At 38.7% G+C, this 280,195-nt stretch overlaps 24 protein-coding genes, 2 long non-coding RNA genes and 1 pseudogene across 40 annotated transcripts in view; 12 read left to right on the top strand and 15 right to left on the bottom strand.

Annotated features, from left to right (window-relative positions):
* The window catches only part of nelfcd (negative elongation factor complex member C/D), an 8,216-nt gene extending 4,370 nt beyond the window's left edge, over positions 1-3,846 (top strand). Inside the window, exons 8-15 of the mRNA XM_015004235.2 lie at positions 1-112; positions 189-323; positions 514-653; positions 2,103-2,217; positions 2,293-2,388; positions 2,465-2,605; positions 3,382-3,511; positions 3,613-3,846. The exon at positions 1-112 is cut by the window's left edge and continues 54 nt beyond it. Of these exons, the coding sequence (XP_014859721.1) occupies positions 1-112; positions 189-323; positions 514-653; positions 2,103-2,217; positions 2,293-2,388; positions 2,465-2,605; positions 3,382-3,511; positions 3,613-3,647 (904 nt within the window). The 3' untranslated portion in view covers positions 3,648-3,846. The remainder of the gene's footprint in view (positions 113-188; positions 324-513; positions 654-2,102; positions 2,218-2,292; positions 2,389-2,464; positions 2,606-3,381; positions 3,512-3,612) is intronic.
* Positions 3,847-3,942: 96 nt separating this feature from the next.
* Positions 3,943-10,290, bottom strand: ctsz (cathepsin Z). Its single transcript, XM_015004236.2, has 6 exons — positions 10,026-10,290; positions 7,421-7,584; positions 6,554-6,733; positions 6,323-6,473; positions 5,215-5,377; positions 3,943-4,548 (listed from the first exon to the last, which is right to left on the bottom strand). The coding sequence occupies exons 1-6, from the start codon at positions 10,151-10,153 to the stop codon at positions 4,423-4,425; spliced, it is 912 nt and encodes a 303-aa protein (XP_014859722.2). The 5' UTR covers positions 10,154-10,290; the 3' UTR covers positions 3,943-4,422.
* A 1,835-nt stretch (positions 10,291-12,125) lies between these two features.
* npepl1 (aminopeptidase like 1) lies at positions 12,126-19,147 on the bottom strand. The gene is made up of 12 exons (XM_015004241.2): positions 18,946-19,147; positions 17,825-18,010; positions 17,562-17,732; positions 16,918-17,007; positions 16,645-16,726; positions 15,695-15,837; positions 15,426-15,503; positions 15,248-15,348; positions 15,040-15,163; positions 14,783-14,959; positions 14,071-14,181; positions 12,126-12,977 (listed from the first exon to the last, which is right to left on the bottom strand). Exons 1-12 carry the CDS (start codon positions 19,093-19,095, stop codon positions 12,819-12,821), a joined length of 1,572 nt encoding a protein of 523 aa, XP_014859727.1. The 5' UTR covers positions 19,096-19,147; the 3' UTR covers positions 12,126-12,818.
* A 787-nt stretch (positions 19,148-19,934) lies between these two features.
* Positions 19,935-31,847, bottom strand: ankrd52b (ankyrin repeat domain 52b). Its single transcript, XM_015004246.2, has 28 exons — positions 31,690-31,847; positions 31,283-31,366; positions 30,683-30,761; positions 30,517-30,587; positions 30,212-30,412; positions 29,883-29,970; positions 29,211-29,353; positions 28,859-29,071; positions 28,127-28,205; positions 27,932-28,046; positions 27,713-27,795; positions 27,497-27,605; positions 27,012-27,080; positions 26,800-26,940; positions 26,585-26,641; positions 26,218-26,329; positions 26,048-26,119; positions 25,779-25,980; positions 25,288-25,375; positions 24,843-24,960; positions 24,524-24,743; positions 24,299-24,386; positions 24,115-24,198; positions 23,337-23,482; positions 22,544-22,626; positions 22,337-22,419; positions 22,135-22,226; positions 19,935-22,060 (listed from the first exon to the last, which is right to left on the bottom strand). The coding sequence occupies exons 1-28, from the start codon at positions 31,714-31,716 to the stop codon at positions 21,876-21,878; spliced, it is 3,132 nt and encodes a 1,043-aa protein (XP_014859732.2). The 5' UTR covers positions 31,717-31,847; the 3' UTR covers positions 19,935-21,875.
* Positions 31,848-32,446: 599 nt separating this feature from the next.
* slc11a2 (solute carrier family 11 member 2) lies at positions 32,447-52,233 on the top strand. Of its 2 annotated transcripts, XM_015004218.2 has the most exons (17): positions 32,447-32,599; positions 37,561-37,646; positions 38,919-39,055; positions 39,290-39,409; positions 40,004-40,123; positions 40,223-40,329; positions 40,419-40,489; positions 40,564-40,631; positions 41,002-41,157; positions 41,296-41,454; positions 41,570-41,656; positions 42,304-42,423; positions 42,533-42,682; positions 42,782-42,855; positions 43,147-43,300; positions 44,074-44,127; positions 49,530-52,233. In XM_015004218.2, exons 2-17 carry the CDS (start codon positions 37,613-37,615, stop codon positions 49,605-49,607), a joined length of 1,689 nt encoding a protein of 562 aa, XP_014859704.2. In that variant the 5' UTR covers positions 32,447-32,599; positions 37,561-37,612; the 3' UTR covers positions 49,608-52,233. The 2 variants fall into 2 exon arrangements, with proteins under 2 accessions (XP_014859704.2, XP_014859705.2); XM_015004219.2 differs by lacking the exons at positions 32,447-32,599; positions 37,561-37,646 and adding an exon at positions 37,912-38,012.
* Positions 52,234-52,654: 421 nt separating this feature from the next.
* cnpy2 (canopy FGF signaling regulator 2) lies at positions 52,655-55,743 on the top strand. Of its 2 annotated transcripts, XM_015004222.2 has the most exons (6): positions 52,655-53,141; positions 53,312-53,418; positions 53,499-53,614; positions 53,823-54,020; positions 54,198-54,294; positions 54,395-55,743. In XM_015004222.2, exons 2-6 carry the CDS (start codon positions 53,319-53,321, stop codon positions 54,436-54,438), a joined length of 555 nt encoding a protein of 184 aa, XP_014859708.1. In that variant the 5' UTR covers positions 52,655-53,141; positions 53,312-53,318; the 3' UTR covers positions 54,439-55,743. The 2 variants fall into 2 exon arrangements, with proteins under 2 accessions (XP_014859708.1, XP_014859707.1); XM_015004221.2 differs by lacking the exon at positions 52,655-53,141 and having other exon boundaries at positions 53,304-53,418.
* A 1,024-nt stretch (positions 55,744-56,767) lies between these two features.
* Positions 56,768-60,442, bottom strand: LOC106928153 (uncharacterized). The gene has a single exon (XM_015004214.2). It carries the CDS (start codon positions 59,900-59,902, stop codon positions 56,807-56,809), a length of 3,096 nt encoding a protein of 1,031 aa, XP_014859700.2. The 5' UTR covers positions 59,903-60,442; the 3' UTR covers positions 56,768-56,806.
* Positions 60,443-61,569: 1,127 nt separating this feature from the next.
* On the bottom strand, positions 61,570-64,968 carry LOC106928156 (EEF1A lysine methyltransferase 3-like). Its single transcript, XM_015004220.2, has 3 exons — positions 64,466-64,968; positions 64,269-64,380; positions 61,570-62,889 (listed from the first exon to the last, which is right to left on the bottom strand). The coding sequence occupies exons 1-3, from the start codon at positions 64,628-64,630 to the stop codon at positions 62,492-62,494; spliced, it is 675 nt and encodes a 224-aa protein (XP_014859706.2). The 5' UTR covers positions 64,631-64,968; the 3' UTR covers positions 61,570-62,491.
* A 4,486-nt stretch (positions 64,969-69,454) lies between these two features.
* On the bottom strand, positions 69,455-78,128 carry LOC148159646 (uncharacterized). The gene is made up of 5 exons (XR_015762836.1): positions 77,897-78,128; positions 74,136-74,205; positions 73,565-73,636; positions 71,135-71,206; positions 69,455-69,708 (listed from the first exon to the last, which is right to left on the bottom strand). It is a non-coding gene; the product is annotated as an uncharacterized LOC148159646 (long non-coding RNA).
* Positions 78,129-89,495: 11,367 nt separating this feature from the next.
* On the bottom strand, positions 89,496-100,332 carry stx16 (syntaxin 16). 6 transcript variants are annotated; one of them, XM_088005527.1, is made up of 9 exons: positions 98,034-98,238; positions 97,803-97,946; positions 94,703-94,810; positions 94,484-94,624; positions 93,230-93,392; positions 93,039-93,127; positions 91,938-92,081; positions 91,249-91,329; positions 89,496-90,845 (listed from the first exon to the last, which is right to left on the bottom strand). In XM_088005527.1, the coding sequence occupies exons 2-9, from the start codon at positions 97,926-97,928 to the stop codon at positions 90,741-90,743; spliced, it is 957 nt and encodes a 318-aa protein (XP_087861653.1). In that variant the 5' UTR covers positions 97,929-97,946; positions 98,034-98,238; the 3' UTR covers positions 89,496-90,740. The 6 variants fall into 6 exon arrangements, with proteins under 6 accessions (XP_087861653.1, XP_087861654.1, XP_087861655.1 ...); XM_088005528.1 differs by having other exon boundaries at positions 97,848-97,946; XM_088005529.1 differs by lacking the exons at positions 97,803-97,946; positions 98,034-98,238 and adding an exon at positions 100,248-100,332.
* A 71-nt stretch (positions 100,333-100,403) lies between these two features.
* dgkab (diacylglycerol kinase, alpha b) lies at positions 100,404-114,462 on the top strand. Its single transcript, XM_014971206.2, has 24 exons — positions 100,404-100,540; positions 101,054-101,134; positions 103,595-103,671; positions 104,688-104,832; positions 105,142-105,216; positions 105,298-105,347; positions 105,792-105,866; positions 105,960-106,076; positions 106,692-106,809; positions 106,919-107,007; positions 108,456-108,566; positions 108,653-108,751; positions 108,822-108,872; positions 109,792-109,865; positions 110,285-110,359; positions 110,439-110,524; positions 110,609-110,698; positions 110,772-110,932; positions 111,055-111,119; positions 111,330-111,420; positions 112,164-112,341; positions 112,431-112,551; positions 112,857-112,917; positions 113,420-114,462. Exons 2-24 carry the CDS (start codon positions 101,062-101,064, stop codon positions 113,498-113,500), a joined length of 2,163 nt encoding a protein of 720 aa, XP_014826692.2. The 5' UTR covers positions 100,404-100,540; positions 101,054-101,061; the 3' UTR covers positions 113,501-114,462.
* Positions 114,463-119,531: 5,069 nt separating this feature from the next.
* On the top strand, positions 119,532-125,972 carry LOC106906105 (putative nuclear hormone receptor HR38). The gene is made up of 7 exons (XM_014971204.2): positions 119,532-119,640; positions 121,177-122,015; positions 122,775-122,904; positions 123,308-123,471; positions 123,566-123,768; positions 123,863-124,041; positions 124,140-125,972. Exons 2-7 carry the CDS (start codon positions 121,179-121,181, stop codon positions 124,400-124,402), a joined length of 1,776 nt encoding a protein of 591 aa, XP_014826690.2. The 5' UTR covers positions 119,532-119,640; positions 121,177-121,178; the 3' UTR covers positions 124,403-125,972.
* Positions 125,973-126,025: 53 nt separating this feature from the next.
* Positions 126,026-130,175, bottom strand: LOC148159645 (uncharacterized). The gene is made up of 2 exons (XR_015762835.1): positions 129,727-130,175; positions 126,026-127,222 (listed from the first exon to the last, which is right to left on the bottom strand). It is a non-coding gene; the product is annotated as an uncharacterized LOC148159645 (long non-coding RNA).
* A 3,047-nt stretch (positions 130,176-133,222) lies between these two features.
* Positions 133,223-139,288, top strand: LOC106906100 (uncharacterized). Of its 7 annotated transcripts, none has more exons than XM_088005521.1 (5): positions 133,223-133,340; positions 134,858-134,919; positions 135,933-136,053; positions 136,188-136,484; positions 136,555-139,288. In XM_088005521.1, exons 2-5 carry the CDS (start codon positions 134,867-134,869, stop codon positions 136,714-136,716), a joined length of 633 nt encoding a protein of 210 aa, XP_087861647.1. In that variant the 5' UTR covers positions 133,223-133,340; positions 134,858-134,866; the 3' UTR covers positions 136,717-139,288. The 7 variants fall into 7 exon arrangements, with proteins under 7 accessions (XP_087861647.1, XP_014826678.2, XP_087861648.1 ...); XM_014971192.2 differs by having other exon boundaries at positions 133,244-133,340; positions 136,135-136,484; XM_088005522.1 differs by having other exon boundaries at positions 133,278-133,340; positions 134,692-134,919.
* A 1,069-nt stretch (positions 139,289-140,357) lies between these two features.
* On the bottom strand, positions 140,358-151,262 carry nab2 (NGFI-A binding protein 2 (EGR1 binding protein 2)). The gene is made up of 8 exons (XM_014971197.2): positions 150,217-151,262; positions 149,970-150,060; positions 148,811-149,770; positions 148,599-148,732; positions 147,552-147,603; positions 147,349-147,457; positions 147,069-147,254; positions 140,358-142,501 (listed from the first exon to the last, which is right to left on the bottom strand). The coding sequence occupies exons 3-8, from the start codon at positions 149,720-149,722 to the stop codon at positions 142,395-142,397; spliced, it is 1,500 nt and encodes a 499-aa protein (XP_014826683.1). The 5' UTR covers positions 149,723-149,770; positions 149,970-150,060; positions 150,217-151,262; the 3' UTR covers positions 140,358-142,394.
* A 953-nt stretch (positions 151,263-152,215) lies between these two features.
* On the top strand, positions 152,216-168,442 carry dnajc14 (DnaJ (Hsp40) homolog, subfamily C, member 14). The gene is made up of 7 exons (XM_014971195.2): positions 152,216-152,316; positions 156,070-157,338; positions 157,418-157,524; positions 158,849-158,968; positions 159,099-159,259; positions 161,586-161,688; positions 164,699-168,442. Exons 2-7 carry the CDS (start codon positions 156,202-156,204, stop codon positions 164,994-164,996), a joined length of 1,926 nt encoding a protein of 641 aa, XP_014826681.2. The 5' UTR covers positions 152,216-152,316; positions 156,070-156,201; the 3' UTR covers positions 164,997-168,442.
* A 465-nt stretch (positions 168,443-168,907) lies between these two features.
* Positions 168,908-174,840, bottom strand: inpp1 (inositol polyphosphate-1-phosphatase). The gene is made up of 6 exons (XM_014971198.2): positions 174,573-174,840; positions 172,456-172,661; positions 172,310-172,370; positions 171,061-171,261; positions 170,812-170,986; positions 168,908-169,826 (listed from the first exon to the last, which is right to left on the bottom strand). Exons 2-6 carry the CDS (start codon positions 172,657-172,659, stop codon positions 169,331-169,333), a joined length of 1,137 nt encoding a protein of 378 aa, XP_014826684.1. The 5' UTR covers positions 172,660-172,661; positions 174,573-174,840; the 3' UTR covers positions 168,908-169,330.
* Positions 174,841-179,806: 4,966 nt separating this feature from the next.
* Positions 179,807-180,568, top strand: LOC106906099 (protein S100-B-like). Its single transcript, XM_014971191.2, has 3 exons — positions 179,807-179,827; positions 180,051-180,194; positions 180,370-180,568. Exons 1-3 carry the CDS (start codon positions 179,822-179,824, stop codon positions 180,517-180,519), a joined length of 300 nt encoding a protein of 99 aa, XP_014826677.2. The 5' UTR covers positions 179,807-179,821; the 3' UTR covers positions 180,520-180,568.
* On the bottom strand, positions 179,923-189,394 carry LOC106906822 (bile acid-CoA:amino acid N-acyltransferase-like). Its single transcript, XM_088005520.1, has 13 exons — positions 189,212-189,394; positions 189,091-189,119; positions 188,493-188,623; positions 187,556-187,765; positions 187,264-187,363; positions 186,420-186,610; positions 186,167-186,342; positions 185,525-185,641; positions 185,325-185,410; positions 183,918-184,011; positions 183,279-183,359; positions 181,235-181,370; positions 179,923-181,144 (listed from the first exon to the last, which is right to left on the bottom strand). Exons 3-13 carry the CDS (start codon positions 188,602-188,604, stop codon positions 181,044-181,046), a joined length of 1,404 nt encoding a protein of 467 aa, XP_087861646.1. The 5' UTR covers positions 188,605-188,623; positions 189,091-189,119; positions 189,212-189,394; the 3' UTR covers positions 179,923-181,043.
* A 1,275-nt stretch (positions 189,395-190,669) lies between these two features.
* On the top strand, positions 190,670-194,172 carry sys1 (SYS1 golgi trafficking protein). Its single transcript, XM_014972273.2, has 4 exons — positions 190,670-190,828; positions 191,381-191,639; positions 191,726-191,793; positions 193,544-194,172. The coding sequence occupies exons 2-4, from the start codon at positions 191,478-191,480 to the stop codon at positions 193,782-193,784; spliced, it is 471 nt and encodes a 156-aa protein (XP_014827759.1). The 5' UTR covers positions 190,670-190,828; positions 191,381-191,477; the 3' UTR covers positions 193,785-194,172.
* Positions 194,173-197,169: 2,997 nt separating this feature from the next.
* LOC106906828 (neuritin-like) lies at positions 197,170-203,752 on the bottom strand. Its single transcript, XM_014972274.2, has 3 exons — positions 203,214-203,752; positions 201,300-201,453; positions 197,170-200,081 (listed from the first exon to the last, which is right to left on the bottom strand). Exons 1-3 carry the CDS (start codon positions 203,263-203,265, stop codon positions 199,853-199,855), a joined length of 435 nt encoding a protein of 144 aa, XP_014827760.1. The 5' UTR covers positions 203,266-203,752; the 3' UTR covers positions 197,170-199,852.
* A 955-nt stretch (positions 203,753-204,707) lies between these two features.
* Positions 204,708-209,963, bottom strand: LOC106906825 (translocon-associated protein subunit alpha-like). The gene is made up of 9 exons (XM_014972270.2): positions 209,815-209,963; positions 208,505-208,623; positions 208,332-208,425; positions 208,075-208,202; positions 207,755-207,889; positions 207,053-207,129; positions 206,398-206,476; positions 205,501-205,594; positions 204,708-205,388 (listed from the first exon to the last, which is right to left on the bottom strand). Exons 1-9 carry the CDS (start codon positions 209,882-209,884, stop codon positions 205,327-205,329), a joined length of 858 nt encoding a protein of 285 aa, XP_014827756.1. The 5' UTR covers positions 209,885-209,963; the 3' UTR covers positions 204,708-205,326.
* A 2,977-nt stretch (positions 209,964-212,940) lies between these two features.
* On the top strand, positions 212,941-218,304 carry LOC148159644 (uncharacterized). Its single transcript, XM_088005519.1, has 6 exons — positions 212,941-213,099; positions 216,937-217,047; positions 217,131-217,164; positions 217,261-217,322; positions 217,400-217,491; positions 217,570-218,304. Exons 1-6 carry the CDS (start codon positions 213,066-213,068, stop codon positions 217,828-217,830), a joined length of 594 nt encoding a protein of 197 aa, XP_087861645.1. The 5' UTR covers positions 212,941-213,065; the 3' UTR covers positions 217,831-218,304.
* A 483-nt stretch (positions 218,305-218,787) lies between these two features.
* LOC106906826 (ammonium transporter Rh type B pseudogene) lies at positions 218,788-219,594 on the bottom strand (annotated as a pseudogene).
* A 980-nt stretch (positions 219,595-220,574) lies between these two features.
* Positions 220,575-234,935, top strand: arfgap1 (ARF GTPase activating protein 1). Of its 2 annotated transcripts, XM_014972264.2 has the most exons (13): positions 220,578-220,917; positions 224,927-224,993; positions 225,427-225,536; positions 225,663-225,834; positions 226,586-226,686; positions 226,776-226,862; positions 226,957-227,071; positions 227,168-227,224; positions 227,324-227,356; positions 229,006-229,062; positions 230,701-230,760; positions 231,178-231,233; positions 231,685-234,935. In XM_014972264.2, exons 2-13 carry the CDS (start codon positions 224,934-224,936, stop codon positions 232,022-232,024), a joined length of 1,248 nt encoding a protein of 415 aa, XP_014827750.1. In that variant the 5' UTR covers positions 220,578-220,917; positions 224,927-224,933; the 3' UTR covers positions 232,025-234,935. The 2 variants fall into 2 exon arrangements, with proteins under 2 accessions (XP_014827752.1, XP_014827750.1); XM_014972266.2 differs by lacking the exon at positions 229,006-229,062 and having other exon boundaries at positions 220,575-220,917.
* Positions 234,936-241,298: 6,363 nt separating this feature from the next.
* elmo2 (engulfment and cell motility 2) lies at positions 241,299-263,114 on the top strand. The gene is made up of 21 exons (XM_014972276.2): positions 241,299-241,549; positions 241,941-241,981; positions 242,784-242,856; positions 242,944-242,994; positions 244,568-244,737; positions 244,894-244,993; positions 245,375-245,526; positions 247,370-247,448; positions 250,087-250,122; positions 250,469-250,519; positions 251,517-251,639; positions 252,061-252,180; positions 252,279-252,383; positions 252,472-252,580; positions 254,044-254,180; positions 256,996-257,159; positions 257,236-257,348; positions 257,441-257,548; positions 257,661-257,743; positions 257,835-257,912; positions 259,610-263,114. The coding sequence occupies exons 1-21, from the start codon at positions 241,472-241,474 to the stop codon at positions 259,808-259,810; spliced, it is 2,172 nt and encodes a 723-aa protein (XP_014827762.2). The 5' UTR covers positions 241,299-241,471; the 3' UTR covers positions 259,811-263,114.
* A 1,604-nt stretch (positions 263,115-264,718) lies between these two features.
* Positions 264,719-267,908, bottom strand: LOC106906830 (leucine-rich repeat neuronal protein 2-like). The gene has a single exon (XM_014972275.2). It carries the CDS (start codon positions 267,727-267,729, stop codon positions 265,357-265,359), a length of 2,373 nt encoding a protein of 790 aa, XP_014827761.2. The 5' UTR covers positions 267,730-267,908; the 3' UTR covers positions 264,719-265,356.
* Positions 267,909-280,195: the final 12,287 nt, after the last annotated feature.

Raw genomic sequence — 280,195 nt, 5'->3', positions numbered from 1 at the left:
TCGAGCCTGCCAGGCTTTGGGTGCCATGTTGTCCAAAGGAGCCCTGAATCCTGCCGACATCACGGTTCTCTTCAAGATGTTCAGCAGCATGGACCCTCCTCCTGTGGAGCTGGTAGAGGAGACGAAACCTCTCTGATTCTGTTTCCATTCGTTGCTTCTGATGACTGAACCTCTGCTCCCGTCTGTAGATCAGGGTACCCGCCTTTCTGGACCTTTTCATGCAGTCACTTTTTAAGCCTGGATCAAAAATTAACCAGGACCATAAACACAAATACATCCACATCTTGGCTTATGCTGCCAGCGTGGTTGAGACATGGAAGAAGGTACAGAATATAACGACGCTCTTTGCACACTGTATCTATTACTAGCAAATCACTAACATTAATGTAGTTCCTAGGATACACCTTGGACTGTTGGGTGTTTTATCTGATTTTATATTCTAGACCGACACATATTTCTAAACTGGAATGAAAAGGCCAAATGTTTTAAAAATTTATTTTGTTTTAATACCAGAACAAGAGAGTCAACATTAATAAGGAAGAGTTGAAGACAACATCCAAGGCCATTGAGACCGTGCACAACCTCTGCTGCAATGAGAACAAAGGAGCGACGGAGCTGGTGGCTGAACTCGGCACTTTGTACCAATGCATCCGGTGAGTCAGACAGGAAAACATTTACACTAGAAACTCAACAAAAGATATTTAAGGTTTTGTGTTTTTTTAGTTTTTCAAGATTCCATTTGTTGAAAGAATCATGACTTCAGAAAAACTAAAAGGGCTTTTCACTAGAGGTGTGCTGATCAATCGGCCACCGATCATAATCGACCGATTTCCGTGAAAAAGTGTGTGATCAGTGATCGCCGATCACGGTCTCTTGTTGCCGATACCGATCACCTGCATCTCATTTCCAACCTACCTGTGCAGCTGGTCTCCTCTTTCCTTCACTCTGCGCAAACGCGTAGCAACAAATCCTAAGCGATGTGGAACTATAACGCACTGAGTGAATGGGGAAGTTTGCGTGTTGCGGCGGAAAATTGAAGCACGTCAAAATGCATCAACACGACAAAGCTAATACAACATAAAAACAATGCCATAGTTGACGGAGTTTGGCTACATCGAGGCTCACTGCAGTAAAAAAGACATACGGAGGATCAGATAGCAGGTAAAGCAGCGCACAGCTACAAACACTCACCCGGATTAGCATGACGGTCAGAAAGCTAAACAAATAACCTGGAAAATTATTTAAGTCTTCGAGCTGCGATGTAAGACGCTGGTTCTGCTCTCCTGTTGAACCGCTGCTACGCTACAGGTAGTAATATTTCACAGACGCAGCTTCGCTTCTGCTCCACCTGGTAGTGACTCACACCGAACCTGCTTAAAGCTGCAGCATCTAACTTAAAAAAAAAATACATTTTACACACGTATTAAAACTTTCGCTGTCCTAACATGAGACAGATAATCGCTAAAAAAAAAAAAAAACGATCTCCTCCCTGTTCTGCATAATTACTCCGCTCAGTCAGAAACAGCCACTCAGAGCTAGCAGTAACCAGCTAGCCGCCATGCTATCAGGAAGTTTTCATTCAGTAACTCTGGATTGTTTATTGTAATGGATCCTGTTTTTGCCTTTGAATGTTAAGTTTTATACTTGAACTTCTTGGCAATGTTGAGAGGTTTTATTTTGGCTCTTTACGTTATTTAGCCTCTTAAGAGCCTTCATATGTTTTCAGTCTGTTAAAGGTAGTTTTATCAATAGCAGTACAATTTGCACAATGCCTGTTTTGTTTAGTTTTCTTCTTGGAAAAAGTTATTAAAAACAAGTTTTTGTCTAAATTAAGGTGAATTCATGGTTCCTTTTTCCACATAATGTAACCGGTAGTGTTTATGATAAAAAAATAATAATAATTATGTATCAGTGATCGGCCCTCATGGGAGATCGGAATCGGCAGGAAAAAACCTAATCGGCACATGTCTACTTTTTACATTTATTTATATTAAATTTAATCCTCCTCTGGCCCACATGTCAGTCTGGGTTTTTCTCTAGTGTCACATGAACCTCGCCTCCTGCCTCTCTCTGGTTCTACTGGTGATGATTCCTGTGTGCAGGTTTCCAGTGGTTGCCATGGGGGTTTTAAAGTGGGTGGACTGGACCGTCTCAGAGCCCCGCTACTTCCAGCTGCAAACGGACCACACCCCGGTCCACTTAGCCCTGCTGGACGAGGTATGACGGCGTTAACAGGTGGAAGTGTTGGCTCCTCAAAGATGAAGTCTAAGCAGCAAATGTTGTTGGGCTCAGATCTGCACGTGCCACCAGCTGCTGCACCCGCAGGTCCTGCAGCTGCTCATCAAGCTCTTTGAGACGGAGCACTCTCAGCTGGACGTCATGGAGCAGGTGGGCATCTCGGACTTTGTCCCGCTCGTTGCTTCTCTGAATCCTCAGTGATATTTTTTTTTTACTTAATTTGCAGCTGGAGCTGAAGAAGACTCTGCTGGACCGAATGGTTCACCTGCTGAGCCGCGGCTACGTCCTGCCGGTCGTCAGCTACATCCGCAAATGTCTGGAGAAACTCAACACGGACATCTCCCTCATTCGATACTTCGTCACCGAGGTAACATGTTGAGCCTGGGTTGAAACAGGAAGAAATGCACCGCTGCTACTGCACTGCATTAATACTTTGGTCAGATTCTGTGAATCATGTAAAAGGATACAGCGCTTTGCAATAGTATCAACACTCTAACTTTTTACGTTTCACATTTTGAGAAACCCGTTTAGATTTCCTTTATTTATTTTGTGGTCTGCATTAATCTACAACGGAGGATTAGGGCCAGGCCAAGAAAAACATCTATAAGAATAAAGTCAAAATAATGACAGTTGTAATTATGTCATAATATTACTTGCACAATCATTTCAAAATCCTGCTACTGATAATCTGATGCTGATGTGTTAACAGATTATTTCCAAATTAGTAAAACTAATCCCTTCACAAGATGTTCAGTATTCTTCAGTTTACCACAGCTGAGTCAGCTTTTTGTCTCATATTGTTACAACTTTATTCTGGTAATATGACTTCCTCATAATTTATTTTCTTGTTAGTCTGGCATTAATACTCCTCACTAATCCCACTTAATCAGACCAGATGATGTTTTATTTTTATAAACTTGAAAATGGAGAGTGCATTTGTATTCATCTGCTAAATTTATTCTTTTTTCTAGCAGTTGTTGTATTTTGATATTTATTGAACATTATAAACTAGAAATAAAAATGACAGTAATACAATAAATGCTAAAAACTCAGTGAGTAACAATATTTTTTTCATGACTCTATAAGAAAAAGGAGATCTGTGTGTTTCAATACGAAGTTCATCCTGGAGCGTTTCTCTTGAAGGTGCTGGATGTGATCGCTCCTCCGTACACATCGGTCTTCGTGCAGCTCTTCTTGCCCATCCTGGAGAACGACAGCATCGCAGGAACGATCCGCACAGAGGGAGAACACGACCCGGTCGCCGAGTTCATTGGTAGGAGCCGACAGATGAAAATGAGTCCCAGAAGTAAAGTAGGCCGTTTCTGTTTTAGCTTCCAGAAGCCTGACACGTGGATAACTTCTTATTTTTTTCAGCTCATTGTAAGTCAAACTTCATTATGATTAACTGAAAACGACACTGGAAAACCTGAAGGAGACGCTTTCTGCGAGAATCCAGGGTTCAGCCTGATCTCATGTCGGACTTTGAGGAGGTACAAACGGATGTCTCTGAAGACGCAGCTCAATGGTTTTTTTTCTCCACGTATCTTTTATTTTCCTTTTTTTTTTAATCTAGCTTCATGCTTTTTCACAATAAAATGCTTGAGTATTTTTATGATCCATTTATTTTTTCCACTAAAAACCCAAATATAGAAAATCTCCCACTTAAGCTGGAAAAACCTGTGCAAAGCAATAATTCCCACAGACTGAATTATCATCAGTGTTTATTGATACTGTTTGAAACAAAGAACATTGGTGTGATGAACTGCTCAACATAAAGTAGCATAATTCCTAGTTTGACATCAAGTCCTAATAAGGCACATTAAAAGTCGCATTCCCTGTAGTGCAATAATCAGAAAACAAAGACATTCAGTGCTGCTTTGCTTTGGTTTCATCACAAATAAAAAGGTTTCGTCTTTATCATGCACAGATAAATGGCTGTTCAAGCATCAAAATTTCTCCAGAGAACAGATGCTTCAAACCCTCCAATTAAAAATCATTTAAGTCTCAGAATTTCAGCCTGCAGGAAATCTCCACTACAGCAAATCTTCAGACCTTAGCATCATTTTTGTTTTAAAAATGTAAAAAAAAAAAAAATCCCTTTTTGTTTGTATACAAGCATATAAAAATTTTCCCTTCACCACTATGATAGGAAGACAACAGCACTGTGACCCGGAGGGAGGTCGTCTAGAGGTAATCTTTGGGGACGATGGGATCTCCGTACATGCAGTCCTCCTCTAGCGCCAGGTTGTATTGGCTGCCACTTCCTCCTTTGTAAGCACTGGTAACAATCCTGAGCCAACCCTTCTCACCCTGAGGAGAGGAAAAAGATACCGAGAATGAATGACTGATAAAAAAAAAAAATCTTATTTACTTAAAATAACCACTGATCTCTCAATTTTAATTAAAAATTAAAGCTGGCTGTAACTAGCATTAAAAATTCACATAAAACCGTAACAGCCAAGCTGGTGTGTGCATTCAATGCAAACGCACTTTGTCACCATCTAGAGGTCAGAGTTATGATTCACATCTACTTTTGGCATTTGCCAAATTAGAAAAAAAAAGAAAAAGAATCTATTTTAGTGCTTGATAACCAGAACATTTTTTTTTTCATTTTCATATAATTGTTCAAATAAGATAGAAGCAGTAATGGGATAAAGACTACAATCTAAATTAGTGCAATTTGGGATATTTTCAAACTTCAACAAGTAACACAAAACACTACATTTACGATTTTAGACATAACTTTGTTCTAAAACAAATAATGACCCGAGTCGGACTTTAAATCTCTGATTTTCCTGTATAAATTTCGTTCTCTTTAAAACTGCAAGCTATTCCCTAAGAAGTGAATCAAGTTTAAATTACCAGCATTCAAGAAGAAAGAAATGATACATGAGCAACTGCAACTCACAGTAGCTTAGATTTACATCAAATTTAACAATAATGGAGAAAAATGAGTCTCCTCTGCTGAGGACTCACCCATGGCTCGCCCCAGGAGTTGCGAACGACCCAATATTCGACCCCGTCCTCGACGCCCCATCCCGCCACCGACACAATGTGGTTGATGGCCGCGTAGTCCTGGTACTCGGAGTAGATGCCTCCGGTGTACGCGTCCAGCTTGGGTGTGGCCATAATCCCACAGCTGAAGAACATGAAAACACATCAGGTCACTTCCTGTTTCTGCTTTAAGACACATATGAACTGGAACAAGAACAAAAAGTAGGATACAAAAACAAAACAGGAAGATGTGGGTGATTTCCTGATCATGTTCTTCATCAACATATAAGAGATCTTATCAATGGCATCTATATCTATGGAAATGTTTTGTTGATCTATGTTGCACAATGCTATTGCAGTCAGCTATAGATACAGTATTATGCAAATGTTTCATAGTTTATAGGATTACTGAAATAATATTCTTCAAAACATTTTGTTTTAATGGGATCTTAAGTTGTTTTTGGGGTTTTTAACAGGTTCTCTTGTTCAATTCCATCGCTTGGATTATTCAACAGCCATCTGTGGTTCTTGCTAACTCTCAGATTTAAACTTAATGAAAAGCAGAAACATGACTGCAAGCCTGAGCAGATTGTAGGTGAACCAAGTGCATAAAAACACAAAGTAGGGTGTAATTGTTGAAAGAAAAAAGATACAAGCTGATTGATTTTCTGCACTGAAATCAACACCATGATTCGGCCTAGAAATTACTGCGATAAACGATAATATTGTTATTTGAGACGATTTTTAAGTAATACAGTAGAAGTGGCATAATAATGCAAGAACACATTCTCAAAGATCAATAAACTTAACGCTGTGACTGGAAGACATTTTAAATATCCAAAATAACAAAAGCAAACCACAAAACAAGTAAAATGGACATTTAAGTCTCTAAACAAAATTGTACTTAAAAAGAAAAGGGGGCTAGTTGAGACCAAAGCATGAGACTCAAGACTTTTATCATCCAGTTTTTGGAAGAAAGAGAAAAAAAAAAAGAAAATTATTGAGATAATTTTACCATGTGATTAATTTATTTATTGATTATTGCGACAGGCCTAATTATAATCGCCACTGAATTTTACCCTGAACCAACCTGATTGGTCCTCTGGCATAAATCTCGGCCATCATCTTCTCTCTCCCGCTGACGGAGCCGTAGTCTCCGACCTTCCACATGGTGTAGTTCTTCACGATGTTGCACACTCCGAAGGTGGTGCAGGTGCCGCACTCGTTGAAGGGCTTGCAATCTTTCGGGGTCACACAGAGAGCATGTTGATGTCTGGATGCGTACACCTAGCCGTCGCTCCACATGCAGTGGCGGTCTTACCCTGGTCTTTAGCCTGGTAGTTGTTGCAGGTTTCATCTGGGATGCCGTGGGAGTTCGCATACTCCCAAACTCCGCTGTGATCGCCGCCGTGGCAAGAGCCTGCGTCGCCGCAGTCGATCACATGCTGCACAGAGAGGTAGGCAGAAGGCCACGCTCCTTTTCTCTGGATGTTGATGCGATCTAATAGGGGGAAATTATGCGTTAAAGCTGCAGGATGTTACTTTTACTAAAATGTATTTTTTCCATATCTATGAAAACCGTCAACATATTTGTGACGGCATGGCATGAGAGATAATCTGTGGAAAAAGACAAGTGCCAAGTGGTCTGCAAAAATCCACCACTCGTGGTCAAAACCAACCAATCAGAGCCAGGGGTAGGGTCTTAGTGCTGTCAATCATCCCTGTGTATTCTGCTCAAAGTGCTAATGATGTAAAAACAACTTACCATTGCAGTCATCATTGGTGGCTATGCTAATTAGCCTTAGCATTGGTGGCAGGCTATGTTGTGGTAAACCAGCTGTGGCTTAGCAAAGAGCGAGCAAGCTGGGGTGAGGATGAGAGTGATTGTTTCCAACAGAGTGGTCTGTTTCTGTAGTTAGTACTGGGAGAAGAGCTGATTTTTTACATTATACTGTCATAGTTTTAACAAATATGTTAAAAAAAACAACATTTTTATATAAGTTACATTCTGCAGCTTTCAAAAGCAGCAGGAACAATAACCATAATGGGTTTCTGTTCCTGACAGGCCCGTCTCTAAGGAAATGAAACGACCACATACATGTAAAAATACATTCCAGCCTTGTGATGATGACGCCATAACCACTTGGCGTCTAGAAGCGCGTGATAGCTGGAGCGTGTTGACTCATACCTGCCATGGCGCTGGTGCTGCCATGCGCCCAGCAGGAGCCGCAGTACTGCGGGATGTGCTGGTTGCGAGTCGTGCTGACAAAGTTGGTTCCGTTGACGTTCCTCCAGTCCCACACCTTGGGCAGGTCAGAGATGTTCAGGTACTCATGGGGCCGAGGACCGGTTCTGGAAACGGAGGGGAACCCATCAACTTTCTGCTCATTTTTACCAATTTATCTTACACAATTTATGCAGGAATTGAGCAAAATTACAACTTTGTACTAAGAGAGCATTTAAATCCACAAAGGCTCCATTTTTAATCAGCTACTACAATCATACTTCAGTCATTGCAAGTGAGCTACGTTCTCAGTTAACATGTCAAGGTTACTTTTCACACTTCTGTTTCACTTCTTTGATTTGAAAATAACTCAAACACATACAAGCTGCAGAGGGACAACATTCTCTGCTGCTCAAGCATGCTAAACACACACACACACACACACACAAAAGTAAAAGGAACCAGACAGGTGGATCTGCAGAGCTAAAATGACCAGTTTGCACCAATATTCATTTCAGGAAACAGAAACACTGAGGAGATAACAGCCAGCTCCAGTAACATGTGGCATTTCAATCCTAAATTGCTTCCTGCATGAGTACTGTACCGAACAAAACACAAGGACAAAAGGATAATCCATTTTTGCATACAGGTTATGCAAAAGTTCTTATTCAATTATAAATAATTTGTAATTGGTGTAAAGTAATGCAGTAGATGTTTTAATGCGTGCAAATTTAAGAAGGTTTTGATGCAAAATACCTTAAATACAAAAATCAAGGTGTTAGGGCGGTCATTCATCCAGTGACTCGTCGTGTTTTTGAGTTAAAAAGTTGACATGAAATTTGAAAATATAATTTCATAATTATGTCTTGTTGGAAGTTTGAAAGATTAATAACTGAACACCAACTATAGAATCTTAAAAATGCAAATAATAAATTAAAAAACTTAAATAATTAAGGAATCCTTAGCCTGGTGGGGGCATAGGAAAGCCTGGTGGCCCGCCAGGCTTATAATACACTGGGGGAAACCCTGATAACAGGGTATTTTTTTGCCATTTTTAACAGTTGAACTAATTTCATGATTGAGAAACTAATAATTAAACTTTAAAGTTTAATCATTAAGCTCAGGTTTCGACTGCTTAGAATAGCGATCAATAGGAATGTTTAATCTGATACCACAAAGTGCTAAAGCGTTCACAGGAAAATAACTCAAACGTGTTAGAGAGAACCTAACAACTTTCTTCTTTTTTTTTTCCATCCTGCTGCTCCTGAGCTATGATGTGAAACTAAAAGCACCATCCATTCATATTATTAAGGCAATGCGGCTTTAAGACCTTGTTGCCAAGCGATGAGTGTCTGTTAATGAGCCCACTGCCTTAAGAGGCTTTAGGACGAATTGTTGCTTTTTTGTGAAATTAAAGCAGCTAGAAAGTTTTTGGAAATGTCGTGATACAAATGAAGAGCTCTGAAATTTCCAGGTAGATGGTTGAGCTGACTGAGAATCGTATAACTTTATAAAACACAGTGGACCAACACATTCAGATAGGAACACTCCCCAAATCATCTCTGTGAACAACTTTCTGAACCTAAAATAACTTCGACTCTGCGGCTCTCCACTCATCCTCCAGACACTGAAGGCTTTATTTCAAAACTAAATTGCAGGATTTACTTTAAAAAGTGAATTTTTGACCTCTGGGCAATGGTCCAGTCCAAGTAAGTTGCTTTTGTCCATTTCATGGATGAATCTAAGTGTGGTGGTGTTGAACCTCAGACTCCAGCTGCAGTCCACAAATTTTGAACATGAGCTTTGCGTCAAATTTCTGTCAAATTTACGGCTATCCCCCATGCATACACTCCCAGGTTTTCCTTCCACTCAATTTTCCATCCAGCCAAATTTGCATAGATATTTTGTGGCTTACCCTCCACTCTATAAGAAATTCAATAGAAATAAGTCAATCAAAATTTGCAGAAGCAAACATTTTAAATATGTTCATCGGGGTTTAATGAATCTTTGTGTTTTCTTTGTGAATTGAATCACTAAAATCCAAAGAACTTTTTGATGAAATTCCAACTTACAGAGAAACACCTGGGGAAAATACCTCCCATAAAGTTTACAGCCAGGTTTCCTCTTTGCACACCAGATTATGCAGCTGTAGTCCAGTAACTTCCTCAATCTAAACTGGACCGAACCTCGTGATCTGTGGTTAAATGTTGACGATCATGTCAGTTTACTGTATCTGTTCACTCAAACTGGCACAAAACCATGAGGAAAACGAAACTAACCCCCCCCCCCCACTTCACACACGAACTCAGCAGGACCTCATTTTAAGTCTCTTCATGTGAATTTTGTCCACTTAAAAACAATAACGTATTTTAAAGTGAAGTTAATCCGTATAAAGAAGTTACAGAGCTGCTGCTGTCTCCGATCAGATTAGCTAGCGGCTCATACTGAAGCTAACCGCAACCGACGGTGTTAGATATGTAAGGGAAAAAAAAGTTGTTGTTTTTTAAACCGACTTTAATTTAGCTAACTTTTATAGATAAATGCTAGTGAAAAAGCAGCGACACTTTACCTCAAACCAAAGTTGTTTTTCCTTGGTGTGCGGACATAACACGGCTCATTCTGGTTGAAAAACACTCCGGCGGACACAGTCGAGAGGACGACCGAGAGCAGGACGCAAACCGCGGCAGTCCGAGCCATGTTCGGCACCTTTCTGTCTCACTGGGACGGAGAGGACAGGTTAAATGGACCCTGCTGCAGCGGAGAAGAGCTGGACACTGGTGGGTTGGTGGGGAAAGTCTGCGGTGATCATCAGCCGGTGTTCCGAGATTCGGGTCACATGACCTGACCGAGGCGGGCCACATGTTCAACCTGCAGATCACGAGTTGCACAAAAACAACATGACTGGGCACATTCATAGAGAGCACAAAACGTAGGAATGAAACATTGACTGGCATCAACAATAATTGCTCAGAAAGATAAAATGGGTATGAAATGAACAGATCAGGTGGTGAAATGGACAGGGAAAAACTGCACTCTTCATATTAATTCAAAACTCTTCAAAGAGTAGATGGTGATGGTTGTGATCTCCTGTAGCAGTCTGTTTTACAGCAGATTTGAAGAAGCCTCTGACTGAAGAGGCTATGCTTTTCTAAGACTACATTCACACTGCAGACCTTAATGCTCAATTCTCATTTTTTGTGAAATCTGCTTTTTTTTTTTTTTGCATTGTCGTTCATTTCCAAATATATGTGACTTATATGTGATCTGTTTGAACTGTCAGGCAGGCATGCGCAGTAGAGGGCAGAGAATGGTCACATGGTGAACGTGCTCAGTGTTTGCAGAAGTAAACATGGATGGTAATGATGGAGCATATTTTGTGATTTTGAGTTGTGTACTGTAGTCAGCACATTAACAACTTAATCCATGTTATTTTCTGCTCTAATTGTTATTTCTTCCCATTTATGCACATCAGGACGCAGAATAGTGAAGCTCTTAACAGACTTACAGAAGATCTGGTTGTAAAGTTAAAAATAGAATAGAAATATTGTAAGCATGCAAAGATAAAAAAAAATACCAATAAATCACATACAGAATGGTCAAAATGACACCTTTAAAAACGTACTTATTAAAAATTCAAGTTCAGAGAAATAAGCAACCGAGTAGAATCGTTTAAAAAAATACAAATTTTGTTGGTGTGTTTGTGCATTAAAACAATCAGGTTGCTTGCAAGACTATGGAAAAAAAACTGCATGTATCAGCAAGGAGTTTGTTGGATGTAGCTGGGAGGAAGGATCTGCAGTAACGCTTCTTAGTGCAGCCAAGGATCTCTCCAGTTCAGCCACAGCTTCATGCATGGAGTGGGAGACTTTGTCCATCAGTGATGTTATCTGTCCAGAGCTGATGACCTTTTCTCACAGCTTCTTCTCAACGGTGGATAAGCTGCTGCTGCTTCCGCAGCTTAGAAGATGGCTGATGATGGCAACATAGAATCAGAGGTCTTCAGCAGCGCCCCCTGCAGCCCAGAAGACGTCAGTCTCTACAGTAGGTGGACAAGTTATACAAGAACAGGAAAATGTGTTTTTGTAAAGATTTAAAATAATTTTAGAAATAATTATAGTAAAGGAAAATACTTTTATCCATTGAATTAAAAAAAATGGGAAAAAAACCTGTTGAAAAAGAAAACCTGACAAAACCCCCCAGTATCACATCCCCTTCTTCTAATTTCATGTAAAACAAGTTCAATTGAAACACTTTTTAAATTTAGACTTTTTAGTCTGACTGGTGTTTCAGAAACGCAATCAGTGTTTCACAGCTTCCTGTTTTCTTGGCGTAAATGTCTGACATACAAACCCGTTTCCCTTTGTCGCTTTTTAAAATGAGGAAGACAGGAGAACAAACCACTGAATAATACTTTTTTCTTTCCATATGTTGGGAAGTAGCTATAAAAACTAAACCTGTATTTGTGCTGACTTGCATCTTTGTTTTATGCTGCCATCGCCTGACCAGCTGGAGTTCAAAGGTCTTCAATCATGTGAATACCTTTGTCTTCACATGATTGAAGACAAAGGTATTCAATTGAAGACCTTTGTCTTCACACGATAAAGCTTCGACACAAATGTATTAGTGATTTTGGAACAAAAACAACCTGGAACAAATGCAAAAAAACATCTTAAAGTTCACATACTAGTTATTTATTTTTTCAGATGGCATTGCCTTTAATGAGGGACATCATGATTGTCAGACATGTGGAAAGACACCATTGTGCAGGACTCTGCTACTAATACAACATTATACATGTTTTTTTTTTCTAAACGATTTTTCAAACTGTTAAAACCTGCAGTGAGAACGTAATGCTTCATGTAGTCACTGGTCCAAAGTGCAGTGGTTCCTGCCAGATTTATTTGATCCACTAGAAAACACAATGTGTAAGACATAATGGCATACTCCTTCGTTGGCATAAAAGAATACCGTTAAAAAGATTCCTGCTGATAAAAGGTGGTTATTTTTAAGAAAATCTGAGAGGTATGTGTTAAAATCTGTCAAAAATAATCACAATACACCTGATTAATAAGACAAAAATAACAGTTTCTTTTCATTTCTAAGGTAATATTTAAACTTTCACATACTAATCTAAAACAAAAAGGATAGAAGAAATGGAGCTGATCAGTAAGCAGGACAAAGTGAAGAAGGTCAGTGTTCGATCATCGTCATTTATACCACATCTGATTTTACTGATCGGCTGCCATTGAGTCACATTAAATGTAATCAAACACCACTTTAAAATGTTTTCGACAAACTGGAAGAGCCTCAGCAGCCGGGGCGAGAGGGGTCGACTCGGAGGTCGAGGAGTGAGCCGCTGGCTCTACACCAGCCTTCGTCTCTTGCAGTCGCGCTCCATCTTGTCTTCAGGCTTGTTGGTCGGCGCTCCCAGAGGAGACACCTGGTTCAGCATGGAGTCATCAGACGCCTGGCCAAACAGCGCCATGAGCAGAGCGACGCCGAACCCAGTGGCACGCTCGCCCTGCAAAGACAGGAACCGCATTAAACACCAGCGACTGGCCTGCTAAGTTTACCTTTAACCGTCTGATGAAAGTGACAACAAGAACTAATTACATATTTTTTAGGCAACTGTATGGATCCGATTGAATGTCACATTAAGCACAAACACTGCTTTAGATAAACATTTTCATTTATAAATTAGGACAACAGTCACAGAAGGAAGTGCGATTTATGTCGTTAAACTGCAAATCGTAAATGCATTTAATCATATTTTCCAATTTATTGATTAGAGCTGCAGGGATACACTAATGTCGCGGTACAATACGTAATATTCTGTTCATGATACGATATAAATCACGATATTCAGCAAATAATACTATTCAGTACGATTCAATACATATTTTGAAAGATTTTAGAGGGTCAGAGGGATTTTGGTGACATTTTGTGTGTTTCATAGACTTTGGTTGAATTAATAAATGTTTTTGTTATACATTTGCTTTGTTTAAATGTTAATTGTGTGGCTTTGTGTATCTGGTTATGCAGAAAATGAACCTTTTTTTGTCTGATTCACTTATATTAGATAATGTAACTTATCTATTTCATTATTTAATTAGTTGTAACTGGTTGTTTCATTACATGTCATTTTTAATCTACATGGCAACTGGGTAAAAATGTCGTGTGTGTGATAGCTGTCATTTAATTCATGTGTATTTGACATAAAACTCAAAGTAGGGTTTAATGTATCAACACTCGCTGATGAAAAATCGATAGTTTGAGAAAAAAATATCAATAGATACTGCAGAATCAATAAAATTACACAACCCTATTATTGATGTGTTCAGAAGAAACGGTGAGAAATAAATAGTAAAACAATCCCAACAATACGGACAGTTTTGGAGTGTCATTAATGGGAATTTATTGTGACGATAAACCAAAATAGTTATCATGACAAGAAGTTTATCACAATAAATAAACATTACAATAAATGTCCATCTCTATAAGATATTTGAGGTCCTGATGTTTACCACCATAAGAACAAATGTTTTCTGAGACTTTAAAACCATTCTGATGCAGCAGAGAGCAGCTGTGAGCCGTAAAGTTAAACAGTTACTCACTGCATGAACTGGAGAAGCGATGTCGACATGGACCCAGATGCCAGGCCAATCGAAGCCCAAGTGGGAGCCGATAAAAAGGCCGGCACAGGAGCTCTGGGCATTCTCACGGTCCTGAAAAACAAAGTAAATAAAATAACTATTACTGCAACTAATCTAAATTCAATCTCTCCAAACCAACCAGTGTGGAACAGCATTTAGCAGCTGCCTTAAATCATTAATTAACCAGTTACATTTCTGAAAAGCCCAAAAGTGTTCATTAAATTGTACTCTGGCAAGAAGAGGAGCCGAAATTCCTCCAAAGTAAAAGACACAACCAGTTATCACAAGCACTTTTTTAAATAGGGCCAGGCTGGTTTAGATAGATTTTTATCTCCTGATACATAAAATCATGATTTGAAAACTTCTTTTTGTCTTTAGTTCAATAATCAGAGACATTTAAATGCAACAACAAAAAAAGCCAAAATAGAATAAAAATCTGTAAAGGGGGGAAAAAATGTATTACACACGTGTATAAAAAAAATACTAAAACTACCAGGTAAAACTTTTTTCTATTATAAACAAAAAAAAAAAAAAAAAACCTTTATAAGCAGGCGAATATAAATTCAGACAACCAAAGCATGTGTCACGGCTGCAGCAACAATCGTTTCCCTCCAAGTTCAGTTTTCATGCTTGGAGTAAAGAGACGTTCAGGACTCGGTAGTTTGCCACTTACAGCCACAGAGTTTTTCATGTCGGCCAGAGCCGAGGTGAACTCGCTGAAGTGCAGCTCGGGACAGTAGACCAGAGGGTGGGCCAGATCGCCGCTGCTGCGACCCGCACGCACACACGCGCCCTCCCACTGCTCGCTGTTGGTCATGACAGCGGCGTGGTACTTCCCTGTGGAGATTCCCTGAACAGAAAACAAAGAGCAGAAGTAAATACGAAGACAATACCTGCATGACGGCTTCCTGTGCTGGTGCGTTTAAACACCTGAGCTCCCGTCAGAGTGGCCATATCCAGGATGATGTCAGCAGACAGATCTTTGGAGGCGTACACCACTCCGTCTGCCAGCACCAGTCTGCCCTCTGCATCCGTGTTGTTGATCTCCACCGTCCTTCAGACAAGACAAACCATTTACAGCAGCTGGGAGGAGAAAACGCAACTCTGAGGAACGAAATTATTTCAGAAAGAGTCTCACTTTCCGGAGTAGAGCGTGTGGATGTCATCGGGTCGAGTGGCGGTGGGTCCCACAGAGTTCTCTGCCAGGCAGAAAACCGCGTGGAGGTTATCCTTAAAGCCCTGAGGACGGCAACAGAGAGCGGCTGGTCAGAACCGCGTCCAGAGGCGACATGAAATCGTTTTATTAGCTGCCTCACCTGTTTGATGGTCGCCTTGAAAGCTCCCAAGATGGCAGCAGCTCCACCGCAGTCTCTCTTCATCCCAGGCATTGTAGTCTAATAAGACACATGTATTTTTAGTTTTGAAAACATCTGATGAAGTTAACACATTTATGAAAAGATGACAAAACCTCCAAAAACAAGATAAGCAAAGAGCTGCTTCATTCAGTTAATATTTAAAGTGATTAAATATCTAGAAGTTACTTCATCTTTTTGTCAGAGTGCATGCAAGTCATTTTGTTCCTCGCCTTTCCCTTGATGCTGAGTCCACCGGTGTCGTACACGATGCCTTTGCCGACCCATGCGATGGTCTGCGTCGCCCCGTCAGGAGTGTGGCTCAACACCGCTAACGCAGGAGGATGCTCTGCAGCCTTCCCGACGCCGTAAATACCTGAGAGTGGAGGAAAGAAAAACAAAACATAACTGCTATTAATGATGAGATATTTGAACAAACTAATTCACGTCAGTTTATAAAGTTATTCTGCCCTGAATAAACCTTATTCCAAAATTAAACCATAAAAATATCAGTAAGTTTATTTCTAGCCCTTTCATCATGATACTACATAGAGTCACACATATTATTTTTAACTCTTTGAGGCCTAAGATTTGAAACTTAGGCCATTTGAGGTCTAAGTTTCAAATCTTAGACCTCAAATGATTAAGATTTCAAATAAGATTTGAAGATATTTTTTGCTTGTTTTAATTGTACGCAGTTCTTTAAATGCCCTGTGAGAAAATGTATATTTGCCCATTTATCCATAACAACTGGAACTTTCAGTATCTAGTGAGTTATTTTCGCAATTTACCATCTATTAAGAGCGCCTCTCAGATTAATTTCACTCCCTGCTACGGCGTAATAACCAGATACTGAATGAAAAGTGCAACTCCCCTCTCAGAAACCGTTTGAATTTTTCAGATAGCGCAAAGTGTGGCACAATTACGGTCCTGGAAATTTGGCCGGGTTGTCGGCGGCATGTTCGGTCTAGAAGGGTTCATGAGGAATGAAAACAAACTGACAAGTGGAAACATGTATTTTTCTTAGTACTGGTATAGAGTTTTAATTTTTTATTGGGACAACCCTGTTACCAATAAGTCAATGGTGCTTCAACACCCTCCTATTTCTTACTATTTGCAGAGCTGAGAGCAACAATAGAAACTTTTATAAGTACAGAAAGCCACAAACATGCAAATGCTCTACCTCCAAATCCTCTTTGTTTCAGTTCCTCTCCACGAATGATGACTGGAGTAATTCCTAGTTCACTTCCTACAGCCTTTATTTCCTGTAACAAAAACAGTAAAATGATTAAAACTTATCAGAATGGCAACACTTCATTTCAACCACCTAATGTGGCTTGTACTTCAGTTTATGCTTAAGGAATCAATAAAAGGATTTTAGAAAACCAAATCTCTAAAAAATCTGGGAAAACATTATGAGGTAAAATATGAAGGTTTTCCAAAAATAATGACTTGCATCTAGGAAGTGGTCGGTGTTCATCTCACTGCAGGGCGTGTCCACAATGCGAGCTGCCAGCCGGACGCCATCAGCAGCATTGGAGAGACACTAAAATTAATAAATAAAAAAACCTTATGTGAACCGGGGCTGGACAATAAATCAACTATAAATATCGCAATAGACAAGTTATCAGTATCAATAGATAAAACATCTGAGATGCATTCTGGGAGATGTAGGCAGAGGAAAGGATTCAGCTGCTCAACCTCTGAAAGCCAGCTAAGCTAGGTTGGTGGCTTCAGCTAACTCACTCATTTTTGGTTGCCTGGCAACAATCTGTTGAGTAGCTTGTGGTTACCTAGCAACAACCCATTGAGTAACTGGAACAGGAGCAGTTTCAGGTTTTGCCACTGTGCCTCATAACTGCTTAAAAAATAATAATAATAATAATAAACAATTTGGAGTGAAAACTGACTAACAGGAAAAGTCATGTCACCTGTTTGGTAGTATTTTAAAACAAAAAAATTAATCAATAATTATCAGGAGTGACAGTTATGCATATATTGTAATAAGTTTTTCATCCATATCGTCCAACCCTAATGTGAACGTTAGAAAATGAAATGATGTGACTGAAGGAGGGGAAACTAAGCAGATAAAGGTCATACCTTGAGTTCTGCGTCATCCAGGAGACATCCATCGTTATCGACGACCACAAACTCCACGGTCACATGCTTTTTCTCAGTCCTGCGAGAGGATGCTGAGCGCCGGGTGAAGAGGGGGAAGGCCCTGGCAACGGCACAAGCAGAGGCGAACACATCTGAACGCTCACACACCACCTACAGAGGACAAGACGTGTGTGTTAGCTGATTAATAACCAATCAGGTTTACTAGGGCTGATCCTGACATTTTCACCAGGATAGACACTGACCACAATGCAGCGGTTGCTCCCTGCAGGAAGGCAGGACCGGATCAGGCGGGAGAGGAAGTGGACAGAAGCCGGGCTGTTGTGCCTGCTGACCCGTGAAGGAAGAGCGGCCACCACGGCTTGGTTCAGGTACAGAGGGCAGCTATCTGTGGGGTTTGGGTTCAAGGTGCTGAGAGCTGCCTGCCAGGTCTGAAAAAAATTAAATTAAATAAGGTGAAACGTTCGTCTCTCTATAAGGAAATAAAGCTTTTTGGTTGCATTTTAATAGACGTTCAATAAAAAAACATTAAAACAGTTTTTCAATGAGTTTATGGAAACATACATATTTACATTTAGTCAAGATAACTTAAGGTGAAAATATAGATGTCAAACCTGAAATAAATATCATGCAAGAGAGGAGTTACTTAATAACTGGGAGGTAAGTGTGTGTGGGTGAATGTTTATGCTCCAGAAACTTAACCTCGTCATCGTTTTACTTTTATGTTTTTGCTGTGGTAAAAGACTCTCTCACCTCTGTCCTATTCTATTTCCTGCTCAAAATAAAGTTTTGTTGCAACACCCACACATACCATCACGACACATAATGAAAGAAAGGTTGGAAAAAATGATTTGAAGACTGTAGGGGGGAAATTAACGTAGGTAGCAGACTGCAATACCTAAGATGGGATCAAAGTTTAACCTCTCTTTTTGCTTGGATCTGATTGCTGGGCTTTCCTAACCTCTTATCAGTAAGATGAACAAGATTTAAAAAGTCTCGCCACTCTTAAAAACGTGAACAGTAAAACAAACAAACGGAAAATAGAACCTTAAATGTTAAATCAGAATCGTCGATCCAAAATATACGTATCAATTTAATACTTAAGTTTGCTAATGACGCCGTTTTTTGTTTTTTCCCTGTCATTTCCAGGTAACGGAGCACCAATAAAAAAAAAACTATCGTTTTTTTAAACCATGCTAAAACAATATGAACATATTTAAAAGTTGGTCTCTTGGACTACTTTAACAGTAGATAATACCAAAACATCTGTAGCAGAACTTTATTAACTCTCAACGTGTTAGTCTGCGTTATCTTCAATTAGCGTGGCGCTAACACTAGCAAACACCCGGCTACAGCACTTCCTCACCTCTTTGCTAACGACGGGCTGCAGTTTTCCTTTGATGTGGCTCCAGCTGAGTTGCTGTAGGTTGTTCTGCTGGCCCAGAATCAGGACGGGCCGATTCTGGGGCTCCGAGTCGCCGGAAGAAACCTTGAACTCCAGGACCACGTTCGCCATGTCTGCGACCGAGGAGCCACTAGCAGCAATCCGCTGATGGTCAACGCTATGCTACGTTTAAGGCGCTCAAGGGAACTCGGAACTTCCACTTTTCATCAGCAAACAAACAAAAAAGACGCTAAATCGGATTTTCTTGGCTAATTGGTCAGGCCAAAGTAGTCAAAATGTTACAATTTTACTATATAATTTTAAGAAACTTGCAACACATATAACTCATTTTCCTTTTTTGGGTAATATTGTGGAATATCATTTTAGAGTATTTATCGGAATTATGTCTTCGGTGAGCCACAGAAATAATGTTGACAAAACTAAAATTAGCTCACATTAAACTCCATTTCATCTACTCCTTTACATAATGTTTTGTCACAGTTCAAAAAGGAAGCTCATGCAATCTCCTACTCTACACTTTAACCTGAAATAACTGTAGTAAGACTGATGATGGCAGCCAAGAGAGGACAAAACACTGTTCGTAGTTTCGTTACATTCGTCATATGTAGCAGCGACGAATATGAAAAGTAGGGCCTTAAAAAGTATTTAAAGCACCTTAAAAGTGTTCATATTTTGTAACACATTACAAAATTACAAAGTTATTACATGTAATAACTTCAATTAATTTAATTGGGCTTTTATATGGCTGACAAACGGCAAAAATCAAAATGGAGAACAACAAAGTAACAGAAATGCACCATACTTTTCAGTTTCATCTGTAAATGTTAATCACTTCACATTTTAAATATATGCAGTATATTGTGTTGATCCGTCACTTCAAACTGATAAAATGAGTGTAACTAAAACATTTCAATTACAAAGACAAGAAAAATGAGTAGAAGCCACTTCACTGGTATTAATTTTTTCTTTTTACTTTGTCATAAATGCAACCAAAGGTAAAACAAAAGTTGGTATTAAAGGTATTAGTAATAAAAACCTTGGTAAAATGCATTGCATTGCTACAGAATAGATTCTGCAAATAAAGTATTTGCAAGTTTTTTTTTTAGCTTCAAATATAAAATATCTTTAACAGATGGTAGATTATTAAAGTAGGTTGTACAGTTGTGCAAATGGTTAAAGCCATATTTAGATACAAGAGGAGGTATTATTTAGCAAAAAAAAAAGAAAAGAAAAAAGGTTTTCATGAACAGAGCAATGGCTAATGTATTGTCACCATAATTATTCAAAGCTAAAAACAGCAATAAACTGTTGGGAAAGGGCATAAATTCAAATGAAGAGAGAATTAGAATAAAAATAAAATAAAAACTCAAGTAAACTGAGTTTGTCTTTAGTGTCACAAAAAAGATTATCTTCATTTTAAAGACAAAATAATTTAAAAACAAATAATAGACAAAAATGTGTAAAGAAAAATAAAATGTCCTTTAGTGTCAACATTTGTTGAAAATTGTTTCATTTGACCATATTTTGGTCTTAAACTGGCCAAACATAAGAATAAAGGAGAAAATAAATGATACTCCAATTTCTTTAAACTTTAGTTAAAAGTTTAGCATCAAAACATTTACTTTGCTAACAAATTGCACTGAAGCAGGCAACATTTAAACCTGAAGCATCCAGATGAAAATGTTTATTATTACACCTTCAGTGCTGAATGCAATCACCTGAGGTTATTCCTTCATTACTGAATGTTATAGATAGTACATGTAAAAGATGGCCTTCATTTTAGGATATTCATAAATACACATTGTTCTGTAAACAATATGGTAAAAACTACATCTTTTTAAAAATTAAATGTTATAAATGATAATTTATAGTAACAATAATTACATTAGTGCTACTCGCGATAAGAAAATAGTCTTATGAATTGCATAAAAAGTTTACAGCATCTATTAGATGTTTTGAAAGAGTAAATCAAAAGCATTTGTAAATCATACAACAAACACCAACACATTATTGCAAAGCTTATGAGAAACGTGCGTTCTCAAAATATTCCCTAAAATGTAAGGTACAATTTGTTGAAGGGCACAGAAAAGTTAAGTCTGACCTACTTGATAACAAACAAACCATTCAGTTCAATGGTCATTATTAAAACAATCTTCCCAGACTTCCCAGTTCTTTTTGGCTGATTTTAAATAGAAAATACAAAAAATATTTTTAAATGATTTGAAACAGAAACTAAACGACAGGCAGAAAGAAAGAAACAACACAAGGAAGGAATTGATAAAGAACATGGGAAAGTAAAGAAGTTCAAAAGAAAGTAAGTGAGTCAGGTAACTAAGAGGAAAAAAAGGAGGAAACAAGAAAAAAACGAAGGGGATAGACACAAAGAAAGAAGGACAAGAGGAGGAATAATGGGAAAAGTTTGCAAACAAAGTTGTTTCTATACTTATCTGCATCTGAAAACCACAGAAATCAAAATCTATATGTGTAGAAACCTTTCAGGCAACATGGAAGCCTCATTAAAATTTGTTGCATGTCATGATCATCAACAACTATTCAACATACTGGAAATCAATCATTTCCATTTAAAGCAGAAAAACTAAACTGACTTAAAGATCTCCTAAAAGCAAATACTGACGTGTAGAGGGTTGAAGTATAGCTTGCTTAGTGCGCTCTCAACAACACTCCCAATAAATTCTTCATAGTATGTGACTTAATAAAAAAGTTAAGCTAAAAGCTCTACAAATATTAGTGACGTAAATGACTGGATTTAAGAGAAGCAAATATTTCTACTCATGCAGGACGACATACATGATGTGTAGCAGCTTGCCACATGTTCATAACTTGCAGCTGTGTGTTGATAAATTCTCCCTTCATCACTGTTTGTGTGCGCTTTAAGCATGACACAAGCTTCCGTTGGACCCGCAGGTGGCAGCGATGCTGCAGTTCTTCAGGATGGGGCTGAAATGGGAGGCTGCGTCCGCCTCTCTAGGAGGAAACGGCCTCATGGTGGAGAGGATCAACGCCAGACAGTCGGCTACGTTTTTGTTTGGGGCGCAAGCCAGAGCGGGGGTGTGGCCTGAAGAGGATCAACAGGTTAGAAAACTCGGACTCCTTTGGCGATCTCCCTCACAGATGAATATTCTCACTTACCGTCCTCATCTACAGCCATGACTGCTGCTCCTCTGCTCAGCAACACCTGCACAACAGTGGCCAGGCCTTTTCTCGCAGCAATATGAAGAGGCCTGCAGGACAAACGGGTTTTACAGTTTCATCAGTAAATTTATCCACATCGTCACGTTTTTTTCAGGAGCCGTCATGCTGGTGTGGGGCTCAGAGCTTGACAGCAACTCACATCTGGAGGGAGTTGTTTCTTGCGTTGATGAGGGAGGAGTCTGTGATCTCCCCAAGGAGCAACAGAGCACACATCTCGTGACCCTGCAGACAGAAGCATGTCGCTCATGAGCCTAAACAATGCTGCTTAGACTGCTGGTTGGCACCAAACTTTAGGTCCCACTCCAATCATAAAGAGTAACAGCGGACAGGTTTGTGTGTATGTGACCTTGCTGCAGGCTAAGTGAAGTGCTGTGTTATTGTTGACGTCCACCAGGGTCAGGTCTGGCTTCGCCTTGAGCAGTAAGAACTCTGAAAGGCAGATAACAAGCAACAACTAACAGGTTTATACATCACAATCATAAAGTTTTTAAACAGGATGTAAAACAACCTGTAAGCAGTAGAGCGTTAGAGGATCAAAACTACAGAAAACAAGAGCAAAAAGCAGTCAAAAGTAGGGATGCAAACAATTAATCGACGTACTAGTAGTGTATTAGATTAAAATTATTTCGTTTTTTTTAGTGTTGTAGTTTGGCCGCCATCCAGTAGAGGGCCCCCTTGGTCATCCTTAAACGGAGCCAGAAACAAAGATGGGGCCAAATATTGGGAAACGAAGGAAAGTGGATATTTACAAATTAAGGAAAGCATTATTTAATTATCTTCCGAATAGAGAATTAAAAAATAGAATTTAATGGAAGTAAAGTAATGTTGCTACACACTCATGTAGGTGGCGGTATGCACCTTAATGTTGTTTGCAATCCGCCATAATAAAAAAGAAGAACAAGATGGCTGCCAAAACAGAGCAGAAAAGAGAAACGATCTAAACAAGTCCGGAGTGGGATGGAAAATACACCTTATGCGGTTCTGTTTTGTAATATAAACACTTGACAAGCTCCTTAATTTAACACCTTAAATTCAGCCGATAAGAACAATAAACTTTAGATTAACTCATTAATTAAGAGCTTGCCTCTCTAGTCAAGAGCCTAAGATACCTTTGGTCCAAACAATCGTTAGTTACCTACCAACAGCCATGGTCTGTCCGAAGTCTGCTGCCACCATTACAGCCGAGCATCCAGAGTGATCTACGGCATTGACCTGCGCCCCGTGGGCCAGAACCAGCTGGAGCCCAGCAACACTCCCTGAATAAGCAGCTGCATGCAGTGGCGTCCTGCACGTCAAAACAAAACAGCAGAATTAATTACAACCCACCCAAGCTGCCGTAAAATAAACCAAAATAATAAATACTAAGCTGGGACACCCGTTAAATATTTCATTTAATATGCTAATCTTTTCTGCCATTTGCTAACAGGAAAAAAAAGCAATGTGTGGGATACTTTATTTATACCCCTCTGAGTTTTTTGCATTTTGTCATGTTGACGTAACACTTCTATATTTTATTAGGATTTTCTTTGATGGACCAACAAAATACAAAATGTGTGCTATTATTTTGTAGAGTCACATTTCAGAGGTTTTAGGTATTTTGAAGTTTTGCTGAAGCTTTTCTGATTCTTTTAAAAACTTATTTAACCTCAGTCAGATTGTTTGGAGAACACCTAAACACCAGTTTGTCTACATCTCTGTAAGAGATTCCCAGGTCAGGTGAACTGCACAATACATCATTATGTAGATATCATAAGTATTCATATGTATACTTATGAGGACTATAAAACAAAAATAATGGATATCTTACTGGTGTTATTTAAATTATTTCCCTAAATTAAAATGCATTTGCATTTACATCCCTTCAGATTCAAGGAGTAATTTCAATGCAAGTGTTTTTGATGTGAAAATGTAACCTACCGTCCTTTGGTATCATTAGTGTGAACAATATGAGGGCCAATCGTCTTTACTAGAAGGCCAGCAGCAGCATCATGTCCATTGATTCTGCGTGGAAAGCAAAAAGCACTTTAAATAAACAAATCTAGTCTAATATAATAATAATTAATGCATAAATTTAGTGCTTAAAGTTTATTACAATACTCACAAAGCACAGTGCAGTGGCGTGAAGCGATTTCCTTCCTGGTTGCTATAAAGTCTGTTCTCAAGTAAATTATGTAAACATCCTTCGTGACCTAAGACAAAATATAAAGAGGTTGATTCTTACGTATTCTAGTTGTATTCTTGTCCTTATTTGCTTATTTAGTTAAGAAGTAATTTAATTAGGAATATTGTCTAAATTGACTAAAACAAAATTAGCCCAAATTGTCACCATGGTAAGCGGCCCAGTGTGTGGGTGTGTAGCCCCTGAAGTCTAGCATGGAGTCCAGAGGGTCAGCCTTTTTTGCAGCTCTGAGCAGCATGTGGAGCAGCTTTGTGTGACCACAGGATGCAGCGAGGTGGAGCGGCGTCTTTCCCTGAGCGTCTCTGCACAGGGCAGAAGCCCCGTGTTCCAGCAGAGCCAACACAGAGTCCTCACTACCCAACATGGCCTGCAAAAATAAGCAGGCCATGAAACAGTTTCTGGATTAAATTAAAGTTCTAATGAAGCTAAAAAGAAGAACTGCAATGTGTGATGTGCAGCAACTCACAGCTCTGTGCAGTGCAGTAAAGCCTCGCTTATCTGCAGCATCCGGATTTGCATTTTTCTCCAACAGGATGTGGACACAGTCAGTGTGACGTCCTAAAGCTGCCAGGATGAGAGCTGTCCTAATAAACAAACAGGATTCGCTGCTTAATAAGGCTGGTGAAATTATCCTGGCTGGGAAAATTAGCTTTTTATCATACATGAGGTCCATATTGGGTATATTTCTCTTAATATTTTTTAAATGAATCAAGATCAAGATACTCACTGCATATCAAATATTCTTTTTGTTACTCTTTTTTAACTTTAAATATGAAATCTAATATTTACTTTCTGCCCCAGGGAAACATTTTTTCATTTAAATAGGATGTTTTCTGTCATGGATGAAAAAAACAACTCATGCTGATGAGTACATCAGCGTTGGAAAAAAGTCGAATCATACAGCCACTCACTGCCCCTGCGTGTCCTGAGCGTCAATGACGCCAGCACTTTGTTCCCTGTTGACCAGTAAAAGCAGACAGTCCACTTGGCCTTCAGCAGCTGTGAAAAAGAAAGATCATTCAAAGACTAAAACTAGTTAACACATTTGGAAATACTCCAAAAACACAAAATCTTACCACGTATTCTTGACTAGTCTCCAGTACAAACATCTTATTACACTTGAAATAAGACAAAACTACCTTACAAGTAACTTTTCAGCAAGAAATAGGAGCTTGTTTTAAGTCAATCATTTCCTAAGAACGATGAAACATGTCTTGCTCCACTGCAAGATTATTTCACTGCTTCTTCGTCAAAATTAAGGAATTACTGACTTAAAACAAGCCATTTCTTCCTGCAAGTCACGTTTAAGTTAGTTTCATCTTATTTCAAGTGTACCAAGATGTTTGCAATAGAAACTAGACCCAAAACACTTGGTAAGAGTTTGTGTTTTTGCAGTACATGCCTGCCGCGTGCAGAGCAGTCCGCTTCTGCTTGTACTCCTTCAAAGTGTAGGAAGCCTGGTGCTCCAACAGGACCTCCACACATTTGGAAAAGCCTCTCTTTGCAGCAAGGTGGAGCGCAGTCTGGCCTTCAATGTCCCGCACATCCAGACTGACTAGCGTCTCACAAAGCAAATGCAGTGCCTCACAATGCCCATAGTAGGCCTGCAGACACAAAGTAATTAGTAGAATTAAAAGGTTCTTGTGAAGCATTTATAGTCGTCATACTCACGGCTAGGTGCAGAGGACTGACTGGAATATTACTTTCAACCTCTTCAAGACAATTAAAAGAAATCTCCAACAGCTGCAGGAGCAAAATAATAATAAAAAAAGCCATTACTTGCAGGCTGCAGTAACTAATGTAAAAAAAAATAATAAAAATACATAAAAGTCACAACTGACCAGTTCCAGATGCTGTTTGTTCCCATAAGCTGCTGCGTAGTGAACAGCACTGTAACCTCTGCTGTTCTTCAGAGTGGGATTTGCCCCGTTGTCAAGCAGAAAGTCTAAACACCTGAAATCAGCAGACAGAATGAGATGCTTCAGTGTTTTTGTCCCAGAAAAATATCCCATCTTGAAATCTGAGTTTAGCTTTAAAGGACATTTCTGATTGACATTTTCTAGTGGCAAAAACAAATAAAGTGTTATTATTATATGCAGCTCATTTGAAACTGTGCTTTGAAGCAACATGCAAAAAAAACCCCACTGGATTATGTACAGATGCACTTTAAAAGCACCAAGTTTTCAACTAAAAATTAGGTTTACTTACAGAGAGGCTTCTTGTTTTCTTTCCTCACTGAGGTCTGGCTCGTATTTTGTTCCTCCTCTGTGAATAAAAACAAGTAAAGTTAACTGAGTCGGACAACAGAAAAACCCACAAAACAGTTCCCTGTCTGACGGCAAGAATCAGCTGAGTTTCAGCTTAAACGGCTGATGAGAAACTTGAGGAAGTTTTTGATTAAAATGACAGGAAAAGCTTCTCACCCACAGAAAGTGTGTGAAGCAGCAGCGTAGTGCAGAGGGCTGCAGCCCGTCAGATCCGCCTCGTTGAGCTCTGCTCCGGCTCTCACTAGAGAAATTGTACACTGGCTATTCCCATTGGCTGCAGCGTAGTGCAGAGGAGATCTGAGAGACAAAATAGAGAGGCTTAAAAAATGTTAAAAATGATTTTATGCCACGCTGCATCTGCTGCTTACCTCCCCAAGTCGTCCTTTATATCCAGTTCAGCTCCACTGTTTATCAGTAAATTAAGACACTCAACATTTCTGCAAAACAAACAAATATCAGAAAGGATATAACATCTAAGAAGGATTCAACATATTTTATGAGCACAAATGAAAAAAGGATTAGAGTTTCATTTATTAGCATTTATTTGACCGTTTACCAGGGAGGAAAAGAAGCTGAGAAAAAAAAAAAAAAGGTATTGCAGCTGCATCACAGATGGTTTTATTAAATGTAGTACCTGCTCTACACACAACAAACACCCAAACTTTTAATTACAGGTAGACGTCTCCTCTAAAAGCGATGCAAATGTGGAAACAAAACTCAAAGAAGAGTAACGTCAGCTAATTAAATAATCAAAACAGTTCAGTTCTTCCACTTAGTCCAGTACCAGATTTTCTTTTTCTGGTCAAGCTTCAATCTGAAGCCGGGTTGAGTTCGATTGTGTCTGATCTCTCACCCTCCAGAGGCGGCTGCGTGTAGGCAGGTCCTCCCATAATCGTCCTGCGTGTTTATGTCAAACTCCAGGGTTGGGATCTGGCCATCCTGAATCACGTTATAAAACTGGCCTGAGGCAAAAACAAAAAAAAAAAAAATCCGTTCAGCCATAGCTAAATCAACCTTGATAACAGCTAAAATCCTGATAGAGAGCTGGTGGACTTAAAGGGATCCTCACCGTTAGAAAGTAACTTGCGACAGCAATCTGGGAAGCCAAACAGCGCCGCAAAATGTAGAGGAAGCATCCCGTGAACCCCCTGTCTACAGATCACATTAATTAATTAGCTAATCTCTGCAACCAATAATAAAAAAAAAACATACAGTGGATGCTTTTTGAGAATTCAACAAGGATTTCTAATCATTTTTTTAAACCACAGATATTATTTAAAAGACTCACCTGCCCCTGGCTGCTCCGTTGGTCAGCAGAGTGCTGGTCAGCAACTCCTGACCGTATCTGGCAGCAACGTGGAGAGGAGTGTTTCCATTCATGTCCACACAATCAATCTCACCTCCTGAATGAAGAAGACAAATCTTGCATATGACAAACCCTTTAATCACCGTCAGTCACACGGCGCAGCAGGATGCGTGTTACCGTTTTGGATCAGAATCTGGGAGCTTGTGAAGCGTCCGTGCGTTGCAGCCATGTGTAAAGCGCTTTTTCCTTCTTTGTTCTGTTCAACACATTAATAATTAACATTTAATATACCAGAGGTCTTTAAGTTCTTGTTTTGAACACATTCAAAGCAAATTCAGACTCCTTTCCAATTTTCATGTGCAAAAAACATATAAAAATAAAATGAAGATTTCACTTCGACTGGATTTGCTCAGCCTTAATTAAGCAGCTTTTTTGTGGTGTAATGTTAACAAAAGTGAGAAAGGAAAGTTACTGATCAGAAACCTTGGAAAAACTCTTTTACCTTAATCATATTTTATATTTTTTTGCTTACACAGAACAGCTTCATAAGTAAAGAAACATGAACTGCTGGGTAATTGAAGTGTGCCTGATAGATTTTTTTTAATTTTCTTTTTACCTATGACTATTAAATCTTAGCCATTTTCAAGCAAAAATATTTTAAACTAAAAGCATTTTAATAAAAAAAGCTTCATAAAAGTGTAAAAGCGAAGTCTACTTGCAGTAAAAGACTAAAACAAGCATTCAAAATGTTAAAAAAATTTTCAGCACCTAAGCAAACCTTTAAAGTACTTGTTCAAATCCTCAAGATCAGTAGATTTAACATTTAGATAAATGATTAAACGCAGTAAATCTGGAAGTCCATTTTGAATCCTTTCTACAAATACGTCTGGTTTTAGAGACACATTTCACCTGAATGTTGACATCAGCACCGTTGTTGACCAGGAGCTCAAGACAGAGCACGCCGCTGGAGGAGATGGTGGCCAGATGCAGCGGCGTGTTGCCTTGGTTGTTGGCCTGGTTGATGTTGGCGCCGCAGTTCACCAGTTCAGTGGCCACAGAGTCCTGGCCCGTGTGACAGGCCATGTGAAGCGCCGTGTTCCCAAAGCTGTTTGGCTCATCGGGCTGAAAACAAGGAGGGGAAACAAAATAATACAAAACTCGCTCAATTCAGAACGTATTTTTCTTTCTCACCAGTCAGATTATTTATGTTTAAAAGTATTGGGGCGTTTAGTTTATTCGACTAAGCTACGGCAGCTTTTACCTCCACCTGGAGTCTCAACAGACACCTGACCACGTCCAGGTGTCCGCTGGCGGCCGCAGCATGGAGCGGCGTGTAACCATGCTTGTCTTTGCACGCCACGTCCGAAATGTAGGACACCAGCAGCTTCAAGACGTCCAAATGTCCTGCAAGAAGAGACATACATTTACTACAGGAACCTGTGTTCACAACATAGGAAAACACGTTGCTACATAACCAGCAAACTGAAACTAGTTTAAAGCCTTTTCTCATCTGACCGTTGTAATAAGAAGACAGAGATCCTTAAAATCTTACAGATTCTCAGAACTTTCACAAAGTTACCAAATATTGTCAAGACGTTGAGGAAATTGAATCAAAATGTGCTTTAGCATAGGATCAGTTTAATATGCACCAGGTAGTTGCAGCTTATTTGTATTAGCTTTAATAGATTTGCTTGCTTTTTAGTTGAACTGTACAGCAGGTAGTACATGCCACATTAAAATATAAGATAAAACCCTTCAAATGTGTTATTATGGTGTTTTTTTCAGTTAAAATTGTTCAGAATGGGCTTAAGTTACCGAAGATGCAGGATGGAAAACTGCAAAGCTCTTTTACTTAACAAAGCTGCTGAAGGTTTTTCAAATATTTAAAAACTTTAATTCAGGCTAAAGAGGTTTTATATATAACTTTACTCACCGAGATGTGCAGCCCAGTGTATCGGCTGTCTGTCCTTCTTATCTTTGGCATTTGCACTGGCTCCTTTACGCAAGAACAAGTTCACCATCTGTAAAACACAACACCTGGGTAAACATGTGCGTTTGTGCAAGACGCCCAGATGTCGAGCTTGTCAATTAGAAATCCCGAGTTATACCTTTACACACAGACAAAATATTTCAGAACAAGACGTTCAAACCATGACGTGCTTTATTAAAGGAAGTAAATCTGCTCTTAAATCTGGTCATAAAGATTTAAAAGAGGACATAACAAGTTCATATGTTTTTTTTCCTGTCGTCTTTACAGGTTACCTCAGCATGGCCGCTGTGTGCTGCGTGATGTAGAGGTGTTCTTCCCAGTTTGTCCGCAACATCCAGGCTGCAAACATATGGTATGAGGGCTGCAGCGCAACCTGTGGCCCAGTTTGCAGCTGCCATGTGTAGGGGAGTATGCCAGAATTTGTCGCGCGCGTTGAGTTCTGCTTTGTGTTTTAGGAGCAGTTCTACAGCCCTCTGCGGTTATAAAAAATATACATACATATCACATGTTAGGCTGTTAAATCAAGTAGTTGCTTTTTTAAATGCCTTTTATTTAGAAAAAAAGTAAATAAAAGTACTTCATTTCTCGAGGCTGCGGCTCGATGTAAAGGAGTGAGCAAGCCCTGGTCCTTAGAGTTTACATTTGCGCCTGTCGTAGAGAGCAAAATCAAAAACAAGCTTCTCAGCTGCACACTGTTTCTACGTTTTAGTCCTTATGCAGTAATCACGACTGCTTTGGTTTACCTGCATTTATAAGTAGTTCCATGACATGAACATCACCCAAATAGGCAGCAGCATGAAGCGGTGTGCTTTGTTCTTGGTCCTGGAATTTGAAATATTTTTAAAAGTTTAGTGGCAGAAAAAAAAATTCTCAAACAAGAATATTTTAACTAAAAATGCACATTTTTATTTAGCTGTAATCTACTGTCAGGATAACAATGGAAGATCACAACATCCCTCTGTTACTCTTAAGTTTTAACAGTTTAAAGTTGAAATTTTACTAAACACTTCAGCAATTTATTGAGCTTTTAAACCCCATCTTTGATTTAAATAAGCCTAGCGATCAGTAATAATTAGTAGTTGTACCAAGCAGAGCCACATACTGATTATACTGCTATTTTAGTCATTATACAATCTTGTGCCAAGCCTCTTATTCTCTGTGATTTATTTAGATTATCTTAAAATAGCGAAATAAGTGCTAAGTGAGTTATTATATTTGATAGACATCCTATAGCCATAAGAAAATTGTAAAAACTGATAACTTTATAGCCTTAAGCATTTGTCCAAGATGGGTAGTAAACAACTTTGACATCACAATATCAGCTCCAGACAGGATGATCCTACCTGAGCGTTGACACTTTCGTTGTGCTCCAATAAAAATGAAACTTCTTCTGCATTTCGGCTGAATATGGCCTGTATCAGAGGAGACTAAAGAGAAGACATTATCAACACGTACAATAAGAGCAGTAAGGGATATGCTATTTAAATCACCTCATTCTCTCTGATTAAGGTAAAAAGCAAAGCTCGAAAAGGATAAAAACGTTGAAAGTTATGTTTTAAAACGCCTTTCCTTTCAGCCTTCATATAAATGAAACAAAATCTCGATGGTAAAGGATCTGTGACACAATTAGCCTGAAGGAAAACTTTCCTCGCAGTGCAGCTATGATGACTAGCAGCTGTGCACAACAGTGAAGAGTCGAGTAAGTTTGCCCAAAGTTTATTAATATCACCGCAAAATCAGTGTTTACTACCTGGTCCTTAATTCTTCTCAGCTCCATGTCCCAATCACTCAGAAAGCTTCTTCATTGAGACTTTGTGTAAACTTAGCAGCATATCAGCTAGTTAGCCTAGCTTTAGCTTATTTGGCAACTGGGATGTTTGGAGCAGTTGCAGAACATCGCGAGAGGACTTCGGGGAGCGGGATTTGAAGGGATTTGGTTATAAAGCCAGCTTTCTGTCTGTGGATGGAGATGAAAATTAGGGTAATATTGAGGAGGGATTCCAGCCTAAAAAAATTAGAAGATCTCATTACCGATGAATCCTGAAAATTATCAGGAAAACATGCTAAAAGCTGTCCAACTATTATAAGAGGAGTCTGTAATGTCAATAAAGACTTTTCATTTGATAATTTGAGAAGTGGATAATTAATTTCTATCGCTGCAGTTTCTTTTACCAAAGAGTTAGTAATTTCTTTCTCATTTTTTTTGTAAAATTGAAACTCCTTTATACCATTTGAGTATCTTTTTAAATGTCAAATTTTCCATCAGATGAACAACTTTGCTGATTAATTGTGACGTAAATCACCAAGACTAAATAAAACACGGGGCAAAATGAAAACTGAGTGAGAGAATATGTAAAATATTAGAAACATTTAAGTTATTTCCCTTCTCGGCCTTCATTCACGACACCTTCAGGTGAAGGTGTGCTACAGTCGATCATTCACAAACTCTTCAATAGTCTGGTGAACCAGCCAATCACAGCGATGCAGACATACTGCACATGCGCACTTTGACTTAAACCTACAGTTGACACGACTTTGACCAGCTTTCCATCGATAACGTGCTTAGCTAACTTCAAGTTTGAATAAATGATGTATTTTATAAACTAGCCGGGGGACTCAAGACGCAGGCTCATATTTTAACTCCCTGATCTTACCCACAGGTAAGAATTTTTATTTACACAGTCAGGCTAACGTTAGCAGAGCTAACTAAATACTTTGTACATCATGGGAAGGGGTTAGCTTAATCTTAATCTTGAACTGTACTCGAAAAGTGTCGATGTTGGCGAAGCATGGTTGCTTTTTTGGGGTAACTGTAGGCTTTGTTACTGCATGGTTTATACATGTGGGTATATGGACCGGAAGGATGCGTGTTGGTGACCGCTTCCTTCTCCATCCTGGTCATCTAAAGGCGTAAAGTATTGTTTCTATCTGTCAGTGGCATCTTACAGCGACAACTATGGTTTCACATCACCTTTACGGGGTTTTAGTTTAGGGTGCTGGCATTATTACAGTATTACTAACATTGATATCCTGCTAATAGTGCTTGCTCTCAAACTTCATAGCAATGTGGTAAAATTATTGCATTTATAATTGGTTTATTTGAGTTAATAGGAAATTCATTACTTCCTAAAAGCCCGAGAAATACATTTGTCTCTTTCTGATTGTATTAATTATGGTATTATAGGGGGAAATACTTTGTCTTGTGAAACAAATGATGCCTTAAACACTCCAGAAACATTCATTTTCTTGTGTTAAGAAAAAAGTAGTTGCTTTATGAATTGATACCTAATTTCTAAATGTGCACCAACCAAGGTGTGAGTTGTGTAGTTTTTATGAATTCAATGAATATGTGAGACCATTGACTAGTGAAAAACAGGTTCCAGCGGCGTTTTAATACAATGTGTCCAGTAAATAGTAATCTATTTGGAAAGCAAGGCCACAGAATAAAATATAAACACGCTTCTACAACATTTTCTTCTTGTTTCAAGCCCATGCAGGTGTAATGACAGCCTCAGTTGTGGCACGGTAAACAGAATATTTCTTAACCGGTTTGCTTTGTATTGACCTTCATTCATTACATCAACATGAACCAAAGCCTTATTGTGACCTCAGGTGCCAATTTTGCAAATCCAATGTTTTTCATGTCCTTACTTTTCTAAAAATGTTTTTGCTGTTTACAATAAATGTCTGTAAATCCCACTGTGAGGGGTGGGGCCTCACTTACAACTTGTCGGTTTGGGAGGCGTTTTAAATGTAGTGATAGTAAAAAAGCTGTTCTGTACAGATTATGTTGTAGTTTTAACTGATGTTTTGCGGGAAGTTTGGTGAATGAGTGACTAAGTGACACGTTGTATAATTGCATCATCCAGATTTTAGTTGATGTCAGCGTGGTGAATCCAGCTTTACAACATTCTGTGAAGTTTTAAGAAAAAAAGGTTATTCCAACAAGCTTATAATTCTCGCTTTTGGTTAAAAATAATGTTCTTTGGAGTCACTTCTAAGGCAATAGCATGCCTTTTCTGATGTTCAGATGTGGCATTCAGATGTGGACAGATTTCATAGGTTACCCTGGTAAAGAGACGTAAAATAAAAGCAGCAGCATAATTACACACAGATTGTTATAGAAACATCCAACCTTTAATTTGAGAAACAAAAGTTTTTAACTAACTCACTGGTTGGAAACTTATTGGTGCTCCTGCTGTTTCTACTTCTATAGGACAGCACTTATCTTTCTCAATTACCTGAACCATCTCTTTTGACATAAATCTGCATAGATCAAGGTGTGCTGCTCCAGTCCTGATAATAGTGCTGCTTGTTTTAATTATTTCCCTGCTTTAGCTTATCAGACTTAAATCAGTGCATCATTAGCAGGTAATTCACTGATATATATGAATGTTTTAAAACATAAACATATTTCTGACATATATTATATTTAAAATTATGGCATCATGTTCCTCCTAAACAACGGATACACGTCTAGATAGCAACTAGCCATCACTTGACATACAAAGATCATCCAAAGTTTGCCTTACTCGAACAGAATGTTCTCTTGTCTGGCCCATTTTGAAGAGTGACATAATTGATGACAATTTTTAGAAACTAAGATCAACTTAAAACTGTCCCAATTTTAATGAGTAAGTATTATTTTACAGGTGATTTTTGTACAAATATAATACATTTTCAATGAGCGCTTTTGTTTGGACACTGAATAAATGTACTTAAATTAAGGACTCTCATTTCAGAGTCAGTGTTATGAGGTTTTGCAGTTTATTTCAACACCGTTCTCACATATTTATCGTATCGTTGTCGGGGGGTGACTGAACCTCTATAGTGAATCTGACAAGATTGGTGGTGACATTTTGGAAGAGTTACCCAATCCGTGGCTGTAATCCAAGACACACTGGGACAGGAACAACACATGCTGACCTCCCAGACTCGGGGAAGATAGGAAAATTAGTAGACCAAATAAAACATCGAGCCAGCAGGTTCTGTTGAGACTAAGAGGAAATCTGCTGGAGGACATATATGATGTGTGGGCTTTAAATTACACCCATTGTCTGAACCTTGTAACTTGAAAGACGGAGGAAAACGAGAAGATGCATTTAGTTTCAATCTAACCTATGAAGTTTACCGCCTCTGACTGATTTGGTTAACAAATGAGGCCAAACCACTTCACTTGAGTAGCTAAGCGAGAAAAAAATAATCCAATCTTTATGTTGAACCTTGTTCCAGAGCTGCAAGCTGAATAAGTGGGTTGTTTTTATAAATCAGAAGATTAGCATAAAAAAGAATTAGTTGCTGGGTGAACACTTAGGAAGTAGAAATGCTCAATTTATGGGTACAAATTGTTAGTAAAATCATTTAGAAGGAGTTCAGAGATACTTTTGTGTTCATTTAATTATTCAAGTACAATGGTATTTATCAGTTGGCACTTTGTGTTCAACCTCTTGCTGGTGTGTCTGGTTTCAGAGTCTGCTGACGGTGTGGTCACATGAGAGAGCACATGACAGATAGTTGGGTCTAAGTCATAGTGGGTCTAAGTGTCCTTCGGCCCGTTAATCAGTGCATGTCCAATGAGCAAATCCAGTCCTGGGACAATTTCTCTTCAAGTAAAAATATATTCTGTTTCACGTCAGCATGAATCATCAAAACCTCTGACTTAAATATGGAAAAATGTGCAAGGATCAATGTTAGAGATGGGAAAACTCAACGCTGGATTGCATCTTAATGATTTGTATTAACATTAATACCTGGGGTAAGGAGAAAAGGACTGCACTGTTGCTCAATGGTGCAACATCCCACTTTTTAGCTGAAAGTACATAATTACTTTTCCCTTGCAAAGTCCCAGAGCCTGGAGAAAGAGTGGAGAGGCACACAGTCCAAGCTGCTTCAGGCCCGGTGTGAAGTTTCCTCAGATTGTGATGATTGTGGCCCAACATCAGTCGGTGTTGCTCCACTGTGTTTTCTAAAGTCTCTCAGGAAGTTTTAAATCAATTCATGCTTCTCTCTGCTGATGAGTGTTGAAGAGAGATTGATTTCATTTTCCTGCAGGAATTACCTGCTGCCCAAAACCTGCTTTTATGTCCATGTTACAGCTGTGCTTGATTAGCCAGCAAACCCAGACCCAACAATACAGACAAGCTGAAGGCTACTATAAAAACAAACTTGCTCTTCTCTAAAGCTTCAGCAGAACCTGAGGCTGATCTCCTCCAGGCCACATTGCATTGACTTCATTTTGCTGATGGCTTCTCCTCTATTTCTTCTCACTGTGTACTCAAAGGAACAGAACAGGACAGAGGAAGCTCAGGTACTTCAATGTTAGGGTGCTTTCACACCAGCGCTGTTTAGTCCGCTTTAACCAAGCTCTAGGATGTTTGCTTAGAAAGTCCGGTTTGTTTGGGGAGGTGAGTTTGCAATCAGACGCAGATGCGGACCAAAAACACAAACTTTCTGTGGTCTGCCTAAAAACGTAGGTCTCGGCTCGTTTGAACTGAACTCTGGTGCATTTCAAATACCAAACGGACTGGAGACCGCTACAAAAGACTTTAACACAGGGCATTCTGGGTAAATGCAACCAGAACAAACGCTGGCGATTGTTTAGTGCTAAACAGAGAAATGGCCTGTTGTCTTTCATTAAAGTCAAAAGCGAAAACCACTAAAATTGGATGCTACTCTATTTTTGTTTACATTTTGTGAAAACGGAAGGTGCGCTCATGTCTTCTTTGGTGGTTTCCTTCAGTAGTTCTTTGTGCTGCGCCACCGCAGGCGAGGAGGTGAACAGATTTTTCAAATCGTTTGAGGGATTGCAGTGTGAAAGTGAACCTCACCAGCTGAAAATGTAACAGATGTTGCAATTTTAGCCCCCTAGTCAAACTGAGTCTAGGGGACTATCGGTTGTGAAAACACCCTTAGATTTACTAAAAGGAGAGTGCAATCTTTTCTGAAGTCATGTGTTAGGAACCACTCTGAAGATGATTTGCACAAAGACAGATGCTTCACAAAATGAAGAACATCATGGAGAACATGTAACTATGACGTGTTTTACGGCCTCATTTTTCTTACAGTTATAACTCTTCATTAACATTGCTTTATGGATTGTTATTGTTCGACGAAGTTGCTGAAGCAGAACGTGACTTTTGGTTAACTATTCCTGAAGCCACCTCATAGTGAGGAAGTGGTTTTCTCCTGGAAACCTTGTCTGCTGGAAAAGCTGCCCTGTCTGCTGCCTCAGCTTGCCCCGTCATGCCACAGTCATGTGCCCAGACTGTGTTATGAACGCCGCTGCCTGCTTTACATTTGATGTGAAAAACTAAGACATGACTCTGTTTTGGGGTTTTGCGTGCTAACGGTACAGTTAAGACTGTAACAGAAGTGAAACTGGTTGTGGTGAAGTTGAAGCTTCCTGTGAAAGTTCTCCTCCACATCGTGGCTTTTGCCTTGATTCCAGTGTTGCTTAATCATGAGCATGACTTGTGATTTTCACAGTTAACACATTTCTGCAAAGTCATTGAAGTTGCTCCTTTATTTATTTATTTTTTTTTACATTTGTAAAGCATCAATTTCATTTAAAGCTAATAAAACCTCATTCTCGTTTCGCTCATAAACTGTTGTCTTGTTGCAGGGGCGGTTGACACTCATCCCTCGCCTTCCCGCGGATCCTGCAGCCTGCCCGGATGACAGGCGAGCAGAACGGAGACCTCCTGGAAGGTAGCACCTCCTTTAAGCAGGAGAAACTTCACATCACACTCTGAGTGCCTCCCTGAGGTTGCAATATAATTTTGAAGTTAGTTTAAAACCTTCAAATAACAAGTAACCTAATAAACATGTTTGAAATTCACAAAATATATTTACAGGCTTATTTCTGGGTTATGCTTTGTGTTCAAATCATGTCTTGACACATAACACCAGGCTGTCAGTGTGACATAATCCCTCCCCCCCCCATCCTGTATTGGAAAAAACACACACCCAGAGGCAGCGGCGTATAAAGGCAGAGACATTGTTAGGCAACAGTGGACTTTAGGACCTGCAGTGAGTTGGAGATGAGTTCAGCGAAGCAGGAACGCTCCAGACTCAGTGAGTTGCATTTATACAGTCGTACATTTATCAGCTCAAACAGCAACTAGAAGCAAAGGGAAAGCTTATTTGTAGGTTTGGAAATTATTGTTTTCCTTTCAAGTGTTGTCATGAGCAAATTTTAGTTCAAGTTGTGACTAATTGAAGGTTTTGCAGGCTTCAGACTACTCGTGTGGCAGAGTTGCATTAGATGTTAATTACTTCTTTGTATTGAGGGTCTTGCTGCGCACCGCTGCTGTGAGGAAGCCAAATATACGCAATGCTAATTGTGAGAAGAATGAGTTGAGCAAATATTGAACGCAAACACGAGTCTCAAGTTTGTGTTTGTCTTTCGCCAGAATTCATGTGGAGACTCTGGCGTAGGGTTTGTTGGAAAAGAGTCAGCTGATTCTGCTGATTTGAAGAAGTTTCAGTGCAGTAGGATATTTGACACCAGAAAATCTTTTTTACTTTTACAGTTTTGCTTCCTGTAAAAGAAAATAAAAGATTGCATGACTGTTACAGGTTCTTTCTTTGATTGTGCATTGCCAGTACACCGCAAATAATATAACCCACTAACTACACCAAGTTTTCTGCATGATCTACAAAGTTTAACGTCTTCAATATCTCAAATAGTCCTATATTATTTTTTTCTGAATTTCGGCCTCAAAAAGTCATGAATGAATCCAGATGTGTAACCTAGTGTTTAAATTACATGTAGTTATGCCTAAGTTGTGTTTGTTTTTTCATTCTTTGCACATTCCACAAACTTTTTAGAAAGTTTTGGTTAATGAAGAAGCATTATATATTGGATATCTGGTTCCTGCCTGTATGCATCTCCTTCCTGATAAACTCTCTAAAAGGAGGAGGATCCACGCTGCCGCGTGTTGAACGGAGCTTTCTGTGAAACCTGTGTGTCTGTCTCAGAGGATCCCCGGCAGGAAAATGGAGTCCAGTCGAACCATTACAGCGCCATCTCTCCTCCTGCCTCCCCCTTGGCCCAAGAGGAACCGTTCTCCACCTACTTTGAGGAGAGGGTTCCCATTCCAGAAAGTCCCAATCAGGTGAGAACATGGGAAATTTCAAACAATATGAGTGTAAATCTTTAAGTGCGTTGTTTAATGATGAGTGTTTTTTTTTTTCATTAGTATGCAGTTTTCACATTTTAGTTGTGATTTTTATTCTTTTTTTTGTCTACTAATATTTAAATAAAGCTTTGTATAAATGTTGGGTGATTTATTGCACTTCAGTTTTGTAACCATTTTGAGAAATAAAAACCAGCGGTTTCTCCCTGTCAGATGTTCAGTTTCCGTAAACTCTGGGCCTTCACCGGACCGGGGTTTTTGATGAGCATCGCTTACTTGGATCCTGGGAACATCGAATCGGACCTGCAGTCTGGTGCAAAAGCTGGGTTTAAGGTACTGAATAAAACATGTTGATCTGTGCATCAAAACAGACCTCAAAGTATAAAATGAATCTGTTTATTTGTACATTTGGACATATTCTAGACTAAGATTAAAGGAGAAAATGAACAATTAATGCTTTTGTGAGGATAAAGCAGAATTTGGTAGAGAAAAACCACTATTGCAAAAATAGATCATACATTAGGTTTTTTTTTTTTAAACTCTACAGGAGAGAGATAAATAAGTTTTTCAGGAATACAATTTTGGACTTCAGAGTTTTGTAGATTAGCATCAAAAATAGGTCAGAATTGCCATTAAAATGATGACTAATGTTTTGATAATAATTTATATGAGAGACATCATTATTCAGGAAAGCATTCGGTTTCAGATTGATGTGGCACACTTCATTTTTTCCACTCTGTGAATAGCCAGCTTCTAAAGCAATCACCTGCAGCCAGTTACTGTCTGCTGGAGATATTTTCTTCACCTCAAGCATCGACTATATGAAACCTATTGCACACGTTTAGGCTCTAATTTTATGAGTTGTAGTGCTGCTGAATGACAGTAGACCCATCAGAGATGATTGTGCTGATCCTCTCTCTCTGGCAGCTCCTATGGGTGCTGCTTGTGTCCACCGTCATTGGGCTGCTGCTGCAGAGGCTCGCTGCACGCCTCGGCGTCGTCACCGGGATGCACCTGGCTGAAGTCTGCAACCGCCAGTATCCCACCGTGAGTTTCCACCTGATCCCCTCCTTCCTGCTGGTCGTAGTTGTCTGAAGCGGTGGTTGTTTTGTAATTACTTCTCAAACAAACGGTCGTTTCTGCCAGGTTCCACGGATTTTACTCTGGTTAATGATCGAGCTGGCTATCATTGGTTCAGACATGCAGGAGGTCATCGGCTGTGCTATAGCTTTCAACCTTCTGTCAGTGGGCAGGTAAGGTGCTTTGTTTCCGTCGGGGATTTAAAATAGATCAAAATTTGAGTGGATCTTCATCGTTTTCTTTGCTCTGTGTAATTATCCAGGATCCCACTGTGGGCAGGAGTTCTCATCACCATCACAGACACATTTGTGTTCCTCTTTCTAGACAAATATGGTGTGTAGCCGTTTATGACCAGACAAAGAACACCTGATTAGTTTTAGTGTTTTTACATGTTTTTATCTCTCTAGGCTTGAGGAAACTTGAAGCTTTCTTTGGATTTCTGATTACTGTAATGGCCATAAGTTTTGGTTATGAGGTGAGCTTCCTTCAGACATAATGGATGTCGTATTAAATCTGGGTTTTTCAAGCTGCAGCTCAACTCTTCTTCTTCAGGGTGGAATAGCAACATAAAACTTCAAAATGTAAAGATAAAACAAAAAAAGAATTAGGTTAGTTTTAGAGAAACCACACACGTTTTGGACCCATCAATAATTCTGACTGGGTCTGTGACAATTATTTTTGACCTCATTCAGCTTTTGGCTCACACTTCAACCTTTAAGAATAGTTTGAACATTTCCACTTTGTATGGATTAGATCCATTTGTTGTATCATTGTTTCACCCTGGGAAAAAAGAAAACGTCTAACGTTGTTCTTTCTCTCTTGTTCCTGCTGTTGTCCGGCTCCAGTACGTTCTGGTGAAACCGGATCAGGGAGAGGTTCTTAAAGGGATGTTTTTGCCGTACTGTGCTGACTGCGGGCCCATGCAGCTGGAGCAGGCCGTGGGAATCGTTGGTGCTGTCATCATGCCCCACAACATCTACCTGCACTCAGCACTTGTAAAGGTAAAAGAATATATATATATATATATATATATATAAAAGACTCTATATCCTGAGAGAATTCATCAACAAGCTTTCTAAAATTAGAAATAACCCTAAAATGGTGGCGTTTTTTTGGGGTGTTTTTTTGTTTTTTTTTAGTCCAGAGAAGTGGATCGGAAAAATAAGAAGGAAGTAAAAGAAGCCAATAAGTACTTTTTCATCGAATCATCCATCGCCCTCTTCGTGTCCTTCCTCATCAACGTCTTTGTCGTCGCAGTCTTTGCTCAGGCCTTTTACAATAAAACTAACATGGATGTGGTGAGTACGACCGCTCTGCTGCTGATTGCTAACTGATGACAGATTGCTGCAGAGCTTTTTTTAAAGAGCAGCTTAACACAAAATGCAGATTTAGGTGTTGCTTGTTGTATTGTAGAACCATGAGTGCAACGCGACCGGGATCAACCGCACCGACCTCTTCCCTCTCAACAACGGCACTCTGGAGGTGGACATCTACAAAGGGGTATGTCTGCTCAGCAACTGACATGCATACAATAAGCTCTGAGCTTTAGCTTTTAGACTAGGAAATCCTTTCATCTATGGAGAGCACATGTTTAAACATTTCTCTGCAGTACACCGAAAAAAAGTTATTGCTGTTTTTTTCAGGTTTAACGAGGTAAAACGTGTAACTTACTCACTTGAAGATTCTCTACTTAACATGCAAGCATTTATGTGTAAATATCGACAGCTATAGCTGGAAAACAATTCTTTAATCTAACTTGAATGGAAAGAAAACATAGCCTTATGGAGATAAAAAAAATAAAACACAGAGGTGCTCAACTAATTCATTTATTCTGGATTTATTTTTGACAACTTTATTTAACAAATGCAATCCAAACTCCTGGCAATAGTTTATTTTATTTGTAGGTTTTACTAGAAGGTTTTTTTTTTTTAATGTTGCAGTTCTGTTAAAAATATATAGAAATTTCTCTAAGGATTTATTTTTTCATTGTAAAGATGGTAAAGAAACATATAATATAACAGAATAAAACGTTTTTCTTTATAAAAATCTAGGTGCATCTAAATAAACATTCACTCCTCCATCCTACCGACAGATGAATAAATATGTGTTTAATGAGGTGATTGCTGTCTTTTGTACATTTTGCACAGGGAGTGGTGTTGGGCTGTTTCTTCGGACCTGCAGCTCTCTACATCTGGGCTGTCGGGATTCTGGCAGCCGGTCAGAGCTCCACCATGACGGGCACTTACTCTGGACAGTTTGTGATGGAGGTGAGAAAACCTGCTGCTCGTCATTTTGCGTGCAGCATCTGCTGCTTTACGGTTTTTCAGAAGATGTCTAAAAAGCTGCAAAATGGTGTTATTTTGTGCCTTTGCTCAGGGGTTTCTGAACCTGAAGTGGTCTCGTTTCGCTCGGGTGCTGCTGACCCGCTCCATCGCTATCACGCCGACGCTCCTCGTCGCCATTTTCCAGGACGTTAACCATCTGACGGGGATGAACGACTTCCTCAATGTGCTTCAAAGTTTGCAGGTCAGGAGAAACTAAAGTAGTAACACGCATCTTAAGCGTTTTTTGTCGTGTTTTATGTAACGCTGCTGTGTATCAATAATCCTTTTTCTTCTCCAACAGCTTCCGTTTGCTTTGATCCCGATCCTGACGTTCACCAGTCTGACTTCCATCATGAATGACTTTGCTAACGGGCTGTAAGTCAAACATTTCTGTTAGTTTATTAGAGTCTCTATTGATTTCTTGAGTCCTGACCCACTGATGTTCTCACAGTATTTTTAGATCAGTTCCTCATTACAGGAAGGGAACTGAAAGGGTCGATTAAGGTGTTTGGGTTAAAGAAGTGAAATTATTTAACTTTGCTCAAATTACAAGGTTATATTTTGTAGATTTAAAAAAAAAAAGTTACGTTAGTGTTCAGAGTTTTTTTCAACTTGGTCAATTTTACGAAAACTGTAATGTAAAATAAAAGTTTTTCTTTCTTTAAGGGCGTGGAAGATTGCAGGAGGCATCGTCATCCTGGTGGTTTGTGCAATCAACATGTACTTTGTGATCGTTTATGTGACTGCGCTGAACAGCGTCCTGCTCTACGTTGTCGCTGCTCTCATCTCCGTGGCGTACCTGGTCTTCGTGATCTACCTGGTGGGTTCAAGAGATAAAATCCTGTTGTTTTTTTTTATCAAGTCTAAGTGGGATTTTATTCATTATTTTATTAAAACTGTGCACTTGGTGTGCTGCTTCGCGTTAGTGCAGCGTTAACTTGAATTGCTGCAGCCTAATCTCACATGAATTAGTCTTTCTAGGTTCATCGCTCTCTCCTCTTTCAACCACTTTATCCATAACTTTGACCACTTTCAGGTACATTTCAACCACAAAAATAGATTTTTTTTTAAAATCCCAATTTAAGCAATAGTTACTTTAAACAGAATCACTGGTGGTACAACTATTAGAACCCCAACTACTTTGAGAAATCGTTTGCCAACAGGATGACTCTTACTCTTCTATAATATTTCACAAGGTTGGAGCACAAAGAGAGAGAAATCTTTGACCTTTTTTTTTTTTTTTTTTTTTTTCTTTGGGCACAATCTGTGGATTGTCCACAGTACTGGGTAGAAAACAGTTTTTTCTGTTGGACTTTTGTGTTTGATTGCATGTTCTGAATCATTAGATGAAAAATAAAGTTACACTTATGTCGCAGGTAGCAATGATCCTGCCACCAGTGTCTTTTTTTGAAATGAGTGGTAATCCAAACTAAAACTGTGAGATTATGCAACTGCAACAAATAATTTATTTATTTATTTTTTTTCTTTAAAAAAGCAGCTATTCTTGCTAGCTTGACCTTCTCTGTTAAAAGACGAATCATAATCCTACAGAAGTCGAGTCTTGACCTCTTGCTCTGCTCTGGTTGTCTGCAGGCTTGGCACTGCCTTGTTGCCCTGGGGGTTTCCTGCCTGGACTGTGGCAGCAGGGTAAGCAATCGACCTGCGGTGTTCGTAGAGGAGCAGTCTGAGTACGACTCCTAAAGCTGAACACCACATTATCCGCCTGCATGACTCTTACCGCTGGGGGAACACTGCACACAACCAGGACTTAATTTTAGGATCACGAAGTCAGACTCTCTCCTGTTCTCATGTTGTTCTTGTGTTGGGCTGGATATCAACGTTTGATGCTTTTTAGGCTCCCAGACATATCAGAACTACATCAGCACAGCATGAATGAGCCAAATGTTTGTGAGATGTTGGTGTTATTAAAACAAACGGTTATTTAGGGAATCAAATTAGCTGTGTTCATTCTTTAGATATTTATAACTACTTGTGACAGTAGATATTTATCTACCTGAGTTATAAGTCAGTAATATGAGCCTACCTTAGACATCTTTAAGTCTGTATTTCTAACGTCATAACTACAGTTTTTTCCGGACTACAGAGCACACCATGCTATAAGCCACACCTAAAATAAAAAAAACAAACTGGAAAGTACATATATAAATAAGCCGTACCGCCGCTCTAAATCTGCTATTAAGGACGCAGCCCTCCGTCTCTAAAGCCAAACCATGGATTCGTTCACGCCGAGTTTACGTGTAGCTGCTCTATTTACTGCCAGATCGATAACCTTCAACTTAAAAGCTGCATCATATGAGTTTGAAGAAATTTCTCCGTCGTTCCTGCAGCTAGCATGTGCTTGTTCTAAATCAGTGTTTCTCAACCCTGGTCGTCACCGCCCCCCTATCCTGCATGTTTTAGGTGTTTCCCTTCTGCCACACACCTGAATTGTATCTCTGGGTAATTAACAGGCTTCTGCAGTACTTGAAGGTCATGCAATCATTTGAATCAGCTGTTCTGGAATAGAGGCACATCTAAAACATGCAGAGCAGGGGGGCGGTGAGGACCAGGGTTGAGAAACACTGTTCTAAATGAAAATTAGCACTTTCTTCTTTGATTTCCAATTGTGACTTCCAATGAGTCACTTTCTGCTAAAGAGCCCCCTGGTGGCTGAAGAAAAATCCACAGAAAAGCTGTACCGGGCTACAAGCCGCATGGTTCAAAGCGTAGGAAAAAAAGTAGCGGCTTATAGTCCGAAAAATACGGTAATAAGTAGCTGGTAGCTGACAGAAAACCATCTAAGGAGCTGAATATTTGTGTTTCTCCACATGCAGCCCTTCAAGTGTAGGAGTACAAAATCACAGCCAGCGCTGCAGTAAATCTGTAAAAACTGCATTTGGTTTAGGTGAGAAGCAGCTGAAGATCTTTAACGATACTGTTTAGACCAGCTCTCTTTGTCTTTCTCTTGGTTTTCAGCTGATATAGACTGAGTGTAGGGAAAACTAGCCTACATCTTCTCTAGCTCTCACCTTGTTCTTTTTGTCATATGTGAACCTCTCTACTAACAGTTTTAACATTAATGCCACATGAAGCAGCCGACACAAAATTCTTACACACTAATTACTGTATTTTTAATTGATGACAAAAATCTGATGTGCTGCATAAGAGTGGATTATCCTCCTGCACACCTTCTGCTTACATGGAGTCCATTCCCTGTTTTATAAGGATTTCCACCCTGACTACCTCAATGTCCTCTGCTGTTTTATCCTAAGTGTAGCGTCAGATTGCATATTTTTGTCGCCTCTATTGCTTCAGAAATGTTACTTTATAATAAAAATGTACTGTTTTATTTTTGTGAACTAGAAAGCTCCAAATGATATCCAGCCCAGTTGAGCTTCACTCTCTTAGTTAGTGTTTTTTTTTTTTATTTGTTTTTGTTATAAGCTGATTCTAGTATATGCAGAAAGCTACAAGCATATGTTTCATTGTTTTGCACTGGGATACAGTGTAAGTTTTGTCACTTTTTACTTTCTCTTTGCACAACGTGGAGTTTAATATCAGATTAGTTTGAAGCCGGTTTTAATCTTAAAATGGCGCACTTTAGAGGGAGCACTCTCATGCAGACTCTCAGGTTTGTTCACGGTTGCTCCACAATAATTGTCTTAGTGCCTCAATAATTCAGATGCCGGAGAGGCGTGGCCTCTGCTGTGTGTTTGCCTTTTTATATAAATGATTTCTGTGGTTGGGGAACAAATTTGAAAACACCTAGAGAGCATCACCATGTAAAACCATTGCAGTAGTTTTTTTTTTGATATGACACAGTTGTCACTGTTAGTTCCCACATGTGAAACATGTTTAACACATTTATTTAGCAGAAGACGGTGAGTAAACAAGCGAGTAAGAGACTGTACTGTAGTTTGTCCAAAAGATCTTTTAGCTTTAAAAAGCTGCTCTGTATCTGAATTACTTTCAAAAACATAGAAAGGTAATGATAAAAGACACATACTCTAAATTGCTTACATATTCTGTTATTGCATTTTTAAAGAATAAGCATTTCCCGGTAAAACGTCATCCTGTTAGATTTATTTTAAAAGTATATGCAGGATGAGCACATGTAATTAAAGGCTAGTTTGTCTTTCTGGCGTCAGCTGTCTGTTTTAAGCATGTTTGTGTACCATTTTTGATCTGTGTTTTTCAAATATTTTACTGTACATATTTAAAAACCTTGGATCATTTAGATTATTAGAGTTATAAAGAAAATGCTTAGATGGAAACAAATGAAATCAAAGTGTGTGCAACCCAGCTGCTGTGGCATTTTAAAAAAAACTTTAAAAAAAAAATCACAATGCAGTTGATCTAAGAACAGCTGGGTATCATAGATTCAACATTTTAAATTTGATTACTTTATAGTGATAAATTATTTAACGAGGTAAAGAAAGTGCTGGTGATGCTCATGTTCTGCAGAGTTTTATGACTGTAAATCCGTCACTCATGAGCAGGAAAAGCTTAAATTCCTTCACATTTTCTTCATGACATGAAGTTGAATTTGTTTTAGGTAGAGACGAGTGATAAAGTAATAAATTTTAAATTAGATCAAATATAAAAGCATAAAACTGAGCAATATCCAAGTGATGTGAAGATGTTTGCAGATGTGTTAAAGCAGCAGTTCGGGCTGCATTCGGGAATCACCGTCACAGTTTGTATTAGTTGTTTGTTCATGTTGGGTCGGATCCAGATTTCTACATTTTAACCTCTTTCTTTTTAGTGGAACTATATTTTTTACATGACCTAGGGTCTCTTCTCTGTCAGAAATACCTCACACAGATACGTTCTAAAAAATAAAAGAGATGACAAACGCACAAGTGTTACGAAAATAAGAAAGTGATGTCTACACTGCAAGTGTTGTGTGATATTTTTTCATATCTGCTGTTCTCTGATGCTTGATGAAGCACACCATGTGTCCAAAATAAAAGCTAATTATGGATATGTGGACATGTGTTGGACTCTTCTGTCTCAAGACTTCTGATGAGGTTTAATTAACCATCAAAAATGTATGAAATATTAAGAAGAAAACAAAGGTTAAAAATTAAGGAAACTTGATTTTATTTACAAAGTGTATAAATTGATAAAATTGTGGGTTTTTTGTGCAATTAATTATTTCCAAGCTTTTCCCACCAGTGATATATGTGTGCTTTACAATTCAACTGGAAAATTAAAGATCTGGTGGAGGGATGTTTTTTTTTCTTTCTTTTGACAAAGTTTCTTAATTTTAGAGTTACTTTAATTTTGCAGCTAGCAAACTAATCAAATAACTATTAAAGCACAATAGTGGCAGCAAATTATTGAACTGTAAAAATATTTTACAAGTTGTTCTAAGCTCTCAGATTAATCAAATGATGCAACTAAAAAAATAATTTAAAAAAATCATATGTCAACACATCTGTACAAGATTATACTTACATTTTCAGGATTTTATTTTGCAGACGGGTTAGAAACTATTAGCACTCATTATCTTTACTTTAAATGTTTACCTTTTAATGAGTCTCCAAATCCCCTCATCTTGTGAGGACGTCTCCAACATCCTGATCCACCGGGTTTCTGTCAGACGTGGCTCTGGATCAAATTAAATCTGGCTGACAATTACAAAACTTTCTTTTCTTCTGGCTGCTGAAGACTTTTCTTTGTTGAAATGTCGCCAGGCTTCTCACTTTTACGATTTGAGACAAAAGCGAAAACGGTAATCCCAGATTATGACGCTGCCACCAGGCTGCCTTTGGTTCCTCTCTGCACTCCAGGCTTTCATCTTTTAAATGAAAGGAAAATCAGAATGACAGCTGAGGTTTATTTCTGTTTCATCACATTCAGATTAGATGTGTATCAAATAAGGCTGAATACTGATATAAAACAATAACTTCAATAAATTCAGTTTATTAGTGGAAGCCTGTCTGTAGGGTTATTGTTTGTTACATGTTTTGCTAACAAATACGATTGTTTTTAATATATTTTAATAGTATAAATCTCACATTAAAATTGGAAACATTTTGAAATGACGTCTTTGTCTAGTTTGTACTTTATCAAGTAATTTATGAATGATCTAAAATTATATGTTTTTGAGTTGCACCGTATGATAACATTAAATCCCAATTTAGTTACTTTATTTATTTTAGGGATCAAGCATTGTGTCGTTTTTTTTCTTGTAACAGGAGAAATAAATGATCATGATGAGAAACTCAGATTCATGAGACTATTTATCAGAGCTCTTTTCTTACTTTGAAATGTCACACCTCACAATTGTTACTAATAGTTAAATACTTTAACTATTGTAGTTAAACACTTTAACTATTACACAAAAATACATTTTGTTTCTATCAATTAAAGGCATATTAAATATGCTATGATTCAACTAGAAATCCCTACAAACATATTGAAAATCGATCAATTGAGATAATTTTGGATATAGTTGCACTATAGCTGATGTAAATGGTGAATTGAGGAAACTTAATAATAGTTAAATTGTATTTGCAGAGCAGTGTCTCAGTTTGGGACAACTTGCCAATATATAGTAATAGATTTCTATTATATTTAAAAAGACATTGATCGTTGTCAAGGTAAGCTAATTGGTGCTTTAAAACAATCACAATTTGACCCCGAGATGTTTCATTTTCTAAAGTTGATGATGAAATACAAGATGCAGCAGGGACAACAATTAATCTAAATTAAATGTCCTTTATTAGTGTGCTGTAATAATATGTATATATACCACCATATTTGTTAATAACATTAATCTAACCAACCCTGTTGCTTTTATGATGCTCATTGTAACCTTGTCAAGAAAAATGCTACAGCTATGCAAAGGTTAAACAGAGATACAGCTTGTTAATGACTAATTTTATTATAAATTGATTTAAAAATGTGAGTAATAGCAGAAGGGATCTTCAGTACCTCCTTTCACTCAAGGCAGATTCATCTAGTTTCCATGTATAATAATAACTAAAAAAAGCACAAACTAAACTTGCTCTCTGATGACAGAACCTTTCTCCTCCTTTCAGATGGTTGGGGGACTGTCCCGCCACACAGACCTGTACCTGCTGAGTGACATGGAGACGGATCCGCAGGCTGAGAGATAACGGAGCGCCAGGTGCAGTCCGGTGCTGCCCTCTGACTGACTGCAGACGCTCGATTTGACTGGAGGGAACCTCTGAAGCTCGGCCAGTATAACTTTCTCTTCAACCCTCGGTGTCTCACATCAGCTGAAGTGTCCTTACGGCGCACCAAGAGACATTTAAACATGTCCAGCATCTCAGACGCGTCTTCTTTCCTGGATAGCATCCTGTGAATTAAATGGGTGCTAAAAGGAGACCCGAGAAGCTGGATAATGCCAAGGACACTTGGCGTTAGCGACCGCACACTGCAGCACATGTTCAATCATTTCCTTTTGTGAACAAACCAGATAATGAAACGTCAATAGCAAATGATCAGAGTAACAGATTCAGAGAAACATTTCTTCCCTCATCTAACATTTTTAACCATCAGGGAAAACATACATTAGTTTATATAATTATCTACATATTTATAAATATGTTCTTCCTGTATTGTCAGGTCTTTCTGTATGCTACAGTATATTTGTTGTTTTCAGGGACCAAGCTGCCTCCCTTTATGCTACAAAAGCCTGGGATTAATTATTTATTCAGATATTTAACTCAAAGTCATTGTAAAAAGTGAGAAGGGTTTTCAATACGAGTAAAAAAGTCATCTGGTCCTTAAGTACTTAGTTTAGACAAAAAAAAAATTATCCAAATAATTTTAAAGACATTTGTGGGCGTCTGGTGGATTTAGTACGATAAAAGTATGCTAAATAAAACTAAGAAATCATTTATAATTAACAAGTATAAAAAATTGTAATTTCGCCATGGTTGAATTAAATTATATTTTTATTTCATACGAAGAACCAGATGATTTTTTTTAAAAATTTGAACCTGAATGACCAAACATTAAGTTATTTGTACAATTACAACGTTCATAGTTAAAATATCTAAGGTGAATGTAAAAGATAAAAGGATTAATATGTATGATATATTGGTCACACTTCTCCCTCTGTTGTTTTTTTATAATATGTAAGACATTTTTTTTAGTTAAATATTTAAGGAAACCATTTTCCCCAAGAGTACAAAGTTGATGTTATCTTATGTTTGGCAAAAAAAAAAAACTTTAATTTGAAAGAACATTAATTATTATTATATAAGCTGCAGTGGTTTTTCTGTTTGAAACCGTGTCACCGCTTTCCGTTACTTTTTGTGTCTTATTGTGAGCATCACAACACAACCGTTGACAAAAACTGGATGGTAGTGATTGGAGAACGTGAAGCTGTGGAGCAACATTTTTGTTCTTTTGTCTTCAAATGTTCAGTCTGTGATTTTTCAGAAATTCTAGACTGTGATGCTGCTGTTCTTTCTTAGTTTTTAAAGTGCCAAACTAAGCTTCAGGCATGCATCACTTGTGACAAGTTAGACGAGATTATGCTGAGATCAAATGTGCTTCTTCAGGTATTTCATTAGAGTTTTAATAATAATAATAATAATATGCAATAAATCACTTAAACTGTTAGCAGACACAACCGAAGTAAAAATTCACTACATGTTCCCGTTCTTTGCATGTTCCCGTTAAAGAAACTTATTTCATGAATCTGCAACAGCGTTTTTACTATGATGGATAAATTCTTTACCCATGTTTCTGCTTCCATCTTTTTACCTGAGGTCAATTCAGTTTTATTTTAAAAATGTGTGTTTCTGTTTCTAGCTGTGCATTTTTTTCCTGTTTCGAATGTTTCAATTGTTCTAGACGTCTTGAAAAGATACACTAGCTTGTTTTGATTTCCCCAACTTTGTGCAGTCTGTTACCGAAAAAATAACTTGGAAACAAATGTGTGTTGGGAAAACTGGCAGCTAAAGTAAACTGCTGTGATATTTATGGGGCGATACATACATCCCACAGAGTATTTGTAACTTAATGTTGTTGTATGATTATTATTATTATTTAATTTAAAAGATGGACTAAAGTGAAATTAATAGAAATCAGAAGTAACAGATTTAGGCTGGTGACCTTTCAAAATAAAAGCTGCGAGAGGAGAAGAAGAGCAGAAGAGAAAAAATACTAAATTATTAACAGCTGTACCATAACCCATGGTAACTGTGAATGTGGACTACTGATTTGCATCATTAAATCCAAATCCTTCCCCCGACCAAATATCAGACTGAACTTGTACTGTATGTTTTTATTCCACAGTGCCTCCTATGTTCACCTGCGTGCCTCAGCTAACAAATGTTTGGCACCACTTTTATTTTTAAATGTATTTGTTTTAAAAACAAACAAAAAAAATCATCTAAGTACATGAGAAAAAATGAAAGATATATTTGAAAACCTACATAAGCTTTATAAGTTGAGTCTTTGATAATGTTTTAAAAAGTTAGCATTTGGATTATATTGTGTTACATGTAGATGTTCACGTTTTAAAGACTTTCCGACGTCGTGCTAATTTTGCCACACTTCTAGACAGAAAGCTACTGACGTGGTATTTTGTGTTTCTGAACTTATAAAACTGTACAGTAGGGTCCACCATTGAAAACATGTGTAAAGGTGGTTTTCTCCCATCTGTATTTTAATGTTTTAATATGGTTTTCTTTTTCTTGCCAAACCAAAAGAGTTGAGCATTCTTGAAAAGCTGTTTCTTAAAAAATAAATATATCCACAATTTTATTGTGTGTGTGTGTGTTTTTTTTTTTTTTTTTTTTTTTAGTAAACAACACCAGAAACAAATTAAATCTGGGGTGGATGTTAAGTTTGTTTAATACTTTCTTATACCATATTCATTTTATGTGGGATTTTCTGAGGCCCATTTTTTAAATTAAAAGTATTTTTTAAAGAAGATTTTTACGCAGATATTATGCTTTTCATTAAGCCCAAATTTCTGTATTAAAATTATTTTTGTTGGTCTGAATTGAATTAAACTTATGATCATATGACATGTTTTCATCAGCCAAAGTTGTGGGAAATCATCACAGGCTTGAAAACATCTATAGTGTGGTGCATAAAGTGAATTGAGTGACTGAGGTACCTTAACTTTGAAATATTTGCTTGTATTGAATGACTCCCGTTCACTTATCTATATTTGCCCATCACTTATCTATATTTGCCTAAATTATGTCCAAATCTGACTGAGTGAATTTGTTTATCTCTGAGTGCAGTGTTTTATTTCAGTGATAGCACTTGAGATTGAATGGGAGGAAAAAAATAATCATTTCTGCTTATAGGAAAACATACATTGACATGTATAAAAGAGGCTAAATTCACATAATATACCTTCATGAAAACTTACCAGACTGTACATCTGAAAAACTTAAACATAGGGTTGTTGAGGATTATATGAAAGTCGTTTAACTTCTAACTGTTCAAACTTCTGTGTGGTTGCTAGGCTTCTTTGAGGTTGCCCTGGTAACAGTGGGGCTGCTGGAATCTTCCTGGCCACGCGGGGGAGCTGTCCGGTATGTGTAGAGCTCACCGCCGGTGGAAGAGCTACTCCGTTGCTACGTCACCACATTTCACCGAATGCTTTAAAACAGCTTGGAAAAGCCTAGAAGTTCATCCTGAGAAGCTTCCAGAAACAGGTAAGTTAAACGAAAAAGGGCTTCAACTTCGCTTAGGGTTAGGTTAGGTCAGGTTGCAGAACAGAATAATAAAGATGAGACGGGGGTAGAGAGTTTTACCAGTGAACCTGTTGCGGTTTCTGAATGTATTGATGTGTCGGCTGGCGATAAAGTGGCATCTCTATGTTTAGAGATAAGATGAGGGATGCTGCTCTCCTGCTCACGTCCTGTGTAGTTGTGTTTCTTCTCTTGAGCTTCAGCTGCGCTGCCAGACAAGGACAGGACATCAGATGTGGAGGTATCCATTTGTCCTCTTGATCAGTTTTCACAACAAATTCAGAAAACTCCTCATGTTCCTGTGTTCTGCTGCCTGCTCAGCCTGCAGGGCTCTGGTTGATGAGATGGAGTGGGCCATATCCCAGGTAGATCCAAAGAAAATGATCCAGACTGGATCCTTCAGGATCAATCCGGATGGGAGTCAGTCCATCAGAGAGGTAACAGGGTCATTTCAGAGCACTACTGTTGTGATCAGGCGGTGCAACTAAATTATTGCCTTGAAGAATTAAATTAATCAAAAAGTATGTTTGTTTTCTTATCCTATCTAATATTATGTCTCACCAGACCTCTTTTGGGCTCAGCCGGTCCCTTTGTGGTTAGTTTGTGATTCTTTTTTTTTGGTTTTGTGATCTTTGGTGCAAACAGATTCCCCTGGCACGCTCAGAGGGAAACCTCCTGGATCTGATGGAGAGTGTGTGTGAGAGGATGGAGGACTACGGAGAGCGCACGGATCCGTCCACAAACAGGAAGTCCTACGTCAGGGTCAAGTCTCGGACCGGTGAGGCCATGGACCTCTCAGAGGCCGCGTTGGACTCAAGAGTGACATCCAGCTTAAAATTCGCAGTGAGTAGTTTTCTCTTTAGCCCTCTTGCAAAGTTGAAGAACTTCTACACAAGCTTTTAAACTAATCATGATGTTTATTTACTTTAATTGAATTGCTCTTTCATTAATAAGAAGACAAATCATGTTAAGACATTCGCTAAAAGTTGTGCTCTTATTTTATTTACTTTTTTTCTGAAGTGTGAAACAATTGTCGAACATCATGAAGATGAAATTATCGAATTCTTCGCTCATGAAACGGACAATGTGAAAGACAAACTCTGCAGTAAAAGGACAGGTATGGTCACTATTTGCTTTGCCCCTCTTTGTGAATGTGAGCCACAGTATGTTTGTGTAATTTCAATGTTTTTTTTTTGTTTTTTTTGTGTGCCTTGCAGATCTGTGTGACCACGCCTTAAACATTCCCCATGATGAGCTTTGATATTCTCTCGTCAGAGCTGCGATCTCTGACACAAACCAAATCTTCTGGTGCTGTAAAGTCTCATGACATTGCCTCAAGATGTAAACAAATCTTTTTATATAGGATCACAGAGAATTTAGGAGCACTTACCGTCTAATTATGCTGTGTTGTTCTTGGTTACCGATCCAGTTACTGTACGTTATATATTTGTGTCTTTCATTTCCATCAAACACTCATTAAACTCAAACTGTGAACAATAGGAATTAATGTTTAGTGTCATGTTGGAAATTTAAACGGACACTTAAAGTTCAGTTATCTGTCCAGATTTATAGCATTAATTTGAGGCTTTCCTCACTTGTTTTTCTTTAATTAGTCTATTAAGTCAATCTAAAGATTGACTTAAAGATTTAAAAATGTACAAATTTGATTTAAGTGAAGTTAGGTTTTCCATGGCAAGTATTTCTTGAGAAATCCTTATGTTTTGAAAAGTACCTCCCCAACAACTGCACAATCTGATTGTAACAACTACCACAATTCAATTACATGGTGCACAGACTGCATTTACCCTGTTTTACAGAAGGATTTACGAATCCACCAACATATACCTACATTTTATGCTCATGTTTAGCAAATTTCTATTAATTTTGATGTGGTAGTTTTTGTACAACCTGGATTACAAATGGCTAGCATTAGAAGAAAACCATGTCAGTAAGCCAGACAGTTTCTTCAATCCCAAGAGGCAAAGTATCTCCATGTTTCAGTTTCAGCTTTTTCACTATAAAAACTAATAAACACATTATTTAAAAAAGAAAAAAACAACATTTTCATCAAGACTGTTGAGTCCGTTTACATCTGAGTGTGAACATTTGTGTTAAGATTCCTGGCTCTGAGTTACCTTATGGAGTATTAATTCACCTACATGTTTGCTTCAATAAAGCAAAAAGGTGTTAAGTAGTTTGGGTAATTGTAGCCTCAAAAAATCTAGAAAGTGGCTTTTTGCTTTTTTATTTCCTTTTACATACATTACATATTGTCTTGTCATTTTTTGATTAGGACATAAAAACATGTACTATTTATAGGATTAATTTAAGTATGGTTATGTGAATATTTAAGTTTAGTTTCTCTGTCAGCATAATTACACCAAACCCTTGTTACATCAATAGAGTGATCTGTGTTATGACGCTATGCTGATGCTGAATGAACAAAAATTATGTTCTGGCTTTTATTTAAAAAACAAAAAACAGTTTCACAAGTGACTTGAAATTTCCACATTTGTATGAATTTCAGGATCTGTTTTCTCTTCAAATATATTTCTGACCAACATGAGTTCAGTCTTTATTTCTAGACTCGATACATAAATAATCTGAATCGTGTCATAAACATCTCATTCTCCACACTGAAATCTAAGCAAATGTTCTATTTTCTGTTTTTATCACTCAGCAATCAACTATAAAACCTCTGAAATGACTAACAGTATCGATAAAATAAAGATATTGTACAGTGACTTGCAAAAATATCCTCACTCCTTGAATTATTTACGGCTAAAATGTTATGCATAACTGTGTGTGTAAAACATGGAAATTGGAAGGAAATTGATGCTTGGTATTGCAGCTCTAGTTTAAACTTTAGGATTGTTGTAAACCTCTTCTCTACCCTCAAGCATTTTGCTTTTTTGAATTGTGTTTGATTTTTGAATGTTGACCAAAAAGTTAAATTATGTTCTCACCTGACCAGCGCACCTTCTTCGTCGTGTTTGCTGTCTAAACACGACGACTTCTTGTGACTTTCTTTAAAAAATAAAGGATGGCTCCTTGCCATTCTTCCAAAAAAGATAGGATTTACAGTATGCAAATCCTATCTTTTCACTTCATACCGTAAATCCTATCTTTTTTGGATAGGACCTTTCCTGAAGCTCAGGATGTTGTTTTATAACCTATTCCTACTTTAAATCTCTCCACAACTTACTCCCGGATCTGTCTGAAGTGTTCATTGGCCGTCATGATGCTCATTGTTCATTAATGTTCTTTAAGAAACCTCAGAACAACTGGATCCTACTGAGATTAAATTACACGCTTGTTCACTAATAAAGTGACTTCTGGTGGCAATTTTATGGATTTTATTTAGGGATATCAGAGTATACGTGGGTATATAAAACGTATTTGTCATGCACTTGACATGCAGACACATGCCAAATTTGTTTTTATTTGTAAAACAACTTAAAACCATATGTCTTTATCCTCCCATTTCTCAGTTTTGCTTAGTTTTGGGGTTTAGTAGATAGTCCCAATAAAACACACTGAGGTTGTTGGTTGTAATGTTGCCAAATATGAAAAAGTTTAAGGGGTCAGAATACGCTTGCAAGGCACTGTTTATTAAATATCTTGTTAGTCTAACTCAACACATCACTGACCTCTTGATCTACCTCCGCCGGACTCTCTTCACTAGAACCACAAATGTTTACATTGTCCTCTTCTTCACTTTCTTCCAATTGGATTTCATCTTTTTCTTCACTGGAGCATCTTGGCCCCTGTTCGACAGCATCATACTCCTCTTTCACCTCACCAGGGAGTGTTGTTTCTTCAATCCCTAAAGTAACAGTGTCTTCAGACACGTGGCTGCTGCAGGACATAGTGTCTTCTTCAGCATGTCCCTCTGGGTCTTTGTCATCCTGGTCCGCCTTACCCGTCTCAGTGCTGTGCTTTAAAACTGCCTGCAGCTCATCAGAGAAGTTCCTCTCGGATTTTGTGTCTGCCACCACATCTAGACAACTCAGATCCCACTGTTCACCAACTTCCTCCTCTTCGCTCTCGGAGTCAGGTGCTGTGTGCTTCCTGATGCGACTTACCACATCCAACAGGGACTTAGGATACTGAGATGCTCTCTTTTGTGCAGAAGATGGAGAGAACTTTGGAGAAACCTCTTCCTCTTGGGAAAGAAAAGTTTTCAACTGGCTGGATTCTTCGCAGGAATCCAGATAAAAAGAATTAGAGGGATGCCCCACAATGTCTGGAGTAGCAGTGATGTCAAAGCTTAGAGGACACCCAGTTATTTCAGTTTTGGAGAGAGGAGTATGGTCTCCGTCAGGCTCTTGTGGAGAAGTTGAAATATCAGAGGTTAGGAGCTTGTTTAAGACCTCACCAGATGATGGATAGGTATCATCAGGGCATTCATCTTGTGAGATTTGCAAGTTGTTTAGTTGAGTTTGAGTGAATTCATCTCTCTCATTGCTTGTTTCTTTCAAGGCACTTGCAGTCAGATCTGGATTTAGAGTCACATCTTTTTCTGTCTTGCACAAAACATTGTCCTCGAAATTATACTTTGGTAGGAAGCCATAATCTTCTGATTCACAAGTTCTTGGATTTTCTTCATTGTCTTTACCTGTTTGAACTGTAGGATCAGAGAAATTACTGTCGTCTAGTTGAAGATCCTGGTCCTTGTTTGCATAAGTGGCACCTTCAGTTTGGGCTGAAATGTTGAGACCTTCATATTTTGCTTCAGCTCTAGATGAATCATTCTCAGCTGTTTGCTCCTTCTCAGTGACACAAAAAGTGTTGTCACATTGGTGATTGTGTAGATGTGGCAAGACTTCTTTCATTTCTGTGACCAAGGACCTGTTTTCAGCAGAATCTGACATCTCTTCCCCACCTTGCTTAGGCTCGGCACCACTCTCCACATCCGCTTCTAGCAATACTTCCAGAGGAGGAGGGCTTGGGAGTTGCTCTTCACTGAGAGTGGAGCTTAAAGGAGAATCGGGTGATTCAGGGAAAAGAGGAGGTGAGGCATCAGAGTGAGGAGTTGGGTCTGCACTTTGTGCATCCAGTTCAGAATCAGAACCTTCCTGTACGCTTGAATCTGATGAATCTGAAGAAACTGAATAAGTATTACTGAGATCAACGAGGTGCTCTTCATTTTCACTTTCGCCACATGTGAATTCACCCCCTCTTTCTTTGTTCATTTCATTTTTGGTTGAAGTATTGTATGATTCAAGTTGGGACTCAGTGTTATCGTCTTCAGCCATGGTGTTGGCTGGCTGTTGAGATGCTGTAAAATCTTTATCATCTTCACTTGTTAGCAGCTTTCTACTGTCATCTTTGTCCACTAGGAGAACCTCTGCTGTATCCTCTAGAGTTTGCCCTGAATCAGGTGGTTCAGCCTCCTCACTCTGCTCCTCCTTGCACTGATCAATCGTTGGTTCTTCATCTTCGGTTTGCTGTTCATCATCATGCAGAGGTACTCCAAGGATTCTTTCAGCACGCTCCTCCAGAGTTTCCCTTTCAGAAACCAAAGGTGACTGCACACCAGAGGGGGAATTGCCACTCTCTTTGTCTTCCTGTTTCTTCAAAAGTATTGGATCCAGGTCAGCTTCAGGGTCTTCATACCTTTGCAAGGCCTCACTGCTCAGACCAGTTGCAACATCTTGATAAACCTGAGAGTTGGATTCAGATGTTCTGCCTTCATCATGTGCTGTGGAATCTAAATAGTGAACTTGCTCCTTCTTTGGTGAAGGAATCATCTCCACTTTGACAACAACACAGCTGGTGTCTATCACCAGTAGCCCTTTCATATCCTCATTGTTCTCAGCGATGTCTAGTTTCTTATTTTCAAAGACCGTTGATTGACTTCTTACATCCTCACCTTCATCCTGGTTCAAGATGCTTCCTTTTGTCTCTTTCAAACTGTTTGTGTTGAAGGTCTCAGCTTCTGCCTTGGTACTGGAACTAGGCTCTCTCCATAAAGGGTATCTGGTCAACACAGGCTCCACAGACTGAGATACAAATCCAGATTTTTCCAGGAAAACATTGTTGTTTGGTAGGTCATCTTTAAGCATAACCTTTTCCTTGCATTCAGGGGTCTTTTTATCTGACTGCTCTGTTAGTGTGTGTGGTCTGAAGTCCACATCATCAGCGATCTTGTTCACTTGGTTGTCAACCTGTCTGTCTTTTGAAAGCTCTTCCATTTCTGTGATTTGGACGCTTGTTTGGGAGGTATAGACTGGTAAAGATGTGGTTTCAGAGGGGCTAGCTATTCTAGACACAAGGCAGAATATTGTCATCCCTCCTGTCTTTTTCTTTAGTCTGAACTTCCTTCCTTCTATGACCTTACAGATTTCTTCCTTCTCCATGTCTGACTTCTGAACTGCTTGTGGTTCTTCATCCAGTATGCCTTCAGGTTTCTGCGCATCAATAGAACCGACTCCCTGTAAGGCATCCCTCTCATGTTTGCTGAACTCTAGTTCCTCCAGTCCAGGGCAGATTTTACTTCCATCTTTCTCAACTTTCCTCTTGGTTTCCAAATCTAAAAGGATATCTGACTTTCTGAGAGTTGGCTGTGACCAGTCGGCTTGCTTCCTCCCAACCAGCCGCCTGCCAAAATCACAATGGTGCATCACAGGTGGACTTTTGTGTGGCCTGTTGTAGGGAGGAGGTCCAATGTATCCAGGAGGTTTGTCCAGTACCCTTGATTGGTATTCAGTATTTTCCTCCATGTGGGCTGTGGGACAAAGACGTCCTGCTTTGTCCCACAGCCCATGCGCTCTGCTACTTCGATTTAGCTGGTTGCATTGTAGCTGAACTTCAGGATGTGTCAAAAGTTTTTCTCTCTCCGACTGGCCTTGGACGGCCTCTCGTAACTCTGCTTCTAAGCGTCTCCTCCTTGGCAGCGAGTGACTGTACCGGGCTGCCCAGGCCTCCAGCTCGCGATAGCTGCTGTCGGTTCTCTTAGCAGAAACATCTCTGTTGTAACGGGAAGGCTGAGTCTGGTCCCACCGCTTTGGCCATGCGTCTCTCAGAAATCCTCTGTTGTAGTCCCTTGCAGCTCCGTGAGGCACCCACTCTCTATCTCTGGGGTTGTGTTGCCGATACTCCCCCAGGTCCTGGTGGCGCTGTTCATGACGGTGTAAAATAAAGGGAAAGTTTGGGGAAGAGTAGTCAGGCGGCTCGGGGTCGGTCCAGTTGGTATATCCCTGTAGAGCTCCTCCTGCTCTCGACCCTGGTACCGTCCAGTCACTGCACTCCCTTCCCTGATCCTGCTGCTCTCCATAGCACAGTGTGTTATAGGTCGCCTGCCGTCTCTCATGATAGCTGTGAGTAAAATGGTGGAAGAATTCAAATTAAATTAAACTTGGACAACAAAGAGTTGGAATGTGTTAAATGCATTTTACCTCAAGATTCACCCGGCTGCAAATCATTTATCATTTATCTTTGCTATGCAAAAGAATTCATGCATAATAATTCATATTATATTATTTGTGACTCTTCTCATCTTTTAGTTTAAATGTTACTGTCTGAGTTAAATACAACATCCTATTTGCCTCATATTGGTCAGATTAAAATGTTTGGAAATGGATTTTACACAACTGTATTCAGTTTTTCAAAACTGTTCAGTTTAAGTGATTGGATTTTTGGAGCATGTTTGGCAATTAAGTAACAACTATTTTAAGACAGTTGTTCTGCTATAGTTTAAAAATAGCACTGATTTTAAGCATCATCTAACTAAAAGTTTTTATTTTCTTTTTATTTAACTCACTTGTTTGCACAATTTCTTGAAGGAAGAGTCCCAAATCTGGAGTACATCTGCGACTGACCCTGATTGTCCAGCCAAAACTCCATCAGTTGCTGCCAAGCACAGATCTGAAGCATTACAAAAGAAAACATATATTTTAAAGTTCATTTGCTCCAAATGACACAATTTAAAGTAAGCAAATACAGTCTGAGAAGTTTAAAGTAAAACATTTTAGATATTGCATCCCAAACGAGCTTTAGCACTTACCTTCAGCTGCTGTTTTCAAAAGCCTTAACCGAACTGTTCCTGAGGTGAAGCAACGAATAATAAAGTCCAAACAGGACAAAGAGTTTTAGGGGATGGTGGCTCTCTGTCCTCCTCCCACTCTTTAAACACACACACACACACACACACACACACACACGCACGCAAACAGCCATACAATTAAGGGCCCATCCTCTGCTCATGGGGCAAATTTTAAATAGTAACATTTTAAGCCTTTTTAAAAATTAACCGTTTCCTCAATTATTTACGCTTAAATTTGCCAAAATCTTTATCTTAAATTAACATTTCAAATATACTCTTAATTGTCTCAATAATTATTTGTCTCCCATGTTTCTGAAACTTTATAATAAAAATTGTATATAAAGAGGCATTCATTAATTTTTTTATTTGTATTGATCATACACAAAAAAGGTGGTTAAATCAGTAAAATCCTATTGACCTATTGGCATATCCCTTGTGTGCAGTTTTTTCTTTTTTAGTTATCCTATCATCAATAGTTGCTACAGTAATGAGGTATTGTAAGAATGAAGCATCAACAAAAACAAGTCATTAGTGTTTTTTGGGACGGTCGCGTGGGACGTGCTGGGCCGGCGAGCAGATAGAGATCTGTTGTTTTGTTATGTGAATTGTAGCTTAGGGAGTGACCGGCTGCAGTCGGGTCGTCTCTCTTTCTTTGAAACTCTCCAGCGTAACAAACAGGCTTTCCTTTCCTGAACAGAAAAGCTGCACATCAGCAGAGTGCAGAGCAGAGGGGATGAAGGGCCGACAGGCGGCTGCAGGGGAGGGACATCTGTTGATGTCTGACAGCACAGTTTGGGAGGAGAGCAACTTTGTGTTGAGATTTTCTAATAACTTATTAAAAGTAATGCTGCTAAGAATGTCAGTGTCTGTTAAAAATGTGTTATTGCACGCATGCATTAATTAGGCGGTTGTTACAAAATGCAAAACAAACTCATGATGAGAACTGAAAAGCTTCTGGATCTGTAAAATTACTTTATGTATTCCAAGAGATAAAGATTAAAGTTACTTTTTATTAAAAAGAATATTTGCAGCAAAGTTTGGTTGAAAATTGTAGAGAAATTAAACATTAAGACTTGAGTTAAAAATCAACAGGTTCCATAAGTTTCAGGTTTAATACTTGCAAGCACATGAAAACAATGTTTTCTGTAACAAATCCTTTCTTTAAAGGACAAACTCGGATACGAATACAATTTTTTTGTTGTTGCTTTTACTCTGTTGTAAACAGAAACTGTTTTCTGTCCAGTCTCTTATTAAGCTCTTCCTCCTGTTACTCCTCTGCTCTCTTGGATGCACGGTAAATATTATTATTTTGCTTGTCATCGCGAAGCACAAGCTCCACATCAAATCTGCTCAGCAGGTGCTCCTCGTAGAAACTCTGAGTCCGGTGCTCTCTGCGCATTTTGGATGAGAGATACACCACGGCCCCGTTTTTGCACAAATGAGCCAGCGTCTCCACCAGCAGAGGGTATGTCTCTGGCAGGTAGACAATGTCCGCACAGAGCACCAGATCCCAGTCGGAGGGGAAGGCGAGGTGGTCCTCCCCCCAGCACAGAGGGAGGACAGCGGGAGGGGCAGAAGGCCAGCCGGCAGGGGGAACGTTGGCAGAGACGTTCGCCCGAAGCTGTGGCAGAGCCAGAGGGAGGTCTGTGATGGTCACCTCTGCACCTGGAAGACAACACAGCGTCATGTGACGCAGGTGAAAACTCAAAATCGGATGAGTCTGAAGACATCCAGAAAGTCTCAGAACTTGTCCTGATTGCTGTTTAGGTTGTGAAACACAAGAAATGCTTAAGTTATAACAGACTGATGAGTAATGAAGCAAATAAAAATGAATGTGAAGAGATTTTTCTGAAATATGTTGGACATGAGATTTTAACATAGCAGATCACCAAGGCAAGTTACACTGAAATCAAAGGATAGTTGAAGATTTAATATGAAGTTGATTGTAGTGACCGTGGAAGTGAGATGTGAAACAGATCTGCAGATTTGTTTGTTGATTTTCTTGATCTGTGTCCCTGTTCAGAGCTCGGGACTTTGTTTTCTTTTTGACGAGACGTGAAGAATCTTAGGTTTACCTAAATAAGTCTCTGTGTTTCTAAATTTAAGTTGTAACAGGCCGTTTTACAACATTTTGAGACATGCTGCTTTTTAAACTCTTTGTGAAAGTTTATAAGTAATGCTGGGACATAATACCCTCATCCTGATTTATGCTGTTAGAACCAGTAAAAAGTTCTTCCAGGTTTAACCATAAACTACTGTTTTAATATTGTTGTCTTTTGCGCTACCTTTCAGTTTTTAAACACAGGTGGACTGTACTTTTTATTCGTTCTTACTTTCATTTTTAATAAAATCTTATTTGATGCTTTTTTTTTCAATTAAAATTTTTTTTATGCATTTTTGCCCCTAAATAGTTTGGTATTCAAAAGCTTTTTTGTTTTATGAGTGTTTGTGTGTCTATTTTGAGGTGCACAATAAAACAAATGAAATTCATCACTGTAGCATCAATGAGTGAAATATCAATGCAAAGCACCGCTGAGGTAAAACATTTTGTATCCCGTTATATTTCTGAGGCCATTCATTAAAACTCTGCTTGCCAATCATATATTTGCAAAAAGAAAAAATAAAAGACAGAAGTAGCAAGCAAGCTTCTCCTAAAATTATGCAGCCATCTTTTATTTGCATGAAAGCCGCTTTGTTGGACTTCACTGTAATACACTGCCACCTAGTGGGCAGTCAGTAAAAGTTCTCTAAAGAGATTCAAATCCACTTGGCCTGAGTCATGAATTGACTGAGGAACTCATGAATGAATGACTGCAGTAATACCTTGAGGAATAAATTAATGAATGAAACGATGAATGCAAGAATGAAATATAATGAATGAATGGACTGATGAATAAATAAACGAATATATGCATCGACTCCAGGATGGATTAATTAATAAAATGAATGAGTACATAAAGCACTTTGTCTGAATGAATGAATGAATGAATAAATGAATGAATAAATACACTGATGAATGAATGAATGAATGAATTCTAACCTACCCAGACGAGCAGCCAAAATACCGACCACCCCGGTTCCTGCTCCCAGCTCTATGACGCGCCTTCCTCTGAGCTCCACGGACTGATCCTCAAAGTAGCGGCATAAATGCAGCGCCTGTGGACCCAGTCACGCAGTTACCACACAACTTCTCTAACCCACGCATCGCAGAAAGCTTTGGCTTAGTGACATCCGCTCTTACAGCTTCCCAGACAGGAGCAGCCACGCCGAGGTTGGCCCCGAAAAGCTGCTTTATGCGGAGTTCTTCGCCCATCAGCCTGTACACCGTCTCCTGTGAAAACGTCTCAGTGGACAGGCAGTCATCGTCGACAGGGAACGGGTCGTCTTCATCCTCAGCACAAATCATGATTTATGATTAATAAACTGCGATTTTCACGATTCAAAAGCTGCCATTTCCACTGTAGAAGACGAAAGTAGAAATCTTCCAGGTCAAATTAACTAACAAACTCCGAGGATCTCTCAAAAATTATTGTTCAAAATTGGGAGTTTATTTATATTTTAAGTAAATGTTCAATTCATTACAATTCAATTTGCAAAATAAAAAAAATAAAACGTTAACTCACAAGGAGATAAAGCTTCAAGCATGTATTAGGACAACGCTCAGCTTTTACTTTGAAAGGAATTAAAGACCCTTTTAGTTTCCGGGTAAAAAAGGGACAAAACACCGGTGTTTTGTCAGCATACGTTATCAGATCGCCATACGCATAAACTGACGGCTATTTCTGACAGACACTTGTCTGACAGATATAGCTGTGATTACCATTTGATTTTATTTAATCAGCCAAATGGCGCCATAACGGCTGAAGTTGGATCGTCATACACTTTGTTATAAGCAGCTGTATGACATCCTGACTTACCAGTTAACCAGACAGAACAGAAGGCTAACGTAAAGTATTACGTTCGACGTTATTACGTAACTGCCTATATTATGTTGCCAACATCTGCCATAAATAGGCAGATGTTGTCCCTTCACATCTGCCTATTTATGGCGTATCGTTTAAAATCAGATTTGCCTTTGACCACGTCATGAACTATGACGTCTTGCCACCAAGCGACACGCAAAGGCCAAAGCCTTTAATACGTCATAGTCACTGGCTTAATGTAACCAACTGTAGTTAGAATTTACTTCATTTCTGTTGGACACCACTCCCAGAAACCTTTAGCAACAATTTGCTGTCTTAGGACAAAAAAACAGCAGAAAAACAGGAAGCAAGTTAGAAAGACAGGATAGCTTTGATAGAAAATTCTGGATGATGGATACTGAAACTTCTCAGTCGGAAACATCAAGCTGCTCTAACATCACACGCTTTGATATTTTCATGGAAAACCAGCAGCTTTCTAAAATCGATTTTGACAATATCAGTGCAGAGCTCAACGCATTGCTCGATAGACTCAGAAGGGCTTATGAATCTGAAGAGAGTTTAGATAGAAGAGTTCACAAAATGACAGCTTCTCTCGAAACTCAGAGACTTGCCCAAAAACTGACTCGCAAGATCTACTTTCATCTAAGGTACCGTGATAAAAACGAGCTGCCTGTTTCTCCTGTTCCTTCTGTCGTTAATCGTCTGCTTCCCTCTGGCAGCAGCTCTGATATGGCGAAAACAGATGAGGATCTGAAAAAGGTAAGCTCTTCAGAAAAACTGTACACAGTTGCGAGGAAAACGACTGAAAAATTTTTCAAGAGACTTTTTCAGAGGATGTTGAAGTCGCCAGACACTTTTGAAAACCAAGAACTAGACACTGCCTTCAAAGAATTACAAAATGAGGTTTCACATATTTCCATCCCTCCAGAGACCCAAAGCATAGCATCTGTCACTGAAGATGACCAGTTAAAACAATCTCCTACAAGCTTGTTCAAGTCCTCCATGGAAGAACAAGATGCCACAAATGCGGCAGAACAACATCCTAGTCCAGTTACTTGTGGTGTGCCAGACACTTTTGAAAACCAAAAGGTGCGCACTCCCTTGGAAGAATTACAAGATGAGGTTTCAAATATTTTCATCACTCCAGAGAACCAAAACTTAGAATCAACTGACATTGAAGAAAGCCAGTTAAAATCATCTCTTCCACAACAGATGAAGTCCTTAATGGAAAATGCGGTAGGACAACATCCTAATCCAGTAACTTTTAATGTGGCAGGCATTTTTGAAAACCAAGATGTGTATGCTATCCTCAAAATATTACAAAGTGAGTTTTCAGATACTTCCATCTCTCCAGAGACCCAAAGCTCAGAATCAGCTGTCATTGACAATGACCGGATAAAATCATTTCCTCAGAAAGTGGCTAACTCCTTAATGGAAAATGTGGCAGGACAACATCCTAATCAAGTAATTTGTAACGTGGCAGACACTTTTGAAAACCAAGATGTATGTGCTGTCCTCAAAAAATTACAAAGTGAGTTTTCAGATACTTCCAACTCTCCTGACAGTCACAGCTCAGAATCAACTTTCATTGACGATGGACAGTTAAACTCATTTCCCCAAAAACTGATTAAGTCCTTTGTGGAAAATATGTCAGGACAAAGTCCTGATCCAGTAACTTGTAGTGTGTCAAACACTTTTGAAAACCAAGGGGTGTGCACTGCATTTAAAGAATTACAAAACGAGATTTCAAATATTTCCATCCCTACAGACACCCAAAGCTCAGAATCAACAGACATTGACGATGGCCAGTTAAAATCATTTCCTCAGAAACTGATTAAGTCCTTAATGGAAAATGTGGCAGTACAACATCCTAATCCAGTAACTTGTAATGCGCCAGACACTCTTGAAAACCATGATGTATGCACCGCCTTAAACAAATTACAAAGTGAGGTTTCAGATACTGCCATCTCTCCAGAGACACAAAGCTTAGAATCAACTGTCATTCATGATGGAGAGTTAAAATCATTTCCTCAAAAGGTGATTAAGTCCTTAGTGAGAAATGTGGCAGTACAACATCCTAGTCCAGTAACTTGTAATGTGCCAGACACTCTTGGAAACCATGATGTATGCACCGCCTTAAACAAATTACAAAGTGAGGTTTCAGATACTGCCATCTCTCCAGAGACACAAAGCTTAGAATCAACTGTCATTCATGATGGAGAGTTAAAATCATTTCCTCAAAAAGTGATTAAGTCCTTAGTGAAAAATGTGCCAGGACAACATCCTAATCCAGTAACTTGTAGTCTGCCAAGCACTTTTGCAAACCATGATGTATGCACTGCATTCAAAAAATTACAAAACCATGTTTCAAATATGTCCATCCCTCTAAAGACCAAAGGGTCAGAATCAATTGACAATGATGATGGGCAGTTAAAATCATTTCCTCAAAAAGTGATTAAGTCCTTAGTGAAAAAGGTGTCAGGACAACAATTTACTCCAGAACCTTGTACTGCCTCTGTACAAGTTCCTTCTCAACCTTGTGCTGCTTTTGCACAAGTTCCTGCTCCAGAATCTTCTGACTTTGAACATGTTTCTTCTGCAGAGAAGTCTACTCCCTTTAAATTCTTTAAGAGGCCTACTATTGGAACCATCCATTCAAAGCTCAGCAGCATTGGCAGAAAACATCATCCCAACATTGGGGATCAGGGAACCAGCAAACAACCACCTTATAATCCTGCTACCAAGAGGGACCTTGATAGTGTGCAGACTGGGCTACTAGGAGTAGACCCTACAGCACGCACTAAAGACAGGACAGGTCAAGACAAGCAAGAGAAAGGAATACAATGTTTTGAGCACGGCATTGCTCAGGGAGAAGATGATTTGACTGACTGTGAGTTCTATTGCAAAACTTGCAAATCCAGTGTTAAACCCTCTGTGCTTAAGGAGTTTGTCACTGAGGTGTCAGACTTGCTTCAATGCCAAACATGTAAACACGAGGTTTACATTATTTCTGCTGTCGTCAATAGACTTTTGGAAAAATACCCCCGTGATTCTGAACGACTGCTGCTGAGGGAACAGTCTGCTGTTCTGAAAAGGCGTCTCTGCATTTACATGTCAGCTCACCTAGGCATTCAAAAATGCTATGAAATTGATCAGAAACTAAACTCAGATTACTATGCTAAGGTCATAGTTAACAACCTTCTAGGGATCTACGGTTCACCAAGAAATCTGATCAAAGCAGCAGTTATTCCAGACAGCAACTTTTGCGATGACTTTGCAGCGTTTGTTGGATGTGAACTCGTAAAGACGAGAGCATACAAGAAATACGGTTTCCTTAAAAAGATGTTTTCGCCTTTCAAAAAAGCCTTCAATTGGACTTATGATCAGTTCACTCCAGCCACACAGGTGATGTTAGATCTCAGTTGTTGTGGATATGCTTTTCCAAAAGACAGAGATTATTAGGAGGGTAACAAAATAAATCCTCATCTCTGTTTTCATTGACTTTTTGTATTTTGGTAGAGGTTTTTTCCTGTTAAAACAGAGTTTTCCCTCTTATGTGATGTTAGATAAAAAAAACACCTCCCAAAGTAGAAAGACACACATTTTCCTTCGGTTTTGTTCTAAACATAAATTAGCTTAGTTTTTAAAAAGTTGACTTGTGGGTTCTCTCCGGGCTTTTCAGCTCCACAACCTTACTTCAGAACATATGGTTTTTTGTACAGATTAATTGTTAATCTAAACTGTCCTTTATTTTTTTCTCTCGCTCTCACTTTCTTATGTAATTGTAAGTTGGATTGTTTTGTTTTATTATTTTTATTTATTTTGGGTCTGACAAGTAATGACTATCATTACAACTAAATTATTTTTCTATTCTTTTTTCTCTTCTCCTCCATGCTATTGTTATTAGTACTGTATATCTCTATCACTACTTCTATTATATTATCAGTAATATTTTATTATCATTATCACTACTATTTCAAGGTTCAAAATTATACACACACACACACACACACACACACACATACACACACACACACGCACACACACACACACACACACACACACACACACACACACACACCTATACGGGTTTATATGTATTAGCAGGACAATTTTTTCAAACCAGTTTTTTGCAACATTAAACGGACACCCCTTTCCACTTATGCTAGAAAGACGTAGTAAGTTGTAAAAAATCTTGTTTGAGCTACACAACATAGATCTCACTTAAAAATTTAGATACACACATCAGAACTCAAAATATGAGAACCTGATGCAATGCTGTATTAAAAGGACAAAAGATAATGAGGTGCTTGGCTCCGCCCATGACACCAACAGTAATTATCAGGGCCAATTTTATTTATCAGGACCACAGCATACACATACAAAAAACATACAATTTATGTGCATTAAGAAGTCCAAACATGGAAATATGGACTATAACTGGTCCATATTTCTGTGCAGTGCATCTGTCATCCCATGAGATGTCTGAATCATCTATGAAATCAGGAACATACTCCTCTTCTGATGATGTCACCTGACTTGAACTTTGTTCTGGACAGACCTGTTGATTAAAAACATATTTTGTATACATTGAAAGCATTTCAGCAAGAATATTTCGGTAACACTTTATTTGAAGGGGGGTGAATAAGACTGTCATGACACTGTCATAAACATGACAACACATGTCATGAACATGAATAAGCATTCATGAATATTTATGACTGTTGTCATAAAGCATCATTCGGTAAATTATGACACTTTTAATACAAAGTTGACATTATTCAAAATGTCTTTGTTATGACAACTTGACATTAACTAAGAAATCATTACTGTTTAAACTTACCTTTAATAACATGAAGATACCTAATTTTTAAAGTGTAATCAGTAATTCTTTTATAACAAATTTATATCAGTATATGAATACTGAATGATTGTTTCTAAAAAAAAAATTAAAATAAACAATATCTACCTAATGTATGAACCTGTCAAGTTGAGTATTACACAGGATCCATGTGTCTGTGTGCATCTAAATTTAACTTTCATTCTTTTCTACCTCTAATTTCAAAACTCAGTCTTCCACATTTCTACATCTTACATGATAAGTATTATACAAGACCTGTGTGTTTGAAGAGTACTTCATATTATTTTAGTGACTTTATATAAGAATCTAAGTTGGTTGTTGGAGAGCAAAATTACCTCTGGAGGGTTGGTTGAACAGGATACGCATACATCCATGTCACCAACCTGACACAGTTCATCTTTGGAAATTTGAAATGTAAAGAACACTCAATAAATGTGAGTTTGTTGAAAATGTAGAAAACAGTCCTCCCTATTTCTGCACCTTACATTTTGAGTATTACACAGGACCTGTGTGTATGTGCGTTTCTAAGTGTAATTTTCTATCTTTTCTACTAGTAATGTCAAAACTCAGTTTTCCAAATTTCTGCAACTTACATGATGAGCATTACAAAAGACCTGTGTATATGTGCACTCCTAAATGTGACTTTCATTCTTCTTTACTTGTAATTTCAATACTCAGTCCTCCCTATTCCTGCACCTTACATTTTGAGTATTACACAGGACTTGTGTGTATGTGCGCTTCTAAAAGTAGTTTTCATTCTTTTCTACCTGTAATTTCAAAACTCAGTTTTTGAAATTTCTGCAACATACCTGATGAGCATTACACAAGACCTGTTTGTATGCATGCTTCTCAATGTACCTTTCATTCTTCTGTACTAGTAATTTCAAAACTGAGTCCTCCTTATTCCTGCACCTTACATTTTGAGTATTACACAGGACCTGTGTGTATGTGCGCTTCTAAATGTAGCTTTCATTCTTTTATATGTGTAATTTCAAACCTCAATTCCCCCCTTTTATGCAGCTTACATATCAAGTGTTACACAAGACTTGTGTGTTTGAACAGTACTTAATATCATATCAAAAACTCTATTTTAGAAAATAAGTTGGTCGTTGGAGACCAAAATTACCTCATGAGGGTTGGTTGAACAGGATCCGCATGAATTCACATCACCAACCTGACACAGTTCATCTTTGGAAATCTGAAATGTAAAGAACACTTACTGAATATGAGTTTGTTCCCAATTTAGAAAACAGTCCTCCCTATTCCTGCCCCTTACATTTTGAGTATTACACAGGACCTGTGTGTATGAGCGCTTCTTTATGCAACTTTCATTCTTCTGTACTTGTAATTTCAAAACGTAGTCCTCCTTATTCCTTCCCCTTACATTTTGAGTATTACACAGGACCTGTGTGTATGAGCGCTTCTAAATGTAACTTTCATTCTTTTGTACATGTAATTTCAAAACTCAGTCCTCCCTTTTTATGTGGCTTACATATCAAGTATTACACAAGACCTGTGTGTTTGAACCGTACTTAACAGTCATCCCCAACCACAGGACCGCGGACTAGTACGAGTCTGTGGACCAATTGGTACTGGGTCGCACAAGAAAAATATTTACATGTTACGTATTGTCTGAGTCTGGAGGATCCATTATTTTGAAAACCCTTTAACTGGATTCTCTCGGTTACGTCTTGTGCGGCAACATTGAGCCCACAATGAGTAAGAAAGCGATGTCTTTGGAAAGTTTCTTTGGAAAAGCGGAGAAAGACCAGAGACAGGAGAGTGGATTTATCCTGAACCTGTAGGTGACTCCCATGTTCCAAGCCCACTCTGCATAATATGCACTGGCTTACTAATGAGGCAATGAAGCTTCAAACTGCTTTGCCATTACACACCAAGCACCCTCTGCATTGGGTGTCATCGTTTCCCAGGTGGGATCATCTCATTGCAGAGAAACAAGCTCAGGACTCCCATTAATTTATAGTTGTGAGTTAAAATTTTCATGAAAATAAATGTTCGTTTTTGTGGCGTATTCAAATCTTATTTTGAAGGGATGTGTGAACGTTGCCAGAGCGACCAGAGTCTGAGAGCATTATGGCAGTTATCGAGACGAGAGAAATAGAGCTTGTAAGTCTTAAGTCTGGTTCACACGGCATGATTTTAGGATTCAGACGATTTTCCAAACTTCTGTGACCACAGAGCTGATAAAAGTACAACAGGTTCGTGTGTCCAGCCACATAACAGGAGCAAATCTTGCCATGCGAGCAGGCTTTAGTACAAAATAATGTCACGTTAATTTAATGGATAGCTGAAAAGTTACCGGGTTTATCAACTGTTAGCAATTTTGCTCCAACTCCACTCCTCATCATTTCTATGGATATTCTTTGTACGAAATGCTGAATAAACATTCATGCCATTTCCACATATCTTCGATGTCCACCGGACTCATTTGTGCATGTCTGCTCAGCTCTTTGGGATTCCCCTCCATGAGCTACGTCACCACGCTTTCTGATTGGCTACCTGTCAAGTTCAACAGGTTGAGTTCTAGCTCCCAATCAAGTAAAAACCCTACAAGTTGCTAGAATATGCCTGATTTTAGATCAGAGCAGTCCCAATGTTCCAACGACTGGATGCGATCATGCCACAGATGGCAGGATGAACAGTTACAATTATCGTGAGCAACGTTCTAAAATTGCTGTAAGGGGAAATTAAGGGTAAAAAAAGAACCCGAGCCTCAGAAAAATTGCCAAGTCTTGACTGGTCCGCGGTGATAAAAAGGTTAGGGACCACTGGTACTCAATATAATTTCAAAGACTTTATCTTAGAAAATAAGTTGGTCGTTGGAGACCAAAATTACCTCTGGAGGGTTGGTTGAAATATGAAATGTAAAGAACACTCACTAAATGTGAGTTTGTTCCCAATGTAGAAAGCAGTCCTCCCTATTCCTGCAGCTTACATATTGAGTATTACACAGGACCCGTGTGTATGCATGCTTCTCAATGTAACTTTCATTCTGCTGTACTTGTAATTTCAAAACTCAGTCCTCCCTATTCCTGCACCTTACATTTTGAGTATTACACAGGACCTGTGTGTATGCGTGCTTCTCAATGTAACTTTCATTCTTCTGTTCTTGTAATTTCAAAACTCAGTCCTCCTTATTCCTGCACCTTACATTTTGAGTATTACACAGGACCTGTGTGTATGTGCGCTTCTCAATGTAACTTTCAGTCTTCCATACTTGTAATTTCAAAAGCCAGTCCTCCACTTTTATGCAGCCAACATATGTAGGATTACACAACACATGTGTGTTTGAACAGTACTTCATATCATTTCAATTACTTTATTTTAGAGAAAAAGTTGGTCGTTGGAGACCAAAATGTACACTTCTAAATGTAATTTTCATTCTTCTATACTTGTAATTTGAAAACTCAATCCTCCCTTTTTATGCAGCCAACAAATCTAGTACTACACAACACCTATGTGTTTGTACTCTACGTAATATCATTTCAGTTACTTTAATTTAGAGAATAAGTTGGTCATTGGAGACCAAAATTACCTCAGGAGGGTTGGTTGAACAGAATCCACATGCATCCATGTCACCAGCCTGACACAGTTCATCTTTGGAAATCTGAAATGTAAAGAACACTCACTAAATGTTTGTTCCCAATATAGAAAACAGTCCTCCCTATTCCTGCACTTTACATTTTGAGTATTGCACAGAACCTGTGTGTATGCGTGCTTCTCAATGTAACTTTCATTCTTCTGTACTTGTAATTTCAAAACTCAGTCCTCCCTATTCCTGCACCTTACATTTTGAGTATTACACAGGACCTGTGTGTATGTGTGCTTCTCAATGTAACTTTCATTCTTCTGTACTTGTAATTTCAAAACTCAGTCCTCCTTATTCCTGCACCTTACATTTTGAGTATTACACAGAACCTGTGTGTATGTGCGCTTCTAAATGTAATTTTCATTCTTCTATACTTGTAATTTCAAAACGCAGTCCTCCCTTTTTATGCAGCTAACATATCTAATATTACACAACACATGTGTGTTTGAACAATACTTAATATCATTTCAGTTACTTTATTTTAGAGAGTAAGTTGGTCATTGGAGACCAAAATTACCTCTGGAGGGTTGGTTGAACAGGATCCGCATGCGTCCACATCACCAACCTGACAGTTCATCTTTGGAAATCTGAAATGAAGGGATGTACACTGAATGAGTCCATACTTCTCAACAGAAAAATGAAGTCCACCTACTGTATGTGCCTGTCCACTTCTTGTTTTCAACTATAATGAAACCCTGTACTACAACTTGACATATCCTTCAAATATGTCTTCAGTGCTACTTGAATGATTTTTGATAGTATTTTCACACTTATAAGCACCTTTCTTCTCCATGGCCAGTCAAAATCACCATAATTATAAGTGATTTCTTCCCCTGGACCAATATATTTGAGTGCAAATAAACAGATGAGGACTTCCATCCACTCTTTTAACTTTCATTTTGCTGTTTGGGTTCATCTGATCATTTACCAGCCTCCCCAATCATCCATCCTCTCTGGCAACATCAACACTAAAATATTAAGTATGAAAATAAGAATAATTATACCATGCAAGGGAAAGGATTTTGCATATTTGGTGTTTGCATGTCAGAAGAATATTCCTCTACCAACTAAAACTACTTTTACTGATGAAGCTGAAAATGTTTACATCACTGTATTTAGATGTAAAATAAAAACACAACAACCTTGAAACAGTCGCATACCAAAGCTTTTCTCCATTGAAGTTGAAATCAAACATAAGAACCTCGAGTGTATCATGGTAAACTTTCAGTCGGTTTTCTTGTTCCTTTCTACTTATGACTTCTCTGTACTCAATAAGGAAATCTGCTTTTTGAACACACCCCATACACGTCCGTACACATAATAAGTAGGATAAACTTTAAACAATGCAGATATATCAAATAGTAGCAATTGAAATTAACATTTTTCAAAATCAGTTAATTGATCTAATTGGATGTCTTTCTGTGGTTACTTAAACATTTTTTGTCAACTGAATGCAACTCATTATTTTGTACTTGTAATTTCAAAACTCAGTCCTCCATATATTTATTGAGGACAGTTACAAGTACCTGGGAATACCACAAGCAAATGGCAACCTCGATGAGGTCACAAGGAAAGGAGCCACAGTCAAATACCTCCAATGAATAAGGCAAGTCCTGAGAAGCCAGCTCAATGGCAAGAACAAGATCCGTGCAATAAACACCTATGCCTTACCAGTAATCAGATACCCTGCCGGAATAATTAGCTGGCCAATGGAAGAGATAAAGGCCACGGATATTAAGACTTGGAAGCTACTAACCATGCATGGAGGGTTCCACCCCAAATCCAGCACCCTGAGACTGTACACAAGCCGTAAGGAAGGAGGCAGAGGACTAGTGAGTGTGAGAGCCACTGTCCAGGATGAAACATCCAAGATCCATAAATACATCAAGGACAAAGCCTCAACAGACGATGTGCTCAGCGAATGTCTCAGGCAATGGGGAACAGAGGACGAGGTGCTAGAGGTACCATCATGGGAGGACAAGCCCCTACATGGGATGTACCACCGACAAATAACTGAAGTGACTGATATCAGGAAATCCTACCAATGGCTGGAGAAAGCTGGACTCAAGGACAGCACAGAGGCCCTCATCCTGGCCGCCCAGGAACAGGCCCTAAACACCAGAGCAATAGAGGCTCAGATCTACCACACCAGACAAGACCCAAGGTGTAGGTTGTGCAAGGAGGCCCCTGAGACAGTCCAGGACATAACAGCAGGGTGCAAGATGCTGGCAGGGAAAGCATACATGGAACGACATAACCAAGTGGCGAGCATAGTGTACAGGAACATCTGTGCAGAATATGGACTGGAAGCCCCAAGATCGAAGTGGGGAACACCCCCAAAGGTGGTGGAGAATGACCGAGCTAAGATCTTGCGGGACTTCCAGATCCAGACAGACAAGATGGTAATGGAGAACCAACCGGACATTGTGGTGGTGGATAAAGAACAGAGGAAAGTTGTTGTGGTGGATGTAGCAATACCAAGTGACTACAACATCAGGAAAAAGGAGCATGAGAAACTGGAGAAATACCAGGGCCTCAGAGAGGAACTGGAAAAGACCTGGAAGGTGAAGACCACAGTGGTGCCTGTGGTCATCGGGGCCCTCGGGGCAGTCACCCCCAAACTGGAGCAGTGGCTAAAACAGATCCCAAGAACAACATCAGACAGCTCAGTCCAGAAATATCCAGTTCTAGGCACAGCCAAGATACTGCGCAGAACCCTCAAGCTCCCAGGCCTCTGGTAGAGGACCCGAGCTCAGAGGATGAAAGAGACCACCCACGGAGGGTGAGAAGGATATATATATATATATATATATATATATATATATATATATATATATATATATATATATATATATATATATATATATATATATCTCCATGTTTTCATGGATATGGATATATGGATATATATATGGATATATGTGCCTTACCAGTAATCAGATACCCTGCCGGAATAATTAGCTGGCCAATGGAAGAGATGAAGGCCACAGATGTTAAGACTCGGAAGCTACTAACCATGCATGGAGGGTTCCACCCCAAATCCAGCACCCTGAGACTGTACACAAGCCGTAAGGAAGGAGGCAGAGGACTAGTGAGTGTGAGAACCACTGTCCAGGATGAAACATCCAAGATCCATAAATACATCAGGGAAAAAGCCTCAACGGACGATGTGCTCAGCGAATGTCTCAGGCAATGGGGAACAGAGGACGAGGTGCTGGAGGAACCATCATGGGAGGACAAGCCCCTACATGGGATGTACCACCGACAAATAACTGAAGTGGCTGATATCAGGAAATCCTACCAATGGCTGGAAAAAGCTGGACTCAAGGACAGCACAGAGGCCCTCATCCTGGCTGCCCAGGAACAGGCCCTAAACACCAGGGCAATAGAGGCTCAGATCTACCACACCAGACAAGACCCAAGGTGTAGGTTGTGCAAGGAGGCTTCTGAGACAGTCCAGCACATAACAGCAGGGTGCAAGATGCTGGCAGGGAAAGCGTACATGGAACGACATAACCAAGTGGCGGGCATAGTGTACAGAAACATCTGTTCAGAATATGGACTGGAAGCCCCGAGATCGAAGTGTGGAACACCCCCAAATGTGGTAGAGAATGACCGAGCTAAGGTCCTGTGGGACTTCCAGATCCAGACAGACAAGATGGCAATGGCGAACCAACCGGACATTGTGGTGGTGGATAAAGAACAGAGGAAAGCCGTTGTGGTGGATGTAGCAATACCAAGTGACTACAACATCAGGAAAAAGGAGCATGAGAAACTGGAGAAATACCAGGGCCTCAGAGGGGAACTGGAGAAGGCCTGGAAGGTGAAGACCACAGTGGTGCCAGTGGTCATTGGGGCCCTCGGGGCAGTCACCCCCAAACTGCAGCAGTGGCTCAAACAGATCCCAGGAACAACATCAGACATCTCAGTCCAGAAATGTGCAGTTCTAGGCACAGCCAAGATACTGCGCAGAACCCTCAAGCTCCCAGGCCTCTGGTAGAGGACCCGAGCTCAGAGGATGAAAGAGACCACCCGCGGAGGGTGAGAAGGGAATTTTTTTTTAAAAAATTTTATATACATAAGCTTCTATTGTATTTTGAGCAGTTGCTTGTCTCCTTCGGAATAAGAAAGATGTTCTGATTATAATGATCATCGATCATGATCTATGCTAATAATGTGCAGTATAAAAATAGTTTAATAGTGAAAAAGCAAAACAAAAGAAAAAAAAGATCATTTAATAAACTCTTGAATCCTGTGCATAATATAGTCACAACTCACCTTTAAATGAATTGAGGTATTTTACATCAAATCCTTCTTTATCTTCACCTAAGGAGCAATAACTGGAATCATGTTTGCTCTCTGAGACCTTGTTGTTGACATCTCCTGCAAAGATCAGAGAATACAACATGATACTGTACACCAGGGGTGTCAAACTCCAGGCCTCGAGGGCCAGGGTACTGCAACTTTTAGATGTTTGTCTGGTCTAAAACACCTTAAGTATATGACTGAATTAGCTTTTCAGTGCAATCAAGTTGATGACCACCCCATTTTATCCAGCCATGTGGCATCAGAAACACATCTAAAAGTTGCTGGACACCAGCCCTTAAGACCTTGAGTTTGACACCCCTGCTGTACACAATATGATTTGATGTTATTGTATGTGAAAATGTACTGAAGTACACAGTACTACATAATTGACTTTCTATTGACAGATTCTCAAAATCTTCAAATATTAAAACATTATCTTAATACTAATGATTATTACCTAGGATCTTTTGTGCCTGTGAAATAATATCACTCACTGAAATACAGAAAATGACCAAATACAGTTTTATCTAATTCTGGAGTGAGCCACCTTCCCTTTAAACTCTGGTACACTGACTAACATGGTTGGTAATTACTAGCTAAAATGCTACAAATCAAATGCTTTGGTGTATCCAAGCATCAAGTAACCTACAACATTCAGCAAAATTACAAAACTATATGTACTTAAATGTCTTAAGAGATTCTGTATGAGTCTTACCTCTTTCTCCACGCAAAACAAATGAAACAAGTTAAATTAATACTAATGGCTTGCACCTGGACTTGACGGATTGTACCACGTTGACAGAGGAGGAGGGGTACAACAAAAGGAGAATTCCATTTTGTTTCTGAAGCACACAAGGTCTGATTTTTTTCAGGAACAAGAAAATTTTGAGTAATATTTTGTAACTTTCATTCAATATTTCGAAGTTAAATAGTTTATCATACATTTTTCTTTAATTAAGAGGCAACAGTTAGATGGTATCTCCCACCACCAATGTTGTCACTTCCTTTAATCATTTCTGTTCAATCAATTAATCATGTTTATTTGTATAGCACATTTCAGCAGCAGGGCAGTTCAAAACACTTTATATCATAAAAACAAAAACTGTTGTCTAATGGCAGACACAACACCTGCAGAAAAAGATTGGCTGATGTACCTGCCAATAGACAATTTAGACTACCTAGACAATCTGCTTGTATGCAGAGTAGAGACATTGAGATAACGACAAAATATCAATCTTTAAATTTTTGTCCTAACAGTAACATAAGTAATCATGATATTTTTGGCACTGTAAATATTTTTTAAATAAACAATTTTTATTTTTATATTTCTAATTCTGTATTACTCCATGACTGGTTATCCCTTCTTTCAAATTCAAAAATACTTTATTGATCCTTGGTCTTCACAGTATATTAGCAGTTCCCAAAGGTGTGCTTCTCTGTATCAAGAGGTCTGATCTATCTCCAGGTATTTGTTTGAGCCAGTGTTCCAGTTTAGGGGTCATTACCCCAAGGGTTTCAGTGACCACAAGCACTACTGTTGCTTTCACCTTCCACATTTTTTGTAATCTCCTAAGACCCAAACTCTCACATGGAGTGCATTATTAATTCATCTATGGGCTGATTGGGACCTAATGATTCCAAAAACAAAGAATTATCGTTTTACATGATATGTGGACAACATTTTTCTCAGAAAAATACTTATTCATTTTAAATCACCATGTTTAGCACCATGGTAAATATATGCAGTTGCTAACTTTTGTAAACTTACACAACAAAAGAAACACTGAACATCTTGAGTCTAACCTGTAATGTGTTATAATCTTCCACCACCACCAAGTCATAAAATAATGGCCTAACATGTGGACACCAGACCCCATCTAGAGCAAAATTTAGTATTGTGGACTAGACAGCCCAAAATAAGTCAACCACTCAAGTTCTAGGAGGATGATGGGGTTTTTTAGCCTTTGGTATTTCTCTAGTTTTTTTCTGTACCTTCTGTTCATTCAAGATAGCTACATCATAACAACTGCTTTGCTCTGCTGCTCAATGATCACCATGTTCAGTTGGTTTGCTTTTCCCATTTTGTCTTCCTGTATATGGAAGGCCCACAGGATCTTAGCTTGTTCGTTTTCTACCACTTTGTGTGGCATTTCCCATTTTAACGAGGTGTGTTCAAGGTTATATTCCCTTCAGATGTTTCTTCACACTATTCTGGGTACTTGGTTGTGGCGGTTGTGGTTCTGTCATTGGACTTGCCTTACTATTTGTACAGTGGCTTTCTAAAGTATCCATAGCCCTTGAACTTTTCCATATTTTGTCACAACTGGAAATATATTTTCACAGAATTTTATGGGAAAGACAAACAAAAAGTGGTATATACTTGTGAAGTAGAAACAAAACTATACATGATTCATAACAGTTTTTACAAATAAAAGCTAAAAAGTGCGGTGTGCAAAAGTGTTCAGTCCCCTTTCCCTGAATGCAGCCAGTTGCCTTCAGAAGTTGCCTGATGACTGCAAATGGTAAAAAAAATTCAACTCCTCTATGACTGCCTCAACAGTTGGCTAAGAGAATATTGGGGAACAAACAGCATCACGAAGTCCACGGAACACACCAGACAGGTCAGGGATAAAGTTGTGGAGAAGCTTAAAGCAGGCTTAGGCCATCTCACAGAGTACTGTTCCACGAATCATCTGGAAATGGAAAGAGCAAATCACACAGCTGTGAACCTACCAAGAAAAGGCCATCCACCTAAACTTACAGGCTGAACAAGACGAGCACTGATCAGAGATACAGCCAAGAGGTTCATGGTGGCTCTGGATGAAATGCAGAGATATTTCTGAAATGCAGTATAGTATAACTATTAGTCATGCACTGCAAAAATGTGGTTTTATGGAAGAGTGGCAATAGAAAAGCCATTGTATAAAGAAAACTATAAGAAGTCCCATTTGCAGTTTGCCAGAAGCCATATTGGGATACAGCAAAAACGATAAGACAAGACCAAAATTTAACTTTCTGGGAAAAATGCAGAGCACTATTTGTAGTGGAGAACAAACACTGCACATAACTCTGAACACACCTTCCCCACTGACAAAAATGGTGGTGGCAGCATCATGCTCTGAGGGTGCTTCTTTTCTTCAGGGACAGGGAAGATTGTTAGAGTTGATTGTAAGATGGATTGAGCCAAATACAGGGAAATCTTGGAAGAAAACCTGAACACTCCTGAACCTGGAGTCTGCAAAAGACTTGAGGCTGGGGCAGAGGTTCACCTTCCAGCAGGACAATTACCCTAAACATAAAGCCAGATCTACAATGGAATGGTTTAAATAAAAACATATTTATGTGTTAGAATGGCAAAGTCAAAGTCTAGACATAAACTCAGTGGAGAATCTTTGGCAAGATCTGAAAACTGCTGTCAAGTCAATTTTATTTGTATAGCACATTTCAGCTGCAAGGCAGTTCAAAGTGCTTTACATCAAAGGACTAAAAAGTGATAAAAATAACATACATTTACCTTAAAAAAGAAAAACATAGAAATTAAATTCAAAGTAAAATCAAAATTAAAATCATATACATTAATTATATTGATACATGTACCAATGATTAAGATTTAGAAACAACTGTAAATTGTTGTTTATTGGGGGGGTGGGGGTGGGGGGGTGTTGCCTTGATTTAAAGGAATTCAGCTGTGTTGCAGTTTTCTGTAAGTTTATTCAAGATTTATGGTGCACTGAAGCTAAGTTCTGCTTCAAAATGCTTGGTTCTGGTTCTGAGGATGCAGAGCAGACCAGAATCAACAAACTGTTAGCAGTAGTTTGGTGAAAAAAATGTCTCTCTTATGGTTTATATTTATTTTAATCCACACACTTATTCCACACACGTATTATTCATAATATTTTAAATAAAAAATATTTGATCAAAAATATATATTAATTTCTGTATATTTTTAGGTGCCACATACACCTTTTGTCCAATGTAAGGTTGGACAAAAGGTTGGGTTTAGGCATCCAACTAACCTTTATAAAATATTCAGTCTTATAGCACAGAGTAATCATATTTCCAACTCATCCCCAGTGTAAGAGTTGGCAATTTACACACAATTCATGTGTGTAAACAGCGACGTGAATTAGAAAGACACTGTAGTAATTAGCGGGACCTTCCGGCAGACAACCAATCAGAACAAGAGCTTGTGTGAATATTCATAAGGTCCTGCTATTACACAGAGTTGCCACCGGGGGCACTGTGGCGATACACAAATTATACACAAAATCTGGTTTATGTGTATTAAACGGACATCTCGTTTTTTTTGCATTTTTGGGGTTATTGGACCAATAGAAACCTTTCTACGCTTTTAGATTTTTGTCAAAATTAGCAGGACACCGCCCCTGTCCTGTTAATTCAAAATGTCCTGCTAGTGTTGCGTGTATTCTGACGAAATGTCCTGCTAAACCACATATACCAACACACACACACACACACACACACACACACACACACACATTTATATTTTAAGTTAATACTGTTGAGGAAAAATGATTATTTTTAGTGTTTAATACAGTTAATCTTACGGCATGTGTAAAAGGTATATTGAACATTCTCACTTCTTAATTTTGAACAGGTTTGTGTTAATGATTTAAAAACTAAACTATTGATGGGTAAGTATTCAAAGTACAAGAAGGAAAATACAGATCAAAAGGGAACTCTCACTGAGGCTCCTGTTGTGTTATCAGAGAGGACAGGAGGCCATAAAATTAGCATCTCCAGGAGGGCAGCATCACTTGAGCCTGGGAGAGAGAAGTTTGCTCGGTTCACAGAAGATCAAAAGTCTTCCAGAACTAACATCTGGGACGGTGTAAAACTGAATACAACATAGAATGTTAAAACCACTAACATTTAATTTCTAAGACATTTTTCTTGATTACTAATAATATGTTTTTTTAATGAAAATTGTATTATCTAATTTTAGAATTACTAATCTAGTAAATGATGAATGTATTTGAAAATTGTACTATCTGTGACAATATCAGAATCAAATGGAAATTGTTTGAATGAAAATGTTTTGTTTAGTATTAGAAAATTGCTCAGGATTTATGCTAAATGGGGTTTTGGAAAATGATTGTGTTAACTTGTATACTTAGGATTGAATATTATGTTTCATAGGTTAGAAAAAGAAATTTTACCTCATTCTGCTCTGTTGATTTTATGTGTTATTTTTGGTTTAAGGCCGGACTCAATCTTTTGGGGTGCTGAGTGCAGAAGAGCAAAACTGGGTTTGTGAAGATAACCTTTCCCTGAACCAAATTACTGAATTTAAGTTTGTTCCTGAGAATCTATGTAAGGAGAGATAGCGGGAGAGACTCCAGATTTCACAGCTATCTGTGAAATACTTTTCTTATGTTTTTCTTTGCCCAGATGACCTTAGAACCGCAGGAGGCAAGGACAAGCTCTCCGCTCTTTTTGTTAAACAAAAGAGCAAATGGCCTTTAATCTTGTCCGTAAATTAGGGGGAGTTCTAAGTTTTTCTGAGTGTCCAAGACAGCTTCCAGTTGGTCAAGCAGAGGTACGCCTTGTTTGAATATATTAAAGAGGAAAAACACGCCTACATTATAAAAGTTCGTGCCCAGGAGTAATAATTCAGATAGCTTCTGCTTTTTGCCTTTTTGCACCAGCTCTCTCCAAAGACGTGTCTTTGCCTTTTCTTTCTCTATCTTTTTTTTGTCTCAGGTAATGATTGTATGTCTCTGTTGTTCTGCAGTTTTGTTGTTAATTCATACGTTGTTTCCTATTGGATTAAACTCTGTCATTCTGTGACGTCAACACGCATTGTTGTTTTCCTTGTGGCCACACGTGGCTCGCCGGGAGGACCTGGGATCTAGAGGAAGAGAGAGCCAAACTTTTTCCAAAGTTAACTAATTTAGATATTCTTCCTTAACAATACCTGTCATTGACACATTTTATCACACACAATAATATATTTGGTAATCTAAGAAATGACTAAAGACAGAGTTTCTAACTTTTGATGTGATTATTTAATTGTTTTGGGGCATTTCTGAATAAAGAGCACAATGTTTTTATTTGATAGAAATTGTTCTGATAATTTTTATATTAACATTGATGAACAGACACTTTTACAGTGTTTTATTAAAGAACATATTTACATGATTCCATAATTTAATGTACATTTAACATTTCAAGGCAAGAAACAAATAATTTTCTTGTATTTATTTTTTATACATTACTGAGAAATGACTTTTTATTTATAAATCAGTCATTGTCAAACATTAAACTACATATTTTTCTTACTTTTTTCCAGAGAAAAAATATTTATTACACTATGTCAACTCTGCTATTGACAGCAAAGAGTGAAAATAATTCTAACAGAGTAAATTATTTTTATTTCATTACATAAGCTGTATTAATATACTAATACTTCAGATTGAGATATTTAAAAATACACAAAAGTGAAAGAATAAAACATTTATTTGTTATACTGGGAACACTGGTCACAGGCAGGGCTTCAGTCTGCTGGTCACACTGGGAGAACTCAATGACTTCTGAGACGTCCTGGTTCACAGGCTAAAGCCAATGGGTAATATTGAGCATTAAAATGCATTGCCCTATTTTTAATTCAAATAGCACTATGCTATGTATGTATGTATGTATGTATGTATGTATGTATGTATGTATGTATGTATGTATGTATGTATGTATGTATGTATCTATCTATCTATCTATCTATCTATCTATCTATCTATCTATCTATCTATCTATCTATCTATCTATCTATCCATCCATCCATCCATCCATCCATCCATCCATCCATCCATCCATCCATCCATCCATCCATCCATCCATCCATCCATCCATCCATCCATCCATCCATCCATCCATCCATCCATCCATCCATCCATCCATCCATCCATCCATCTATCTATCTATCTATCTATCTATTGTTAAGAAAATAAATTTAAGATATGCTAGTTTTAAAACTTAACATGTCTTGATTGAAATAGCCTAATTATAGTTATAAAATCAGTAACTTATTCTGGCCTATTGACCTTTATGTTACCTGTAGTTAAAGCAGATGGTTTGCTAGGATCGAACTGCCTTTTGTCTATGTGGGAAACAATACAGGAGAAGTTCTAGCTTTTCACAATCATCTGTTCCTGGCTTTAGAGAGAGGATCAGAGATAGCTGGTTGGATGAGCAAAGACACGCCTTATTTGAATAAATTAAAGATAAGAATACGCCTTAACTATAAAACTTTCTACACAGAAGTAACACATTAGATTTGCTCTTGCAATTCTCCAAAGACGTCTTTGCACGTCTTTGCAAGTCTTTGCAAGTCTTTGCTTTTCTTTCTTTCCTTCTTCTTCTTTCCATTTATGTCAGGTAAATGAATGTATGTGTCTGTTGTTCTGCAGTTTCTGTTGTAATTTTATGCGTTGTCTTCTATTGGATTAAACTGCAATTCTGTGACGTCTGCACTCATTGTTGTTTTTGTGTGGCTACACATGGCCCGCCGGGAGAACCTGAGATGAAGTTCGAGCCAAAGAGTTTCTTTCTTAAGAATCTTCTTCAACACTATCTATTATAATTATAATATATATAACATCTATAACATATATATATATTATTTATTATAATTATAATATATATATAACATATATTATGTATTATAATTATAATATATATAATTTATTATAATTATAATATATAATATATATAAAATATATATTATTTATTATAATTATAATATGTATAACATATATATATATTTATTATAATTATAATATATATATATATATATATATATATATACATACATATATATATATATATATATATATATATATATATATATATATATATATATATATATATATAAAATATATATTATTTATTATAATTATAATATGTATAACATATGTATTATAATTATTAGTATTATTAATTATTTCACCCAAAAACGTGAAGTAAGAAAGTGTGACAACTTTGCCGAAGCATGTTATTTGAGCTTTCACGGTGTCCGTAGTTCCCCAGATAAGCGCGCCGAACAAGCGTGTGCTTGCTACGCGCGTGCTTTCTCAGTGCTCATCACGAGCACGCGCGTATTTTGCCGCGTGGGCGGGGCGGAGCGGCAAGAAGACGAAGGGGGAACAGTATGAGAAAGCCCAGACTGTGCTGTAAACGAGATTTTTTTTTTTCTCGAGCAACTTCAAAGGAAAGCACTGAAGGCATTGGTCAGGCTAACGCAATACTGCCCTCTTCGACGTTATTATGTCACTCCCAACCGTTATTTTACCTTATTGTTGTCCTTTCACGTGAGCCTATTTTTGGCGTATTTTTCAAAATCGGATTTGCCTTTGATCACGTCGTGAACTATGACGTCTTGTCATCAAGCGACAAGCAAAGGCTAGAAGCCTTTAATACGTCATAGTCATTGGCTTAACGTAACCAACTGCAATTCGAATTTACTTCATTTCTGTTGGAAACTTCTCCCAGAAAACTTCAGCAACAATCTACTGTTTTAAGACAAAAAACAGTAGAAAAATAGCAAAGTTGGAAACTTAAGATAGCTTCAATAGAGAACTAAGGTAAGAAAATGAAGCGGATAATTCAAAAGTGCTCTGAGGATCAGCTAGACACTTTCGAAAACCAAGAGGTGCATGCTGCATTCAAAGAATTACAGAACGAGGTTTCACAAATTGCCACCTTTCCTGAGACCCGAAGCTTAGGATCAACCGACACTGAAGAAAGCCACTCAAAATCATTTCCTCTGAAACGGATGAAGTCGTCAGTGGGAAATTCAGCAGGACAACATCCCAATCCAGTAACTTGTAATGTGGCAGAGTCAGACACTTTTGAAAACCAAGATGTACGCGCTATCCTCAAAAAACTACAAAGTGAGGTTTCAGAGGCTTCCAACTCTGCAGAAACTCAAAGCTTAGAATCAGCAGTCATTGAGAATGACCAGTTAAAATCATTTCCTCGAAAAACGATTAAGTCCTTAGCGGAAAATGTTGCAGGACAAGGTCCTAATCCAGTAACTTGTAATGTGCCAGGGACTTTTGAAAACCAAGCGGTACACACTGCCTTCAAAGAATTACAAAACCAGACTTCATCTATTTCCATTCCTCCACACACCCAAAACCTAGAATCAGCTGTTTTTGATGATGGCCTGTTAATCTCATCTCCAGATAAAGTGATTAAGTCCTTAGCCGAAAATGTGGCAGGACAACGTCCTAATCCAGGTCCTTGTAGTGAGCCAGGCACTTTTGAAAACCAAGAGGTACGCGCGGCCTTCAAAGAACTACAAAACCATGTCTCAAATATTTCTATATCTCCACATAACCGAAGCTTAGAATCAGCTGACTTTGAAAAAGGCCAGTTAAAATCATTTCCTGGGAAAGCGATTAAGTCTTTTATAAAAAATATAGCAGGACAACATTTTACTTCAGGACCTCCGACTGCCTCTGTGCAAGTTCCTACTCCAGAAAATTATACTGCCTCTGTGCAAGTTCCTTCTCCAGAAACTGAAGCCTTTGCACAATTTCCTTCTCCAGAATCTTCTACTGACTTTGAACACGTTTCTTCTGCAAAGAAGTCTACTCCCTTTAAATTCTTTAAGAAGCCTGCTACTGGAACCATCCCTTCAAAGCTCAGCAGCATTGGCAGAAAACATCATCCCAACATTGGGGATCAGGGAACCAGCAAACAACCACCTTATAATCCTGCTACCAAGAGGGACCTTGATAGTGTGCAGACTGGGCTACTAGGAGTAGACCCTACAGCACGCACTAAAGACAGGACAGGTCAAGACAAGCAAGAGAAAGGAATACAATGTTTTGAGCACGGCATTGCTCAGGGAGAAGATGATTTGACTGATTGTGAGTTCCATTGCAAAACTTGCAAATCCAGTGTTAAACCCTCTGTGCTTAAGGAGTTTATCACTGAGGTGTCAGACTTGCTTCAATGCCAAACATGTAAACACGAGGTTTACATTATTTCTGCTGTCGTCAATAGACTTATGGAAAAATACCCCCGTGATTCTGAGCGACTGCTGCTGAGGGAACAGTCTGCTGTTCTGAAAAGGCGTCTCTGCATTTACCTGTCAGCTCACCTAGGCATTCAAAAATGTAATGAAATTGATCGGAAACTAAACTCAGATTACTATGCTAAGGTCATAGTTAACAACCTTCTAGGGATCTACGGTTCACCAAGAAATCTGATCAAAGCAGCAGTTATTCCAGACAGCAACTTTTGCGATGACTTTGTAGCGTTTGTTGGATGTGAACTCGTAAAGACGAGAGCATACAAGAAATACGGTTTCCTTAAAAAGATGTTTTCGCCTTTCAAAAAAGCCTATAATTGGACTTATGATCAGTTCGCTCCAGCCACACAGGTGATGTTAGATCTCAGTTGTTGTGGACCTATTTTTGCAAAAGATGGAGAAAATTAGGAGGGCGGATTATTAGGAGGATGACAAAATAAATCCTCATCTCTATTTTCATTGACTTTTTTATTTATTAATTTTGGTGGAGGTTTTTTCCTGTTAAAACAGAGTTTTCCCTCTTATGTGATGTTAGATTAAAAAAAACACCTTCCAAAGTAGAAAGACATAAATTTTCCTTTGGTTCTGCTCTAAACATAAATTAACTTAGTTTTTAAAAAGTTGACTTGTGGATTCTCTGCAGGTCATTTTCTTTGGTAATATTACTACTTTGTTATGTAACCTTCATGTACAAGTAAATCAGATTTTGGTTTCATCGTCATTTTATTTTCTGTCTCACAGTTAATAACTATCATTACAATTACTAAATTATTTTACTATTTTTATGTTCTCTTTATTCTCTTCCATATTAGAATTGTTTTTCTTTTCTTTTTTGTATTTTATTATTGTTAATATTATTACTCTAAGTATCAGTACATCTGATTTACTATCACCAGTATTATCACTATTAGGTTAATCCAGAATTATTAGAGAACAGGAAAATAATGTAAATCAAAAAATAACTGAAAAAAATACACATCCTAACCCACGTGTTAAACAATTTCATTGTTTTTGTTGCGACACCTTTTATGTTCTGCGTTTTGTCTTTGTTCTGTTCGTGTCGATCTTAATGTATACCTCCTTGGTTTTTCTTGTTCCTTTTTTGTTTGCTTTATTTGTGGTGCTGTCATTTCTTCTTTTATCTGGTTATTTTGCACTAATTTGTTGGTCTGTAATGTTTGTTCTGTGTGCATTTATTGTTGAATTTTAAAAACATGCTGAAAATCACTCAAGAATAAAATAAAACAGGATCCCCAGCATTTGGCCAGCGGTGGCCATGCACCCCTCTGCCCCCCCATTGGGGGCACCACTGAACATCCAAATATTGTACACCAAGCAACCTGGAGGAAACCTTTACAGAGGTCCCAAAAAGCAAAGTTTGCAAGGGATATTAATCGGTACCGTAGCTGTAATAGACCAAACCTTAGCTGATGAAATATACTAAACTATGCCATTTTATTTTTTGCTGTCTTTAATATTCATCATAGTCTCTTTATGTTCACCACACACAAAACACACCATATTTCAGCTTTATTTTCTTAAAAAAAAAAAAAAAAAAAAGCAGCCATGTCCTCCACTGTTTCACTTCAAAAACCAAAGCATACATGTAGTACCACAAAGACCATTATGTCCGTCACAAACAAAAACTCCACATCAACGACAAAGATGATTGGACAGTTGTATAAAGTGTAGGTTTAAGTACAGATAGTAAAGCCATCATTTAAGCTTCTCAGTCTTTAAAATGAGAAAGTACATGAGGAGAATTCGAAACACACTCGAATGAAATGTGTCCAAACTGAAGTAGAAACAATAATAATCATCCTAAAACTGATGAGGATCTCTTCAAACGACTGCCTGCGTTGGACAACATCACAGTTTTCAGTGGAGTGGATTTATTTTAAACATACTCTACTCAGTCTACAGTAAATCTACAGGAAACACCTCTGGATTATTTGAAGGTATCAGAAAATAAATAATTTTTTTTTTATCATACAAGCAACAGTAGTATTACATCATAAGGTTTCTCTCCTCTTAGGCCCTCAATATGTGCAAACTGCAAGAGCTTAAAAAGGTAGCACTTTATGCATGGACCGCAGAATATAAAAACAAGTGTTTTTACAACGAGCACTTCATTCAAAGTGTAGCGAATGTGACAGAAGACTAAAATATTATTAATATTAGAGCCACTTAAATAAAATAGGGAGTTGATAAAACAAAGGATTTTTTTTTTTTTGGAACTAACCAGCTTCTCTAATCAACCCAAATGCTAATATTATCCTCTTTACATCTTTAAAAAGTCAAATACTGAGATGTAAATATAACGCTGAGCTGAGAGTGAATTAGCAGTGAAATCCCACCTAATGCATTGATTTTTTACCAACTCTTGTCCCCATCAGAAACCAAATTACTTAATATTAGACAGAAGTCACTGGTCTTCATCACCACCTGTGCTTCGACAGAAAATGCTCCGTTGTAGCAGTTTATCACGAGTACTTCAACATTAAAGGGGTTTTCCTTTCGTTAAGACACAGATATGTCAGCGCGGACGGGGCTTCTGTCAAGAGTCTTCGTGTTTAACCAGACTGAAGATTCGCTTCTTTCATTCGACAGCAACCAGAAAGCATCTCCACGCCGCTGAAAATGCACTTGGAGGGATGTTGAATTCTTCTTGACGGCTTCAAGACGAATCCAGAAGAGTCCAAGTCCAAACAGACACGTGACAAAAACCCAAACAGATGGACACGAAGCCGGAGGAATGCTTCACTTAAACTTTGTTCCAAAAAGAATAATAATTAGAACGAGGACTATGACGAAAAGGATCAAAATGACGAGCATCTTCCTGTTTTTCTTCTGATACTGCTCTGCCTGCGAAGGAAAGGGAAGAAAAAACATACAAACAGAAAAATTTAGGTCCCGACTCATTAATTTAGCATGTGGATTTTTATTATTGTCTTTAAAAATTAAAATAATTTTTTGGTTGACATTTAACACTTAAGCAAATGAATGATCAAAGTCATCCAAATTCATGACTATGGATAAAAATAATGTAATGTATCCAATTGTTAGATTCAAAGACGTTTATGTTAATTGCTTTGTCGTCATTCACGTTTTGGAAAAAAAAAAATACAGATTTATTATTGAAAGCCTGAAATCTATAAGGCAGCCCTGCCGATCATGTGTTTGTAAACTTACGATCATAACTGGATGGTTCATACAGGAAACATCTAGCACTTGAAATATGACATGCAGAACCGTGTGTTTTGTTTACCTTCTGTAACTGTTTCAGTCCGTCTTCTGTTTTTACACAAGCCTGCTCCACGTTGAAGTCAATTCTGTCCAGAACAGTTCCCTTTGAGAAAATAAAAACATTTTTATTAGAACAAAGTACAAACAGCCGGAGCTGCACTTTATTTTGTAAAGCTAACGCCAGTTTTTTTTTTTCTCCATTTCCAAATACATCTAAACTTTTATATAAGGATGTTTTTATTTTACAGAGATAATCTCTAAAATGCAGGGGTGAATGAATTTTCATACAGAGATGGTATCAAATGCTTTCTCTTCTGTTATATATTAAATAACAAAAAAAGGCAAACTTCAACTGAACGCAGTTTTTTCCTTCTTTGATTAAATATTTTTCTGGCTGCTAGATTTTTTGTTTCTAGTTTTTTTTTATAATTATTTTTTAAGTTGTATTTGTTAGATGCATTTTTCTGCAGTTTTTTAAATACAGCAGCCTCAACCATAAACTCTAGTATTGCATTGTTTTGGAAAAAAAAAAGAAATCAAACAAAAAAAATCTGCAAAAAGATTTAAGGCTTCTACCAACATGAAAAAGATCCTCTAAAAATATTGTTTTCAAAAACAAAATGACTTAAATTTTCACAGTAAGCAATAAAAAAACAGAAAAAAGAAATGTAGCATTTACAATTATTCCACTAATTATTCTCCTTTCAGTACCTGCTCCACCACCATTCCCGCCAAATCCCGGAAAATCTCATTCAGATCCGAGATGGATTGCACTATTTGTCGGATCTCCCTCTCCCGTTCCTCCACCAGAACCGTGTTCTGCTCCACCAGCATCAGCTGATCATCTGTGAACCCCTGAGAATTCAAGATTCACACACCCTGTTACACACTCACAAAGAAGGGAGGATAATAAGCACAGAAAACCTGAGCAAACGCTGTTCCAACCCATAATGCAACAGTAATTCATCAATATTAATGAGTTCATGTCGCTGGTTGCTAACCATTTTCAGTGACAGATAAACTGGGCTGTTTTATTTCTTGATACTTTCATCCTGCTCACTTTCATGGAAAAGATAATTTTTCAACTTTTTAAAAGGAGCTTAATGCAGGCCTGAATCAACTCATAAATACAAAATACCACTTCTAAATTCTACATTAGATTTAATTCTAATAAAGCAAAATGTGTGAAAGATGACCAAAAAGAGGGAGACAAATAGGCAGACTCATGAAAACATCTCAATTTTATTTACACTTTCATAAAATTACCAAAATAATCAAGTATAACATTAAAAAGTATGTGTATCTCCATTGCTGGAGTTGATAGTTTGCCTGAAGATCTTAAACTAAGTAATAACATAACACAGTTTAAAAATAAATTAAAACATAGAATGACTGAAAGCGATAAAGTGACTTTCATATTTGAAATATGATTGAGAACTTCCTGATGATTTACTTACTTTAGTTTACCTTTCTCTTTTTTCTTTTCTCATCTGGATTTTTATGCATTTTTTATGGATTTTGTTAATTTTACTTAAAGTTATGAAGAGTGGAACAAACCCAAATAGCTTCAGCCCACACCTTTTTGATTTATACAACACTTATGAATTATTTTTACTCAACTTTGTTTTGAATTTCTTTGGTTTGTAGCTGCAGGGTTAACTGATTGCAACAACTATTATGCGTGTCTGAGTGCTTTACGTCGAATAAGCTCAACTTCAAAAATGTACGGAAACTGCTTATGATGTAATCATCGTTCAGCTGCAGCAATGCCGTCCTGCTCTCGCTCTGCTGGCGCAAACAAAATCCTCTCACCTTGTCGTACAGAGCTAACTCTTCATCCTCTTCCATTAAAGGTCCTGAATCAAAAAAGTGCTTCGATCTCTCCTCCCGATTCTTCATACCTGGTACATAACCGTCCGCATGATTAAAACGGCAAAATAAAAGAAACGCCGTCTAAGGTGGATCTACGTAGATGATGTTGAACAGAATAAGAAGTTCCTTACGTTTTAAATAGCTGGACTGCGTGTGCCTGAAGTTGGTGGACAGGTCCTGCAGGCTCTGAGCCAGGGACGACACCACGTTCACCAAGAGCCTCTCCTCCTGCTCGGTGCAGTGGCCCCGGCGAGACTGCAGGCCCGTCACGGATCGCTGGCATCGGTGGAACATCTGAGCAGAAGACGAGATCACGAGCCGTCAACCAGCGCAAGCAAAGCAGGACCCGACTAGAAGAGGTCGTGTTTTTATGTTTGACGTTTTTCTGTTAAGTCAACAATGTCAAAAGCATCTCTGTTTTATCAGTTTGAGTTTTCCTCCACTGTTCAAGAAAGAAAAATGTTTTAAAAAGGTTACAAATATAAAGAAGAGATTTTATTTGAATGGAAATTACACAAATAAATCTCTAATAAATAAAAGCTGCTGCTGCTCCAACAAAGCTGCGCAACCACAAAAATGTTAAAAACCTGCCCCTTTGATGAGGTCAGATATGAACAGCGAAAGCAACAAGTTAACCAGTAATAATTTTCAAAGCAATAAATAAATAAATTCAGCTTTCTGCACGATACTTTTAAATCACGTTTAGCCACACTTTGTAAGTCGTGTCGCTCCATTTAGCACATTATTTAGTTGAGAAAATCAGCAGACGAATTGAAGAAATTAGGAACAGCTTAAAGGAAAATTTCAGCAGAGATTAATTACTTATTTTTTAACAAAGTCATAAAGTGCTGCACAATATAAAACCTCAAACCATAAACCATTAAATTGACAAAGTGAGACGAAGCGTACGATGACAGACAGAAAAGTGCTAAAGCTGATGTGGAACCACAGGGAAAGGCTACAGTAAATACATCTGTCTTTAATTTTAGATAGCTAACGGGCAATTCTTTTACCATCGAATGTTACTGCATAATCTATATTGTCAATTTTTTATTTATTGTGACAAAAATAAACTCTGCATAATTATGTTTACTTACCCCAAAAACTAAAACTATTGTTGAGTCTGTTGCTTTTTTCCCTCCACTGTTATTTTCATATCAATATTTTTAGCAATATAATTAAACGCAGTTATTATTTGCTGCTCAGTGATAAAACTGCACTGCGTAATTTAACCTTTGCAGCAATAAGCAAGTTGCTCCTGTAGGCAAGTTGCTGATTCCACTCCTCATCTGGACAGTAATGACAGCGAGTGTTGAAATTAGATAAAAAGGTGAATTTCTCAAACCAAAACTGATCCAAATGGGGACAGCGGTGAACAAAAGCACCTGCGTGATCTCCTGGGTAGTGATCTCTATGGCGTGCTCCTCCTCGCTGCTGTCATCCAGCGTTGGACGGTTCATGTGCTTGTCGTGAAGCAAAGCCAGGTCCCTCATCTTCTGCTGGATCCGTGTGATGTCGTACTGGATCTGAAAGATCAGCAGTCAAAAAAATCAATACCGCGCGTTTCATTGTTTCATTTCTGCCCGACCGATGATCCGATTTACCTCGTCGACCCCTTCTATCCATTTGGGAGGCAGCTTCTTTGTGACGCCGATAGCAGCTTCTGGGTCCAGACTGATCCCAGAGACCAGAGCCATCCGGTCATCGGCCAACTTAGAAAAAAAACAAAAAAAACAGACATCTGTATAAAAATGTTTCTTATAGCAACAAAATGATGCGATGATTATGATGATTGTAGAGCTCTACTTTTATTCTCTTAATTTTGTGAAGGGAAAACAACAGTAGTACCTCGTCAAGCTCCTAATGTGATTGTGAGAGAGCAGAGTGTTTCCATCCAGCCAGGTTAAGCAAAGGGGGAGAGAAGCAGAAGTAACAGATTGAAACGCAGAAAAAACCCCCTGTAAATATCAAAGAAAAGGTTTGCTGTCTACTTTCAGTTAAAAATGAGCATCATTAGTTCTAGCAGCTCATATTAGTCCTTCATAATGTACTCGAGTGTGTTACTAGTGTAAGAAATAAATCATCCCTGAGAGACAATGATGCAACGTTAGATCGTGTAAGCTCCCATACAGAAAGAAGAAAAAAAAATACTATTCTCAGTAAGTCCTTATAAAATTTTCCCACATAACAACCACAGACGTCACAGTATGATATTGGGATTTTAAGTAATAGAACATCTGAAGTGGAGAAAAAATGTTTTTGAATTACTTAACCTTCCCTTCAGAACCACCCTCAGCTGCAATTACAGCTTTTTCAGTTTCCCCATGTCTTCAGACTGTTTGAGCAAAACAGCTCAAACTCAGTCAGACTGTATGTGTCAACATTGACACATTGTCATGTGTCAATGTCCAACATCCCCACAGCATGATGCTGCCACTGCCACCCTTCATGCCGCAGCGATAGATTTACAGCATTTTGTGCATAGGTTAGAAAGTTTGATTTCAGTCTCAGCTGGTGAGGGTCTCTTCCTTCACATGCTGCCGTCTCTCCTACATTGTTTTTGGGGAAACTGCAGATTGGTGAAGAGTACGAATGTCAGTGGTTTTAACGTCGACCGACTCTCCCACCTGAGCTGCGGCTCTCTGCAGCTCCTCTACGGTTACCGCCAGGCGTCTCAGGTGCTTCTCTAATTACTGCTGACCTTCCCTGGTCGTGGTGAGTTTGGAGCACCATACTCCATTTTAAATAATAGATACAGCAGTGTACTTAAGTTTTGGTCTGTCACATAAGATCCCAATAAAATACGATGAGGTTAAAGGTTGTGACAAAATGTTAAAATGTTTAAAGCATGCGAGTGCTTTGTCAAGGCCACTGTTAGTATTCTCCAATAAAATGGAGTGAAACCATAACACTGATCTGTTCGTGTTTCTACGAGAGAATGTGAGGTGAGCAGGAATGTGGTGGAAAGGTTCACAGCAGGGTGTGATAGTCGCAGCTGGAAGCTTCCTACAGCTTAGAGAATGTTTCAGGGAGTAAGAAGAGGACTGTTTTTCTACCTTTACTTCTGCAAAGGTTTCAGCATGCATACAAACATCAGGGTTTATAACACAGGCTTTGTTTCTAGACTGACTCATAACGCCCTGTAAATGAAATTTATCACATCAGATGATCAACAATAAATGAAGTTTTCTTTGCAGGCAGGCAAGGAATGTCCACTATCCCTTGTTTGGGCTCCCTGGTAATCTGATACCGAGCTTTATCCTTTCTGGGTTTTCAAGCTGCGGGTTTGGAAAAAACACAAGTTTGGGAAGGAAGATCTCAGATAAAAATGTTTGCCTTCCATTAGAGCTGCTCTGAGGGAAAATGTTTGGACTCATTTTGCGCCTTTGTGGAGAGATTCCACACCATGTGGTGATTTGTCTCTCACAATGCCTCAGAAAAGTATTCATACCCCCTTTGCACTTTTTTTTTTAAGTGTTGTTGTCGGATTACAACCATGAACTTCAACGTATTGTATCGCAGTTTTATTTTATAGACCATAAAATAGTCCATAATTGTGAAATGGGATGTACTAATACATTGTTTACAAATGTTTTACAAATAACCGGTATTAGTATTAATGCAGTTGTTCTATGAAGGGTGCTTGTTAAAAAAATGCTAACGAACAATTAGCATAATGAAGATCAAAGAACACAGCAGTCAGGCTAAGGCAAAGGGAGATGTTTGAAGAAGGCTGTAATAACATACTCAAAACTTTGAAAATATCACAGAAACCTCAAAATAAGAGAACGCTACTAAGTAATGAACTGACAGGCTGTGGAAGGACACCATTAGTCAGAAGTCGAGGATCCGTGGGAAAAGTACAGTGGGAAAAGTATTGAATAAAATGGTGTTTTGGTGAAATAATAAAGAATGTGCGGCAAAAAACTAACACTGCACCTCCCCCTGAAAACCCTGTGAAACATAGTAATGGCAGCATCATGCTGTGGGGAAAGTTCGCTTTAGCAAGGACAAGGAAGCATGTCACAGTTAATGAATAAATATGGGGAAAAAAGATGAGAAATCACTGATGAAAACCTGCTGGTGCCAACCAACATGTTCATGAAAATGAGGATGAGTTTGTTGTAACCTGACAAAAAGTTGAAAAAGTTCAAGGGATGTGAATACTGATTTACAAGCCTGAATATCAACCTAGCTTTGGATCTTTTAATATATATATATATATATATATATATATATATATATATATATATATATATATATATATATATATAAATAAAACAGAGGGCTGACTTGGCCAATCCAAAACATGTCACAGAGGAAATCAGCTACAGTCACAGGATGGACCTAGACTACAGCACAGATTTTACAGAGACGAGAACACATGTAAACATCTTTTAACTTTCAGTAGCAATGAATGATTTAAATAGTGTCAAAAACAGACTTTAGCAGTGGTTAATATTTAACAAATGCCATTTTTCATAGTTTTTAGCTTCGATTTAGCTTCTGCGGGCAATAAAACATCCTTGCATGGTCCTCCTGATTCACTCTCGTCAATCAGTCATGAAGTGAAACAAGGGACCGCATCAGCTCTGACAACACAGAATATCTACTGCTACCCAGGTGGCTCTAGCTACGCGGACTCAGGGACTAACTACATGCAAACACACACAGTAAAATGTCAAAACAATGCAGAGCACTCACCGCAGCATTGCTACGTGTACTCAGACGGGGGTCGTATGTACTCACTTGCTCAGCCAAAATCTGCCGGTTTTGGATCGCATTGTTCCGCATTAACAAGAAGGCATCGGTCAGACGCCGAGTGGCCATGACTGCCTTTGTTGAGCTCTGAATTAACAGAGGACAAACTGACTGCGGATCACCCGATGATTTAGTAAATTATCTCCAATGACGCGCTGCTAGCTTTAGCTTTACCTGCGAAGAGTGAGGGAAGTCTCGCGGTTACAGCACATCAAATCTCTCCGATCATATTGATCTGTCAAGCTTCTTTAGCATCAAATTTTAGTATCGAGAGAAAACCGGGAAGTTCAAGACAATTTTGTATTTGTGGTCAAATTGGAAACGGTTGCTCCTCTCTTAGAGAGCTACGGAAGTATGTGTACGTCAACACGTAAACGTCTGCGTTAAGCGCATCTTCTTCTAGTGCTACCCTCATCAGCACTTTACAGATATGTCGCCCTCTAGTGCCTCAATTAACATTTTTTCTTTCTTTGTTTAAACACTGTCAGGTTTAAAAAGCGCCGTGATTTTTCTAAATAATGGCTCATGCTGATACAGGACAGGATACATTGCAGCCAGTTAAATTATTTAGTGAAACTGTAAAAATAATGCAAAAATGCATTGCTATTTCAATGAGAACAACATGTTATTTCACTTATTATTAACATTCTAGCATTTTTTAAAAAAAATATCCCAATGAGCAACATTTTTAATAGTTTAATCGTTTAAAACATTAATCAATCTATTGTCTATATTTCTATTCTTGCAGGGTTGAGTGGCCATTTTAATTCTTTAAATAGAAAGAATTCTTTATAATATTTATTAGAATAAGAGCACAGGTTTCCATGAAGTCTGAAATATGGAGGAACTAATTAGTAATAAGTTGTTTTTAGTAGTCATACAAAACAAAAGCAGGTGAGAAGAGAACTATAATTAAACATCGGATTGGTTTTTTTAGGTCAGTGCATAACTTCATTGATTTTTATTTTTAATTCATATGACATAGAAAAAGAACTACAATGCATTTAAAATTTAATCTAGATTAAACATCCACAACAAGCAGGGTAAGTATCACCCTTTATTTTAACTTTTTTTTTTGTCAGGGAATGGCATTATCTGCTGCAGAAAAGCAGAGGTGCCGCAGGACTTGTTGTGATGCAAACCCTGAAAGAAGGCAGAAAAACTTTACTTAGGCCTATGTAACTGGATATCTGGGGGAAAATTTATACGTTTTTATGCATTTTGGCCATTCATCTACACAAAACCTTTGTTTAATACCACTCGGACCAAAGTGCATATTTGAGAAAACTTCTTATTTGTGTTTTTGTTTGGGTGTGTATGTGGAAAAGGTAAGTTTGTTGATTGAAGATGTGAAGCAGAAATGCATGAATAAGAATAAAACTTTTTTTTCAGGTGAAGTTCATGAGAAGACATTAGCTGGTATGCAAATGACCTGATGAGAGAGCCACAATCCCCATTAGGAAAAGAGTCTCTAACTAGCCTTCCTATGAGTTTCTGCTGGATTCTCATCTCCCTTCAGTGTTCTGACTGGGTTTTCTCCCATTGGGTTTGATTTCTCCTGTAGAAGTCCGTGCCTCTAAAAATAAAAATAATTTATAATGTAAAGCTAGGGACAAGTCAGCTATTGGAAAACGTAACCAGGGGAAGAGTATCCAAAAATTATACTCAAGTAAGAGCAGCACTACTTCAACATATTTCTATTCAAGTAAAACTAAAAGGTAGCTGTCCACGAAATTACCCAAGTAATAATAAAAGAGTGTCAAGTTACTCAAGAATTGATAGCTGATCAAAACATCAATCAATTAATATTCAAAAATTACATCATCAGATGGACTAAAATAAAGAGTTACATGGAAATTTAGGTATTTTAAGGACCAAAGTGAAAATAATTCTTATGAATAACATCAGTACAAAATAACAAAATCATTCAAAAGAAAAAAATCCAAATTGATTAATTTCAATTTAAAACTTATGAAACTTTAACAAAAACTGAAGGTGTGCGTCTTGTTCTTCAGAATCTCCAGAAAATTTATGCACGAATACCAATACTTCATAATAAAATTACTCAAGTAAAAGTAGAAAGTACAGTTTAGTAAAAATACTCCTGAAATAAAAAAAATAAACACATCTAAAAAGTTACTCAAGTAAATGTCACTCAGTAAACTAGTCTCTATCCAACTCTGCCTGTAACATGGTGGATATTTGATCCCTGTAGTACAAAGACTTTCACCATTAATTTTCTTGTTGTCTAACAAGCCCCGTATCACATTAAATAATAAAATCAAGAAAAGCAATACTTTATATAAAGCTACAATGGCCAAATGGCACCGAATGAATAAAGTGTGGCGTGTTTGAGGTCGGTGACGGGGCCTGGGTGGTGCCACTAACCGTAATTATTATGTAGCTGAAAGCTCCTCCTCCGTTCATTCTTAATCCCTCTGGCTCTGCCCGCTAATACTGCGGCTGAAATTCATCCACAAGGATCAGGCGGCCGCGGCACCAGAGCTCCCTGCTGACTTTATCCGCGCTTGGGACGGTGTGTGTGTGTTTTTTTTTTTTTTTTTTTGACGCGCCTTCCGCCGCGGTTTGGTTCCGAGAGACGGAGTCAAGTTTTCAGGGAGAGCCCAAGAGGGTTTCTTCCTGCTTGAACACCTGAGTGACTTTGACCGAGCGCTATCCCGGTGAGTTTAAAGGCCCTGGCGCTGCCAGTCACTCTGCTTTCACATTATAATCCTCTCTGATGGATGCGTCCCCCTTTCAAAGGATGGCTTTAATTGCTGATTTATCTTCAGCTTGAGTTGCTGATTAAGATAATGGGACATCATCACATTTTTCAAGCAGCTTGTCAACCTGTTGGTGCTGGGGTTGGTTTTGTTTATTATTATCTGCAGCTCCCAGTTAATAGTGCAACAGTTCAGCAGCAACTGGTGCAACTTTTAAGACATGAAAGCAGAGATATCCAGGTCTGGTTTGAACTACTGATAGGGAAAAAAAACAAAAAAACTTTCAGTTGGCAGATTATTATCCCTGAAAAGAGGAGTGTTTCACACACCACTGGTATGCTGGAGTGCTTGGAATGGAGACAAACCAGTTCATGTAACAGACAAGCAAGGAGGAACTAAATCTCATGCTTTTTCTGTCAGACCGCTGACTGTCTGGTTATTGTTTGGTTTTCTGTCTTGTTTTTCCTGCAGGGATCATCATGGCCTCAGCTGATGACACAGAAGGGACCCTGACTCCTGTGGATTTCATCCAGCTGCAGCATTACATGGAAGGTGAGCTCTCTTCTCACATTTATGGCAATAATTAGGAAATCTATACACTTAAGTTTGTAAAATGATATTTTAAAAAAAGTTCCGTTTTTGATCGATTGATGTTTTTGTTTCACTTCCTATCATTGAAACCACAAACTTTAACATATTTTTAATGTAATTTTATGAGTTTATGTTGAATGCTTATGTAGTAATTTCGCAATAAACACCCCTTTTAGCTGCCTTCAGTAGTTACATGTTTTTATTTAACCTCTGTGTAAATACAGCTGCTCCACGGAGGACAGAGATAATAATGTGGAGAAGCTTAAAGCATGGCTACGTTATGAAACAATGAAGTACTGTTCAATCTATCATCTGATGGAACGAGAGGGACACCACAGCAAACTTACCGTCACATGGTCATCCACCTAAAGTGAGGAGAGTTTTAGTCAGAAAATCAGCTGTCAGGCCCTTAGTAGCTCAGGAGGAGGATGGGAAAATGTCTCTTTATAAGTGGAATAATCTGCCAGTGAAACAAGTACTTTTTTTTTGTCAATATTAAGGACAAAAAGACTTAAAACAAGCTTCTCTATCTTGCTAAAAAATTAATTTTGTTCTATTTAAAGTGGTAAAAAATGGTAAGATTTTGTGTTTCTGCAGTGAGTTAGAATGGCCCAGTCAAAGTGCAGCTCTAAATCTATATGAGAACCTACAGCAAGTTTTCAAAATCAGTATCTACGGATGCTCTCCTACTTTTGCAGAAAAGGATGGTCAGGAATATCTGAGTCTAGATGTGCAAAGCTGCTACAGACATCACCCAAACGATGTGCAGGTCTAATTGCAGTGAAAGCATTTCTAGGTTCTGATTCAGCACCTAGAAAGGCACACCATGCTTTTAAGGAAAATGTCTGAAATTTTGTTTATCATTTCCCTTCTAGCTCACTGTTATATACTACTTGGATAATTGTCGTTGCAACCAAGGTTAGCTAAAACTAACAAAATAACAAAAACTAGAATTGAGATTTTTGTTATCTGAAATAAATAAAAACGGTAATTAATGGGGTAAAACTGTAACTGACTGGAACTATGTTGTCCCTTTATATAGCAGTAACTAAAATATACTGGAATTATAGATATCATTCGTTTTTGTGTTTATTAATCTATTTATTAGCTTTTTGAACTGATATGAAATAGATTTTTTTTCTCCCACATAAGCTGTCGAGAAATTACGGCTCTCCATACTCCTGGCAACACTTACGCTAAATGGTGACTGTGAAAGTTGGGAGAAAGTACCAGTCATTTGGTTGATCAACAATAATCTAATAATTTCTTTGAAAATGACATCTATTGTTGAGTATTCATTACCCAGTTGATATGTACATAATCACAAGGTGCAGAATTCAAATAGGTGAAAGTATAAATAAACAAAAACTATTACTATAAATAATAAAAACTAGCCCAAAACTAAGCAACATTTAACTAATAACTAATAAAAACTAGCAAACACACTAATTAAAACTGAATTAGACAAACAAAAAGTCACAATGAAATAAAACTAAACTATAATGAGAAACCCGAAACTATTATAGCTCTGGTTGCAATGTAAGAAAGGTTTGAAAAAGTTCAAAGTGGGGTTTCATTACTTTTGCAAGGACCAGTGTGTTTATTTATGAATTAGTGTAAACCGTTCAAGAAGAGCTGAATAAAACCTCACATGTGACTGGACACACCCACCGTTCTCTTTGTGTGAGTGGGAGTGTCCAAATAGTTCAGTAGTCCTGCACTTTCACAGACTGAAAGCAGTTCAGTATTAGGAAAGATCCATAAACGCTAATTGAGATAAGGGAGAGGTGAGCAAAGTCCATTCAGACGAGACCAGTCCACACACCCATCAGGTCGGCCATCTAAATCCTGTTAAAAGTGCCGCCTGACTGGGTGAACTGTGAACACGTCAACTCTCGCTCACCTTCTCTGGAGAAGCCATTAAACTGAACGCCGCGGCTCTGGGGTCACAGCTAATGCTGAATTATATGGGACCTCTTGACGGGGAAGCTGCACCAATCTAAAAATACTCCGTCTACTCAAAGGCTTTGGTAGAAATGAAATGGGTCTGTAGGCCTATATTTGGATAATGGATGAATAGATAATTACATGTACCATGTGCTCAGAGGCGGTGTGTGTTTGCTCAGACTGTGGGGCCCAAATGAATGTTTTATAAACACACACACACACACACACACACGCACACACACACACACACACACCTACACACACACACAGAGTTTATTCATGGTCCCGTTTACTGATACTCCCACCTTTCAGTTGCTGCTTTAACAAAAACAAACCATGTGTCTGATTTGCAATTAGATGTAATCAGTTGTATTGCAGGATTTGTTATAATCAGTTCAGATGCAGAAAAGTTAACATTCACGTGAAGTTTATGACTGAAGTTTTATTTTGACGTCTCCAATATCCTACCTGCAGAAAGCAGTTTGAGGGTCAAAGATGTGATCAAGGAGTTTCACCCAGGAGGCCGATATGCCAAGCACACATCTGGAGAGGTAATTCATGCTTTTTTTAATCAGTCCATCCATCCGTCCGTCCGTCCAGCAGAGTTCAGACTAAATTCACCAATTCTGAATTTTGGAAAAACACTTTATCTAAAACCAAATGTTAAATGTGTGAGTAATGTCTGCTTTAACACACAAGTACATATTAATTTGTCACGTGACTGTTGATCTTCTCTCTATTTGGTACTTTAGCACTTTTTCCTGGACTAGTTGGAGCAAAACCACTACAGGATGTTTCCAGTTTCACAAATAATGTCACTTAAAAACATTTATGTGACTCCAAAAAATTATATCAACCTGCCAGACGTTGATAAAAGTTATTTTAGTGCAATTTTTTAGTAGTCTGGACTCCTACGGGGATCAGAACCAAAACATTTAGACATGCGGTGTACGACAAAATCTGCAGAAAATGTGATTCAATTTAGACATTCAGAATTTGTGTCTGTTTATAATTACATTTCTTGATAATTTATAGAAATATTTAACTACCAGAAAAATGTAACTGATAAGGAAGGGTTCAACTGCGTGAGAAAAACCCGGATAAGGGGAAATTTTATTCAATTAATATTTTTAAATATTAGCTTTAAGCCTGTCACAATAAACAATAAATCAATTAACCGCATATTAGCATAAATTAAAGCTTATTAGCTTATTAGCTTTTTGAACTGTTGTTTCGGTTGTTTATTTATTTTGCATATCTAAAATGTTTCCCAGTTCCAGTACTAAATATTCTTTACGAATTAAAGTATTTTGGTGTTTGATATTTGAAGATATTTGATATTTGGTGATATTGGTTGAAAATGGTCTCAAAATGACAATATTATCGTTTATCACAATCATTTCTAGGACAATTCTTTTGTCACATTTGTCACTGTGACAGCATCAATTATCTATTTGCTTGACTGCAGTGACTATGTTTTGAATTTAAGTGAAAAATGATTTTTTTTCCTGGTTGTTGTAATAGATCTGTGTGCTCAGTGTAAATGTGACCCTGTGTCTCTGCTCAGTGCCTCCACCTGGAGGGATTCTGCCTCTTCCTGAAGACTTACCTGGAAGTGGAGAGCTTCCCTCCAAACTTCTGCCAAAAGCTCTTTAACTATTTTCAACAAGCAGAGCTAGACGGGTCTCCAAAACGGTCCACGTCTCATGGAGGTAATTCATTAAAATACCTGAAAGGGACATCAGGAGGAAATGTCTGCTGTTTATGAATGAGTGGGATTCTCAGCATTTCCTTGAAGAGATAGAATAAAGGAATGCTAAAAAGACAGTTTGCTCAACCTTTGCCTGTTACTTTTTGTGTCACATGAATGAAGCTGCAGGCACTGATTTCACTGATTAGCAGAAAGCTAACTGTGATGTTTTCTCCTACTTTACAAAAACTTGAAAGTCTGACAGTGAAATTGTCTTGTTTTAATCTCATGTAATGAATTTCCAGTTGCTGCAAAGTGTCTGTCGTTTCAGGTGGGGTTTTTCTTCGTGACGTTTCCTGCTACTTCTCAGTGCTGGAGGAAGGACAGCCACGGGAAAAGCTTGAGTGTTGGTTCATTAATTACTCTAGAACAGATTAATTAAAGATGAATGTGTAGAAATGACTGACATCTTTTTGTTTGGTTCCAGTTACCTTCAAGCTTTATGACAAAGATGGAAACGGACTCTTGGACAGTTCTGTAAGTATGAATGGGACCTTGATGCTTTAATAGGAAAAGAAAGAAAAGACGTATTTACTAATTTTCACGTTACACTAGTTATAAATTAAAAGCAAAATTATTAGAGATGCACTAATCAATCACCCACTGATTAAATGATCTTCTTTCCTTTGATCAGCTGTGACTGGTTATTGACCAAAAAAAAAAAAAAAAAAAAAAAAAAAAAAAAAAATATATATATATATATATATATATATATATATATATATATATATATATATATATATGTATATATTTTTTAGCTTCCTCTATTGAGGAATGTTCCACTTTGTTTCCACTTTTACTCCTTGCTACACTGGATGTTTTGGCTGTTTTTGTTTCTAATCTAATCTTTGCATCAGGTCTGTTTTTGCACACTGAGTGAGATGGATAAGATTATGTAAAAACTCGTGGTCTCATCTCCAGGAAGTGGATCGTATAATTGCGCAGATGATGCGAGCCGCTGATTACCTGGGCTGGGACGTGACTGAGCTGAGACCAGTACAACTTCTGTTTCTATTCTTTGCTTCCCTTTAATATGTGCACTATGAAGTATAAGTGTCCTGTTTATGACTGGATAAAATGATGTTTTAGGTTCTCAAAGACATGATGACTGCAATAGACGTTGACGACAGTGGGACTGTCAATCTGGAGGAATGGGTCAAGGGAGGCATGAACAACGTGCCTCTGCTTGTGCTGCTTGGACTGAGGGTGAGCACTCCTTCCATTTATTTCAGTAAAATTTGCAAAACTCAAGTTTTGTAAACATACAGTGATATGCTGCAGACTTTTATTTAGGTTCATTTTGGTGATTATGGCTTAAAAATAGAAATGAAAAAAAAATTGGTTATCATAACATTTAAATACTAAGTAAGGCAAGTAAAAATAGATTAAAAAAAAAGAACAGACTTTATGTTTTGACCAGCACAGTCATGGAAAAAAGTGTAGCTTGAGCTTTCATGTTACTTGAAAGTTTAGTGGAAGAAAAGTTGCAGAAGAAGCCCAGATAACATACGGGGACATATACTACCTGTTATTTTGTTATTAAAAAACAATTTTTATAAATCTTAGGTGATATTCTAATTGTCTGAGAAACTGAGTCATTCATTAGCTGAAAGTCTTTTTTATTTGAATAAGATTACACTGTGCACGAGTTCCACATTTTGAATTTAATTACTGAAATGAATTCAGTTTCGGTAATACTCTAAAGTCTTGAGCTGCTCCTTTCACGTGGCCTCAATCCGGTTCGTTTCAGGACTCAACTCTTCACAAGTGTTTTTCTTTTGTCACTAACTTTGTTTCTCCCTCCTCCTTCCTCGCCCACAGATGACTGAGAAGGACGGCCAGCACATCTGGAGGCTGAAACATTTCAACAAACCCACCTACTGCGGTGTGTGTGAGAACATGCTGCTCGGCCTCGGCAAGCAAGGACTCTACTGCAACTGTAAGAGCTCGCAGCTACCTCCAGGGGGCAGTCATGCTCCTTCGGGTTTTCTCACCTGGTCTGCTGATGTGCCCGTGCTTTTTCTGTTTGTTTTTTATTTATCTTGTAGGTTGTGCTTACACTGTCCACAACCAGTGTGCCAACAAGAGTCCTGAGCCATGCGCTCGGACCTTCGTCAAAACCAAAGAGGAAATTGGCGTAAGGAACACAAACCTCACTTTTTATTTCCACTTCAACCAGTTTGGTTTAATTTCTGCTTTCCAGCTTTGTTTATAAGTGAATTTCAATCTTATATTAAATCACAGCTCCAGATGTGTTTCAGACAGTATTGTCGCCTCACTTCTTGTTTTTCTTTTTACCCAACAGTGTCTGTAAGCACTTTGACTACAGAGAACATAATAGTGTATTAGTCAGGCAGTGCAGCCCATCAGTGTTTTTTAAGTGCGGATTACAGCTGGTACAGTCTGCTCTGTGCAGCTGGTAAATGTCCTAATTCTGCATAAGGACAGACAATGGTCTGCTCCATCTCCTTTTCAGCGTGTGGCGTCAGCAGCGCCGCAGCTTGCAGGTTTTTACAGAGTCATGTTGCAGACCTCAGCAGTGGGCTGAACAGACGTGCTTTGTCTTCTGGAGGAAGGAGTATTAGAAACATCATGCTTTAATGGTGTTACAGTGGGAACATTAGTTGGCACGCCTGGTAAAAATATGTAAAAGAAAAAAAAAGGCTTAAAATCAACAGACTGTTGTGTAATCATGCAAAAATCTAACATTTAATTTAAATAATTCAGTTGATTAGAAAATCAATGTTAAGAAATAATAGTTACAATTGCTGGTAATCTCTAAAATACATGAAACTAAAGGATTTTTTAGAATTATGCTTTGCTATTTTATTCTGATCAGAGTTTTTAAGCTCTGATTTGCTCTGATGTGATTTTTACTGGAGCTTTTAGTGTTTCTATTGTGGCCAATCATTCAAGGAAAATGCAATCAATCAAACCTTATCATTATACTGATATTTAGTTAATGAGAGCCTCCACCACTGGCTCTTCACAAGTTGTAGATTTAGAAAAAATTTGCAAAGAGAAATAGTCAAAGACCTCTCCATTTATACTGCAACTTTATGAAATGTTAAAGGAAAAGTCCAGGGTGAAAAGCAGGATCAATAAACCTGCTTTTAAAAACAGTTGATTTGGCATACATTTATTTTTTTATTTCTTTGTTTCATGATGTTCCTTCTGCTGTATTATTTTCTTAATTTTACTTTGAAGGTTGTTGTTGAAACTGAGAATTAAATTAAAAATAAAAGACAACATACTGTCCTGGGACTTGGACTAAGGTATTAAGGTGTTTTCCCCCACAATGAATCAATGTAGTGTTGGATTTTTCAGTGAAAGATAAAACTGATTCTATAAAAAGATTATTATTTTCGAGTGGTTCACATTCTTCACATATCTTTACAAGGTGAATGCTTATTGAAAAATGTAAAACCTGAGCTGTCCAAACCCTCCATGGCTGACCTGTACTGACTCTTTTAAGTCAGTTTTAACATTTATTTAGAACATGAACTTTCAGACCTAGCAGTTTTTAAATGAATAAAATGAAAATGCAGCAGAATACTCAGCGGTTATGCTTCTGTGTTACTTCAGAAAGCAACTCATGACTGGATCAGAGCTGACTGCAATGCCAGTAAGTGTCAGGTCTGCTTCAAGAAGATCAAAACTTTAGCAGGGAAGCGCTGCGTGTGGTGCCAGGAGATGGTGAGGACGATTCTTTGGATACTTTGGCATAAAACCTCAAAGTAGACGGGGTCATGTTTGGTTACCAAATCTGGTTTATTTTTAAGCGCCACGACGAGTGCGTTGTGCCCGGCGTACCCAAATGTGACTGCGGCGATCTGAAGGATCATATTTTGCCACCGTGGGTCATCTACCCCGTCTCAAAGGTAAAACGAGAAAACACGTTTTCGCTTTACATTTAGGATCTTTGCAGCTAACTTTTTGTTGGTGCTGCAGGAGGAAGACACCAACCTGCTGAGCGTCACTCCTGACGGCCACATCCTGCAGGTCTGGTACTTCTGAATCTGTTCAGCATCGCTGCATTTATCATCCCAATACCACTGCCTCTGGTAGAGCTTTTATTGTTAATCTTAGCCTCTTTTTCCCATCTGAAATTAGTTTTCCTCTGTATTTGGGATCATTGCGTTGTTGGAACGCCCTGTTGTATTTCAATCATCTGACATTAGGTGTGTATTAAACTACAAACAGCTGAAATAGTCATATTCCCGTCCACAGTGATGCAAATTTAACCTTGACATGGAGGGTACCGACTGAGAAAGAAGCACCTGCTCCAAAATTAACATGTTTAAGTTTAAACAATGATTGAGCTGTAACAAGAAGTATGATTTAACGAGTCAAAGTGAAGTTTTATAACGTCAGAGCACTGAATAAACTATGAAGCACGGCGGTGGCAGAATCATGCCGAGAGTCTGTTTCAATACTATTAGTATAAGTTCTTCCACTTCACCCCAAATCAATGAATAAATGCTTGAAACTGAGACGTCACTAAATCTTCTGATGGGACAAAGATCCCAAAACTGATTTTGATTTTTTTTTTTTTTTTTTTTTTTACAGACTTCTGGAGTTATTCTGAACTCAATATAACAGACTGGAAATAAGTCAATTAGATTATTTGAGGCAACAAAATGTTAAAAATGAAATGAGTAGTGGGATTGTATTCAAGTCTGTGCTCATAATTTTGATGCACTGTGGAAAATCCAAAATATTTCTAGCTTTGCCATACAGTTCTTGTGTTAGAAAATCATTAAAGCTGCATATCGTGATACATGTGCACTGTGAAAACGAATAAATAAATAAATAAATAAATAAAATATATATATAAACTGACACATTTATCCAAAATCTTACCTAATTCTGTGCATTTCAGATTACTGAAAACTGTTTGAATTTCTTCTGCCTTTTCCAGATTGCTCCTATTCTAGACACTCATCCTCTGCTGGTGTTTGTCAATCCTAAAAGTGGAGGGAAGCAGGGCGAACGGTGAGCAGCTCAGAAACAATTCAGTTCAACAAACTCTGAGTGAACACGCTCATTTCAAAAATTAGGAAAGTAAAAATTTTTTTGTCATGTGAGAAAGTGAAACTCAGCAGCTAAACTTGGTGATATATTGAAGTTTATGACAATGTTTTTGATGCAAGTTTGGGTTTTGATTTTCTGTAAATCATAATCATCAAATTGACAAAAAAAGACTCAAAATATTTAACTTTGTGTAATGAATTTTGATAATGAGTTTCACTTCACAAAATATTCAACAAAAATGTTGAATATTTTCCTAATATTAATTTTTAGATGTACCAGTAATTTAATAGATCCTCCGTGTTTTTACTTACTGTGTTGCTGCTTTGTCCTGTGGACTGACCTCAGTTGATGGATGTTTTCATGCCTGATGTTTTGTGCAGAGTTCTCAGGAAGTTTCAGGGCCTGCTGAACCCACGTCAGGTTTACAACCTAAGCAACGGAGGCCCCATCAGAGGGTATAGTGAACCAGCGATGTGCAAGTTCATTATATGCATCTTTTAAAGGATTTTTTTTACAGGACATTTGTTCTTTCAGATTGCACTTCTTTCGAAATCTGCGTCAATTCAAGATCTTGGTGTGTGGGGGAGACGGCACAGTCGGGTGGCTCCTGGATGCTATAGGTACCACGAATCCCTCTTAACTTTACAAGAGACGACTGGAAGAGCTGACGCTTTAAAGAAATAATGAAATACTTGGGATTTCAGATAAAATGAACATCTCCGTGCATCCTCCGGTAGCTGTGCTTCCCCTGGGAACTGGGAACGACATGGCTCGCTGCCTGCGCTGGGGAGGAGGTAAAAAACAAAGCATGCACCGCTACGAGCATCTGTAGCTCAAAGTTGAAACTCTTCTTGTAACTCTGGCAAGGATACGAGGGGTCTGACCTGAAGGAAGTCCTGAAGGAGGTTAAAGACAGTCGGCAGATCCCTCTGGATCGCTGGAGCATCAAGGTGACGCCGAAAAACCCGCAGGATGCAGGCGACCCCGTCCCCTACGAGATCATGAATAACTATTTCTCTATCGGAGTGGTGAGGGGCATCACACATTCATTCATGCAGTTCCCTTAAACACAAACCGTTGCAGCTGCGCTCGTAGATTTGAGCTAAAATGTGATTTAACTAAAAGTGAATGTGTGTGTGCATGCGTGCAGGATGCTTCCATTGCGCATCGTTTTCACTCCATGAGAGAGAAACATCCCCAAAAGTTCAACAGCCGGTGAGGACTCTGACAAGAGGCGATGTTATCCTCAGCTGCCATCTTTATTCTGGGTTTAGATGAGTCAAAATTCAACATGTTCAGGATTTGGTTTTTGGTCATTGATGTTTACATTAAATACAGTAAAAGTAAACATTTCATGTAAATCTCTTTTACTGGAACATTAAAACGGGAAACAACTAAAAACATTTTCTCTTTTTTTTTTCCAAGAATGAAGAACAAGCTCATGTACTTTGAGTATGCTACTTCTGAGTCCTTCTCGTCCTCCTGCAAGAATCTGAAGGATTGTCTGAGTATTACGGTAAGAGTTTGAACTTAAATCAGACTCTGCTGCTTTCACAGTTAGAGGCGTTCGATACGGGACAATCTGATATCATACGAAGTAAAAACAGTGTCAGAATCATTGATACAAGTAGCTGTTATTTAAGTGTCACCAAACCTCTGACCTTTTTGCGTTTTTTTCCTTTAAATTATTTTGTTAAAACCTGGTACAAAATTTAGATAGTTTATAGGTGTCTATGAAATACTTTAAATTGATAAACAGAAAATAATAGAAAAATAAAACAAATTCGTGTGCACTGCTTCCTAAATAAACAAAGAGCAAAAAAATAATAATCTGAGAGCAAATCAAAGCAAATTATATTACAAATATGAACTAACATTTCAACAGGGAATCTGAAACTTAAGTACCGTATTGTTATTTGATATTATAGATATTTTTTATTGATCCGTACCTAAGACTGATACCAAATATATCGTGTCTGCAGCAGAATATTTCTCCAGAAACAGAAGCACGTTCTCACATATCTGAGAGGTTTCGGTGGCTTCCCCGTCAGGTCCAGCCTCTAGGATCTGCAATCCTGTTCAATATGTTTAATCTGACAGCATAATTGACACACAGCGCAATGAAAATGGCCCCAAAATCCAGACTCTGTGCTCAGCTCACAGTGAAAAACACACAGATAGATTATAAACCCTCTAAACAGAAGCCAGCACCTCCACCCAGGATCATCTTTAATTCATTTGGCGTTTGTCTTTCCATAGTGCTGTGGAAAACCTCTGAACCTGTGCAATTCTTTAGAGGGCATAGCCGTCCTCAACATACCCAGCATGCATGGCGGCTCCAACCTCTGGGGGGAGTCTAAGAAAACTGATGGCGCTCCCGAAGCGGTGCACAGCGAAGTCATCACCGACCATGAACTTCTCAAAACAGCCACACAAGGTGAGTCTCTGTAAGCAGCCGTTCGGCTCCAGCAGTGTCTGAGAAACCCCGTTTAAATCTGTACGGGTTTATTTCACGCTTTACTTTAGATATAAGCGATAAACGTTTGGAGGTGGTGGGGCTGGAAGGAGTCTTGGAGATGGGACAGATCTACACTGGACTGAAGAGCGCCGGGCACCGACTGGCACAGACCTCCGAAATCACCATCAGGTTCGAAACTTAAAGATAAAATGACCTCCGAAATCACCATCAGGTTCGAAACTTAAAGATAAAATGAACTCCTGTTAGTTTATTTGTGGCCTAAAAGCAATTGATGACATCAGAATGAACAAAATGGTCCATAGTTATTGTTTCCTCCACCTCTGAGGCTGCTTTGCTTTGTTGATCCTGAAAATAAGTAAATGCCGATTGGGACCCGATTTCTTTCCTTACAACTGTGTCAAATTTGATGGTTTTTCCTGTTTGTGTTTGTTTGTAGTCAAATAATTATAATAGTCTTTCATTTCCCTATGCAGCACAGCCAAAGCTCTGCCCATGCAGATTGACGGGGAGCCCTGGATGCAGCCGCCGTGTGAGGCGAGTAACTATCAATGTTCTCATTTCTGTTGGGATCTAATGTGATAGACCAACACAAGATAGTTAATATCTGTAACGTGACAAGATAAACATTTTATTTCCCCAAGGGGCAATTTGTTTTGCAGCCAGCGCAGAACAATTTTATTGAAAGATTGTACAAATCTCAAGGCAACACTACAAATAACTACTCAAATACAAAACTGAAATTAGAGGAATATGTGCAGAGAAGAAAAAAGAAAACAAATTTAAAAAATAAACAAAAATAAACATTGAATATCGCTGCAAAACTGCTAAATTAGTTTCTTAGCAATAGGATTGCTTTAAGGTTTTTTTTATAACATTGAGACTCGCTGAGAAAAGCACAAAACATTTTAGTGACACACAAACAACGACAAAATGCAAAGCAGTTTTACTACAAAGTTCAGAACACACACTGTTGGTTTAAAAAAAGATATTTTAAATAAGCAGACACAAAAACTGTCGTCCCATCTCGTCTTTCCAGATTAAGATAACTCACAAGAGCCAAGCTGCTATGCTCGTGGCTGCACCGACCAAACCGAGCAGCTTCTTTCAATTCAAGTAGCCGTCAGATCTGCCACGTCGGCCGGTCTGCAGGGGCTCACAGCTGAGTATTAAACTCTGAACAAAAGTAACTGTGTTTTATCCTATGTGTTCTTTGTGTTCTTTCCCTGACATGGTTTTAATTTACCCGCTTGAACTACTTGAAAAAAATGTAACTTTGCATGTCTTGAGTCTGAATTGCTGCTTCTGTGTGCCAATTTAAATATAATTCAACCTGTGTTTGTAAAATATTCCCTACACTAAAGAGGAATATGAGTCCACTGTGTCTATTTTATGTTGTGATAATGGTTTGTGGTAAAAAAAAAAATGTTTACAGTGGTGTATTGTCAGGTTTCCTCTGTTCTCAACGCAGCTTGTAGTGAAGCGACTTTGTCTCGGCCTCCAGATTCTCCCGGCAGCTCGCTCACTCTTCATAAAACTCACCGTCAGTGTTCATCCCTTTAAAATAAGGAAAGTCAACAGCGATGCCAATGTTTTACTATGCGACTAATCTACTCAATGTCTGTGTTTTGTTGCTTACAGGGTAGAGCTTGCTTAAATGCTGCTTTTACAAAACGGCATTCCTCCATATTTTATTTAGTATAAATTAGATGAGTTGTGTGGGTTCATGGAGGTAAATTACTTAATGATTTACTTTTGCAAAGTCAACAAGATTGTGATGCTCTTTTACAAACACATCCAATATTTCTGGAAATTAATCTATGCCAAAATATGGAGGAATGAAGCCAAAATGTGATTTTGTTTTTGTAACGTTGTAAATTATTTGTTCTTATCAATCAAATGCAAGTCCTGTTTTGTCTACATAGGTTACTTGTGCACTTGTGAGTGTGTGTGCGTTTATGTATAATGTTAAATATCAAACTGTGTATCTGTCATTTGAATGTTTCTGGTGTTTGTTTTCCTTTTCAATGAGGCTGGTGCAACGTCAGATGTGAAAGGTGTACTAAAATCATCCTAACTGGATTAAGCCAGCTGGTAATGGTTTCATTCTTCCTTCCAGTCCCTGAACTCATCACGTTTTGACTCTTCATTGTCCCAATCTTTCATACATCACCACAGCTTCAAACAAGGATGGTCACCGTTACTGTCTCCTTTGGTACAAATGTTTAAAAAGCACTGAAAATACTGTTTTACAAAAGCAACTTTGTCCTATACGCTAAAATAAACAATACAGGAAAAGAATCCCAGACTAAAAAAATATTTGTATTTTTTGTGAACATCCGTTCTCAATACATTGTTCAACAATTTTTTTTTTGTCAACAGGAGAGCAATTAGTCCTTTCTGACAGATGGCGAGCAGAGAGTTGGTATGTGTTTGATGGTTACCATGGTGACCACAACATGCCACTCTGTGGATTTCTTTTTTTTTTTTTACGTTACTGTTGACGAGTCAAAGTTTTTCCTTTAGCACATTGTAGTTAAGCAAAGTGCTGCACAAAATGTAAGCTCACCATTAGTGTCATGTCATAACTGTGCTCAAGGAAACAAGAATTTAAAGATTAGTAATAAATTCCTGCAAACTTTGACCAACTTAAAAAAGAAAAATATAAATATATTACATTTATTTTTAATGAATTGCTAGGAGTGCTTATGACATTGAAAGAAATTTACTCAAATTAAAGATGGGGTTTGTCAGAGGAAGATTGAAATAATTTAAAAAATTGTTTACATTTATTTACCGTGTTGTTACCAGAGGTTTACTAATGCATTAGATATGATCTCTGATGTGTTAAAATTAAAGAAACAACTTTTACATATTAAATTACCCATGCATTTTTACTGAATGTTTACCAGCTATTTTGGTTCTTGATTACATATTTTATTCAGGGTCCAAAAGTGGCAAATCTAAATTACTGGTGGGCCACAAAATTAATTAAACTAATAATACAGAAATTAGGTTGTGATTTTTTGCCATTACGTTTTATTTATTTATTTTTTTTTCGCTTTACCTGCTCAATAATAACTAAATTTTCAAATAAAATCTGTATATCATTAAAGATCCAAAACATAAAGTCATTTGGACTGTTATCTTATTAAAAGAAAAATAGACAGTTTGCAATTGTTTTGGGTCATTAATTGTTTACTATTTATGTTGGCCCAATTTTTACCATTCTAGACTTGTGGTTAGGAGCCAAACAACATAATTTCAACGGCCGCTAAAGGCCCCGAACCCACACTTTGGACACCCATCTAGTAGATTGTCACTTTTAAAGCTACACATTCATTATTTTCACACTTTCCAGAAAGTTTTCAGTTTCCCATCAAGCCGAGCGAATTTCAAAGTTTAGATGCATGCTCAATTAAAGTATGCAGTATATCACAAGTTAGCAGCGGCTGAATCGGTTCACTGAGTTGAGCATTTATTCATCAGTGAATGCATGTGGGAGGCATAACCTCGTGTGCTGCCCACTTAATGAAATTCTAAGTTGGAGTTGGTGAAATCTTATTACAAACATTGCAGCCCACAGCGAGGCAGGCTTCGCAGCAGTGTGGGAGGAAGAGCAGGAAGGCTGTAATCCACAATAGTGAGGTAAAAACCCAAGAGGTTCAGAGCGATGCGGCTGCCAGGATCAAAGGAGGAGGCTCTGACATGAAGGACGGTAGATGATGCAGAGAAACAATGCCTGATCTTTCCATACATATACTTCTAGTAGACCTATTGACATGAAATTTATCAGATACTGGTAGCAAACTAAGTAATTCATACTTTTCAGAAAAAGCTTTTGTTGATGCTTGACAGCGTCAAGGTCTCTCCTGTATGGTTACACAAGTAGCACGTGTTTAGGTGGGATTTTAACTCATCTTTCCACACAAACTGACTCAGATTTCTGGGTTTTTCTTTGTATTTCAATTGAATTAAAATCAGCTGCTCTTTTCTATCAGCTTTATTTTCTTTCTGTGAAACCAGTCTAATGTTTTGGCCTAAGATTCTGGCATTATGCTGAGAGACAGTCCCACATCTTGTTGGTTTTACTTTTGAACCTCAGCGTTAGTTTGATGTTTGATGTAGAAACAAGAAATATGCGATGACCATCCAAACACCTGACCAAACATTATTGTACCAGTAGTTCATCGGTTTATCTAAATATTGTGGAGCAACCTTCAAATGTGCTTCAACATGCTTTTTTCTTCAGCAGTGAAGTCTTTTGCAGTGAACATGCAATGAGTTACTTTATGAAAACGCTGCACATACTAATTTAAAGTGATTCTAAAGGTTTCTGCTTGCGGCCTTTTGCACGTGACTGACTGTTTTGATTATTATTATGACTCTTATGTTAGAAATCTGTTTTATGGTGAAATTATGTTCTTTTTGTTTCCAGATTATGGCCCTATAAGACTCACAAAAAAATCCTAAATTTTGTTTTACAACAAGAAAGCTGCAATTATGCCTTGATCAATTATGGTATTGTTATAATAGGCTGTCCATTAGGAGTAAATCAGAGGTTTATTTGGCCTGATGGCGACTGATTTTTTTGGTATTATCCTGTTAAATAAGCAGGATTTTGGTTGAATTCAAAATTAATTTAGTTGATTAAACGGTAAAACTTTATACTAGAGGACTGCTTCCCTGCATTTAACTTAAGCTGACAGACAAATAAACATATGGTAACTATTTAGGAACTCCTCATTGAGAGTTATCGACACCCCATCATCACAGTACTCAATATTTGACAGCCAGGCCAAGATATTACACTAAGATAATTACCTGCAATTAGTAACTTTCAGGAGATTACTAGGGAGGTAAATATGACTCTGTTAATATGATAAGATCAGTTATAAAAGTACTTGACCATGTGATACTCCAACTTAACAACAGGAATGGTGTGAAATGTGCGCACGCCAAGATCTCTGCTTGTTCTAATGAGCCAGAGCAAAAAGGATAGAAAGATAATATGTCTCGCTTGTTTGCTGCGTACAGAGAGTGCTGCACTCAAACTCCTATAATTACATCCAGCAACAGACTGTCTGAGTAGATTGCACTTCTCCGAGGCTTCTCTAAAAGACGACTCTATTTTATTTTTTTTTCCACTAGCTGGACCAGACTCAAATGTCCCCAGAGAGGGGTGAAGTCTTAATGCAAGTGTTGGTTTGTCTGGTTGTTGTGGGGATGTTATGACATACGGGGTATTAGGTGAGACTTAAATTGATGCTGACAAATGGATGTCAGCAGCTGTGGCTGTCACATCCATCGTACAGATTTTCCAATGATGACATTTTAGTACCGATGGCATCTCTTCACTACAGATGCTTGTAGTTCTCATACTTTGAAAGTCAAAGTAAGGATCTTTATTTCTATTGCACATGGCATCAGACTCTGTTTCTCATTAAGGTTCATTTAGCGAGCATAATGTTGCTATTCATTCCAAATTTCATAAGAACTTAAATGGTAGATTAAGCTTTTGGATGCACCACTAGGTCAGTCTTGTACTTTGCTCTTTATAGGCAAGACAAGGTGTCATCACAGTTAGCTCTTTGGAAACTGGTCCAGAACTCAGTGCCCAGCAGGAAGACTCATGGAGATAGTGTGAAATAAATTAAAGTGTAGCTTAAAAACAACAGTAAACAAATCAAACTATTTTAAATTAAATGCATAATTTAAAAGAAATCTTGATTAAATGCAAAGAGGAGCCAAGTGAAATTATTTTGTTTATGAAAAATCAAGAAAAGTACACCAGAATACCAGTAGTCATAGCTTTCTAAAAATATTAATATTGTTATGCTGGGAACTAACAGAACAATGTGACCGGCTATAAAGATATAAAAAAGTACACTATATTGCCAAAAGTATTTATTAGTCCACCTTCTGGAACATCTGAACTTGAATGACACCCCAGAAGAGCCTTTGTGTGGTCAGACACTGATGTTGGACGTGACGATCCGGCTAATAATTCATCCCATAGATATTCTGTCCATTTGAGGTTAAGTTCTGTGCAGATCAGTCACGTTTTCCAACATTAAAGTCCCTCATCCATGTTTTTCTGAACCTCTGCGTCTCAGCTTCCAAATGACAACATTCTGTAATTTTATACAACTTACCACTTTGTTGCTGTTGTTTCCTTTCTCTTCTACTTTGTTTTGTTACCACAGACAGTACACTGTAGAGTGCTTATTTTCCAGGACATTTCATGGATGGGTTAATGAATATGTTTGGCAGCATATTGTAAACATAAATAAAAGGAGATGGATATAAATACATACTTCAAACTTGTCTCCTTTCCTAAATTAATATTAATTAAAAAACATTATGGTAGGTCGTGGGTTCAATCCCTACACCCAGCTAAATGTTGACATGCCACTTGGCAAGACACTCAATCCCATATTGCCCACCAATGTGTGTATTTGGGAGAACAATGTTCCACTGTAAAGTGCTTTGAGTGGTCCGTAAGACTAGAATTACAACTATTACAACTATAATGACAAATAAATAAAACAGATAACATGTACATAATTTATTTTGTAGTTTAAAATGCATAAGGTGGACTGGTCTTGCACAGTTTGGCTTTTTCTTCCCCCAAAATGCGTACAAGTATAAACACATAAAGTGTAATATAAAAAGAAAATGAACATGAAATCATCTTAGGTAGCTGTAATCTCTTTTGGAGAGTTGACAGTTTAATTTTTGACAGACGACAATCCCTTATCCAAATTAGAAAGAAAGCGGTTGTTTCCCGGTCTGATCCGTGATAACACACCTCAAACGTGCATTAAAGCTAAATTTCCAGATAAAAACGTCCTCACCTCCTAACTAAGGCTATTTTTAGCATTTTTTTCATTCAGTAATAGCCCATGTGAACGCCGCAGGCTATATTTAGACCAACGTTCACTCTCGGTTCTTGCGTCAATGGAATCCCGTGCGTGCGTCACCACGAACAACGTCTGCGTCTCGATGCTGATTGGCTGCGCCCCCGGAACGTTCTACCATCCCGTTCACCATTTTTGGGCATTGGCCCGCCTTTTTGTCGATGCGGCCAAAATAAAACAAGAGTGTATGAAGCCGACTGCTCTGACCCAGCGTGTGTGTGGCAGAGTGTGAGCCTGAATGGGTGGGTGTGCCGACAGCAGCTGACAGAGGTGATTTTATATGTTTCTTCAGTTTTAAAAGATAAAAACGCTGCAGAATCCGGATATTCACAAAGAACAGGTGAGTGAAAGTACTTTTCGTACAGGAGCCTGTAAGTTAAGCTAGCTTGTTTACACTTTTATTGCTAGTTATGTCATAATTTAAAGTTGGAATAACTTTGATTTGGAATGTGGAATAATAGTTGAAGTATTTTTTTTTAAAGATTCGTTTTAGAGGCTTTGTTAAGGCTGTAAGGTTTACCTAGCCAAGACTGATCCAGTTTAACAAAGTAGTACACCGTTATTATTATGTTTAGTCAGGTTGTTTGACTTACTTCAGCCTGAATAATGTAACTGTAAAACAAGACAAATTGAAACAAAACAAGTTAATTTAACCATGAAGCTACTGAAAACCAGACACACCACTTTAGCAAATTTAACTAACTTTATAAACGAATTATGAGTTGTAAAACTGGAATAAAATTGAAGTATTTCCAGAATGTGTGAACTTTGGGAAGTCCAGTTAATACATAAAACTAGGTCAGCAAATCTAAAATTAATGTTTATTATCTTTTTAGACGTTTGTGCAAATGTAACTATCTGTTTAAGTTTGAATCTTTTTTTAAGAAACACTAGCCCTCTACTAGTTTGGCTTCTGATACCCCTCAAAAAACAATAAAAATGTTGAAATTAGAGGGCTTGTGGATGCATGTCTGTTTAGCTGTAGTTACACGTACGCTCAAACAGGCTTCACCACCTTTCTCACTCTAACTGGCACTACGCCAGACATGAAATGCAATCTGCAACACTCCATGGTACGGCTGCTGTGAAAGAGGGTTACCCTCCACTGAAGGAGGTTTTCAAAGCATTAGCAGCCGGTAACACAATATCTGACAATATCCGAGCGATCTGCCGGACCACCGTCTGCATTTTCCAGAGAGGAGTGATAGGGCCTTAGGCAAGAGAAATGGCATGTTTGGTGAAACGAAGCGGAGCTCCTTCAAGGCGCTAACGTTGGCTACTGTTTACATGGGTACAAAGGGAAGGTTATAAACCTAAATAATACAAAATATTGTTGTGTCTTTCAGTTTTTCAATTGCAATGTTGAGTTATTTACACCTTAACACACTTTACAAGACAAATAGTTCTAGTTAGCTTCTAATTAACTGGAAATCAAACTAATCTAATCCATTCAAATACAGTAGAATCTTATAGAAATGCAGTTTCTATTTGTAAACTGGTTATTGAGTTATTGAATTTGTATCAATCCTTCATCTTGAGACAATGGTAGAGTGGCACCAGTTTCTTTGACCTGGAGTAAACTTTAGTCGTAGGCTCAGACTGACTGTCAGTCTGCTCCTACTGACTTCTGGTTAAAACGACATCAAATGAATGCAGGAAAAATACATTGGTCAAGCTGTACCTTTATTGTGAAAGGAAAACTTAATACCCAGAGCATAGCCACAATATGAAAAATAGAAGTTTGATTAAGATACATTGAAAAACCTTCAGATACCTCAGAGCAGAGTGTTGCTTTTGCAACATATGAACAAAACAGGATTTATGTTTGAGCTAAGAGACAACTAACATCTATTTTCAATTGCCTCCTGTCTCTTAGCGATGCCCTGTGTTCAAGCCCAGTTTGCATCTCTGCCCTATGACAACTTCTTCAGCTCTGAACTCTTAAATCCTGACCTCAGTGCCAAACTGGCGATGGAAATCTCTGGCCAAAAGGACCAGCTGTCATCATCCTCACTGCCTAGCATCAACACTTTGATGGGAAATGGTTACATTGGGGAGTTTGATGCTTACTCCTGCAAGGTTACCACTTCCCCTCCTGCCTCTGCAGCTTCATACAGCCATGCTGCTGCAGCTGAAAGCCCCAGCCCACAGATGCAGAACCAAGCCTTCAAGCTGGATGATCTTCAAGTGTATGGCTGCTACCCAGGATCCTTTTCTCTCAGCTGTCTCGAAGAAACACACTCATCGTGTGGATCCGATTATTATGGAAGTCCCATCTACGGCGCTGGTTCTCCTCCAACACCAGGCTTTCAGACCGAGTCTGCAGCTGTCTGGGATTCCCCTTTCAGCCCCTTCCCCCCAGCCCTCCCCTCCTCTGTTGAGAAGGCCACCATGGCGCAGCAGTTTTCATTCTTTACCTTCAGCAATGCACAGGAGCAGCACTCTCCTTTGGGTCAACATCAGGATCCACCATCTTGTCAAGAAGATGGCTTCTTTCATCTCTCACAACACCAGCATGTCTCCCCACTTCACTGCCCCCCCCTATCCCTGGACCATGGACGGCTGGAGAGCCCGAGAGCGCTGGAGGAGGCTATGATGTCTCAGAAAACTCCCAGCCTTGGATCCAGTGAGGGTCGCTGTGCAGTTTGTGGTGACAACGCATCCTGTCAGCACTATGGAGTCCGAACCTGTGAGGGATGCAAAGGTTTCTTCAAGGTGAGAAAGAAATTAAGCCTTCATCTGGTTTATTATGTAGGATTTATTCAACAAGCGAGCAGCAGAGGAGAGAAGACTTGACGCACAACGTGTTAATAACTTGTGCAATATGAATACAATTAACATGAAATAAAACCTGCGTTACACAGCACTTCATTCTGCAGTATGCACTTTTTGCATTAGGCCTACATGCTGCAGCAGATTCACAGTTTTTAAAGATGCTTTGTGGGAAAACAGCAGAGACTTTACATAGGAATGGATGGACACATCCAGATCATAATCCACTGCATTTCAGCTAATGGCTCTTTGGTATTAAATAGCTTTGTAATAACAACAATAATATTAATTTAATCTAAACATGCGCTCACAACACTGGTCTCCTTTGAGCTTTATAATATCTAAAGGCAAAATGTTCCTCTGGAAATATTCAGGTTTTGAGTTGAAAAGTAGGGAAAGAGAACAAAGAACGAGAAAACCTAACTGAGTCTAGATACATATTCTATTTATATTATCGTTGCTTCTATCCAATTTCCTTACATGTTGCTAATTAGAAACACTATTAATAGAAAACATGACCAATTAGCATACAGTAATCATTAGCAAACTGAAACTGTTTGGTATTGCATGCCAACATTACTGATGGCATGTCACTATCAGTAATATTTGCTTTCCATAGCAACTTGCTATTAATAGCATGCTGCTATACACAGTTGTCTCTGCGAGGTCTGGTAGTAATGCTTTTTGTCTTTTGTTCCCCAGCGAACTGTGCAGAAAAATGCAAAGTATGTGTGCCTCGCCAATAAAGACTGCCCAGTGGATAAGAGGAGGAGAAACCGATGCCAGTTCTGCCGTTTCCAGAAGTGTCTTGCAGTGGGAATGGTCAAAGAAGGTAAAGCAACGTCAGACTCTTCTGGAGGGTTCGGGGTCTAACGCAGCGGTTTTCAATCTTGGTTGTCTGGACTCCCGGCAAACCTGATTTAAACGACTGCAGTTCTTTCTCAAAGTGCCGTCAAGTGCAACAGAAGTGTGTTTATCCCTTACCTATTTAAGTCTGGAAATAGGGAAACCCCATTAAACATGCAGAGCAGAGGAGTGAAAACCTTGCATCCAATGCATGATGACAACAAACCTGAGATTTGCAGTGGCAGTTTTTGGAAACCAAAGCCATGTGCAACTTGAGCTTTACAGTGCCAGCTGAAGGGGGCACTGAAACCGATACTGAAGTCGTCTGAAGTATGTATCAGGTGACATGTAATGCTCATACATGTGTGCTCCTCTCCTTGTCCCTTTAGTTGTTCGCACTGACAGCCTCAAAGGTCGCAGGGGTCGCCTACCGTCTAAACCCAAGACCACGGTTGAGGCTTCGTCAACGACTCCCAGCGTGAACGTCATCGCTTCTCTCATCACGGCTCATTTGGACTCAGACCCGGGCATCGAAAAACTCGACTACTCCAAGGTAAACCCGCGGTTTTCTCTTGACCCAAACCTCTCCTTTCATACGACCTTTTGAGTTTAGGGATGTTTATCAATCTTCTTTTGTTCCTCTGCAGTATCAGGAGAGGTCAGACGGTCTGAAAGAAAAGGAGGACGCCGGCGACATCCAGCAGTTCTACAACCTGCTGACCGGTGCCTTGGATGTCATAAGAAACTGGGCTCAAACCATCCCAGGATTCACAGACTTCTGTGCAGAGGACCAGGAGCTTCTTCTCGAGTCTGCCTTTGTGGAGCTCTTCATTCTTCGTGTTGCATACAGGTTGGTTATATTTCTCCACTTTCAAATCAAACTGAATGTTTTAAATATTTGACATTTCAGTGCTCTATTGTTTTAATCGTTTAAAACCGTTCAGGTCGAAGCCAGAGAAGAACAAGCTGATCTTCTGCAACGGCCTGGTCCTCCACCGGCAGCAGTGCGCCAACAGCTTTGGTGGCTGGATCGACTCCATCATGGATTTCTCACGGAGCCTTCACCGCATGAACTTAGACGTCTCTCTGTTCGCCTGTCTTTCGGCATTTGTCATCATCACCGGTGAGTTCCTCCGTCTCCTTTTCAGAGGGGCAAACTTTGGTTGATTAAAACATTTGAAGTTAAGGCTCAAATCTGACTGGAGCGTAATTTATGCCTAGATCGCCATGGCCTGAAGGAGCCCAAAAGAGTAGAGGACTTTCAGAGCAACCTCATCAGCTGCTTAAGGGAACACATGAGTGGAATTGGATCGGAAGTGACACGGACTCAACCCAACTACCTGTCCCGTCTGCTGGGCAAGCTCCCAGAGCTGAGGACTCTGTGCACTCAGGGCCGGCAGCGCATCTTTTACTTGAAACTGGAAGACTTGGTTCCTCCTCCTCCGATTGTGGAGAAAATCTTTATGGATACACTTCCCTTTTAAAATAAAAACTGTGTGACAAGGAGGCGAGATGGCAGCATTAAGAAGAACGGTTGTCCACATCAGACACTGACTGGTGGGCTACCATGCATGATATTCTCTAAGAGACCATCATTTTTTTTACTATTGCATTTTGAAAGTGAATATGACACATTTCATGGCACTATAAGGGATTGACATCAGTGCCGAGACTATATCAGCATATTTTTAGTATGTTTTCTGTGATTTGTAAATTTACTTTGATGCTAACATGTTAGCGTTATTATTGTGTTGTGCAGCTTTTAAGACGGCAATGCGGTGCTCCAGCGTTCTCAGAAACACTAATTTCTTAAGAGACTGGTTCACGATCCCACTCTGAAACTTTAAAACTTTAGCTTTAGCACAGATATATTTCCTTATACATTTCATAAATTATAATTCTATTTGTGCTTTCTCGGAAGGTCTTGGACCAAAATTGAGCAAAGTTTTTATTTTGATACAATCATATATGAACCTTCTCGCCTTAAGCTAAGTAAAAAGGTCTGCGCTGCCTTTTTGGAGCAGCTTGTTGGTGAACTCCTTTCACAGTGGCTGCAACATGTTTGTGCTTTAACAGTGAATACAAAGTGCCTTTATAAGCCTTTAACCTCTAACTAACATAATATGCCCCTGTTCACAACAGACATAAAATAAAATGAGTATTGTACAACACCCTTCACAATTGTTGGCACCTCAAGATCTGTAGAAAAGCCTTAGATTAAATTGTCGTTACAGTTTGTGACCTCAAGATACATTTCTTTGTTAAGCGTCTTTAAGATTAACACTCATCTGTCTTTCTGGATTTTCTTGGTTTCTTGTTTTCCCCATTTTATTAATTTGTCTAAAAGGAATGAGTCCCTGTCACGCCACCATGAAGAAACATAAAGTCATGATTTAATGCCAACTAAATGTTTCTACACATACTAACTAATTTGAAAGCATGAATTTTAAATTAAAAACGCCTAATTCCTGCTCTAGAACAGCTATTAGACGTGCCATTAAATGTGGAGGGTTCAGTGTACCAGAGCTGCTTTTGATATAAAGTTGCAACGACACGGTTATTGAGTGATGAAATGTCTGAGAGGATATAATCCTGTTCACATGCTCTTGAGGCAATGAAAGTTAAAAGTGCAACTCTGTCTGAGATTAAAATAGATCCGAGCAGATGTCCACGTCTTCTTGTCCCAACAATAGAATCGATCTTGTTCTTGGTACATTCTACATACGCATCATGTTTAAGTACATTTTAAAAGCCTCGCATTGCTTTTCTGGTTCGTACATATTGAATGTAGTTCTTGTCTTTTCTTTTAATCTTGTGGACTCACGGGGAAATGTGACGACAAGATGAGCAGCTATAAAGACTGATGTTCACACGGAACGAGCAGATTTTCTCTTACGGTTTGGTTTTTGTTGGGATGCGCTCAGTGGAAATGTTGCCATAACGTTTGTTAAATGGGGCAAAAATCCCAAAAGTCAGTCTCATTTCTTTTTAAATAATTGCTCAAGAGATTATTATATTTTGTGCATCATGTTGATAAAAATGTTTTTAACCTTGTGACTATGTACATCCCAGTTTCTAATTTTTTTGCTTCATATTTATAATATATATTTAATGCCTAATAGTTAATGTATTGAAACATCTGTAAGTTTTACATCTTCATCCCGACACATGCACAATACGAACAAAAGTACATAATATATATATACATCATGCTCTTGTTCACTCTAAAGTACGCCAGTGTAAAAACACATAGTGCCAACTTTCCAGCTTATTACCTACAAAAAACCTGTACTATTTAAATACTATTTAAACAAAAAGAACCAATTAGTAAATTATACAAGGACACCAAAAACAGCTTCTACAACTACTGCATAATTTTATCTCTTAACAAGCATAGAAGAAAAAATGAGTCTGTTAACAGATTTACATTTTATGTTTAATAACTCGCAAAAAATCAGAATCTCTGTTTGAGAATTTAGTTTTTTACATTTCTTCCTTCTTACCCAAAATACCCTAAAGTTATACAAATATTTAAACATTTCATCAGTTTATATTGCCGTCCTTATCGCTCAACAGTCTCAAAAGTTTAAACTGTTGCATACCAAAATCTTTTGCAAAAGAACAATACAGATTCTTCCTGTCCATCTGTAAAATATTGCATGCAGCAGTAGGATTAGCATGTTAACTGATGTAGTTTTATAATTTTAGGAATCATATGGAAACGGATTCATTTGAAAACCTTCAATTTATTCAAAAACCTACTCTGCAGAAAGAGAAGATTTTTGGACTTGGGCTGAGTCGATACCTTTTAGATCCCCATCTCATTTTCTGCCCCAAACACAGGCAAAGAGCACGAGGCATTTCTTCCCTCAGGTAACATGACAGTGACGGAGACCAGCCTGATATAAAAAGCTTTGAATGAGTCAAATCCGCTCCTTCGTCCACAATAACAACTTCACTGTTTAATTATGCCAATTTGAGATTAGGACGAGGAAACGATCAAATCTTTTATCTAATCTCTTTCTCTCTAATTGTAGCAGTTCGGCAGTTTAAGGTTTAAATAAAGAGACAGCATAACTTTCGGGTTGTTACATAACAATGTGGCAAAAAGTATAATACAAAGTCCTTTTCACTGAGGTGGTGTCAGTTTTGTCAAACATGGTGTTAATGTTGGCAACATTTTTGACCAGAGCAAGGCGACACCGTGCGCCTCTCGGCCGCAGATGACTGCTGCCCTGGCGGCATCCAGACACTTGACATCTGATCAGACTGTACACCTCGTACTGGTCCTCTGGATTTTGGCACTGGCAGATAGAATGGAAAAAGGGATACAGGGGGAAAAGAGGAGGAGGTAAAAGCAACATTAGCCGGCACAGAGACTTCCTTTTTGTTACAAAATGGCACGGGCAGCCTGTTGTAAAAGCCTCGTATGACGTGATGAGCAGATAAGTCTGGTTTCACGAGGAGAACAAAGACGGATGCGGCGGTTCGTTGTAACCGAGAGCATGTTTTATATTTGGTTTAAAAACTGCACATCTCTTCTGAAAGTCAGGATTTGTTCTTTGTGACCCGCGACTATAACAAGTCAGGCATGCGGCCCCTTCATGTTTCCCAAACCCAAACTCAAAATACCACCTCATGCCAACGTATCTCCTGCTTTGAGATGCGGCGTTTCTTGACACCATCTTTTTCCAAAAGTAGAAAGTTACCATCTGGAGCTGCCATTGCCTCTTTGACCTCTGACCTGACATACAACACTGCTTTTAGGAACAAACCATGGCCTGTGTAAGGCCTGACATTAATCATGATTTGTAAACAAACCTCCCAGACTAAAATCATTTGAAAAAAATGATCCATGCAGCAGAAAACAAGAGGCTTTGCATGACTTTGCTAACCTGATGTTTTCATTGTTACTTATAAAGTACAGAGTGAACTCAGGCACAGGTTCCCCTGCAGCCTCAATTTGAACAGGATAACATTACAAAGCACCTTGAAGGTGTTTTTCACCAATAAGCATCAATTAGATCATTATAGCTAAATCTGCTTTGCATCGTAACCTCTAAAATAATGCGTTTTCATTTTACAAATTTAATTGAATTAATTTTTTAGTACGACAGTGCATCAACGTATTTCATAGCCCTAAATATCTCTGATTTAGCAAGATGCTAATTTGCATCCATGGCCCCAAAAACATAAAAGTAACTACAATATTAAGACAATAAAAATACAAGAATGCAAGACAACATTCTGCAAACAGGAGGATCTTTTTCATCGTTAGTTGAAGACTTTTCTCTGCTCTGTTTACAGTTGATATCTTAATGTGCTCCTAAAAGGGAGGAAATAATTATTTCATCTCCTGCTATTTTATAAATTCTCAAATAATATGTTTTTATAGCTTTATATCACTGTAAAGGTGCAGAATATAAATTATTAATAATCCAGAAAAAAGCATTATGTAAAGGTTAAGATTAATTAATTAATATTTGTTGAGAGAAAAAACTTTTTGATGGTAAAATGTAACATAATTAAATCAGTTTTGCTCTTTACTGAAATGCTGCAGATCTTCAGTGTTTCTTGCCGTTTGGTGACTCAAAGCTCCTTCGACAGATTTTCTGAGGGACTGAGACAGACCTGCCCACTTAGTGACCTTAAAGTGCTTCTTGTTTAGTTGGTCCTTTATTCCCTCAGTGACTTGCTTTAAGAATTAGATCCATCCACAACCCATCAACAATGTTCTGGCTCATGGAAGAAGATTTTCATCCAAGATATCATCAGTCACTAGCCTCTCAATGTGCCGTAATCGCGACAAATAATGCAAATTTTATGAATTACTGCAAACATGGTATTAATTCCTCAAAATGTCTTAACAGACCCCTGCAACCTCTTCAGGTGAGGTTTTATTCTAGCGTTCGGCTACAGTCTCCTTACAGTTTCAACTGTTGTTTTGTGACGAAAGTTACAAAGTCAAAAAGGATCAATTATCATCGATAATTCTTCTTTACATTCTGTTGTGTACAACTCTTTTACCAAAACTACAGATGTGACAAAATGGGACAGTAGAGACTCATGATTTAATCACTCAATATGTTTCATTTTGTTCAATTAATTTTAAAAGAAATATGATGTAGATAATGGTTTAAATTGATTTCTCTTCATTTTCTCTTCTTGTCACTTTACAATAAGTAACTTGAATTGGTTAGCATACTTAATGTTAAGTGACGCAACTTCAAATCGAACGCAGCAATAAGTAATGCAACCAAATTTAACAGTAAGTATTGTGAAAATGACACAAAAATAAGCAATGCAATGTAATATTAGGCATCTTTATATGACAATAAGCAATGAAAACTTAATTTTACTTATGTACCATAACTTAATGCAGCTTAGCTTGACTTAGCTCCAGTTAAGTAAAGTGACATGCAACATGGGAATGTTAAGTAACATAACTTATAGTAATGTAGCTAAACTTAAAATGTAATGTTAGAAAATGTAAATTAATTCAATGTAACATGATTAAAAGCAATATAATATAATGTAAAGTAAAGCGACGTAATTTACCAGGAACTAAAGTAACGCATTGTATCTCAACTTTAAGAGAAGGTGAAACGTAGCAGTATTTAATGTACCTACAAGTAACGTAATGGGATTTAACACTAAATAACAATACTGTGGTGTAACAGTAACACTTTGCAACATGACGAAGCTTCAGTAGCAGTGGAAGAAGTATGATGTGTGATGCAGATGAAGAGATTTTCAGCCACAAACGTAGCAATTCTCTGAGAATAGATAAAGCAAGACAGCAGCCTACTTGGAGCAGATGGATAAAACTGCAGTCCAAGGCCAAGTCCAAGCGCCACGCCTTCCCTCTGAGTGCAGTTGCAATTAGACGAAGCGCTTTCAATCTCAAACAAAGCTTGCATCCACTTTCGCTGACTTATTGTCAAAAGATAAAAACTAGAAGCAAAGAAGCCACGGGTAGCACAATCGAATCATGCAGTTTGCCACTAATGGATCTGCGTGTGAGTAAGAGAGAGCAGCTGATTGCCGGAGATGTCATTGTTCCAGAGGGAGGAAAGCTAATAGGTTTGTTTGTGAGGATGCTGCACCTGCTGTTTGTTGACGGACTGAGCTGTAAATAACTTTGAGAAGCAGCTCGGTGCCCCGTGGTGACTCCAGTAATTACTTCTCCATGAGTCCTGCTGCAATATCGCTTTTTGAAACACACACATGTACAAAGTACTTTGAGTACACGCTATAAGGTGCCCTGTGAAATCGTATACATGCGTGTAGATTCACGCTGCAGCATCAGGTTCTACGTGGGCGTTTAGTTGAGCTTGGAAAACCCACCATGGGTGTATTTATAGCCAGACCATTGTTGAGCCCACAGTATCATCAGTAATTGGATCTGGTCTCCCTCACTGAGAATGTCCCATGATAAACGAGACGGCGACTGTCATTGCTCATGACACCTTGTGATAACTCTATGTAACACATCACGGCATTAGGGTCTTATTCCCCCCTGGATTAAATGCACAAGTGAACGATTAGCCATCTAAACGGTCATTTTGAAGTGAGTGAGAGGAAAGGATGGTGAAACGTAGTTCAGTTGATTTGTTCTGGAGAATTCACTCAAGTTTAAACAGCAAAAAACTAAAGAAAACAAAAGGTTCTTCTTAACATATGTGAAATTGAGAGAAACTCAGTTCATCAAAAGCACAAAACAGATAAATTACGTAGGTGTAATATTATGAGCAGCTTGTCGTCTGATGATTTCAGTTTTAATGTTTGCTAAGCTCCCCTCACTGTCCTGTGCAGGATCCTAATTTGCACCATTTCCTCTCAGAATGCTGGGAACTGAGCAAACCAGTTCTTTTCCTTTTGAGTGTTAAATATTTTTCCTTTCTTTCCTGCTATACATTTCAGATGCTCAGCAGTTCAGGGCCTCCTTTGTTGTATTTTTAGTTTCGAAGTGTGTCAAATGTTTTCAATGCGGGACCAGTCTTGGCTACAGGCATGACAGTTTAACACTCTGAGTCTTTTATGGAGCCGCTCGGTAGTCGTACGTGCAGAATTGTGTTTGGTATTTTATCTATGATTATGTGCCAGGCCTTCTCTAAAAAAAGACACAAAGAAGACAGGCAGCATGCTGTGTGTGTATGTCAGCATTGATAGGGCCTTCAGAGATGTGGAAGTTACTCTTGTCATGTGCAGCAGTGCATGCCTTTACACCATCAGACATGCATCCACAGACGGTAAAGCTGATGGAATGACCGATAAGTATCATATATATGTACTGCACTGCTTTTGATGCAAATGTCAGTAGCTAGTTTTATCTACATGAATCATTTACATTGTCTAAAGAATGTAGCAGAAGCAGTGACAGGATCCATTTTTCTTATGCAGCACATTGTGGTTAGCGTCTCTCCAAAGTCTGCTTCTGATTGGTTGCTCAGCACCTTGAGACGACTCCTTCCCTGGAAGCTGCTCGGTCCTAAGGCAGGAGATTTCTGAGGCATGAGAAAACCAGAACCTCCAAGAATTAACGCCCGAGTGACTCAACAAAACCCCTGACAAAAATGAGATCCAGTTGCACCAAATATGTTTGTTTACATCGTACAAGCTGAAGTTAGGCCTATCAAAGTTTTAGCGTCAAATCGGTCTGGCATTAATGGAAGAATTGACATTTACTTCAACTGCAAGCAGATAACCTACTGAAGAGAGAATTTGAATATATCTATCAAGCACATTTGGTGCTGCTTGTGTGTGTGTGTGTGTATGTGTGTGTAGGTGTGCGTGTGTGTGTGTGTGCGTGTGTGTGTCACTATGTTGGAAACTTCTCCCTGCTCAGCCGGAGAATATGAGAATGTTACAATTATAAAACAAGATTGACAGGAGGGATAGTGTTGCACTGGCAGATGACAGATCCTGGCTGACTGCCTGATAGTTATTCACAGCAACCACCCCCTCAGCAAGCACACACACACACACACACACACACACACACACACACACACACACACACACACACACACACACACACACACACACACACACACACACGCACACACACACACACACACACACACACACGCATGGATGCATGCACTTGCATTTCAGAGAGCCCCAACCGAGGGATCAAAGCTTGAGGAGTGTCTTAGGGACAAGTGATAATGTGTGTGTGTGTGTGGATGTGTGTGTGGATGTGCATGAAAATGGGGGCTCAAGGTCAAAGCAAGCACATGGTGCAAACACACCAACACAGGCAGGTGGTCCAAAGCGGACAACCGCATCATTCAACGAGTCATGATCTAACTGCTGAAAACTAAACTCTGCTGGGCATCCTTTAACTTTTAACATGTTTTGAGTTTATTGTCAAAATACACCAAAAAACAACTTTTACCAGGCCAAGAGCTGGTCAGATGGTGCTGGAAACATGAGGAGTTGTTAAAGACAGCACCTAAAGGCTTTTACAGCGTGTGAAAACGGAGCCAGAAGGGTCTTTACTTCTGTGTACTGAATCCACTCAGTCCGCTCATTTTGGCTCGAAAACTGCTGTGGGAGGATTTTTCTGTCAGCCTCCTGAGAAACCTGCTGATAATGTGACACCATTAACAAGCTGCCGGTGGTCGGTAGGTTACAAAATACACCAGTGATGCGTTCATTTCATTTTAATGCTAACTTAATGAGCTGGGAATTTAACGCAATTTCTCACTGTTATCTGAGAAGTGCAACAAAAGTCAGATTTCTGTCGGGATACAGTGGTGATGCTTCACTTCAGTCTCTTTTATTAGTTTGGTTTTTTGATTTGTTTCTCACTTGGATTGCAGTTTCATTGTTACTGCATACACTCCTCAGGACTCATTTGGCTCTGGTTCTGGTTAGTAAAAAAAAAAAAAAAAAAGCAATAGGTAGTAAAAATACTAAATACTTTTACTTTATATGTCCAGCCATTGCATCTTGAAATTATTTAAGGTCTATTTTAACACACAAATACTCAAGTTAGTGGAAAATCAGCTTTAGTCCATTCTTCCTTTGTTGGGAGCAATCTCATGCAAATTCACATTCAAAACCAGTGTATTATTACACTAACAGGTTGATTAATGAAGTTTAAACAAACTGGGCCTTAAACCATCGTTTATAGCAGGTGAAATATGGTTATAAATATAAATAATTCGCCAATTAGGTTGCTCTATCGGTGTACTTTTGTTTCTGAGCGCAGTTTACACCCCTCACCACTGTTCCGACGCGATGTTTATGTTGAATCGCCATAAAGAAGTTGGTTCTTTTATTTTGAAGGCAGCTTTATAGGAAGTTATTTACCTGACGTACGGTGTGATGACGTCATGGATCTGAAAAACAGGGGAACAAAAATGCGGATCTTCTGCTCCTTCAGTCCGTCACTGTTCCGCTGTTGGAAAAACTGTAAGTCCGAATAAACGCTAATTTTAATCAACCTTCTCTAGGAGTGACAGGATTTATTCTTTAGAAAGAGTCGGAAAACAAATAGTTGGCTTAGAGAAAGCGAGGCCCAATTAGAGCAAATTGCACAACTGTGAGTCAGCCTAACCTAGAGCGTATGGTTGCTGTGATTTTCTCAACTTAAGATAAGCGATGAGGAAGTGCAGAGCAAAATAAAACACTACCAGAAGTGGGCATTTAATTTTTCTGTAAGGCAGGAATTTCACTTCTGCTGTGCTAAGAATAATTCTTACCTCAGACACCCTGTTCACACCTTTTCCAAGTTACTCGCGCCATACAGTTTGACACAGAGTTTGTTTTGGTATTTTTTCATTCAGCCGTAGAGCTGGCTGCTTGACTTGGAAAAACGTAAAATTAGCGGATCGCTGGTGTCTACCTGGGCAACACCTTGGCCATGCATGCAATTTAGAGGAGGGGGTTTTCAAAGTGTGGCGTCCTGTCCAGGATGTACCCCGCCTCTCGCCCGAAACGACCCCGATAGGGACAAAGGTGTACAGAAAATGGATGGATGGATGGATGGGTTTTCAAAGTGTGGGGCGTGTCCCTCCTTTAGGGCGTGACATGAGGGAAATTAATAAATAAAACAATAGCAGCACAAAGTAACTGAAAACATTTAGCCAACTTCACCACGCCTATGCCTGAGACTAAATGGATATATTTTTAAAGCTCTGGTGAGTTTGGACAAGAAAAATAAAAAATAAAATGAAATACTTAAAAAGTATGACTACGATTGTTTTAAGTCTGAATTTTAATGGGCTGAATCTGAAGGTTCTCCAAAACCACGGTGTTGTCTGTGTAGCATAGTTGATTCTGCACACAGCTATATCTGCAAAGCCTCAGGAGGAAGCCGAATTACCCACGCAAGTACAAGAAGATCATGCAGGCTTCATGCTGAGAGACCCCAGGCCGGGATGCTAACCACTGCGCCGCTGCACAGCTCATGTTTTTAAATGTCAAACTGAATCATATTCCAAAAAAAAAAAAAAATTATTATTTTGTTTTCTGGGAACATAGAAATATGAATTTGTTTTTGTTTTATTTCTCTTAACAACAAAAAAAGCCATCCTTTAAGTTTTTAATCAAACAGCAAATAATTCAGACATATTTGTTTTTCTTCACAAGACAACAAATGAAAATATCATCTGTCGTCTTTTTCCATTTTCACAAAGGTCACTGCACACGTCTGTATTGCAGATTGCAATGTAGCTTTTTTTTCTACTAAAGGAGTTTCACTTCTCTGTTTTCAAAAGCTACTTCCTTCTGTTTGACTGTTTCATATACCAACTTTGTGCAGTTGCATTAACAGAACTTCGTGCTTCAGGCCAATGTCCAGTGTTTTCCAGTCTTCAAATCCAGTTTGAAGTCTGGATTTAGGATCCGTGAACAAGTTGTAGACTCTGCAAGGTAACTGGCCTTTAAGTTTACAATCAGTGTTTGTTTTTTTTATTTTTAAATGGCAGGAAGTTTGGATGACTTTGAGGCCTGATTGCAGCTTTTTTGAGGACAGACAGTCACACGAGGGGTAAGTGAGCCATTGTTCATGTGCGACATGAAACAGATGATTGTAACTGGCTTATAGCTAACAGAATATCAACAGAGAGCAGTTCCTTCCGTGATGTTTGGGCACTTAATTAAACTGTCTATGAAATCCTAGGGTTTAGAGAAGTCTTATAAGATAAATCTCCATATTTTCTGTTGTAAATGTGTGTTTTAAATGGCAGCAACCAGTGCTTGTATCTCTCTGTAAAGTGCATTTAACCAGATGAAGACAAGTCTGCACAAAGTGGTTGATTCATATGACAGAACGTAACGTCTCTTTCTTCCACACGTACCATTTCACATGTTGCCAAAACAGCTCAGTTTGTGTCGTGTGTAAACAGTTGTTTGCTGTGTCCCTTACATAACTTTTTACAATCTGACTTTCTCAGCTGTTCTCTTCTAAAATATAAATTTGTAGCGTAAACTCCGAGTAGCTGTTCTACCAGCAGTTTGTCCCACCCGAGCCGAGAATCTCTGCAGCTCCTCCAGAGTTGCAGAAATTACTAGTTCGGTGGTCAGTATAGGTGGATGGACAGTTTAGCTGTAGAGTTGGGAAGTTAATGTACAATTTGTAATTATGCTTTACAGTAAGGATTGTGTTGTAGCGTTCTAATTAATGATGGTTGCAAACCCCCAAAACTAACTTTTTAATATTTTAATATTGAACTGTGGATGTCAGATTTTGTTGTTATAAGAATAAATATCACCAAATCTTGTGATAAAATCTGAAGCCCAAACGGCCGATCTCCAGTTTCACGTTGCGCTCCAACAGAACGGCGTTCAGTGATAAGTTCAGAGTTGGGGATGTTGGTTTATATCCTAACTCGTCTTCACAGTTCGTCCCTCACCTCTCGGCTTTGTTTCTTGGTTTGTTTATTCACTAATGTTCTCTAAAACATTTGAGGCCTTCAGGGAGCAGCTGAAATCACACAAATTACACACAAAAGACTCTGTGGTGATGGTCGTAGCTGACCCAGTGATGCTGACTGTCTGCAGAGCCCTGAGATGGAGGACGCGTACAGTGAACTTTACCAGCAGTTTCTTCGCCTCAGGTCGTTGTGCCTCAGACAGGCAGCTCTGCTTCAACGGCTCACAACAGCCCTGCAGAAACAGCAAGGTATGAGTTTTCATTTCAGTGCTAACCAGCAGCGCTCCAATCACTCAAAGTAACCTGTAAACAAACATTTGTTTTGTCCAGGGGTCTCTGTTTCAGAAGTAGAAGTGAGCGATCTGATTTCTATCCCGGTCCAGTGTTCCCATGAGGTCCCTGCGTTTCTGTACGAAAAGCCTCAACCGCTGACGTCTGCGGGACCAGACCCCACGCCGCCGCACGGGGCTGAGCACGCTTCCAGAAATGTTGGCTGCGCCTCCGGTGTCCTTGCTGACGGAATGTCGAAGCTCAGCGTGAACATGCCTTGTCAGAGGAAGCAGGATGCGAAGACGGAGATGTTGAACCCGTTCGTGTTCAATACGGAGTTCTCGAAACTCCACGCAGATTCAAAGCCTTCAGAACAAAACGGCCCTGGTGAACGCAGAGCTCCGTACATGGTGAGCGTCTTCTGCTCAGAGATGTGTGGTTGTTGTTGTGTTGTTTTTGTAAAGTTTTGATCTGTTTCAGATGCCGATGACGGATGGAGGCCTCCTGAACCTGTCTGGAGGAGCCATGATGTCTGACGTGGCGATGCACTCGCATGTTTGTGACTTCTGCCAAGCGGTTTTTCCCGGAGACTCGACCACACGAGGAGAGTTCCTGCGTCACCTTCACACCCATGTCACATAGACCAAAGACAAACACTACAGTTGAAACGTATTTCCCCTCTGTGGATCTCTTCATTTCTACTTTTTTTTTTGTTTGTTTTTTAGGTCAATAAATTCGCCTTAATGTTAGAGAAAGAAACCCTGAGCAAAAAGCAAATTTTAAATGACAATTTCTTTTATTAATGTGACCTGTCATGCTTCCTTGAACAGGTTATATTAGATCTATGGTTGATACAAAACATGCTCAATACATTTTTTTGCACAAATTCTTTCTCTGATAACGAGATTTTAGTCTGCTTAGTTCTGAGCTGTTTTAGGGTGTCTTGTTACTTTAAATCCAAATAAGCTACTGCTGACCTCAACTCAACATTTGCACTCGCATGTAAAAATGGCTGCAAACAACCGTACATCTTTGAAAAGCAGAAGTAGAGCCTCCTGCACAACCAACAACAATGCAGCAAGCGGTTTCTAAATTTTAACAACAAAACACTAGTCTTTTCCAGTAGCCATTGTAGATATTGCAGTAAAAACCAGCTGACCAGATGTGCTGGAGCTCAGCTGGGGGTTGCTAGGTGAGGGGTGGTGCCCACTGATTTGTGACATTAAATTCTGACAAAAAAAACAATCTGGAGGCTGCATTCTGTGTTTAGTCAAGTCATGCTTCATAAAATTTGTTACAGAATGTGGAATGAAATGAAAATATTTAATTCTGACAGGGGGCAAATACTTTTTCAAGTTACTGCAGGTCTTCTCTCACTGACATTAGACTGATGGTGCATGCACACCTCTGGTCACACAACCTCTGGAAAGTGTGTCATTAGCTATAGCGTGAAATGAATAGGAACTGGTTGTTAAGCATTAGCTGTGTGTGCGCGTTGTTTGAAGTGTTTTACTCAGGGTTTTACTTGTCCTTTGCATGTGGGTGTAAATAAATTTTCAATTGAACAAAAATCTAGAGACATTTGTCTCATTACTGGGAATTTATGTCATAATTTTGACATGCAGGTCTTTGGCAAATGACCCCAAATCATCTGCATCAAGAACAAGGTTCAACGAAACAAAGTTCTTTACTCAGGTCCTTTCACTGGTTTCTGATTTGCTGGTTTTCACACGGAGCAGCAAACTGCTCCATAGAAAGCTGGAGATCGGGCTCTGATAAACAGAACCACAGCATCTGCAAAAAGCAGAGACCCAATCCTAAGGTCCTCGCCTTGACTGCGCCTAGAAAGTCTTTCCAGAAGTTATGACCAGAAACAAAACCGACTTGTTTCTGGTCGGAGCTTGGGCCATGCTCTGCCCATGCGGACCAATCTCTGACTTTGGTATTGACCCGGTACTGGACGCTGCTGTGGTGGTCCGGTACCAGGCCTCCTGTGTTCTGGAGACCTTTGGATCTCTGTGGCTCTTATCTCCTCCATGTTTGTTCTTATGGAGACTCCTTGTCTATGAGAGAGCTCACTAACACACATAGGTGTTTGGAATCGTGTATTAATTACTATTCTGTGTTTTTCAGTGATGTTGTTATTGTTATATGTTTTTTTTGTTGCTGTTGTTTCTTGGTTTTGTGTTTTGCTCTCTTTCTGTAGGTGTAGAAGGAGATTTCTAGGTTGTCTTCTTGTACTCTCTTTATCCTTCTTTCTCTATTCATATCTCTTTGCCTTACTTCTCCTTTCTTTCCATCACACAGTGATGGAAAAGAAAGGGCAATAATGTTTTAAACCAAACCAAGTGGCCAGTGGGAGAGCATCGCCGGAGCTGCTGCTGTAGTTATGTAATTTCTTGCTTAATTTTTAACACTCCTCAACAATCCTTGAAATGTTGAGGTAATCTTATATGCTAATTCAACCTCTGCTTACTTCAACTGTCCTTGTGCTGCTTGTCATCGGATCGGCTGTCTGCTGCTTCGCACTGTTACTGAAGAAAGAACAGGAACTAAAAATAGATGCAAAGATTAAACTCCAATTAGCAGCGTTGACAGCTGAATGACGATAACGGCTCCTTTACTGCTGCCAGATTGATTTTATAATCAGACGTTGAGATCTTGAACACAATTTCTGTTGTATCTTCAAGATTAAAAGGTATTTATCATTACAGAACCTTTACAATTAAATGACAATCAAAGCGTTAAACACAGAGTGAAATGTAAATGATTGATAGATGCAGTCAAGGTTAATTAGATTAATAATCATAAACCAATCTGAAGGGCGAGTTCATTTTTCTTGGAGTTATCTTTATTATATGTTAAAAGCTGATGATTGCTGTATGTTTCACAGCATTGCATTTTATTTAAATTTCTAAGACATGTCAATGAGAACTCGGTGAGATCAGTGAATTGTTATAATTCATGCAGTTTTTGAGCATAAATAACTCGTTAAAGGTCAGGAACTCAGAGACATTTAGACTTTGACTATGCCATTTTTTAGCCTTTCAGATGTGGATCTACAGGTGTTCTTTCATGAGTGTAAGGTCTTTTTTTTCAAAATCTCTCTTTCTTACTGTTTACTCAATGCCATGCTATTTTTTTTAATTATGTAAAGCACTTTGAAATGCCTTGCTGCTGAAATGTGCTATTCAAATAAAATTTGATTGATTGATTGATGACCTCATGATACCATCGACGACAGTCCAGACCTTCATGCTGTCGGCTCCATGTGTGTCACTATGATACTCTTTTCCTTAAATCCTCTGTTGGTTTTTTACTAGAAGTTGCCACACTTGTAGCTTTACACTTTTGAAAAAGTTTCTCTTTTGCATTGTCAGTTCATATAATATTTTTTGTGGATCAAAAGTTTTTTTTTTTTTTTTTTGGTAAATGTCAAACAAGCTTCTGTGTCATTTTTATTCAGCAGGAGTTTTGTTTTTGGTCCCATTGATGCAGTTTTTGCCCAATCTCTGTAATTTTTTGGATTTTGTTCTTGTTTCTTTTGTGACATGCAGAGTTTGTAAGGCTCTCTTGTGGAAAACCAGCTGCTCCAGAAAAGCTTCCCTACTGTTTCATCTTTTCTCCATTTCTCCTTTCTTTTTTTGAGATGTTGATGTTTGACAGGATCTATTTAAGTGACTTATAGACTGCACTGTTATCAGGCCTGGGTGTAGTTCATAAAAATCAAACAAAAATTAGTGGTTACTTCTGTTAAATCCAGCAAAGTTATTTTAAGAGATGTGGAAAAGGAGAGTTCACGTAGGTGAAAACTCCAATCTAAGGTGTGTATGTGCTCTGCAAAGAGAAGGCGTGTATGATATTAAAGCGAACACCATGGAGAAATATGAATTTTCTTGCAAGTTGCGAAGGTGTTTCGGCGCGGATGAGCAATCTTTCCATCCCCACAGGGCCGTGACGCTTCATAACGCTTTGGACTTTTTGAACTCGTTTTGCTGGGACTTACTTTAACTCGCGCAGTAGTTTTAAATCCTACAGAAGAATTTGTCTGGTTAGTACCAGGTTTGCTCTTGGGCGTCGTTTTGCAGTCCGATGACTGCGGATGACATGAGCTGCGATGATGAGTCACAGCAGCATCGAAGCGTCAGTGCAACGAACAGGACAACAGCAGAAGTGTTGCTGGCTGAGTGACGCAGCTCCTGCTGCCTCATCCACACTTCAGAGCTGTTAAATTAGCAGGAGGAAAAAAAGTCACTCTTGGTAGAAAGAACTACAACACTGACTTAAATCATAACATTTATTAGGATATAACAAAATAAATTATCTGTCTTGCAACGTACACTGAGGATGATTGTAATGCTCAAGAGACGGGTAGGTGTAACCGATGCACAGCACGCTACCTCACTGATAGTTCTGCAATTAGTCTACAAAATCTGTTATATTTATAGCCGTCGACATAAGCTAACACCTAAACTCTGCTGCCGAGGCCGGACGGGGTGATGAGTTTAAAATAAGCTGCTGCATCAAGAGAGAATAGCATCATTTAGTCTCTCTGAACCTCTGAGTTTTCCTAAAATACAAACTGAACAAAAAATAATAAATCACCTCCCCCCCCAAAAAAATCACATCTGTCTTTAAAAGACACAAAAACATTACAAACGGATCAACTTACAAGTCAAAGACCCTATTTCTGAACAAGTGTGTCAAACATCCTTTAAAACGAAGAACCTTTCAATGTAGTTTTAAATGCAGTGCTCCCAACAAATGTACAGTTTAACCTTTAGTGACATTAAACTCTGAATGGGACAAAGTCAGAGTGCGCCCAGACTGTGTCGCTCCAAGCCTCAGTGTTCTGGATTTAGCAATTGGATTAAGAAAATAAATACATGTACATAATCTTGGGGATGGCAAAATGGATTAAAAAAAACAACAAAAAACATCCAATCTGTTATTTGTGCAGCAGAAAATTGTGTGTTTATGACAGAAGTCAAATCTGATGGATGAGCTAACGAACTCGCTTTTTGAAATTTTAGTCAACACCGACTAAAAAAGAAACACTTTTTAGCCTCAACATGCAACGTCTTGCAAAAACATTCATCACACTTTAAATGTTTTCAGATTCTGGAGCAACAAACTCCAGTGCATTTCAATAGGATTCAAAATTCAATTCAGTTTCAAAAATACTTTATTAATCTCACAGGGAAATTAAATCAAATTAATTTTATTTTATGTGATAGACCAACAACATGTAGTGCTTGGTTATCGCAGATTGCTGATGACTTTCAAAAATCTTTACTAATGAAAGTTAGAAAATTTGGCACAAATAGTTAAAAAGAAATTCAGCAAGTTGAGTTTATAAAAATGCATAACAGACTTCTCAGATTTTCATTTGTTAAAAAAATTAAATCATGTATTACTTTCCTTTTAATTGAGTAATTAGGAAGTCAAACTTTGATTTTTGTAGCACCTCTCAAAATAAAAACTAAATGTTTTTATTTAGTTTTTAAGTAAAAACTAAATAAAAAAATCTGGCACATAAAAACATGCCAGATTAATAAAAACTGTATCAGTTGAGGTTTTAAAGAAACCACTCAGCAGCCCCAGCTAAGGTTTCAAGAGAATATGGAAAAGGTGATTTCTCTCTGTTTTAGTTTTCAACTTTATGTGGGGCTCCATCAACATGCTGCCTTTCATGAGAGGCACTTCTTCATTGTATGGTATATTTTGTTGGTCTATCACATAAAATATAAATAAATCAAAATAAAATGTATACAAATTTTCAGTAGTATGAATATTTTGCAAGGTGCTGCATGTGTCAGTCTCCTCTGAGTTAGTTTGACCTCTACACTTCTGACCTCTGACCTAAACAAAGCGTTTTCCTGAGTGAATAGCTCCGGAGCCTTAAGCAGCAAATTGCAAAGCAAAGAGATGTTTGCTGAACGCGCATCTCCTCTGCAGTGTCGCTCAGTGTGGAGGAACTTCAGAGCGTCCGTTTCCCAAAGTTGCAGTGCCCCCTGCTGTGTGAAGCGCGTTTCATCTGTGGCAGGCGGATCCTCCAGCGCACAGCGGCACTGGCAGCAACATAAACATTTTCCCTGACAGAACACAGCTAAACTCTGCAGGACACTAAAACAGAGACGGGGTTTCCTTCCATCTAACAGATATATAAAAACAGAAACATTTAGATCTTAATTTACAGCGGATTCGTTTACAAGACAATGACGGGGCCTATTTAGTCGGATCCTTGCAGAGTCTTAGATTTACAGTTTGAGTTGGAGTCCTCTCTCTCTGAGCACAGCTCCCCTGACGGGCTGCGGGTTTCACTTTCCTCTGTGGTTGGAGGTGATGGTTGGCTCTTTGGTGACACAAGGGCTACTGCTCCGGCACGCTGTCATCGAGATCGCCCGTTCCACTTTGATGTCATGGTCTGGGGGGAGACGTGGGTTTGAAAATGAGACTAGAAACAAAAGTTAACTCAAACAGGAAGTATGTAATTGACCGCTACAGAGCAGTGTTTAGGTAAAGGCTATCAATAACAACTTCGATGCTGATCTCAGTGACTGCAGCGTTGAAATTACTGGCTTTTCACGTAGTGGGGGCAGCAAAGCCGAGCATAAACACCGTTTAGAGATCCCATGCAGCTGGTGTTTAAAAGCTTTGAATGCTAGTTTGGGGGAATTCACCAGGAAGTTCTCCCACATGCAGTGTAGTCGTCATGGTTTATGTGACCAATGCAACCTGGTAGCAAAATGTCCCCAGGCGAGCAGAGACAATGGAGTGATGACTGAGTAAAAAAGGAAAAAAGATAAAGCAGAGAATACACAGAACTAACGTTTGGGTTCACTGTGTAACTATATGAGAAAGGCAGCAGATTAAAAGTAAGATTAGAAAAACACATTTTACTGATTTTTAAAAAAAATTATTATTTTGTAATTAAGAGCAACAAATAGTTATAATTATTACAAGATGCACCAACCAGCATATGTTTTTCTCTTCAGCATTTATGGGTCTTTCCTATAACCTTCCTGTTGGGAGCCATCATTAATATTCAACCAGGTTCAGGACGTAAAATTATTCCTCAGTGAGCTTAGATCATTAATGTCTTGTTCGGTGTGACAAATACACCAAACATCGGTTTTGCTCTCAGATCTAAGATGACCTTCATCACATGTAAAGCAGCGGCAGGATTTTTGGTGACTGTGCAGTTTGACGGCTGCTGCAACAAATTTTATGAATGGTTACCCTGCTGACTCAGTTTCCTTGACCTGCTCTCCCTCTCTTCTCTGATAATAAGAGCATTAACACCTGCAGCTTGTTGTCCATTTATTGGAGGACTGATATCGCTTTCAGACGCGACTCAGCAGCAGCCGTAAACTTCCACTGTACAGAGAGAAATTTGTTTTTAAATTTCCAGTTGGCACGGGGTGACATGTTCAGGTGCTGTACGATTTCTGACTACTGGCTGGGTCAGACTGTTGTGTGAGAGTTACATAAGCAATTCAAACAATTCACATAAATTGAGGCGGGATGCAATTTAGTGATATTAAGCATAACTGGTGATGACATTTTCTAGTATCTGGTGTTTAGATCATTTTATTGGTGCTGCTTTTGCCAAAAAGTGCTTTGAAAATAAATTACGTCAAAATTTTCTGTACAGTCTTTTCTACTCCATCTACTGTACTTTAAATACTGCTCACAATATCATGTCATTCACCCTCTGACCTCTAGATGGCAGCAAAGTGCTTCTTAAATGATTCCTAGTATGTGTAGAATATGTGACAACAGGCAACTCAGCAGCATTATGACTAGAAGAAGTATGAGGTGGTTTTCCCAACAGTAGTTTCAACCTTATGTATGTATTAAAGTAGTGGCTAACATAGTTAGCATTAAGCATTAGAACATAGTTAAGTAACTCTTAAAATTTTAGAATGGCTGCCAGCTTTTCTAAGATGTTCCCTAACAGAGTCTGAATGCCGTTAGAGATAAAGCTGGATTATTGTGCTGTATTTTATTCAGCCTTCCTGTTTACAACTCAAATTCCTGCTCTCTCTAAGCACACCGCAGGCTTGTTCTAAACACCTCTCTAAACAGATAATAGCTAGTTTAAATTCCTCTACTTGTTGATACTTGTTTGCTGGTAGCACTTCCAATCGGTCCTTTCACCGAATACAGAAAGATCCAACTTTTGATTTTTCTTCTGCCTGGTCGCTGATCAGAGCCAATTAAGCTGAAAACTGACTAATTCCAGTTCCAATCCTTGTTCTCATTTCTGTAGTTTTAATCCAGCAGAAACAAAGCATCTAAGCAAAAAAGGTATAATCTCTAAGTTGTTTTAAATCTTCCATAATTGGTAAAATAACAATTTAGTTAACAGATAATTCAGCCAGAGAAACAAATCCCCACAAAGACAGTATTTACCGGTTTATTCTCTGTGTTGCTCTGTGACGCTCTGTGACAGTGGAAAATGGGTTACAGCTGAACTTGTGACGTTAAGAGGAAGTGGGAGAAAGTTGAGATTAATGAGTGCTGCACATGAGGGAAACTTGAATGAGCGAGAGATAAGCAAACAGGAGCATGACAGATTGATGCCAGAGATGAAACATATGTCATGTTTTGTTATTTCCGCAGTCCTTTTGGTATAGGGAGAGGATGTATTAAAAAAAAAAACACTGTGCCATTTCCCTGCCCACAGGTTTTATTTTTGTACGCTGTCGCTTGGTGAGTCAATGCAACGCCCCTCCAATTACCTCCCACTCCATCGCCCCCACGCCCCATCCATCCCGCCCTGCAGCCCACGCGCCTAACACGCTCTGACGTCAGTCACTGCCGAAGCAGGGAGGGGGGTCCGATTCTGTCGCCCACAGAGTACTTCCTATCCCCCCTCCCCTCCCTCCACGCCTCCTCATGTCTTTGCTGGCTTCCTTCTCCGTTGCTTAATCTCTTCAGCTGACGATCGCAGCCCAGAACGACTAGCTCTGCCCAAAACACTTACTTTTTGCTTGTGATGCATCACAAAAACTAACAAGGTATTAAAGAAGTGCAATAACAGAGTAACGCTTTCTCTCCCTCTCTCGTTTTGTTTTTTTGGTCTCCCTCCCTCCTTTGCCCTCCTTCTCACACTTTTTCCTCTTAGCCTCCTCGTTTCCCCCTTCTAACTTTTCTCCTTTCCAGTCTACAGCCTGCTGGAGTTTAGCTGTGAGCGGTGGGAGGCGTCACCTCAGAGCGATTCTGACTCACTGGGGTTCAAACTGTGGAGCTATAAAATATTCATTGTTACTGGAGGTTAGGAAGTCTCTGTCTGTTATTCAGTTCTGCCCCACAACCATCTGATTCCCTTTTTGAAATTATAGTTCACGTTTTATCTTACCTGCTGAAGATAACTCTGGCATCTTCACTTAGAATAAATCTACAATATCTGGTCCCGAGGCTCCAGCTAAGAGCGAGTCTGAAGCCGGACTTCTACCATTGTAAAACAGACCCAATTTCATAAACATCATACGGGTTTATGCAAATGCCAGTTCATGCACGTGATTTTATTCATTTACAGAAAAAAATATTGTTCACACAGGAAAAGGAGGTAGGAGGTAGTGCACCAAGAATGATATTCCCGTATTGAAAGACAAACAGGTAAAGCATTTTCAGGAAGAGTAATAATATAAAATTATAAGTAAACCAGAAGAACAATGTTTTAATGGTGCATTCATTTCACCTCAGCTTGGATCTGTGAATTAGGACATATGTCGCAAGTCATAAAAACAGCGAACTTTGTATTTTATTGCATAGAAGTGTTAATTACTAGTTTATAAATGCAGCTTTCTTTGAGTTTTATGTGTACAGCAGCCAAACTGTATTCTCAACTCAGGAATACAGGGCAAATTGAGAGTTTTCAGGTTGAAATTCTGACTTCATTGCATGTTTTTGTTTTATTTTGAATGAAAATCCCCCATAAAACTCACTTCTGAGTACAGAGGCAACAAGCCATGAAGGGAATGGTGTGTTATTCATTTTCAAACATGAGGAAAATCAAGTTCTATCACATGCTTAAGTGTGTGTGTGGACTTAATGTGCTCCTGGTTCGAATAGCGCACGTGTGTTGGGATAAAGGATGTGAAAGTTACAGTCTGTCACCGTGGAGTACAAAACTTTATCCCATGATGTCAATATATATTTCTCCTCAATTGATCCTCTGAGAAGGAAATTTCACCTCTACTCTGTTTCAATCATTCATCATTATGAATGTTCATCTGTTAAAACAACACAGAATAATATTGATATTGAGTCTTTGCTATAACATCTGACTTAAGCTCAGACTGTGCCTGCTACTTGTCCTTTTAATGACAGTGTCTTCTTTTGCCTTTGAAACAAATAGCAGCTCTAGAACTGTATTAATCCTTCACTTTCCTGCTTGTAAGTTACTTAGGCCAGAAACATGTTTTGTTCTCGGTGCGTTTTTAGCACAGGAAGGTGATTGTTGGCTTGTTGCCTCATACCTAACGATCGGCGCTTTCTGTGTAAATAAATACCAAATGAAAATGGTGGCGACAGTCTAAGGCTTCATGATTTCATCAGCAGAACAAACCACTGCAGCTTTAATTTCTGTCAAAACGGTAAAAGACTGCTTTGATCTTGGCTTCTCTAGCCTCAAGGACCAAATACCTTTGATTTATGGTAAACGAGGTTGCTAAGAGAGTTTTATACCGCAGGTCAGATGTTAACTGCTTATCCGTCTCACTTCAAAAGTCCCTTTAAACGTGGGTAAGATGTTGGTTGGGTTGAACTGAAAAAGTCAGAGACTTCTTGAATATTCCTTCGTAAATCTTTAACCATCCCATTTATAATCTACCCACCTTCAAATTGAAGACATTTTTGGAATCACATTTGTTTATGCCTTCCAGAAATTTAGAAAATAACCCCTAAGTCATTCCTCCACCTTGTAGTAACAGGTTTAATCTATATATTGAACAATTCAGGTATGGGAGTCTCTGAAAAGTCACCTGCCGAGTGAGTTCCCTCTGGCCCCAGGCTGAGTTTCCCCGCCCGGTCATGTGACACCATCCGAGCCAATCGCAGGCCTTCGTCCATTAGAGTCTGCTGTATTAGATGGCGGCTCCAGCTGGCGGGGTTCGAGGCGTCAGTGTGGGGACGGGGGGACGGAGACTGGTTGCACTGGGAGCTGGAGTCTAACAGAGCAAACAGAGCTCAGCTCAGACTGTCTTTTCTTTCTTTGTTTTATTTTAAAATAATTTCTAATGTAAATTCAATGTGGAGCGTTACCAAGCGATACGCAGTCAAGGCTCTCTGCAGACAAGCTGTCTTCATCTGCTCTCTGAGTCGCTCCTTCAGATCCCTCCACTCCAAGGAGCGATGACTCAGACACGATGACCTTAAACACACCACACAAACCCGCTCATGAACGACTACAAACGAGGAGACCAGATGAGCTCTAATAAGCAGCGGAAACAGCAACAAGGATTCACCTCGTGTCTCGCTCTCTTCTGAGACAAACCGCTGCTCTCGTCAGCATTTGACCTGCAGCAGAGACAAACATGAACATGAGGTTGCACCTCTTGTTTTGGAGCTTTGAAAGTGTATTTTAACTAATTTAAAGTAACAAAGTTCAAAGTGGAAAGTAAACCTCATCAGAAAATCCCACATAAAACTTAAATTGACAAATTGTGACACTCTACCAACAGGGAAGAGTGTTTGTTACACTGATAGTTTTAGCTGAATTGACTTTTCAAAACATGAGTATGTGATTTTAAAAAGGTTACATTTTTAAAAGTTTAATTTACGATGGTAAAATTAACATACAAACCAAAGGGAAGAAAACATTTAACTTTAAATTTCTAGAGTTTTAAATATAGACCCAGTCTTTTACATTAGGAATAATTGGAAGGTTTCTTGGTTGATGTTTGCTAAAATCTTTTTTAATCTCAAAAGGTTTTCCTAAAACTTGTATAGAAATGCAATCATGAGTGAGTTTTCAATGAATATTTTTGTTACTGTGAGTTGTATATTTTTGTGTCCAACTCAACAACATCTTTCTGGAAACGGGCATAAAGATGTTTTTTATAGCGTAACATCTTCCCCTCCTTCAGATTGAAACTGTGAGACTAATACTTCACAGTGCGGTGGCTTAAATTGATACTAAAATACTACATTTTTGTATTAACTCAGCATCTTTGTGTCAAGTTCTAATTAAGCTACATTTGCATCTTCAGGTACTGGCACAGAAAATACCACAGTAAATTCAAGTTGTGGAAAAGTGAAAATACGTACACAAAGAAACGTCTGTTGAGGTCTAAATGTGGTTTCAAGGTGTTTGGGGTTGATCAGATGTGCTAACCAAAACTGACTTTTAGCATCAGGGGATTTACAAGCTGGAAAAAGTTACTTTGTCAATGTATATGTATCAGGGCTGGATAGAAAGAAGCGCAGCCCTGCTTTGAAAATGTATGAAAAATGTATCAATAGATGTCCAGTCTTTGCAAGGAGTGAGGCGTGAATGTCACTGAAATACTTACCTTGCATGTTTGAGTGTGGAGGTGTAGGCACATTTCCTGGCCACCTGTCGAGCCAGAGAAAAGAGCTCCACCCGTCTGAGCAGGAGAGCGTTGTCTCTCATGCAGAACTGGGCAGCAGCTTCATTGATGATCAACTGGGGAGGAAAAAAAAACAATACATGAAGGACTTATGGGTGCTTTCAAGCAGGCAGCTTTAGTTTTTCTGAGTTTACCTCGTGGTGTGTGAGCTGCTTTCCCTCTCTCCTCTTGGAGTCGAAGCGACCATAAATGAGGCTGTATTTCCGGATCTCCTCCTCCTTGTTTGCATCCTGCGAGCCCATTCTGAAGATGTGACCCACGGTTTTTGCCATTTTCTTGTTCATCCTCAGCAGAGTCTTTACCTCTGTGGGGTCTGACCTGGGCAGGGTCCTATAGAGTCTCTCCACACTCTCCACCACGGCCCTGGCCGTCTCCTCGTCCAGCTGCCCTCCTGGCCAGGCTGACAGGGTTACTGGAGCGAAGGACGCGGAGGGCACTGGAGATGTGGAAGGACCCGGAGGACCTGCGGACAGGAGAGGTGGGCTGTGTGGTTCCTCCTCGGCTCCAGATGCAGAGGCAAGAGCGCCATTCCCATCGGGGTCTGGGCTGAGCCAGTGTGGGTCCATGGGGGAGAGTTTTTCCCTGTAGTGTGTGTCCGGCGGCTGCGGCGACGCCTGGGAGCAGGGACTTCTCGGACTGCCGCTGTACATTGGGGTGAGACATGCCCGGTCCTCTCTCTCACAGGGGGAACCAGGCTGCCCGTTGCTCAGAGCCTTTCTGTGCCCGCCAGCTGACCCACTGGAGCCCGTCCCTTCGACTTTGAACAGCGGGATCCCCCCAAGAGGGACATTAGCGACGGGCTGACTGAAAAGGGCAGGGTTCGCCGCCCAGTCCCGGAGAGCCTTCTGCAGCCTACGCACATGCAGCGGCTTGGTGGCCATGCCAACCAGGGCCATGATTTCTAGGAACTCCTCCTCGGCAGCCTCGCAGAGCTGCTGCACGTCGTCACCGCCTTGCTGGATGAAGGTTTCATAGTAGGCCAGCAGGTTGGCCCTCTGCAGCACCCGGTAGAGTTGCAACTCCCCAAGGGTGCGTGGCAGAGACATAGCACACAGCACTGGAAAGGTCAAACAACGGAGGGGAATCGCATGAACCTGCAGAGAAAGAAGTACTGGAGACGTTAGTTACTAAAGTGAAGTCTCTGGCATGAGGTCCAAACATAAGTTCAAAAGCTTCTCCTTTGCTTTCAAGAAGTTCCTGAAGTCTTGTGCTCTAAGCAAAAACCTCTCTCTATTTTTCATGCATGCCTTTTCTCATACAACTAAAAGTATTTATATAGATATTTTTTCTTACCTTTTCAGGTTCCTTGTGAAGATCTGTTCCGTCCGCCTAAACTGGGAATATATTCTCTCCAATGTCACGGTTCGCAACTCCCGGAGCGAAACTGACAAAGAAACACAATATCAGCCAGTCTTTGAGACAGGAGCAGCACACGTTCAGACAGGAATTACTTGGATCACTGGCTCCTCTCTAAAGCTACTAGAGGAGGACACCCTGCTCGGCGTCACATCGCGCTTATTATCCTATTCGTTACTCTTACCTCTCGCCGAGAGCCTCCACGGCGCAGATTTGCCGTAGTAAATCCCCTTTGCGTATCGCTCCTCGGCTGATATCACTGGCAGAAATCCTCCTCCGGCGCACCGTATTGGTTGCTGGCTGCCTTTTTTGCCGTCTGTGTGGGCTGGAGAATGACGGGGGCGGACTGCAGCACGCCATCTGACCGAAAAAGAGCCTTCCTCTCCCGGTAGAGAGGCGGCTTTCAAATTGGAGATGTGGGTGGTGGTATAGTGGGGGCTTGAAATTAACCCTCATGCGTCTTCGAGATTAGTCCTTCATGCAGAGGCTTCAGGGGATTCCCGGAGGTTTACCGTGTCAAAAAGACCCTCCAACTAAAGAGTCATCGTGGAGACTCGCCTTTAAAATGGCCAAGAAATGAGGGGAGACTGCGTTTCATTCTTATTATTCTTAAAAAGACGGAATTTCACAAACTCCACCGCATTTTACTTGGTATTTAAATTGATAAACACAAAGTAGTAAAGTGGAAGGACAATGATCTGGATTAAATAAAATATGTATGTTTTGCAAATAAAATTTGAAAAGTGTGGCGTGGATTTAGATTCAGCTGAGGTCTTTGAGATATATCTGTCAGTGTTATGCATCTAGAGAATGAAGATTCTTAATTTAATTTATTAAATTTAACTCTGGGCTTTGACTGGACCATTCTAACTCTCATCTTGCCAGTGTTAATAGAATCAATTGGAAATAAATGGTCCCTGAAATTGAGACATGTCATTCTGTTTTGAATCAAGTTAGCAAAAAAAAAAAAAAAAAAAAAAAATCATCAAGTTGGTAAAGAGGGCTAGCCCTGTTCTACTCTGAGTCCTCTGGAGATGATTGTACAAAAAAGAGGGATGTTTGTTTTACAAAACTTTGATCAGCTTCCGTGACCCTTCTGGAGAAAAATATTGCCACAGCATCATGTTGCCTTCACCATGTCTCACTTTGGATTCTGTTGACAAGGTGACAGCAGAGTAAGTTTTCCATCACACAAACACTTTGCATATTATGTTAAAACGTTAAATTTTCCATCCCATCTGACCAGGTCATTTCTCTTTGCTTGTGTCAAGGTGTAAAATGAAAGTAACATGGCTTTTGTTCTACAAATAAACTTTGTTCAGGGGTGTTTAAGTGTCAGAGTAAAATGTGTATCATATCCCAATTAAACACAACGAAGTTTAGGATTGCAAGGTGACAAAATGTGGAAAAATTGAAAGGTTGCAAAAGCTTGGTATAAATAGCTTTAGTACTACATTAAGTTAAAACAAATACCAAAAAACTTTAATGCTTGAAAATGAATAGACTAAGATACATTTTAGTTTATTTTACTGGTGAAAAACATATTTAAAATATTCAGTAAAAGAAACAATTCCCTTTTTTCTTTGGAATAGTCCAGTTTGGCTCCTGGCTGATGCAAAACATCATGATGCTGTCCGTTCAACTATCTAACAAACCACTGAGGACTTTGCAGTACAGCTGGGTTTATAGTAAGATTAGATTGCCCTCTTTGTTGCTAATCAACTGGCTGCATTAAACTTTTTTATTTCCTTCCCCTTCACTGTTCTAAACAGTGGGTTGGGTTGATCTGTCACATAAAATCACAATAAAATGCATCATAATTATATGATTGTAACATAAACCTGTGGGAAGGTTCAAAAGTTACATCTACAGGGCACCGTTTACTAGTGTACACCCAAGCAAAAATGGTTTGTGAGACTGAATGTGTAGTGTGACTCCATGATTTCAAATTGCCTCTCTGACTGACTTTGGTGCCAATTCCCCCAGAGGCCACGCAAGGAAATTCAAGCTGAATGTTATTATTTCTATTGTTAGCGTCCTAATTCAGATTAATCCAATTTTATTTCAGCCAAGAAATTATGATTTGACTAACTCTAAGACTGCGACTTACTGGCTACAGTTTAAACATATGTACCCTTTGAACCTGATCTCTCTGTTGAACACTAGGTGGCAGCACCGCCCCTCCAATGTCTGCTCACTGTCAGAAAACCATAGAAGGAATTAGAGGAGGAAAAGAAACAGTTGGCTTTCTGTTCACAAACAAGGTTACACATTCATCTTAAAGGTATGTTAAATGACTCTCATCTTTCTTGAACGAAATATGTTAAATGACTCTGGCTCTCGCTTTAGCCCGTCTCTGTTTTTAAGCTCGTCTGAGCTGAAAGGAAGAGGAAACAGGCGCTAATAATAGCAAGTTCAGTTAGTATCATTGGCTAAGAGTTAGCTTCTGGCGAGCTAATTGCGTTCAGACTTGTTGTTTTTTATCTTTCATATTTTTCTTCTGTAAGTAATGCCATATTTAATGAAATAATTTCTAAGTTGGACTCAGAAGAAGCTAATATTACCCATATTTGTCTTCCTGCTTCCTCATGCTAACACCCTGGCTGCTTGCTAACCTTCGTCGTTTCAAGAAAAACATCTGGAGCTTTCAGCAGGACTAAGATGATTTCTTGTGTGACAGCCAGGTTACTGTCAGAAAAGTCTGCTTTTAAATTTCTTGTTTCTGCTCACGGTTCAGATAAACTCATGTTGACTGCGTTAGTCATAAATAAAGCTGTGATATTCATTGTAATTTATGATCTATGTTTGAATATGTTCGTGTTAGAGCAAGCTTTATAAGTTTAATTTGATCAAATGCCGAACAAATACAGCCATTCATCTGCAAAACACAAGTTACGATGCTTTGCTTTTTCTGACGAATTTCTTCAAAACAATTAAGGTTTTGCTATTATTCAAAACTATGTAGTTGTGCATTATCAATTATTGACTCTCGTACGTTTAAAAAAATCAATACAGATCCATATCAGGCATTACAACCTTTACACCTTAATAAAATTTTTAAACAATAGATTACAAAAAGCCTTTTCTTCTGTCAGTGTTGTGGTACTCGAAGTTGGTCTTGGTCTTAAGACCGGTCTTAAGACCATTTTTTGATGGTCTCGGTCTCGTCTCGGACTCGACCGCATTTGGTCTCGGTCTTGTCTCGGTCTCGGGGTCTGAGGACTCGGCATTTTATTTCAAGACCAGTCAAGACCGCAACTGTGAAAATATCACTAAACGTACAGCATACTGTCCAGTTTATTTGTTAACATCTTTGTTTTCAGTGGATGCAAAACGCACCGATTAAAATCCAAGCAACTAAGTGTTTCTGTTACTCCCCCTCTTCCTCCCCTCCCCACCTTTCACTCGCTCGCGGCGCTCCAGGACACGCGCAGTGGTTTCCTCTCAGCGGCAGAAAATGTTTGTCTAATCGTCAGTAATATAATAGCGCTGCATAAATAGTAAGAAATCCGATGGCCACATCTAACTCAGCAGCGCTTCGCTTTCACAGACGGTGGGGACAACGTCTAACTTTTTTCGTCACTTAGAAAAGTAGCTCAAAGAAGGTAAGCTCCGTTAACGTGATGTTATCAAAGCTAGCTGTACAGAGACACATAAGCATTGTGATGAAACATGTTATCACTCACTGCCTGAATGTGGTGGAGGTGTTGACTGACTTGTCGCGTATATGGGACAACGCTATGTCCAATATAGTGAGGTGACATTCAGAAACAGTCAATTCTTCTCCACGGCTCTTTACTTATAGATAGGACTGGAGTGTCACTCACTGAGAGCCGTTCTATCAGATAGCCATACGCTGTCATGATAGCGTACATGCATTAAGAATTAAGAAGTCCGACCGTCAGAGGAGTTGTCAGTTCACCATACGCAGCAAGTTATGATGAACATAAGTCATTAAATTGTTTTCAATGATAACTATATAGATATACATTTGTTGTCATGGTTTCAAAGTGTATTTAAAGCAGGGTCTGGCTGCAGCTGGAGTCAGCTACAACATACGCCCGTGTAAAACTCACTTAACCGCTAAGTCAGGATGCCATACAACTGTTAATAACAAAGTGTATGACGATCTACGTCATGATTCTATGTTGTTGATTAAATTAAATCTTATGGTAATGACGTGTCTGACAGATGTAGCCGGTGTTCTATCACATAGCCATACGCTGTCAGAATAGCATACATGCAGTGAGTACCATGCCAGCGCATGCGCATTAAGTCCGACCGTCAGTGTAGTTGTCAGTATACGCAACAAGTTATGACGAAAATAAGTAATTAAATTGTTTATAATATGACATAATGTGATAACTAGATGGATATACATGCGTTGTCGTAGTTTCAAAGTGTGTTTAAAGCAGGTCTGGCTGCAGCTGGATGCCATACAACTGTTAATAACCAAGTGTATGATGATCTACGTCATGATTCTATGTTGCTGATTAAATAAAATCATATGGTAATGACAGCGTATGCATATCTGAGCTAAGTGTACGACTATCTGACAACGTATGCTGATCTGACAGAACACCGTGATCTGACCTGACAGAACACCCCTTCTTTGTTCTTGTAATGCTCTGTGTACACTGCATCATTATTTTATTGTATTATGTACGTTAAAATTTAAATTAACAAATAACTAAAACACAAGAACGAAAGAGCACGCAGAGCATGCACAATGCTCTTTGATTGTTTTTGTTCAAAGTGGCAGCTGTAATGTCTGCCATGGTGTCAGACTACCTGGCTTCATGTACTGGGATAGAGAGTGAAAACAGTCACAATGAGCGCCTTCTGTTTGGTTACTTCTTGCTTGTTGCTCCTTGGTCAGTGTTCATGGTTGAGCGTTATTTACCGTCAGGGCATTGCCTCAATTGCTATGTTTAATGGTGCAGACAGTGGTGGTTTCTTATATGAGCAATATGGGCAAATGCCCAGGGCGTTATGTTTTTAGGGATGGCACGAGACCATCACACTTTTTAGCACATAAATGGAATATTTAATATTGGTAAAATGTATTAAGTATTTAATATCTAGGTGTTTTATGGTAATATGGATCTTTCAGATTATTTTGAGAAGCAATTTCGATCATATTTTACATTTTATTGTGTCATGTAGCGCGGGCCGCTGGTCTTGGTCTTGACTCGGTCTCGACTCCCCTCGGTCTTGGTCTTGACTTGGTCTCGGACCCCAAAAGTCTTGGTCTTGTCTCGGTCTCGATACACTCTGGTCTTGGTCTTGTCTTGGTCTTGGGTTAGGTGGTCTTGAACACAACACTGTCTTCTGTTGTTGTACCTGAATGATTAGATTAATATTTAAAAGGGAATATTTGGTGTAAAAGCAAATGCTCCACAGCTTTGGTTAGTAGAGACTGAGCTCATTGTGTTTTCTTCTTGCTTTGAGTTTTAATGTACTGTTTTATATTATCTTATCTTTTTTTTTTTTTTTTTACAGTGTCTGTTACTTGGCTTGTGATAATCTTTAAATGGCACTCCTTATGAGTTTTATTTTACTTAATGGCCTTTTCATTGGCATCAGAGTGCAGGGTTTGAATAGAGATGAAACTTGGATAAAAGAAAAATAGAAAAGCCATGCAGGATTTTCTGTTTTCATAGTTATGTGCTACTTTGCCTTGGTTTGTAACATTAAATCCAAGTAAACTACATAGATGTTTGTGGTTGTACAGTCAGTTAAAATGTGAAAAAGTTCAAGAAGTATGAACAGCTTAGCAAGGCACAGTTTCTGCATCTTGATGATGAAAGTTTTGTTGGTTAAATAACAACATTGAATATTTCTGGCTACTTTAGGAGATAAAATGAGTTAAAAATCTCATTTTTACTGACATCGGTGCCTTTATGCACTGGGAGAAAATCTGGTACAGATATAGTAACATTTTACTAACTTATGTTACCTTATATTTATTTAGACTTTAAGGATCTATTTCTTTGATTGAAGGGGCTGTTTTGTTTTCTGATCTTTTTCTTTTCAGGTGGCCGATTTCATAATGTTAGCTGTGAGGAACCCCAGTTTCATATTGGTATGAGCAAATGGAGGAAACTCTGCAGCAGATCATGGAGTTAGGAAACTTTTGTCCCCTTTCAATCTGACAACTGTAAGGGATATGGAGAAGGAAGAGATGGATGATGAGGAGGTTTGTGACGGTGGTTTTGTCTCGGAGCAGCAGCAGGCTGGAGAGACTGATGAGTGCACACAGGAGGATAATACGGTCCATCTCAACTCTCAGGAAACTTCAGTTATTGACCCTGGAACGGGTGACGTAGAGTCATGTGAATCCATGGAGGCTAAAGAGGACGCAGAAGAGGTTTCAGAGGGGTTTGAACAAGATTTGGATCATGAAAACCCACAGCTTATCAATCAAGAAGAAGATGAAGCCGCAAAGGAGCAACAGATGAACGGAGAGTCCGGCTGGAGGGCGCTGGGAGGCGGACGGAGGTGCAAGTTGAGGAGCGGCAGCTCTCTGTTCGAGCAGAGCTTTCAGAAAGGCAGCATCCCGTCCAGCGGAAGTCGGCACAAGCAGACTCGCAGACGCAACCATCACCACCATCAGCAGAGTCGCGGTCGCAGGCGGACGGGAAAACAACTTTTCTTTGCTTTCAGAGAGATGCTGTCAGACTCCCTGAGCGTCTGGTGCATTTCCTGCGTCCACATGCTGATTGAGATCATTGTGACATTAACTCACAACTGCGGAGTGGGAGTGGAAATGGGGGTTTTGAAACTTTACAACTGCGGGAAGCAGATTGTTGTTAAGATCACCGATCTGCCTGGAATGAAAGCAGACTTTAGCCGGGTTTTGAAGCGGATGAAATGCGCTGGAGCAGACCTTTTGGACAAAACTATGAGGACTCTTAAGTGGATAAAGTCAGCCGTCTCCTCTTGTTTCAGACTTTTCTGCGCTTTAGTTATTTTCAGCTTCCAGTGGGTGAAGGGGTTGCTGCTGCGTGTTGGTGGTGAGCGGGGTAAACGCTATTGGATGGCTTTTCTGGAGTCGCGGGCCTGGAAGAGGCTGGCGTCTGTGTTGGAGAGAGCCTGGAGCTGGTTCAGGAAGTATCGCAACACACAGTCATCGCCCTCGTCGCCCAGCAGAGCCGCAAGAGGGGAGCCAAGTCAGGAACTGGAGCGACTGCTGGCGCTGGCCGAGGTGCCAGAGGGGGAGCTCGACCCCTTCACGGTGCTGGGCGTGGAGGTGCATGCCACAGAGACGGAGCTGAAGAAGGCCTACAGACAGCTGGCTGTCCAGGTGTGTGTGTGTTTAATCTGGAGCCAGGAGCCTTTTTCACCCTTCTTTACTTCAATAACCTCGACTTTTGTGCTTTCAGGTCCATCCAGACAAGAACAAACATCCGCGAGCCGGAGAGGCGTTCAAGGTTCTGAGGGCAGCCTGGGATATTGTCAGCAACCCTGAGACACGGCGAGAGTATGAGCTGTGAGTAGGAGAAAGTCACCAGACCCCTGAGGAACAACGCACTGTTAGGAAGGACATCTTGGCATGAACATGCAATAAATACAGTTTCTTGATTTTAATATTTTTCTTTTCTTGGCTTTTGCCATTTGCAGCTTAGAATTTATTACAATTCTCAGCAGCCTCATAAACTTTTGTTCATATTATGAGCTCTATTAAAAAAAATGCTTTTTTGCTTTCTATATAAAGATGTATTTTTCCTTCTGTGATAGGAAGAGTAACACTGAAGCCATTTACTCCGGCTGAATGTGACCAAACCTGAGCTTTTCTATCTGTGATGCTGGAAAGAGGCAGTATTATGTTAAAACGCTTTTTTGAGGTTTACATCATGCTATAATGTTATTCCCTCATCAAAAACATACAGGGAGTGTTGCCATGATTCTTCATATTTGAGAAATCCTCTAATCTGCCATCTCAGTTATTCAAGGATGGCTAAAGGATTGCTAATACAGAGGAGCATTGCTGTGATGATGTGCAGGTGCAGGAATCATATTTGATATTTATAGCATTTTTATAGCAACTGAAGGGAACATAATTACCTGACTGTGCTATAAAACGACACTTTGTGCCTGGAAAACACAATACTCCTTTAAAATATTGTCACTGAGCCAATGGCCTGACAACTGACAGTTTGCCTGCATTTTGAGGAAGTATTATGTGTAGTTAAGGTGTCACCTACTTATTTTGACTTACCTTTATGTTAATTACAGCCTGGGAAAATAGCCTTGCATTCTTAATTGTATTATATGAAAAGAAAAACAGCTGCTAAAAACTGGTGAGATTGTTGATACAAGATCAGAAAATGCATCCTTTCTTCTAATGAGGTAGATTTTTCTCATCAAATAAATTGCTGGACTTCCCAACAGAACCTAAACATGCCCAACTGTTTCCCACTGAGGGGGAAACATGCACTGCAGTGAGAGATTTTACAATCTGCAGCATCACTTACTGATTTATGAGTTTTAAGGAAGGCCTCATCCAGTCTGGAGTTCTCTGTTTAGTAAAATAATCACATTTAAAAAGTACAGCATATTTTTTCTCTCTCTCTTTGGTCACTTCTGCATTTGCTTTCATGGCTGAAGAGAAGACGGCTACAACCAAAACCAAATCTAGCTGCTTGGATATGCTGGTTTGCATCTGCTTTGTGATTCCAGTGCAGAACAAAGGCAAATACGACGTATAAAAACAGTTGCCGAATTCAGAGAATATTCACATTTTCCGCCTTAGATTTGTTTAGCAGGGAACTTCTGAATTGTCTTGAATCACAAGTTGTGTCTTTCCCACACAGGAAGCGCATGGCAGCGACCGAGCTCTCAAAGTCCATGAACGAGTTTCTCACCAAACTGCAGGATGACCTGAAGGAAGCCATGAACACCATGATGTGCACAAAGTGTGAAGGCAAGCACAAGTACGTTGATGCGCACCTGACATCACTGTATCAACACATGACACCACCGTTCAGTGTTTCTCACACCGGAGTCGTCGTCGTGAACGTTGTTCCGCTTCACTGGTTTCTCCTTCATGACCCGTGTGTGCAGGCGGTTCGAGATGGATCGAGATCCTGCTGAAGCCCGCTTCTGTGCTGAATGCAGCCGTTGCCATAGCGCCGAGGAGGGAGACCTGTGGGCCGAGTCCAGCATGTTGGGCTTACGCATCACGTACTTTGCTTGTATGGAAGGAAAAGTGTATGACATTACAGGTGAACGGCCGTTTTTGTCAGTTGATTTCTGTCTAAACTCAAGACTAAGACGGACTTTCAAGATTGTGCTTCTTCATGAGAAATACTTTGCCTCTACCTCGTAAACATTTATAAGAACGTCTCGCAGATTAAATAATCCGTCATCTGATGGTTAACAGCATAGAACATGTGGAAGAAGATGAAACAAAATCTCAACCCTTTGGAAACTGATGCTGAACGTCACCCTAAACACACCGCCTCCATGGTGAAATACAGCAGTGGCACCATCATGCTGAGGGAGACTCTGTTCCTCTTGTCAGAGCTGATGGTAAACTCATCGGATTAATTGATCAATAAATTAGTGAAATTATTGTCAACTAATATAGTATTTAATTGAGTATACAGACTCACAAAGGCCAATTGCTGAAAGAAAAACACAATCAGAGCAGTAATTAAACTCTACAAAAATATATACATTTTGCATAAAAGATAATAAAAGCTCCAAACTTTGTGAATATGGTGAACCCAGAACTCCTCAAGTTAGAGAGTTTAAGCTACTCTTGGTTCAAATTGGGTATAGAAAATCTCCTATTAAGGCCCTTTTGCTGTCAAACTATTAATCGGTTAATCCATATAATGGTCAACAAATCAGCCCTGTGCTGTATAAATATTAATTTTAGCAGAAAGGACTAAAACGCTTTTCACATGTTGATGTTGGAAGTATTTTTTTTAACTGCAGATAAATCCTTTGCTACAAATGATCAAGTGTACGCTGAAGGACTGCTCTGTCGTTTCATTTTAGGCAATACATTTTTTATGCCCTTACTTAAAAAATAAGTAGTTTATTTATTTGGATGTTTTTTAAAGTATTTCTACTTTTGTATGAAAAATAATTAAGTGGTAAAATGAAAAAAAAAATTACACAGTGTGCCATTTTTATGATTACTAAAATAAGTTGGTTGGAGCCCTAGTTTGAATCAAATCATATTCATGTGTTAAAATGGCCCAGTCAAAGTTTAGACTTGAATCCAATGGAGATCACGCAGCAAGACTTAGAGCATTTTCCTTCCACTCTGCAGAGATTGATTGCCTTGTGTTGGTTTACCAGAAGGAGACACTGCTGCAGTTTGTGGTTGCTAGCTGGGGTTCTTGGCTTCTTTTTTTTTTCACACGGCCTTCACAAGCGTATTTCCATCCTTAAAAGGAAAAGAAGAAAAGAAGGAAGCAAAACCTACAAGCTATTTAAGAAATTTGCACTCATCCACACCCTGTAAGAGCTCTGTTGTGTCAGAACTGAAGCAGAATCGAGTCCGCACCAGAGCTTCCCTCTGAACAGACGATACAAACCCACCCTGAGCAGACGAGACTGCGTTGATGTTGTTTGGTTTTTATCCAGAAGACATTTTAACCAAGTTCTTGTAGTTTGTTCAGGTGTAGCTTTAAGAACCTAAGCTGTCGTTTCACAATTTTCACTTTAAAATTTTCCTCATAAACTTGAACACTCAAAAAAAAAAAAAACAAAAAAAAAAAAACGAGCTGAGGCATTCAGACTGCGAGTGTTTGCAGTTTCTCTGAGTCCTTCATGGTTTGACCTCGGGCTGAACTTGATTGGGACGCCCACTTTTGGGAGGAACGCTGATTCTCTTGAACGTCTTCCAGATTATTTTTGAATGGCCTTGTAGCGTTCCCCAGATGGATGCGCAACAATATTTATTTTTCTGAGAAATTTGTTGATGCCTTTTGCCCTAAGACTCTGTTGCTCAAACTGTCTTCTAATCTGCCTGCCAAACTGGCTGACGTGTTTAAAAACACCTTCATCCACTTAAACCAAAACATTACGCCAGTGTTTTGGTTTAAGTGGCGTCATGTGTAGTTCTGTATCTATATCTAATTTTAGATTAAAAAGTGTGGACTAAAAGTTTACCTTCACTCTGCTAACTTGTAGCTGTTTTTTTTAAAATTGGTAATTAGTTAAAGGTTTTTGTTTTGTGGTTTGGTATTTTATGGGTACCAGATGGGTAGAATGGTACCAGCATGCAGGAGAAACGGCAGGAAGCAATGAGAATGGATCTTTGTTGTTTGGACCAATGAACTTCTTCTGGCTGTTTACAAAATATGCCACAAAGCATCAGGAACCTTTAATTTGCCTCCTCGCTGCCACTGAGCTGTTACTCTGCCATATTTACAACGATCCCTGATGTACAAAGTCACGTCGGGTTTTTCCGATCTTCTCAAATGTAGAACAGACCAAAAAAAAACGTATTAGTTAAAGTTGGTGTTTAAATATGTTGAAAATTGAAAATGATTTAAAAATGAATATGTTTGTGTGTTTGCTGTCATGTTTCAGAGTGGGCAGGTTGCCAAAGAATAAGCATTTCCCCCGACACCCACCGCGTCCCGTACCACATCTCGTTTGGTTCAAAGAACAGCAGCAGCGCCACACGACACAGGTACGTCCCACCGATGACGCAGGCGCATCACTGAACCAGAAGACCACCGTTAAACACATTTATTTTGTTGATTTAATTCAAAAATTATAACTTTTAGGCAATACATAGATTTTTTTTTTTTTTTACAAAAAAAAAAATGAACAGGTTTATTTCTGTTCATTTTTATGATTGTGGCTCTGAACATCAAAGAAGACAACTTACAAACTAACTTTTCTTTCAAGTTCCATTTGATTTACACATTAAATGTAAAAACATTTGACCGTAAGATGAAACTACGCTCTGATTTCAGTCAGTTTTTAATTGAATAATACCTGTAGTGGCTGCAGTGACAGCTTTACAGAGCATTGAGTACCAGCTTGCAGTGATAAGGCTTGTCTTACTAAAATAAACCTTCATTAATTTCAAGGATGCAAAGGCAAATGGTGTAACTAATTTAAAAATTAATGCTGTTAAACATTTCAGACTGAGTGATTCAAGCGGTGGTAGATAAAACACAGGATGTCAGGCTTCCTGTGTCCGATGCATAACTTCTCTGCTCATCCAAAAAAGTCGACATGTGACCATTTTAAAGCCAATTACAGAGTTTTAAGCTCTGCCTGCTAGATAGGAATGATTTGCATTGAACTTTGGTTTTATTGCGGGGACTATATTTTCTCCTTGGCTGTCAAATGTAGGAGGGAGTAATTTTTATTGAGCTGCTGCAACGAGGCTGAAAGTATTTAGAAAGCGAGAGGCAAAGTTGAACCTGTCGCCAAAATTCAGACATTTTCTTTAGAAACGAGATTGTAGCCAAGCAAAACATTAAAAATAATCCAACAGGTTTGTCTTAATTAAAAACTGTCGTACATTTTTGGGGTAAATAATTTTTGATTGTGGTGGTAATAAAATGTTTCTGGTCTATTTCCAGTAGTAAGAATGGGATCTGGATCATTCTCTCATATAGAAAAGATGCTGTTTTTATAGCCAGGTTTAGTGAAGAGGTACGATGAAATCTGCTTTTGAGTGGAAGTCACTGGATGTGGTTTTATTGAAAATAACAAAATCATTACTTTATGTTTTCTCTAAGGGTTTTAAAACACAAGGTGAAAAACCCACACCCTAAATTAAATGCTGCCTGTGATGTCGAACCAAATTTGTGGCGTTTTTAAATAGCGATCAAAGGCTGCATAAAATTATTGCAGACAGTCCCACTTTGGCTCCTCTGGTCTACAGATGTTAGATTTTCCTCTTTATTGAATCGTAAACCAATTGAAACTGAGAAAAACCAAAGAAAACCTCAACAAAAGAAATCGATCCATTTCTGATTAAACTGTAAAACTTGATCCAGGAATGTAGAACATTTATACACATCACAAAACATAATAAATTCAGTTTTTATGCTCATTAAAGTTTTAGAAACTGACGATCATTTTTAAGTCGGATATCTTTTAATTTTACCGGTCTTACTTGAGATTCTACTTAATTTTTTCCCCTCAGTGCACAACATATGCAAGAAAGTCGACACTCGGTGGCGCTGTATTTCATGCTTTATTCAATAAAAATGACAACAGTTTTAAAATTGCTCAGGCTCCACTGAAAACCATTTGTTTGTCTAACATATAAACACATACAGAGAAACTGTTTTTCTTCCTGAATTAAAGCCCTGAATAATTCCCCTTACATATAAGATATGGTTGAAATGTAAACGTGAATACAGAAATGTTTTCTTGAGGGGCAAAAGGTCAGAGGCATTTATCTGGGGGGCAGCATTGCTCACCGTTGTTAAATAATGAATCTTTTCTCTCAGTTTTTTACCCGAGATATTCAAATAAATCTAGAATTATAACATTTTTGTTAGGAGAGGAGTCAAAGTCAAAGTAAACATCTTTAAGTTGTAATAACGAATAATTAACCTGAACTTCAAACCGTCTTGATGTTTAATTTGGAGAACAAGCTCAGCAGTGAGTGGTCAATTTTATTTTATTTATTTATTTATTCATTTATTTATTTATTTTTTTAAAAAGAAATTCACATTTTCTCCCAGATTTATTTCTGTCAGCGTAAAGAAACCTCTAATATCGATGTTCTTGTGAGGAACGGTCCCTGCTGCGTGCGGTTCGTTACGACGACAGCACATTGTTGGTCTGCAGGTGTGATCGCTGTTACAGAGATCACACCTTAAATGTGTGATCAGTTCACTTCCCTTCCTGCTGCAACATGATAGTCGGGTATCGAGTCAACTATCCAGTCTGTGTAAAACAGATCCAAAGCAGCATAAGATGTAGAACTGACAGAAAAAGTCCTGTGTTTTACTTTATTGCATTATTCCAAAGAGTTTTCTTCTTCTCATTGTTAATTATATTCTCTCTCAGCTTTCTGAAGATCAGGTTTATGACAAACATTCTCCTAATATGTCATATTTAGAGCTGGCTGTTTAATTCTGTGTTATGCATGGATGTAAAAAGTGTTTGCTTCAAATCCGCAGTGAAGGCTGCGGGCTGACAACATTATGATTGACAGCTATTATCCATCGCTGCCGTATCTTTCATCGTTAAAAGTTACACAATAAAATTATAAATTTGGTTTGTATCCTTGTCTGTTTGTGCAGCCGACAGCGCCACGTTTTCAGTAAATCTTTGTATTCCCTCGCATTTAGGTTTGAATTTAGGTATTCATATTTTCTGAACTTACTCGAGACAAAGCTGTCGATGAGAACCAGCAGGAGGCACTAGAGAGCTGAGCAGCCCAGAAGTACCATTTAAAATTTGGCAAACCTTCTGTGACCCGACTATTATTCCAAATGAAGTTATTGAAGATTGTTTTGATCTTTGTAAAAGTGAAATCAACTAAATAAAAGTGGTATTAGTCTAGTTTCTGATGAGTTTTACAGGAGCACTGAGGTTGTTTCAATGTCCGTCATGGCGGAACGGGTCGCGTTCTGAAGAGCATGACGTCACGGGCGAAGGGTCGATGATGTTTATGCTTTGGCACGAGCGAAAAGCGGTCCTGAACTTCCTGTGTTGCCTTCCAGGAGCCCCTCGGAGCACGCCGCCGGTCCTTCGAACCCGGCTGACTTGCAGGACTTCTTCAGCAGAATGTTCAAGGGCGGGCCGCCGAATGACATGGCTGCCAACGGCGGGGGCTTCTTTCCCTCAGGTCCGCCCCACCACCACCCGCCCGGTGCTGGAGCTGCCCCTTTCTCCCCTCCCCCGGGTCAGACAGGTTTCTACATGCCGGGGGGCCATCGGCCAGACTCCGGCGAGACGTGGCCCGACGGCGGCAAACCCCCCCGGAGGAGGAAGAAGGTCCGAAAACCCTTCCAGAGGTGAAGTCCGTTTACTCATTAGTGTGTCAAAACCGGGACACGATAAGAAAATGGCCATGTTTGTCTCTCGCCCGCCTGTGGGCGTGCCAAGATCTGAAGAGTGGTTGAGTGTGAAGCTGCAGTCGGATCCGCCAAGCAGAGAGGGACTGGATCACCAAGAGGAACCAGCTGGGTGAATCTCAGTGTTGAAGGCCGAGGAAGTGGCAGTGACGGTGCTTTATCTGTCATTTCATCCTGTTGTGTTGCTGGTCTCACTCATGACTGTAGCCTTGACAACCGAGATCCCTCTGATGCCGTAATGAAGCATTTTCTTTTTTCGAGAATTTCCTGCCAAATCCATTACTGCATGATTTACTCACCTTTTTGTAACGCTTCGGTTTTCTTACTTCTCTTTTGTATCTGGTTAATTTCCCACTTTGGGCTCCGTGTCGGGAGGGAGAGGAAACGGTAGAGGTGAAGGCGACGCTCATTAAGATTTATAGCTGAGAAATGAAGAAGAGGGCTTGTGCAGCTTAACGTGTCAGTGTTACTGTTGTTGTTATCGCCGTGTGTTTGTCGTTTTCTGCATCTGGAGCAAAGCCTTGTCCAGCCCAAACAGGCGGGACGAATCTGAACCACGCTAACAGGACGCAACGACACACAACACATCTGTTTCTTTGTTCTTATGTGGCTTGTTGTTACAGTGTCCTGCAGAAGTATTTACACCCCTTGAACATTTCTGAATTTCATTTTCACGTCCCCACAAACTACTGTGTGTTTTACTAGGATTACATGTGATGAACAGACACAAATCATTTTTTTAATAAGTAAAAAACTAAAAAGTGTGGCATAGTTACATTAAACCCCCTCCAGTCAAAACACACCACTGCAAAAACACAAAATCTTACCGAGTATTTTTGGTCTAGCACACTTGAAGTGGTATAGAGGCTTGTTTAAGTAAATAATTCCTTATTATTGATGAAAAAGTGCTAGGTCTATAGGCAGATTATTTAATTTATAACGAGAAAATAATTTATCTGCCAATGGAACAAGTACTTTCCCATCAATTATTCACATAAAACAAGCCTCTATGTCTTGCTATGAAGTTACTTTTATTTAGTTTCTTATTTCAAGTGCATCAAGATATTTGCTCCAGAAATCAGAACAAAATTTCTTGGTTAGATTTTGTTTTTGCAGTGATTTTGCTTCTAGTCTTTTGAGTGGATCTACCAGCTTTGAACCCAAAGGACTGAAATCCAAACTGTCAGTGAAAATCAAATTTCAAGTCTTTCCACATGATTCCAGTTGGATTCATGTGCATATTTATGTGCAGCGGATTGGCTGCACATAAATATGCAGTCAATCCGCTGCGTTTGTCTCTGGATGTTTACGGCCATTTTCCTGTTGGTGGATAGCAGCAGCAGTTTTTCTCACAGAAACATCTATCAGAAAACTAGCCAACATCTCTGCTCCAGCCAAAGAAGAGCGTCCCCACAGCATGATGCTGCCACTACCATGTAATACAATGGGAATAGTATGTTCAAGGCTTTACTTTTCGCCACAAGTAGTGTTTTGGATGTAGGTTTAAAAGTCGTGACAAATGTCAAATGGGACTTCTGTGACCTTCTTATTGCCAGATGTGTGCAGTGGGGCTCTTGGCTGCTTTTCAGGCTACTGGTTTCCAGTTGTTGGTCTCTACTGGCGAGAAGTCCAAACCTTGGAAAATTGTTTTAGAGCCTTTTATAATCGGGGACTGAATGCACTTTTTGATATGGATTTGTAAGGAAATAAATAAATTAACACTATTTTGTATTCCAGGAACCCAAATAAAAAAAAGTGGTTGTAATGTGACAAAATGTCACCAGGTCCAAGGGATGCGAATACTTCTGCAAGGCACTGCCTGACAGTCTGATTAAATTAATCTCCCAAAAAGCATAGAAAATCTTCAATATTTGGGTTTAGTCCTGATATTTTCTACTAGAAACAAGTTTTGAAGCCTCCTATTTGTTTTGCATCAACAGGTTATGCACCTGCCTCTGATTACACATTCATTTTGAATATTTCTAATGAATAATTGAGGGTATTTTTATCTAAATCCTGAAGATAAAATGTCTTCAGATGAAAATAGTCTAGCTTCAGAAAGTTCACCGATTTAAGCAGAGGAACAATTCTGAAGCTTTTTGTTCAGACTTAAGCAGCAAGGTTGAAAACAAACGCAACAGGACGTGTATGCTGCTACGTTGTTGATTTGCTCTATTTTTCTTACGTAGCTGCTAAGATCATTTCTGTTCCAGTTAATCTAAATTTTCTCTGGATTTTCCTAAGCTGAAGTTGTTGCATGTTCTTTAGCATGTTTTTACTCCATGGTTATTGCGTTGATGTCCCAGTTCAAGTCACGTTCTGCATCTAAATGGTTATTGTGGTTCAGATTTCCACATTACAGGTTCACAGGAAAGCTGCCCAGTGCTTACTGGTTATATCAACATTAAAAAAGTCAGTTAAGTTCACATGGGCTTTGCCTAGAAATTAATGAAACCTTTTTTGTTTTGCCTGTAGCCTTGTAAAAGCAACCTGCTGCATTGTTTACATCTCACTTTAAGATTGTGGGCAGTTATTGAAAAAGGCAACTGTGTGTGTGTGTGTGTGTGTGTGTGTGTGAGAGAGGCACTTGATAAAGGTTATATTTTATATTCATAGGACGTTTTCTATTGTGTTAATTTTTTCCTTTCTTGGACTTTTGCACACCCGGCGCTGTAATAAAGAGCAGAACTGATTTCGATTCAGTGGTTTTGAAGCTAAACCTCCAGCTGCAGGTGAGTGGGAGGTCGTACTCATCGAGCTCGACAGCAGCTCACCTACAGATTTTACGTTTGCACAGCCACCGCGAGAAGATGAGTTTTGTTATTGTAACAGAGTGAATGCCTAAAAGGAGCTCTTGTTGCAGATGCCCGTTTCTGCAGGAAGTCTTTGGTTCTCTGCACCTGCTAAAAAAAAAAGTTTTTCCCTCACACAAAAGGAAATGTGTGGAATCTGAGGCTCCCTTTATGTAAAGCCATCTCTCCAATGAAGACAAAAATGTTCCAACTAGGAGTGAATTTCAGAAATTGATCACAGTAACTTGACATTTCTGCAGCACCACACCCTGATCTTTAGTTCACGCAGGAACTGCACAGCCTCATCCATGATGCATTAACCATCTAGCTTTGTTTTCAACTCTTTGATTTGAGAATATGAAGTGCTGCACGCTTAAAGGTAGCAGGTCAGAGTCCAAGAGGTCTGAACGAGTTGACAGTGTTGTTTCCTTTGTTTTTAAACAGATTATGCAGAAATATTGCAAAAATATTTGACAATCAGGGTTTTTTTGTATGAAGTTCAGAGACGAGTTCCCAGGTGAACAGTTTTAAAGTAATCTTGGGTTTCTTTCCCCTGCTTTCTCTGGTTTTCAAAATAAAGATGATTTCCAAGATGCAACAGTGTTAACTGTTTTCTGCTCATTTTCACCTTGTCATTTTATTCAGCAATCATGCAGACAGTCCTTTTTATCCAACCTGACCTAAAAAAGTACCTTCAGTTTTACCTCATTTTCCACTCAACCTTTGACTGGCTGTGTTATGCTTGTGAAAACAGAGCAGGGCACCTTTAAATCTCTGCTCCTTACATGGAGATGTTTCCAAAACATTGACTCCCTGATGTGAAGGTAAAAAAACCCACCAGATTCATTGATGTGAATATTGGAGTCTAAAAAGCATATTTCTGTATATTTTTATAGCACCTTGCTCCCCTTGAAGATTTCCACCTTTTGGCCAGTTACTAAAACAAACCTCAGGATTTTGTATAATAGACCAGAGTGGTGCATACTTGCACATCTTAGTTTTGAGTTAAAAAGGAAACTTGGCTTTCATCCCCCCCCCCACTTGTAAAAAGACTTAAAAAAAATGTTGTGAATAAATTCATTTAATTTCATGATATCTTTTATACAAAATACACATTTTAGTACATAGGGTGACATATGTGCGAAGTCATCTTGCAGTCAGAAAGTCATTTCTGGCTTCCACATGGAAAGGCACTTAACCTCGAGTTGTCTCCAGATCTCTAAATGGTTGTAATGGTGCCTTTACAATAACTTTAATTCATGAACACAAAACAACCAAATTTTAGACTTTGCTTGCTTTAGGGACAAATACTGCAAACCTGTCTGTTTAATGCAATTCAAAAACATTTCATCTCACATTTAGTTGGCAACGCTCCATAGAAATCTGGTTAGACACATTTATAATATTTCTGTTCACACCCGTCTCCCTCCACTAACATAGAAAAGATAAATATGGTGGCATATTCAAACTCACGAGGCGTTTTTACCTAAAGTTTAGCCCTCAGGGCTCCCAGGATGCTGCGGAGCTGAGAAACGTCTCTGTAGGCCACAAGGCCGCCATGATTGGCCCAGCGGTCTGCTCCCGATCGATCAGCGCGAGGCTGGTGATATGTCAGTTCTGTCCTGGGATCCTGTGCTCCGCTCTCCGACTGCTGCAGACTCAAAGCCAAGTCCACCACACCCCCACCCAGGGCCCGCAGCAGAGCGTGAGGAGCGCACGAGTCCCACTTAAAGGTGCTGCCCTCTGACAGGACATAGGCGTCCGCCAGGCCCTGGATGACGCACAGGACCTTGTAGCCAGCTCCAGAGGCGTACATGAGCTTGTCTGGGCCGCACACCGAGGTCAGAGCTTCCTTCACCGACTGCTTCTCACTGGAGCTCAGCACCACGGACAGGCCTCCCTCAGATCGCTCTCCTGGTCTGGACTCGGAGCAGATGTTCGTGCTGCCGCAGGACACACCCCAGTAGTGCTTTCCTCTCCAGCTGAGAGGAGAGAGGATCGTTTTTAGTCAGCCTGAAAAGCTCAGCGACAGAAACAGTAAAGTCACAGCGGTCATTAAAGAAAGCATTTTATGAAAAATTCACATTTTTATACATCTGGTTGGGTCTCAACTGCTTCTAAAAATAGACCTACTGCATAGAAACCACCTATTCTTTGGCAATAAGTTTTTGGTGTCTGGAAAATGTGCCATTTCAAAAGCTGTGCCATTACATAGCAACCCGAGCTGAGCTCCAGCATGTTTGGTCAGCTGGTTTTAACAATGGCTGCTGGAAAAGAAATGTTTTGTCATTTACTTGCCATCCAGAAACCACATGATTCATTCTTGCTGGTTGTATGAGGCTCCACTTCTGCTTTTCAAAGACATACCGCTGTACAATTATACATTTGTTTGGAGCAATTCTGAAAATCTCAACATAAGCAGAACTGAGCCGACTAAAATCTCATTCTGAAAATGATTGTTCAAAAAATGCGATGAACATGTTTTGAATAGCCCATAGACCTATGAAAGTTTCATTGACCATAATCTGGAGGGGATGCTGCGCAAAAGCAGCATAAGAAGGATATGAAATGCATGTTGTATATTTAAGAAACTAAATGTGAAGACAAATGAAATCCAGAAAATTAGAGCAGGCAATCGTCTAAAAAAACAAAAAGGTAGACGCAAAATAAATAGTCGTCTCAGGTTGTCACTGTGGCATAATTTGTCCCCAATTAATGCATTTAACTACATATCCAATGAAGATTTTATTTTTCTATTTGGTTAGAAAGTAAGTGCTACTTTTTACATTAAGGTGATCTTCCTGCACTTTCTGGTCAATCTGAAGACGTACATTTGCTCAACAGTTGAAACAAAAAGTCAAATACAAGGAAGTGTGACAAGGTTTAAAAGTTTTAAATGAACTTAAGACAGCTTGAATGATCAAAACTGCTAGACAGGAGTTGGAGGTTCTGAGTTGCTTAACTCACCCTGTGCCAGCGGGATCTTTGTTGTTGAACGGTTGGTTGATCACGCCCATGACGGGCTCACCTGTGCTCCGCAGGTAAACCCCGATCAGAACCAGCGCACAGTGCAGACCTGAAGGAGACAGGCGGCCCTCTTCCAGCACTTCCTCGCGCCCTTCGATGTACTGACTGGTGGCGTCTTCACACATAAGAGATCATCATAAGCAGCTCTTGTTTTAAAGGAGCCAACTTAAGCAGCTGGTGCGTTTTTACCTATGGGGTCAATCCAGATGCCGAGCTCAGAGGGTTTAAGCGGAACCGTCAGCCCGTCCGTGCTCGCCTCGATGGTGGCCGGGTCTTGGTGGACGGCTCGAGCCAGCAGAGACGCCGCCGTCCGGTCGCCATCCAGCACGGTGGCCAGGAGCTTTGCAGTCTCCTCCTCAGTGCTGCACACGGTAACAGTCACGCTTTCTCCTGGAGAAACAGCGAGGCTTTAATTTACAACGAATGACCTCATGCGTTTACACAGCACACGATGTCACCGCGTCTAAATGTTTGGACTGTGACACACTGAAGTGCTGGGTGTTTGATCTGCACGAATAATCAGCTCTGTGTATAAAACTGCTGCCAGTCATGTGTAACATTAAAGGTATTTCCATTATATTTTAGGGCAAGAGAGAAAATATCTGTAGTGAAAATAAATGCATCACAATCCGCTTTGTTTTTTAAGGGATTTAAGTCATTTATAAATCCTGAAAAACTTTTAACATACCTCCATGACAAACATAAATACCTAAAGCCTGATGTTTACAAATGCAGAATAAGACATGATCCATTTTCCCCTCACTCTGAATTTAAATCTAACATGACTTCATTGATGACTAATTTTTTCTCAACAAGGGAATCATTTTATTAGCATGAACAATATTTCTCCAACAAATCATTTGTGCTTGACAGCCTCAGTCTCTCTTATGAACCTGGAACTTGACATTTGGAAATTAAATCCAAGGATGTTGGTGCAAATTCTCAGTCAACCAAGACAAAAAAAACCTCAAAGTACCTCAATAGAGGGAAGTCTTGTTTAGTTAAGATGTTTCAACTCTTGCTACAGTTTTTAAATGGAAGTATCGGTCTCATGAACATGTCCGTTATAGACAAGTGAATTGCTGAGCCCATTTATTTGAACTTTGTCCTTCAATACAAGGCAGGCGAAATTACAACAGCTACCTAAATGCTGTCAGAACTGCAGGCATTTTTTCACCACTGTGGGAAATTGCATGCAGAGCTTTTAACAATTCAGGTGCAGTGCTGGTCTGTTAAGTCTCCAAGTGGCAGCTTTCAAACCAAATGCGAGGCTATGCGAGTTTAGAGTAAAAACTCAGAGCTGGAGGTTTTGCTTTCCATTTGTAGTGTGTGGCGCATTCAGCAATTATAAATATAATTATACTTATAATTATGAGCTGCAAACAACAAAAATTAAAGGCAAACATGACAGAAATAATGTACACCAATAAATAATTACCAAGCCCATTTTCAAACTTGTTAGACTCTTCTCCATGAATGAATCCAGCCAACTCTGGGAACTGCACAGAAAAACAAACCATGAGCATAAAAACTCAATCTAGTTCTACAACTTTATTACTTATGGCTCACAATTTACGCCCTTACCTGAGCTCTCACGTCGTGCCGGATCAGCTCCTGAATCATCACGTCGGCGAGCGTTTTGAAGTCCTGCACGAACTTCTTGTTCTTGTCTTCTCCGGTCTTCTCCTGCACCAGGAGCTGAAAGAGAGGAGCCTCTTGTCTGCAGATGCGAGCCACGTTTGCGGCCTTCTCAGCCACCCGCAGCAGCAGCCTCAGCAGGTCGGCCATGTCTGCGCAAGAGAGGTGAATTGTGTGAGAGAATGGGGATAAAAGGGATGGAGAAGGTCGCTCACGCACATGATGGGCTAATTATAGCCTGAAAATGAAAACAGGGCGCCTCTGAAAAAAGAAATGAGAGCAGCAGGGATGTGGCTACAGGGTTTTGCATGTGACCTAGAAGAGAGGGTTCAAACATATGCAGCTCACAATTCAATTCCCAGGAAAATATTTTTAAATTATGCAAAACAGCATTAGATTAGCAAAGAGGCACACTCTGATTGGAGAAACCAGTCATATCTAAACACTGCTGTCAAAAAGTTTTAAACCGGCCTTAATTTGTTTCTACTTTGTTTACAGGGAGACGCATTTTCTTGTGACCCTCAAAGAGGTGTTACTCTGTAAAGTATGTTTTAAGGGTTTAGACTTTTGACGTTTCTTACTTTCTGTTCTAGAGAAAATTAGTATGATTTTTCTGTGTACCTGAATAATTAAACACTTAGGACAAGCTCCAATATCCTAAAGCTTTTAACCTCTTTCTGTAAAAATCAAACTCACTTGAGTCTCTGCCACCTGTGGAACAACTTAAATTTCAATTTGTTTTAAATTGCACAATAAATCTTTACTTAAGACAAGGCAGCTGATCAAAGTTATGTTAACATAAGTGTTTTTATCCCTCAGTTTTTTTTGGATCTTATCCATTTTTAGATGCATTCGTTTGCATTCCAAGTGGCTCCAACAAAACCTGTTGGAGAAAAACATGAATGCAGCTAGTCAAGAGGAACACAGCAGACTGGAATGACCAGAATTTGTTTTGAGATAATTGAAACCAGAGGGTCATTTTATTTAATAAAAACCAGATTGTGTGGTTGACGAGTTCCAGTGGGAGCATTTTTTTAAGTCTCCACTGTTGCATTACCCCCCAGTCTGTAGAACTGGGGTGTCAAACTCCAGTCCTCAACGGCCGCTGCCCTGCAGTTTTTAGATGTGCAACAGGTACAAAACACTGGAATGAAATGGCTTAATTACCTCCTCTTAGATAAGTTCTCCAGCGCCTTGCTAATGACCTAATTATTCTATTCAGGTGTGGAGCAGCAGAGGTACATCTAAAAGTTGCAGGGCAGGGCCTCCAGGACTGGAGCTCGACACCTTGTGCAGTAGAAAATGATGGCCAAGCAGACAGACTTATGAGCCCACTGGTTCCAGTGACCAGAAACAGTATACCACCATCATTCCAGTAAACACCAGGTGAAGTAACGAGCACAGGCAGCATACAGCTTCACCATACTGACAAATATAACATCTATTCAAAGGTGATACAGTAGAATATGGCAGCTATCTTCATCAAATGGAAAGATGAAGACAGAAACATAAGCAGAATGGTACGACTGAAGATCTGATGACAAAAGGCCTCAGGAGCTGTCAAAAATAGTTTAGAACCCGTTTGTCTGCTACAGTTTTTACCAATGGCAGCTCTACTCTAGTAATGCCACCAACCCAAACCAAAGTAAAGTTGAAGAGGTTTTCAAAACCCTTATTTTACCAAATGTAGTATAAATCCATACTTTACTGCCTAGCTGTGGTTTAACTAAAGGTACATTTGTTACAGAGACAAATACTACTACATCAGTTGATAGCGTTTAGTAGTCAAAAGCAGTGCTGGTAAAAATGTTTAACGATGAAGAGATTCTGGAGAACTACTGCTGCATAGGACTCCTTTATCCAGACTGAAATATAAATAGTCATTTTATCAATTTTATTTGTTCCGACCCAAAAATCGTCGTCATTGTTGTCTACTCAGCTGTACTATTAAAAGCGAGGACACGGGCTTAGCTTCGCATTCATGAGAAATTATGTATGACAGGAATTTAAATGAAAGCAGTTAAAAAAAAAAAAAAAGATAAAGTGAATGATTAAAACCTTACCAACGCCAGGTTATAGCCTCCTTTCTATCTCCTTTTCGGCGACTGTGCTTTCCGGTTTGGCTCAAAATGCAATGAGCTCAGAAGGAGGATGTGGGCTTTCAGTCAAATTATTATATTTAAGCTTTTAATTAATGCCGAGCTCTGCCTGTCCGCTCAGTTTACGTCAGTTTCCTACCGCAGGAAGGGCGGACGCTCCACTCGCAAGCTACGCTTAAACATTCGAGGCGGAGACAGGAGCGTAACGTATGACGTCATGGAATGCGCTGCCACTGTAGCTGTTTTTAAGGCGGAAACGTAGCGCGGTGCGTTCAAGTGACAATTAGATACAGCTGTTGAGTCTTGTGATGCATGATTGAGTGACAGGTCAAGTGTTTTGGCTATTTGAGTTTTATAGCTGTGATTAGACATTTGCGGAGACCTTCTTGAGAAACAGAGGGGCTGGTCATTCTTTCTGTACAAAGCTACTGTTGTTACAAATTTGTCAATTTGTCTGTTTCTTATATTTGTATTGTTTTAACAATATTTAGTGCAGTGGTGCCCAAAGTCGGTCTGGTTTAACGCACCTGGATCAAATGATGGCTCGTTAGAAGTTTCTAAGGGGAACATTGACAAACTGAAAAGGTTGTTACTACCACCAGGGAGAGAACTAAAACGTGCAGGATACCGGCCCTCGAGGGCCGACTTTGGACACCCCTGATTTAGTGGAACAAGCGTTCACCTCTTCCTGGTTTAACTCCTCACCTGAGAAGGGCATCAGAAGAGAGAGATGCTGCTTAAAAGTTGTTAATGTTTATTTATGTAAATATTTATGGGGGTCATTTAGTTTTTTGGTGTTAGATACTGCTAATTTCTTCTTGTCTGATTCTCTGGTGAAAATAAATTATTCAAACCCCCCAAATTAATACCCCAAATTTTATAATGAACCCAGTAGGTACAATTTCAAAAGTCTGAATAAAATGGATCTTGAGTAGGAATTTCTCTTCCTCCAGCGACCAACAAGAGGGAAATGACCAACATTAAATTCTTCTCCCACATGTTCACGTTCACTGTTAAGCAACAGTAATCATACATAAAGACAGATTCATTAAAAAGAAAAGAGGCTGGCAAGTCCAAATTTAACAGCAGATTCTGATTTGACTGTTGCTGCAACCTCTATCTTTCTCTGCAAGGCAGCATAACATATTTTAGCTCTCTAAGTGATGCCACAAATCAGCCACAAGCATCCCCACACAGCTTGCTGCTGAGAGGCACAGAAACCACACATGCAGAGTTAAATGCTTTTCAAATAAATATTACAACAACTTCAATTGTTAATGACCAATGTATTGGAGATATTTGACTCAGTTCAAGCTTTCTCTTATCAATAATTTTACATCCAAAATTAAGTAAAACAGTGGCATTCGTAGCTTACCTACTGACAAAGATGTTTTGATGTAAATACCTTTTAATGACACACAGGATGTATTTCTTATTAATAGGGAACCAATGAAAAACTATTTAGGTTTTTACTGGAATCTTCTTTGAAAGCATCCTGCAAGACCGAACAGGATGACAGTCATCCTGCAGTCATCAGTGCTTTTACAAGGATATTAGTGCATTGTAAGGACTAATATCCTTTGAACCTCTCCCTGTTTTCGCAATCACACACTCCATTGCATTGTATCTGGATATTGATAGGTCAACACAGAGTGGTAAATTGGAAGAGAAGCATGCTTTTTTACTAGTAAGAATTTATTTTTTTATTTATTGATTTCATTTACAGTTTAAAATGAACATGTCACATGTTGATATAAACAAAAGTTTTGAATGAAAAAGAGTAGTTGGAAGAAAAAAAAATGTCTCTCAAAACTAAGCACCAATTGACAATTCATAGAAACACAAAACGATGTATTTTAAAAAAACAAAAAGAAAGAAGATCTATTATCTTTGTAATGATACAGCACTCTACCGAGTCAATTTACTTCATTATACCTTGATAGAATATAATGTATGCTGTGCATTTGCATTAAGCCTCAGTTACTCTGATCTGTCTAAATTATATCTAGTCAGTGCAAACTGACTTTATAAGTACCATAATTAATAAATAGAGCAAATAGAGCATTACAAAAACTACAGCAGACAAGTCGGGGAGAAAGTCTGAAGCAGAGTTGAGTTATAAAACACAAATCACAGGCTCTTATATCGCCTCACGCAGCATTGCTTAATCCATCACATGAAAATGGAAAGAGACTGACCAACTAAACTGAGCAAGGAGAGGATTGATCAAACAGGCAGCCAAGTCGTCCATGGTCAGCTGCAGAGGTTTACAGCCGAGGTGGGAGAATCTGCTAACAACTTTTAGTCATGGACGCCACAAATCTGATGGTTTTATGCCATGTATAGCCTGTTTGCTAGAAACCATGAAGGAGAGATAGTGTCGCAGAAGGTGTTCAGGTCTGATGAGACCAAAAATTAAATTTTTTGCCTTAAAGGCTATGGAAGGTAGAATCATGATAAAAAAAATCACCCCAATAATGAAATGTGGCAGTGGGGATACTGCTCTTCAGCTATAGTGTATGTATATATATATATATATATATATATATATATATATATATATATATATATATATATATATATATATATATATATATATATATATATATATATATATATATATATATATATATATATATATATCAGTGTTGTGGTACTCGAGATCGGTCTTGGTCTCGAGTCCGGTCTTAAGACCGTTTTCTGATGGTCTCGGTCTCGTCTCGGACTCGACCGCATTTGGTCTCGGTCTTGTCTCGGTCTCGGGCTCTGAGGACTCGGCATTTTCTTTCAAGACCAGTCGAGACCGCAACTGTGAAAATATCACTAAACGTGCAGCATACTGTCCAGTTTATTTGTTAACATCTTTGTTTTCAGTGGATGCAAAACTCACCTATTAAAATCCAAGCAACCAAGTGTTTCTCCCCCTCCCTCTCCCCTCCCCACCTTTCACTCGCGCGCGGCGCTACTCCCTCCTCCCCCTCCCCACCTTTCACTCGCACGCGGCGCTCCAGGACATGCGCAGTGGTTTTCTCTCAGCGGCAGAAAATGTTTGTCTAATCGTCAGTAATATAATAGCGCTGCATAAATAGTAAGAAATCCGATGGCCAGATCTAACTCAGCAGCGCTTCGCTTTCAGAGACGATGGGGACAACGTCTAACTATTTTCGTCACTTAGAAAAGTAGCTCAAAGAAGGTAAGCCCCGTTAACGTGATGTTAGCAAAGCTAGCTGTACAGAGACACATAAGAATTTGTGATGAAAAAAAGTCACTCACTGCCTGAATTATTGTGCGGAGATGTTGACTGACTTGTCGCATATATAGGACAACGCTATGTCCAAAAGTCTGCAATATAGTGATGTGACATTCAGAAACAGTCGATTCTTCTCCATGGCTCTTTATTTATTAGATAGGACTGGAGTGTCACTCACTGAGAGCCGTTGTTCTATCAGATTACCATACACTGTCAGAATAGCATACGTGCAGTGAGTACCATGCCTGCGCATGCGCATTAAGAAGTCCGACCGTCAGAGGAGTTGTCAGTTCACCATATGCAGCAAGTTATGACTAAAATAAGTCATTAAATTGTTTTCAATGATAACTATATAGATATACATGTGTTGTCATGGTTGCAAAGTGTATTTAAAGCAGGTCTGGCTGCAGCTGGAGTCAGCTACAACACACGCCGTGTAAAACTCACTTAACCGCTAAGTCAGGATGCCATACAACTGTTAATAACAGATCTACGTCATGATTCTATGTTCCTAGCATACATGCAGTGAGTACCATGCCAGCGCATGCGCCTTAAGAAGTCCGACCGTCAGTGGAGTTGTCAGTTCAGCATATGCAACAAGTTATGACGAAAATAAGTCATTAAATTGTTTATAATATGACATAATATGATAACTAGATAGATATACATGCGTTGTCGTGGTTTCAAAGTGTATTTAAAGTAGGTCTGGCTGCAGCTGGATGCCATACAACTGTTAATAACCAAGTGTATGATGATCTACGTCATGATTCTATGTTGCTGATTAAATAAAATCATATGGTAATGACAGCGTATGCATGTCTGAGCTAAGTGTACGACTATCTGACAACGTATGCTGATCTGACAGAACACCGTGAGTTCGTGTTAAGCGTATGACGATCTGACCTGACAGAACACCCGTTCTTTGTTCTAGTAATGCTCTGTGTACACTGCATCATTATTTAATTATGTACGTTGATATTTAAATGAACAAATAACTAAAACACAAGAACGAAAGAGCATGCAGAGCATGCACATTGCTCTTTGTTTTTGTTCAAAGTGGCAGCTGTAATGTCTGCCATGGTGTCAGACTACCTGGCTTCATGTACTGGGAGAGAGAGTGAAAACAGTCCCGATGAGCGCCTTCTGTTTGGTTACTTCTTGCTTGTTGCTCCTTGGTCAGTGTTCATAGTTGAGTGTTATTTACCATCAGGGCATTGCCTCAATTGCTATGTTTAATGGTGCAACAGTGGTGGATTCTTATATGAGCAATATGGGCAAATTCCCAGGGTGTTATGTTTTTAGGGATGGCACGAGACCATCACACATTGTAACACAGAAATGGAATATTTAATATTGGTAAAATGTATTAAGTATTTAATATCTAGGTGTTTTTATGGGAATATGGATCTTTCAGATTATTTTGAGAAGCAATTTCGATCATATTTTACATTTTATTGTGTCATGTAGCACGGCCGCTGGTCTTGGTCTTGACTCGGTCTCGACTTTCCTCGGTCTTGGTCTTGACTTGGTCTCGGACCCTAAAAGTCTTGGTCTTGTCTCGGTCTCGATACACTCTGGTCTTGGTCTTGTCTTGGTCTCGGGTTAGGTGGTCTTGAACACAACACTGATATATATATATATATATATATATATATATATATATATATATATATATATATATATATATATATATATATATATATATATATATATATATAGTAATTTCACACAACCGTGAAAATACACTTTTCATGAGGAGATTGTTTGGTGTTTGGTAAAAGAGCTGACCACTTGCATCTATTAAAAATGCATTATGCGCTGTATGACACATGAGAAGCCTCCATGTGGTTGATCGATTCAGCTACGTGTCCATGTCCATTGTTATTGGGCGAGGCAGACAGCTTCCCGCTATTTAGTCTTCAGTCGCACTCAAGATCCTCACTGGAGAAAGCAGCTGCTGAAGATGGAGGTAAGGAGGACTATAATATCTCAAAATAGTATTCTAATTGGAAATAAATGCAGGGAACTAATACAGTATGGTAAGTCATTAACTCACACATGTAGTGTTTTAGTTTATAGTTTAATAGAAAGAAACAAAGAAAGTTTCTGATTTATTTTTAATTCATACTAACTAACATTTACATGTAAGGAAGTCTAAATGATGATGTTTTGTTTTAAATTGTTTGCTGCAGGCCTCTGCAGATGATTTCTCAGAGTTGGAGAACGGTATGGCCAGTATCATTAAAGTCTTCCATAAATACTCGGGTCAAAACTGCACGCTGAGGAAGGCAGACCTTAAAGCTCTCATCAACAATGAGATGAATCACTTCATCAAGGCGAGTAATTTAATCTGATTATTTTAATCACCGCAGGAAATCAAACTCAAGATCTGCATGAGTGAAACCTCCAAGATCTATGAAACAAATATCACATGTGCTTCCGTAGTTTTTCCATCTTGTCTGATTTATTGTCCCGGTTCCTGCACTTAATCAACATTTTCCTTCTAAACAGAAAATTAAGGACAAGAAGATCCTGAACCAACTCTTCACTGATCTGGACCAGAACCGAGACCTGGAGATCGACTTCAAAGAGTTCATAGCTCTCATCGCCATGGTTACTTCAGCATGTCACGACATCTTCAACCAGAACCACAAACATTGATCATTATGTTTACACTAAATACTCATTAAACAACTGAGGAAATCTGGAAGTCTGGCTCCGTTTGTCTACTAGTGTGACTTGATTCATTTGTATTTTAACCAAGTTAGAGAGAAGGTTGTTATTAAATCTTATTTCTATTGTGATGCTTTTCATAACCTGATTTATTCTGCTTGGGGAATTGGCACATGTTTGTTATAAACTTTAATGGATGAAATGAAATGCCCGGTATTTGGATCATACGGCACAAAGTCGGAAAACTCAGAAGCCATCATCCAGCAGCAGCTCAGTTTCTACAGGAGTTTTATAATACGTTTGCTGCTGCTGTGACTTTCCTCCTCGCTGATGTGTGTCCAGTGGTTGGCACTAGAATGACGGCAAAAACCAAGCAGCTCTCTCTTGAGGATGATCTACAATTTGCTGCATAGCAACAAATTAACTTGTCCATTTTTGTGCAAATTGAACTCCAGCTCCAATTTACATTTCTGATTAAAAAACTTTCTCAAATCCAGCATCTCTCCAGATATTCAGCTTCTCAGATTTTTCTCCAAATAATCCAGTATTTTCTTCCATGCATCTTCCTGGGCGGCAGCGTGCAGTGCAGGGTGGCCGCCCCACATTGTGATCACTGCAGCAGAAACATCAGATCTCATGTAATAATGGCAATAATAAGTAAAGAACATGAATGAAGTCATGTAAAACTGCAGAGGCAGCTCACATTTCTTGGGTTTGACGGACCACATGGACGTTCTTGCACTCGGAGAATAGGGGGGCTCGATCAGGTGACCAGCACCGGGGTAGGACAAGCGGGTGAGCAGGTGGGATTTACCGGCAGACCTTAACCTCTCCTCAATCTGATGATCCAGAAACCAAGAATTAAAAGTGCCAAAGACATTTGATAGATTGATGACTAAAATTTAAACATTATTTAAAATATATGTGGTACCAAGGATTATTGAAAGTAATTCAGAGTCACTCTCTCAACAATTTAAAATTTTATTATCCGTGTTTTCAATTATGCTGTGTGGTGCGGAAGCGATACAGTAAATTTTTCGTGTAATACCAATTATCGCCAAAAGATGGCAGTAGTGGCGTGTGAAGGAAAGACTGACTTTAAAGCCTAACGCTGAAGAAGATTAGTAAAACACTTCAGCTTTGTTAGTTGAAATGGGGGAAATACCACTTTAGCTCAGAAGATTGCAGTTAAGATTATCTTATTGGAGTTATTTAAAGGGTCATTATGAAAACCATCCATGTCAAGAAATTTTAAAACCTAGTTGGGAAAAGGGGGAAAAGACTTTAAAATCCTTTGGTTGGGAGATAGAAAGCGATGTGAAAGAGTTTGATTTATCGTCTATAAATATGAGTCAAACAGTTCCTCTTTCCCTGGTTCATCCATAATAAGTATGGATGAACCAGTGTCATGATATCGTTGTGGACTTATCATTGTTGGAGAAGAGGAAAAAAGGACATTTTTCAGAATCATATTCAGTGCAATCATATATAGATAATAAATATTTTGGTTTTGTTCAAGTGTTTACAGATGCTTCTAAGAGTTTAAGTAGTAATAATGGGGTGTCGTTTATCGTCCCAGAATTTAATATTAAAAAATGTAAGAGGATTACTGATGGGGTCTCAGTGTTTACAGGGGAGATGATGGGAATCATTTTGGCTTTAGGTTGGATTGAAGAGGTTCATCCTTTGAGAAGTTTAATTTGTTCTGACTCAAGTTCCTCATTATACGCAATTAAAAATAATCAGTCTAATAGTAGACCAGACCTTTCATTGGAAATTCAGTTATTACTTCATAGAATTCAGGCCATGGGATTAATAGTCATTTTTGCATGGGTTCCGTCTCATGTAGGAATTAAAGGAAATGAGTTGGCAGATAAATATGCAAAACAAGCTTCAAACAACAGTTACATTGAGATATTAATTCCATTTAGTAAAGAGGAAATAAAATATATTTTAAAACAAAAGATTAAAGAAGGATGGCAGAAGCAGTGGGAAGAAGATAGAACTGGTAGATGGCTTTATAGTATCCAAAGGAAAGTTGGTGCAATGAGGGGAACAGGAAGAAGTAGAAAAGAAGAAAACATTATATCCAGGCTACGTTTTGGTCATACTGGTTTAAACAGTAGACTATTTAAAATGGGGAAACATCCAACAGGTAATTGTGATTTTGGTTTTCAAGAAGAGACAGTAAAACATGTTTTGTTGTTATGTCCTAAGTACTCTGAGGAGAGAAGGAAGTTAGAATGTAGACTTGTAAAGAATAAATTACAGTTAAAAATACAAGATGTTTTGGGGTATTCTTCTACATCTGAATATTTACGTTACTTAATAAACTATCTTAAGAAAACTAAACTGATAGAAAGGATATAAGTTTTTTTCCCCTACTTTTGGGGGGGAGATTATACAAGTTGCCTTCTGATCCACACTCCATACCAGTAGGTGGCGGTAATGCACACCATTAAAAAAAAAAAAAAAAAAAAAAAAAAGAAGAAAGAAAGATCAGTAAAACACAAGCACAAGTTCTTATGTCCAATACAAACTTGGCAAGATACAGAGAATTTTATTTATTTAGGTGACAAGAAGACATTTCATACTTCATAGAAGCAGAGCTTTACAGCGGTTCTCTGATTTGATCTACAGGAGAGAAAACTATCTGTTTGAGATGGTACTCATGAAAGGTGTCAGAACCTTGTTCCAAACCATTACCTGTCAATCTGGATTTAAAGGAGTCACTTAACCAACTTTACCAGATCTGCATTCTCGATGCTTGCGGTACTCAGGTCATCTTCACCCACTATGTACATCAGAGGACAGTCCAGTTTCTCCACCTGCAGAAACACAAGAAAATCAAAGCAAAACTTGTAGGACATAATATAACATTAATGAGATCTTCTCGTTTGCAAACCTGGTTGTGTGCTCATAGCGTTTTACTGCAAAGTTTTTTTTTTAATTAACAGTTTTGTAAATAATGAGTATTTTAATTCTCAAAGAGACTGTTTCACATTCTCCTGGACTTTGGTATTATGCTGTATTAATGCTGAAATTTTGCTCTTACAGGATAGTATTTTTATTCTTTATTCAGTTTTTTAAAATATATTTTATATTCCCTTTGTTTGAGTCTATTTGCTCTTATCTCTGGTCACTTTTGCTGCTGTTGCACAAAAATGTCACCATTGTGGGACAATAAAAGACATTTCTATTCTATTCACAGAGCTGTTTAGAGAGTTAAACTGAATAACAAATCTGCTTAATTGTGGCTCAATACATCTTAAATGGGTATTTGTGATTTAAAATGGAGTCTCACAGGATCGTCTGTTCTTATGTGAGTGATCAGATCAGTAAAGGTGGATGTTAACACCAGGTGTGAACAGTTTTTGTCCTGTTACCTTAAGAAAATTGTCAGGAGGAATATTAGCAGGCAGAGAGGCGTCTTTAAAAATGACACAGCCCTCATCATCGAAATTCCAAAATTCCTGGTAACTAAAAACAAACAAAAAAGAGGAAAACCAGGAGATAAATTGTATTCTTATTTATAACATGTTGATGAAATTTGTAGCATCACTCATTACTAACTGCTCAGTAGTATCTACAGGACATATTTGTTCCTGAAGTTTAGTCACGTTACAACTATAACGACTGTATTTAATTGAGATTGTTTGTGACAGACCAACACAAAGTAGCTCTTAGTTATGAAGAGTACAAACACAAGATGTGAGAAATGTGGAGTGCATTTCTGGTCAGCCCCATTTAATGTCATATCCCAAAATAAAATCTTGTGCAACAACCTGCCTTTGAAATTCAGACAAAACGCAAAGCAGAGTTCACTTTTAAACAATTCATTTTTGTATAAATCCATCAGTTCTGTAAAGATCTCAGAGATTTGTCAGAAACTAAACAACAGCAAGAAGACGAGGAAACATAATAGACAGATTATATGGAAAGATTTGTTATAGAAGAAGCTTTGTTCAGTTCATCATGTGAAAATGGAAAAGGTTTGGCCTGACTGTAAACTCACAAAGACATGGCTGTTCAATTAAACAGATAAGATCATTAATGGATGGGGAGGAAATTATTCAGAGAAAGCAGAGGTCATGAAGGGGTCACAGCAAATGTGTGGAAGAATGGAAGAAGGTTGTTTGATGAGGAAGAGAACAAAATTAACCTCCTGGTCTTCTTGTTGTTGAAACATAGAGGTGGCAGCATCATGCTGCGGTACTGCCTTCCTACAGCAATAACCAAGTAGCTGGTCAAACTTAAATGGAGTTAAATAAGGAGCAATCCTTGAAGAAAAACTGAAAGAGGCTGCAGATATTCATCTTCTAGCATAATCACAACATTTTAGAGCAAAACATATCCGTGTGTTAGAATGGCCCAGTCAAAGTTCAGACCTAAATCCATTTGAGTATCTATGCTCTCCATCCAGTCAGACTGAGATTGAGCTATTTGGCAAAGAATTGGTAAAACTTTTAGCCTCTATACACAATTTGAACCACCATGCAGCCCTTTGAGATGGTCCATCACACAAAATTTCCATTAAAGACGTCGTAGTTTGAGGCTGTTTGGAAAATGTGAAACAGTTTTAGTGCTTTTGCAAGACAATTTATATTACAGATTATCACCATATTGATCTGAAGGACAGCATTGAATGCAATATACTGACTTTCTTATAAATCAAATCAAATAAGCCTAATTTCAAGCTGTCTGTGGTCGTGAATCACTTTGTGATTCACTGAATCATCATCATCATCATCATCATCATCATCATCATCATCAACACCTAGCTGATTATTTACCTGTCAACATTTTTTGTCCTGCCATCTGAATTCAAGAGTGACACTGTGCAGCCCACAGGGCCGTTGATGCCAACCAAACAAGATGGCTGCAGAGGAACACAGAAAAAATTTCAGTCGATTTAGATGTTACACATGATTACTGACCAACATACTTAATTAGAAAGAGAGTTTAAAATGAGACAGTAAGCTTTGTGACGGACTTTAACTCCGGTTTTGGTGGGGATGCGAAGCGTCAGGTAGCATCCGAAGGAGAGGCCAATGATGCCGACTCTGTCTGAGACGACCTGAGGGTGATCCTGCAGCAGGAGGAAGGCAGCCTGTGGGAGGAAGACGAGTAAAGACCAGCTACATGTTTAGTAAGTAAAACGTGTACAGCTCCCTCTGCATGGTTACAGATTCACCAGATAGTACGTTAGCATAATCTTATTTTACTGGCTGTATGTTAAATGGTGGGAATAAAAAAATTAAAGGTTAAGAAATTATCATTTTTTGATAAAAAGCACCTTGTTAGTGTTTAGCTCCACTAACGATGAAGGTAGCTGGAAGGCAAAACTTTTCAAATGAAAGGCAAATACTTCACCCATTGGGTGCCCATGAGGCCATTTGAAACTCATTCTTCACTCTTTAGACAGCCTTAAAGATTTTAATTTGTAATTCATAACTTTTTATTTCCTGGGATATACGTCTTAAGCACTTTTCAAAATGGGAAAGACAAAAGAACATGACACTAAATCGTTAAAATAGCTGCTCACATGACCACATCTACATTCAGGTCAACAATCAGAAAGGTTTAAATCAACAGGAGCTGCGATGGACAACGAGAAGTGGAAGAATTATCTTGCCTTAAAATATGAATCTCCAACGTTGATACAATTTGGTGGGCCAGGCAGATCTTTGTGCCCAAAGTAGGCAAGAGAAAAACTAACGTAGCCTCTGGATGCAAGGAGAGAGGAGCGGTATTCCTGCAGTCCTCCACCCATTCCCCACAGATCCAACATGGCTGGAAACGGGCCTGGGCCTGCAGCAGGCCGGGACAAAAGTAAGTAATGTCCTCCACCGGTGAGAAGTCACAACATCAATGGATAAAAGGCTCACCGGGTGGTATGAACAATGTTCCTACGAGTCCGTTTTGATTAATCTCTATCCTCTTCACTCCTGGTGCGATGTACCACCGTTCAATAGTCACCGCAGCCAGCTCGGACCGCTGCCCTTCGCTGGTTGAGACGTGGCCTTCCAGCAGAGAAACATGCACCGTGTAAGGACTCTCCACGCTCTTCTTCCTCAGTCTAAAGAAAAAAGAAAGCAGATTTCAGTCAGAAATGACAGCTTTTTATACAAATTACTAAATATCAATGATGAAATGTAAGAACCTAAACCTGGGAAAACATAAAATAGAAAGAAGAAAATCAGGGATTGTGCACGTTCTTTTCTTTGCAGCACGTCTAACAATAAACGCAGCTCACTTTTTGTCTCGCAGACTTAATCTGGTTTGTTAATTTCCATGCACGCTTCTTTCAATCAAGAGATTCCAACAGTCAGAGAGAAGATCCCAACAGGATGGATGCGGGCTCTTATTAATATGTTGCTCCATTCATCTACTCTGATCAGCTTCCCAGAGCCAACTAAAGAGAGACACAGCCATAGCATTATGCTGCCACCACCATGTTTCACTGTGACTGCGTTTCTTTTTTTTCATACTTATGTGCAGTGTTACTTTCCCGCCACATAGAGCGGGCTGCATGTTGGCCAGAAATCTAATTTTAGTCACGTCTTATGTGTCTCTCTTCAGCATGTTTGGGATATGCACTATTGCATTTTGCAGGATGCTGCATATGAACTTTTAATAATTTTCATTAGTGTGTTAGAGTACACATAAATGAGTTTAATGAAACATGTTTCCCCCTTTGAAGTTCTCGGTGAACTTGTTTCCATCACCTGCCTTAAAGCTTCTCTTCCTCCAGGAGCTGGCTGCATACTCCAGAAGAGTCCCATCGGCTCGCAGCCCAAATAGGAGCCTCCCACTGAAGGGTCACGAGTTACTGGACAGACAAAAGGCAGAAATAAAACAAAAAACAAAACAAAAAAGGCAAATGAAAACCTACATAGTCACCATTTTATATTAAAATAAAATGGTGACTATGTCTTCTTTATTTACCTGTAGACAATATAAATTGCGTTACTTATCAACACATATGTTCACAAAACAAGAATCACTTAATAGTTTCACTCACAGCTAAAAGTTCCCCTCTCATCTGCGTTATAATGAGCGAATGACTCCCATAGATCTCCCTCGTCGCTGTGCATTCTTGCATGCAATGTGACGGGACAGTGCAGGGGCAGGAAGTGTCCTCTGATGCTGACCTGCTCGTCAACGAGGGCGCGAACAGGAGCGGCCGTCAAAACAGGAGCGGGTCTGGTGTTGCTCTTCCACCGAACTTTCCCTGCAGGATAAAAGCAATGGGACTTTGTGACACGCAGCAGAGAACTCAGAGTAAATTATTGATGACAGTCAAACAGGAAGTGGGTAGATAGAGAAGGAGAATAGATGTGCAGCATTTTATATATATATATATATATATATATATATATATATATATAGAGAGAGAGAGAGAGAGAGAGAGAGAGAGAGACTGTGGATTATTAGCATTATAAAAAAGATAATCCCTGTTTGTGACTGTGGAATTGAACTAAGTTAGTTTGGAGGAATTAATGAGAACATTATCCAAGTTTATTTATTTATTTGTCTGGTTTTATTTTGAGGGCTCACTTTATGCCCCACAGACAACTAAACATTTTTTTTTTTTGTTCAATCTAAATCCTTTTTTAGAGGCAAACCTGAGCAGTCCCAGTAAAATAGTAAGAGGAGTATCCTCCAAAAAGGGAGGATCCTAACGTTAATATTTCAATATATGTTTATAGCATGAAAATATCAAGAGATGCAACATTATTTGAAGAATTTGAGGTAAATATTTATACAAAAACAAAAAATAAACATGTTTTACCAGTAACAGTATTTAAATCAAATGAAAGAAAAAGCCAGTGAAAAGAAGTGATTACATTACTATAATACATTTATGTAAAAGTACAGACGTTTTCTAAGTAATAGGTTTTCCTCCTTATGTGTTCACCTGTAAAACAAAGCGCTGGATAAATAAACCATAACTTCACCTGTGAGCCGCTGCAAACCTGCCGGTTTCCTCCAGGCGGTGAAGTCTGGATCCATCTGGATGAAACCAGAAAGCCGCCCTATGGCTTTCACACTCACATGTGTCCTGAACATGACGTCCTCTCTGTGTGCTCTGCAAGCAGGAATGACGAACTGTCAAGCAGAGAAACACCAGAAAAATCATCTCTCACTGACTCCAAAGGCTTCAGTGAGTGGAAAACAAAGACATGCCAAATAGTAATCTTACTACGGTCTGTTTGTTTATGTTGCTCAAGTGTTAGAAATTAACTTTAGACCTTTTGGTTCCAACACAGGAGGGTGTTTTGAATAAAAGCAACTAAAAAGTTATACTTTATGTAATCACTGAGAACATTTTTATTTGTATTTGCTTTCTGGCTTGGACACAAATACATATATTCAAATCGATAAAATTAAATAAAAACCCTGCACATTTTGTTCTGTTTTGTCCCAGTTTGTTTTTATTGTGGTAATCTTTGCCACAATAAAAACAAAATGTTTTTATTGTGGCAATGTTTTTATACATTTACTTACTGAAGTAAATGTGAATGTTGCTGTAAAAACCGGTTAAACCTCACTCACGCGTTAAAGGGACGTTCCACAGCTTCACACTAATGATGAAAATATGAGTAAAAGTCATCTCCAGATGTGCAAAATGCATGTCTTAAACAAAAACATAATGTACAACCAAGAGAACACTCACTGTCCCTTTTAAAAGGATATTAGATTCAACCGAAGGGCCACCGAGCAAACAACGAGCACAAAGTTTAAGCAGAACGTTTAATATCCCCTCTCGGCGCACTTTCCATCTGGAGAACAGGATCAAACCGGAAGTTTTCTGGCAGCAAACAGTAAAAACAAGTTCACGCCTGAAATCGATTAAAAGTTACCTTACCGCTGACTGAACTCTTTAAAGTCAAGTAAAAGATTTATACAAAAGATAATAATTAAGAGAACTGCATAACTGAAGTAAAAGTGTGAGGTGTGATTATGAAAGGGGAGGGGCTGACACATGTCGCTGCAACGTCACGATCCAAAACAATACTTATCTCCTTCCTACATTTTTCTATTTTACGTTAGAAAAGTAAATAAAGAACAAGTAAATAATAAAAATATGATATTTAAAAGAAGGGAAAGTTAAAAAATGTATAAAAAGTGTTGGTCAATTTACATCTGTATGAAATAATTAAATGATAATAAATGTTGACTGAATCCCACTGTTGATTTCAAATTCATATTTACTTTTATTTGATGTCTGTTGTCTTTACCGAAGCTATTCAACTTCATTACAGGAACACACCTGAGTTTGAACTTATTACTTCTTCTTTTTTTGGAAATCAATAAAATGCTACAGCCTTTACTGTATGAGGATGTGAGTTAGTTTAAAAGTGACAAAGTGGATATTTGTTGATTATGACCCCTTCAAACTCACCAATATGGTCACTAGGTATAGCTAAACATGATTTATGATTATTTCTAAAATACAGAAGTAACATTTCAAGAAAATTAGAGGACCAAAGAACAAAGTTTGAAGATGAAAGAAAAATGTTTGAAAGTAAACTGAGAGGAGAAAAATATTTTAAAATGTACAAAAACTGATTCCAATGCGGCTGAAAATAAATGAACTCCAAAATCACACATAGCAGGGAAAATAAATAGAAACAGTCCACATAAAAGCGCTTCCCCCCCCTAAGAAGAGTCAGGAGTAGGACACAGAATGTCAGACTCCACTGCCAAAAATCTTAGCTGAAGCTGAAGTAAATATTAACATAAATATTGATTTTAGAAAAATATTGAATATGAAAGTTTACTAGGAATAAACATTAATTAGAGGTAATTAGAATCCTGAACAAGGAATAAAGAAATAAGACTTAAATATGCATAAATAAGAACACAACAAAACTACGACAACAGCGTAGGTTTTTTTTTCTTTGTAATTTAAGATAAATAATTTCAATTTAAAGGATTGAAAAAGGTAAACAATGCTATGCAGTATCAATTATGCTCATATAAAACATGTCATAGGACATTAAATACCCTAAAAAAATAAGTATTTTACCCTACCGAAACTAGAAATGGACCTTCCTACTCTTTACCGGTAGGTGGCAGTAATGCACCACAGCGTTGTTTCCCTGCTTTCACAGAATAAGATGAAGTTTAGTTTAGTTTCCGGGTCTTTTGCTGTGACGTCTTTGTTGTGAACTCGGTTTAGTCCACCATCAATACCTCCAGCTCATCCCCGGAGAGGCTTAAGCCCCGTGAGGAACCAAAGGGATTACAGTTTAAATTTCTCCTGAAGTGTCCGTGGTCCAGTTTCCAGGTGTGTGTCTTTTTGTCTCTGTCATTTTTAAACGGAACCTGAAAAACATGCTAGCACCAATCGTCTTCCGTGTTGTTATTGTTGTACAAAACCCAACGCAATAAAACTTATTTTCTTGGATAAATGTTAGAGCATTTTCTCCTTGTTTTCCCCGAGGAATCACGACTGCTCGTGTTAATGTTTTAGAGGAGTCAGCTAATAGCTGTCTGTATGCTAGCAGCTCTTTAAGTCATATTCCAGTTCAACTAAAACCACGAAAATGGCCCTTTAAACATGTTATAAAATAACACTATTAATATTCCAACGTCTACCTTATTAAATTAAAGATAACATAACTTGATAAACATACTTTTACAAGATGGTCAGATGTTTTTTCCTTCTTTATGAAGATGTATGATGATGCTACTATTACAGTGAATGTCTTAGTTTTTTAAAGAAGCTGTGAGGGCAAAGTGTTTAAAAATATGTTCAGCTTACCTGCATACCTTCTACCAGATTTGTAGAGCTACCATAAAAAATTGAGTGAAGTAATGCATTTAATTTTGGGTGTAGGTTGGAGGGTTGCAGGTGGTACTGGATGGGCCAGCTGTGGATGCTTTGGGCCAGTTACCAGCACTCTTTGGGCCTGCATGTGGAGCGTCAGTGAAATATGGCCAGCAACTTCCGGAGCTACATCTGGGACCCAGTCCTCATTATCTGCCAAATTGTGTTGATGCAGTGCATCTACTACAGCTTCCTCGGCCTGTGGTTGGCTGGCGTGGACAGCCTTGTGCAGAGCAGTCGCTCCCTAGATCAGATCTTCAGCTATGAAGTAGGTTAAATTCATTCTTCGTGATACATCTGCTCCTTTAAGCCTGCATGTTGTACATTTACTCTTTTTTTTTTTTTTGGAAATAGGTCCTTGGCTTTGCTACCATGCAGGGAAGACTCTCGATGATGGCATTTATCTTGAACTCTCTTACTTGGTGAGAAGATCTGCTTTCTTTTTCAGATCATACACAAACAGATGAGAACAATAGGAAGTTTTCTATTCATTACATATAAAACCACCTTCAGGTATCACAGACTCCTTAAATTACGACTCATGGAAGCGTTTTGTCCCTTTCTTTTTGTCAGTTCAGTTCAGTTTTATTAAACAGTGTCAGTTCACAATAAATATTTTACACAATAAGTTTGGTTTAATCATGCAAACAGATTTAAAGTGAGTTACAAACATTTCAGTAGGATCCTCGTTATTACATAATACAGTCAATTTCAACTTATTCAAACTGATAAAAACAAAAAAAACAACTTTTTGTCAACCTAGTTGACTGCTTGGAGTCACTGACTTCAATCAATTCTTCCTGTTGCTTACGTGAAGTTGTTCACTTTCAGCAATCTCTCAAGCTGAGCCACTGAAAATGTGTCTCACATATGACCAAAGCACCTTTCAATTTGTAATGAAAATTTTAGAGATAAATAGTATGGGTGTAATTTCCAGTGAAACGTGTGATTCTGTGGCAACAAATGAAGCAAAAAGCAGCAGCAGCTCAGTGAATTAAATCATTTTAGTGGCCATCCTGACGCCGTTTCAGCAGTGTGTGTAATAACCAGGTGTCAGGGAAGTAAGTACAGTCAAACAGGCAGGGTTTAGTGTATTGTAAGCCTGGCGGGCCACCAGGCTTTTCTTGTGCCCCCACCAGACTTGGCAAGTTTTTTTTAAAATGCTTTCTTTTTTTAAGACTTTATAGTTTGTGTGCAGATTTTAATCTTTCATTCTTTCAATAACTCATATTTATCAAGTGATATTTTCAAAATTCATGTCAACTTTAAACATTTTTTAACTCAAAAACACGACAGGCCGCTGGATGAATGACCACCGGGCTTAGCAAGTTTTCTGGGGGAAACCTTGAACAGATATATTTGAATAAATGACTTGAAGCTGTACGCAAATATTGAAAAATTTTCCCACTTCTGACTTGGTTTGTCTTCCACAAACATTTCTGTTAAAGGGTTTCTTTTGTCACTCCTCAGGGAGATTGTGTCTCTGACTTCACCTCAGGAGGCCTGAGTGCTATTTTACTGGTGTCATTGATGTAGGAGTTTCTCTGCATTTCTCTGTTTTAAAGTTGATAGAAAATGTATTTTTCTATGATTTGGTTTGAACATTTTTACAGTGATCAAAGGTTATTTGTGCTTCATGAGAGTAGGAAATGACAAATACTAAAAACTGTTTAAAAAAATGTAAGTAATATAAAATAGAGCAGTGAATGGAAAAGTAAATTGAAGCTATTAAGTATCATGCGTTTCAAGGTTAGCTTTTAAAATGTTTTGTAGTTTCAAGATTTATTACATGAAACACAAATTGCTCATCCAGCAGAGTGAAGATTTGTCTGATTGTTTTGCTCTAAATTTATGCAAGCAAACGTTTTCCCTTTGTTTGCGAGTCGAGTTTATTCTGTTGCCTTGGATCTGTTCCTCCTCCTCCCACTCATCTGTTTTTAGAAATAAATGTGTCAAGTCTCCTTTGTGTTAACTCTCCATTTGTCATATAGCAGCTTTTTTAACCTAAACAACTTTGAAATAAACATGTTTAGTCTTCAAAACAAAGTTAAGCCGACACCAATTTGTTTTACTATTTTTTATTTTATTTTATGTTTTTACACCCAGCAGCTTTTTAAAACCCTTTTTTTCCCCCTGAACTTTGCTGACGATGACTTGTCAATGTTCTGGCAGCGCTCTGGGTCTGTGGTTCTTCATCCGCCGGGGGAAGCAGTGCCTGGACTTCACCGTCACCGTTCACTTCTTCCACATGATCGGCTGCTGGATCTACAACTCCCACCTTCCCTCGGCGCTCTCCTGGTGGCTCGTCAACGTGGCGTGCATCGCGCTGATGGCCGTGATCGGGGAGTACCTGTGCATGCGGACTGAGCTCAGGGCCATCCCGGTCAATACTGGACCCAAATCGAACCTGTGAACTGTTCAGATGTTTTTAAGACCCGAGGAACTCGCTGATAAGGTTGTTTCCCTTGTTTATAAGCCTGTGTGAACAGACGGACTGAATAGTTACGAGTCTTATCATGAAGTTTCCTCCAGCTGACTGGATATTTATTCGTAGCTCCTTATTAAATGTTTGACAGTATTTTCTGTGTTTATAATGTTTTTGAAAGCACACCATCATCCCTACAGCTGATTACAGTTTGTACTTTGATTCATGTTGATGTATTTATCATCATGATACTCTGTGTCCACATTATCATCCTGTCTCAGTTCCTTCTTCTCGCTCATGGTGTATAAAATGTAGAATATAGTCGTTTTTACTCCTGTACATCCTGCGCCCGGTGGAATAAAGTCCTGAACTCTCAGGGTTCTGGTTAATAAAGTAACTATAAAGTTCCTAGCTTATTGCTGGATCTCTCAACAGCCACATAATTGAATAGCAATAAATTAACGCTTGAAAATTTGGCACCACAATGAGTCATATTCATCGTTGTAACATCTTTAATGTGAAATGAATCCTGTAAATTCAACTGAAAAACGATCTGCAGAAGCTCCAATAACCAGGTTGCATAAATGCGTTCACCGTTAAGCTAATGCTTTGTTGAGGCTTCTGATTCTGTCAGCAAACCACATCTTTACTAGGTAATATTTGCAATGCTCTCTAAATGTATCTGGTCTCTGGTCCACAGTTGTCTTCACGTGGATCCACAGATTTTTCTGTCGGATTTAGAGGATCGGTGAAACCACAAATCGGTTTTTATCTGGCTACACCGCTCTATTTTTAATTTAAAAATGTGTTTGGATTCACTGTGGAGCTGAAAAGTGTCATCTGTTCATATGTATTCGTATTTATCCAACTTGACAAAAACACTCATTTTATCTGAAAACGTAACCCCAGAGCATGATACTTCCTCTACCCTGTTTCACAGGGGGCCAAACGCGTTTTCCAGATTTGTGACCCTGAAGTTCCAGTTTGGCTTAATCAGATTACTTCACTTTCTCCCACAAGGCTTAGAGGTTTTTCATCCACACTTCACAGTCCAGACATCTGGTGACTGTCAGCCTCCCTGACTGGTTTACTTCTTGTGGTTTCATCAATTTTTGATCAAATATCCAGTTTTTGTCACACATTTTCTCTGTAGATGAGTATCTTAACTGTATCATTACATACAGTCCATAATGCTAGAACTAATCTTATACATTTTTTATGTTAGAAATCAAAAATTTTATTGAGACTGAAATCGGATTTGGTTTTGCCAGTCGAGATTAAAGTCTGCATATTCAGACTCATCGCAGGACTTTCTCGTTAAGCTTGCGCTGCATTTTTCACAGCTATTATTGTTTGGCTTTGGGTCTGCATGTATTTATGTATTATGCAGAACAGTCTGGCCCATTTAGGGACAGTTTGTCAGCCATCATCTGAGCTCTGACAACAGGGAATACGACGGGGGGAAAATACACGGACGTTTTCTGGAGCAGTGCCTCCATAATGCTTCTGAGACTCCAGCTGAATTTTTTAGTCTTGGGATGCAAACTCAGACAATCTCAGTCTTTGGAGTTTGCAGCTTTGAAAGTGCAGGCTATGCATTGCTTTAGTGTAATTCGAGAGCTGTTTCCCATTTGATCAATATGGACAAGACATAAAATCTCTGTTGGGCCTTTCTGTGCAGAACAGCGGGGTGTTAGTGTTTTCAAAAACGTGTTTTTATATCGTTGGCCAACAGATTCGTAACTAGTGCTGGTGTCATCTCAAGTAATAAGATGCTAAAGGACTTCACACTATGTTTTCACTTTAAGGTGGGTCATTTAAGGTTAATGCAAGATTATACATGTTTAGACACATTTGAATAAAATATTGGTTGTTAATAATGGTAATTATTTTAAATGTTTTAAGTTTATTGGAGTCAGACGTAAAACACTTTCTATAGCTTGTCCATATCACAGCTCATCATTTATACAGTGACCAAACCTGGAGATATATTAGACCTTTTATGTTTATTTGACGTCCTGACTGGATCATATGAAACATTTGTCATTATCAGTAAATGGGGAAGCTATTTAGATGCCACCACATAAGTTAGCGTCTCATTGTGGGGAGTAATGCTGAAGGCCTCATGGTTCATACATTAATGTTGTGCTTCAAAGAAGTCCTTAAAACGTCTTGATTAGATTTGCTCTAATGAGAGACAAATAAATTACAGTTCGTTCAGCATTTTTACAATCATTTTTTAAAATAAATATTGTAAATGTTTGAATTGGTAGTATGTATTTTTTGTCCACTTGAGGTTGAATTTCAATAGATACAGAATCAGGAAATTACCAGACAATTTTTTTTATGTTAAAATCATACAATAAGGAGAGAGTGTACTTTGTTTTTACCACAATGTGTTTGTCAGGAAGCCTTAGTCAATGTTCTGAGCTAAACATGCTCTGGTGCAGTTCAGTGATCTGTCCCTGCTTTTCCTTTTTTAGTAAACAGAATAACATCCGGGATGTGGAGCAAGTTTCCTCCTGCAAAATGCAACAAATGTACCAGTTACTAAGCAGAAGAACAGTTTCAACTTTGAACTTCTTAAAAAAAGAGAGATTTTGGAATAGACTAGTCTAAAGTCCAAAACAAGATTTAGATGCTGTTGTGTGACGTAAAGCAGGTAAAAAACAATCCATTGTGACTGAATTAAAACAGCGCAGTGGGACAAAATCCTCCACATTGATGAGAAATTTTACATTTTTTTCCTGGCAAATGTTTGACAGCAGTTTTTCCTGCCGAAAGTGGAAGCAGTTGTTTGGTCAGGTGGCATTTATATTTTATAGATCATTTTTCTTAGTAAGTCGTGATTTTAAAAGGCTTTCACCTCAATTTAAGAGAAGAAGGTTGAAAAGTTTTGGATTTACAGAAGCATAACCCCAAATAAGAAGAGCATGCAACTTGCAGTCGTCACCAAATGAGATACTTTTGAAAAGAAAACTTTTTTTGTATATATTAACACCTACTGACATTTACATTCATATGACTCATAGCTGCTGCTGCTGCAGTATTGTTCACCAGGAAGCGGCCTGGAAATCTAATTATGTTCCAGACAAAGATAGTTTCTCTAATGAGTTGCGCATCATGAACATGTCGTTACCTCTTAAGAGGTTCTTCCACTACAGGCCGTGATCCGTCACTTTGCCTCTGCAGGACGTATCCAGGTGGAAAGCAGCAGATGGGCGAACGCTAACGAGTGAAAACTAAAGATATTTGTGATCCTCATTACCAGCTCACTGCTGGATGAGAAACTGAGACTGTGAGATGAATAAGTTGCAGCAAATTTTACTGTAATGTCCTGAAAGCAACCTAAACATTATTGCACACAAAAAAGTTGTGTTTAATATTTGTGCTTTATTTTTATAGTTACTTCATTTTTCCATATATTGCTTTACAGAGTTTTGCAAATGTGTAAAAAAGAAAAAAAAGAGAAAACATACTGAACATTTTTTTTTTACATTCAGGAGTTCTTCCTATGATTAAACTCTCTTCAAAACTTATTGTACTTTTACTGTGTGCATGATCACGATCATTTTCATGCTTTCATCAAACGCATATGAAGGGATAAAGATTCTCTCCCAAGATATTGCTCATGCTTAAAGGAGATGACTGTTTTCTGTGTCTCACCGCCAGGCACACAATGGATTGACATGATATTTACTCTTTTAAAACGTTAAATAAGTCGAATCAGCTAGAACAAACATGCTCAGGAGATAATGAGGCGACAGGAGTGGGGAGAGTACAAATCTGCGTAACAAAGGATGCTGTTACAGTTCATGCACAGGCCACCTTACGTGACGTCCAAGCTAAAATCAACAGTTTTTCTGACACCTGGTCATAAAATATCATGCGAGGAAAAACAAAATCAGTTGCAGACATCTGTACTAACAGAAATATGCACAATTTTTGGTCAAATTGGAGCAAACACATGCTAAACAGGTCACTGTCACTTGCTTCCTTTTGCAGTGGAAGAAGAAGAAGAAGAAAAAAAGATGGACGATTACAGACAGCTGAAACACTGTCTGTACCAGATGAGTGGGAACGGTGTTAGTTATGTAACTTCAAACTGCAGAACTCACTTTTATTTTTATGAAACTTGCATTTCCAAGTACTGATTGCAGAGTTTTTATTACAATTGTTGGGTCTCTCCTATTGCCATGAATTGGTTTTGCTTTGTAGAAAAAAAAAAGTGGTATTGTATAAATCAGGTGCAACTATTCAATCTTTCCTGCCCCACCTGGCTTTGCCATGTTGTATGGGCACAGTTTGTGACCATATGGGTCCCAGATGTGTTTTGTACTGGTTTTCTTAAACACCAATGTGAGATCTACAGTTTATTTTTGTCGATACGGGCTGAACTGAGGAAACCCAGTGCATTCTTCATACACATTAAATGACTTCACATTTAATTTCTCGTTCCAAAGCCCCGGCTTGTATTTTGTTCATGTTTCCACTGCAGGTAAGCAACATTTCACAAGACGACAGTCACACTCCAGTTATCATACAGGTAATTATTACAATGACAGCTGTGACTTAAGGCAGGAGGCCAAATAGTTTTACATGGACGGTTAAAAGAGGTACAACCCTGTACACAACATGTTTGATTTTCAAAAGGTGAGCTCTCCTGCTTGTGAGATCCATGTATAATATATGAGCAGTGTGTAAACGACAACACAGCTTCCTCCCCCAGCAGCACGGTTTGGAAAAGAAATGTTTGATTTAAAACAGATTCAGATAGATTTCTAATCAGAGAGCTCGTTTCTCTAAGTCTGAAGTGTTGTTTCCCTTCCAGATGACAGCACAGGGCAGACAACAGAAATATTTTACTTTGGAAGTGTTGCTCCATGTTCGTCTACATCCATACCCCCTGAACTGGTTTGCATTCTGTCAAACTTTAACGTGCTGCATTAGGAATTAATGTTAAGATGTGGCATTGCACCCTCTTTACTCTGACGCCACGAAAGAAGAGAAGGAGGCTCCATCTGTTCTGTGAATGCTTCGCAGGTTTTTCAGAGAGCGCTGCTCTTCACCCTGAACACACCAGCCCTAATGGGAGACATGGTGGAGGTAGCATCATGCTGCGGGGATGCATTTCTTCACAGCATGGAGCTCGCAATGCAACTACAGCTTTACTGCGAAGGCCTCAGAGGTTTTATTAGAGGACCCGTGCAAGATGCAACAAAGATGTGACACATGCAAAGGTTTAATGCTTTTTCAAGCCGCTGTAATCTAAAAATATGATGTTCACATGCCCAGCTTCTGTGTGTGTGCTTATCTTAGTGTTTAGAAAAGGCTAAAAATCAGGGAAGTGCACAAACAATAATAATAATAATAATAAAACAAGCTCGTGAATATAAATTAACATTTGCTTAATTTGCATGTTTGATATGTTTTATTCTGTGGTTGTTGACTATTTAGTGAATGTGCCATCAGCCAGCCAGCATTCACATATGGGGCCCACATGGTTGGGAAATGGGCCGGAAACAGGAAGACTTCAGGTTACATGATGTCCCCTTTATTATTACCTCCATAGGTTTGATGTTGATTTATCAAGACAAAATCCAACAAACCAACAAGCTCCACGATATGAGACCCACACACACATGCTGGCTGGGTAAGTTAAGCTTTTACTTATTTATTTTTGCTAAGAAAATCAAGTTAAAACTTTAAAAATCAGGTGTGATAAACTAGTTTCGGACCAAAAGTCATTTACTATAATGCTTTCCATGTTCAAAAATGCACTTTTTATTTCCCTCCTAAGCTGCTATTTAATAAAGAAATAGGCTTCATCATTATCAGAAGACTTGAAGCGTTATCGGCCAAACTAAATTGATTGTCCTGCCACAAAAAAAAAAAAAAAACAGCTCAGTGTAAAAAAAGAAAAAAAAATCCTTTAAAAACATTTCAACCTTTTAAATCCTTGGCATTAAGTCTGAGCTCAGATGTACTGAAACTCATGAAAAAAGAAGAAACTGAGCCCTGTCCATCCTACCCTCATACCCCCATCCACGTCCCGTCTACGCAGAGGCACCGCTCGGCCCGGTCAGGACCAGCACCAGGGGCAGGACGAGGGCGGCGAGGGGCAGACGGGCGCTGGGGGCGCAGCTGGGGCTGCACAAGTCGAACAGGCTTCCCTGGAAGCGGATCTTCCTGGAGTCCTGCTTCAGGGTCTCCCAGATGGAGCTGACTTCCTGCTGACAGTCGGACAGCGCCGTCAGCGCGCACGTGTGGAAGGCTTCCCAGTGGCTGCGGGCAAAACGAAGGACGGTCAGAAACTGGACCCGCGACAGCTTTTCACGAATTCAGCGGCGGCGGCTGTGGATTAATTGCTGCCAGTAATCTGTTGCTCAGATGGACTCGCGTGAGTCAAACCGAGCGCTGGTTGCCACGGCAACGGCATCCGGGAGCGAGACAGTATCTCGCAGATATTACAAGTGGGCAATTTTCGGCAGAAGCCGTGTAAAAGTGCAAATCTCTGCCTTCGGTAAGCTGCCAGGGATGTGGAGTTTGTGCCGAAACGACGTCAGAAGAAATTGTCCCCTGATTTTCACTACGGCTGCACTGGAGTCATAAATTATTTAGCACAACGGCTTTGTGTCTCAGTATCACTCATTTCTCCTTTCTCCCTCTGAGATTACAGCATTTGCTCCCCTCTCTGCAGTATTTGCTTATGACATGAATATTTATCTTCATTATAACACCCAGTTGTACTTATTAAGCTGAAATGTTGGTGAACTGATTTAAATCTGAATTCACTCCATCTTTCAGATTAAACTCTAAAATCAGTTTTAGTTGTCTGTAAATAAAGGTTTCTGCACGTTTCAGATTAAACTCAATATCCCTTGAGAACGTAAGACTGCTATCCATCCTTAGACAATTTTTAAATGAGACAAACATTTTCATTATAAAAAAATCTGATTTATAGACATTATTTTCCAGTTTTCTCAGACCTTAGAGGTTATTTATAAAATGTAAAATACCATAAAGATATTTTAAGCGAGGAGAGACAGAAGAAAAAGCACAAAATTGAAGCATGAAAAGAAGGAAAGAAGGAAGAAAAGCAAGGAAAACAGAATAAAGAAATAAAGGAAATTCTGGATGTTGAACGGAAGAAACAAAAAGAAAACCAGAAGAAGGGAAGATAGAAAAAGAAGAAAGAAAGATGAAAAAGATGTAAAAGAAAGGTGGAAGGAAGAACAGAAGACGTGAAATAAGGAAGGAAAAATGAGGAAAACAAAGAATAAAGAATAAATAAACAATTGGATGATTAGAAACATTTAGAAAACAAAAAGGAATAAAGTCTGAAAATGAGTGTAACCTTTCCATTCTTATCCAAATCCTGAAAATACTTAATTCATATCAAATATTTTTTTCAAACTTTTTCAGAAACCGTTTTAGATGCTCACGCATCTAAAACGCCTTTTTTTTTTTTTTTTTTAAATAAAATAAAGTTATTGCTGGCACCTGCAGACGGCCGCCACTCCCTGCTCGCTGGTCACGTTCTCCTGGTAGTTGTCCATGCTCTCCCCCAGCTCCAGGACGCACTCAGAAAAGTCCCTGTAAACGTTCTCACAGCTCACATCTACGCTGCCTGCAGGCGCCGCGAGGAGCAGGAAAACTGCAAAACAGAGCAGAGACAGAACCTGTCAGGTCTGGATAAATATACCCTACAATCTGACACATTTAAATATAGAAGCCACTAAGTGCATGTACAGTCTCAAAGAAGCTATTTGTAATGTTTTACCCCAAATTAGACTAACGATGCAATTTACTAAGATTTTATGATATAGATTATAAAATGATGAATAATTTTGCGGAGAAATTAACAAGATTTTCACTTATTTTTCTAAAAAAAAAAAGAAAAAAAAAAGTGAGCCCATTTTGCCTTGATAACCCTAAATAAAATCCAGTGCAACCAATTTCCTGTAGCTCTTTTCTCAAGATGGTTTGCAAGAGTTTTGCCAGAGATTATTAGTGAAAAGTCACCAAAACCAAAGGAGACAGCAGAAAAAGGTCAAAGTTTTGGAGAAGTTGAAACGTTTGAGCAGGTTTGGACGTCACTCTTCCACTTGTTAATAAATTACTTTAAAAGTTATAGGTGTGGGTGCAGATTTGGCTGCCCTGGGACAAACTTGGAAACTGTGGGTGAGTCACGCTTTGAGTGAAGATACAGCAGCAGGTCTGTGTGAAAAGTAAAGGAGGGCTTTATTTAAAACTGGGAAGGCGATAAAATAAATTTGGAAGACAAGTATTTGACAAAAATAATAGGAAAAAAAAGGCAATATATGGACTCCAGTAATAGAGGAATGGATTAGGAAGGGAGAGAGAAAAAAGGAAAGAAGAAAGTAAAAAGGAAAGGAAAGAAAGAAGCTGGGTTAGATTGGGAACTGCAGAGCTAATGCGCTAGTGTTTGTTTTTTGAAGACTGAGCATAACGCGAGCAAAAACTTGAAGAGGGAGGGATGTCATTTAATCTGTAAAAGATATGAAAAGGGTGAAATAAACAGAAGTAGTTGACGGACATGACTACATTTTAAAGTTTGAACAGCGCTTCCAGCTGGAAGGATCTGGAAGCAGTTAGCCATGAAAGAGCGCATTCATTTTTGCCCCATTTTTGTCAATGGGGCTGAAGGTGATCACAAAGAGCTGAATATTTTATAAACCGTAGCCGATATTAACATCAAGACATTGATGTTCTGAATGAGGAAATAGCAGAAAGTAAAAATCTGTATTTGGAGATGCCTGCAGCGTTTACACTAACTAAATCCAGTGTGATTGAAAGCTAACACTGCACTAAAGCCTGAGCAAACATGGCAGCATCATGGCGTGGGGATGCTTTTCTTCAGCTGGAAAAACAAACTATAAATTTCATTTAGAATTTTCCATCCACTTCCCAAGCATTGCTTAATATTAGTAGCCCCACCTCTTTAAATCCCAGAAAAAATACTATGACGTTTGTGACGAAATGTGTGAAAGTTTCAGAGGTGTGAATACTTCTACGAGGCGTGGTCTCATTCGAGGGAGTCTGGAAACAATGAAGTAATCTGCACACCATACAGGTTGGATATTTCCTCAGTAGTGGAGTATAGCTTCATTATTTACCGCTCTGCTGAATGCAAAACAAATGCTAAGCGCACGGATATCAACAAAAGTGGCACAGGAGTTAAACTATGTTTCTATTTAAATATTAAGCTATGAATGTTGTGCAGATTGTACCGGAGCCAGTTGGAGACGGTGCAGGTCTCATATCAGTGCTCAGATAAAGATAACACCCACCCAGCCAACAAAGGGATGCGATGCACGGAGATAAAAATAAATTAAGACTATTAATAGCTACCTTTATCTGGACAAATAAAACCAGCATCTTGTGCTACTTTACCAGAGGCGATCGCAAGAATCCATCCGATCTTCGTCGACATGAATAATCCCATTTCATCCCATTTCAAGCGAGGCGGGATGCGATCGAGACTCTCCTTGGATGAGGAGGAATCGCTGGTTCTGGTGCACGGAGCAGATTAGCTGCCCATGCTTATTTTAGTATCGAGTCTCGATACTAAAATAAAATCTCATGAAGCGTGCAGCTCCAGCACAGTTTCTCTCTCTCTTTCCGACAGCTGACGTTACCTGCCCCCCGGGCGGCGCTGAGCTCATCCCGCTGCCCCCCCCTCAGCTCCGGACAGCTCCCACCCACCGGAGCCGCTCCAGCCTCCTCTGAACAAACTGTGAGTCATTATCTAGACCTTCAGTTTGTTTATCTGCTTAACTCTTTCACACCCCGGTTTTAATTAGCAGGCTCTGTTCAAAGAGCAGGGTTAATAGGGCGTGTTGGATGATGATGAAATGTCCGTCCCATTGAACTTTTTCCACATTTATCAAATTACTGTCATAAACTCCAGAAGAGGCATTTTTGACCTGAGTCCAGTTATATATATATATATATATATATATATATATATATATATATATATATATATATATATATATATATATATATATATATATATATATATATATATATTTAATCCACAATTTTATGGCTTAATTTATGTTCTACAAATAAAAATCACATATTTATGACGTCAATTTTAATACTTGGTGGAAACACGTGTTGCTGCAAATACATCTGCAGGTCCATTAGGGTGTTTCTATCTAAGATATTTGACATTTTTTGTATATTTTTTCTTTCTAATAGCACAAACTCAGCCAGATTAAGTCTTGGTGCTAAAGTTCCTCCATTGGATGTAGGTTTGGACTTTGACTAGGTCATTCCAATGCAGAAATATGCTTTGATCCAAGCATAATGCTGGCTGTGTGAGGTCATTGTTCTGCTGTGAGGTGAAAGTTAGTCTCATTCCTGGGGTTTTTGCAGCCTCCAACAGATTTCCTTCTGGATGATCTTTCTACCATCTCCCCCTGTAATCTGATCAGATTACAGTTCTCCAATAGATACTCAAAGCTTGAGTTCTTATTTTATGACCAAATGCTCATAACCAAACAAATACTAGCAGCTATTAAGTGGGAAAAAGTCACGATTCCACCTGTTTCAACACCAGTACAACTGGATGAATGTTTTCTGTCTGTACTGATAAATGTAAATGTTTTAAAGTATTCATCATGTTGTCCTAGTTCTGGAAAACCAAATACGTTTACTCAGTTTTGATACTTCTCCAGATTTGGAAACTTTTTGTGCCTCTTTGATCTTTAAAAAAGAAATGTTGAACTGGATATCTTCTGCATAATTAGGGTAAGCGGAATTATACACTAAACAAACATTTGTGTACTGCAAAATATACTACATAAACACAAGCAAATGAAATAGCAGTGTCATAAAATACTGTGATAAAGTTTCCAAGAAAGACAGAAACAGGAAGAACACCTTCTTTGTTCTTTTATTGCTTTTTCAAAAGGCGGTTTTATAAAAATGATAGCAGACAACCTGAGAGCTATGGTGGCGCTGCGTGACGAGGCTGAAATGCTGAAGGAGCCTCCATCTTCGAGGGGGAGAAAATAAAAAACAGGTAAACAAGGAAACGCTGGGAGAAGACTGTCATAGGACATGCAGCTGCCGTTATTACTCTCTTAAAGAAACATCTAAAAACAAAAGTCCCCGTGTCACAGAGTTAAAACCAGATGGACACTTTAGTGTTTGCCATTCACTCTTTGCAGGGCAGCAAAGTCAGGGTGTAAATAAGGCACAGAGGCGCTGGATTGACAGAAACTCAATCTACAAATTCAATACTTCTGGTTTCAAGTCAGTTTATCTGATCCTGATTAAACCTCCACATTCAGCTCAGGCGTCGCAGCATCCATATGGCAGTTTGCACATTTCACTGCTTAAACCATGATTTTACAAAAATGCAGCTTTAAAAATTAGTTAAATGTCCTGTTGGTGTTTAAATGGCCGCGCTCTGATGAGAGCCGGTCTACAGGCTTCAGACTGTCGATCCTTAGTGAATGGGAACGTGGATTTTGCCCAGTTTGACCAGTCGGGCTTACTGGTCGACCCCGGCTGCCCTTTTGGTTCGTTTCCGTGGAGATGTTTTCGGCGAAGGTTCTGCAAAAATTTATGAAGAATGAAATTTTTTTTTAATCAGCAAAAAACTACAAGAAAACTAATATAGTTGAAACTGGGGTTCTTATTATGTCTATAATAAGATGCAACATACTCATGGCGTTTAGAGTCTCCTGAGGAATCCAGCTGATGTCCACGTCGTTCGCTCCAGTCGTGCCCTTCTCTATTTTCACAGGAAGCCGTTTCCTCTGCAGAGAACAAAACCAAAGATGACACTCATTAGAAAAAGGCCCTGCAGAAGTATAAACACCTGCTGAAGTTCAGTGCGTTTAGTTGGGATCTGTAGATGGAAACAATGTAGTGCAGGATCAGATCGTGGCGAGGAAGAAGAATCCCAGTGTCGAGCTTTTTTTCTTTCAAATGAAAACCAGGAAATTGTTGCTTTCAGCTGTTTGTTTTGTTTCTCAGAAAGAGTAGATTTAAAGATGGACGGAGCTAAATAAAGAGTAGGAACTAAAGCATGAAAAATACTTTAGATTGAGGTAGAAGTTCCTGTTGAGGATACTCCGAAAACACTTGCATCGGTAGTTGCAGCAAAATGTTGCTCTTCAAAGTATTCAGAGGGGCTAAATAAAAGTGCAAGCCTCACTTTTCAGACTTTCATTTGTAAAAAAAAAAACCCCACAAAGAACAAGCATCCTTGTCCATCCACCTCACAATAAGGCGCTACTTTGTTAGTCTATCACATTAAATCTAAAAAACAAACAAAAAAAAACCTCTGAGGTTTGTGGGTTTAAATAAAAAAAACTGTTCAAGGAACATCATCATTTTTGCAAGGCGCTAAGTTTTATAAATAATCTCACCACAAGTTTTAGAAGAAATGCAGACACAATGTAGCTTTTGTAGTCACTGACGTCTTACACATCTATTTATTGCATTTCCCCACATAAAGGGAAGCTGACTTCCTCATCCTATCTACTTCAGTCTATCAAGTTCATGTGTCGACGCATTCACACAACAAAATAGTCCAAGTTACTGAGGAAACGCATACCGTTCTGCTCTCCAGAACCTGATACATCCCAAAGAGTAGCAGGACCACCAGCCCACCCAGGAACACGTACATGAACATCCTGCAAACACAAAAAAAAATAATTTCTTTACCTGATGAATTACAGGCACACTGTAATTAAACAGAGCATTAAGGAGCGTGTTGTTGTTCCGTAGACAACCCACAGAACAAACTGTATTTTTTTTCCAGTGAGATTTGAGGAAGGTGAGATTTATTTGCTCATCTTATTTCCCACAGACAGTTTGTGCATCGTGTAGCAGCAGCTCAACACACACGTCTCGTTCCTTTGTGTCATTTTCACACCTTTTTGACGGGTTGTTACAAGCTTTTTAATATTCTGGGGGAGCTGATGCTGTGAATAAGAGCTGAAAGGACAAATAAGGGGAAGCTTGCAAAACTAATGTGACTATGAATAATTTACACAGAACTGGGTTGCATAAACTGGTTTAATCGCTCTAATTTGTCCACTAATGAGCTTGCAGTACTTTCAGAGTAATGCATTTGCTTGTTGTCTTCCTTGTATTTCTGCACTTTGCAAACTTTGCAGCAGCAGGAGAGAACGCGCCTTATCTACGTGTTCGTATCTGTAAGTATGTCAGTGACAGGATATGACTGACATGTCAGCCAAAGGCCTTACGTTTCTCCATCCAGTCCGTCTTCTCGCTCCGTTATGGTGACAGTCTGGTTGTAAATGGCCGACTGGAACGTGTTGCCCTAAATAAAAAAAAAAAAAAGGTTAGAGAGGAAATGCGTGTCTGGTTTGATCGCCATCAGTTCACAAACACATCAGAGAAAAAAAAAAAGATTTGAAAAACTACTCTTAATGTCATCTTAAACCATTTAGGCATTATTTGTACTTCATTTCTACATTTCTTTATAGAAAGAGGCCAAAAATGCAAATGAAAAAAAGAGCTTTTCCAAGTAAATAAGTTTATATGTGATACTTTAAATGAAAGTGTAATGAATGCATTAATTTAATTGATAATATTTAATGCGTAATCAAACATATAATGTAATCCACAATTCAATTTGTAAATAAAATGACTTTAGCATCACTAAAGGCGTATTAAGTATTTCTTGTCCAAGTACCAATCTCAAAATAATATCAGTCATCTCTATAGCTCATCGTTATTGGTCATATTTGTCATAATTTTATGAATAATCTTAACATTTAAAGATTTAATTTTGTATTTATAGCTTAATTTATGGCTTCACTTATGCATTTCTTCTTTAAATTGAATAATCACATAGACATGTGTTTATTTACATACTTATTGCAGCTTATTTCCAAATCTTGAGCTGTTTGTTCTGCTAGAACAAGAAACAATCTTCCCCTCACCTCATGATCCACGTAGTTGAGGAGGATGACGAGACCAAAGGGCCGTCCGGCCATGGGCTGAGCCGGGATAAACGAGTACTCGAAGGAGGCCTGGGCCTGGGGCTGGACGGCCGTGTTCAGGGGCAACGCTGTGAACTGCAGACACACACAGGATTAGGCAAACCTACTGGAAAAAGGTCAACTAGAAGATCTGTAGAAGGTAAATGGAACATATTTAGTTCTGTTGTTTGTTTATAAAAATCTCTGGCAGATATTTTAGATGTCGAGGTGAATAAATACGTATAAAATGTGCGATGATGATAGGCGCAGACGTCTCTTACATTCTGAATGTAGAACTGGAAATCTTGTGGATAACGGAAAGAAGCCTCCAGCGACTGAACCGTGAAAGTCTGACCTCCTTTATTGGTGAAACCCACAAGGAACCTCACAATTTCATTGGCTGGAAACTCTGAACACGTGAAAAAATACCAAACAGCTACATTTACCAACCGGTTTCATCACTTTATTAAGCAAGCATTTCATTTTTATTTTACTTTATTATTTTATAAAAAATAAGAAAAATGAACAACTCAGCAACCTTCGCCTGTCGTGAAGACGATGGTAGTGTCGGCATCGGGGTGTGAAGTTACAAGTTTTTCAGCCGCTTCATCGGAGTCATCTTCACCTCCGTCCTGACGGCGAACACAGAATCGCACCGTAACGAAATCAGCGCTTGACATTCTGCAACACGACCACAGACGCACTACGTACCATGTTTTGAATCTGATCTTCTTCGACAACCATCTCGTCTTCATCTTCCTCCTCGTCTACTGCAGCATCTGCATCGTCAGCAGCGTCCTCGGCTGAGTCTGACTGCGCAGAGACTTGACCTTTAAAAACAGAAAGCAGCAAAGTGTCAGAACCACAGGAAGGCTGCAGGTGGCCAGCTTTAAGGTTTAGATGTGCTGTTTATGTGTTCAGATTAAATATTATACGCAGCAAAACCCTGGTTATTAGCAGGTCATGAGAAGAATACAGTTCTTTAATTAACATGATTTTCAGTTTAATTCAAGAGTCGTACAGAAAAAAGTAAAACATATGTTATATAAACCAAACACCATATTAGCACATTTTTGGCTGAATACCAAAGTAATTAGACTTTGGTGTTATGAATATGGTCACAACGACATTATATGGTTAAATAATTAATAACTGAAAACATTTTCATATTTTTTTCATTCATATTTCATTCATATTTATGTCTTATCTATGATTTAAATTCAAATAAAAAATAATCAGAAAAATAAAGACCAGAATTTTCTCTGTCTTTTTGAACCCTGAGCAACACAGTGAGGTCCCTCCCCCACCTGTTGCTTCCCATATGGGTCCAAATAGACAACACTTTTCCCTCACTTAAATAACAAATCTGACTTTTCTTTAAAAAAAATATATTTCCAGAATAATCCTAAAGGCATACGCTTATCTGGACAAATTGTTGCGAAAAGTTCAAGCACTCTTCTGAACTTTCTCTTTTATGAGCGAAACCAAAATCAGTGGAAAAGTTGCCATATTCTAGCTAAACTGAAGGTTAAAGTGATATCATTGACTGTGTATGCATCTGAAACAAGCTGGCAGGCTGAAATGACCCGCAGAAAAACAGACCCTGAACGTGTCAGTGAAAGGAGAAACAAAGTGAGGTTCCCTTCTTATCTATGATGACGTGTCCCAGCGTGGGGAGCTGCTGCAGCTGCTGTTCCAACCCCAACATCTCTAGATCCAGAAACTCCAGAAGCGTGAAATACCAAATAAAGTAACTTAATTATGGGATGATTTTCACTATAATTTATAAGCGGCGGTCATTTCCATTCAATTAGCTCACCAATGAGCTGCGTTTTTAACTCTGCTATAATGGGCTTACAAGGAAAATAGGCGCACGTTTAGTTGTAGGAGCACTTCATGCAGCGGTTCCGATGGTTCCCACTGGCTGTGCCACGTCAATATGGACTGATAACTTTTTTAAAAGGCTAACAAAAAGCGAGGAGGAACCAAAACTCTCCTTTGAAGAGGGAATAAACACTCACCGACTGATATTAATCCGCAGGGGAAGGCCAGCAGAAAAAGCAGCAGGAGTTTTGATCCAAAACCAAACATTTTAGCGGACTTACAGGCTGACGTTAGTAACACATCAGCGCCTGGGAGAAGAGAGGGCAGCGCGAGCAGGAGGAGGGAGAAGAGGAGGAGGAACCGCCTCTGGAAGGCTGTGGTGCGTTCAAGGGCAACTCGGAAATCGGATAGTACATAAAATAAAATAAAAATAATTATTACTATTATTAACTTGATCATTCATCACGTTTATTAAAGACACACATTGATTAATATATAAAACATTTGAATTAAGAGTAAATGAAATGAAAATAGAAATCACAAATATGAGTCATAAAATTACCAAAAAGGTCACCAATTCTGAAACAAACAATACAAATCACATCTTGTCAAATGCTATCATCAAAATCATTAATATGCATCAAATATATTGATCAAACTTCCAGTTATTATTAATTAAATGAACTCTAAACTGGTGGATTTTAAGCCTTGATTTAAAGGCTGTTTCACGTTCTTTCGAGATATGTGGTGAATGGAAGCTGAATGCTGCTTCTTCATGTTTGGTTCTATTAGAAGGATTCTTCTTATTATTATTAATGATTAAATTATTAATAACTCCAACAGTCTTTGGGCGAGAAGCAGGGTAGCCTACAACAGGAGCTGATCGATAGTCAAGACAGAGACTCGCAGCTCAGACATTCATGCTACACTCATGCTTCAGGGAAATTTCAAAGTATTAATTCATGTTTCAAAATACAACAGATATTTAATACATATTTAAAAACAAACATAAGACTGGAAAACATTTCTGTTAGCTCCTAAGTCCAGGCTGAAAATAAAAGGTAACATATAAATGATAGTAGAACAACATGTGAGACTGAAGCCATGAATTAGATTTATTTATTTATTGGTACCTAAAAACCTAGTTTTCACATTTCTAAAGTTTCTTAGGCCTGTCGTCCTAACTTACATTTTGCACTGTATAACAGTTCAAAAACACGCTGAGATCTGTTTCCGCACTGTCTCAGTGAAGCTAAATTTAATTGTGGTGTCACAAATTTAGAACGCTGAAGTTCTCGAAACGTTTCCTTTGTTGTTTGATTTTAGCTCTCTGATATAATTACAATGCTGGACACCATCTCATACATAACCTTAGTGCCTTGTTTATTTACATTTGAACTTCACTTTTTACTTTCTTTTTTTCCAGGGAAGGGAGAGATGTTACAAAAAGCAACTAAGAGCAATAATTAGATGCAGAAGTTACATTTTATTGCTGACCTTTTATAATTCTATTGAACATGTAGTTTCATGTTATTTTTGGATAAATGATCCCTTTCCATTTGCAGTGAAGCTATATACTCTTGTAACCATAAGTGCAGTGCTCTGTCTGAAAATGTGAACAATAAACAGAAATAGGAGATGGTTTTTTTAAATTAGGTGGTTTTCTGGCATAGAACTGGATCTTAAATTGTCTGTAGAGTTGAGTCTATTCTTGAAAGCATTCACCATGGCTGTCTGACCGGGTTCAGCGTTTGTTTGGGTTTTGTTGGAAGTTTTACTCATCAGATTCAAAATGTCAACAACAAAGAAAATAAATTTGGTCACTTTATTAAATAAGAACCCAGGGAACGTCAAGGCTTTATCCTATGATACGCTAACAATGGCTGTAAAAGCCATTCTGCTCTTCACTTTTGGGTACAACAGAGTGACAAATCAGGACAAAAGGATGTTTGAAAGCTGATTTCATGGCAGCAACCAGCCATGACCTCTCTTTAGATGACCTCAGTGCTGATTCAAGATCCGATCATAGAGACGCCAGACGCTTGTTGATGGCTGCAAAAGTATATTTGGTTTCTCTGGACACTTAGCACAATGTTAGAAGTGATGGGTGTATAATTTGGACCCTGTTTGGTTTAGAGAATAAGTGCTTGAAAATGTCATTACGCTTTTTCGAGCCTTTGTATCGTCATTTTTCATGTGTATTTTTATTGCGGTGTACGGTTTTCCGCAGATCAACTTGTTGGACTTTGACATTTTGGTCAACCTACACTTGTTCAGTTCTTCAGTCAAAGTCTTTTGTCTTCTGGTTGTCTCAAAGAATCGTCATTACAGAAGCTGCTGCCGTTGCATGATCTTTGAAAAGTTGAAAGAGAAGAGTTAAAATGTACAACTAAAAACCTCAAATTAAAATGAAACTCATGCAGATGGCGACTATTTTTAGTTAAAGGTGTCAAACCATTAATGGGACTTTCCACATTTGGAGGTCTTAAAGTGACAGAAACCTTGTTGGGTAACACTTTATTTGAAGAGGTGTGCGTAAGACTGACATAACACTGTCATAAACATGAACGAGTCTTTATGAATGTTTATGACTGTTGTCATGAAGTGTCATTAACACTTTTAATGCAAAGTTGCTCTAAAAGTTACATTAAAAGTCCCAACTTTGCGCGATTTTGTAAATTATGATAATTTAATACAAAGTTGGTATTTTTAATGGACTTTTAATGCAACTTTTAAAGCAACTTTGCATTAAAAGTTTCATTATTTACCGAATGACACTTCATGACAAGTGTCATAAACATTCATAAAGACTTTTTCATGTTCATGACAGATGTTGTCAGTCTTATGCACACCTCTTCAAATAAAGTGTTACCCAAACCTGTAGGGCACATTGATAATCATTTTAAATTGATGTTGTACTCCTCTAAATGCTCTTTACCCACTCATTCCTAAACAATTTTCTATCAAATCTAAGATTTAAAAGTTCACATTAACTTAGGAAGTTGTCATAATTATTCAAACAAAACAAAGTGTTGATGGTAAGCAAAGCTAAAAAAATAAAAAATAAATCAGAAGATAAAAATGTTCGTGAAATAAGATTTTATCTTGTTATCTTCGCAGTAATTTAGCACACTGCTACTTTCCCTTCCTCGGTCACATATGCATGCAGTCTACATGCAATGTTATTTCTGAAGATGCTCCCTGAGATTCTCAGGTTTATCTTGCCTCTTTCTCCTTTGATGCTCTTGGAGTCTAAAAAAAGCTTGTGGCTTTCTGCAAAGCATACATCCTGTGACAGCCCTCTGAGAAAAAAATAAAACACAGACGAGCCTCCTGCATGCCATCAGAGTGTGCAAACAGAAACATGCATCGCACTCTGTAGAGTCGTCTAGCTAGCGAAATAATCAGTTTAAAGAGTTGCTAATTTAATTTTAAAACAGTTTCCACCATGGGGAATTGTGACAATCGGACACAAATAGAAGGTAAGTGTTGAAAGAAGGAACACGAGTGATCAGGAAATTCAAAAGTTGAATGTAAAATTTAGTTTAAAAATGCCAAACTTGAGATATTTTGTAATTGTGCAAAGAATTTAAGAGTCATAACTTTATTTTTAGGGAATTTAATACTACTCTCACAGAATAGTAGACATTACGCTTCGCAGCAGGTATATACGTTACGTTTTCAATGAATGCTACTTTATTCTACTTTATTTTAGAAAGTACATTACTATCTCTATTGTTTTATTAGCTTCATAGTTTAATTGTTTGTTCAATGTTTCACACTTATTCAGCGCTACCAAAATCTTAAATAGCTCAAACAGGAAATTTTACCAACTGCGTATTGTGAAATATGGTAAACTTTGAGCAAAATACGCAACCACCTGCCAGCATTTTTTATTGTGCAACTCTTAGATCAAAGTTGTCAAATGTCTCTGTTTCACATTGTTCAGTTTGTTTGTAGGTTTATTTAGTTAAATGAAATACATTAGGGTTTTTTTTTGATACAACAAAGTTCTTTGAAAAATAAATTGTTTAAAATGAAAAGTATTTACTATGAATTTTGGCACAGCAGATAAAAAGTTATTTTTTTTATTGCTTACAGAAACAACTGACATATACATCTTAAGATATATTACTAGTTTTCTGCAGTTGCTTGTAAAATTTGTTTACTATTTGTATTGGAACGATGTTATTGGTGAATTATAGGGCAAGTCAAAACACGTTTTTCCAAGAAGGCAGACAATAAAGCAGGAAGTATGAGTGTCAGTGATTATATTACTAAACTCTGGACTTTTTTTTATTTTTCGAAAACGTATACGTTCCATAAGAGAAGAAACACAAAGATTGAAATAAAATCAATCCTATTTTTAACCTGAACAATTATATAACTATCCCAAGAAAGAGGATGAATAAAACAGACTGATAAGTTGCACATTTCATTTTATAAATACACACCACGCAGCTCATTCTAGGATAGACTTTAAAGTTATGTTTTTTTACTCTGGGGACGTTTCACAGAAATCTTCGGTTCTAATAATAACTTGCTTTTAGCTCTAACAAGGTCTAGACTGCTGTGTGGAGCAGCTGCAGCTCCTGAACTCTGGACCAAGACAGTTTTCAGCCATCAGTGTTTTTAGATCACAGACGAGAACTCGCTGACTTTCAATGCAGCATGAGATTTTGTATTTTTATGTTGTTTAATTATTCACTTGTTTTATTTTGCATAGTTAGGGTTCACCAATGCAGCAGTCGCTTTCGTGTGTTTTAGTAACGTTGAACTTGCAAAATAGGAAAAAGAAAAATATGAGATATAGATCAAAATAGACGCAGCAACTCTTGATTGTTGTTTGTTTGTGGTCACACAGTTGATCACAAAGGTTGCTAAATGCCCCTCACACCAACACACACCACTCTCAAGCACTGGTGACATTTTCCATTGAAGGAAGGTCTTGTCTGTAATGAAGCATATGATTCAATGAGGTTTTGTAAAGCACAAGTACAAGTGTTTAAAATCATAGCAAACCTTTTATCACGGTGAAAAAAACAGTTACCTTACAAAAACTTCAACACACCTACACTATACCAACTTTTATTCTGATGCTTTGGAAACTATAACGTATCTCGTCACAATTATTACAAGTACAGCGCTGAGTTAAGCTTTCAATGACATCGTAGTGTGATCTAAACCTAAATGTAGCTGTTTATTGCTCAGTGGTCATAAATTAGAGGAAGATGTGCGCAATTAAACACTCTTTTCCATTTCCTTTTTTTGTCACAATGTGTAGCAAAATGAGGACATAATTGTTTTTTTATATATATATATTTATCATAATAACAGTGATAATAATGATATCCTTTTTTGTTCAATCCTACAGTTTTAATTAATTTTAAAAATATATAATTTATCTGGATTTTTTTTTTCCCACATCAATGACAAAAATGCCATGTATGTCATTGACTGAGTTCATGGTAGCTTATTGACATGATAGTCAAGTTTAAAAGTCTTTATTGGCATGACAGGAATTAAACCGTTCTACTATTTTCTGATGAATTTTCTTGAGCTTCTTGAGTTTGAAAGGCTTCCTGGCCATCACCCTAATCTTTAGGAGGTTCAGGATGGGACTCTGGGCTGCATCACTCAAAAACATCCATGTTACTTTCAGTCAGAAGAAATATGTTGGTAAAATGTATCACTTTAAACCTGAGTCTGCCAGGGATCATTTTCAGCTCAGCTACATTAATAAATCAACTTTTTATTTTTTATATATTGTGAATTTATTTTTTCTTGCGTGCACGACGTTTTTGCCTTTCATGTAATTTCACCTTAAAAAGTGGCTATTTTATTGTTTTCTATTCTGTATAATTGCATTTAAACTATTTATATGTACTATTTAAAGGGCTTTCAGTGAAGATATTCAGAATAGCAAGGATTCTTTTATGCAAGAATCCCTGTTTGTATTATTATTTTTCCACTTAAGGGACTTAATGTCATCCATTCTTTTTATCAAAAGCTCTTAGCTCTGCAAGATTCATGAGCTCCCCTGCATGCACTACTGTTTTGAGATCTCTATTTATGGCTTTGATGAGATTTAGGTCGTAGTGATACCTCCAGATCTTTTCTGCTAAGGCCCTCTGCTGCGTATTTCATGGTACATTTAGTAATCAGTGTTATGGTTACATTTATTCAGAAGAGTTTTCTACAGAAAATGGTGTGTTTGAAGGGAACAAACCCAACACTGACTACTGACAACTTACCTTCTGTCTTATTTAGGTCTGACGCTGTGTAAAGTAATCTTTAAATTTGAATTTGATAACTCTCATAACAAACGTCATGCTATTACAAAATCAGAAAAAAAAAAAATCAAAAGACGATTCATGTTCTCGTCAGTTACGCTTTAAGACATATCTAAGTAAATCCAACTCACGACAGTAGGATAAGTTCAAGCTTCTGCGTAAAATAGTTTAATAACTGTCATCTAACGTAGCGGTGCTGTAAAACAAATGTCAGGGCAGTAAATAACCCAACCCCTTCAGAATTGGTTTTTCAGGCAGGAAAGAAATTCAGCATGCTCCGCTGAATTCGTTTTCCCGCAACATCTAAAAAAAAAAAGTTGCTTGCACATCCATGCTTTTGCAAAGGTTTCTGCGAAACCACATCTTCTTCTGCTGACGACTGAGCAGAGCTGTGATGTAAATCATTTTGTCAGGAGGCAGCGTGCATGACTCTAATACTTAGTTTGCCACAGTTTTGTTTCTTTCAGTTCAGTATTTATTCATCTGTACCCCGAGACGAGACTCGCCTCTAAATGTTTAAATGGATTTTTAAATTTGGCTGCAAATTTAGTTTAAAATTTGAATGTGGATAAATTGTTAACGCAAAAGCAATTGCTTATTTTATCAATGACTGTGAAGGCGTGTTTGTTTTGTTTGTGTTTTAAATTAAATATTTCCTCTCAAAACAATACCATTGTTTCTAAAATAGGCACAGGGTTGACGGTGTGGTGGATTTGTGGTAAGCACTGACTTCTCACTGAGCAGGTTGGGCATTTCCTTGTAAACTTTGCGTCCTGCCTCTATATCATACAAAGTTGAGGTGCCAGCTGTCATAACAAGTCGGGTAAACACAACAAATAACTAAATATATATTCAGAATACATGTACAGATGGAAGATTTTGCTCCTCAATAGCTAATTGTTGGTTCTTCATGTCAGAGGAAACAATCAGTGTGGAATGTTTTCTGCTGCAAATTCACATGAAAGGAATTAAGTATGGAAATTTAGCATGTCATTCCTTATAGTTGTGCTTTTATTTTTTTCACAGACCCTGATTGGTTGAAATCAAATGCCCACGTCATTGTCTATGTCCTCGGTACCACTCTGGCACTATCACTATTGTTTAACATGGCATGCTGCTTGTCAAAGATCTGCTCAGGTAATTATCATTTTTTCTTTCATACATCAAAGGAAAAGTGGTATTTTTTTATGGAGAATAAATGATTACTTATGTTGCGACAGGGAAAGGGAGATGTCAGTGCAGGAAGAGACGAAGGTATGTAACTTATGTTTAGATTAAGTCAAGCTCTTTCCTTTGACTAAACAAGAAGAAACTCATGGACCTTTTTCATCCTTTTCTCTAAAATTTAAGTCGGAGTTCCAGACAAATGGAAGACAATCCAATTTATGGGAATCTTAGCTACATGGATCCAAGTAGGTACTCCGTGTGCATCTGTGTGTATTCAGATGTTGGCAGAAATATTTTAAATAAATTGTAATGTTGTCAACAGGTGTAGCTGTGTACACAGATCCCGCTCCTCTTCACTCCTCACTGAGCTCTTCATCTTTAAGGATTGCACACAGGATCCATCCTGACTCACAGGTAGAGCCTTTACAGGTTCTGAATAAAGTATTTATCTACCAAATACTGAAATTATCTTTATTTTTTGTGTCCTTCCAGTCCAAAAGTCAGGAATGCTACGCCAACCTGACCCTGAAGGCTCCCAGGCCACAGTCTGGGCGCATCTCTCCACAGATCCTGGTCTCAGATATTGTGCATTTAGAGGAGGCAGAGGAAACCGGAGAGGCAGAGACGGAGGAACCTGTTACCATAGATGATGCTGTCTCCACCATGTCGGATCTGTACGCCTCCGTGCAAACCCAGCGAGCCAAAATAGTCGACACTGCGGACGGTGAAGAAGGCTACGCAAACCATCTCTGAGACGATCTGTTGACACTCAGAGGAGGATGGAGGACGTTTTAAAAGCTTCACCTGCCACCACAGGAGGGCGCTATTTGTCACCACATTGAACTGACAGCCTGCTTGCAGCAGTGAAGGACATCACTCAAAGTGTTATTCAGCCCCAGTTATACTCAGGACACGAAAACAGGTCATTACCATTCAGTCTAGTATAATTAAATTAGAATGCATTTTAATTTAAGGTACAAATTCTGAAAAATAAAAAATAACCACCTAATGAAACCAACAGGATAACTTGAAGCAAACTGAGAACTACTAAATGGATCTATTATATCTGTACATGTATTAATGTACTAATTTTAGTTTAAGTGCAACTTTTCACTCCTTTATGTTCATTACTTGTAGGAATGTTCTATGGGAATGATGCCTATAAATACAAATTCTTTGAATACTTTTGTTAAATTGCTGGTTAAATAAAATACGTTTCATACTGAATGATTTGTTCAGACCATTTAAAAGTGTGATATAGCAAGCAATGGCAACAATGGGAATCTGGACCAGAGAAAGCTTTTTAAGTTCTTCTGCTTTCTTAAAAATGTCAGGTGAACTCAAATCAAATTGGTTCATTTTTAAAGTGTGCATTACTTTATCGACAGTGCAGAAACTCATTAGATGTTGTTGCAGGTTTATAAAACTTTTAGGTAACACTTTATTTGAAGGGGGGTGAATAAGACTGACATGACACTGTCATAAAGATGACATAACACCTGTCATGAACATGAATAAGCCTTCATGGATATTTATGACTGTTGTCATAAAGCGTCATTCAGTAAATTATGACACTTTTAATACAAAGTTGACATTATTCAAAATGTCTTTGTTATGACAACTTGACAGTAACCAAGAAATCATTACTGATATGAATTTGTTATAAAAGTATTACTGATTGCACTTTAAAAATTAGATAACTTTATGTTATTAAAGGTAAAGTTTAAACAGTAATGAGGCAGTGATAGTGGATGAGCTCAGGCCTAAGAATGTGTGGAGTACGGCTCTGTGCTGGTCGTCACCATTAAATGTGAGAGCAGAGTTAAATGAAGGCCAAAACACCCAAAGAAAAAGCGTTCCCATCACAGACAGGATGTCGGAGTTATAACTCGTGGTCTCTTTGGGGTGTCCTTTATTCAAACTTGGGCGATAGAGGACAAAAGTTACCCCCAGCCCAAAGTAAGAGGCAAACAGATGAATAAGAATACTGCCTCCTGCGTCATTGATCCGTAGATATTTGAGTACAGCCCACTCGGTGACGGCAAAGATAGGAATCTCCAGCAAAGCCATGACCAGGAGCTGAACAGGGCCGGTCTTCCCAAGCACAGCTCCAAATGAGATGAGGACCACAGCACAGGCAAATTCTGCGTTTATGAGATTGATAAGTCCCAAGTGGATTTTACCGTCAGAGTAAAACTGGAAGTACCCTTGAATCAGGATGGCCCACTGGATGGCTAAGGTGGCTGTGAGGAAGTTGAACACCATCCCACTGAAGCCGTAGAAGCGAAAGAAGGCCAGCAGGCAACCGAAGCCCAGGAAGATCATCACCTGAATATCAGCAAAGTACGGGTAGTCCCGATACATTGAGTTCTCCATCGGGTCGGTCTCGTTGTTTTGCAGCTTCGCATTGGAGTTATCGTCATAGGTGACAAAGATGCCGTAGAGTGCGATCATTACAACCTCCAGCACCAACACGAAGGTTGGCAAACGCAACTTCAAGCTTGTTGATGCACTCATGATGATGAAGGAGTTGAGATGAGAGACATGCTCCTCCAGTTACTCTAGCACCCCTTATATACAATTTCTTTCCCTGAGATAAGAGCAGCTAATGGCATTGGTGCATTATACTCCTCATATAAGGCCGGCCAGAGTCTTTAACAGAGCAGCATGTCAGATGAATGAACTTCAATCCTTCAGACTCTTTATGATTACCTTATCTCTTCTTCAGTTTTTTTATTTGACTGTTCCAAACAGCTACACAGTAATCATATATCTGTACATCGTTCTTCAAACAGTGAACTTCAATTTACTTCTAATTCCTAGAATTTTGATTATTTTTTGAGTGAAAACCAGATAGCATTTTGAGTCTAAATCTGAAATCAAAAATGAGTTTCACAAAGCAAAGACAGTGATTTCAAATTGTTATTCGACTCCTGGTCAAACTCTAATAGAATTTGCTATTCTGTTATTAGCAAGCACTCCAATTTTGGTTTATTAGACGACAGAATGTCTGGTATAAAATCTGGGATAGTAAAAACACATTGAATTTATAGCTCAATTAATTTGCTCAGTTATTCTTCAGATGTGAAGATGGATATATATACAACAATATAAAATATTCCATTATCTATATTACCACTATTATTTACACATTGCATTACATTATTCAAAAGCTAAGATCTAAGTTGAACACATTTAAAAATGTACATTTTCATAGTTAGGCTTTTTTATATTTTGTTGTGTATAGGGTAAACAAAAGATTATTTTTAATATTTTATTGAGTATTGAACCTTCAGGACATCGTCCTTAATTTCTCCCATATTTGGTGGCGATACATCATTTACGAAATATGTTTTGTTGTGAGTGTAGTCTATGTTCTACTTGAATTGTTAATAAACTTTATTTTTAAAAAAGACCACTGTCTCTACATAACTGTAACTTTTTCTCAGCTCACGATGGCACATATTTACTTCCAAATAACGTTACGTGGTTTGCTTCACCGTAAATATCAACCGAATGGTTTTTGTTGTTAGCAGTAACACATTTGGACCAGCAGGTGTCGGTAGTACATTTAATTTCTGCTTTACCCTCCCCCATTAAACTTAAAGAAGAAGAATTGAGGCTTGTCCCGTGATGCATTGCTCTGCCAACGTATGCAAACAGGAACATGGCCACCGGTTTTTAACGTAGGTACTTTTTATTAGTCTCCTCTGTGAGCCTCACGCAGCCCGTGACAGCCCGTGAATCTGCCACGGAAGAAAACCCCACGGTAGAGTCCAGCCGCGGAGCGTCCACACTCTGAAAGCAGCGTCCCGGTTGTTGTTCATCAGTCCCAGTCAGGTAAGGGCTATGTTAGCTCAATGTTAGCACACAAAAAAACCCCTCCAGCTAGTAAAAATATTATTGGGTTGACGTGCGTTTGGAAATCAGGATATTAAATGTTACGTGATAAATCAAACTTTAACCCGAAAACAAAAGAGATGAGTTAAAGTGATGTAGTTTTGTTTCACTAAAAAAAAAAAGAAAAAAGCCTTGACACGACTACACCAGAGCACAAGCCAATAAAATGACAGTGATTTTCACGTCATGTTGCAAACATTACTGAAAATGTTTAATGTTTTCTCACCACCAAACTGACTTGTCTGGAAACACTGGATTTTACAGAAGTGTTTATGATGAAAGCCTCAAACAACTGTGTTAAAATGAGAAGCCACATTATTGATGTCTTTACACGGACACTTATTAATTTGTGTTTTGGATGATGGTTAAATCAGAAACTGACAGCTGTTTGTTTTTGTGTATCTGTTTCTTCATACTTTTTCATTGAGATGCACAAACGAAGCTCTTTTTGGTTGATACCAGTTTCTGGTTTTCTTTTTTGAGGTCTATATTTAAAAACATAAAATAAATAAAGAAAAATATATGGATTAAAACAAGAGCCAGGCTGAAACGATTTATTTTTATTCGCTTTTAAAATCATCAACTTTCTTCAAATGTAGTTTTAAAGATGGGGGCTGTGATAGATGATTGAAGCTCATCATGAGTTGTTAGTTTCTCTTTACGTAAACTAAAAGCACATAGGATTCATTGGCTAGACAATTAGTACTTTAAGACAAATAAAAACAGGTTAAAATAATTTCTGAAATGCGGACGTTATAACAATTCCACAAAATAAATGTTATCTTTTTTTGGTGCAATTTTAATATTATTACTGACTCAAACATATGTTGTTTGTCCTATTTAGTTTTAAACTAATTTAGGTAAAATTAACCCTTTGAAATAATTCCAATAAGAACATGCATATATAAGCAATGAAATTAAAGGAAAAACCAGAGCCAAAATCCAATGAAAAGAGTAAAATGTACCTGGAAATAATATTATATAAAATATGCTAACAGAAAAAAAAACAAGAAATAACAAATGTTAACAATACTTTTCCAAATTTCCTGGTTTTTATTGGTTATTGTCTCAGCTAGTTTTTATCATTTTGTTTCTGTTAGTCTTGTCATTAATTAAAATACTTTAAAGAAACACACTTTTCCAAACCAATAACATCAGGAGAGACTGTTTATCACCCTACTCTCTCAGAAGATGGGGATGCAACAAAATGTGTGTCATTTTTTAAGAATTAGAACTAGATTAGAATTAACATAAGTGCATGAAAGCTCAATATTTCACAATGTTTTTATTTTTTCACCATATTCATGCTTTTGATGGTCACTGGTTTTGTCTACCTCACTTTAGGCATAATGTTATAGCATGTTCATTCAATTGTTTTCAGCTGTATGCAGTATGGAGACAACGATTTGTTGATTGTGTAGCAAACAAATTTGAAAATCACATTAGTGGCACTTGCTATACTTGCCAAAAAAAATAAAATCTTTTCACAAGGAACATGAAACAACTTACTCTTTTACTCTCATCCTGTCACCTTGAGGGACCGGACTGACATTGTGGTTTTCATCCTGCAAAGCAAAGACTGAGTCATCATCACATGTGGCATTTGAGTCCTTCCAAATATTTATTTCCCCTTTAACTTTTTCTGGCAAGTGGATTTGGTTGCACTTTTCTTTTTGACTGAAAATGATCAAGACATGTGAGGCATAGAGAATGAAATACCCAGTAGTAATAAATATTACTGATAACTTGCTTAAATTTATTTCTGCTTCAAATATAACCCCATTTAGATCGAAGTAATGTGGAAATTCTGCAAACTGCAGTGTTTTTTTTTTAGAAAAAGATCTTTATTGTGTAAATGAAAGAAGACTGTAAACATGCTCATATAAAGATTGAAGAAACAGCAGCTTTGTGTAACAACATTGTTTATAGATTTCCTCACCATTTATGACAGGTAAAAGGGAAAATCGCCCTGATTACAAAATAGTATTTCTGCTAGCACACTGTGTACGTTAAGAGTTCCCCATACCACAGTGAAACAATAGACTAAAACAATAACTCTACAACTGGATAATTATTTTTTATATTTGTGCATATAAAAGTTATTTACAAGGGATTGGGCAGTACAACTAGGAAGAAAGATCTATGATATTGCTCCTGAATAAACTGGAGGAGCATTAAATATTTAAAATATTGTGTAATTTCCAAGATTGATAATTTAATAAGACTCACCATTTGTCCTAATTTATTTCTGTGCATCCACATTTGAGCTTGAAATATTGCATCAGTAACTGCAGAATGAAATATCCTCATTTTATCACTAAGAGTCAGAAAAGCAGAAAGTTCATGAACTTATAAAGCAACCAGACGTGCAACAACATGCTGTTTTTATCTGAGAGAAAAAATAGAGCCTACAATGTGTGGAAATTTAACATTTTCTTATGTGCAGCACATTGACAACTGTCAATTCACAGAAACAATGTTCTGTTGGAGTGACCTGCTACCTGAGGGTGGTTCTCGTTTTTTCCGAGCCTCACTGTGACTCTTCCTGGACATGCCAGCGAGCTGTCAACTTGCTTCCTCCTCTTCCTGAAATAGATCTAGAGGCAGTCTGTACCGCTGCAGGTCCTGGAAGAGCCGAAACTCTCCAAACTGCTTTCGTGCCCTGAGGACATTAGGAACCTGTATTCCCTTACAGCCGCTCCTAGTTTCTGACTCGTTCTCATTAATATAGAACTACCAGGTTAGGAAGGTGCATCCTGTGTTCAGATCTGCAGCTAGAAAACTAGTTATTTCCTGGATCTTTTGGATCAGAACTGTGATGTAATTTATGCCAATTCACCTCTAATGAATTCACTGCAGTCTATGTGAAAAAAGCACCTTGACTTTTCAGTTTTAAATTTAAACTTCATTCTACGGCTAATAAATATTCACTTGTGATAATGAATCTTTTGTTGAGAATGACTATTGATTTTAAATGATTATTGATAAATTAGTTATTGCAATAGGCGTAAGTGCATCCCAATATATAATATATTAATTTGACTGTTTTTTTCAATAACAAACCTACATTTAGCTTCTCAGAAAATTAGAATAGAGCATAAGCAATTTAACGAAACAAATCTGAAATGTTGGTCTAACAACAAAGGAGTTCATAGATTGTACAGAGATCGGCTGCTGTTAACGAAGCTCTGGATGTTTTAATAGCATTAGCTTTTAGCTGGCTTTGGATATATACTCTTCTAACTCTTGGGAGGATGAGAAATATTCTTTGAGTTTTAGGCCAGTTTGCTGGCTAATCAAGCACAGTGACACCATCATCGTTAAAGCAAGTATTGGTACCAAATCATCCTGGATAATAAAATCAGGATCTCCATAAAGCTTGCCAGCAGAGGGAAGGATGAAGTGCTCTAAAATAATAGACGGCTGTATTGATTGTGGACTTCAGAAAACCCAGCGGAGCAACACTAGCACATAATATGACACCACAAATCATCACTGACTCCTGGTTGGAGTTCTTTCTGCTGCTTGTGAACTTTTTTTCATCACAATTTTTCCTTCCACTCAACTTTGCATTAATCAGATAGTTTTGTGAATAACCAGCTTCCCCAGCAATAATATTTGGGATTACTGATCTTCTGGAGAGAGTTGATGTGTCTATTGGACAACTGTCAATTCAATTGTCTTTCTCGTGATTGCGTTGGTTTTCAGTTCTGGTTCTCAGGACCTACTGTCCTTATGTTTCTACTGTTCTATTGAACTGCTGATATAAATTACCTTTCAATTATATTCTAATTTATAAATATAAACCTGTACCATCACATTGCTTATGTGCAACTTCAGTATGCATTAACTGTACGTCAGTGGTAATGACAATGACTAAAGTACTGAGGCAGTAGTTCAAACTTGATATGACTTATTGTACTAAAGATCTGGTCAAACTTTGTTTCAGTGTCATCATGGCGAGTCCAAGGACCAGAAGAGTTCTGAAGGAAGTGAGAACCCAAGATGAGAATAATGTAAGTCGTCACACATCGGCGTATTTGTGCGATTTGATTTCATCCAAGAAAAGACATCTAATTTTACCGTACTGAAAACTTTACAAAGAAGCTTGTCTTTGTGTTGTAGAGAAGGCGTTTGATGGTCCTTTCATCAGTGCCTAAATAAGCCAGAAGTAATTTTTGATGGTCATTGTTCTGCCAGTGGACATTTGGTTGGCTGTCATCTTTGGCAGACATTTTTCTGTCTTATAACTTTTGTAAAAAACAAAACAAAAACAACCAAGCAAAAATACTTTTATTGCACCTAATCTGTATTCTGAAATACAGACTAGACTGTCAGTATTTTTATTTTGTGAAAATTTAGATTGGGGGAAAAAAAAGCTGATGCACCACCATGCAGCATTTTTTTAAAATTGTAGCTCTCTGACATTTTCTAATGTTTTCTTTGCAGCTTTGTTTTGAGTGTGGGGCTTTTAACCCTCAGTGGGTTAGTGTCACATATGGCATTTGGATCTGCCTGGAGTGCTCTGGGAAGCACAGAGGCCTGGGAGTGCACCTGAGGTAAGAGGGGTGGAGTACATCATGCTTTTGTTAAATCGAGAAATATAATATTTTAAAATCTGCCTGGCTCATGTCGGATCATTCAGAGCATATTGCTATAGCCTTTGATTCGTCCCCTCTCTTCAGCTTTGTGCGCTCGGTCACCATGGACAAGTGGAAAGATATTGAACTGGAGAAAATGAAAGCTGGTGGAAATGGGAAGTTCCGCCTGTTTCTAGAACTCCAAGACGATTATGACCCAAACTGGACCTTACAGGAGAAGTACAACAGCAAAGCTGCTGCTCTCTTCAGAGACAAGGTGAGCGGCACAAAACCAACGTTTTATAACTAAAACTTTTCATTTGGTCTGGAAAGGACACAGCATCCTATTGCACTTTTTTTTTCTAGTCTTGGACTTCAATTTTTAAACAGAAATTATGTTACTAAATATTTATTTGTTGGAAATGAAACAGCTTTGTAAATTGTGTTGCAAAATCATTCCCACTCCTTTAACTTTTTAACACTTTATGAAATTACTACCACAAAATGTGACGTGTGACTGGATTGTAGATGATTAACCAAAGAAAATAAGATTTCTGTTCTGCATTTTAATTTTAGGCCCCTTTTAATCAGATTCCTTTAAATAAAATAAAGTACCAATACTTTTTGGACAACCACCTAAGTTATGGGGAATTTTAAAGTATTCAATTTGATTGAGTTCTTTTGCTAAAAAGAAGGATGTCTCTGTATGAAACTGGTTGAGTCATTTCCAAAATACTTGCCTCTTTAATTGTAGCAAAACATGATTCTATGTCATGTTGACTCAATGGAGCTGAATTCAATACAATGCACAGTAAAAATTGCATGTTTATTTTTTAAATTTAAAATATTCATGGTAACCACTCCACATCTGTCACTTTGTTTAGATTTGTCACATAAAATCCCACTAAACTACAATAAAGTAGTTACCGTTTTGATGTAAAAACATTTTGCAAGCCATAATAAATTAATTAAATGAGTACACTTTTGTCTTGTGGCCGAAAGAATTCAGTCTTGACTGACTTTTCTAGGTAGCAACATTAGCTGAGGGGAAGGAGTGGTCCATTGATACGTCCCCGGCCAGAAACTGGACTCCTCCTCAACCCAAGTCAGGCCTTTCTTCGTCTCACCGGTAATTTGGACAATTTGAACACATTAATGCTGGTTGTTATTGAATCAGAGCAGCCATTAAATGTGCTGGTGTATGCTATTTAAATCCAGATCTGGGGGATCTGGACAGAATCCAGTCAGTTCTGGTGACAAAGCATTCGAGGATTGGTTGAGTGACGACGTCAACTCTTACCAAAGGTAAGATTTTTCCTGTCTCATTTCATCCTGGTTTGTTGTGCACATCAGGTTATGTGTTGGTAATTTTGTGTAACATGCCTTTACTGTTCCTCAGTGGGGGAGGCTACAGTGGGAACCAAGAGAATCGATATGTTGGTTTTGGCAACACTGTAACCCCAGAGAAGAAGGATGAGGACTTCTTGAACAATGCAATGTCTTCAATTTATTCAGTGAGTCTTTGTATATTTAACTTTTTCTTTTGTTTTGCTAGAGATTACTTATTACGCTTTTGTTGTTGTTTAATATTATTCTTTTGTGTTTTGCAGGGCTGGAGCAGTTTTACTGTTGGTGCCACCAAATTTGCTTCAATTGCCAAAGATAACGTAATTTAAAATGTTTCACATAAAGCTGGAGTTTAAACGCATCTCCCTTTGAAGACTTGTGAAACTCATTATCTTGTTTCTTTTTATGCACTTATGCAGACAACAAAACTGGCAAACCAAGCAACTTTAAAGGTAAGAGTAGCATCTCAAGTAGCCTGGTAAAGCCAAAGATTTCTTTGTGCTTTTCAGTCGATTTTATTGAAATATTCCTTCCAGCTTGAGATTGATGGCATGGACATGCAGTACTTTACTGGCTATTTATTATGCAGTGTATGTGGAACATGTTAGGCTGTGATAACTGTGTTATTACTAATATCTCTCTGCCCTCCTTGGACGTAGTTGAGGGGCTATAAAGCTCCCCCTGAACCGGTAAAGCAGTTTATAGCTGCATGCTCGTTTTTGCACATCATTTATTTAAGGCTGCCGCATTTTTTTAAATTTATTTTTTAAGCAAATTTTAAATAGAAAACCATTGTGCAAAATGTTGCTGAATTACGTGTTAATGTGCTTCTGCTTGTTAACACTAAGAGTTGCTTGTGTTGGTGCCTTGAGTTTATGTCCTGATGCAGGAGGTCTATTGGGACATAAACGGTAATATTAAATAAGGATTGCAAATAATTCCCACCCTTATTATGGATATGAGCCACTGTTCACTCACTTCCATACATAATGGGTTATCCATTTATGCATGACTTCTTTTTGTCTTTTACAACCATTACAAGAGATGTAAGATGTAAAGATGTGCTCTGGCATGTGAAAACATTTCTTTATAGCCCCCAGGATTATCATGTTACTCTGCAGTGCATTCAGTGCAGTGCTGGGCGCATTGTACATATAATAATAATAATAATAATTAATAATAAATTATTGTCCAGTGTTACGGGCCCAAAGTGTCAGAATCATATAAATACTTTGCAAAAATAATTATTTATGGGGTTAATTTCTATTTCTATTGTCACCTTTCCCCAAAAATAAATATTATTGATATTAACTCTCTGTAGCTTCCATCTCAGCCTTGTCTATCTCACTTACTGATATTGATGGGTAAGGCTGGCAAACTGAAATAAATTGATGATATGCTGCAACATGACTGTTAACTAATAACTGAAATAATTATGTCTTTTGGATGTGTAACGGATACAAAGCTGAGTAGACAGTCTTTACAGTTGATCAATTGCGCATTAAATAAATTACAATGTTTACTTACACGTTTTCTGATTTTTAGAGTGGTTTTATTTGTTGAATTGTGGCACTTTTAGCCATTGAAAGCCCTAAAAAACATGATGGGGAGGAAAAAGATCTTTTATCATTATCATGTCAGAACCACTGGGAACCAAAGTCTCCTACATAATAAAAATTAGCTAAAGATTCTAAGGTAAATTTAAAAAAAAGAGATAAATCATAGAAAAGGGTATAATGTAAAGCAGCTTAGAAAGTGAGTGGATTCTTAGCTTTAGAAATACGTTCTATAAAACGTTTTATTTCTCAGAATATATTTGATTACATGTCTACCTTAAATGCCAGCCTGTGTTTGATGAGGGACAGAGATGAATCAGTATGCAGTAAGCAGTGCTGCCTTTAAAAAGCAAGCTGATGTAAGCTTTTTTTTTTCTTTTTTTTTCCCTTTGTGCCATTACTCCCTCTAGAGCTTTTTCAGTGTCATTGTGAATGCTCGGTGTTTACATGCAGCTGAAGGACAAGCAGCTCAGTATGTTGCGCTAATGTGGATCTTTAATTATGTTTTTATTCAAGCAAACTCTCCTTTCTTGACTTCCAACTAGGCCACAGAGTTAGGACAGACAATAAATGAGAATGTTATCAAACCTACCCACGAGAAGGTAATGCTGATGTTCAGAGTCGCTGCTTTGGTGGTGGGTTGCAGTGCTTTTTAGACAAAAACGGCTTCAGATGTGAATGTGCTCTTTCCGCCACTGCTCGTCTCTGCCAGTTTTTCTGCTCGATGCCAGCTTACACTAAACGACAAAATCTGTGGACTTTAGTATAAAAATGCATCTTCTGCCAGTATCTGTGGATGTCTGCAAAACTGTCTATGCAGTCACATTTTGAGTGCTTTGAATTGTTTAAGAGTAAAATTTTAGGACTGCCTTATTTTAAGCTTCTTGGAGTAAAATTTATATTTCTCAAGTACAATCAAGTACCGTATTTTCCGGACTATAAGGCGCACCTAAAAACCTTCAATTTCCTCAAAAGCCGACAGTGCGCCTTATATATGGACCAATATTGAGCTACAACAGGTCTAGCAACGGACCTTACCACAGGGGCCGCGTTTCATTGGCTAATGCCCATTTTACGTCACAGCGCAGCTACCACGTGCGTGACCGTCTCACAAACACAAGCTACAGTAGTAAACACATGCTAATGTACATTGTGGACCATCAAAACCATGAATGCCGACTTACCCAGCCTTGCAAGAACAATAGGCATCAGTGATTTTGTCCACAGCCATATTTATGCTGAGGGTGTGAGGATCTGCCGTTTTCCTCATCTGTCGGTAGCTTTTAGCTGTGACGCGCACAATGTTGGAGGCATCCCGTGGCTCAAACACCTTGATGTCGTCCAAAAAAGATGACATGAACTTGTTGGTTCCCCTGTCCATTGTCGTGGCTGATATTTTGTGAAAATCCGGCAGAAATGCTACGCTAATTAACTCAGATCGAAATGAAAGACGTCATGTTTACACAGACATGCAGTAAGCTGCTTATGTAGTTGGTCCATTACGGTAAGCAGCCGCCAACTTCTTTTTCCCCGTAGAAGAAGAAGTGCGCGGTGCATGCTGGGATAGTTGTCAGAACGTTGGTTTGTTAATAAAGTTTGATAATACATTTAAAGCCAGGGGGAGGGGCAGGGGAAGAGAGACAGAGACTGCAGCGGCAGCGTGTCGGTTGGTCTGTGTTACCCAGAAAGCAGTTGGGCATAATATCGCAACACCAACACGTGAGTGAAACAACGACTGGGCCAGCCTACTATATAAAGTACTCGGGGACCATTTCTTTATAAATGTGGATGTGTAATAATAGAGTATGAAGCGTCTTTTCTATGCGCCTTATATTGCGGTGCGCCTAATATATGAAAAAAGTCCTAAAATAGGCCATTCATTGAAGGTGCGCCTTACAGTGCGGAAAATACAGTAATTGCCTTTAATTGTCCAAGTACAGAAGGATATGAACAATGATAGAGGTATGCTTATTCCGAAACCCAATGATTGACACTTTTGACAAAATCATTTTGTCTTCTAATGTAGAGTTGGCATTGCTAATTCTGGCTGTCTGTAGTGATTGTGTGTTTGCTTTATTTAAAACTGTTATTACTTTCTGGCTTCTGCCTTCTTAATAGGTGGTGCTATCAACTAAACCAATCACTTTTCTCATCCAAATGTTACTGCTGCTACAACAGTGTGTGCAGTAAATGACTGCTTCTGTTTTTCAAAATTTCTAATAATAATTTGGCTTATCCAGGTCAAAGATGGCAAATTGATAGATGAAATGACAGTCGGCATCACTGGGCTGGCGAACAAGGTATGATGGGCAGACCTCTGCCTCTACGTACTGGTGCAAAACCAGCCTCCTGACTGACTGACGGAGGGCTGCCCACCTCAAAAAGAGCAAAAACTTGCACAACAGCCTGAGGAGGCTGGTTTTGCACTGACGATAAAAGCCTGAACAATGCTAATTAAATGTGATGTTTTGTTTTTCTTGCTGCCATGAATGTTCTGGCGGTGAGTACACTGTAGACAAAAATGAATCCTGTAATGTTAATAAAACAATTTTTATCTTTTGAACAATTAAACAATAACGGCAATGTTTAAGTTAATTTAATAACTTTAATGTGTTGTGTAAATCATGATGTATTTTTTGTTTCTAGTTTACATTGTTACTGTGTGTTTTTACAATTTTTTTTTGTCAGGATTTAAACTTGGTCTTACATTTGTTTAGGTTCAGGGAGCTGGAGCAAAATTGACAAACCTGTTTACTGGAAAACCGCAAGATGGGTAATTAACCGTCATATCTTTGCCTTCTTTTAAAGGTGCATTTTAGTAACTTAAAATGTAGTGAAAGTGCATTTGTTTTAGTAATTCTGTGTTAAAATTGAAACTCTTGTATGACATTAAATAATGAGGCATATATTTGAAATGTTTCTTTTGATTTTGATTATTATGGTTCACAGATTAGCTGACCAAAAATTAGAACATCAAATAAAACCAATAAAGGAAATTTAATATAGAAATGTTATGATGGTGCAGTCATGACAACTACAAACTATTCCAGTTGTCATTGGTGACCTTCACAAGGAGAATAATCCTCAAAAGGTCACTATTGAAGAAACTTGCTGTTCAAAATTTGATATCGCAAAAGTTGCTTAAAACCATCACCCAAAGTACTTTATTCTAATAATATAGTATGGTCTTTCAGTTAATATTGTTAATTTTCTTCTGTGTTCAGCTCTGGTGGAGAGAGCTACCAGAACATGGATGCTACTGAGGGGTATCAAGGCAGCTCCAGCCAACCCGTGTCGAGGGATTTCTGGGAAACGTTTGGCAGCAACAGCTCCTTAAAGGAGAAGAAATCTCCCAGCAGTGACAGCTGGACCATGGCAGATAATTCTGCCAAGAAGAGCTCTGACAGCTGGGACAATTGGGGCTCTGAAGGAGCCTCCAACAACAAACACAGCACAGAGGAGAGCTGGGAGGCCTGGGACAACAACTGGGAGAATGCGGATGGTAAGACAAAGAAGAGTCCCTCGAAGCCTGCTGAGGAAGCCTGGGATAATGCAGGCTGGTGATTGCCTCACAAACTTACATCACCTAAAGTTTTTTTTTTTCTTTCCCCTTTTCCACCTTGTGCCAGTTTCTCTCCTGTTATTCATCTCATTTGCACTTTCTGGAAGAGAGTTGCATTAGCTTAATTCCTGTTTATGCATTCAGAATGAATTTAATCAATGAAACCCGGGGAAGATTTGAGCTCATCAAATGATCACCTAAAGGAACTGTTTACTGCCAGAGTTATATTTTATTAGGAACTGGCCCCATCTCAAAGAGTCACCTTTACTCAGTGTAGATAAAATCATGACTTCCTGTATGGATTACCAACATGTTTTGGTTGTAAAGTAAAATAAAGCGGTGTGCCAACAATAAGTGGTTTGGCAATGCTGTTGTTTTTCAACACTGAAATTATCGCATGGGGAATTAAAAAAATCTGGTATTGTAAATGAGTCATTGTAAATATTACAATATTTTTTCTGTTTAGTCAAAATATTATTTTTGAGCACCTGATGCCCATTTAGCACTATGCTCACAGATTTAAAATAAATTAGAATAAAACAGTTTAAGAGCTTGTCTACAGGTGGTTAACCTATCAGAAATTAAAATCTTGCAATACTTTGATCTATTATTTGTCGTTTTGAGTCATCGAGACCCCAAAACTGCATCAAAAAATTTGAGAGCTGCAGAATGCCTTTGTTGTGTGATTTGGACAAGAAAATGAGACAAAAGGATCATGTGAAAATTGGCTGGTGTTGCTAAGATACCGGAAAAACAAAATCTAAAACATCTAAATGTTTCTGTACAATTTGAATTAATTCCTTCTCAATCATAGGAGAAAATTGTTTCTTAGTGGGTTAACTGTTTTTACTGTTCTTGTGCATCCTCCAATTTAGCATAGAGTGAGCCTGGACACTTTAAGAGTCATAAAACCATCATTAGACACCTGATAAATTATTGGTGTTCTCTCATTTTAATAGAAAATGCAACACAAGTACAACTGAAAATCTAATTTAATCATCAGATGAACTGTCCATCATTGCAAAGCTATCAAGATCTATTTTGAGGCTTTTATGCGTTTTGTTATGCTTAGTTTTTCATTTTCTAACATTTGCTTGAAATGAACACAATGTGTCAAAATTACTCCGTCTTTACCACTCAAATCACGGTTTTTTAATTAAACAAACTTGCATCATCAATCAGACATCATTTTATCCTCATTTTCAACTTTTATGTTTTGAAGACATTATTGACCTTTGGGGGAAAAATTGCATCATATTGATCATTTTAAGTGAAGACGTCTTGTTGCAGGGAAGCGCTCCTAGTACTGTACGTGTGCATGAAGGTTGTTTCAGAAACTGGATCCAGGGGATGAGTGTAGACTAGATTTTCATGTTTTAAAGCAGCAAATCTGTGAGCATTTGTGACACCATCTCAGGAGGTATTTCATCTCATGGTTACATTGGAAATTAGTATTACTGTTGTTAACATTCACTATGGCCCGTATGCTGGGATTATCATTGGTCTTAAACACTTGTGAATTATTCCAGTGGCAAATTGGATGAGTTTAGGTGGCATTTGCACTCAGTGATCATCATCATAGATGCAGGTACATTATGAAAAGTTAACCTTATAACAAAAAGGCATGATGTCATTGTGAAATGGGGCGTTTGTAGCAAATTTAATTGGACAATTCATTTCCTGTGTGGATTTTCATTTTCTGAATGGTCCAACAAAACCACAGTGGAACTTGATTAGTTTTTCTATTAGTGCAATAAAAATTTTAATTTGTATCATGATGAGCATTGTAATGGATTTTGTGCCTCTTGATCCTTGTATTATTGTTATTATCATTAGTGTTAATCAGTCAAAAAATGCCACTGAGTTGTTACAGCTCTTAGGATACAGTCTCATTAGGCCTAAAGATCTGTTTTAATCATAAAAGAAATATTCTTAGGAACTTCAATAGAAACCCACTTCCCTACCTCCGAGAAGTCCATTGTTTACATTTTACAATTCTTATTTTCAAGTCCCTCTGTTTTGTTTTGATGTTTGATTTCAATTGATGATGATGATTATTATTATTATTTTGTGTGTGTGTGTATGGGTTTAAAAACGTGACTGACAGCAGACTCGAGTCTCCAGTGTTGATGTGTTTTCAGTGTCAATGCTGCGCTGTTTAAAAAAAGAAACCTCTCCTGTAACAGTCGTGTTGCTAAAACTCTGCAGTCGTGTTTATGTACAGTCAGGTGTTAAAGCCTTAAAAAGCCTTTGTAACTTTCTGTTGATAATGATGGATGTTTGCTTGTGTGTGCGTCTCTCTCTGATGCAGTGAGGTGTACATTTCAGTAAGTGTTGCTCTTATTGTCCGCTATATTACTGACACATTGTAAAGACCCTATTACTTCTCTTTTTTTGTCGTTCTTAAGGTGTTATAAAAGTTGAGGTTATGAGGGAAGACTCGCCACACTTTGGTTTTTAAAGACACAAGAGCATTAAACCAGCAAATGTCTTGCTTAGCCCACTTTTTCCCCCCCATAAAATACAGAATGTGTTAAATCAAATCCATTTAACTACTTTTGTAAAAAGTTAGGACTTTTTTTAATCAACAACTGATTATTTTTCACATTACAGTAATTTAATTTATACCGTTTCTCTGAGCATCAGTTGATCTGTGCCTGTGCAACATTTGAGATCGAGTATGTGTGTGTAGCTGTGAAACTAACCATGTCAAAATACTATTTTTGATGTCATGCATGATATTTAAAGTGGCTATGAATACATGACGTTGTTTCCTCAGTGAGTACAGTTGTCTGCTTGTTTCACCAGCAGCATTCCTTATAAGGTGAACCTGTGTTACCCATCACGTTAGGGCTGTGGATAATTTTTCCTGTACACATGGTTCAGTGTAAAATAAAACCGTATCGTGAGTGATTCTGTGTTGCGGTGTAGTCATTTCTTGAAATGTATAATTTTCATCAATGAAAATCCAGATTTTTTTTTTATCTGCAAAGCTTTTTATGTTAAAGTATCAGATGATGATTCTTTTATATGCATCTGAAACATGGTGTCCACGTATTTAACGCTTTTGAGCCACATTTAGTGCAAGTCTTGCGTGATACAAGTTTTGTGTTTATAAGGACTGAATATTTAGTCCTTTCTTTGTAAAATTATCAAAGTTTAGATGGGGATGATAACCTATGTGATGAGTAACTTTAAAATATCAATCTAAGCTGTTCCATTGTAGCCTAGTCTGTATGTTTTTGGTTGTCCTGCTGAAAGTTTGAACCTCTGCTTTTTTTGTTCCTGCTGAAGAAAATGATTCCCGCAGTAAAATGCTGCCACCGCCATCATTCATCATAGGAATGGTGTGCTCAGGATGATGTGCAATGTCAGATTTAGCATTTTGCATACCGACCAAAAAAGTTGAGTTTTATCTCCTCTGCTCAAGATGAGATAAAACTCATCTACTCCCTATTTTAAATACCTTATTTTCCCCTGTGGCAAAGTTCAAACGAGATTTATTAGGAATATTTTTTTTAACAACTTTCTTCTTATCACTTTTCCATAAAGACCAGATTTGCCTGTGCATAACTTACAGCTTTCCTGAGTACAGTTAACTCTTTGCTTTCCTTTCCTAGCTGGCCTGATTAGGTACAGTCATCTCTTGTTAGGTTTGCAGTTATATTATTTCTATTGAAAATAATAATATTGGTGGTCTGTGAGATATTTAACACTTGAGATATTATTGTGGGACCATATTTATCCCTAACCTGTCTATTGTGTTCCTTCATGATGCTGTTCATTGCTTATTAACAAACCTCCGAGGCCTTCACGGAACAGCTGGGTTTATACCGACAATCTTAGTATTAGATATGAGATTAAATCGGGTGACAACTACCGGTACTTATTCAAATATGACTACTTTCCAGATTTTAATTTGTAAAATAATGAGAACCCCATTTGCTTCACCTTGCTGAACTTTTAATAAGGTATTTTGAGTTTTGTTTTGCATTTGGTCCAGTAATTTAATCAGTAATTATGCATCCAAGGGAGACTAAATAATAATCCCGCTTTAAATACCCCTTTAATTGTTATGACGGGGTGGTCAGTAGAGAAGTACATGTCTACGTATGAGGGGAAGATGTCTGTGTGAGCGCACGCACATGCTGAAAAGAACAAGGGTCTGCCTCATTTGCAGACAGTGACATTTAGATCGTGTCCCGCCTACAAGGCGTGGAGTCGTGTCTCCTTTCCACAAGTCTCTCACTGGGGACGGAGGGATTACCGGGTGGACCATAGATGGCCCGGACACGGGGTGAGTAGCACGGATGAATGAAATTAGCCCGTTTGTACGGTGTGATTAAACCCAGAAGGGGGGAAGCTAAAAGGCATCATCTGCCTCCTTGACGAAGCTGCATCTTGTCAGCAATGGAGGAGCGGACAGGCTAAAATGGATGACTGTGGAAACATGAGCCGCCTTTTGAGGAATAACGCTGCTGCTCGCTGTAACAGCGAGTATAGTGAGCGACAGCATCACTTTCACACAAAGAGAGACGATATCTCATTCTGAATGCCTGACAGCGAGGCGAGTTGTGATTGATTTCTCCACTGAACACAAGCAAACCTTTGCTGCACCGCTCTTTGTGGTGATCATTGATCCAGTCAAGGCTGGTCGATTACCTGTAATCGATGACAAACATTACCAGAACTTAAGTGGTGCAAGATTTCTAAACAAAGAGGTGCCATTTACGCTTTTAAGACGACTGTCGTAATCAGATAAAGTTGGCAAGTATTAGGACATGAAATCAGCTGATGTTGCGCTGTAGGCAGCTGACTCCGGCTGATTCCAATACATCTTCTCAAGTGTATATATTACAAAATAAATAAATAAATAATAAAAAAAATAAATATACCTCTTACCAGAGCACCGATCTCGTAATAAACAACATATGGCCAGAGGGGGCGCAGCTGCATCGTCTTTAACTTTTTATTGAAAGTTTAGGCACCCCACTCTACAGTTTCCCCCGTCAGTCAGAACCTCTTTATATCCAGACCCCTCGTGGGAAGCCCCCCTAGCACATTTCTTTTTAAAGGAATGCTAAAATGGCGACAGAAACATCCGGGCCGCAGTGAAAAGCAGCTGGTGGGGGACAGAGCAAGTCTTTTGAGTTGAGGCCACACTGTTCAGATTTCCTTTCAGTCTGGAGCTCCCGGGCGACTGTTGCTAAGATACCGCAACAGCGCGTGCAGCCAAATTAATATTAACAGTCGGGGAAAAGAAAACAAACATGGCGGAAGCCCGGAATCTAGTGACAGCACAAGGAATGGAAAAAAAGTTTCCATCACTTTAGTTTGTGGGTTGTCATCCACAAACTAAAGCTTAGGGAAGTGTCCACAACCCACATGACAGCTTGACTTACTGTACAGTTAAAAATAACGCAAAGCTTTATTCATTATGCAATGCAATAAATAAGTGTCTAACTGCCTATTCACAACATGCCTAATATTACATCCAAAGTACTCTTTGTTATGGCAAAAGTCCTCACATTAATACTGTAATAATACCTGAATTTCAACACAGTGCAAAGTTCCAAAAGAGTCAATCAAAAAACTGGAAAAACTAGATAATTAAATGAATCTGACAGGAGTATAAATGAGTCAAAATGTCCCATCAGGTTACTAACGTTTAGGGAACGTTCCCTAACGGTTTCCTAAAGATTACACAGCCTTTATCTAATCTACCTCTGAACTTGAAAATTCAGTTACTGTTCTTTAAAGGTTACCTGAAGGACATAAACATATAACTTAGAAAACCTTCAGCAAAGAAGGTTGAAGTCTTTGAAAATAAAAAATTGTCAGACGTTCTTAAATTAAATTAAGAAATATAATAAAATATTATATTACATAATTCAATGTATATCAAAGACATACATTATATCTTTTTTTTCTACTATGGTCAGTTTGTTTCATTTAATTGTTGAAATTAAATAAATAATCCTGGCTGTATTTAAATTTTAATCAATTTTGATCAAAACGTGCAGCTGCCACTGGATTGAGAAAAGCTGTGGCATCTGCTTGTTTTCCTGAGAATTTCTAACCTAATTACAGGTTATTAATATTAATACTACTTTGCTATTTCAAAGTGCATTAATATCATTCTTGTGAGTATGTACCTTCTCTACAAGCTGGGGAGAATACTGAGAAAAGCAGTAAGCTGTCATCCACAATATTGCAGAAGTGCTGCAAGGAAGGAGAACAAATATTTCATCAGAACTGTTCAAAACAGGCCAGTGCTGCAGGTGAAGATGATTTAATGTTGTGATTTGATCTGAACTTACCAAAATTTTAGCAGCTTCTTGTTATGGTTGGCCAAATTATATATACCTCCCTATTTCACTTCTTTTGCCTTAAAACACTTGACAGATAATTTGTTGTAATATTGATCTGTTAAATTAATTGCATTAAATATTTTAAATGCAATTAACTTGAATGCTGTTAACAATAGTAAGCAGGGTTCAGCCTATAAGTCAGTTGGTAATTAACACTCCCTAAAACAAAAAGCATGTCACTCTCACTAGGAAAATGACTTTGTATTCATAATACTACATACTCTCTTGAACTCTGTCACTCACTACGGCTGTTGACAGAAAATATATTTTCCTTTTGTCTAGAAGCTCTTTTTATCAGGACTATGTAAGTGATGTATTGGCTGATAGAGACAAAATTGAAAAAGGACAGTCTGCTCTTGTGCTACAAAGTTAAGACTGGTAGTGAGGACAAATTTTCCCCCTCTCACCAAAAACAATCTCTATTGGAAACAACTCAAAATTGTGGTATAAAGACACAACAAAGTTTATGCAGCAGCTACTATTAGTAGCTATAGCCATACCAACCGAAGTGACTTTGGCTTTTGTTTGTGAGCATAAAGTTTATCAGATGAGAAAACTATTTACATTTCCAATAATTAGTTGTAGCAACATTATATTTTGTTATCTGTGCCTGAGCCAAATGAAGGACATAACATTTGACTCTCATGCTAGTATTTTAACTGTCTCTCCAAACGATAGGTTATGAGAAAACTAACTAGAGATATACTAAAAGACTTTGAATGGCTTGACAAACTGTGTCTTTGGAATGCTGTTTGATGGCTACATTACTGCATTGTAGTTTAATTCTCTGTGCCGCAATATGCTAGCTGCATGGACTTTATAGACAAACATGTACACCCGTTCAATCTTTGCACATCTAAACATTCACCCTCAGATGGGGGTGATAATGTGCTGCTTTCTAAACCGCCTTCTGAGAGGAGTAGAAGAAGAAGAAGAGATCTGAAAAGAAGGAATAAAGCGATTTCTCACCAGAATATTAATGGAGTTTTTGTATTTTTTCTTGTGCCTGTGAGATAAATTATTCACACAGGAAAAACAGCAGGTCTTTCCTTACTATATTTGTTGTTGTTTTTCTTGTGCTCGTGGTCTGATCTGTAGTTTATCTGCTGTGTTTGGTTCCATCTTAGAGCATTTGTTGTCCCTGTTTGTACTGGTAGCCAACCCGGTCACAAACATTCGGGTTGCACGTGGACATCCGCAGAGACCCGTAATGGAAAATAGTGGGTAGATGATGAGTTATGTCACACAGGCATCGCAGTGAAGTGGATACTAGAGTGGACTAGGAATTATGAAGTTGACCTTAAGAATGATATGGAGAAGAGTGAGACATACACATGGTTGTTTGGAGAAATAGGAGAGCTGATGCAGCAAACTGTGTTTTTTTATTTTCCCTGCTCTGTTAAGCCTCCAAGCTAGTTGTCAGCATCCATTTGAAAATTAATATTTCGCCTCAAAGCAATTAAAGGTTATTTAGAGAAACAATTTATCTTTTTAATTGCATCTAACTCTTACATTTGACACTGATGACATTTTTGTGTCTAGTGTAGATGAGAAGACATTGCTGTTGAAAATTAAATTTTGTCAAGTAGGAATCTGAATTTAAATTTTCTCTTTAGTGTCATTTACTGCTATGATTTAAAGCACTTGTGCTGTATATCACCCAGTGTTCATCTGCTATGCTTTGTTGTGACAGCTAATACAGAGAGCACACTCCAGTAGTCCCATGGCTCGGAGATACAGAGATCAAAGCACTCAGGCATGCTTGTTATTCTAGACTTGACAGCTTGAATTTTTATTCCAACTTTCCAGGATGTTTTCATCATGTGGAGCTGGTAATGATGCTGGATTCACAAAAGAGCAAAATACCTTTAGGACATTTTAAAAAATATATTTCAAGCTTTTGATCCAGCTTTTGATTACAGTGATTGAGATGGCTCAATCACTGTAAAGTGGCAGGTGAGGTTATTTATAGAACAAATACCCAAACGCCTTACAAAGTTTGTGGTGCAGAGCTTAATCATACTGCATCATTGATAATTCTCTGGAGTAGGCAATTATTGTTTTTTAAATCCAACCACCCAGCTGTGATAAAAGAAAATAATAAATCTTTTCAAATGAGCCATACAAAGTGTTCTTTTAATTTAATCCTGAAAGCAATCAGAATTCACGGAGCCATTTGGAGAACAGCAGTTTCTTCTCTCTGTTCCAGAACACAGTTTTCAAATCGTCAGGCGAGCCTGTCATCTTTTATTTTGTGTTCTCTCCTTTTCTCCCTCTCTCTGACAGAAAAAAGCAAACCCTCTTATTTGTGCCAAAAACCTGGTCCCTGTTGTTCTCTTGTTTCTCATTTGCTGCAAAGCTGTTGTTGCAGATTGGGAAGTAGGTTTGTTACATTTAAGCAGTAATTAAATGTGAGCACTGAAAAGATGCTTTGCCTCTATTAGAGATGCACAGATTCTGATTTCTTTTTAAGCACTCTTGTATGAAAAGAAGCAATAAGATTCAAGATATTTTTTTCTAGCCTTGCTGGTGTTTGTGTGGTTCTTAATTTCGTATATTAGGAGCAAATGCTGTGTTTGAAAGACCAGTCATGTAAAGTTATGAATTTAAAACTGAGACAAAATGACTAGAGTTGAGATTTGAGACGGTACTCGGAACTTCTATTAGCAATAAGTGATCGTTTTTGTTTTGTTTTTTCGTACGACCTGCCAGTCCAATTTTGAGTGATTCAGATTTATTTTAATCTTAAATCTAGAATGCATACAAGAGAAAACATATGCTGCAGGTTATTTGATTAAGGTTGTAATTTTGAAGCTAGAATAAAGTTAAATTATCAGAATATTGCTTGTTCATGCGTCAAGGCATCTTCCTAACTGTGAACTGATTTCTTTATTAAAGTGCATCAAGGTCTGTGTTGTCTGTCAGTTTACATTCGGTGTTATGACTACGGCTAAATTTTTCAGTTTACAAAGCCACTGAAGAGCTGGTGCTAATTCTCCTAAAATCTCTGTTGATGCTGATCAACAGGGATTCTTTCCTGTTTTTTCCTGTAGGGTGCTCTAACCACAATACACAGGTATGCCACCCCCGGCTGACATTGTGAAGGTTGCCATTGAGTGGCCCGGTGCCAATGCTCAGCTTATAGAGATGGACCAGGTATGTAGTAGAGAGAAACTTTCAATGCCTCTGTTAATTCTTTGCCTTAATTTGCATATGGAAAGTAATTTCAGTTAAGCATTGCTATTTATGTAAGGTTGCAAAAGCCTGATTTAGTCTTACTTAGACCATGTCAATGTTAAAACATTCTTATCGATGACTCAGCGGTAGTCATCCTGCAACCGGAAAGTTGTAGGTTTGATTCTAGGCTCCTCCTGTCACATGTTGATGTGCACTTTCACTTGCACTTAACCAAAGCTGCCTGAGTTGTGAGTGCAAATGGGGGAGAGTGTTCAGTGTTACTGCAAAGGTTTGATGTAAATTCAGATCATTTACCGTGACTGAGACAGATTGTTCTGTTTTATCTACTCATTGTGTTTTGCTTTTACAGAAGAGACCCTTGTCCTCTATAATACGGGAAGTATGTGACGGGTAAGAATGATCTCCTTCAGTTTTTTATTTTACTTTTTCCAGATTATTTAAAATGGAGAAGAGGTTTTAATTATGTGTTGATTTATGTTGGTTCAGCATGGGGCCAAGTTTAGGACGGGGATCAGCGTAGTCATTATCACAATGATAACTGTAATAAAAATCCTTTCACTTTGACATAAAATATGAATAAAATACACAAGCCATAAGCAAAATGTCAAATTAGTAAGGTGTGATGTATGGTTTACTGGTTCAGAGTTAAAGAACACAGCGCCAGTAGCCAATGAATACAAATGTTGTATTCTGAATTTAAACCTTAGTTTAAATTCAGATTTCTATTTGAGTGGGTTTTCTGTTCAGTGTTGTATACCTTTAAGACTCACACATCCCTTACTGTATATCAGCCTATGGTAAAGTAGACGTTTATGCTCTCATTTATCATTTAGGGTTGTTTTCTTCGTACGTTGCTATTGTGGTAAAAATGTACAAAGAATTTTACATTTTTCCTACCAATCCACCTCTGAACATGCCTGCACCTACCCACTGCCTCCCTCTGCCACTGGAAGCTGAAAATCCCTTGCACTTTTACTGCAAACGCCCACTGAAAACTCCCTTCACTGTTGCAGTTTGCCTCTCTTGTAAATACATTTGCCGGAGAGAACGGCCTGACTTGGCCAACCTTTTGTTCTCGCGCTCTCGAGTATGCTGCACTCTCTAACAATCACACATTTCGCTACTTGCAATTACTCGCTTAAAATCAATATCAACATGTATTAACTTCATCTCTCTATATTTGCGCCCTCAGGTGGTCTTTGTCGGGCTCTGAGCAGTTCGCTCTCCGTTATGCTGATGGTCCTCAGCTTTACATCACTGAACAGGTTTTATTCTCTGTTTTTATTTCCCACCACATTGTGTTAAAGTCACGGTGAAGCAATATTGACCCTAAGTTGCCCTTTATTTTTCAGAGCCGCGGTGACATTAAGAATGGGACAATCCTTCGATTAGCAATTTCCCCGGTAAGTCCGCTTTGTTTTCATGAGCAGTGCTATAAATTAAACTCCTTACAAATTTCCTTAGAAGAGGTTCCTTAGAGAAATTTTGACCTTCTTAATGTTGTCAGACCAATTGTGTTCAAGTGATTTTTTTGATTCTACAGATTCAGCAGTAATGAGGATGTGCATGGGTGTTGAAGTAAAAAAAAAAAAATTGATAACAGTTAATTAATGATTTAACAAGGGAGACGGGATGGAAGAGTAGGGATCGATTACAGCCAGTTTAGTTTGGATTGGTTTTTTTTGGCGTTTTTTTTTTACTGTAATTAATGAAGTCAGGGTTTGAAAACTATGTTTTGTATTTACAACAGATCAGAAATATTTAAGAGTGGCAAAAAAGTAAATAAAGTAGAAGAAGTCTGTAAGGGCAGAAATATTTTTTTCACTACCATGGAATTTGTTTTTAATTTGTTAGAAACTGTTTAACATACACTTGCATAAAATGTTAATGATGATAGTTTATTATGTAGTTTTTGCTAACCAGTAGCCATTTCAAGACTTTACTTTAGACTGCACTTAAAAATCTTCAATCACTGGCAAGTCCTGAAAATTATAGCTTTACCAAGTTAGCACGGCGCAAGGGGCACAGGCTGCTTTCATAAGGTTAAGAGGAGTTGAGGACGTCTGTCGTGTTTAATAGCACTAGTCGCCGTCTCTCTGTAATCATGTGTGATTACCTGCCTTTTTTAATCCCGCCCTGCATCTAAGTGCTCTGAGAGTGAAGCTGATACCTTTATCTCCAGTTTAACAAAGGTGCTGAGGATTGCATTCCAGCTTACTTTTTTATTTTTAGATGCTTTAGCTCCCTTTTCCACATCTGTTTGCTTGTCAAGTTCACTGCTGTACTTTGGGATTCTGCGAACATTCACAGAGCGATTTGGGCCAAGCCGGAAGGAAATCTACCAGGAGGGAAAACATGACGGATAGCTACAGACTGTATGCACAATGGAAAAACTGCGATCAGGAAAACCAGCTAAACCTGAGAGGACACAGTGAACATAGCCAAGCACAAAGATAAATCAGAGAATGTATAGAATAAGACCAAACTGAAACAGAAATCTCTAGGAGTTACCAAAAGAAGTAAATATTTGACGCAGAACCATAGTTCCTGGAAAAGGTTCACGCAGTAACAAAATGGCTTCAGGAAAATGGCTTCTTGTCTGAACTTAACTGTATCTACAGTCAGAGCAATAAGTACAATACAAAAGTTTAAAATAATGTCGGGGAATGGTCAAAGAAAGACAGTAATGCAAGAAAAAAATCTGTGAAGCTCACTGCAGGGAACTGCAGCAAAAGACATTAGGATATTGGATTCACAGAGTTTCCATAACAACTGGCTATTTTAAGGCTTTTATAAATGTCTTAAGCAGGGGTGCCAATAATTGTGCCTGGTGCTGCAGTCATTGCAGGGGTGTCTTTGTCCTCTGCCACAAGTGGAAGCAGCGTACGATATAAAATAAAGTCTCATAGCTAAATCTCTGGTAAACCAATGAGATAAGGTAACGGTAGCATGAGTGAACGTTTTGACTTTTGCCAGGCTCGTGCTGCTCGTCAACTCTTGGAGAGGATCCAGTCGCATGGTATTGATGCTCGCCTCGAGGCTCTGAAGGAGCTCGCAAAGTTGTCTGCAGACCCGACTTTTGCTGCAGAGTTCATAAATATGGAAGGCATAGGGACTCTGGCTCGACTTGTCGAGAGTGGCACCCAGTAAGCATTCATTTCAACTATTGAGACCTAACTTCAAGCCCTTCATGTTTATGAAATCAATTTGGTTTTTTTTGGTTTTTTTTATTTTGCATATTTCATTTTTAAGTCTCACCTTCTGAAAAATCCTGGACTAACTGTGAGTTTTTTCTCTCCAAGTTTTGGGGAAATGTTGGCCTTCACTCTCACTGCGTTCCTGGAGTTGATGGATCACGGCATTGTATCCTGGGATCTGATCTCCCTCTCCTTCATCAAACAGGTGCTTCCTCTATTGAACAAACATTTTATGTCACTCATGGCCATTTCACACAAACACTGTGTACATGTTAACTGTTTGCGACTTCAAGGATCGTCTGTCTTTCTCCTTTTATTCCTGCCGCTGTTTTGTGTGATTGTTTGCCCTTCCGTCCTTTTCGCTCACATGCCGGAAATGTGTGGACGATGTTGCCTAGTAATTCAGGATTGTAATCTGCTGCATTGTGCATGCGAATAGCTTTCCTCAGTGAACCGCTCTGCAGCCTTGAGACTCACTCAAAAGAAACTTTGCTATGAAGTTTTCTTTTATAAACACGTTTGAATTTTGTCTTGGTTTACAGATCCTAGCTTTTTAACTTTATGCACGGCTTCTGCATTTCCTCAGATTGCAGGTTATGTGAACCAGCCCATGGTGGATGTGTCCATCCTGCAGCGCTCCTTGGCCATCCTGGAGAGCATGGTCCTGAACAGCCACAGTCTCTACCACCGTGTGGCCCAGGAGATCACCGTGGGACAGCTCATCGGGCACCTGCAAGTGTGAGCACACACACATGCACAGGGGCTTCCTGCACTCTGTTTCGCGGGGGGACGAGGGGAAAATGTTGTAACATGAGTTGTGTAAAAAAACAAAAAAAACGATGTAAAGGTACGATTAGGAACGACACCAAAGACAAGGATTTTTTTTTTTAGACGAGAAAAGACAAACCGTATTAAGTCTGGTAGAACTGGGGGTGTAACGGCACAATAAACTACCACAGTACAGAGATGTCCCACAGGTACGCAGAGAGATGAAATCAGAATGAGTCACAGGTGATCACTACTCTCATGTAGAAGCGAAGATTTGTTTCTATTGCTTTTTTAAGTGCCTTAACTGAGAATGAGTACATTAAGCTACTGTATAAAGCACTTTAAGCGAAACTAGTGCAGGAATGATGGTAATGAAGACCTGCTGGAGGCCATGCTTTTTTCAGTCAGTTGTTTGCAGAGTGTATTTGAGTTTCCAGTGCGTACAGCAGCTGAGAGAAAGAAGTTTGGCAAGCTGGGTTGTCGTATCTTTCTCATTTTCACCCATTATTTGTCATGTAACGTGTGCTTTGCAATGCCTGGCAGAGTAGATGTATGTTATCACACAAGACCCAAAGGAAATGCCACTAGTTTCCTTCAAGCGCCACAAAGTTTCAAAGCAATTTTGTACCAAGTGCGTAAGGAAATGTTTGTTTTGGCCTATTTATTTGTTATTTCTGGATCATTCGGTCTTCTATTTTGCGTGTATTTAAGGCCAGATTATTGAAACACTATTTTGTTCTAGTTTTGTTATTAGAAACAGACTTATTTGACACGTGGCCCATAGTTCACTTCAAGCTAATTTAATTTGGCTTATTTGTACAGCATCACATTAAAAAAAAAATGTTATATGAAGGCACTTTACATGAGAAATGGGTCCAATTCATATCCAGCTTCTCAATTCAGTTCAGTTTATATCTATAATATAAACTGTATAATTCACAACAAATGTTGTCTGAAGGCACTTTACAAAAAAGAATCATTGATCAAACATACATTCGAATTTATCCTATTTGTCATCCAGTACAGTATGCTCAATTAACTATTGAAAGTATTCTACCAATGTATTGATACGATCCGTTGATTGTTATGAAGAATCAGACTCCAGTTTGGTCTGGATTCATTTTAAACCAAGCCGGTTCATTCCAATTCACCAGATCCAGTCAGCTCTGTATCCAGTTACATGCATTTCATTTTGACCCTAATCATGTAACAGTACATTCAGAGTCTGTTGATCGTATCCCGATCAATCTGTGATAGCTGTACCGTTACACCCCTAGTAACTACTTTTCCTCTTTTATTTCCAATCTCTGGCTTCTTGGCCCAATCTCAGTGGTTCTTCTTTAAAAAAAGTAATCTTGAAATAATCTTTTTGCATTCTAGCTGTGTGCAGCAGCATCTGTACGTATAATCAAGTCTGCTTTGCGTTATCAATCTCTGACTCTGTTAACTCCACCCCAGAAATGCTGCAGACCAGGAGCCACCAGAGCAAGATGGCTCCTCTTAATATTAACAAATTTTGTTTGTAATTTTCAAAAGACTGCCTCAGGTCTATACGTGAAGAAGATTTCCCATTGTAGGAATTAGACACTTGCAGCTCCTCTTAAATGCTGTTTGTTTTCTTCGGTTGCAATAAATTTCTACTAAAACAAAATCTTGGTGTCAAAGAGAAGCTTTTCTAAAAGCCTCCATCAGTCCCTTTTTTTGTAGTCAGAGTAGTTGCTAGCCTATTTATGTATTTATTTTTTAAAGATTCTGTATATTTGTGGAGCATGATGCTTCTAACTGGTTGTTGCAATCCTGGACATTTCCTCAGGTCAAATCAGGAAATCCAGACCTACGCCATCGCTCTCATCAACGCTCTTTTCCTGAAGGCACCAGAAGACAGACGGCAGGTCAGTGAACTGCTCTCAGCAGCGATGGCTGCATTAGAGAAAATGACTGGATACTTACTGCTGTCATTACTTCATGCTACCTCCTAAAGAAAGCCATCTATACATAGACTGCTGTTTCTTCGCTGCTATAGAGCTGCAGACATTTGCTCGCAGTAGCTGCTAATGTTAGTTTGAGCTAGATTCGCTGAAATACGTTTGTCTGTATTTCTGTTTGGTAACAACCGTTGTAGTAATATAATCACTTAGAATAGCCCTCACTTCCCTTTAAAATGTACATATTTGTTTTACTGCAGACTTGTCCGTTAGCTGTGACTGTTTTAAATAGGGATGCACCGATCAGGCTGAAAGTGAGGTTTGGTTTTCTTTGAGGTCTGACATATAAATGTAGGTTTTCACTAACTCCGACTTATTTTTCCAAATTATTATTCTATATAAAAAAGAAAAAATGTTCTTTGATAGAGGTAGATGTTTTAAAGCCAACAGAGGATATTATAACAGGATATTCAATAAAATGTAATGTTATTAAAAGTTAATTTATTTCTGTTAATTTGATGATTTTCTGCTTACAGCTAATGAAACATCTTAAGATTAGAATATTACATCATACGAATAACAAAGACATTTCTCCTATAAAAATGTGGGTGTGATAATGAAAAGTATGTTTAATACCTGCTTAAAGATTATTTTCAAGTCTCGTCGGACCCCGTATCCTAATGTATTGGTTCCTAAAAAGAGCCATGCTGCTGATAAGTGTGTTTTTAAAACAAAAACATGCTGGGAGCTCTCAGTTGTAATACATTTCATGGATAAGAAAAAAGTCAATTTAATCAAGGGGAAATCGGCCAATTCCAACATCTGGGTAATTGATTGGTGCATCTATCATTTTGATTTAATAAAATAATGAAAAACATTTTTTTTTTCTGAGATGACTAAAAATTAAATTTTGTTGAGTAACATATTTCAGCTAAGTTGCAGAAAAAACACAAACTTGTGTCAGTAGCAAAGACAAACAAGCCAAAACAAAAACTCCGTCATAAAGTTTAATTTCTCTGCAGGATTCTTTCTGAGCTGTAATAACTTTTAACAGTTAATTCTGCGCTGCAGTACATCTTACCTTGCATCCTTGTTTTATGTTCTTTTACTTTGTTTTATATCTTGTTGAAGTAATTGGTAACCTAAAATAAAGGGGAAGACATAATTAAATTGCCAGTAAATACAAAACAATAAACTTGGTTCTTTAAGTACTTTATAAACTCAGAAGTAGTTAAAAGATTGGTTTGTTTTCTAAACAGTGTAATCTCCCTGTCCACTTTATTAGGTACACAGTTGTTTACAAACATACAACACAGCAGGTCTTTGTGTGTGACAAACTGCTAATGTGCTGGGATTTTCATGCACAACCATCTCTCAGGGCTGCTCAGAACGGTTAGAAAAAAGAAATAAAAATGAGCAGCAACACTCCTGTGTCGATGCCAGATGTCAGAAAATAATGGGCAGAAATGTAGAATACCATCCCACAGATCCCTCAGTGCAAACAGCAGCAGAAGACCAGACTGTGTGTCGACTAAGAGCAGGAAACTCAGGCTACAGTGCACACAGACTCACCACAAAAACACACTTGATTCATCTCAATCATTTTAGAATAGAATTGAACAAAAGTAATTTTCTAAAAAAAAAACTTGTCTTTTTCTCCTTACATGTCACAATTCAATTCACATTCATTATCAAACTCAAATAGAAGGTATCATTTATTCAACCGGGTTCTAAGGTAACATGTTAGTTGTTCATTTAGTTATGGAGGGCTGCGCGGTGGTACAGTGGGTAGCTCTACTGCCTTGCATCAAGAAGGATCTGAGATTAAATCTCGACCTGAGGCCTGTCTGCATGGTGTTTGCATGTTCTCCCTTTGCATGTGTGGGTTCTCTCTGGGTACTCCGGCTTTCTTCCACTGTCCAAAAACGTCAACGTTAGATTAATCAGTCTCTCTAAATTTGCTTTAGGTGATGGCGTGCATGGCCGCGTGTTTCTGGCGACATGTCCAGGGTGAACCGATGGAGATAGGCTCTATCTCTGGTTAAGCGGATGTAGGCCATGTTTGATATGGAAGTGGATTTGATGTTACGTTAGAAAGGATGTGTGGGCTTTTTTTTTTTTTTTTCCATCGGCTGTTACTGACCACTGGAGGGCGAACTGAGTCAGATTTGGTGCCTGAACAAGAGGAGTGGGACTAGAGTTACAAACTCGATCTGACTCCCACTGCTCAGCTTGTTGTATTTCCAACCAAAAAAAAAAAAGGAATCTCGTTCTAGTTTGAAGCTATTCTTTAAAACTGATATTACGTTTTTATTTCTTCATATTTTAGGTGTGTGTCCCTTCCATTTGTGTGTTTTTTATGCATTGAAAAGGAACAGAGAGTCATGTTTATTGATTTTTATGACAGGAGGGAGAATTATCTAGATAAACGCAGTGTGTGCAGGGTACACCAGCTGCCGTCAGCAGCCTGTTTTCTCATGTGATGTGAGTCATCTTCTTATTCCACTGCATGCTTGTAATGCCTGAGTCTCACGGTCCGTGTGTTTGCACTTTTTGTTTCCATTACTGTGGTGCCCATGCCCCTCCTCCCTGCACCCACTCATAGGAGGAGTGTACTAACCCACTGGAGCAGCACCTCACCGTGAGTACACGTCCTCTCAGCTGCTCATGCCGCCCCACAGCCCTTCTCCTGCCTCACCTCACTGATCTTTTTTGTGTCTCAATCAGCCATAACATAATCTGATCGTGTTAAAATATAACCGCTTCTTGTTGCTGCAGCAGGCAGAGTCTCCTAGCGGAATCATCTTAGACCATGTTAAATGTTATTTTGCAAATCCATGCCATTCAAAGCGCTGATAGAAATGTAGATTTAGAATTTCTAATTTTGTTTTTGGTGTACTTCTGTGTAGTTACTTCTCTGGATCTTTGCTGTCTTGTAAATCTTTGTCAATTATTTCATTTTCTTGTTGACTTGTGTGTATCCTCAGGAAATGGCAAGCACTTTGGCTCAGAAGCACCTGCGGTCCATAATCCTAAATGTGAGTATTAAACTCTAATGTTGGAATAAACGCATGTTAGATGTGAGTAATTCAGTGTTTTGCCCTTATTAAATACAGCCTACAGTAATTCAGAGCATCCAACTCCCTCAAAATCTTTCCTGCAACTAAAAGTTTGTTTCGGGAAAATCGAACGCTTCACTCACTCAGAAAGCCGAGACCCCGAACCAGTAAATGTGAGACGCCATCGAGTCCATGAAGTGGAAAATAATTTGCCCTGAAAATGATTTCTCTTGGCACTAGACAGGAAAGACCTGCCTGAACTGGCTGTAAATGTCATAGACAAGAGTTTCCTGGAGAAACTCAAACTTTTCTTGGAATAAAACGTTGTGATTCTGAACACTTTTAAATGAGCCATAGTTACCTGAAACAATGCAGTGTGTGCCGTCTCCCTCCGATCCCTTGAGTCACTTTGCACTTCTCATGAATAGTGTGGGTACATGTGTGTGTGTGTGTGTGTGTGTGTGTGTGTGTGTGTGTGTGTGTATGCATGCATGTATCTCAGAATTTTAATGATTACATATGAAAGGAAATGTTTGTCTGTTTTAAGAATTACATGAAATGTAATGGATGTTTGTTCTTCAAAGTAAGAATAAACATCCAAAAGCCACTTAAAAGTTATTTTCTTGTTTTTTTTTTTTTTTTTTTGGTTTTTGTACATTTCAGCAACCTCAACTGATACAAATGTACAGCATCCAAGTACTTTTAAGACCTACTGAGCTGGTCTTAAATAATTAAAGTTTTCTAATGTTTTGTGGTCTAATTTTAGATTTATTTATTTCTTTATGTTTGATGTTGGTCTATCACATTAAACCCAAATAAAACACAGTGATCTTTGTGACTGTAAATGAAAAGGTCCCCAATATTATTATTTTTTTATGAATTAGAGTCTAACATTTTGTATAGTTGAATTTTGTCTGCCGTTTATAGCAGAAAACATGAATGCTCTAATAATTACTGTGGCTCTTTTCTCTTTTAGCACGTCATCAGGGGAAATCGACCAATCAAAGCAGAGATGGCACATCAGCTGTATGTGCTACAGGTGTTGACCTTTAACCTTTTGGAAGAAAGGATGATGACCAAAATGGATCCCAATGACCAGGTGAGATTTTCCAGCAAAATATTTTCCATTCACATGTTCTATAGTCTTCCTAAGATGCATTTTGGCTCCACTAATTGCACATGAATGTGTAAAATCCCCAGCATGTAGACAATCTGCCGTTGCATGTTAAAATGAAAGCCGTGGTTAATTAAGTGGGAGTGGGTGCACGCTGCGAAGGTTTAATAGAGACATCCTATTACGTGGGTAGCACACTCTCTGATAAATTTGCTTTAAGTGCAATCAGCAGACCGGAAAATTAAGCCTTTCCCGTTTTTGCCAGTACTTGCTGCAAGCCATCTGCTCATCGCTGATTGACCCATCTACTTTCTGGCTTCTTTTGTAATTTTGGTGCTATCATGGTAAATGTTTCCCTCTTTATGCTGATAAGCTGTTAACATGGTTGTTTTTCCCCCCATCTCAGGCTCAGAGAGACATCATTTTTGAGCTGCGCAGAATTGCCTTTGATGGAGACACTGATCCCACCGGTACAGAGAAGAGGAAAGCAATGTACACCAAGGACTACAAGATGCTCGGCTTCACTGTGAGCAGATTTCACCAGATACACAATCAGATTCAAACAGAAAAACCAAAGTGCTGTTTTCTCTTTCTTGTGCCTCATTATCTCTGTCTGAAACACAGAACCATTTGAACCCGGCCATGGACTTTACCCAGACTCCTCCTGGGATGCTGGCTCTGGATAACATGCTTTATCTGGCCAGGGTTCATCAGGATACTTACATCAGAGTCAGTGCCGGCATCACACATGACTTTGACCCACTAAAGGAGCTGAAAAGCCTGGCCGGGCCTTAACTTGTCTTTCTGTTTATGGCAGATCGTGCTGGAGAACAGCAGTCGGGAGGACAAGCATGAGTGTCCCTTTGGCCGCTGCGCGATCGAACTTACTCGGATGCTGTGCGAGATTCTCCAGGTCGGAGAACTGCGTAAGTGGCTTTGTACATCTGCCTCTGGGTGTAAAAAGTGTGTTAGGAGAGAGAGAAATAATTAGAGGTTTTGTGTCTGATTTCCCAAATTTTGTAAAGCTTGTCAGTATTCATTTTAATTGGCCATCCTTAGAAACCATGAAGAGTATCATAATAATTCTTTATATGCTTTCTGCACAAAATGAATCTTTACTCCTAATTGTAAAATTAAATAATGATGGCAGCCTAGAGTTACAGGGATTTCACTTTCTGCATCAGAAACTTTGCAGACACAGTAAAATCCTTCAGGCTTTGCGGCACAGAGGTATATAGAAATAAAACGCCTCCGAACAAAAACACATTTTTACTCATCTACCACAAAAACTGTATCTCAATAACTTGTTTTGTTTTATTTTGTTTTGTTTTGTTTAGCATACCCCACATAACAAGACATTCAGTATTTTTCTACAACATCTTTTTAGAATAAACAATAATTTTGTTCCACTTAAAATTTTGAGAATAAAAAGCTTTGGTGTGCTTTTCTGTGTTTCTTACATATCAGATTGTTACATCATACATGTAATTTATTGTAACTTTAATATTCTTCCTGTTATAATCAGTAAACAATTAATTTATAACAGGAACGGAGGGGGCAGTAAGTGTTACACAAAGGACTCCAAAACTATTAAAACAAAGACAAGACGACTGCAGAAGCGACATTTGAAATCGTCTTTCATAACAATAAATAATAATAATAGTAATGTTAATTAAAATATTTATTTGTATGGTGCTTTTCTAAACCCTTAAAGACACTTTGCAGGAATCAAGTAAAATTACGGACAGAACACTATGCACATCAAATACACTCATTAAACTCGCCCCCACTAAACACCATTCCAAGTATGTTTTTCTAAGAAATGTCGACCCTTTCAATTTTTTTTTTAAGACTTTAAAAAAGGCTGCCAGTACTTGCAAACCCAGAATATTTCATGACAGACTGAGGGGAAAAGCTCGGAAGAAAACAACTGTATTCTTGTTCTCTTTTGCTGTCTGGCAGCTTGAAGGAAGCCCAGGCATCTCTTGACAAGCTTCTTGCACATTTTAAGCGTCCTGTGGCTGTGTCAGTGTCCCTCAGTAACAACTTGTCCACCCAGCAGCGGCGTTTGTGCAACCCTTTTAGTGCTTTGGTGTGTTTGGTGAACACAAAAAAGAGATTTAATCTTTATTTTCAAATCACTGATTAGGACCGCCGAAGAATAAATTGGCTGATTCTGGTCACCTGGAGATTTTTTCCAGTGTCTCTGCTAATAAACTCTTCCTAACGCAGCAACAGCAGAGCCAATAATCAAGGCAAGATCAATGCAACGAAGTGGTTACACTTTACATGCTGATGATCAGGTTGACCAGTGTGTCTGTGCATCTGATTTCAGTGCAGCATCTGGCCAAAACCCATGTTTACACATTTGAAATTGTTTTCTGTTTAGCAAACGAGGGCTGCAATGATTATCACCCCATGTTCTTCACTCATGACCGCGCGTGGGAGGAGTTCTTCTGCGTCTGCATCCAGCTGCTTAATAAAACATGGAAGGAGATGAGAGCCACGGCTGAGGACTTCAACAAGGTCTGAGATTACACAACGCTCGTATTTATATTCAGATGCACACATTAATTAAAAGCTCTCAATTTTTTTTTTTTTTTATGCCTAAGCTTTCCAAAACAAACCTTAGACCATATGGTGGCAGCTTATTTACCCGCAGCGCTCACGGAAACCTTTGCAAACAGAGCAAATTTGATTTGTTCCTGTTTATTTTATTCGCCTGCTAATTTTAGAGGTGAGGTAATTAGCACCTTTGGTTGCCATGTGATTTAAACTGCCTCCTTCCAGTTATCTGGCTCTCCCTTTATATTTGGGCTGAAGCCAAATTGTGCTGCTTTAAAAAAATCATGAATCAATGTGGATATTAATCTAAAGAATAGAGTCATCCAAAAAGAAAAGAACATATTCACTGACAAAAAAGGGAATGTTGTTAAGAGTCAAGAGCATGTCCTCCAGCAGCAGACGCAGTTGCCAGTTTCCTTTAATTATTGGTGCACAATATGACAAAAATGGACTTTCCTGGACGAGTTGAACTTCATGACCCGTACGGTCGCCCTCACGTAATTGGTTCCAACACCGACCCACGGTGACATCTGCTCACCGCTCATGCAGAGCAATTATACGATGCGACTGCTTAAGCTCATACAGACCCACAATGTGACCCCTATCAAGCTCCATCAAGTGCTGATAAAGCTGTATAATTTGTCTATGAGGCGTCTTCTGTGTCCAGTGACCTTCACTCTCCGTTTTTATGACCACTAAACACTCCAAAATCTGCCTCATAACACAGTTTCTCCACGCACAATGCCACCACTCATGCCCACTCCAAACTCGCATTTTCACTCCAAAGAGAGTCATTTACACGTCCATCGCTGGTCTGCACTAATGGGCGGACTGGGAGATTAATGTTTGGGCCAGTGGATAATAAGTGGTTCCTGTATTTTAGTAGCAGAATCTCACTTTGAAGACAGCAGCTTCTGTCTCAGAAGAAAATTACAATTTGCTTTAATAGTAAAACAAAGAATGGAACAAGAAAATAAAATGATTAACATACCCTGTATTAGGGATGGGTCATAAATCAATCATTGATTAATCAAATTTTTTAATCATGAGGATTTAATTGTTGGAAAATCTGGATTTTTCTTTTCACGCAACACACTCTGAGATGCTTGTTTTAAAAGATGAATGATCCAAAACATCTTTCAACAGAAATGGTTCACCAAACACAAAATCATCTTTGTTTCATATTTATCTCAGTCCCTAGACAAAGGATGTCCAAAGTGTGGCCCGGGGGCCATTTATGGCCCTTGGACTAATTTTGTTCGGCCCCCAACTACAATTCAAAAATGTACACTTTTAATTTGTAATCAGGGTAAAAATTGTTACCAACATTATTTTCTTACACAGGAAAATGTGAAGTATAGCACAAAGTATTCGTATTTACACAAAAAAGTTTTAACAAAAGGTAAAATCAAGTTTATCCAGAGACTTTTACTGAAAAGGCAACATTGCTGCACCCGAATCAGCTTTTATTCTTTCTTAAACTTGGCTAAATATAGCTAACACTTTGAAAGAAAGTGACCCAAATCCTGGTCTCATTACTGAAGGTAAATTTATTCAGTCGAGCCCAAAAGAAACTGAAAACTACGTCTTTCTTTTAATACAGCAAACATGCAAAATGACAGTAAGCAGTTAATTTCTTCCAAAAAACTCAGAAATTTTGAGAGTAAGATCAGAAATTTTCTAGAAAAACAAGGGAACTTGCTAGAAAGAAAGCATCAAATTTCTAGATTAATATCTAGAAATTTACAAGATTTTTTTCCCAAAACATCTTGTGAATTTCTGAATTTCAAATGTCAAAAGTTTTATTGGATTACTACATATTGAATTTTTTTTCTAGAAAATTTCTGAATTTTTGCCAGAAATATACTCCTTTTTTCTATCTACAATGGCCCTAATACACCATTATAAAAATTGTTTTCAAGTTTTGGATCTACATCGGCTACTTTATTTGCTTTAATTTAGGTTTTTTTTTTGGCCCGTAATTACTTTTGAATCTGTAATTTTGGCCCATGTGGCCAAAAGTTTGGACACCCCTGCCGTTGACTGAGAGGAGAACATGAGAGAAAACAGGACGACCCAAAAGACTGCAAAGATCTTCATGAATGCTCAAACCTCGTTACATTTTATTGGAGAGGAATAAATTCATTCTTTTTGGTAAAAGAGCAATGGTAAAATGGAGGTTTACAGGTGATGTCCTAATGAACAATTATTTCTTTTTTCTGCACTGAATAAATGTACTGAGCAGAAGTCAGTCTGTTTTTTGTGGATGGTTTTGCACAAAGGATTGTATTTCCCATCTGTTTAAATACAGATTAACACAGACCATTGAGTTCGCAGCTGGATTACTACATATCCCATGATTACAGTGAGAAAATGACTTGATAATTGTACAACCTCTTATTAAATTGCATTTTTCAATTCTAGTATCAATTTTCTGCTTTTGGTCCAGACCAGTAATGTCAGATGAGCTTTTTTATAGCAGCCGAATGAGCGCCTGGTGAGGGCGAACACTGGTATTATTCATGCAACACACGACACTGTTAAGTTCAATAGAATAAAAAGGATATTTGAAATAATTATACCTAAAGAATCACAAAGAAAAACTAATCTAAAGAGTTCACATGCGTCTGCATTAACCCAGCTTTTGAGCCTTACGTTTTTGCTCCATCAGCCCTCATTATTTGTGTGTGTGTTTGTGTGTGTGTGTGTGTGTGTGTGTGTGTGTGTGTGTGTGTGTGTGTGTGTGTGTGTGTGTGTGTGTGTGAACGCTGCCCAGGTGATGCAGGTGGTCCGGGAGCAGATTACCAGGGCTCTGGCCATGAAGCCGTCCTCCATAGACCAGCTGAAGAACAAGCTGCGAGGCCTCAGCTACTCTGAGATACTGCGTCTGCGGCAGTCAGAAAGGATGAGCCAGGACGACTTCCAGTCTCCGCCCATCATGTCAGTCTGCGCCTTTCCTGCATTATTCATTTTGTGTTCATGGTTTTCCAGTTCCTCATGCTGTGCTGTGCTGCAGAGAGCTGCGGGAGAGGATTCAACCCGAGATCTTGGAGCTCATCAAGCAGCAGCGGCTCAACCGGTTGTGCGAGGGAAGCTGCTTCCGTAAACTGGGGAACCGTCGAAGGCAAGGTACCGAGAGGAGCGCTGCAGACATTTGTCTCTCTGCGCAGAGTCTTGCTTTTATTGATTATTGTTTTTCTTTTTTTTTCTTTTTTTTATAGAAAAGTTCTGGTTCTGCCGATTATCTCTTAATCACAAAGTTCTGCACTACGGGGATTTGGAGGAGTCACCTCAGGGTGAAGTGCCTTTTGAGCTACTGAGTGACAAGAGTGAGACACACTTTTGTTTGTTTCTGCTACTTTTTGTGTTTTTTGAGAAACACAAAACAATTCTTCTGCATCTGGTGAGAGGATAAATTTCTCTGTTTTTTTTTCTCTCCAGTCCCTGTCTCAGACATCAAGTCTGTGTTAACAGGAAAGGATTGCCCTCATATGAAGGAGAAAAGTGCTCTAAAACAAAACAAGGTGCTAAAATGTTCATTTATATTCATGTCTAACATATTTTGCTGACTCGTGACCTTGCTGTGTTGTTGCTGAATTTGTTTCGCTCTGCCAGGAGGTGCTGGAGCTGGCCTTCTCCGTCCTCTACGATCCGGACGAAACGCTTAATTTTGTTGCACCGAACAAATACGAGGTAAAATATTCGCAGGCTATGACTGTGCGCTCGCAGGTTTTTTGCTGCAGTGTCTGAATTGTGAATGAGATGAAATAATTGAACCCTGTATTCATTGTTTTGATGTCGTCTGCTGGCCTTGGCTGGCTGCAGTTATGTTTTGATGCTGACTGACTTCTCATTAACCTGAAGACAGGCAGGCTGGTTCACTGAAGGCTTTGCATCTACAAAGTTCACATAAACCAGAGTCTGAATGTCCATCTTGACTCCAGGGTTCGTACGCAACCTGGAAAGGTTTGGAAGCGTCTGAAATTTGTTTCCAGTGTTTTCCATGTCTGAATAAGTATCAAAACAGACAATGGGAATATCAAAACATTTTTCTATTCTCAAACTTTATTTCTTATCGCATTTTCCCCCCTTTGTTCCTTAATTCCTTCCTTTGCTCTTTCCTTTCCTCCTTTTATTCTCTCTTTTATTCCTCCCTTCATGTTACATTTTGCAACAGACTTGAAGAACCGAGACCTTTAGAAAGTTGAGCCTAGAAAAGTTTGCATTTTTCCCATGAAGACGGTGTAAGAACCTTGTGATTGACAGAGCCTTTTTTGCACACTTGGCTAACATTTAACTGGTGTTTGATGCTCGTATTTGGAGGAAACTCTGCCCATAATTTATCTAATGTTTGTAAAACGAACAGCGATACTTGAGCCGTGACATTAGCGTGAAATGTGCCACGACCTCTGGGGGCTGGATTTACTTTCACCAAGGAGTACAAACAGGAATTAAAGTAAAAACCAAGACTTTCTGCACCGCTAACTTTGTTGACAGGTGAACTTGGGGCTGTTTGCTCAAGCCAGTGGCCAGAAGCTCTGCTGAAGAAGAGAGACCAACAGATCCCATAAATAGGCACACGAAGCAAACGATGTACGATAGAAACCATTTACTCATTCACAAATGCACTCAAATGATTCTAGTAGACAAAAAAGCAGAGGACATTCAAAGCAACCGCTGCCATGCCCAGGTTCGGCTCTCCAAGCAAATTGACCACAAGATGCAAAAATAAGTAATCAAAACCCTAAAAGGAAGTCATTAGATCTACACCAGTAGTTTGCTGACATTAAAGTAGATGTCTGATCAATCTAAAAAGGGCTGCACAAGTTTACGTTTCGTGGGAGGTCTGGAAGGGGGACAACCAAATGCAGCATTCCTGGAAAAGAAGCTCATGCCAACCATGAAACATAGAGGTGGAGGCGTCATGCTGTGGGGAGGCTCTTCTGCAGCAGGATCTGGCAGTCTCACCCTCGTAGGTTGCAGTAAACCCTTCAAACATCTCACACCTCAGAGGGTAGAGTTTGGTTGATTACTGCAAGTGTCTCTGAAGTTATTTCAGGCTAGATAACTTTTCCGCTCACTAGAAAACACATCTTTCATTGTGATCTTTTGGAAAATAAGGGGAATTTTTCTTGTGTGAATTCAGTTAAATCTTTCTTTTCCAGAGGAAACAATATCCGACCTCAATATTTGAACATCTTCTGATAAAAATCTAAATGCTTTGTTCGAACTCGCTCCCACAATTGGGGAATGTTTCCCCTTCGCAGAGCTACTTAGGTCAGTAAATTTGACCGTGAAGGATCCTCACTCACCAAAACTCCTCTGCATGTGTGTGTGTGTGTGTGTGTGTGTGTTGGTGTGTGTTTGTGCTTCTGTGCCCACATGTCCAGTATTGCATCTGGACCGACGGGCTGTGTGCGCTGCTGGGCAGAGAGATGGGCAGTGACCTGACACGCAGCGACCTAGATACCCTCATAAGCATGGAGATGAAGCTCCGCCTCCTCGACCTTGAGAACATCACGATCCCAGAAGCCCCGCCTCCAGTGCCAAAGGAGCCTAGCTCTTACAACTTCTCCTACAACTACAGCTGAGTTGTGCGTGTGCTTCTGTGTGTGCTCGAATGCCATGCATGCATGTATTGATAAAAGACACGTCTACTCATCTGTCGATGAATTTAGCTGCTTATATTTATAAGGGTTGATTTTGTTTCCCAGAACTTTAAACAGTCACGTTTAGGATGCAGTATGGTTGTCAGACTTAAAACAAAAAAACAACAACAAAAAAAATGTGACAATAGCTTTATGGTGGGGTCAGAGGTTAAACTTTACTTAATAGTTGAGAACCCCGACAGCATCTTCATCTCCTCTAATTCAGAAATGAAACCGGAGCTTTTAGTTTCTCGGTAAAGTGAAGGCGTTCTTGCTAAGTCGAGCTATGTCTGGTAGCCATGGCAACTGGTAATGAAGGGGCTGCTGTTTCAGTTTAAACGTTTAAAATTTGCTGTGGTACTGCTCGTTCCTCCACTTGTACAGTAAAACACAATCAGCTCTACACTTTTTCTCCACTATTGCCTCATTAATATCAAGTTATAAACATGTTGGACCGTCATTAAGCTGGACAGCTTTCTCTGAAGCAGCCTGTTTCTGCTATGAAGTGAGACGTACGTGTGCTAGAGAAATCTTCTGACGGGGATTAATTTTTGTCGACGATAAATATCAGGACTGGCACGAGTCCAGGTGCTGAAACCTGCATTTGTGTCTTCACAAAGTTTGTTGATTTTCTGAGCAGTTGCTAAATCTGCTGATTCGAAGCCCAAATTGGATCACACAAACAATCAAAACCGGACTAGATTTGGTCATTGTTACTGGATGAGGGCTGGTAGTAAGCAGTTACCAGCACAAAGCTGAGTTTACACACCTGGTGTCACTGATCGCGGACGCTGCCTGAATTTCTTTCTTTCTCACATTTTTCTTGGCTGCTCTACAGTATCGGCTCACAAAAGGGATTCAATTACCTCATTCAGTTTTCATTCTTTGTGTGTATGTGTCTGAGTGTGGACATCTTCAGGTTTTTTTTTGTGTTCATATTGGTTCCCAAACTGTGGTATAAACACCAGTAGTGATGCAGTCACTCTAAACAGTTTTAGCACTCCTGGTAAACTGGTTTTTATGAGCTTGGTCGCTGTATTTACTTACCAGTATAACTTGGTGCAGCATTTTGACAAACCTGCATGATGTATATGTAACAAACATAAAGATATTTTAACAGAGAACATTTTTGCATATGAAGTAGAGATTCACCAATATATCTACAACAATAAGGATCTGGCATTTTTCTAAAGACTAAAAGAATAGTTTGTCCCTACTTATGAAATGTCTTTATTGACATGCAGTATGCTTTGATACATTTCATCCATCCATTTTCTTTACACCCTTGTCCCTTAATGGGGTCGTTAAATCTTTAAGGTCTTATGGTCCTTTGAATAAGAAAATCTTAATCGATCAAAATTGAAATTTGGAAGTCAGACTTTTTAAAATATCTGGAAATTGGTATCAGCCAAAAACAAAGAACCCTAATTGCTCTAGAGGTTAGCCAGAGTAATGCATAAATTACACAGCATGAGTTTATAATATACTTCCATAATTAACAGTTTAACAGTGTTAAAAAGTATTAATATATTTAGTCAGTTCTCTGTTGTGCATAAGGAAAAAGAGAACATTTCTTCAATGTTTGATATCAGATGACTACAACTACATATCATGCTGGACACAAAGTAGGTAAAGATGGTTTTTAATATAAATGCTATGTGGTGTTGAGTTTTCGCAACTTAAAGCATGGCGTTTCCGTTTGCATCATAAAAACTTACCTTGCATTGCTTAAACGAAGGAAGCCACTTCTATTCGTTTTACCAGTTTAACAGTTTAACACTCTCACTGCACAGACCAGGGGATTTAAGGAGCTTCTCTGCAATCTACTATTGAAACTATGCTGGATTTTCCAATCCTATGAAACTCAAACTTTCTAAAAAGTGGAGAAATCTAGTACTGCTCATGCATCACATGAACACAGGATTATGTTCTTTATATTTAGCTGTGTTGTCATTTTCAATTTCCCTGTAGTTCCCAGTTATGGACTTTCAGCTTGTGAGCCGATACTCAGCACTGCTACTATTTGTTAAAGCTCTATAAAATTATATTTTTGTAAATGACTACCTTCTTGTCATTATAACTCTCAGTCTTTCCAGTATTTCCAAGTTTAAATATTAGTTTTTTCAGACTCCATTTCCCCTTAGCAATGCTAAAATGAAGAATACATTTCTAAAGATAAGTTTCTCAAAGAAGCAGAATTATTCTATTTTTACATATAAAAGATGAACATTGTCATATTTTTAGTTTTGTTTAAAGCTATTATGAGCCTACCTAAGTTTGAAAATCTGATTTATAGCGGCAAACAATTTGCTATAAGTTGCACATACACAGCGCTGAAGTGTTTGTTTTTTCAATTTTCCTCTGAGTTCAAATATAGATTTGTTAAATGAACCCCTTGTTGTATAGAAGAACATGACAATGTTCAGATTGCAACCCCAAACTGAAAATGTAAACATTTATCATGTTTAAGATGATTTAAGTCTGTGAAATTAGACTTTTATAATGTGAAGGAACCCTGTGTGATTTTGCATTCAACATGCTCAGTATACACTGAAACAAATCCATTATATCGGTTTTTTTTTAAGGGCACCTACTGCAACTATGATGTCAGCTTGTGTCAATAATCTGTGTTGATGCTAGTGGGAATAGCAGAGTTCAGCTTGTATGCGATTTGCTTTTTTCCCCCAAGTTTGTTTTGAATCTGATTTTGGAAATTCAAGGGGTTTAAAAATGGGTTGTGGCACCGAGAGTTTCTTAAAAGCTGTACATCTTCACCAGCTGAACATGTGCTGCGCAAAAGATGCAGTGTGCTCCAGGCCTGTGTGTTTACCAAATGTTTTTCTAATTACAGTGAATTAGTGGGAAACAAGCTGACTTGCTCTTCCTTTTATTAATTCTGCATAAAGCATTGTTCTCTAAGCCCTCTGAGCCACCGTACCAGCCCATAATCAAACCAGTAACTGAACCAGTTGACGATGTTCAGGCATCAACTTCTGTTGCCGTTATCTTCTACAATAACTCTTGCCTTGAATGAACGAATAAATTGAAATTTTTAGATCCATTAACTGTTTTTACATGACTTACTTAAAAAATGTATTTACACTATGTAGTGCTACTAAAGAATGACAGAGTTATATAAATATTTGAATATGCTATCCATGTAGATCATTCTATGTATATACAGTAATGTCTTGCCTTATTGAAGAGTTGTATTATGTTTTGTGTGAATAAAGAAGTCCTAACTGATGCTCAACGTGTTGATTCTTGACGCAGAATCACATTAAATTGCATTAATGTCTTATAAACTTTCGCACATTTCCATCTTACAACCACAAACTCCAATGCATTGTCCAAAGATGTTATGTGAAAGAACAACATAAAGTAAAGGATAATGATGGAAACAAGTATTTATTTACATCTGCTAATTTGAAATGTACGCTGCGGCTTTGTTTTCAGCCAGTCTTACTCAAATACCACTAGATAATATCCATCACCACTAATTACACTCAGGTGCCTCTTACTTAGTAAGTTGATGTTGGTCAAGTCAGCATCATGCTGGGGGACGTTTTTATTCTAATTCCAGTTGTTCTGTGAAAACCTCAGCGATTTGTCAGATAACGTTTGTGCACAGCAGACGCATTTTTCTTTTAAAATTTTAAAGCAGTGTTGCATTAAAAACCAATATTTCAATCTTTCCTCTAACAATGAAGCCAGAAATACAGAGGAAGTGTTACTTCAGGTCAAATCACATTCATGTGTTGGAATGACCTCGTTAAATCAAGAGCTACAACCGATTGAGAACCGGGGGAAAGACTTGAAAATGTATGTATTTAGACATTCTCCAATCAAAGTGGCTTTTAATTTGCGTTTTTGGAAAGAATGGGTAAAAGTGGGCAAACGTTCTCGAAAGATGCAGCTGTTATTGAAGCAAAGGTTGTCTCTCTTCTACAAACTACTGACTCACACAAAACGACAATGTTTCAAAGTTATATTTGTATGAAATTTAGAAAACCTCTATATTTTCTGCTGTATTTATAAATAAAGTGTTTTGAATTAGTCTAAATCACAATAAAACATATTGGAAGTTGGTTCTAACATGTCAAAACGTGGAAAAACTGCAGTATATGTGCAAAATCCTTACCTAAAGTAGCTGACTTTAATACTCTGCTGGCTGGAAACAGTTTTCATGGTGCAACTAATCTGACAGAATCTGTGCTGATGTCACTCTTTGACACTCTCCAATTTTAATTAAAAAAATTAAAAGGCAAGACCCTGCATTTCACATTTGTTCCTGTCCATCTGAAATAAATTTCTCTTACAGCTAAGCAGAGATCAGATGCTATCAGATAATCAGAAACTGATTAATAGATGTATATTCCACCCATCCATCGTCTTTACCTGCTTATCCTTGCAGGGCTGAGGAAACATTGGTGCTCATCTCCAGCGGTCTTGGGGTAACAGATGGAGTACAGCCAGGACAGTTTAACATTTACTATTTCTTGCCTTTGCATAAAGCTAAATTGAGGTCCTGAGATCCAGTTATGATAGAAGGGAAATTCAGCAGCTACTTGAGTTTGGGAAAATTGCATCTTTCGGCCCTTTAATCTGGCCTCTCAGTTACATTCCTCCTCCAGCAGGGAACATTCTGCGTCTTGTGTTACTGAGAAGACGTGAGATGTCTTAACACCATTAGTATTCATGTTGGTTTGGTGGAGAACCTAAGCTTTGCTGAAATGATGCAACACTATTTCTAAATGACTTTTTTCTAAATCTCATGTCCTTGTCAAATGATTTTCCATATGTCAGTTTTTGATTAAAAGAAAAAACACAAAACACAAGTAGATGCAAAAAACGTAATTCAAAGCTCAAACTAGTCACTTTTAAATCACTTTTATTTTAAAACAGAGAGACATGTTTTATCAGGGATGAGCTCACCATATAGGTACCGCAAGATGGACGAGTCAGTCCAAGAGCAAAGCTAAAGCGCCGTGTACATCAATCACTTTGACTTAAACTGTCCAAACCAGCAGAAAGTCCTTTCAGCGCCCGTCGTAATGCAGAGTTTTATCAGCTTGGAGAGAGTATGCTCGAGTCTGTGGAAACATGTTGACTATAAACAGGACAAAACCCCGGAGGTCTGGGCTGCTCTCTTCTGTAAATATCCATTCCTGAAATGTATGAAGCTCTCTTTAGTTTCAGTCCAGTGATCATAGGCAGCTCAGGCTCTGTTGTTTCCCCTGTGTTAAGCAGGAGTATGATTGTCCAGTTTTATTTCCCCGCCAAAGGGGAGATAAGCAATCTTTACAACACATCTCAACACAGAAACAAAGTCAATATATACTTTATGCTTATATAAAATAAATACAAATCTCTCGTTGCACCATAATCTCCAAATCCTTCATTTGTGTGAGTGCTAGAGTATATTTCATGTCCCATGTTAAGGATGTGTGCCAGTTTGTCTCGTCTGCATTGGAATGGGTGTAATTATCTCAAATGATATAATACGATGCCTGCTTCTCTTTCAGATCTGTTGGATCTTCATTGCTCTCTTTTGTCTTCTGAGCGATAATAACAGTCTGGGGACCCTTGATATCCACACAGAGGGCGTTGTGATGCTTCCTCGCCTCCTCGCCAGGTTCAGCATCCCAGCCCTGCACTGCTAGAAGCAGGATATAAGCAAGAAGCAGTAGTGTGACCGCTATGGAGGTCAGCTCTGGGTTGAGCTGCAGACCAGGCTGAGGCTCTGGTACATCCTTGGTCCTGAACGACACACAGCGAGGCTTTTTGCTCCCCTCTGACCCAAGGTTGTCTCTCTTGCCGTCCTCACTGACTCCTAGATGTAGACACACTCTGTAAAATGTCTCTGCCTGCAGGTGAGTTAGGTTGAAGCTCTGAGTGCCAGCAAGTATGCGCGTGGTGTATGTTGGTGTGTGGGAGCTGGTCTGCATGGCCTGCCAGGATAAGCGAGTGGAGGGCAGGTTTTGTCTGCTCTGCCAGGACAAGATAGCATAGTGCTCTCCAACCTCGTTCAACTCCAACCTGGCTTCTACTCTCATGAATTGAAATTTCTTCGGTTTAGTCATCACCCCCCTCTTTCTATTTTTCCCCCTGTTGTGCACTCCTACTGTAACGCTGCGTGTATCTGCTCCTAATGCATTCTCAGCCACACAGGTATACAGTCCTGCCTCTCTGGGGGAGATCCTGCTGATCTCTAGGGTTCCCTCAGGCTGTAGCTGGTAGTGTTTGAAGAACTGGCAAACAGTATCATTGTGGGCTTGCGGGTGCTGGAAACTGAGGGCAGATGTGTTGTTAAAGCCATCTGAAGTTGTGTTACTACAGAGGGCGGAAGCTGGAAAACCTTTTGATGTACTGTTTGCAGAAGGCCCTAGTCTCAGGCCAGAGGGCGTCACCCAGTACAGGTCAGGATATGGCTCTGCTAGTGCTCGGCAGTGCAAAACCAGTTTCCCCCCTTCTTGAACTCCGACATAGGAGGGAAGGGAACTGGCGGGAATAGTTGGGAGGCAGGATGCAGACATCTCTCCTGAAGAGACCTCTCTCACTCTACGTGCTCTCAATTCGGGAGGTGCAGAACATAAGGTCGCCTCAGGTTGGATGAAGCGCACCACCCGGGCCACCTGGGCCTTCATCTGTGTGTCCCTTTCGATGCGAGGGTGAGAGGTGTCCCTGGCGGCCCAGTGGAACAGGCAGTCACATCGCAGTGGGTTGGAGTGAAGGCTGACCTCCTGCAGACTTGGCAGGGAAAGCATGATGTTCTGGTGCAGAGCACTTAGAGAATTAGAGTTTAGCATCAGACTCTCCAGTCTGCTCAGCCTGACAAAAGCCTGAGGATGAACGTAGGATAAACGTGGGTTGTTGGTGATCTCAAGCTTGGTGAGCTCTGGCAGGTTGTCCAGAGAGGCTTTATCTATAGACACAAGCTCCTCCATGTTGTTCAGGCCGAGCTCTTTTAGGTTCAACATGTCTTTAAAGTCTCCCGTCTCAATCAGTTTGATGCGGTTCTTGTTGAGATCAAGGAACTTGAGTCCTGGCACTCTTTTCAGGGCTTGTCGAGGAACCTTGGTAAGATGGTTGTCGTAGAAAGAAAGACTTTCGAGTTCTTCGAGCCCTTCGAGTGCTTTTTCAGCCAAACTTCTCAGACCCATACCGCCAAGTACAAGGCTTCGTAGGGACGTTAGGGCCACAAATCCCCTCTCAGGCAGAGCCTCCACAGGATTGCCCCCAAGCATGAGAACTTCCAGCTGAGGCAATGCTCTGAACCACCGAGGGTCAATTGTTGTGAGTCTGTTGTTATTGATGTGAAGACGACGAAGGGAGTCGAGGCCATTGAAGGCTCCGGGTGCAATTGAATGGAGGTTGTTGTGGCTGAGAAAGAGTTCTTGTAAAGCTGGCAATGATGAAAAAGAGGCTTCTGGCAGGTGACTGAGATGGTTTTCCTCAAGATGTATGGACAGCAGAGAAGGCAGGGAGGAACTCTGAGTTATCATCCTGACACGACTGAAGCGGTTCTGTGAAAGGTCCAAGTCGGTGAGGTTTGGGAGCCCATGTAGCACTACAGTGTCCAGCACTGACAGCAAGTTACTCTGCAGGCGAAGAGTGTGCGTGTTCAGTGGTATGGGCAAGGGGAGCTTCGTCAGCAACAGATTGTTACAGTCCACCGTGGGTGCTTCGTGATAGACAGAATCCGGGGAGAACCATGGCTTGATCTGACACACACACCTCACTGGGCAGGGAACATACCATGGCAGTGCAGGTGGCAGGGAGCCCACAACAATGGGCACACACATCCCGCTAAACACGTACAAGAGACAATGTGACTGTAGGAGAGCTAAAGCTGGCCTCATAATCCTCTCAGGAGGTGATTCAGACAAGGTGAGGAAGACTTTGTTATGGAGATGAGGGATGAATCATTTGGACTGGAGATGTGTGAGCAAACTGTAACTCTAGAGCAGATGGTTTGGTTTCACCGCTCAGCATAACATTAAGAGGTATTGGTTTAAGACAAATATGAGAAATGGAAATGTGGAAATGTACTATCTATACAAGTCTTCTGCTCAACGTTTGCAGCGGCAACGGCTGTAGGGCGGTGATGGTGTTCGCTGTCCGAACGTCCGTCTCAAGTGCTGGCTGCAGGTGGACGACTCATTCCTTGGGTCACTGTTTTCAGAAACACAAGAAAAGGATTCAGTAACACGTCATTTCTGTTTGGAAGTACAGTCCTGTGAAGCATTTGCTCATCTTACATCATCAAACAAATTGGCTCAACAATAGACTGAAGACAAATAATTAGCATTTAAAAAGAAGTAGACTAAAAGAACTCAAAAGGCAGCACATTACGCCATGATCTAAAGAAATTAAATAGATTGCACAGAGGTACAATACTATATGAAGGATTTTGGACTGTAGAGAAACATAGTAGGAGTCATAATCTACAAGTATAGAAAACATGGAGCAGTAGCGGTTCTTCTCAGGAGTAATTTTACTGAAATTTTACCAAAATTACTCCAGGGGCACATTGATGATTCATCCAGGAGGTGACAAAAGAACCCAGTAAAAAGCACTGCAGACCTCAGTTTCCTCATTGAAAGTGATTGTTTGTGATTCAACAATAAGAAAAGAAACAAAAACAAACAAATTTATAATCTCCATGACTTTAGGGAAAATATCCTGAGGACTGACAAAACAGAAGTGAAACTTTTTGGAAGATATACGTCATGTTTTCTTTGGTTTTTATAATTAGTGTCCCCTGATTTAGGACTTTAGTTGTGAAGACAATCCTGTTTGACCATCAGCAGCACAACAATGCAAAAAAAAAAAAAGATTTGGAGTGGCCTAGTCAAAGTCTGGACTTAAATATGTAACCTTCAAAGCTGTCTTTGCTTGAAAATCTTCAATGCGGCTAAATTAGAAAACCAGGCAGAGTGGGCCAAAAAAAATCCATCAATGGCAAATGGCTAACGGGAGTTATTACAGCCAAAGGTGGCACAACCAGTTACTATTTTAAAGGGGCAATTACTTTTTCCACATAGGGTCATTTTGGGTTGGATGGATTTTCCTCTAAAAAATGAAATTGCCATTTTAATGCGAGGACGAGAGGTGTCCTTGGCGGCCCAGTGGAACAGGCAGTCACATCACAGCGGGCTGGTCTGAAGGCTAGCCTCTTGTAGCATTTGTGTGTCAGGGAATGTTTGAATTTGATGATCTGATTATTTAAACACACGTAAAAAAACCCCCGAGCAAATCTACAAGGGGCAAATACTTTTTCATTGTAAATTATAGTCCAATATCTTCCCTCATATTTTCTAAAGCTTTCAGGTGACATTTGGAAGCTGAAGCATTTTGCACCGACTATGTTGCATCAGTTTGCAAAAGAGTTTTTGTAATCGCACATTTTCTCTGCAAGTCAGAACAATGAGAGAAAAAAAAAATCAATCGGACGAAGAAAAGGTTTGAAACATACAATCAGGAATAGCGGCTGTTTGAAAAGAAATTTTGCCTTCAAAATCCATTTAGACAGGCAGAATAATAGGACACAAATGGTGACGGTTGTAAAAGTTAAGTGACTGTAATTTAAGAAAATGGCACTGGATTAAAGACAGGGAAAGTGATGTTCTGCTGTAATCTTTCATGTTATTCTCAACCAGAGGTGATGAAATCATCCAACATGTACATCAATATTTCATGGGAGTACTTCACATGAGATAGTCAGAATATGGCCTTATTCATTACGAAACATGTAAATTAGACCCCAAGGATCATCAGTCTTCTGTATTTAAGATCTTAATGGGGACAGGAGTGTAAGTGTTTGCTACACACACACACACACACACACACACACACACGCACACACACACACACACACACACACACACACACACACACACCCCCACACACACACACACACACACACACCCACACACACCTACACACACACACACACACACACACGCACACACACACACACACACACACACACACACTCGCACAAGCACACATGCACACACACCAGCGTTACAGCAGCCTCTGGCAGGCTTTCATATCAGGAACAATTTAGTATTCATATTACAAAATTATCATTTTAACAGATCATAGATGTTTGGCAGCAATCAAAACAGTAATTGACTTAGTTTGAAGAATGAATGTGCCTTTCTCAACCTTGTATCAACACCAGATTTTAATAAGAGGAACCAAAGCAGAATATGACGTGATCTAGATTATTACTCTTTCAAACAAGGCTGCATGCTTTTATTTTAATAGATTCGATGTGCTGGCTTTTTAATCAACTTTTTCATTAGTTTTTTTTTTCAAGTTGTTCCAAATTACACACATGTCTGTTATAAGAAAAAATAATTATTTGAATAAGGAGACATGAGAAGCATCATGCCTTTTTGATAGGAGCTCTGCAGATTTGGATGTTCTCACCTCAGCTGCTGAACACTTTAGGGCATCGGATTAGTATGCAGATTTATGTAAAAACCACCTGGACTTTTTTTCATGATATTTGAAGAAATGAAAAGAAGAAGAAGAAGATCCGGACATAATTTTATGAACAACCTTGGCGGCGGAGGGCTCAAGTGACCTTTCCGTTCCAAACTCGTGATTCTTAATATGTTCACAGACATAAAAAAAATCTGCACTGTTTTATGTAATATTTATTCTATTATTCTATTTTATCAATGCATATGATACTTTTTCACCATTTGTATCTTCTCCTAACGCATTCCCAGCCACACAGGTATACAATCCTACAATCCTACCAAGGAAGAGACCTTGTAAACATTTACAAAACTGCATAACTTACATGACCTGTAAATGTCTTTGAGGCTCAGCTGTAAGATCAGTGCTTATTATTATAGCAGCTCAGCTACAGTAAATATCTTACATTTTGGGACCACATGCTACCATAGGAGGTTTTCTGATCTGAGATGATTTTTGTTCATGGGTGATCTGATTACTCAAACTAGCCGAGTGAGGAAGCAGGAATGTGAAACAGGCAGCATTTCTCTAGCAAAGGTTTAGCAAAAGCAAGTTCTCTTCTGCTTATTACTGCTGATATTAAACATTGTTTAAAAAAATGTAATGGATTTTTGATATTCAACACTTAAACTCTATACAGATTCAGGTAGGCATGCAGCATCTACATCTGCAGGTAATGAGACGGTTGTGTTTTTGGTTTTGATTGTTTTCACAGCAATACCTGCGATGTAATCATGCTGATTATTTTATCCCTTCACTATTCAAGGTTTTGCTCTTTTAGCTATGTTTTCACATTAAGCATTTCTATATATGACAAGGAACTGATCTCAACTGGATTTTTTTAATACTGATCTTCTTTTAATCAATTCATCGCCACCAGGCTGGTGTTTTCACATGCGTTGACAGCTGAGCTAAAGTACATTTTCATAACCTTTTGTAAGAAAATGTGACTACAGTAAGTAGTATTTACCAGCAGGAGGTCACTTAGAGTGGTTTGAGTTTGAGCAGGGTTTATAATCTGCTATAAAAGTCAACTGGCTCACATGGGGCTAAGAAGAACAATTAATGGAAACAGGGAGTAATATGATTTCTTTTCAGAAAATAAAACCATCAAATTACATTAGTGTTTGTATTTTTATGCTAATTTACCCCATAATTTAACAGAAACGCCTAACTACCATGTAAAAAGCAAAGTGAAGTGCAAAGGTTAAATCACATTTGCACAAAAATAAAATAAGCAGAGCACAAAATGCCAATATGTGGTTATAAAGTGGGGTGACAGAAGGGACAAATTAACCTTAAAGATGTACGAGAGGCTGTCCTTTCATCCGTTTCAGCTCAGAGAGGTAATGGACGTAGCAGAGACCACCACCAACTGTCTGTCGGTACAACAGTTGGTTACCATGGATACTTATTACACACCGGTGAATCGGTGTTATTGCTGACGATTGGAGTTGCACTGATATTTTGGCAGGTCTCTCTGGTGCTTTCACCTTACAGGAGCTGCCTGCTCTGAAGACTCTGCTTCAAGATAACTTTGAGATAGCAACACAATTCACTATAGTTTACTTATTTTTTTTTATCGTCTTTTCAGAATATTTGAGTACATTGTGGGAGTTTGTGTTTAACTTTCATGTTTAACTCCTTATTGTGATCTCTAGAGTTTTCAATAACCTGATGATTTGCTATTCTTATGCCTGCTTTTATGTATTTTATATTTTTGTGTGAATCTGCTTTGATTTGCTGTTACTTTGCTGTTGTTGCACTTGAATTTCCTCGCTATGGGAAATTAAAGGATATTTCTATTTCCATTCTATTCTATTAAATATAATCTTCCCGCCTTAATCTATTTAACAACCATTTCCAAACAAACCAGATAATTTTGCAAAGCTGGTTTTCTTTCCAAAGAGGGATTTTAAAAATGTATCTCCAGGGTGGATACATTCAAAAACAGCTTTGTGGTTTATATATGTGTCTGGACTGGATATCTAGATATTTTTTTAAATAAAGGGAATAAAATAGTGGCCAAGTTTTATTCATGCCTTTTTTTCACTTACTGGGCTGAAAACTCTGAAGTCCATCTTTTTCACATTGTTCTGCTTTCATTAAACTTTAAATGTAGTGAAAGAAATTAATGACTTAGAGGAAATGAATTACCGCTGTTAAAGAAAACATGAGCTAGAACTGCTTTGGGAGAATCTGTAACCTGACACTGCTTTAGCCATGCTCACAGACTTCTTATTTTGAGTAATGCAAATATCAGCATTATCACCCTTTAGAACAGACATTATTGAATTTTCTGTTTGGAAAGATTGTAATAAAATCATTCAGTAAAATCTGGGCCTTAAAATCCCACAGATAAAATCTGAAGTACGCTAGTTTGAGACTCAGTTTGATGTTAATACGTGTTTTTGTTTCAACCACTTCATAATATTGCAGATGTTCAGAAGCATACCACATCGTCCCACTGAATCTGTTCTATGAAAAATATGTTGATGTACATATGTATGAAAATTATGCAGTAAAACTTAACAGATAATTAAGTTGCAGATTTAAAAAAAAAAAAAAAAACGCCAGCTTTTAAAACCAAATTTTCATCTGAAACCAGCTGAATTAATTTTGAAAGCCTCTTCACCTGCCTGGAATATTTGTGCAATCTTCAGCATCATTTCCATACTTCTGAAGCTGCAAAATGCTACGTGATTCATAAACATCCATTTGCACTGCAACAAGAACCATCCGTTTAATTTCTGTGATTGGGTTTTGTAAGTAGTTTGAAAAGTTATTACTGAACGGTTTTATAACCTCTCCTGACATTTCCAGACTCAGCTCATCCTGCCAGCTGGTGTGCAGAAACTCTGCATGCGTGCAGTTTATGTGGCTAATAGGAAGAAACAGAAAGAAAAAAAAAAACCTTAAAGCTTTGTCAGTTGTTTGCTGGTGTTTGAGGAAAAGAAAATGAAGAAAATCCTTCTGTCAAAGCAGAAAATTACTAAAACTTCATCAGATATTTTCAAGAAAATAAATAAAATAATAGTGGGAGTTGTGCTTGCTGTATATAAGTGAGTTTGTAATGTGAGCTGTAACAGTAACCGGGTGCAATTTCATCCTCCTGGGACTCATCATACCCCTCCATCATCCATTCACTTTAATCGCAGTTCATTCATCCTTTTACATGCAACCTGCTCAATAATGGATTCATCATTTAATTTTGATATGCTCCCGTTTTTACTGCTTCTCTTGGAAAGCTTGTAGTGTTTACAGCCTTTTCAGAAAAGCGAAATCGTGTACTGATAAGTGCCAGTAAAGTGTTGCCTTGTCACATGAATTGTTCATAAAAGTAGAGTAAAGTAGATGTGTATGACTCAGCGGCTACCTTTATCCCACAGTGCAATCTTTTTAGGTTTGGATAAATGCTGAATATTTCTGCTTTTAGGGGCCATTAGTACTCTGGAGACTCTTCTGGCTCAAACTTAGAAAAGCTCAGATTGTCAACAACAGGACTTTGCCTAGTTGAAGGAAAATATGTGGAAGTAACACTCAGATGGTCATTCAGTGAAAGTTGCTGTCAGTATTGACATCAACTAAAAGTTAAGATGTATATTACTTACATTAATGGAAAGGTCTAAGTTTTTATCATTGGTACACCTCAACTGTGAGAGACTGAATCAACAAACAAAAAAAAAAACTTAGCATTTTGTTTTTTTTGCATGAAATAAGCATTTGATGCAAAATAAAAATACAACTTAATATTTGGTACAGAAACATTAGTTTAAATTGCGGGGGTCAGACGTTCCCTGCAGTTCTCAACCAGGTTTTCACTCACTGCAGCAGCGATTTTGGCCCTCTGCTCCACATAGATCTTCTCCACATCTGTCGGGTTTCGTCGGGAAACACAAAGTTTCACCTTCCAACCATAGATTTTCTGTTGGGTTCAGATCTGGAGACTTGCTGGGCTACACCAGGACCTGGAGATCTCAGGACATTGTCCTGCTGGAAGACCCGGAGATGACCCATCTTCATCTGCTGACGTTGTCACCCAAAATCTTGTGAGCATTTTGGGATAATCCATGATGGCGTAATGTATTTGTAGCCTTTGCAGCTGCTCCCAGCTCTCTTCAGGTTATTGATTTGGACCGCTCGGGATCCCTCTCTTTTCTCATAATCACTGATACTCCATGAAGCGACACGATGCATGTAGCGCCAGTCTGAGGGAGACTGACTGTCTTCCGTTGCCTAATAATTGCACCAGCAAGTGTTGCCTTCTCACCAAGCTGTTTATTGTCCTGCAGCTCATCCCAGCCTTGTGCAGGTTTCCATTTCAGTCCCTGTCGTCCAGAAACAACTTATCCGTAGGGGAGAAGTTGGAGTCTCATTGAATGCTTGAACAGGTGTAGACAGGTGCAATTAATGCAGGTGCTGCGAGGAGGACAGGAGGGTTTCTTAAAGATGAAATAATAGATCTGTGGGAGCCAAATTCTTGCTGGTTGCTATGTGACCAAATACATATTTAAAACAATAAAATGCTAACTGATTAGTTACAACTCACACAATCTGATTTTCTGGAGTTTTCTTTTAGATTTTGTCTCTCATAGCTCAGGTGTACCTACGATGAAAATGACATACCTCCATTCTTTGTAAGTGGGTAAATTAGAAACATTAGCAGTGTGTCAAATACTTATTTGTCCCACTGTATGAACCCACTTCTGTAAAACACCCAGCGATAACCTGAACTACAGCAGAGGGGTCTCCAACCTGTGGCTCCAGGGCCACATGTGGCTCAGCATACTTTCCAAAGTGGCTCCTGATAACATTGACCCAGAATAATATGCAGCTGATCAGTGTTTTTAAATTAAATATAATTTAAAGAATAGATTTTGCAGTTCTCTTGTCTTGTCACGCAGGTTCTGCATGTAATCAGAATCACCTTGTTGATCCAATTAAAACTTTTTTTTTTAATGTCATCACATCCCAAACTGTGCTTTTTTTTCTTTATTTGTGAAAAAATTTGGAGATCTAGAAAGCTTCTTTTGGGTTTTTCACCACTGCCCTAACAGTGTATTTGCTCTGTAGAGGAATACTTTTAAAGCCAGTTGTTTTAGATTACTAAATTATATTTTTTGTTTTTCTTCAAGTTCTGTTTTGTTTAAGACCAATAATAAAAAATGCTGAAGATCAACATTTTTCCTTTTCATGTTTTATCTTGTTTTTGATTTTTCAAGGTTTTTTTAAGAGCTGGTTAACATTCCTCATGCAGTCGAATATGTTTGATTCCTTGAGACATGTCCACTTTTAAATTGATCCCACTGGGATCTATTTAATAATAATTAAAAAAAAATCAGTGTGATTATCAAAGATGATGCAAAAATAAATGCGCAAAAAGATCTCATAAATATCTGCCTAAAAAAACAGATAAAGGAAATTATTCATTGGACATGTGAAACTAAAACTGTGACCCCAGGAGATGCACATTTCTTTTAATTTCTCCCTACTGAGCTCTACATTTAGATCAGTGGTGGTGGGATAATTTGATTGTAATCCGTTGTAATCTCCAAACTCTGACAGAAAACATTGGGCTGAAATTACATGAGAACATGAGAACTGTGAGCAGATGAACAAAAACATGAGGAGGATTTAAAGTCATTTCAGAATAGTAACACATTTTCTCCTTCGGTTCCCTTTTTCTGTTCAATTCAGGATAAAGTCAGAGGCAAGCAGAGAGAAAATGGTGTAAAGCGGAGCTGCATGTATGTGGGCTGTGCAGCTCCAGCACAGAGAGGCTCAGCAACAGGGCAGAATGGAGAGCAGGAAGGAGGGATGATATGATGGAGATAAAGGTGCTGGGTGCAGATTGAAAGAAAAGAAGAGAAGAAGAAAAAGAAGAAGAAGAAGAAGTAGAAGAAGAAGTAGAAGAAGAAGAAGAAAAAGAGGAAGAAGAAGGAAAGACGCATTGCTCCAGCTGAATTTGTTTCAGCATTCACCCAGACACCCTCTGACACAAACATTTATTTTCCTACAAGCCTCTTCATTTAACTCACACACACACACACACACACACCCCCACACACACACACACACACACACACACACACACACACACACACACACACACACACACACGCCTGCTGTCATCACCTTTAAGTGGCTGCGCATGCATCCAGTGCTGCATGTGTGCATGTCCCTGCGCGTGCTGGGATGTCCTCCTAGCTCAGAAAATATCAACATATTTCCAGTCTCTTACCGCAACAGAAGCATTGACTACATCTCTCTCTGTCGCTTCTTCTTTCTCCATTTGTTCTCTGTCTTGTCTTTTTGGATGCTTCATACGCCAAGGCACCTCTTCTCCTCTGCCTCTCTCTCCCTCTCTCTGTCTCTGTCTGTTGTTTGTTTATCAGATAAGATTTCTGAAATATCACTTCCCTGGCTCTCCCTCTCCGTCTCTGGAGCAGAGGAGAAAATTGGCACAGACTGAATCTCTTTCTCCCTCTATCCCTCCAGCTAAAGAGGAGATGAGGTGTGTTCTGCAGCAGCACTTCTCATCTCTCCTTCTCTCTCTCTTTCTCTCGCACTGCCTGCCTGACTCTCAGCCTCTCTCTATTTTCCAATTTCACAAGCCAATAGAAAACCTCTTGTTTTGATAACAACATACTGTTTTTTTTTTTTTTTTTTGCTGGATGAAAGGTTTGCTTGGGCTCTCAGAGGCATTCTGAATGTGCACTGATCACCAAGGCACAATGCTGGATCATGCATACAGACATTGTGAAAACGAGTAGACATAATAGGAGATATGTTCAGCAATTGTTGCATACAGGTAAATCCCAATAAACCAGAATGTAATCCAAAAATTATTATTTTTTCAGTAATTCAAATCAAAAGCTAAAACTTACACATGGATTCCTACAAATATTTCTCAGGAAATTAGATGAAAAAAAAAAATCCAATAAAAATAATAATAATAAAAATGAAATGTCATGTTTAACCATGTTATGGTATGTTAGTAGAAAATTAGGTGGAAGGAAAAAGTGTGGGTGAAAAGGTGTATAAAGCAAAGCTACATCAAGAGTTTGAGGGAGATTCACAAGGTGTGGGTAGTCAGAATCAGAGTCAGAGTCACGGACCTGGTAGCCTTAAAGCACCAATACCTACTTTATTAATATCACTGTGCTCAACTGGCCAACAAACTGGCCTAACCAAATCCCTGTGGAAAATCTATGGAGTATTCACAGGAGAATGATGAGAAGACATCTCCACCCAGGTGCTGTGGGGCCACACTAAATCCTGTGTCTTTGTGCTCCACAGTACATAGACACACTTTTGCTTGCGTAACTTTTTCAACCACACTTTTTCCTTCCACTCAACTTTCCATTGACATACTTGGATACAGCACTCTAAATAACCAGCTTCTTCAGCAAAGACGTTTCGCAGCTTATGTCACTTGCTGAAGGTGTTAGTCGCTTCTTGTCAAGTTACCACTTTTCCTCATAATGGTGTGTAGTGACAGGACATTGTATAACAATAGTTTTTATTGATTTTATGTAATGTTCTAATTATCTGTGGAACACAGTTTGGGGTTTTAATTAGCTGCGAGCGTCGATCGTAAAAACTAACTGAACTAAATACTTAAAATAAATCACTATTTGTGCTATGCATCTACATAATAATTTTGCATTTTGCATTTATTTGCCAAAATAAACAAACTTTTCAATAATTAATCCAAATGAATGGGATGCACATGTGCTTAAACTCATTTTACAAATTCAAAGGGTAGGAAGTGGAGATGGAGTTGTGGCAGCATTAAATCTGAAACTAAAATCTGAAAAGTGGTCCTATAATCAACTTGTTCAAATTTAGGTAAATTAAAGTTTTGATGAAGACTCTCGAGTCTTATCCAATATTAATGCAGCTTTTATGAACAAGCCTCTCTCTGTGATGATACTCTCCTCGTCTCTACTGCCAAACTGACTTTCCCATGTTGCCATGTTTTTTGTGGCATTCCTCCCCTGTCTCCATTCTCTGTTTTTCTTAGCTGCAGAGTCTGTATGCAACATTAACAGCTACGGCTACTGGTGGTAATTTATGTATGACAGTAACGTAATATGACTACAAACACTGAGAGGCTCTTACTGCAGCAGGTTTATACATCAGCAGCAGTGCCATAATTCTGCATGGAATAACTCATGTCATTACTTTGGCTTTATGTTGCAAATGAAGACAGCAGCGGGGGGAGCTGAGCCGTAACCTTTTTACTCTGTGAGGTTCGCCACGCCTCTGCAATCCACCTCAGACGTGATGAACAGTTAGGATGCAGAATAATGTAGTCATCTGTGAAAATTAAAATGTCCACCATGCATATGCTGTAAATGCTCTCATTTGGAACTGGACATGAGGAATTTGTGTCTTCTTAAAGGTGATTTTAAAACCTAAATAGGATTAATGAAGAGAACTGGTGATGAGTGAGGAAGAGCAAATACTTCCTAAAATGCAAAATGCTTTTCATGTTTGCTGTAAATCCCAGAGAAACACAACCTCGGCTCTTTAGAGAGACAAAAGCTCATGGTAGATGAATAGAAGTGAGTCTCGTTATGCACCTCTACAAGACAAACGGCACCGCGAATTGCTTTGAATCTTAGATTTGCTCACCGGAGGAGATGAAGCCCCCAAGTGAACATAACAGTTCCTATAAAATGTGGAAGATAACTGATGGTGTCAGTTTTTGAGCTGCAGGACATCGTCTTCAGTCCGTCCTCACTGACAATTTCAGCTCAATTTGTTTGGATATTAAAGGAACAGTGTGGCCAGGTAAAGTAGCAGATTGCAGTTAAACAAAAACAAACATTTTGAAAACAGAAGAAGCCAATGTAAAATATCATTACTGTCCAACTCAGCTGAATCTAGAAGAGAAACACTATCTGCAGCCATAGGGACTAGCTCTAAAAATCACAGGGATTTTTAGTTGTGTTTAGTTGATTTTTAGTGTTGGAAAAGGAATCATAGTTTTCAATATTTTCCACAAATACAAAATCTAAAATATGTGGTATGAATTGTCTTCAGGAATCACACATTGGCTGAATACAGCTGTTTTTATAACAAGATGTTTTGCATTATTTATAAACACTAAATATTCATATACATTTAGTTTAAAGTTAGTATTTGTACTAACAATATTGTGACTGCCAAAAAAAGTTTGTTAGAAAACAACCAGCATCATTAAGACCAAGGATCACATGTCTGCTTGGTCTTAATGGTGGAAATGTGCAAAGCAGGGTTACATTATAAAACAATATTTCTTATATATAAATATCTTATTTATTATTTAATATGGAAAGAGTACAGACCAGATGGAAAACTCTTAAGAAATAGTCACCACCTAAACTGGCAGAGAAGGTAAGAGAGCATTAATTAGCAAAGCAGTCAAGCGGTGGATGACTATTAATGAACCACTTTTCATTGAAGAATGACAAGATTGTTCAATTGTTGAAAGAAAGCCAAAAGGAGATCTATCTGCAGGTTTTATATTTGCAGGAGAAGCAGCTATGGTCACTTTATAGAAAAAAATAAATCTTTTGTCCAACATGCAAAAACTAATGCTTAGCAGCAGCAAGCTAAAATCTGTAGCATGTAGAAGGAGGAGTCATGCAGTTGGGATTAATTTCTTCAGCAGGGACAAAGTTAGAGGTGATGGTAAGATGGATGGAGCTAAATAAGGGGCAATTCTGGAAGAAACCTTGAAACAGGGGTCAAAGGTTCACCTTCCAGCATCCTAACCAATCATATAGTCAGGGCTTCATGGAAAGGTTTAGATTTAAGGACATTATGTGACATAATTGTGGAATG

The sequence above is a fragment of the Poecilia mexicana genome, unplaced genomic scaffold (genome assembly GCF_051168715.1).
Source record: "Poecilia mexicana isolate PSO_F unplaced genomic scaffold, ASM5116871v1 scaffold_5, whole genome shotgun sequence".
NCBI lineage: Eukaryota > Metazoa > Chordata > Actinopteri > Cyprinodontiformes > Poeciliidae > Poecilia > Poecilia mexicana.
The sequence above is the reverse complement of the archived record's forward strand: the minus strand, read 5'-3'. Positions and strand labels throughout refer to the sequence as shown.

What these genes read in the sequence shown, in the direction of transcription:
- LOC106906100 (XM_088005521.1), top strand. Translation starts at nt 134,867, where the DNA reads ATGACTTTGAGGCCTGATTGCAGCTTTTTTGAGGACAGACAGTCACAC. An exon ending in GACAGACAGTCACACGAGGG is followed by an intron (nt 134,920 to 135,932) that starts GTAAGTGAGCCA and finishes GACTGTCTGCAG; the next exon opens with AGCCCTGAGATGGAGGACGC. An exon ending in AACGCAGAGCTCCGTACATG is followed by an intron (nt 136,485 to 136,554) that starts GTGAGCGTCTTC and finishes GATCTGTTTCAG; the next exon opens with ATGCCGATGACGGATGGAGG.
- nab2 (XM_014971197.2), bottom strand. Translation starts at nt 149,722, where the DNA reads ATGTCTCTGCCACGCACCCTTGGGGAGTTGCAACTCTACCGGGTGCTG. An exon ending in AGCAGCTCACACACCACGAG is followed by an intron (nt 148,733 to 148,810) that starts GTAAACTCAGAA and finishes TTTCCTCCCCAG; the next exon opens with TTGATCATCAATGAAGCTGC. An exon ending in CCTTGACTGCGTATCGCTTG is followed by an intron (nt 147,255 to 147,348) that starts GTAACGCTCCAC and finishes TTGCTCTGTTAG; the next exon opens with ACTCCAGCTCCCAGTGCAAC.
- arfgap1 (XM_014972264.2), top strand. Translation starts at nt 224,934, where the DNA reads ATGGCGAGTCCAAGGACCAGAAGAGTTCTGAAGGAAGTGAGAACCCAA. An exon ending in GAACCCAAGATGAGAATAAT is followed by an intron (nt 224,994 to 225,426) that starts GTAAGTCGTCAC and finishes TTTTCTTTGCAG; the next exon opens with CTTTGTTTTGAGTGTGGGGC. An exon ending in ACTGGAAAACCGCAAGATGG is followed by an intron (nt 231,234 to 231,684) that starts GTAATTAACCGT and finishes TTCTGTGTTCAG; the next exon opens with CTCTGGTGGAGAGAGCTACC.
- inpp1 (XM_014971198.2), bottom strand. Translation starts at nt 172,659, where the DNA reads ATGGCCGACCTGCTGAGGCTGCTGCTGCGGGTGGCTGAGAAGGCCGCA. An exon ending in GGCACGACGTGAGAGCTCAG is followed by an intron (nt 172,371 to 172,455) that starts GTAAGGGCGTAA and finishes TTTTCTGTGCAG; the next exon opens with TTCCCAGAGTTGGCTGGATT. An exon ending in CATCTGGATTGACCCCATAG is followed by an intron (nt 170,987 to 171,060) that starts GTAAAAACGCAC and finishes TTATGTGTGAAG; the next exon opens with ACGCCACCAGTCAGTACATC.
- LOC106906099 (XM_014971191.2), top strand. An exon ending in AGATGAATCACTTCATCAAG is followed by an intron (nt 180,195 to 180,369) that starts GCGAGTAATTTA and finishes CCTTCTAAACAG; the next exon opens with AAAATTAAGGACAAGAAGAT.
- stx16 (XM_088005526.1), bottom strand. Translation starts at nt 97,928, where the DNA reads ATGGCCACTCGGCGTCTGACCGATGCCTTCTTGTTAATGCGGAACAAT. An exon ending in GCAGTCCAGCTATTTAAAAC is followed by an intron (nt 93,128 to 93,229) that starts GTAAGGAACTTC and finishes GTTATGTACCAG; the next exon opens with GTATGAAGAATCGGGAGGAG. An exon ending in AGTTAGCTCTGTACGACAAG is followed by an intron (nt 92,082 to 93,038) that starts GTGAGAGGATTT and finishes TTGAATTCTCAG; the next exon opens with GGGTTCACAGATGATCAGCT.
- LOC106906828 (XM_014972274.2), bottom strand. Translation starts at nt 203,265, where the DNA reads ATGGGATTATTCATGTCGACGAAGATCGGATGGATTCTTGCGATCGCC. An exon ending in GATTCTTGCGATCGCCTCTG is followed by an intron (nt 201,454 to 203,213) that starts GTAAAGTAGCAC and finishes TCTGTTTTGCAG; the next exon opens with TTTTCCTGCTCCTCGCGGCG. An exon ending in GGAGTGGCGGCCGTCTGCAG is followed by an intron (nt 200,082 to 201,299) that starts GTGCCAGCAATA and finishes TTTTGCCCGCAG; the next exon opens with CCACTGGGAAGCCTTCCACA.
- LOC106906822 (XM_088005520.1), bottom strand. Translation starts at nt 188,604, where the DNA reads ATGTTCAGGACACATGTGAGTGTGAAAGCCATAGGGCGGCTTTCTGGT. An exon ending in CCACCAAAACCGGAGTTAAA is followed by an intron (nt 185,411 to 185,524) that starts GTCCGTCACAAA and finishes GTTCCTCTGCAG; the next exon opens with CCATCTTGTTTGGTTGGCAT. An exon ending in AGGACAAAAAATGTTGACAG is followed by an intron (nt 184,012 to 185,324) that starts GTAAATAATCAG and finishes GTTTGTTTTTAG; the next exon opens with TTACCAGGAATTTTGGAATT.
- dgkab (XM_014971206.2), top strand. Translation starts at nt 101,062, where the DNA reads ATGGCCTCAGCTGATGACACAGAAGGGACCCTGACTCCTGTGGATTTC. An exon ending in TCATCTACCCCGTCTCAAAG is followed by an intron (nt 108,752 to 108,821) that starts GTAAAACGAGAA and finishes TTGGTGCTGCAG; the next exon opens with GAGGAAGACACCAACCTGCT. An exon ending in AGGATTGTCTGAGTATTACG is followed by an intron (nt 111,421 to 112,163) that starts GTAAGAGTTTGA and finishes GTCTTTCCATAG; the next exon opens with TGCTGTGGAAAACCTCTGAA.
- sys1 (XM_014972273.2), top strand. Translation starts at nt 191,478, where the DNA reads ATGGCCAGCAACTTCCGGAGCTACATCTGGGACCCAGTCCTCATTATC. An exon ending in ATCAGATCTTCAGCTATGAA is followed by an intron (nt 191,640 to 191,725) that starts GTAGGTTAAATT and finishes TTTTGGAAATAG; the next exon opens with GTCCTTGGCTTTGCTACCAT. An exon ending in ATCTTGAACTCTCTTACTTG is followed by an intron (nt 191,794 to 193,543) that starts GTGAGAAGATCT and finishes ATGTTCTGGCAG; the next exon opens with CGCTCTGGGTCTGTGGTTCT.
- ankrd52b (XM_015004246.2), bottom strand. Translation starts at nt 31,716, where the DNA reads ATGGAGCTGAGAAGAATTAAGGACCAG. An exon ending in CCAGATTCTGATCCAAAACG is followed by an intron (nt 28,047 to 28,126) that starts GTAACACGCATC and finishes TTCTTCATTCAG; the next exon opens with GAGGTGAGATTGATTGTGTG. An exon ending in TTACTGCACTGCACAGAGCT is followed by an intron (nt 24,744 to 24,842) that starts GTGAGTTGCTGC and finishes TTATTTTTGCAG; the next exon opens with GCCATGTTGGGTAGTGAGGA.
- LOC148159644 (XM_088005519.1), top strand. Translation starts at nt 213,066, where the DNA reads ATGGGGAATTGTGACAATCGGACACAAATAGAAG. An exon ending in CAATCGGACACAAATAGAAG is followed by an intron (nt 213,100 to 216,936) that starts GTAAGTGTTGAA and finishes TTTTTTTCACAG; the next exon opens with ACCCTGATTGGTTGAAATCA. An exon ending in GGATCCATCCTGACTCACAG is followed by an intron (nt 217,492 to 217,569) that starts GTAGAGCCTTTA and finishes GTGTCCTTCCAG; the next exon opens with TCCAAAAGTCAGGAATGCTA.
- ctsz (XM_015004236.2), bottom strand. Translation starts at nt 10,153, where the DNA reads ATGGCTCGGACTGCCGCGGTTTGCGTCCTGCTCTCGGTCGTCCTCTCG. An exon ending in CTACCAGGCTAAAGACCAGG is followed by an intron (nt 6,474 to 6,553) that starts GTAAGACCGCCA and finishes TGACCCCGAAAG; the next exon opens with ATTGCAAGCCCTTCAACGAG. An exon ending in TATGCCAGAGGACCAATCAG is followed by an intron (nt 5,378 to 6,322) that starts GTTGGTTCAGGG and finishes CATGTTCTTCAG; the next exon opens with CTGTGGGATTATGGCCACAC.
- npepl1 (XM_015004241.2), bottom strand. Translation starts at nt 19,095, where the DNA reads ATGGCGAACGTGGTCCTGGAGTTCAAGGTTTCTTCCGGCGACTCGGAG. An exon ending in AGCCCGTCGTTAGCAAAGAG is followed by an intron (nt 18,011 to 18,945) that starts GTGAGGAAGTGC and finishes AATTTTTTTCAG; the next exon opens with ACCTGGCAGGCAGCTCTCAG. An exon ending in ACATGAAAAACTCTGTGGCT is followed by an intron (nt 14,182 to 14,782) that starts GTAAGTGGCAAA and finishes TTTGTTTTTCAG; the next exon opens with GACCGTGAGAATGCCCAGAG.
- dnajc14 (XM_014971195.2), top strand. Translation starts at nt 156,202, where the DNA reads ATGGAGAAGGAAGAGATGGATGATGAGGAGGTTTGTGACGGTGGTTTT. An exon ending in ACACGGCGAGAGTATGAGCT is followed by an intron (nt 157,525 to 158,848) that starts GTGAGTAGGAGA and finishes TTTCCCACACAG; the next exon opens with GAAGCGCATGGCAGCGACCG. An exon ending in AAAAGTGTATGACATTACAG is followed by an intron (nt 159,260 to 161,585) that starts GTGAACGGCCGT and finishes GTCATGTTTCAG; the next exon opens with AGTGGGCAGGTTGCCAAAGA.
- LOC106906825 (XM_014972270.2), bottom strand. Translation starts at nt 209,884, where the DNA reads ATGTTTGGTTTTGGATCAAAACTCCTGCTGCTTTTTCTGCTGGCCTTC. An exon ending in AAGATCAGATTCAAAACATG is followed by an intron (nt 208,426 to 208,504) that starts GTACGTAGTGCG and finishes GTTCGCCGTCAG; the next exon opens with GACGGAGGTGAAGATGACTC. An exon ending in TCAACTACGTGGATCATGAG is followed by an intron (nt 207,130 to 207,754) that starts GTGAGGGGAAGA and finishes TTTTTTATTTAG; the next exon opens with GGCAACACGTTCCAGTCGGC.
- LOC106906105 (XM_014971204.2), top strand. Translation starts at nt 121,179, where the DNA reads ATGCCCTGTGTTCAAGCCCAGTTTGCATCTCTGCCCTATGACAACTTC. An exon ending in AAAAACTCGACTACTCCAAG is followed by an intron (nt 123,472 to 123,565) that starts GTAAACCCGCGG and finishes GTTCCTCTGCAG; the next exon opens with TATCAGGAGAGGTCAGACGG. An exon ending in GGCATTTGTCATCATCACCG is followed by an intron (nt 124,042 to 124,139) that starts GTGAGTTCCTCC and finishes ATTTATGCCTAG; the next exon opens with ATCGCCATGGCCTGAAGGAG.
- LOC106906830 (XM_014972275.2), bottom strand. Translation starts at nt 267,729, where the DNA reads ATGAGGCCAGCTTTAGCTCTCCTACAGTCACATTGTCTCTTGTACGTG.
- LOC106928156 (XM_015004220.2), bottom strand. Translation starts at nt 64,630, where the DNA reads ATGATTTGTGCTGAGGATGAAGACGACCCGTTCCCTGTCGACGATGAC. An exon ending in CTGCTCCTGTCTGGGAAGCT is followed by an intron (nt 64,381 to 64,465) that starts GTAAGAGCGGAT and finishes CTGGGTCCACAG; the next exon opens with GCGCTGCATTTATGCCGCTA. An exon ending in TATTTTGGCTGCTCGTCTGG is followed by an intron (nt 62,890 to 64,268) that starts GTAGGTTAGAAT and finishes GTTGTCTTCCAG; the next exon opens with GTGCAGAGGTGACCATCACA.
- LOC106928153 (XM_015004214.2), bottom strand. Translation starts at nt 59,902, where the DNA reads ATGGAGGAAAATACTGAATACCAATCAAGGGTACTGGACAAACCTCCT.
- cnpy2 (XM_015004221.2), top strand. Translation starts at nt 53,304, where the DNA reads ATGTTTAGAGATAAGATGAGGGATGCTGCTCTCCTGCTCACGTCCTGT. An exon ending in ACAGGACATCAGATGTGGAG is followed by an intron (nt 53,419 to 53,498) that starts GTATCCATTTGT and finishes CTGCCTGCTCAG; the next exon opens with CCTGCAGGGCTCTGGTTGAT. An exon ending in CATCCAGCTTAAAATTCGCA is followed by an intron (nt 54,021 to 54,197) that starts GTGAGTAGTTTT and finishes TTTTTTCTGAAG; the next exon opens with TGTGAAACAATTGTCGAACA.
- slc11a2 (XM_015004218.2), top strand. Translation starts at nt 37,613, where the DNA reads ATGACAGGCGAGCAGAACGGAGACCTCCTGGAAG. An exon ending in TGCACTCAGCACTTGTAAAG is followed by an intron (nt 41,158 to 41,295) that starts GTAAAAGAATAT and finishes GTTTTTTTTTAG; the next exon opens with TCCAGAGAAGTGGATCGGAA. An exon ending in TGGTCTTCGTGATCTACCTG is followed by an intron (nt 43,301 to 44,073) that starts GTGGGTTCAAGA and finishes GGTTGTCTGCAG; the next exon opens with GCTTGGCACTGCCTTGTTGC.
- elmo2 (XM_014972276.2), top strand. Translation starts at nt 241,472, where the DNA reads ATGCCACCCCCGGCTGACATTGTGAAGGTTGCCATTGAGTGGCCCGGT. An exon ending in CTCATCGGGCACCTGCAAGT is followed by an intron (nt 245,527 to 247,369) that starts GTGAGCACACAC and finishes ACATTTCCTCAG; the next exon opens with GTCAAATCAGGAAATCCAGA. An exon ending in TCTCCAGGTCGGAGAACTGC is followed by an intron (nt 252,581 to 254,043) that starts GTAAGTGGCTTT and finishes TTTTCTGTTTAG; the next exon opens with CAAACGAGGGCTGCAATGAT.